Genomic DNA, 288,358 nt, shown 5'->3' with positions numbered 1-288,358 from the left:
TCAGGCGCGTGGTCCATATTTCCTTGTTTTTGAGAAGATGACTCCAATTGTTCATCCATTCTTTTTTTCCTTGCATGAACTCGTCCAACCCTTTCAAATTGTAGTATATCTGTCCCTGACTTTGACTTGCGACCACATCGCCTCTTTTTATTTACTGGACTCAAGAAACTATGTTTTCTCTTGGTAGTGATCTTGGATGGAGTTATAGTATTGAAAAACATTTTGTTGTATTCTTGACATGCTATGTCTACCAAGTTGTTCAATGCATATGCCTGTTCCAAATTTGTAGGTATTATGGATCTCAATTTCTCAAGAGTTGATGAGTTAACACGTTTCATCTCATCATGTTCAGAGAATGCACTATCTTGTCGTACATTGGTCGATTCAACATTGTATGAGAAATTCTCTAAATTATCAATGCTTGTTTCATTATGATAATTCAGATTGGGAGGAGAATCAAAGCATGGAAAAAGCTCTGTTTGGATTTCTGGGACCAATATAGGTGTTTCATTCAAATCAAATAAAATTCTAGGCCTTTCTGTCATGGGATCAGTGACACCAGGTGCTACATTTTCACCCAAAATAGTGTTACTCACTAACATCTCAACTTTCAATACATGTTTACAAATATTTCCATTTAGGGCCCAATTGCAATTGCAGAAGTGTAGATTAGAACCCTTATATATGACATTGTACCAAATGTCACGAGTATCCTTATTTTGGCTACGAACCCAGTAGTCATTACTCTTTTCATCAGGCACACAATCTTCATTTGGGATTTTCTTAGCTCTACACTTGGATGAATTCAGTTGTTCCTGTATTTTTCTGGGTTGTACAAAACCAGCTTCTTTTAAACAGTGCATATGATTGTAAAATAATACAACCTTTGTCAACAAAACATAGATTAACCAATCAACCCTTCTGTGGCATGCATTGTTCTTCTCACATAGGTACCTTTCCTTGATATACCGATGGTAAGATTCAATGGCGTTGTTCGTATCTTGATTTGAATGTGGAAAATTTCTGTATGCTTTTGCCCACATATCTGTAGAAAGAAATTTATTAGTTATATATTAATAAGTATACATATGACATGAAAAATAGAGTCATTATAACCACCAATAAGAAGCTTACATATTTTGTTGTTGGACAGCCAAGTATTTCTAAAATATTCCAAAAAAAAAATTTGTTCACTGAATTCTTCAAATAAGCTTTCAACTTTCTTTCGCACAGATTCATCATCTTTACACATGTGCATGATTTCACCTAATCCACGAAAAATGCGTATTTGGTTTTCCCTCCCTTTGACCTTGTTTCCAACATTTTTCAACCATGCACGACGAACATGCCACACACATAATAATACTTTGCACTTGATCGTAGACCTGCAATAACATAATTTTTAGTGAGATTATACATTAACAATATTTTTTATGCCTCTTGTAAAAATAATAAACACATCACCTCAATGCTTCAATTTCAGCAGTAGCATCATCCGTGATGAAGGCAAGAACATGCCAATCTGGTCGCTCTTTGTTTCCAATTGCAAGTAAGGCCAACATCCATTTAGAAAGATCAGCTATAGTGTTGCGTGATGATATCACCCAAGCTATTGGAACCCCATTGTGATGTTCGTCGAAAACCATTAAGGTGTAAAGTTGATACTGCATTACAAAAAATATGCATAATTACATTTATATAAGATACATGCATTAATATGAGGTTAAATAAATGAATCGGATTTAGGATAAATATGTACTCACCCCGTACTTATTTGTACTAAAGGTTGAATCCATTGAGATAATATTATTGTGAGAGTATTTCAGCATCATTGAACACATCCACTTTGTTTGTATGCCTATGATAAAAGGGATATTTTCAACAAGATCTTGTTTTTGGTAGAAGAAAAAACTCTCTGGGTTTTCCTTGTACCAGTACTCCACACTCTTTGGATCACTTTGATCTTTAACATACTCTAGCCTTATGATATCATTGTAAATGTTACTTATATCTTTTTTTGTCATGTAGGTATCTCGAAGTATCCCTGTGTATAACTCACCGGATCCATCCTTCACATCAGAGATGAACTTGTCCCATATCATTGTAGCATTAAAACCTCTTTTAACGAAATGTTGGACTGTAGATCGCATATGCCAACTTAAATGTGGTGCATAATTGAATCTCATGGACCTTCCGATTGCATCTGTCCCATGACAAATAACATTGGATTCATCAATATGTCTACATGCAGTATATATTATTACAGCATCATCTGGTCTCATCACAAGTCGTCACACAAAGAAGTGACATTGGCAACCAACTTTAATACTTTCATGTCGATTGCGGGTTGTCTTTGGATCTGATGATGCACTCCTAATTCTCCTTGTCGACTGTGGACCATATGAACACCAATAACTGTACGTAAAAAAATTACTGCAAATTAGATATAATATTTATGCATATTGAAAAAATTACACATATCTTGAAAAAGCATATAGAGACTCACACACTGTACTCCAAGAATGTTGAGTAATTGGTGACTTTGATATCCTCTATTTTTTTACTTCGGTGATTCTTAAGAAGAAATTGGGTGGGTGCACTTTCATTTGATTCCTCTCCAGTTATGAAATCATCAAGTCGACAATATGGAATAACTGCAACTTGGTCCCCCTCAATCTCTGTCCATGTTAAGTCTTCTGCTGAAAATTGTATCATATCTTCCGGGTCTTCAACTTCCAACTCGTTAATCCTCCCCCACTTATTCATTCTTAAAATACCTATACAAATTGCATTGAAAATAATTTAGCTTGAGTAAATAATATGGTCTTGATCAATGCATAGCGTACTAAGCATGGAAGTCTCATTTTTTAGTAAATATTTTATACTTTTCACGTAAACCACTTTGGGATTAAGTAATATTCAGGGGATCTTAGATGACATTGTACGATAACTAAGATCATAAGAAATTGGGTCATTAATAAGCTTAAATATCTCTGACAAATTTAGACTAACCCATGCATGACATATGAATTCTTTCTAGAGGTGGGGCCACCATGTTATTGTCGAGGGGCGACTTGTGATGAGTCGCTGCGCTGGAATTGGTCAAAGGGAACTGCCTAACACTAACACATAAGATGGTGCGTTAATGGGTCCCTTCAAATAGGGATGAAAGGGAGAGACATAAAACCTGTCCCCAACAAACCCCCAATATCAAGAGTAATAAGCTTGAAGATTACCAATGCTAGGGAATTCCAAGGTTAATAACAAATGAACAAAACAAGGCTCTGATACTGGGGTTGACCTTGGGGTACATATTGAGGCTGGGGTTGACCTTGAGGAATGTATTGTACCACAGGTATATACTGTCCTTGAGGTTGCCCCCCAGATGCAATTTGTGTCCTCACCCCGAATTCTACGGGATGTCCTCAACAATTCGGCCACGGAAACAATCTCAGGAGACTGGCCCCGAAGTCTACGGGACTGTCTCGGTAATTCCGCCACAGTTAAAGACTTTTAACTACTGCACACGCAAACAAAGTAAAATCTCAAAGCAAACTGCCTAAAGTCTCTAAAGAACCAAACAAATTTGAAGCACACGCCTAAAGAATCTAGGGCATCAAACCAAGCACAAACAATAGCCTTCCGGACCGAAAGCGCTAGTTGGAGATGAAACCCAACATCGCCGGATTCAGTACAGAAGTGGCGGGTGGAACAGTTACCCCGGAAACCTGCTTAATGAATAGACCGGCACAAGTTCCTCCACTTTAACCGTCTCGAGTGAAGTGAACCCCCCGGAAAATCCAAGTGAGTCTAGCCGACGTCTGCTCCAGGTACAGTGGGATCTTCCCTCCACCATCACCTCGGTAGAATCCTAAAGATTATGGTCACTAAGGTTACCAACAGCAACAAGTATACCTGGGGGAACAGTCTACACTCCGACAGCACGCAAGGGCAGAGTATCAAGCTCAATCCCCTTGCCGGCTCCTTGACAATAATCCAAGGTTTACCGACAAGTGACCCCTGGCTCCTCGACAATGGTTAATTCGAGGTTTACCGTTTGTAATACGTGCGTGTCTGGCGTCGTTCCCAACGAGGGAGGATTGATCCCCTCACTAGTTCGGACACGAGCTCGTGCTTCTCCTTTAAGAGGAGCTTTCCTAGAGTATAAATGAAACAACTGGATTTAATCTATCACAAGATAAGCTACTTGTTTGGTTTTGTTGTCTTGGAGAGTTTATTACTCTCCTACTCCAAGACACTAGCCTGATCTATATTGGTGTTTCAGAGCCCTAGTAAATAAAAAGTTACTAAGTTGATTTTACTTTAAGCGTTAATTTTATGGCTTTCTTAAGACAAAAGGTAGTGGAGATGAAACTGGTGGTGTGTAGACTCGACTCTCAACCACTACAAATATGCACCTAAGATGATTTACACTACTTTTCTTTTTCAATGAATCTCCTAGCTAAGAGAGTTGGAAGAATGCAAATTTTATAGAAAACAACTTTCTTAACAAAGACAATCAAAGAAACAATTTTCTTTATCTTTTCAAAACATGCAACTCATGACCACTAATTATTCACGAAATTTCCTTTTTCTTCAAAAGACTACAAATGCTACCAAAGCAAACTTTGTTTCCAAAAGAATTTTTGTATTTTTCCTATATTAATCAAGCATGTAAAACTATTTATCAAAAATCAAATTTAACAAATCTAAGGCAATCAAATCAAAATCACTCAAAATTAAAACTAAAGGCAAAATTTATACCTTTACCATAAATTCAGTTAAATTAAATGACATCTTAAGCAATAACACAAGGCCATGTGCAAGAAAATTAAAGTAGAGTATGAAGAAGTATCAGAGTACTTTGTAAAATAAATGTAGAGATAAAAAACTATACTAATTATATGTTATTAGTCAATCTGAACTGCATTATCTAATATTTTTTCTCAAAACTTTGGAAATGAGTGGATATTTATGGTAGGAATGTAGCTTGAATATGATATAGATTTAATACATTAAATTTTTTATGATACATTCCATTAAATAAATTCAATAATCTAAAATTATAATTATCTCAATTTCACACAGTGAATTAAAAAATCTTAAAAAATCTGATAAAAAAAAAAAAAAAAAAAAAAAAAAAAAATTGCATCAAAAAAATTATGATGCATTCCATTAAATAAACTTAACAAATTAAAATTAAAATTATCTCAGTTTCACACACTGAATAAAAAAATCTTAAAAATATATATAAAAATAACAGCATTAAACTACATTTCATGTTAAAATTTATAATGAATTATATAAATATCATTAAACTCATCATAAAATTTAGGTAAAGAATTAAAAAATTAAAAAAAGAAACAACTCGTAAAATTTAATAATTTTAATAATTACCTTTTTAATTTTGGACAATCTTTTACACTATTTAACGAAGGAGGAATTGCACACTATGAATCCTTAGTATCCTATCCACGTTGGAGAGGGAAAAAAAAAAATCACAAATTTCTACCACTGTTCTATTGATTGGTCCTACTGATGGGGATGAACAAAAATGAGTCTAATCCTATATCCAATATAATTCTATGTATAGTACTCAAAACTGTCAATGTAAAAAGTGTATGTATGTATTTGGGGTAATACATTGAAAAACTGAAGGCACTATTCTTTCTCTTGTACATTTCACTTGATTTGTCTGTAGATCTTCCAGTGTACCATCCACCATAGTTGTAACTTTTAGTGCCAATAGTAACCCAAAAATGTCTTTGCACCATCCACACTGGGGAAATAAGGTGGTTCAAAATATATATGACGTAGGGCATCACAAGCACCTAGATATGATGGACCCTTCATTTCAGTGCTACCCATGGTTGTTACTACCAGCTGCTGATATGAGAAGAAAAACCTTTTCACCGCGGCTTCTATTGCCTGGAAGGCCAACAGAACATGTATTGTTGCAACATGGTAAGCACCTGAAGTGTTATGTGAGCGCAGTCCATGTGAATGAAACAAATGCATAAGTGCCTCCTGGAGCCTTGGTCCACCCTTTGGATCAGCCTCAACACCGATGACTTTGGGCACCAGATGCCTTAGTTCCTTGCATGCATTTGTAAGGTCTCTAAGGGGGGCAGACCGAAGGCAATATGCACCTGCAAGCGTACTAGTGCTGCTAATTGCCAACTGGTGTTTAAGGCAAAGGAAATCATCTGGGTCCATCACTAGAAGCAAATTCACAATTTCTGTGAGCATGTTCCACATCCTTTCAACCATCCAACAGTCTGTGGATGCTCCTACGAAATCCCCAGAGTCTATTCTTTCATATACTCTCTGCAACAATTCTTGGCCTACAAATACCCACGCCTCAAAGATCTGGAGGACATTGCAAAGTTTGGCATCTTCTAGATTATGGAACTGTTTATGTTGTTTTAAAGAGTGCAAATATCTTGGCTTGCAGATTCTATCATATTCAAGAAGAGGCTTACCTGACATATTTGGTTCCCCCAGACCTAAAGTGAAGGGAGTCCTCTGCATATGGCCTTCAACGGCAAGCCATATTCTAGAAACCATAGCTTCAGCGCTTTTCCATGTACCCAAACGAGGAAGTAAGCTCTCTTCACTTGTTCTGCTAACCACAGGTAAAGCACCAGGTCTCTGCCATACCTCATGGAAAAATTTCCATGAGAGAACACCACTACTTACTGACAACTGAAGAGTGGGAACCTGCTTGTCATTTTCACAAATCATTGAAATCAACTCAATCTGGGAACTAATTAAGGATTCAAGCCTTCTCTTCCATTCCTCTTTGTCAATGTAAGTCCTTGTGTCACAGAGGACAGAGGAAACAAACTGAAAAGTAATCTCCAATGACTGTAAGGCAGCCTTTACCAACCCCTCTCTAGACCAACCAGGCCATTCCTTGAATTTCCACATGGCACTGAGCTCGGGGAGATGCACATACTGCTCGTAACCCGCACACTCCATGGGGGAGGGCTCTATGGATTCTTCAACAAAGGCAAAATAGGATGCCATTTTTTTACAGGACATATTTTTTCCCTGCAAACATAACGAGGAGAGTAAAGACACTAATGCTCTCCATATACCATAATCTAAAAAGAACAACATAATAATAGAATAAACACTAAAATACATTTTAAACACTAAAATTTTGAAAACTGGAATAGAATAAAATGTTCTTAAATCCTTGATATATTTAAAAAGCCATAATATATCAAAAAGCTATATATAATACGTTACTGGACAAAAAACATATCTATTTGTTGCAACTCAACTTTTTATGTAGATGATAAAAACTCAACACATAAATAATGAAAAGAGTTAAATAATGTCAACACATAAATATATATTTTTCCAGTTAACAAAGTGAATAGATATAAGCTAAATATACGGTGGTTGGTCTGTTGGCACTTAAATTCTGAGCACATTACTGTTTATGTAATACAAATAAATCAAACTATTTTTAACTTTCACCATTTTTATTTATCTAAAACTAAAATGCATCGAATTTTTTTTTTTTTTTTTCTTAATGAATTTGTACCTTTTCTTAGTTTACACTAACCCGTAAACTAACCTCAAAGAACTTGAAAATTTTAATGCTATCGGATCGCACTGATGTATTCTTTTAATGCAACGAGGTCCTTATTGTATAGTCTATTTGGGTCTAGACTTATTTATGAGTCTATCGAGTTATTAATTCTGAGTATAATGCTAAGCAGATAGAAATGCTTTTTTTTTGGGTGTGTTTTGTTCTTAGGTAAAGGTAAAATACTTTTGAGGGGTTAAATCTATTTTAAAATAAGGTTTGAAAGCATTTTAATAATATATTCAATATTAGTTTATCATGTCACTTATGAGAATTGAATCTAATTATGAAAGATAACAATCATTCCTCATGACCACCTAAAATATACCCAATTAATTTACTATGTATTTTTATTGAAAATTCATGAAAGATGCTAAACTTCCTCTGTTTTTGTGTATATTTGAATTCTTTCTGCACGCATCTGTTATCTCTTGATTTGTGATGTTCTTTTATAAACCAGCTAGGTCCATGAATTAGTTGTCATTAGGCACACTTAATCTCATTTTAGAGTAAGACTAGTAAACTAGGGCGTTCATAAAGGTTTGTTTTTGTATCCAGCTGTCAGCACTAGGGTATGGATCAACAAAATCCAGGAGAAAAGAAGAAGGCTTGCTAATTCATGAAGTATTTTTTTTGTTTTTGGGATTGGTGAAGGAAAAATTGGTAAATTACAGCATTCATAAATTTTTATCCATCCAATTGGCAGCACTAGTGTATGGATCAACAAAATCCAGGAGTTAAACTCGAAGGCTTGCTAATTTGTTCAGGAACGATTTTTCACTATTTTGAGACTGGTGATGATTGTGGGTTGTTGGAGCCTATAATTTAAAAGGGTAACATTCAGTTGCTGGTTCTACATTGCAAATGCTCATGTAAGAGACGACTGATGTTTATCGAAGGAATCCAATATCGGTCTACCTTTTCATGGAAATTTAATGGAATGTTTACCATCCTATGCTCTGTTTACTGTCTAGCTTTTGCATGCACGTAGGTAGCTTCAAGCAGTGCCTTCTGGTCAGCAGAAAGGTTTGAGCAATCAAGTTTCATGGCTTCCCAAGGGTTTGAATTCATGACTCAACGATATAGAAGACTAATACAGGTTCTAGTTTAGTGCTCAGCAAGGAAATCAACAACAGCATTTACGGGCATATAGAGTTCCAGATTTTATTGTCCTTAGGTTTATGTATAGACATTTGCAAATGTTAACAATAAGGAAGTCGGAATTTCTTCAATATATTTTCTGTTGTTCTAAACCTTACTCTTCGTATATGGATTCTGTTTTTATTACTTTTCAAGGAATTCAAAACCATCTACGGGCAAGTGGCGTTTTAAAGTTTACTCTATCCTTTGTCTTTAGGTAGGTTTATGCACAGACTTTTCAAAATCTCAACGGTAAAGAAGTTGGAATTTCTTCGATGTATTTTCTATTGTTCTAGGTAAACGGTGGCCTGGCTTGAAAGCATCTCTGGTTTACCGACATAAATGTTTTTAACACGCAAAAAAATGTTTGGAAGCATCTTGAAACACAATTTTTTTTAGAAGCATCATTGCAAAAGTTCTTGCATACTAGAGTAGATAAAACCATATATCGCTACAGCTTTAGGACTGTCACTTCTCAGTATATCATACAAGGTCCAAAATCATAGTAATCATTATAATAATTGATTATAAATGAAGTGTGAACAATTCCAAACGAATAATACCATGTATTTAGAAATAAGATTACCCCTTTCAGTATTCTAACTAAATTCCAAGCACTGTTACAATACAGAGTAACTATGGTGGGCACATTATGAAGCTAACGGTTCATTTTCCGTTCTATACAATCTCTAATCATGCTGATTTGGAAGCGTTCTAGAGCTATTCTGTTCATCATAGACTTCATAGATGGGAGACAATGTAAACTAAACAACACTGGTAGAAAGATAAGATCATACAAGAACCTCAACAATACAAGGGCAAGGTACATTCGTAAGTAGTTAACCTCGAAAATTTCTGACCGTGCAAAGCACAGTACAAGCACAACAACATATTTTGTAAGTGGAACTCCAGTGAAACCCCATGGTTGTAATTTCCTTTTTGAGCATTGTGCTTAGCCTCTTTTAATCACAGATAATTCATGCAGCGTGGGTGATGTGGAAACACAACTTGACTGCCAGATGAACGACATTAGAGTTTTGCATTTAACTGAATACATAGTAGCCCCCTGAACCCATGATAACCAGTACAATCATTGCTCAGTTGAAGTAAAACTATTATTGTTGAAACCCATAAACTGCAGGTAAGTTAATGACAAATGCAAACAAATAACAAAGCCCCGAGTGCAACTGTCCAATTGATGCTCAAAGAAAATTTATAACACAGAATATGAGAAATCTGAAACACTGAATCTAGAACTCCGCAGCCAACTCCATTTAGAAAAAGATCAAAATCTCTGTTTGTTCAAAGGTGTGTCATATGTATGCAGTTCAAAGGTGTGTCATATAGAAGACTAAGTTTCAATGGTGACAGGGGCACTAACCTTGCCAACCGCAAATCTCGATAACCAGTGGCCAGGTCCTCCAGGTATTGAACGTCTGCTCTGTTCTGTTCGCCGAATGGTTTTGCAGATAATGTTCTGCCGGGATTTTGAAGGCCGGAGGAGGTTGGTGAGCTCTCCCGTCCGGCATTAATCCTTATCTGAGTGGAGGCCACGCGCTATTGATTCGGCGGATCAATACGTCATCAATACGATGTGAGGGGAACTGCAAGGTTGGCTGCGGGCAGGGTCGCCGGGGGCTTTTTGCTGGGCAGCCGGAGAGGGATGCCGGAGAGGGATGATGTATAATCGGATGAGGTATGGTCCATGCTGTCGCCGTGCTCTGTGAGACTCTGACAGAGGTACCCTCCATAGCATTAACTTTGCTATGGAGGTGGAAATAGGAATTGCCGTGTTATACCTAGGCAACCGGCATATTAATAATAAGTACTTTCATTTAGGGTTTTCTGTCTCATAAAGGTTTCCCATTATATATATTGTATTGATTTATGAGATGTGTTGGTGAATTTTTTTATTTTTTATTTTTTAAATTAATTATTTGATTCTCAAATATATTGTGTATATTCAATTTTTATATGTTTATGATATGTGTTGGTGATATTTTTAGGTTTACTTTGCCTAATTTGTTAATTATTTGATTATCAAATATATTGTGCATATCCAAGTTCTATGTATATCAATATTATAGATAACTCTAAATTTGATATGCAAAATAAAATGTTATATATTTATATTGATCTTTGAAAAGATTTTTCATATAAAATCCAAAATGTACTTCTTTGGGATATAAAGCCCCATATATATATATATATATATATATATATGGATAATTGTGAATTATAATACGCATTATCAATACTTTAACTAAAATTATTAAATCCAATCAAATATACATGAAACCTGCCCTATTAGTACACAATTAGATATTGTGAAATTCATTAAGATAAAACCGAATAAATATTAACAAAATAATTAAATAGTGTTTCTCAATTGTATCTATTTTGATATTATTAATCTTAATTAGAGACATACAAACTCCTAACTTTAAAATTTTGATTTAAAAGACAAACTTATGAAGGTGGAAAACTAATAAGTAAGCCCATATACTAAACTTGGACATTTACCCACCAACTTTTAAGAATGATTTCAAAGTTCCAAACAAAATCATCACTTTGTCATCTAAATAGAAATCCACAAATTCATAAAAAATCTCCATGTCCACATATACACCATGTTGTTTATAAGATAAACCAAATTTATTGACAACAATCTAATCACATATTGGCAAATATTCTAATTACTCAAATGTGTGAAATGACCACATAAACATGTATTTATGGAGAATCTTTAAATTATAAATACTAAATCCTTGTTATCATTTTGTAGTTTTAAAATTTTTATTTAATTTCTCTGTAAAGACCTAGAATGTGTTCCCACTAAGGGAAGTTTAAATGACTATCACATGTATTTAGAATGAATTTTCAAAATATCAAGTATTGAACCTTGACTAGTTTTTTTTATCTTTACCAGCTTCATTTACTTTCCATACAAAAATCTAAAACATAATTGTTTTTCACTAAGAAGGATTCAAATAATAATTAGATACATTTATTTCTAATTTATACCAAACACATCAAACCGAAATTCCATAATTTTTTATAAGAACATGGCTCATAAGGACCAACCATTCACATATATGCCACACATTCCATAAATTAACACATAAGTGGTGAGCACCAATATTGCAGCAATAATGCTGCAACTCCTAGGCTGCCTACTTTACTCTTATCAACCCGATAGTTCATAACAAACTTGGAAGCGACGGTGCTGTATGCACAAGTACTAGTTCTTATTGCAGGTTGTTACTTGGTCAGTCGGCGCAAGATCACTAGGAGCTCAAGCCAACTTCTATGGATTCCAGAAGAAGCTCTATATGTGATGAAAGGAGATAAAGATCACTCTACAGATACTACTCTAACTGCAGAAAGGAGAAAGACTGAAATGTAAAGCAAACCAAGTAAATCCTAATTAACCAACTAATCCTACTTTTGCATAAAGCACTATGAAAACCATGAAAAGAATGCCATTATCTATTCAAGGAAGTAAAAAACATCTAACTAAGCTATTTTTGAAAGTAAATGAGCAGAAAACATCTTTTTGGATTTTTAGGTATTTTTATGTGATTTTGACATGTACGTAATTTATTGTTTGTGAATGTGGCAGCAAATAGGTGGTGTTGAAGGGCGGTTTTGGGACTTGAGAGGATGTAGGATGGTGTGGTTGGGTCCTAGGAGGTCTCAGGTGGCCTTCTGGAGGCTTTTCCCACACTCGGCCTTCAAAATAAAGCCTACAGGAAAATCTACAGGAGGACACGAGAAATCTACAAGAGGAAAAACAACGTTCTACAGGAGGCCTACAGGAGGAGGCCGAGAGAAGTTTTGGCTGTTTTGAGGCTGTGAGAGTGGGTGGAAAAGGTGGATGAGGGTTGGAATAAGTGTTAGGGCACCTAGGGTCTACCAAGAATCATTAGGAGAGAGAAAGATGATTGGATTCGCTCAAAGAGAGGAAGAAATTCTATGGAAAATGTAGGAAACTAAGGTAGAATTGAGGGGAGACTTGGGCGACCTGTAGGGCATGGATCAAATGGAGGATGGGATGGATGATAGGCTGGCCTGCTGCTAGAAGAGATCTGTTGCATAAACAACTGACAGTCAACCAATAAGATCAAGCAAGCAATGAGATAAGTGCATCTAGGAAAACATAGTTTTGCATCAACCTAGTCTAAGCTATGATCTATGAAAGTAAATGCTGAGGAATGCTGCAAGAAAAGAAAACATGAAAGAAGACTATTACAAATAAAGAAGTGAGCTTGATGAAGAAGTTCTGAAGCAAAGCAAAACTAGACTATTAACCAACTAAAAGCTGCAAACACTAGAAGTCCTGTGAATGAGGAAAATCTGTGTTTTTGGGGAAACAAGAGGGTCTTTGCCTCAAATCATGGTCCCAAAGGGAGGAAGAGAGGTCAAGGCACTATTGCTAGCCTTTTGAATCTTTTATTTACCACTGCTTAACCTGCTATAGAAAGCACAAATGGAAGCAAACTATTGAATCATCAAAAGCAACCTATTCTTGACCATAAAAGAAATTCATCTAACAACAACCTAATCTACAAACTGAAATAAAACATACAAATACAAGTAAAGAGGAGCTTGGCTGCTTGGATTGGGCCCTAAGCCAAGAGCTTCAGCCCTCTGAGGTAACTCAGTGCTAACTCAAAAAGGATTCCATCTTTATTTCCAAAACAATAACAAGATTACATGGAACTGTCAAAATAATAAGCTCGAAGTTGAGCAGAGTTTACATAAGCAAAAGTACAACAAAAATCCAACAAAAATCTGACCCTAGTGAGGCCCTAGGCCTCTCTACTTATACAAATGAAGCTACCAACAGCTTCCTTAAAATCAGGGAGGCTTGGCTCCCAAAACTCGAGATAATCATCAGTCATCCTCCACTTGCTCGGCTACCTTCTAGTGCATGACTTGGCTGCTTGTACTCCGAGTTGAATGAAGGGGAATTCGAAGTGAGGAGTAATAAATGAGGGGGATTCCCTCCTATAAGTCCTCTCCTTTGTCCACTTCGAGTTATTGCTGCCATTTGTCCACTGGATCCTTGACTTTGACCTCAAAAATCATCAATAATCTGCATTAAACACATGTTAGACCACATGGCATCATAACTAACTCAACTCACTCTATAAGCATAAATATAATCATAAAATCATGTAATAAGCTAAGAGAATTGTTGATTTGACTAGGTTAAGAGGTAAAATGAGCCTATATAATTACCCATTTATGAGGTTCATCATCACCCCCCTACTAAAAGTGTTACTCATCCTCTAAGCAACTTAGTCCATCTCCTCATCTTTTATGGCCCCGGTGGCTTCCCTAGTATTCCATGCTTCTGATGTGGTCTCCTCTTCCTTGTCATAGAATCCTGCCTTCCTGTCTATCTCTTCCCACTGCTCCTGCTCTTCTTCTTCTCTTCTGCCTTCCAGCATGCCTAGTAACAGTGGGGGACTCAATTTGAGGCCAATCCAATTGACCTTCAGCCTCTGCATGGAGCGCTTGTATGTTGGCACTCTCCTTAATGCCTCCTTCATCCTCATTGGGGAATGATATTCCCTGATCTGCAAACTGTGTGGTAAGTTGTTCCATCTCCTCATACATGCATGTACACAGTCATCCCCAAGTAGCCTTTCCATATCCTCAAAGTGTGCAATGGCTTGTGCTTGATCACTTATATATCTAGGGGCAATCTGAGGATTATTGGCAACCAGGTTATGTGTGCTGAAGAGTGCCATGGGGTCTGATGGCTCAGCTCTAATCATTAATGGCTCATTCTGCTCCTTTATCATCAACCTTCTTATTTTTGTTGCCCTTAACTCTTCATGGTTCATCCATCAGGCCATGGCCATTAGTTGCAGGTCCCCTAGCCTGGCATTGGGATCCCACACATTCATGTCTGTGAGGGCCATGTTATGTAGGTAGAATTCTACCATCTTTGCCTTATCTTCTGATGTGCTTTGGTCACACAGGTCCATAAACTGCCTATAATCTTAGAAAGGCATTGTGCCTCTTTGTGCCAAAGTTTTATCTGAAATTGCAACCATTAGACCTTGAGATACAAGCCATAAGATTTTTTTGGTGTTCTACATTGCAATGCCTCCATGGACCAGTTGGCCATGCATGACAGTTGGGTCTCTTTCTCTTGCAGCTGCCTTCTTAGAAATTCATTTTCAGTTTCAAGGTGGTTTCTTGTAATTGCTTCTCTGTGTCTGATAGCACTCAAATCTCTACCCATTTCTCTGAGTTTGTTCTCCATATGGCCAATATCCTCAACTCCTTTGGATTTGGCTATTTGCATCCACCTGTGTGTTCTTATTCTCTCTTTCTCTAATTCAAAGAATAGTGGAATTGCAATTTTTTGTGGAATTATTCTTCCCCCCTCAAGAAGATTGTAGTAGGAGACAAGATTGGGCTGAGGATTAGGTTCTTGTAGCTCTGTCTCTTCCTCCTTTCCCTGTGGCTATCCTTCTATCCTTTTCTCAAGCTTTTGGATCTCCTGTAGTTTTGACAGTGTCTCTTGTAGAACTGTCTGTGCCTCCTGTAGGATTGTTTTTGGGTCCTATAGTTCTACCATTTCTTTCCATGTGGGAGATTTAGGAGTCCCCCTTTCATATGTGATAGGTGCCTTAGAAGGGGATTCCTTTCCTTGGGCAGAGGGTGAATCTTCAATTATAATTGGCACTTTTGAAGAAGGTTAGGGTTTCCCTGTTTTGATTCTTGTGCTCTTCCTAGCCCTGAAATACATGGAGGCCTACCTTTTCCTCTTCTGTTTTGGCTTGATGGGTGTACTGAGGGTAGTGAGAGCAGCTGCTACCTCTCTTTCTAGAGTCTCAGGGGACACTTCTCCTTGTTCTATCTTTTCTGCCCCTTTTTCTCCTCCTTCTGTCTCCTTTTCTGCCCCTTTTTCTCCTCCTTCTGTCTCCTTTTCTGTCTCTGTTTACTCTGTTTCTTCAGCTTTCTCCTCCTCTATCTTAGTTTCTTCCTTCTTCCCTTCTTGTTCTGCTAAGTCACCAGTTGCTTCACCTTCTCCCCCTTGTTGCTCTTCCTCCTCACTACCAGTAGGATTGATATCATAGGTTAGGGTCTTTATGTCATCCTCAGCTGTCATGTTTCAGAAGATTTCCCATGCTATAGGGAGTGTAAATGTATGGAGGGCTTCTTCCACTAAAATTTTGATTAACCCATGGTGAGCTAGCTGCTCTGAATTTCCTGCTTGAACTTTAGTGCTGGAGTCAATGAGAGACTGCAGGAGGAAGTAGGGGATGCTGAGCTTCTGAGGGGCTGGAGTGTCCATGCCATACCTTAATTCATGAAGGATTCTAAAGTGGTAACCATAGACAATGTTGTACCTCCCCTCACAGGAAATATATTTGATTATTTGGTAACTAACCTCATCCCAAGGATATGGTATGCTAGCCCTTCTAATGCCATTTTTATCCTCTACAGGGGTTTCATTGTTTTGGAAAAAGTTTTTCTTAGCAGCCTGGCCAATTGGTTTTTCATCCTTACTCCAAGGCAACCCAAGAGGAAGGGTAGTGACCCTACTGATAAATTCAGGGGTTATCTCCATGGAAAGACCTCTAAAGGTGACAGTGGCATGTGTTCTGGTGTGAGGGACCAAAGAGTGGGAAAATTCTTGAGCAATTTCCTCATCAAACCCTCAGAATTTCTCAAAAAAGTTCATCCACTTTGCTCTTATGAATATGTCCACTACTTGGGGATGTGCATGGAAACCAAATATGGAGAAGGAGACAACAATTCTTGAAGAAAAATAGAGAAATAGAGAGACTGTGTTTTTTAAGAAATAAGTAGATTTTTTTTTTGTATTTCCTCCACCTAAAGGCTTGATTTCACCCTCGAATTTAAACCACTGCTTGCATATTTTGATATTAAATGGGGGTATGCATGGAACCTACCTCTTCATCCCGAGAATAGTGCTAAAACCCGTGTTTTCTCCCTTCAAAACAACTCACTGGCCATCCTGTAGAAGACTGTTGTCCCTCCTGTAGAATTCCTGTAGGTGCTCCTGTAGAACCTATAAGTGCTCCTGTAGAAAACGCCGAGAGCAGGAATATGGGAGAGATCAATGGATAATGATGGTTACGAGGCTATGGGGGCACGAAAATATTGCAGGAGCGGAGTCTCAAGGAGAGAATGAAGGAAAAGGTGGTGAGAGTGCTCAGGGAGGAGTACTTATTACTTTTTGTGGATATTTCTGGTGATGGAGGGTGAGCTGGCAAAGTGTACGTTGGCCATATTCAGACCGTTGGTCCCCACCTGCCCTGTCATCATGGCCCTTTCCTCGTAATCATCCCTTATGATTGCATCGAATTTCACACTTCCTCCACTACCTGTCCTTGACATCTTTCTTGAGTTGATTGTGTGCACATGTGGGTGACATCTTCGGATGAGTGGAGTCAACTAGATGAAGGTGGCCAAGTTAACTGGCCACCTTTCCCTCATTCAACCTCAACCATCTCATTGTTTTTGCATGCCTTCTAATTACACAAATGCAAACAGAGGAGCGGGTTAGTTACTTACCTGAGATCCGAATGCATTTGCTGTGAGGTGTTGTGGCTCTCTCTCTCTGCTGCATGCCTTTGTTTCTTTTGCTGCATGTTGTCTGCTTGTTGATGTGTGGTTGTGCCTTGTGCAGGTTCTTCTCTGGCTGGATCTGAGCTTCAGGTGTCTTCTTCAACCTTCATATTTGCACCCTCTTGCTACTGATGCTGGATTTTAATGGGATCAGCTGCTACAGAAGCTCCTATAGCTGCTTCTCCCCTTGAAACTTCAGCTTCTTTCTATGCTTGGAGCTGTGACGATGATGCCAGAGATGTAGATAGAGATGGAGAGGTAATAGGTAGGCTTTAGGTGAGCTTGATGATGCTGTTCTATTTCTTTTTTTTTTCTTTTTTTTTTTTTTTTTCCTGAAGAACTGTTTTTTCTGTGTTTTTCTTGGATAGGAAGAAGAAAGATGCTTGGGGTGTGATGTAGGCTTGGAAATGATGGCAAGGAGGTTTGGAGACTACAGGAGGATTTATAGATTTTTTATGAAGCTTCCCCGTTCCTCAAACTACCTTTTATATCCATTTTTGGCTCTCTGTAATTCCTACAGGAGCCTCTTGTGGAAAACACAGAGCCTCCTGTAGAAAACATAGTTTTTGAAAAAGAAGCACAGTGAGGTGAAAAAAATGCCAAGAATGATGGAGAAAGGTGTGGAAAGGTAGGATAGGTGTTGGTGTTAGTTTCAGGGCTCCCTTGGCACCTTCTGTTGCTTCCTGTAGTCCTCCTGCAAACTTGCAATGCAACTGAAAATTCATTTTTCTTTTTTTTCTTTTCTTTTTTATTCTTTTTTTTTAAAACAACTAGGGTGCCTTAAGGAGGTTTTCACCCTAATTGCCTACCCTGGGCGCCTCCAAGGGAGGTTTTCACCTAGGGATCTTATTTTTCTCTTTTTTTTTTTTTTACATCACTGGGCCACCTCAGAAGAGGTTTTCAACCCAATGATGGGAATCAAGCGCCTCATGGAGGTTTTCACTTGAGTCCTTATTTTTTTCTTTTACTTCAGTGAGTGGGTGAAGTGGAGGCTAAGACATGCTCCACTGCCATCACTGTCTTATTCAAATTTTCAATGAACTCTCGCTTGGAGAGGGGTTTCTTATAGACTTTGAACCGGTTTCCATTGACAAGCATGGGGATGGCTTCATCATCAATGGTTTTGATCAGAACTGAACCATTTTCATTGCATTTCTCCATAGTGTAGGGTCCCAGCCATCTTGTCCTTAGCTTTCCCTTGAAATCTTTGTAACTTGAATCATAGAGTAGTGCCCAATCTCCCTCTTGGATTTGCTTTTCCTTGATATTTTTGTCATGCCATATCTTTCTCTGAAGTTGAACTACCTATGTATGGAAAAGGTCCTGCATTCTGTGTTCATCCAATCCACTGAGATGAAGTAATCTTTCTTTTTGTGCATGGCTGAGGTCTAGGTCCAACTGACCTGCCATCCTCAAGGTATTGAATTCAAATTCTATTGACAGCAAAGCTTTCTTCCCATAGACCAGTTCATAGGGTGTGAACCTTGTAGTGGTCTTCCATGTTGTGTTGTAGGCCCAAGTGGCCTCAACTAATCTATTCGCCCAGTCTTTTCTGCCGCTGCTCACTACCTTTGTTAGGATCCCTTCCAATGCTCTGTTAGTGACCTCCACCTGCCCATTGGCTTGTGGATGGTAAGGGGTTGAAGTCCTGTGCTTGATTCTGTGATGTGTGAGCAGGTCTTCAATCAAATTGGAAGTAAACTGACTACCTTGATCTGTGACCAATTCTCTTGGATACTTGAACTTGTAGAATATTTTCTCTCTCAAAAATTCAGCTACTTTTTCCTCTGTCGCTACTTTGATTACTTTTGTCTCTGACCACTTTGTCAGGTAATCAGTGCACACAATGATGTATTGTTTCTGCTTTGAAGGAGGGCTGATAGGCCCCATAAAGTCCATGCCCCACTTCTCAAATGGCTCAAAGGTCACTTGAGGTTTCATGGGCATCTCATCCTTTGGAGTAGGTTTCCTCATCCTCTGACATCGATCACACTAGCTAGTATATCTCCTCACATCCTGATGAAGAGTGGGCTAGTAGTAGCCTGCTTGCAGTATCTTGAAGGCGGTTCTTTTTGCTGCAAAATGACCTCCACATGGCCCATCATGACAGGTCTGGAGGATTTCAAAGACTTCCTCCTCCCTGACACGTCTTCTCAAGACCTGATCTGGGCCAAGTTTGAAGAGATTGCCCCCAATCCAGGTGAAAGGGGTGCTTTTCCTTACTATCTTGCTCTTCTCCTTTAAGAACAGGTGTGGTGGGAACTGTGTGGAAACCAAGTAGTTCACTATATCAAAAAACCATGGAGAGAGTATTGAGATAGCAAACAGGTGTTCATCTGGAATTTGGTCATCCACCATTCCTTCTTCACCTGCAGGCAAATTTACTCTAAACAAAAATTCAGCAACAACATTTTCTTTACTAGGCTTATCAATAATGGTCAAATCAAACCGTTGTAGTAAAAGAAACCATCTAACAATGTGAGCATTCACATCCAGTTTTTTCATTAAATATCTAATTGTAGCATGATTAGTGTGCACAAAGGTTTGATAGCCTGTGATATAATGTCTAAATTTGTTTAATGAATGCACGACAACTAGGAGTTCCTTCTCGGTCACTGTATAGTTTAACTCGGCCTTTGAAAAGTTTTTTCTTATAAAGTATATGGCATAAGGCAACTTTTCATCAATTTGTTCTAAGGCTGCTCCTATTGCTTTGTTCAAGGCATCTGTGTGAATGTGGAAAGGTAGGGTCTAGTTTGGGCCTCTCAGAATTGGGGCAGTCACGAGCTTGCTCTTCAAGGTATCTAGGGCTTCTTGACAGTTTTCCGGCCATATAAACTCAACATCTTTACCTAAGAGGCCAAACAAAGGAGAGGCTAGCTTGTTGAAATCTTTAATGAATCTCCAGTAATACCCAGCTAAGCCTAGGAAACTTCTAACATCTCTCACTTTTTGAGGAGGTGGGACCCTTTGGATGATGGCAATTTTGTTGGGGTCCACCTACAGTCCTTGTTGAGATGTTGCATGACCTACCACAATCCCTTCAGTCATTAGAAATTCACATTTTCCGGACTAAGGGACAGTTCATCTCAATACACTTGTCTATAACTTTTCCTAGATTAGATAAGGCTTCCTGAAAGTCAGAGCCATGAGGAGTAAAGTCATCCATGTATATCTCTACTACATCATGAACTAATTTAGAGAATATACTCAATACCGCTCTTTGGAAAGTGGCAGGAGTGTTACACAAACCAAAAGGAATGACCCGATATGCAAAGATACCCCAAGGGCAAGTGAAAGTGGTCTTATCTTGGTCTTCCGGGCTGATTTGAATATGATTGTACCCGTTAAACCCATCTAGGAAAGAGAAAACTTTTTCCTTGCCAAACAGTCTAACACTTGATCTATGAAAGGTAAAGGAAAATGGTCCTTTTTAGTGGCTTTGTTCAATCCCGATAGTCGACACATATTCTCCACTTACCCTTTTTCTTTGGCACTAGCACCAAAGGAGAGACCCATTCACTATCAGAGATGGGATAGATGAATCCTGCATCAAGCAATTTCTGTAGTTCTTCCTTAACAATATCTTTAAGTGTTGGATTCATCCTCCTTTGAGGTTGCCTGACTAGCTTGCAACCCTCCTTGATGTATATATGATGAGTACATACTGAAGGGTGCACTCCCTTCATCTCCTTATAACTCTAGAAGAAGACATCTAGGTGTTTTCTCAGCAGGCTACACAATTCCTTCTCCTAGGAAGTGGATAGGGATGGATTGGTTTTCAAGGTTCTTTCTGGGCTGAACTCTATATTCTTGACACGGAGAGAGGTAAAGTCAGCCACACAGAGATTAGTTGAGGGGTTGTTTTGGGTTTCTCTTACTATTTCCTCTAAGGGAGATACACTGGGAGGTGGATTCTGAATCATATTTTCAATCATATCATCCTCATCTTCCTCCTCCAACCAGAGAGGTAGATCATGTTCTAACAAAGGTTGGGCATGAGGATATAGGATTAACTGCTTGGACATATACCCGTTTTTATGGTCATGTTCCCAGCTCGACCGCTGATGTAGGCATCGGTAGTAGCCAACCAAGGTCTTCCTAGAATGAGAGGATACCTAGTGAGATTTGCCTTTGGTTGGAGAACTAAGAAATCAACAGGGTACTCCCAAGAATCAATGGAGACCATCACATCTTCCACAATCCCCTCAGGGGTCACGGTGGAGCGGTCTGCAAGCTGTAGCACGGTCGTGGTCTTCCTCAAGGAGCCCTGGAGGTTTAGTTTGAGCATTATGTCCTTTGTCATCACATTAATGGCAGCTCCTAGATCAATCAAGGTGTGTGGGATCATGGTGCCATTGTTACATAGTAATTTGTCACTGTCTTCACCCCAGTCCTTCTACTGTGTCATGTGTCCAGTAAAACATGCTCATATTGAACAAATGCTCTCTTATGTTGCCAATTGACCCTCTTTTCCTAAGTTTTCTGCCTCGTCGCGAGAATACAGTTAATACACGTGACAAACCCCTGTCATAAACAATCCTGTCACAGGAGTACACTTGTTTCTAGCGATGGTCGGATTTCATGCCCCAACGCGAGTCTATTAGCTATCTTTAGCGACAATCGATCTGCATACATTGCTTCCTAGCTATGTCGGCGCTAAAGCTTAATTATCCACCAGCAACGATCCAGATTGGGCGAATTCGTTCCAACATTCGGCCTTTTGGATGTCTTTGGACCTGGTTGTTGGGTCAGTTTGGGTTGCCCTTACCCCTCTGGCATGGTAGTTCCATCTTTTGTGTTGCTTGCCCTGAGGGTAAGCTCCCTCTCCCTCATTTCATGGAGACTCCTTCTCCTATAAAATCACTCACCATTGCTATCATCTGCTAGTTCTTTTGGTTGTACAGTGCTGCTGCTGCTTTTGAGTTTGGTAGATAGTTTTCGTGTGAGTGTGACAAGTGTGGGATTGCTTTATAGTTTGCAAGAAGGTGTGGAGTGCCCTTAGCCTTGTGTTAAAGCTTGTGAATGAGAGAGAGATTTATTTCTATTTGGGAGACCCATCTTTGAGAGTGAATGCTTGAAGAAACACACTGGTTGGACCCTCTGAGAAGGCTTGCGACGTCAAGACTTGGTTGTAAGCTTTGCTCTTGATTTATTATTAATACAATCAATGATGATTTCCTATATCTTGTATGTAATTTACTTGATAGATCATGACTTCTTGACTTTATGAGTAAATAGATCATTGTTGTTTCTCGGTTACGTGCTCTGTTGTTTCTTCGTGGTGTTTTAGGTTGATCACTTATTAAGGAGAAGGAAACGAAAGTTGAAGCGGTGCAAATGGAACTTCATCAACCACCGGTTTGAGGTAGGCCTCCAACGATGACTATTTAAGGGAATTAATTGTTGTTTTGTCCTTGCTGTGACTAGACCCACTCTAGGGCTAGAGGGGTTGCCTTTGTCTGCAAAGGGAATACTTTCCTGCTTCACAAGTTGGCGACTCCACTGGGGAGTTCTTTGCATGTTTCTTCTCTTGTTTGCTCTTGTTTTGGTTTTGGTTTGGTGTCTCTTGAATTTTGGGGAAAACTATCAGTCTTTTCGATTACCTGGGTCAATCTGGGAAACCCCTCTATTGTCTGTAGGATTGACTGGTTTTTGTTTTGGAGTTTCTTGTTCATTTGTCATTGTTTTTAAGATCGTCGCTGAAAATAGTTTAACAGTCGCACCAACGTCGCTTTGTCCCTGTTGCAAAGTCCTGTGTGTCGCTGAATCCCATCATACAGTCGCGACGACTCCTAAAATCGTCCTGTTATGGAAGAGACGTGTACTCTCACAACAACGTCGCTCTGTTGCTACAACAAGTGGCTGATCATCCCTAGTTGCTGGTGTTATGCCCGCGACGATTCCTGTAGAGTTGTTTTTTCAATTCTACCTCTTGAATCCACCAGTCCTGTTGATCCCTTGCTTTCTTTCTCTTGCTCAGTAGCTTGTTTTTGATTGCTTATGGTTAAGGTACTCTTTCTTTGGTTTTATTGAATGAATTTTGCATTTTTGGCTTTGTGACCTAGTTTGTTCTTTCAAGTTCTTGAATTACTTGGCTTGGTTTCTTGTTTGCCCAAGGTTCATTTGCAACCTTCTTGTCGATTTGTTTGAGCCTTCTCCATTGCTTGTTTCTTTCTGGTTGATTTTTAGTGACAATTATTGAACCAATCTTTGGTATTGATTCGATTTCTTTTCACTACCGAACATAGATCACAATTGTTCAGATCGACCGGTTTTCACACTTGCTTGTTTGTTTCTTTTAAATTCAAAGCAATCAAAATCAAAATACTGCATTCATTTAGTATACGAAAGTGAAAGTGTATTTTCATTTCAAGTTTGCATATTGGAAAGAAAATGGTAAAATCTATCATCAGTAGTATCCATGCACTGTAGGGTTGATGTGTTTATGCATTGTGTCTCTTAGCTTATCTTGGTTGTCTTGGTTTGGGAATGATCTCTCTACCCTCCTGTAGGTAAGTGTTCATTGAAGTAAAAGATGTTTTACTCATTCTAGCTGCATCCTAGGTTTTTGTTGTATACATACGATAAGGCCTTAAAACTGAAACATAATTCAAGATCAACTCTAAAATGAACTGAATGAACTTAACAACGCATTGGAACATAACGCACACTATTTAGAGGTCTAGGCTAGAGACGTGCTCCGGTGTCGTTAAACCTAGTCACTATTGTTTTCACTCAAGGTTGGGTGATTCCTCCTTCTGTGACTCAATAGCGGTCTAGTACGGAATTGTGCTCCCAGTATCGTCGAGTATATGTTGGGAGACCCCACTAGGTTATCATCCTATATCCCTAGGAAGCCGTGTCTGCCGCCTTGCAAACCGTAACGCACCGAACACAGCATTCAGGAAGATTGACTGCCGTACGGAAAGTCCTTGGTTTTCATATGATCACCAAGGTGTATATGCAGTTTTGCAGGATGTTTGGTAAACCTTTTGCCTAGTTTCTCTAGAGCAGTCACTTTCATTCCTTTTCGGACTCCTTAAAAGAAAAGGTCTATCTGAGCACTTGTCACTTCAAGATCATTAAATATTCGAAGGTGACTAGAATCATCTTTTCGTCCTTTTCTCGACTCTTTAAAGATGAAAAGGTCAAGTTCTGTTCCGGTGTCTTAAAATTTATTCGGCCACATTCACACTTACCCTGTTAGATCTTGTTGTGTTTTAGTTTGCGTAGGGTTATTTCTCCTTACTTGATTAGTTATCCCTAGGGCTTTTGAGTTAAATCATCCTGGCGAAATCACCGATCCCGTCTCCTGTTCCAAGCGACCAAGGATCTCCATCTTTTGTCGCTCCTGAGGTATCGGTTGCTAGTGATACTCTTCTTGTTATTCCGAGTATCCAACCGCTTAACTCTCGTGCTCCGGAAGACGAGTCTTACGATATTCATTGGAACCCCATTTGGGAGCCTTCCGAAGAAGACTTTCCCCTTACTCCTCCTGGTGTTTCGGTCCCAATGTCTTCTTCTGACATGGATGAGACGAACCCCGTCATGAGTGAAGAGTCCTTTATGGCAAGTGGTGAAATTCCTATACCTACGGAAACTTCACCCTTCCATGTCACCTCTCTTGGTATCACGCTGCCTCTACGCTATAATGCTCTGGCTGATATCATAGGTTCTAGGTCTCCCCTTACAAGTTCCATGTGGTCTCGTACTGTCACTCCAACTTCGGGATCTTTCACTCCCCAGATTCACAATGTGACATCTGTCCCGACTATTCCAACCATTTGTGTGGCTTCCTTAGCCCCCATTGTTAGTGTCGTCACTACATCTTCAGTTGTGACCACTGTTGCCGGACCTTCGGCAGGTCCTTCACATAGTGGCCCTTCGGCATCCATATCCGGGGTTGTTGACCCTAGCCTTAGTGCCCCACCTTCTTCTGGTTCCATTCCAGCAGGGGGGGCATATGATCAATATCTTCAAGCTCTTCAGAATCTGGATCCACAAAATCCGTATAATTACTATGATTCTCGAGGAACCCATATTTACCATCCTAGACCCATAGCATCTCAACCTTTTGTTGAGGTCTCGGTTCTGTTGTCTATTGCTTGGGGTACCACGGCTTATCATGGTGGCCAAGCGCAGTCTTCAAATTTTCAAGGACCACCCTATCAAGGTCAATTGTCTTACGGACAACAGTCTTATGGACAGTCGTACTATGGGCAACCTTATTCAGGGCAAACTGTCAGCCCACAAGGACAACCCATTCAGGGACAACCTTCGGCCTTCAGTGGGTCTTCTTTCACATACTTCGGGAAACCTTCTGGTAACCCAGGACAACCTTACATTCAACAAGGCCAACCTAGTACCCAGCAAGGCCACCTTTCTGGACAAGTTGGTTAGCCTCAAATTTAACAAGGACAACCAATTATTCAGCCGACTCAACCATCTGGTCAGTCTATACAACGTTCGGTTGTGCAAGGTCAACCCAATACTCAGCAAGTTCAAACTTCTGGGCAGATGGACTAACCTCAACCTCAACCAGGCCAACCTTCTAGCCAGATGGCTCAACCTCCATTTTTCCAAGGACATTCGTCTGGGCCTGCTCAACCGGGCACTCAAACGCTCGTTGCTTCTCAAGCTCCACCCAGTTTTCAGCCCCAGTCTAGGCTCCAGACCCAATCCGGTCTCCAAATTCAGGTTGGATCCCAAACCCAATCTGCTTATCAAACGCAGTCTAGTCCCCAGGCTCAGTTTGGAGTCCAGCTGCCTTATGGTCTTCAGCAATCCCAAGGGAAAATCCAATTTGCCCCATACCAAAATTATTAACAGCCGCAGGTTAATCCTTATCAGAATTTCCAGCAACCATATGTTTCTCCTGCAGGCCAAGTTGGTAATTAGTGGAATGTTTGGGGTCAAATCCAGGGTCAACTGTCCAGTTATAGTTATAATCCCTATGGACAAAATCCCTACGGACAAAACCCTTATGGGTCAAATCCATTCGGACAAAATCAATGTGGGAAAAAAGCAATTGGATGGAACTCTGGTGCTACTTCTTACCTGCAGCCTCAGATGTCCTTTAACCCTCAATTACCCTTTTTAGCGACGTTGGAATTGTCAGATGTGTCCAAACTGACAAATGATCCCATTCTTCATAATTTGTACTGGCCACCAGTTCCAACTAAAATTCCAGCTGATTGTCCCAAGTTTGATGGTAAATCTGGAGAAGATCCCCAAGCTCATGTCATGACTTATCATCTATGGCGTTCGTCAAACTCATGGCTTGACGATTCAATTCGAATCCACCTTTTTCAATGGACTCTCACTGGCTCTGCTGCTAAATGGTATATTGAGCTAGCTCACGGATCTTTTCAGGACTTTAACTTGTTGGCTATGGCATTTTTAACTCATTTTCAGTTGCCGATTCGATATGAAACGGGCACACATCTCCTGACATCCTTAAAATAGACCATTGCCACGCATATCTCTGATCATATCCATGAATGGAGGAGATGTCACTGTTTGATTAAGTTCTGGATTCTCGATCAGCTTCTAACTGACTGGTTTACAACCTCATTTGTCAGTCCGATAGCCTGGGACATTGCTATGGGGGCATGTGTAACTGAAGAGCAAGCTATTGCGTGTGCTCAGTACCTTGACTTGGTTTACTCCCAGTCTGGCACACTATATGATTATTTTCCTGATGCTCCGAGACCTGGAACTTCCAAAGCCCCATCAACACCATCTGTTGACGGTGTCATCAGTTCTGTCAATACGTCCTCTAAGAAATATTCCGCGAACCCTGGGAAGAAAAAGTCGAACGCTTCGAATGAAAACACTTCTCAGGTCGTATCCAATTTTGGTAAAACTTCCAAGGTTAACGTCGTTCAATCCACCATGGCAAACAAAGCTTCGAAAGGAAAGAAGAAGGGAAAAGGAAAGAATAAGGCCAATCAATCGAAGCAAGATTCCCCTAAACCTCCACCCGAGGAAGGTGCCAAACGCAAGCCTAAGTATCCTTGCCTTATTTGTGATGAGGATCACTATACTAAAGACTGCCCAAGGTGGTTTGAAGTTAGTCGTTTGTTAAAAGGTGCCTTTGGGACTCCTGTCATGCTCAAAGAGCCTTTTCCCTCGCAGCAAACTCAAATGGTGGCTGATCCATCTCAATCCTCTTCTCCCTTTGGTTCTCAAGTATTTATGGCTGGGACGATTCCCGTCCACATTAGTACTCGATCAAAAGAGTATCCGTCACCTGCCGGGAAGGAAACTGAGGTCCCCTCTAGTGCTCCTCCATCCAGTTCTGGTCCCCTCCATATCGAGCGACCTAGCACTGAAGCGGTCATCCGACCTCCTCCTAAAGGGGTGCTCCGGAAGTCTTCTTACAACCCTAATGCTCGTGCTGCTCAGCACTATAGCATCATTGAGGACTTAGCCCAGGCTCCATCAGCTATGTCTGCATTAGAATTCCTCTAGAGTTGCCCCTCTCAAAGGAAGTCCTTGCTATCGGCCATTAGTGGCATTGATCCAGCCGACTCAGATTTGATCACCTTTGACCTAGACAGTCATATACTGAGACTGCCTCACCAAATTGCCTTCCTTATTCAGGTCATCATCAATTCTAAAACTATTCACCGCACAGTCATTGATGAAGGTGCTTCTACTTGCATTATGTCTATTGCTTGTTGGAAGGCTATCGGTTCTCCGACTCTGATCCAGTCTCCCACGACCTTGGAAGCTTTTGATGGGAGAGAGTCTCGTCCTTATGGTATCCTCCAGAGCTTGCCTGTTACTCTTGAAGGGAAGACGGTCGAAGTGGAGGTCGAAGTTGTCGATGCCAATTTAACTTACAACCTCCTATTAGGACGACGCTGGACATATGCCATGCGAGCTGTGGCTTCATCTCTATTTCGTGTTATTCGTTTTCCTCATCAAGGTAAAATTGCCACGGTAGACCAGTTGTCCTTCTTCACCTCTTCCTCCTCCAATGGCAACGTGCCTTTCGTGGAGCATACCTCAGTTCCATGTGAGAGTGTGGGAGTTGGACTCTTTAAATATCCTGCCCTTATGGGTGTTTTTTCACTCCCACCTCCCAACATCACTCCCGTTAATATGATTTTGTTCGCTCTGATCCTTGGGTTCTTCCTCCTATTGATCAGATAGAATCCTAGGGCAATGAGATGTCGTTGGGTCCTGCCAAGTTCAACTACGTCGAAATTGTTTCTGTAGCGGCTTCATCCCCTGAACCTGCTCCTTCGCACAGAGCTCTCGACTCATACATTCAAACCCCTTGGCTTGGAGATGGCACTTCTTCAGACCCTTTAAAGGAAATTTTTCCTTCTGACGAAGCGATTATTGAGACTATGTCTTTTGAGGAACCTCCTTGGTCTGATCATCACCACCGTTCCTCGTTTCTCCCTATCCATCGGGAAATTCTCCTTCTCTCCCCTCCCAACCCCTTCAGACACCCATCCAAGTTCATCAAGTGTCTTCTGAAGGGAATATGGGGAACATTACGCAAACTCAACCAATCAAAATCTCTATTAAACCAGGGATTGTCGAGCACATTCATGTTCGAGTAACTTGTACTCCGGAGGAGATTCAGCTTTATACTGATCTTTTTCGCGAATTTCGTGATATGTTCACTTGGTCTTACGAAGAGATGCTCGGCATCGATCCTAGCATCGTGGTGCATGAAATACCTACATATCCAGGTGCCAAACCTGTCCGACAGCGTCTATGCCCCGTGCACCCCTGAAAGGCTATAGCTATTAAAGCGGAAGTTGAGAAGCTTCTTAAGGCTGGCTTCATTTACCCTATCTCGCTCATAGATTGGGTTTCTAATATTGTCCCTGTGACTAAAAAACAGGGCACTATTAGGGTATGTGTGGATTATGGCAACATTAATCGTGCCTGTCCCAAAGACAACTACCCTACACCTTTCATTGACCAGCTCATTGATGAGTGTGCTGGGAGTGAGATATATTCATTCATGGACGGATTTTCTGGTTATAACTAGATTAATATTTTGCCTATAGATCAACACAAGACCGCCTTTATCTGTCCATGGGGCACTTTCGCCTATAAAAATCTCCCTTTCAATTTAAAAAATGTCGATGCCACCTTCCAGCATGCAATGTTTTATGCGTTTCATGATATTCGACACATTGTGCAGCCTTACCTGGATGACCTTCTGGCTCATTTAACGAAACGCCAAGACCATCCAACCCACCTTCGTGAAATTTTTCTTCACTGTCGACACTATCGTATCTGTCTTAATCCGCATAAGTGTGTCTTCTACGTGGAATCTAGCAAACTTCTTGGGTTCATCGTCTCCCGGGAGGGTATCCGTCTGGATCCCCTTAAAGTCGAAGACATTCTGAATCTCCCTCCCCCCTACTTCTTTGCAACAATTGTAGAGTTTGCAAGGTAAAGCAAATTTTTTACGACGTTTCATTCCAAATTATGCTGAAGTGGCCAAAGGCTATACACGGTTATTAAAGTGGGATATCCCTTTTCTTTGGGATATCGCTGCACAAGAGTCATTCGAGCACCTCAAGGCCCTCTTTGTTTCTACTCCGTTGTTATGTCCGCTTGACTACCACCGTGACTACACTCTTTATTTAGCCGTTGCCGATACGGCATGGTTCTAGTCCAAGACGATGATGATGGTACTGAGCATGTCGTTTACCATCTCAGCAGCAATCTACTTGATACGGAAACTCGATATGCCTATGTCGAGAAGTTGGCATTGGTCGTCGTCCAACGTTTCCGCCACTATATATTATTGCGCACCACGACGGTGATTTTTGATTGCAACCCAATGACGTACATCTTGTCACGTCAGTTACTGGGGGGCAAATACTCAAAGTGGATTGTCATCCTTCAAGAGTTCGACTTGGAGTTCACTACAACCAAGTCTAAGAAGTCCCTCGTCTTCGCTGAGTTGCTTTGCTCCCTACCATCTGTTACCGTGCCCTCTCAGTTAGAGGACCATATTCCGGATGAATCTCTGTTCTTGATTAGTACCCTCGATCCTTGGTACGGGGATATTATTTTCTACCTTCAGATGTCCTCTTTTCATCCAGATTTGTCCAAGGATGCTCGGTGACGCATTCACCATCATTCTCAACCTTATCGCATTATTGGGGACACCCTGTACCATCTCGTTGTCGACTTTATTCTCTGCCAATGTTTAACGTTCGAGGAAGCCAAATGAGTTCCAAATGACTTCCACTCCGGTGCCTATGGTGGTCATATGTCCGGGTATGTGACTGCTCAGAAGATCCTCCGTGTTGGTTATTTTTGGCCTTCTATGTTTAAGGATTGCATTCTTGCCGTCCGCTCTTGTCATGAATACCAAATCTACCAACGGAAGATGCGCGCACCTCTTGCTCCTTTGCACCCTGTCGTTACCGTTAGCCCATTTTCCAAATGGGGCATTGATTATATGACCTGTAACCCTCGCTCGGTCGGGGGGCATGGGTATATCATTGTTGCTATTGATTATTTCATGAAATGGGCCGAGGCGATGCCTACACTATCCAAGGACAGTCAGACAGTGGCACAATTTTTATTCAATCATGTTATTTCATGATTTAGAGTCTCTCAGGCTATCGTCACTGATCACGGAAAACATTTCCGTAATCATATGATGACTAAGTTAACAACCCAGTTGGGCTTGCGGCATGATAGCTCAACACTGTACTATCCTCAGGCTAATGGCCAAGTGGAAGCTGTCAACAAAGTTTTGGTCACAATGCTTCAACGCACCATTGACATGCACAAGTCCAACTAGCATTTGATGTTGTTCTCCGCCTTATGGGCCTACCAAACTTCAGTGAAGGATGCCATCAAGTTCACCCCGTTCCAATTAGTTTACAGTCTGGAGGCTACCCTTCTGATTGAGTGTGAGATTCCTTCTCTTAGATTAGCCGTCAAATTACTCCCCAACACTACTCCAGTAGAAGAATGTCTTCTTTGTTGGGTTGTGTTATATTCTTTCCACGTAGTTAACAGGGGATTTGAAGGGCACCCGTAACGCCACTTTATGGGGTCCGAGGCAGCACCCCGGAAAATTTTGGTTTTGGACCCTATGTTAGGTTGGGCGGACCCACCTATGGTTTTGTGCATGATTTTCGCACATGTTTTTTGGACGCGATGGTTTTTGGTCCATGGTATTGGACGTGATGGTTTTCATTCCATGGTATTGGATGCTTCGGCATGTATAAATATGTATTGTAACATTGAAAGGAAAATAATGAAAAATCAAGCTGGTAATCCCGGTTTTGGGATCCAAGGGAAAATCTCTATGTATATGTGTTTTATATGTTATGCTTTCGCATTGTTTATTTTCTGTGTTTTAGAATTCGTATGCAGGTAATTTCTGTATGGGGTTAAAACCTACATTTGGTATCAGAGCTGTTTTGGCTTCAAGGGGACGCCTTTGTTGCTGAGGGGTTTCGCTCGAGCCTGTGGTAGACCTTGTTCAGTGGGAGATCTGCAAGATCGATTCTGGTGGTGAAAGAAGATGGTGAGCAGTGGAAAGATAGATATCGAGAAATTTAATGGTCAGAGTTTTGAGTTGTGGAAACTCAAGATGGAGGATCTGTTGGTGGCTAAAGACCAGTGGATCGTGGTAGATCCGGGTACTAACCAACAGGAGTGTCTGATGAAGAATGGAAGAAGTTGGATCAGAAGGAAAAGAGCACAATATGATTGTGTGTCTCAGATTCAGTATTACTGAATGTATCAGGGGAAGCTACGACGAAGGCTTTGTGGGACAAGTCAGGGACTATACCAATCTAAGTCTCTGGTGAATAAACTGTTCCTATGGAAAAAGTTGTATAACCTGAGGATGAAAGATGGAGACTCGGTGACAGAGCATCTAAATGCATTTAATACCGTGGTAAGTCAGTTAGCATCTGTTGATATTAAAATTTCAGATGAATATAAGTGCATCAGTTTGTTGTGTTCTCTACCAGATTCGTGGGATAGTCTGGTTATTGCAATAGGTAGCAATGCAACTGCCTTGCATTTTGATGAAATAGTCTCATCCTTGCTGACGGAGGAGATGAGACAGAAAAATATGGAGAGCCAAAATGGTGATGCCTTGTCTATACGAGGGCGGACCCAAAACAGAAACAAAAATAAGTCATCGAGTGGGAGATCTAAATCTAAAGGGAGATCTAAATCTCCAGGAAAATCTGTAAAGGTGGTGTGTTGGAAATGTGGAAAGGAAGGGCACTACAAAAGGGACTGTAAATCTAAAGCTCCTTACAAAGGAAAGGGATTTGATGAGGCTCCTTCTGCAGAGGCGAAAACCACCTCAGATGAAGGTGGGGATGTGTACTTGGCTTCTTCAAGTACACATGTAGATCATGAGGCATGGTTGATTGACTCAAGTGCATCCTTTCACTTCAATCCCCATAGAGAGTGGTTTTGCGAGTATGAGAAATATGATGGTGGTGATGTCTTCTTGGGGGATGACAGGAAGGCTAGAATCGTTGGTCGCGAAAACGTAAAGTTGAAGTTGCAAGGCGGAAGGGTTAGAACGCTTACAGGTGTTCTACATATTCCTGCATTAGCTAGAAATCTGCTTTCTGTTAGCACGCTGGATGATGCAGGTGTAAAAATAGTGTTCGAGAAGGATACCTACAAGATGGTTCGGGGAGCACTGGTATTGATGCGGGGAGTTCAGATTGGAACTCTGTACAAGCTGCAAGGTAGCACTGTTATTGATGGGTGCAATAGTTCTGTGGTTCCTGAAAGTAGAGCATAAAATCTAGTGGTCTCTGGAGAGAAGACCATGCTGTGGCATCAAAGGCTTGGACATATTGGAGAAAAGGGTCTTCGGATACTTCATGGTAAAGGTATGGTAGAAGGTATGAGTAATAGCTCTATGGATTTTGATTTCTATGAAAATTGTGCATATGGGAAGCAGAATCGGGTGAGTTTCCCCTCTGGTAGTAAGAGGGCGAAACAAATATTAGAATTTGTGCACAGTGATATGTTTGGACCTGTGAAGGTTCCATCACTGGGTAAGTCTATGTACTATGTATCATTTATAGATGACTTCTCAAGGAATACATGGATATATTTCCTTAAGAAGAAATTTGAAGTCTTTGACATGTTTAAAGAATTTAAGGCTCTGGTGAAAAACTAGACAGAGAAGAAGATAAAGGTGTTGAGCACAGATAACGGTGGAGAGTTTTGCAGTAAGGAATTTGAAGAATTCTGTAAGAAGTGTGGTATAACATGGTAGAAGACTACTCCATATACACCTTAGCAAAATGGAGTTGTAGAAAGAATGAATAAGACGTTGATGGAAAGGGCAAGAAGCATGCTCAGTGGTGCCGGGTTAGGACATGAATTCTGGGCAGAGGCAGTGGATACTGCATGTTACCTGGTCAACAGGTTACCTTCATCAGCGTTGGAGGATAAGACTCCACAAGAGGTATGGACTGGTAAGAAACCCTCTCTTTCACATCTAAGGGTATTTGGATGCGATGCATATGTACATGTTCCAAAGGAGAAACAAACCAAGTTGGATAGTAAATCTGAAAAGTGCATCTTTATTGGGTATAAGGATGGTTTAAAGGGTTATAAGCTTTGGAACCCAGTCACACAGAAGGTTGTGTACAACCGAGATGTGGTGTTCAAAGAGGTGAAAGATGTTATTAAACATGAATTCCAACAAAAGGAACCTGAGAAGATAGAGTTTGAGCTAAGTGAGGAATAATTAGACTCTACAGCAGAGGAGGAATCAGAAGATGAAGAACCACAAACTCCGGTTGTGAGAAGATCAGTTCGAGAAAGAAGGCAGCCTGAAAGGTATAGTCCATATGCTTTCTGTTCAAATTTTGCTTTATTTATTACTGACGATGATCCCAGATCTGTGAAGGAAGCAGTAGATTCAGAGGATGGAAAACTCTGGAAAGAGGCCATGGTTGATGAAATGGCATCTTTGCATAAAAATGAGGCTTCGGATCTGGTGGAGTTGCCGGCTGGAAGGAAACCCATTGGTAGCAAATGGGTGTTCAAAAATAAGACAAATGCAGAAGGAAAAGTGGAGAAATACAAAGCTCAGTTGGTAGCAAAAGGTTATTCCCAAGTGTCAGGAATTGATTTTGGTGATATTTTTTCTCCTGTTGCCAAGGTAACTTCTATTCGATTACTTTTATCTATTGCTGCTGCTTTTGATTCTGAGGTAGAACAGATGGATGTGAAGACAACATTTCTTCACGGGGATCTGGAAGAGGAAATCTACATGAAGCAACCTGAAGGCTTTGCAGCAAAGGGTAAGAAAGAACTGGTATGCAAGTTAAAGAGGTCTCTGTATGGGTTAAAACAGTCACCAAGGATGTGGTATGAGAAATTTGATACATTTATACAGGGACTTGGCTTCACCAGAAGTAAAGTAGATCACTGTGTGTATTTTAAATTAATTGATGACCGTGTTATTTATCTGGGCTTGTTTGTGGATGATATGTTACTGGTTGGAAATGACAAAGAAACTATCCAGGATTTGAAGACCCAATTTTCCTCCAAATTTTACATTAGAGATCTTGGTGCTGCAAACTATATTTTGGGCATGGAAATTAAAAGAGATCGAGCAAAGAGGAAGCTTTGGTTAAACCAGAGGAAGTATGTCAAGACAATACTGCAGAGGTTTAATATGCAGGATAGTAAACCGGTGAAGGTTCCTATTCTTGTAGGTGTGAGGTTATCTGTTGAACAATGTCCCAAGACTCAAGAAGAGGAAGAGGACATGTCCCGTGTTCCATATGCAAGTGTAGTCAATAGCCTGATGTATGCAAGGTCTGTACTAGACCAGACATTGCACATGCAGTGGGAGTATTGAGCAGGTTTATGTCAAAACCAGGAAAGGAGCATTGGACAACAGTGAAGCGGGTTTTAAGGTATTTGCGTGGCACTAGTGATTATGGTTTGTGCTACCAAGGAAGACCAAGATTGGATAGAGTGTTGGATATTCGTGGCTTTGTTGATGCAGACTGGGCTGGAGATCTGGATCAGAGAAGATCTACAAGTGGGTATGTGTTTAACCTATTTGGAGGTGCAGTTAGTTGGATGAGTAAGAAACAATCTGCAGTGGCACTATCAACTACAGAGGCAGAATACATGGCAGCCACTCATGCAAGCAAGGAAGCAGTTTGGTTGCAGAGATTGTGTTCAAGTATGGGGTTAGTACAGGAAGCTATAAGGATAGACTGTGACAGCCAAAGTGTAATTTTCTTGGCAAATAACCCTGCATATCATTCAAAGACAAAGCACATTGATGTTCAGTATCACTTTGTGAGGGATATGATAGAAGACAAAAAGGTGTTGCTGGTAAAGGTGGACACTTTGAAGAATACTGCAGATGCATTGACAAAATCTGTGAGCTCTGAGAAGTTCTCTTGGTGTAGAGAGACAATGGGCATTTCAGGGATGGGAAAATGACTAAGGTCTCTTGTGGCCCCCTGTGGAAAGAAAACAACAAGTGGGAGAATGTTGAGTTGTGTTATATTCTTTCCACATAATTGACAGGGGGTTTGAAGGGCACCCGTAACCCCACTTTATGGGGTCTCGGGCAGCGCCCTTGAAAATTTTGGTTTTGGACCCTATGTTAGGTTGGGCGGACCCACCTATGGTTTTGTGCATGATTTTCGCACATGTTTTTTGGACGCGATGGTTTTCGGTCCATGGTATTGGACGCAATGGTTTTCGATCCATGGTATTGGATGCTTCAGCATGTATAAATATGTATTGTAACATTGAGAGGAAAATAATGAAAAATCAAGCTGGTAGTCCCGGTTTTGGGATCCAGGGGAAAATCTCTATGTATATGTGTTTTATGTGTTATGCTCTCGCATTGTTTATTTTCTGTGTTTTAGAATTCGTATGCAGGTAATTTCTGTATGGGGTTAAAACCTACATTCTTTACCTAGAGCAGTTAGACGAGACCTGTCGACTAGCCTCTATAGCCATTGAAGCGCAGAAGAAAAGAGTGAAAACTCACTTCGATCAGGCTGTCAACCCTCGTTCTTTCGTTGAAGGAGACTTAGTCCTGCTCTATGTGTTAGTGTCAGTCTTTCCAGCCTTCCTCCAGTGATCAAATATGCTCTTACAAAGTGGTCTCAGAGTGTCAAGGTCAAATTTTGTCATTTCAAAGAGTTTTCAAGCAAAATTTGGTCACTAGGCATTAGGTCTAGGGTTTGCTTTAACTCCTTCTAAAGTTGTCCAAATGTCGGTCCATGTCACCATTCAGCTGAGTTTATCATCATTCATAGGGTTGTCATTATCATGTCAGTGTCTAATGAGTCATGTTACACCTTGTCCATGCTTCAGTTGCACCTAGGCAAGGTCATTTCCTTCTCCTAGGGTTTTGAAGGCATTTTCTCTTGGACGGTCAAATCATCGGCAAAACTTGTATCCTAATGTTCATACACCTTCCCCTATCCTTAAAGTACCTTATCAAACACTTCCCATCCCTTAGATCCGCCAAATTCCTCATTTTTGCACAAACCCTAGTTTCTAGCTACAACCTGGCAATTTTCTAGGTTTGGCCTGTGTTTTGCCCTTTTGGACCCTTTCCCCTCACTTGATCTCCGCGATTCTACTTTCCCCTACTTCCTAACATCCCTTCCTACTTCCAAAAATTTCCCCAAGAATTTAGAAGCCTCTTATCCCCTTCATTTCGCTTCATTTCGACAAAATTCCTTGTTTCACACATCGGGATAAGTTTCACTCAAAGGCCGTTTCAGAGCAATCAAAGATGAATTTTGAAAAAATGAGAGAGGTTTTTGTCCAAAACACGCCAAAGAAGAAAAACCTCCTTCACTTTTTGCACAGGTGTCATGGTTTTAGAGAAATGTCAAAAATACAATCGCCAGATCCAAGGAGGTTGGCCAAGGCACTAAAACGACGGAAAAGGCCCGATCCACTCTAAATTTTGGCCAAAGCCTCTTTGACTGATCATGGTACTTGATTGGGGACTCCCAGCCCAAATTTCAAGAAATTTGGAGAAAATTTTGTCACTTATGAATTTTTGGGCAAAAAACAGGTTTTTCTCCTTGATAGGTCGCGCGCCGCGCGCGACCTATTTGATGGGCAACTTCATTTTGGGAAAACTCAGCATTTCTGGATTTTTCATGCAAATATACACCTGCTCAGCAATTACCAAGATATTTCATCAAGTTTTGAGCCTCCAGAAGGTAAAAAAACATGCAAAAATTGACTTTCTGCCACCTTTTTGACAAACAGGGAGCAGTCTTGGGAGATTGCAATTTTGGAGGGGAAAATGGCCACCAAATTCAGAAATTCCAATTGGGTTGGAAAGTAGACATCCAGACCTTTCCAACAAGCCCACTTTTGCCTCATTTGGACACCTGGAAGTGCCTCAAACGGAGCTCCAAAGAAGCATGACCTATCAGGATTAGGGCGCGACCTATCAGGCAATTTTCATAATTTTTCACCTACAGCTCAGGAATTCGCCCAGCTTTGGCCAGTTTTGACTTGGGATGGGATTTTTCACCCTCTTTGATGTAATTAATGTATTTTCATGTTGACATGACACTTATTTACCTATTCTAGAAGATTCATTCATGAAATAGCAAACATTTAATGAATGAATTGGTTTCCTAGCTTATAGAGGCAAGTTGTTTTGACTGCCTAGATTTTAGTGCTCAGTTTAGAATTGGTTGAAACAGCTCCTAGAAGGATGAGCTCGACCCCTAGAGGCAAGGAAAGGTGTTAGCTTGCCTAGATTATGTATTTTCTTAGTCATTTTCAGAGGTTGGAGAGGTTGGACTCTTGAGGGAGAAAGCTCTATTGTATTACTCATTGTATCTCTGCAATTTTGGCAAAGGAAGAAAGACCAGGGTTTTGCAGTCCTTTTTGGGATTCTTGTGGTTACATGTATTGATGGTGTGTTTCTCTTTGTATTTTTAAGTGTGTTATGTGATTCATCTTCTTACTTTTCCTTCTGCAAATTAGGCAAATGAAGTGTTAAGGTAGAATTCATGGTTGCTATGCTCTGCCTTTAAGTTTGCTTAATATCAATGTTTTCAGCTGTTTAAGGAGAATTCAAGGTGATTGCTTGCTCTCCTTAGCCCCTCACCAGTCATTCTCATCCATCCACCTCTATCAAAGGCATCAATACAGTCTCCTACCTTGCCCCAAAGAACCCCTTGCAAAAACTGTGTCCAATCCCCGTACCCAAAATTACCTTTCCCCGATTTTCCACCAAAATCCAAAAAATCCCAAAACAAACTCTTTTTATCAGTTTACTAGCCTAAAATCAGTGTTTCCTTATTGGTTATCTCGCCCGTTGAAGATCTTTACCGAGATAGATAGAAAAAGAGCCCTCTCTTGCCCCGTAGGGCTAGCTACGAGGCTAAGTGGTTTGATGTTGCCTTGGAGTTTACCTTTCTCAGCCTGAGGTGAAATTTCAAGCGCTAACAATATGATCAAGCAAATGATAAGCTGGGGGCAGGCAAGTTCAAGCCTATGTGGAATGGGCCTTACATTGTGAAACGAGTTTTGCAAAAAGGGGCCTATGAGCTGATCGATTATGAAGGGAATCCTCTAGGTAAGCCCCAAAATGGGCTTTATCTAAAAAAATATTATGCATGAATCTTGTGCCTTTTTGTACATGCGTGTGTTTTCAGCAGGTGTGTTGTTAGTGTGTGTTTTCATGTTTGGCTTGGTGTGTGGGCATAATTTCCGCTTATTGTGTCTTTTTGCTTCTTGTGCAGATGTCTGGTACACCTTATGTTGGTTTCACTGATGGTGCCTACTGCAGTACCTGGAACCTTTCTTCTGCAGCGTGGGTGATCTACGATCCTCACGGTGAGTTAGTAGACCTTCAAGGTGTTTGTCTGGGTTGCACCACAAACAATGTCGCTGAATATAGTGCTATCATTGAATTACTGACCGAGGCTATCAACCTCGATATTCGTGCATTGGTTGTGAATCTGGATTCTCAACTTGTTGTCCACCAGCTTAACAGGCGTTATTCCATCAGAGATCATCGCATTTTAAGGTTGTATTTATGTGTTAAACTATTGGAAAGAAATTTTGATTTTATTACATATCAACACATTCCAAGAAGATTAAACACATTAACTGATGCATTAGCAAATTATGTATTAGATAGACATTTACGCAACATGTAATCATAACAGTATATAGAAGCATTCAAAACACAATAATGAAATATATATATATCCGTGTGGCACACCAAGGAGCTCAAAAAATAAGTGTATATGTCCAAATAGAGTTGTGCTCTCCATACATCCGAGACACATGTCTCTCAAAAAATCAGCGGAAAATAAAACCTAGGCATCTACTGCGGTGGGTTAGGAACTCTGTAGGACACTACTGCTCATGCGACTCGTCTCAAGAGTCTATGAATTCTACGTATCACCCCTACTATATGTATCTGATACTCTATGGGGACCTCTTCGATCCCCCTGTAATCAGGGATCCCCTCCATCAGGCCCTCAAGATTATGGGCCACTGTCTCCATTAAACTGCCAGCTGGGGGAACCAAGGCCAGCTCTCTAATGCCTTGTGGATCCCTTCATGCCTCTATAGCTAGTCCCACAGGCCTCTCTGGTCCCACATCTGCAAGTAACATAAGATACATCATTAAGACATATGCATGAAAAAATCCAAAAAACATCATAAAAGACAAAATACAAAATAGTGTGATTAAGTGTTTTACCTACATCGTCCCACTGCTCACCAGCAGGTAGCTGCATGTCGAGGTCTCCACGAAAATCCATACCTGTGTATGGCAAGTCCTCGACGAAGATTGTCTGGCGATCCAACCACTCTTGGAATAGTTTCCCCCATGACATTGGTCGTCCGCCACCCCCTCGTGGCATGACATGCACCCAGCGAGTGATCCGGGTCTCCCGCGATCTAGGTTTGTCTATGTCCATGTCCTGTAACTGAAGTGATGACACACACTCCAGCATGATCGGGATCAAAATAAACCCGTAGCCAAACTGCTTCACCTTCCCGTGGCGGCATTTGGTGAGCTGCCTCTTCATGTTAATGGTCACGGCCTTAGCCCAGTTGTACATGGTCGGGTTAAGGCAATCAAGAGCCAACCGGAGATGGGTCTTTGTTGCCTCGTGTTGGGCTTGGGAGCCCGCTACCCTCGTCACCATAAATAGAACCGAGCGAAGAACTAGGTCTTCTACTGTAGGAATCACCAATTTCCCGCTAGAGTTTGATTTATGTTCCCCTGGGCACACCCGTGCTATTAGCATGTCTAGTGATTCGTCGTCGGTACGTTGGCCCTCTAGAATCAGCCTCTCACCGTGACGGGACAATCCAGTCAGGAAATATATATTCGTAGCATCGAACTCAATGTCTTTGCCCTGGATAATGAACTTTCCATCCATTGGGTTCTAAGCACAAATTAGAAACTCTAACAAGTCGGGTTGGGCCCGAAGATGCGGAGTGAGAAAAATTTTTAGTAATCCGCAAGCACGTAAAGAATTTCAGCACCTAGCATCATTGAACGCCTCTTCATCGTTGATATCGTGAGTTCGTTCTTGCCACACAAATGCCATGTTGCCCTGCGTTGAAAGGAAAATGAATTAGAACTCCTTTCATAAGTTTAAATCCATAAATTATAAAAAAAATTAACTTCACGGCACCGTTGTGGCTGTTTTCCAAACAACAGCGACGGCTCGAGCTCAATAGTTCATTTTTTCCACGATCGTCGTGAGAGTACATCTGTTTCTCGCAACGATCACGGAGGTGGTGCATGTTACCACGCTCGGTCGTTGCGAACTCGAGCGACTTTTCCGCGACAACCGAGAGGTGGACTCGGATTTGAAAATCCACCTAAAACCACCTATCTAACACTAAATTGTATAAAAAAACCACTCAAATGCAGCACAAGGAAGAATGTACTTACTTGGCGAAGGTTTCAGGAGGAACCGTGGACTGATGATGCCGAAATCGACTTGGGAAATTCGCTTAGGTTGGTGCTCCAAAATGCCAAAGGTAAAAATGTGCAATGTAAATGGTAAAAATGAATTACCACACCCCTTTTTATAGTAATTTTTTGGAAAATTTAGAAATTGCACTTTAGGGTGTGGGTTTTTTCATTTATATCGCATTTTTAATTAAGGTTTTTTGGGTTTTTGACCATATTTCCACATATATAATCTATTTATGTCGAATGGGTCTTATGTTTGATGTGTTTTGTGCAGAACTACAGGTGGCGAGATTATGTCGTACTTTGTATACACTTGGTCCGTATTTTCATAAAAAGTCTTCTTTAATGCTCTTTTCCGACTTAAAAGATGAAAAGATTTCCGAGTTTACCCTTTTGACTCGTTAAATGGAATAAGAGGCGGTTCGCTTTGAGCTCTTCTCCGACCGTATAAACACGAAAAGATTTCCAGACTTTTGTCATTTCCAGTTCGTTATTGGTTACGAAACGACATGTCTTCGATCGCTTTTCTACTCTTTTGGATCGAGGTCACTAATGACAAAAAAGTACTCCTTGATCATAATGGTCAAGTGGTTCTCTCGAGTATTGTTTTATACTTTTTCGGGCTCGAGGGACACAAATCTACGAAAAAGGACCCCCCTGGAGTTTTCTTTTCCGTGTCTTTTTCAAACTCTCTAAACATGAAAAAGACTTCGAGCTTTACCTATGTCGGACTCATTAAACTCTGACGACATCGGACTCGTCACCATGACGAGACTCGAGCTTCTCCTCCGTAGGGCTCGTTAAACTATTACTAGGTTGGATTCGACTGAAGGTCGAACTTATATTACAAGCATATGTTATCCCCTTCAAGCTTGTTTCCAAAAATAATTGGGGTACTCGCTAGCAATGGTGGGGGAAAATTTGGAAGTTGTCATTGGTTACCTGCGGCAGCTAGTCACTCTTGAACATCGACACTTTTACTTCTTGTCGGGTTGGGATATCCATACATTGTCATTTGGCCTTCTGGGGTTTTGGGTTGCCATTTAGCCTCATTCTATCTGATCCATGTTGTCTCCATCAAGCCTCTGATCCCTTGGTACCTGAATGTTGCCACCCTCCGGAGTTGTTTCGCCGACATGTTCAAGAGTATAATCCTCCTGCAGTTCACATCCTTACCTCCTCCTTTGATACTCTGCTTCACCATCTACCACTTGTTCCTCATCTCGTGTCGTTGATGGGGGAAGCGTTATGGCCCTCCTGCGATGGATCATCTCTCGTCGATGCCAGCTCATTATCCAGGAGACTGATCTAGAGATCCTCTATGGTACCTTGGAGCTTGCATGCCTCAATGGCAAGTTCTTCGCGCCTGACGATGGACTTTCATCATTGGTCATTGATTAGGTGATTCCACGAGTGTTCGACTTTAGCTCATTCTTCACACTTCGTGGATTGTACTAGATAGTACCTTGAGAACCATTGGCATTATTGGTGGTTTATCTCGCGCTTGTTAACAGTTTTCATCATTGACCGGTAATCAAGCGACTTTCTATCATGCTCAACCTCAGAACATCTGTTCGCATGTTAGAATTTGTACTATGATCGGTTGGGTTTCAAGACCCCGAACTAAGATTACATATGTTCGGGCTATGTGGATTGGTTTGTGATTACATACATGATTCTTTGATGGATGGCTGCGACCATACTTGAGTCTTCATGGATAGCTGCGACCATACCTCTATCATTATTATGGTCTTACTAGTTGGATGGTTGCATCCATACCACAGACCTAGTTCGTATGTCTTTTGGATGGCTGCGCCCATGCCTAGACTACATGTATTTCACTATCAGAGATATCAATTGTACTTGTGCCTGTAGGTTCTTCCGGGTGGTGTTCCAGTTCAGACAGTTTCATAAAGCATTTCACCCCTCCCACTCTCTCGGGCTTCATACTTTAGGGGGCATCTGTTACACAGTAATTTGTCACTGCCTTCACCCCAGTCCTTCTACTGTGTCATGTGTCCAGTAAAACATGCTCATATTGAAAAAATTCTCTCTTATGTTGCCAATTGACCCTATTTTCCTAAGTTTTCTGCCTCGTTGCGAGAATACACTTAATACATGTGACGGACCCCTGTCATAAATAGTCCTGTCGCGACCTCGTCACGGGAGTACACCTGTTTCTAGCGATGGTCGGATTTCATGCCCTGGCGCGAGGCTATTAGCTATCTTTAGCGACGATCGACCTGCATACATTCCTTCCTAGCGATGTCGGCACTAAAGCTTAGTTTTCCACCAGCGACGATACAGATTGGGCAAATTTGTTCCAACAGTCGGCCTTCTGGATGTCTCTAGAATTGGTTGTTGGGTCAGTTTGGGTCACCCTTCCCCCTCTGCCAAGGTAGTTTCTTCTTTTGTGCTGCTTGCCCCGAGGATAAGCTCCCTCTCCCTCATTTCATGGAGACTCCTTCCCCTATAAAATCACTCACCATTGCTATCATCTGCTAGTTCTTTTGGTTGTACAGTGCTGCTGCTGCTTTTGAGTTTGGTAGATAGTTTTCGTGTGAGTGTGACAAGTGTGGGATTACTTTATAGTTTGCAAGAAGGTGTGGAGTTCCCTTGGCCTTGTGTTAAAGCTTGTGAATGAGAGAGAGATTTATTGCTATTTGGGAGAGCCATCTTTGAGATTGAATGCTTGAAGAAACACACTGGTTGGACCCTCTGAGAAGGCTTGTGACGTCAATACTTGGTTGTAAGCTTTGCTTTTGATTTATTATTAATACAATCAATGATGATTTCTTATGTCTTGTATGTAATTTACTTGATAGCTCATGACTTCTTAACTTTATGAGTAAATAGATCATTGTTGTTTCTCGATTACGTGATCTGTTGTTTCTTTGTGGTGTTTAAGGTTGATCACTTATTAAGGAGAAGGAAATGGAAGCTGTAGCGGCGAACGGAACATCAACCACCGGTTTGAGGTAGGCCTCCAACGATGACTATTTAAGGGAATTAATTGTTGTTTTGTCCTTGTTGTGACTAGACCCACTCTAGGGCTAGAGGGGTTGCCTCTATCTGCAAAGGGAACACTTTCCTGCTTCACAACCATTGATGTGGACATCGACTACTGGGTTTCCAGGGTCCAGATACTTTGGGCAGATTACTTGTCCCAACATCAGGTAGGACAGTTGCCCTATGACATTGATGGTTGGGGCATCTCTCTTGCGCCTTCCTGGATGCCTAAAGCACTTCTCTTTAATCAACCTATTGTAGATAGGCACATCTTTTATGGCTTGGAGAAGTGGTATCTTCACACATAAATGTTTCAATTCCCCCAGGAGTTCAATTTCTTCTGGGGTAGGCTAGACTGTCATGGATAGTCTCTCAGGAAAGGGTGGAATTGCTTTAGGTTCACTTTCCTCTTTATCTTCCTCAACCTCCCTAGATGGAGGTTGGCTATCTGGGAGAACTTTCCCAGATCACAAGTTAATTTCCTAAATCTCCACAGCATAGGTTGGGCATGATGGTTCCCCAATATACACTTGTTGATCTTGTCTGTTGTTCGGGTTCGGATTCGGCTGGGCAGGCATTTGGGGTTGCTTTGGAGGAGCAGAAGGTAATGGTTGTGGCTGGGAAGGTGGTGGAGGCAAAAGAGTGGAAGAAAGTTGTATTTGGGCCTTCACCCCTGATGAGGTGCATTCCACTAAGGTGGTGACTGAGCATAGGATTGAAATGAATGGCTGACTGGTTGGGCATGGTATTGAGATGTGAAGGACTAAGGAGGAGGCATGGACCAGGAAGGATGAGCAGGGGGGGGGCAAGAAAGTTTGGAAGTGACTTGGTTGGGGTTGTAGTATGCCTGAGATGTCCCTTACATCCCCTGTTGATATGGTATAGGTCCATGCAGCCTCCTTTGGTTTATGTAATAGAGTTATTTAGTGACTCCCTCAGCCCCTTGATATACAGTTTTAAGTCCGGGTAAGGAAAGACACTTGTCTGTAGAATGATTTTCTTCACAGACTGAACAAACTTCTATAGAGTTCAATGGGCATTCATTCCTAGGATGCCTCTTGGTGCACCTAGGGCAAAAAATGGCCAAAGCCCTCTTTGCTTCCTCTTGTTTCCTTTTGATATGCAAGGTATCCATTTGCATGGCAAGAGTCTGCAGCATCTCACTCTTGAAGTATTCCAGCATGTTTCCAATTTCTCCTTTAATGGATGAGTTAGAGGAAGAGGTATTGCCTATGGGTTGATTCCCCCTACCTTTCTTTCTGGCTGCTTGAGAATGGTTTCTAAAAACAATCTATGTCCTCATAGGATAGTTGGTAGATGTCTCCCCCGGCCAATAGATGGAGGGTGTCTAAAAGATCTTCCCGAATTCCCCTGAGCAGGACCAGCTTCAGAGACTCAGGGTCAAGTGTACACTCGGCCCTTTTATAACTGAGCTGGAACCTCTCCTCATAGTCTTCCAGGGACTCATCACCTCCTATAGTCATTCAAAAAATTTCTTCTTTAGTATCTTTTGACCTACAATAGTCTCAATACTTGTTGTTAAAGGCTTGCTGCATCTGAGCCCAAGTTGTGATGTTATTTCCAGGTAATCCCATGAACCAGTGCAATGCTGCATCCTTGAGAGTAGAAGGGAACAGTTTCAACTTTTGCTCATCTTTTGCATAGTCATAGGTTCGACAGATAACAACAAACTCAAACAAAAAGGTGTCAGGATCCTCTGTAGTCAGACCATGGAAATGAGGCAGGGTAGAAGGGCTTATATTCTTCATTTTGGTGTCCCCATTGGTCTCTTGAATGGGAAAAGTACCCTCTATTCTTTCTCCATTCCCCCTAGCATTTCTGTGTTCAGCCATTAGCTCCGAAGGAATGTTTTCTTCTTCTTCTTCCCCTATAGGTTCTTCAAATATGTCTGGCTATTCACCTAAGGGTTTTTCTTGATCGCGGCCACCGAAGAAGAGAGAAGGTTGGCTGTGTGAAGTAGTGGGGTGTTGGGAAATTTTTTTTCTGAGTTATCTCTATTCCTACGAGGCATGAAAGGAAATCTTTTTGGTTGGTTTTTGTGTCTTTTTTCCCCACATTGATAGTACCTGCAAAACTGAAATTGATTGAACAAAACAAATTGCAACTAGCTGAAATGAACTTGCTGAAATGAAATTTGCAGAATTGAAAAGGAAAGCAAGGAAATGCAGAACTTGAAGGAAAAGAAATGACTAGTCTACGCTTGGTGAAATGAAATTTCCAGAATTGAAAAGGAAAGCAAGGAAATGCAGAACTTGAAAGAAGAGAAATGACTAGTCTACTTTTGCTGAAATAAACTATTAGCAGAATGTTGCAATAGAAAATAGAAGAAAACAGTAATCACAAAATACTCTGACGCTTCCCCGGCAATGGCGCCAAAAAGTGGTGAGCACCAGTATTGTAGCAATAATGCTGCAACTCTTGGGCTGTCTACTTTACTCTTATCAACCTGGTAGTTTGTAACAAACTTGGAAGCGACAGTGTTGTATGCACAAGTACTAGTTCTTACTGCAGGTTGTCACTTGGTCAGCTGGCGCAAGATCACTAGGAGCTCAAGCCAACTTCTATGGATTCCAGAAGAAGCTCTATATGTGATGAAAGGAGAAAAATATTACTACTGTAATTGCAGAAAGGAGAAAGACTGAAATGTAAAGCAAACCAAGTAAATCTTAATTAACCAACTAATCCTACTTTTGCAGAAAGCACTATCAAAACCATGAAAAGAATGCCATTATCTATTCAAAGAAGTAAACAACATCTAACTAAGCTATTTTTGAAAGTAAATGAGCAGAAAACATCTTTTTGGATTTTTAGGTATTTTTATGTGAGTTTGACATGTATGTAATTTATTGTTTGTGAATGTGGCAGCGAATAGGTGGTGTTGAAGGGCGGTTTTTGGACTTGAGAGGATGTAGGATGGTGTGGTTGGGTCCTAGGATGTCTCAGGTGGCCTTCTGGAGGCTTCTCCCACACTCGGCCTTCAAAAGAAAGCCTACAGGAAAATCTACAGGAGGACACAGGAAATCTACAGGATGAAAAACAACGTTCTACAGGAGGCCTACAGGAGGAGGCCGAGAGAAGTTTTGGCTGTTTTGAGGGTGTGAGAGTGGGTGGAAAAGGTAGATGAGGGTTGGAATGAAGTGCTAGGGCACCTAGGGTCTACCAAGAATCATTAGGAGAGAGAAAGATGATTGGATTTGCTCAAGGAGAGAGGAAGAAATTCTATGGAAAATGCAGGAAAGTAAGGCAGAATTGAGGGGAGGATTGGGCGACTTGTAAGGCATTGATTAGATGGAGGATGGGATGGTTGATAGGCTAGCCTGTTGCTAGAAGAGATCTGTGGCATAAACAACTGACAGTCAACCAATAAGATCAAGCAAGCAATGAGATAAGTGCATCTAGGAAAACAAAGTTTTGCATCAAACTAGTCTAAGCTATGATCTATGAAAGTAAATGCCGAGGAATGCTACAAGAAAGGAAAGCATGAAAGAATAATATTGAAAATAAAGAAATGAGCTTGATGAAGAAGTTCTGAAGCAAATCAAAACTAGACTATTAACCAACTAAAAGCTGCAAACACTAGAAGTCCTATGAATGAGGAAAATCTGTGTTTTTGGGGTAGCAAGAGGGTCTTTGCCTCAAATCATGGTCCCAAAGGGAGGAAGAGAGGCCAAGGCACTGTTGCTAGCCTTTTGAATCTTTTCTTTACCACTACTTAACCTTCTATAGAAAGCACAAATGGAAGCAAACTATTGAATCATCAAAAGCAACCTATTCTTGACCATAAAAGAAATTCATTTAACAGCAACCTAATCTACAAACTGAAATAAAACATACAAATACAAGTAAAGAGGAGTTGGGCTGCTTGGATTGGGCCCTAACCCAAGAGCTTCAGCCCTTTAATGTAACTCAGTGCTAACTCAAAAAGGATTCCATATTTATTTCCAAAACAAGAACAAGATTACTTGGAACTGTCAAAATAATAAGCTCGAAGTTGACCAAAGTTTACATAAGCAAAAGTACAACAAAAATCCGACCCTAGTGAGGCCCTAGGTCTCTATACTTATACAAATGAAACTAGCAACAACTTCCTTAAAATCAGGGAGCCTTGGCTTCCAAAACTCGAGATAATCATCAGTCATCCTCCACTTGCTCGACTGCGTTCTAGTGCATGACTTGGCTGCTTGTACTCCGAGCTGAATGAAGGGGAATTTGAAGTCAGGAGTAATAAATAAGGGGGGATTCCCTCCTATAAGTCCTCTCCTTTGTCCACTTCGAGTTATTACTGCCATTTGTCCACTGGATCCTTGACTTTGACCTCAAAAACAATCAATAATCTGCATTAAACACATGTTAGGCCACATGGCATCATAACTAACTCAACTCACTCTATAAGCATAAATATAATCAGAAAATCATGTAATAAGCTAAGAGAATGGTTGATTTGACTAGGTTATGAGGTAAAATGAGCCCATATAATTACCCGTTTATGAGGCTCATCAATAAAATTTAAAACATGCCAATTACCAAATTCATTAATATACATTAACATAACCATAAAGGGATCATTATAAAAACATGAGTGGTTCCTTGGCAAGTTATTAGGAGAGGTTTGCTAAAAATACTTCAAGAAGTCCCAATGACCTTGAGCATAGTGAAATAAGTGAATGTGGGACTTATTTAACATATATCCAATGGATTAAAGTGGCTCAAGAATGGAGACAACGGCTTAGGTTTGCAAATGAGATAGTTTTTCTATCTTCCTCTGAAACGCAACTTCTAAGAGGTCACAAGTTTAAAACAAATCTCTATGTATAGGTTTCTCAATCTCAATGAAAGGTATGGCCCAAATATTGATCACGGTTGCTCCATTATTCCTGAAAAGGCTTAATCCTAGGCCCCCAATGGCATGGAAATAACCCCCATCAATCGAGAAAAAATGGAGACCAATCACTCTCCTTGGTGTCTATTTATATAGTTCATAGGGATTAAAATGTTGCAATAATTGTGACCAATCACTCTCCTTAATATCTATTATATGTTTTTGCCTAAGATCTTAACAAATATAATCTAAGTCATTAAAACAAGGATCAACCAATCAAAGAAAACAAGATTCATAAGAAATATTCATCTTGGGTTATCTAATTTTAACACAATTGAGCTTATGCAATAAATTGGGAAAAAACCATTATGCCTTAACATTGATTATGATAAATCCTATGATATTATAGAGTTAAATTTCATCTTGCCTAAAGTGCCTTGGCTTGGGTTTGGAATATTTTTCATGAAAATATTATCTAAACTTATGTGTTGAAGCAATTTTTGTCAATGCCACATATTCAAAGGTTATTTTGTTGTGGTTTCCCCCTTGCTCCATTATGTATCTTATCACAATACATGTTGTAGAAGTGTCTTGAACTCAAGGAAAAATTAGCTTAATATTGATTATTAAGGTTAATTTACCTCTTAATTCCCATTTTATTGATTCACTATCACTCTACCAAGAACCAATAGAAAGAATATTACATTGAATTAACATGTTTTCTCAAGTAGCATGAGCTATAACCAATGAAGAATAAACATAGATCGTTAGGGTCCCATCCTAACTCTCGTAGTAAGTAGAATATATTGTTAATGTGTTTAAGGGCCATCTCTATTGAATAGGGACCCACAAATAAGTAGTGTAAAATCAATTTATGTAAGTGGCATTATTAAAGAAGTTCCACTAGTTAGTGGTTGAGACCTCATTAATGGAGATCCACTAGGTAATTAGGGTTTTGGGCAATTAAAACTATGTCTTATGGTAGAAGGTATGTATCCAAATATTAAGTGAATATTATTATATTTGAAGTTATGCATCTATTGGATGTTTCCCTCTCCAAGAGGTAACTAAATATTGAATCTATTTTTTCTTATTGTTGTTACTTCCCAATTTTGGATTTGTTTATTTTCTTTCCACAATATATATTTCCTCTTGTCTTTCTCTATTTATTTGCTTTCCACAATTATATTCTATGCTAGTAAAATATTCCAAGTATCCTTAAATAACAAAAGATATGTTTGTCAGTGGGTAAACCTACAACTAGAAAGAATACGTGTATAACATACAAGTTTTACCTAGTTGGACACTCTTGTAACCTCTATTTCTACCCTTTGAGTAGTAGGATATCACATAAAACTTATATATGGAATTTTCTTCCATGTACCTATGGGTATATTGGAAGCCCCCCAAGTGCACCTAAACTAGCATTACATAATCCTATCTATTGACCTATTTCTATAGTACTAAGAATAACACTCACAAAAATCACTCTTGTATGTTAGGGACTTAGTTAGTATGGCTAAGAGTATGGTCTATCCTCCTTATTTGTTTCCAGACCAAGTAATATTCGTTGAATCCATTTAGCATATCAAAGAGATATTAGCACTTAATACTCCTTTGTCCTTAAGACCCTGTAAATCCTAGCATCTACATACAAACCTAATCTTTTATAGAATAGGGAGAAAAATTCCTACACAATTTGCAATATCAATCATTTAGGAATTTCTAGTGCAATAATACTTGGAAGGAGTTAATACTCCCCCGGGATTTAAAGGAAAAAAGTAATATGGGGCTTGCCAACACCATTGTAGGAGAGCTAGCTCAAAATAATACTTGTGTGATGTTGATCACCATGGTGTCACTTTACAACAATCATTTTTTTGTGTGGACCCACTCAAATCATTACCGGTGACCCTTGTTTGTAGATTCCTCTCGAGACATTGATTTTGTTGGGCTAGCTCTTAGACAACATCTTTGGTGGACCCAATGGTACAATTACAAATAATCACATAATGTTAACCATCGAAGAAGTAAAAAAAATAGTTGAGTCTCTTTCCCCAATTAGTTAGCAAAATACAAACCAATATGTCTTCCATCCATGCATAAATTAGCATTTATTTTGATTAAATTGAGAGGTTGAAGGGAAATCTTGAGAAGAGTAATATTTTCATTGGTGGACACTTCCATAAGGGTAAGCACCTTAAGTATTAAGAAAATCCCACTAATATTTTTCTTCTAATCATTCCCACAACCTAATGCCTTGCCTCCCTAAAGTTACCTAAACGAGTTTGACGGATCAGACCCAACCAATTGGGTTGACCAAATGTAGCATTAATTTTCCCTTCATGCTATAGCATATGAACTAATGAAACTCAAAATTATGGTCCTCTATTTAAATAGGGAATGTTGGCAATGGAGGGGTTGGCATAAGAACAGAGCTCCAAGGGTCACTACATGGACATAATTTGTGAAAGCCATGTTTAACTACTTTATCATAGCTACAATACTTTGGACCAAATTACAAATTGCGAAAAACATGGGTGATGGAATACTATATTTATGCTTTTGAACATTTGGTTGTTAGCACAAAAAAATCAACTAATGAAATTCTTTAGCAATGTTTTATCAAATGTCTTAAGGAAAAACTCAGAGCCCGTGAAGAGATGAACCACCTTTCTACTTGGTTTGAGGTCACTCAACTTGCATGTTATTTCCAAGTTATATAATTTTCTTAGCGTAAACACCCCAAGTTTGCTCCACAACTCAACCCAAACATGGTATATCCTTAGCAACCTACCCCACACCTCAAGCTCCATAAGTTGAAATGGTGGGATGTAAACTCAAGGGTCTTTGTTAGGTCCCTCTAATACTATTGTATCCCCCTTATTGTTATTTTTGTGCCCATGTATCCCCCACATTGTTATTTTTGTGCCCCATAAAAGCCCACTATTGTTATTTTTGTGCCCTTACATTATTATTGTTATGTAGGATTTGATTATATTGTGAGCCCTTATACTCCTATATATACAAAGAAGGCCTTGTCATTTGTATCATCCAAGAATTGTCCATTTATGTAATGTAAAGGAAGCTCCCCCCCTCGAAGAGGATACTTTTTAAGTCATTGATCTATCTATTTGTGAGCTGGTTGCATAACATTTTATATCAAAGCTTTGGATTTTAGGGTTTCAATGCTTCAAACAATCATCATGGAATTTTCTCTATAACTTTTTTTTTTACGAAGCTTCAGAAGATGAAATTGCAACCACATGGAGCCGAAAACTTTGTAAACTTCATTCTGGAATTTCAAATCTTGTTTCACTATATTTTCAGAGATATGGTCCAAAGAAGTTAGGGTTTTTTTTCATGCTCCATAATTCAATCTCAAACAAGTGACCTATGGAAAATCGTCATAACTTTCGTTTCAGGCATCGGAATTTAATTATGTTAAAAAATTATGAAATAGCACAGACTGCAGTTTCATCTGAAGCAATTTTAGTTCTGAACATGGAAACAGTGACACATGGCATCCTGTACGACTTCGCTCTACTGAACTAGTCCATAATCAGGCCATCATGGGAGATCTAGCATAAATATATATTAAAGAATCCAATATTGGTCTGACTTTTGGCATTAGAAATAAGATTCATACGGCTAACACAGGATCGAATTTCAAAACTTGGAGATCTGAAATTACAGAGTTACAACCGTTTCATGATTGAGCTCCTAAAAGCAATAAAAAGGTGTGTATTTTTTTTAAAATTGTGTAACTTTTGTTTGAAAAATCAGTTTGAAGTGATTCCAAGGGCATATTGAAGCATATATATTAGTATTGTTTCTAAAATGCCTCCCAATAAAAATAATTATACTCCCGTTAAGCCCTCAAAAATCTCTAGTATGACACATGAAGAGGAAGAATTGCAGCATGATATATCGAAATTACGAGACCAAGTGCAACAAAATTAGCTCTCACAAAGAGCAGCCAAAGATGAACTAAAAGGGGACATGGAAGGTTTAAAAGAAAAAATAAAAAGTGACATGGATGGTTTAAAAGAAAAAATAAAAAGTGACATGGATGGTTTAAAAGGAGAAATAAAATGTGACATGAATGGTTTAAAATGTGACATGGATGGTTTAAAAGAAAAAATAAAAAGTGACATGGATGGTTTAAAAGGAGAAATAAAATGTGACATGAATGGTTTAAAATGTGACATGGATGGTTTAAAAAGCGGCATGAATGGTTTAAAAGTAGATATGAAAGGTTTGACAAAGTTTTTGCAAGAAAGGTTTCCCAGTGGTGACAAGCCTAATCCATGAAAATCATGATGAGGGGAAAAGGAATATGAATTACGATTTTAGAAACTCCAATGTGGGGTTTAAGAACCACCACATTCGAAATATAGATATGAGGAAGTTTGATAGCAAGGATCCGGTAACATGGATACAACAGACGGAGAAATATTTTGATATGCAAGATGTGCAACCCTAAAAAAAGGTATGTATTGCATATTTATATTTAGAGCCCAATTAGTTTGTATGCTATAGATGGCTTTGTTCTTGTAAACCACTTTTCACCTGGATTATTTTTACAGAGGAAATGATAGCACATTATGAAGATACAAATAGCAACACATTCTTTATCCAATTGATAAATCTCAAACGAAAGGGTTCAATGGAAGAGCACATTGAAAACTTCCAAAAATTGAATATTAGTGTAACTGATATTCCAGAGAAGCATAGAATTGATGTCTTCATAACGACTTTAAAATGTAACATCCAACATGAGGTTCGCCTTTGGGAACCTGATTCATTGGAGAAGGAATTCAAGGTGGCAAGAAAAGTTGAAAGAAAAATTATGTCAACAAGGAAGTCTACCATTCACAATTATAAAGATGGAAGTGTTGTTGCTCCTAGTATTCCACAACCTACAAGGTTGACACCACAAAAATTGGAGGAAAAAATATAAAAATGGATTGTTACAGTTGTGATAGAAAATACACTAAAGGACATAAGTGTGTTGAGAAGAAATCATTCTACACAGATTGTGAAAAGGAGAAAGAAAATGAACAAGAAACATAAAAAGAGGAGGATATACACCAGGAAACAACACTAGAGAAAGAAGAAATGAATCTGACCATATCTTGTAATGCATTGGCAGGAATTACCACTCCTCAAACTTTCAAGATAGAAGGAAATATCAAGAAGAAAAAGGTAATACTGTTGATTTATTCTGGTAGTACACATAATTTTATTCATTGTAAGATAGCCAAGGAATTGAATTACTTCTTATATCCAGCACCAGAGTGTCAAGTGATGGTTGCAAATGGAGGAACTACGAATTGCTCTAGAAAGTGACATAATATCAAGTTAACCATGCGAGAATATGTATTCAATATTCCAATGCTTTCCATTACTATGGGTGTTGTTGATGTTGTACTAGGAGTCCAATGGTTACAATCTTTGGGGATGATAGCTTTCAATTTTCAAGAACTTCTCTTGAAATTGTTTTGGGAAGGAAAGGAAGTTTAATTAAGGGGTATCGCGGGGAAACTAGAAAAGATAATCAGCTCTAATGGCATGACAAATCTCATGAAGAAAGAACAACGGGGCGTAACTTCACAATGGTTCTCACTAGATGTTCAAACATCGAAATCATCTATGATCTCCAAAAATTCTTGGACAATAATTCCAAGGTGTTTGAGACTTCCAAAGGTATCCCACCTATTTGTGATCATGATCATCCTATTCACTTGATTCCAAGAAGTATTCCTCCAAACATTAGGCATTAGAGATATCCTTATGCCCAAAAGAGTGAAATTGAACATATGGTTGCAGAAATGCTAGAGTCTGGTATAATTCAACCTACTCAAAGTTATTTCTCTACTCCAGTAGTATTGGTACACAAGAAGGATGGATCATGGCATATGTGTCAAGATTATAGGGATCACAACAAGCTCATTATTAAAGATAAATTTCCCATTCTTGTCATTAATGAATTGTTGGATGAATTACATGGAGCAATTTACTTCACCAAGTTGGATATTTGTTCAGGATATCATCAATTATAATGAAGATTGACGAGATTCTGAAAACAACATTCAAAACTCATGAGGGTCATTATGAATTTTGGTCATGCCTTTTGGCCTTACTAATGCACCTTCCACATTTCAAGGTTTAATGAATTCCATTTTCAAACCCTTAGAAAATTTGTGTTAGTATTTTTTTATGATATACTAATCTACAACCAGTCTTGGAAGGATCATGTTCAACATGTTGACAAGGTGCTCAAACTATTGGAGGAGAAATAATTATATGAAAAAACCTCCAAATATTTCTTTGGAGTACAGGAGGTGGAATATTTGGGTCATATTGTATCTCATGAGGGTGTTAAGATAGACCCTAACAAAACTAAAGCCATTAAGGAATGGAAGATCCCCACAACCATAAAGCATATTCGAGGATTGCTTCGGTTGAAAGGGTATTATCACAAGTTTGTTAAGAATTATGGGAGAATAGCGGCACTTCTAACATCATTACTAAAGAAAGATGCATTTTCTTGGACTCCAAAAGCAACGAAGGCCTTTGAACATCTTAAAGAGGAAATGTGCTAAGCACCGGTCTTAGCTACGCCAAACTTCACAAAACCTTTTATTGTGGATTGTGATGCTTTAGGAAATGGAATTGGTGTTGTTTTAATGCAAAAAGGAGGACTTATTGCTTTTGAAATTCATCCAATCAAAGAAAATTATTTACACAAACCTATTTATGAGAAGGAAATGTTGGCAATACTACATGCACTAAATCAATGGTGACCTTACATAATGGGAAGGAACTTCAAAGTTAAAACAGATCATGATAGTCATAAATACTTTTTGGAACAAAAATTATCTTTAGAAAATCAGCAAAAATGGGTGACAAAGATGTTGGGTTATGAATTTTAAATCATCTACAAAAAAGGAAAGCAAAATTTTGTTGCAGATGCACTATCCAGAAAGGATGAGGATGTGGAATCATTGCTTTGTGCCATTTCTATTATCCAACTTGAGTGGATAACCAAAGTAAGGGATGAATGGAAGAATGATGAAGAAGTGTGGTCACTCATTCAAAAGTTGCAACAATATCACAATACATCTGATACATTTAGCTAGAAAAATGATTCATTATGGTAAAAATATTGTTTATATATTTGCAAGAATTCACAACTCAAACAAAAGATTCTTTTGGAATTGCACACATCTCCCTTAGGAGGGCACTCAGAATTTTTAAAAACTTACCATAGCGTTAAAAAGGAATTTTTTGGGGATGGCCTTATATCTGATATTCAGAAGTTTGTGGAAAAATGTTTAGCTTTCCAACAAAATAAAGTTGAGACAATTAAGACCCTAGGTTTGTTACAACCTTTATTCATTCATAGTCAGCGTTGGGAGGAGGTATCAATGGCTTTTATCACAGGTTTGCCCAAGTCTAAAGGAAATAGTTTCATATGGTGGTAGTTTATAGACTTACCAATTATGCACATTTTTGTGCATTATCTCATCCATACAGTTGCTACTTCATTTATGGAAACAATTCAAAAGCTTCATGGAACTTCTCTTGAAATTGTTTTGGGAAGGAAAGGAAGTTTAATTAAGGGGTATCATAGGGAAACTAGAAAAGATAATCAACTCTAATGGCATGACAGGTCTTATGAAGAAAGAACAACTGGGCGTAACTTCACAATGGTTCTCACTAAATGTTCAAACATCGAAATCATCTATTTCTCCAGATCTCCAAAAATTCTTGAATAATAATTCCAAGGTGTTTGAGACTCCCAAAGGTATCCCACCTATTTGTGATCATGATCATCCTATTCACTTGATTCCAAGAAGTATTCCTCCAAACATTAGGCATTAGAGATATCCTTATGCCCAAAAGAGTGAAATTGAACATATGGTTGCAGAAATGCTAGAGTCTGGTATAATTCAACCTACTCAAAGTTATTTCTCTACTCCAGTAGTATTGGTACACAAGAAGGATGGATCATGGCATATGTGTCAAGATTATAGGGACCACAACAAGCTCATTATTAAAGATAAATTTCCCATTCTTGTCATTAATGAATTGTTGGATGAATTACATGGCGCAATTTACTTCACCAAGTTGGATATTTGTTCAGGATATCATCAATTATAATGAAGATTGACGAGATTCTGAAAACAACATTCAAAACTCATGAGGGTCATTATGAATTTTTGGTCATGCCTTTTGGCCTTACTAATGCACCTTCCACATTTCAAGGTTTAATGAATTCCATTTTCAAACCCTTAGAAAATTTGTGTTAGTATTTTTTTATGATATACTAATCTACAGCCAGTCTTGGAAGGATCATGTTCAACATGTTGACAAGGTGCTCAAACTATTGGAGGAGAAATAATTATATGAAAAAACCTCCAAATGTTTCTTTGGAGTACAGGAGGTGGAATATTTGGGTCATATTGTATCTCATGAGGGTGTTAAGATAGACCCTAACAAAACTAAAGCCATTAAGGAATGGAAGATCCCCACAACCATAAAGCATATTCGAGGATTGCTTGGGTTGAAAGGGTATTATCACAAGTTTGTTAAGAATTATGGGAGAATAGTGGCACTTCTAACATCATTACTGAAGAAAGATGCATTTTCTTGGACTCCAAAAGCAACGAAGGCCTTTGAACATCTTAAAGAGGAAATGTGCTAAGCACCGGTCTTAGCTACGCCAAACTTCACAAAACCTTTTATTGTGGATTGTGATGCTTTAGGAAATGGAATTGGTGTTTTTTTAATGCAAAAAGGAGGACTTATTGTTTTTGAAATTCATCCAATCAAAGAAAATTATTTACAAAAACCTATTTATGAGAAGGAAATGTTGGCAATAATACATTCACTAAATCAATGGTGACCTTACATAATGGGAAGGAACTTCAAAGTAAAAACAGATCATGATAGTCTTAAATATTTTTTGGAACAAAAATTATCTTCAGAAAATCAGCAAAAATGGGTGACAAAGATGTTGGGTTATGAATTTTAAATCATCTACAAAAAAGGAAAGCAAAATTTTGTTGCAGATGCACTATCCAGAAAGGATGAGGATGTGGAATCATTGCTTTGTGCCATTTCTATTATCCAACTTGAGTGGATAACCGAAGTAAGGGATGAATGGAAGAATGATGAAGAAGTGTGGTCACTCATTCAAAAGTTGCAACAAGATCCCAATACATCTGATACATTTAGCTAGAAAAATGATTCATTATGGTAAAAATATTGTTTATATATTTGCAAGAATTCACAACTCAAACAAAAGGTTCTTTTGGAATTGCACATGTCTCCCTTAGCAGGGCACTCAGAATTTTTAAAAACTTACCATAGGGTTAAAAAGGAATTTTTTGGGGATGGCCTTATATCTTATATTCAGAAGTTTGTGGAAAAATGTTTGGCTTTACAAAAAAATAAAGTTGAGACAATTAAGACCCTAGGTCTGTTACAACCTTTATTCATTCCTAGTCAGCATTGAGAGGAGGTATCAATGGCTTTTATCACAGGTTTGCCCAAGTCTAAAGGAAATAGTTTCATATGGTGGTAGTTTATAGACTTACCAATTATGCACACTTTTGTGCATTATCTCATCCATACAGTTGCTACTTCATTTATGGAAACAATTCAAAAGCTTCATGGAACTTCTCTTGAAATTGTTTTGGGAAGGAAAGGAAGTTAATTAAGGGGTATCGTAGGGAAACTAGAAAAGATAATCAGCTCTAATGGCATGACAAATCTTATGAAGAAAGAACAATGGGGCATAACTTCACAATGGTTCTCACTAGATGTTCAAACATCGAAATCATCTATTTCTCCAGATCTCCAAAAATTCTTGGACAATAATTCCAAGGTGTTTGAGACTCCCAAAGGTATCCCACCTATTTGTGATCATGATCATCCTATTCACTTGATTCCAAGAAGTAGTCCTCCAAACATTAGACACTAGAGATATCCTTATGCCCAAAAGAGTGAAATTGAACATATGGTTGCAGAAATGCTAGAGTCTGGTATAATTCAACCTACTCAAAGTTATTTCTCTACTCCAGTAGTATTGGTACACAAGAAGGATGGATCATGGCATATGTGTCAAGATTATAGGGACCACAACAAGCTCATTATTAAAGATAAATTTCCCATTCTTGTCATTAATGAATTGTTGGATGAATTACATGGAGCAATTTACTTCACCAAGTTGGATATTTGTTCAGGATATCATCAATTATAATGAAGATTGACGAGATTTTGAAAACAACATTCAAAACTCATGAGGGTCATTATGAATTTTTGGTCATGCCTTTTGGCCTTACTAATGCACATTCAACATTTCAAGGTTTAATGAATTCCATTTTCAAACCCTTAGAAAATTTTTGTTAGTGTTTTTTATGATATACTAATCTACAGCCAGTCTTGGAAGGATCATGTTCAACATGTTGACAAGGTGCTCAAACTATTGGAGGAGAAATAATTTTATGAAAAAACCTCCAAATGTTTCTTTGGAGTACAGGAGGTGGAATATTTGGGTCATGTTGTATCTCATGAGGGTGTTAAGATAGACCCTAACAAAACTAAAGCCATTAAGGAATGGAAGATCCCCACAACCATAAAGCATATTCGAGGATTGCTTGGGTTGAAAAGGTATTATCACAAGTTTGTTAAGAATTATGGGAGAATAGCGGCACTTCTAACATCATTACTGAAGAAAGATGCATTTTCTTGGACTCCAAAAGCAATGAAGGCCTTTGAACATCTTAAAGAGGAAATGTGCTAAGCACCGGTCTTAGCTACGCCAAACTTCACAAAACCTTTTATTGTGGATTGTGATGCTTTAGGAAATGGAATTTGTGTTGTTTTAATGCAAAAAGGAGGACTTATTGCTTTTGAAATTCATCCAATCAAAGAAATTTTTTTACACAAACCTATTTATGAGAAGGAAATGTTGGCAATACTACATGCACTAAATCAATGGTGACCTTACATAATGGGAAGGAACTTCAAAGTTAAAACAGATCATGATAGTCATAAATACTTTTTGGAACAAAAATTATCTTCAGAAAATCAGCAAAAATGGGTGACAAAGATGTTGGGTTATGAATTTTAAATCATCTACAAAAAAGGAAAGAAAAATTTTGTTGCAGATGCACTATCCAGAAAGGATGAGGATGTGGAATCATTGCTTTGTGCCATTTCTATTATCCAACTTGAGTGGATAACCGAAGTAAGGGATGAATGGAAGAATGATGAAGAAGTGTGGTCACTCATTCAAAAGTTGCAACAAGATCCCAATACATCTGATACATTTAGCTAGAAAAATGATTCATTATGGTAAAAATATTGTTTATATATTTACAAGAATTCACAACTCAAACAAAAGGTTCTTTTGGAATTGCACACGTCTCCCTTAGGAGGGCACTCAGAATTTTTAAAAACTTACCATAGGGTTAAAAAGGAATTTTTTGGGGATGGCCTTATATCTGATATTCAGAAGTTTGTGGAAAAATGTTTGGCTTTCCAACAAAATAAAGTTGAGACAATTAAGACCCTAGGTCTGTTACAACCTTTATTCATTCCTAGTCAGCGTTGGGAGGAGGTATCAATGGATTTTAACACAGGTTTGCCCAAGTCTAAAGGAAATAGTTTCGTATGGTGGTAGTTTATAGACTTACCAATTATGCACACTTTTGTGCATTATCTCATCCATACAGTTGCTACTTCATTTATGGAAACAATTCAAAAGCTTCATGGAAATCCAAATATTATAGTAAGTGATAGAGATCCCATTTTCACTAGAAATTTTTGGATAGAATTATTTTCTTGTCTTGGTATTCGATTAGCTCATAGCTCATTTTATCATCCTCAATCTGATGGGAAAACTAAGATAGTGAACAAATGTTTGGAAGGATATTTGTGTTTCTTTGTATCTGATAAACAAACACAATGGGTGAAGTGGTTACCTCTAGCTGAATGGTGGTATAACACTTCCTTTCATATTGTAGCAAAAATTACCCCTTTTATGGCACTTTATGGATATCATCCACCTTCCATCACATCATCTTTAAGATAAAATTCTAAGGTTCAAGAAGTGGAAGATCACATCGAGCATCAACAAAAATTTCTCCAACTCTTAAAGGATAACCTCACTCTGGCACAAAATCAAATGAAACAACAAGCAAATCAGCATCGTACTGAAAGAAGTTTTGATGTAGATGACTAGGTATTTTTACGACTACAACCATACAAACAAATGTCTCTCAAGCAAGCTAAGAAGAATAATAAATTATCACCCAAGTACTATGTTACTTACAAGGTGTTGCAAAAGATTGGTACTATGGCTTAGAAATTGGAGTTTCCTACATCTTCCCAAGTACACCTAGTTTTCAATGTTTCATGCTTAAATAAGGTTATCGATGACAAGCTTCCAGTTCAAACAATGTTGCTAGAACTTGACAAAGAAGGAAAAAATCATAATTGAGCTTGAAGTAGTCACGGAAATAAGAACCCGACAGCTACAAAATCGATCAATTTCAGAGTATCTCATCAAGTGGAAGAACTTACCCGCTGAAGATTCCACGTGGGAGGATGAGAATTTTATACAAAAGCATCTAGAACTACTCAAGCAATGAGGAAAACACTTTTTTGAAAGAGAGGAGCATGTTAGGTCCCTATAATACTAGTGTATCCCCCTTATTGTTATTGTTGTGCTTGTGTAGCCCCCATATTGTTATTGGTGTGTCCCATAGAATTCCATTATTGTTATTGTTGCGTCCTTACATTATTATTGTTAGGAGGGCTTTGATTATATTGTGACCCCTTAGACTCCTATATATAAAAAGGATGTCTTGTCATTTGTACCATCCAAGAATTGTTCATTTACGTAATGTAAAGGAGGCTTCCCCCTCGAAGAGGATAATTTTTAAGTCCTTGATCTATCTATTGGTGAGTTGGTTGCATAATAGTCTTTGCCACAACTATGATGAAAAATATTATTTAAGGCATAAACTAAGGAACATAAACTATTTATGGCCATTTATAAGGACATTTATGATGATGAAATTCATGGAGGGACTTGGGAGGAAGTATCTTTCATCATCAAGGCTATAAATTAGATCCCATGTGGAGATGAACAACCTTGGTACTTGCTTTGAGGCCACTAAACTTGCTTGTTGTGGCCAAGTTATATACTATGGTCAATATAAATGCCCCAAGTTTTCTCCACATCCCCACCCAAATATGGTAGCTCCTTAGAAATCTACCCCGCCCCTCAAGGTCCACAAATTGATATGGCTTGAAATGAGCTTAAGGAAAAAATCAAAGCCCACATAGAGATGAACCACCTTGTTTCTTGGTTCAAGGCCACTCAAATTACTTATTTTGGATAATTTATATCCTATGCTCAATCTAAACACCCCAAATATTCTCCATGTCCCCACCTAAAATTGGTATCTCGTTAGTAACCTACCCCACCCCTAAAGGTCCACAAGCTGACAGGGGTTGAAATGGTGGGATGTCAATTCAATTACCACGACTATGATGACAAATATTCTCCAAGGCATAAATGTAATGAGCATAAATTATTTATGGTCATTCATAAGGACATTTCTAAGGAGGATGTTTATGGAGAGACTCAGGAGGGTGTAACTCCATTAATTGAGTAGTTTTATATTCTTATCCAACCAAGTGAAGAACTCCAAATCACCCTTCATTCTTTGACCAATACTTATTCTCCTCATATTTTGAATTTAGTCGATTATATCAAGTAGTGGAAATCATTGCCATAATAAATAGTGACATTACCCATGATTTCTTTCATAATTTCTTTCCTCAATAAACACATTTATATATCCATATTGACAATTTTCACGTTATGATTGCTAATGGGGGATCTATGAAATGTGATTGGTTGTGTGAAAATGTGAAACTTAAAATGGGTGAGTATTATTTGAAAACTCAGATGTTTTCCATTAAAATGGGTAGATGTGATATTTTTTCAGTCTTGTATGGCTAATAGAATTAGGCTCCCACACATGGACTTCTTGGAATTATACATGAATTTTTAGAAGGATGGAAAATCCTACATGCTAAATGGTCTCAAATCCAAATCTATAGAAATCATCAACTCCCATCATATGGATATCTTCTAAAAAGGTTTCATTCGAGCATTATGACACAATTCCATGATATTCAAGGCTTTCACTATGTTTTTCATCTGGTTCATCTCAACTTGTAGTTATTATTGGAGAAACACCAACAAGTCTTTGAACATCCCCAGGGATTACCACCTCATGTGGAGAGAATAGTAATAGCATCCTATTGTTAATTGGTATCCTACCACCAATGTGTGGCCGTATCATCATCTTTTTTTTCTAAAAGAATGAAAATGAAAAGATTGTGCAATAACTCTTTGCTACCATTATCATACATCATACTACCAACCATTTCTCTTATTTGGCTTTCATGGTCCTTAAGAAACAAGGAACTTAGCGAACGCATGTGTCCTAATTTTCTTCCCATTAACAACCTGATAGTCAAAGGTAAATTCCCCATTCTAGTCATTAATGATCTCTAAGATGAGATACATGAGCATAGTTCACCAAACTTGATCTTTGGTTTCGTTATTGCCAAATTCACATTAAGGAAGTTGATATTCCAAAAACTTCTTTTCTCACTCATGATGGTCATTATAAGTTTTTGGTGATGCCTTTTAGTCTATACGATTCACCTCCCACCTTGCATAGACTCATGAGCCATGTCTTTAAGTCCCTTCTCCATATGTTTTTCCTAGTCTTCTTTGATGGCATCTTAATTTATAAAAAAACTTGGGTGCCACATGTGGCACATGTGGATTAGGGCTTACTACTTCTAGATCATCTCTAGTTGTTCCTCAAACATTAGAAATTTGATTTCGGTGCTTCAAAATTTGAATATCTATGACACATTATTAGTGGGGAAGGTGTGCATGTAGATATGAAAATAATTGAGGCGATGAAATACTGGCCTCATCCCATGACCCATAAATAATTTCTTTGTTTTGTTGGCCTCATAGGAAACTATAGGAAGTTTGTCCAAAACTATGGTAAATGCACTACTCTCACCACCCTACTCAAAAGAAATTCCTTTAGTTGGAATGAGGAGGATGAAAATACTTTTCAAAATTTAAGAGATGATATGAGTACCACACTAGTCCTTCACCACTAATATTCATCAAAAGTAATATTGTGATAGAAACTTGGGAAAATCCTCCTATGAGAAGGAAATTTTGGTTATTATTCTTGGAAATGATATCTAGTGTCTTTGATGGAGCATCATTTATAGATTAAAACAAACCATTACAACATGAAATATTTCGTGAAAGAGAGGCTTTTCTCCAGAGGGAAACAAAAATGGGCCACCAAAATGTTAGGCTATGGATCTAACATTATCTATGAGAAGGGAGAGGAATATGTTGTGATTAATGATGTCTCAAGGAAGTATGATGAGGAAGGGTACATATTTTCCCTATCTTTCCTAATTCTTAATTAGCTACAATCATTTCCTTAAGAATGGATAGAGGATGCAAAGGTCATGCACATGATCCACCAACTACAAGATAACCGACAATCACACCCAATTTACACTTGGTACGATGATGAGTTCCATTATAAAAGCCATGTTATTTTGGTTAGAGATTCCTTATTTAAACCCAAAGGGTTATTTGGATTACACTCCATTTCCATAATGGATTAGTTTGGGTTTCAAAAACCATATGACATAACTAAGAATTCATTATTTTGGGAAGGGATGAAGAAGGACACACACACATTTGTGGCTAAATGATATTTTCCAACACCACAAAGTGGAAACAGTAAATCCCCCAAGAGCCTTCCAACCCAAACCCATCCTACAACTACATGGATTGTCATTTCTATAGATTCCATTACAACACTACCAATATCAGGGAACAAATCAATGATAATGGTAGTTGTTGTTCAAATTTCAAATGTGCTCACTTATATGTTTTATAAAACCTATTCAAGACATCCATAATGCCACAAGTCTTCATTGATAATATTTCAAGATTGCATGGAATGCCTAAATCCGATGAATTTAGCATGATTCCACCTTCACTAGCAATTTCTAACAAGAGTTGTTTCATCTTCAGCATGCTCAATTAAATCCAAGCATCGCATATCGCCCCAAAACCAATGGCTAAATGGAATTAGTCAACAAATGTTTGGAAGATTATATACATTTTTTACTTCATATGGTCAATCACAATGGTTCCAATAGTTACCCCTAGCTCATTGTGGTATGATACTACCTATCATGGTACTATTAAAATGACTCCCTTTGAGACAATCTATGTAAAAACATCCTCATTAGTAATGACATAAATGACTCCCTTTGAGACCATCTATGTAAAAACATCCTCATTAGTAATCTCATACTTGTCAAGACTCTTTAAGGTTAGGGAAGTGGAAAACACCCTGCCAACTTGTGCTAAAATTCTTCATACCCTCGAGGATAGTTTGGTTTTAGCTCAAAATCACATGAAGAAACAAGTTGATCAACGTCACTCTGAACACCAGTTTTAAGAAAGGAGATAATGTGTTCTTATGTCTCCAACCCTATAAGCAAACCTCACCCAATGGGAAGAGCTACTAGAACTTATTTCCAAAGTTTTATAGACCCTATATTATATGCAAATGTATCATTATAGTGGCTTATAAATTGGCTCTACCTAGTCATTCCAAACTCCACCTAGTTTTCCATGTATCATGTTTGAAGAAAGTGTTTGGGTCTTATTGCAGAGCTCAAACTATCCTTCCCAAATTGAATGAGGAGGGTTCCATTTGGTTTCATCTTAGGGTCATTTTGGACAAACATAACTTTTATCTTTTCCAATGCACTAGCTATGGAGTTTCTATCAAATATAAGGATAAATGGTCGGGAAGTGCTACATGCAAACCCACAAGGTTTATCCTACAAGTTCTTCATCTACAGCCTTGAGGACAAGACTGCTTTGGAAGAGGGACATGTTAGTGTCCCACCTTAACTCTAGTTATTAGAATATATTGTTAATTTATAAGGGCCATCTATATTAACTAATACCTCATGAGGTAGTGGAGTGTGAAATCAATAAATATGAGTGGCCTCATTAAAGAAGGTCGACCAATAAGTGAGTGATGCCTAATTAATGGAGATCCACTAGGTGGTTACGAATTTGATCAATCAGAAACTACACTAGAAAAATTTTGAGGTAAAAAATGGTCCTTAAAACAAAAATATGTATTAGCATCAACTTTAAAAGAACTGGTAGAATGCAAGGTGATGGCTTGAACTATAAGAGTAAATAGTTTTTAAGGAATAGAATATATATATATATATATCGAGAGAGAGAGAGAGAGGTATTGATGAAACGGGAACTATTACCTCAAAACGGGTACTCGAGCCCAAAAATCCAAAAAAAAACATGAAAAAACAACCCAAAAATAAAAAAATGTTGATTCTGCATCACCATTTTTTTTCGAAGTAAATTTTCAATATTTTTTTAAAATAACAGTAAAAAACAATAAAAGTCATTTTGTTTGGTGCAAAAAACACCTTGAAATAAAAAAGTGTTGATGCCGGAATAACGTCTTTTTTTCAGGGTACATTTTCAACATTTTTTAATAATGACGTTAAAAATAAAATATCATGACTGAAAAACTTTAAATTTCCAATGATTTTCAAGCATGATATTAATGATAAAATATCACGTCTTTGAAAAGCCTTAAAATTCCAACAATTTTTAAGGATGACATTAAATTTAAAATATCACTTCTTTGAAAAGCATTAAAATTCAAAAAAAATTCAAGCATGGTGCTAAGAAAAAATATTTATCACTATTTTCAACCATGACATTAAAGATAAAATATCATGACTTAGAAAAATATTAAAATCTTGACAATTTTCAACCATGGAATTAAAACCAAAGATTATGACTACAAAACAATCTTAAATTTTCAAACTATTTCAAGCATGACATTATGGAAAAATTTTATGACTAAAAATACTTTAAAAATGAACACTTGAATGAAAGAGTTATTTACCAAGAGTAATTTTTTTTTAAATGTTAAATGTATAGTGATTTTAAAATCGTAGCCTAAGACAACTTGATACATTGCAACAAAAATTTAAAAATCAACTATCAAATTGACACGCAATGTAGGGGAGCTCAACCCATTGTAATGAAAACTTAAAAACCAACCATGAAATTAACACATTGTGGGGCAGACTCAATTCATTATAACGGAAAATTTAAAATCAACTATCAAATTGCACATAATGGGATAGGGTTGCTAGACAATCATCAGACCCTATATATATATATATATATAAGAAAACAAAAATTCAAATATTGAAAAAATAAATAAATAAATCATAAAAAGTAATAAAACATGACAAAAAAATCAAATATAAAAAATATATAGAAATGCAAAAATGCAAATATTGAAAAAAAAAAACATAAAAATACAAAAGAAAACAAAAATTCAAATATTGAAAAAAAAATTAAAAAAAAAAGGATAATAACAAGAAATAAAACATGACAAAAAAATCATATATAAAAAATATATAGTAATGACATTAAAAAAAAAAAAAAAAAACAAAACAAAACAAAACAAAGAAAAAAACAAAACAAAACAAAACAAAAACAAAAAAACAAAAAAAACTATAAAATGTAAAAACAATTAACATACCACGTAAAATAAAATAAAAAAACAAAAAACAAAAAACAAAAACAAAGAGTAAAATCAAATAAAACATTAAAAAAATAAATAAATTAATAATTACAAAAAAAAAAAAAAAACTAGAAAAGAAAAAAATCCCCGGCCACCCTAGGCCCAATCAGAGGGGTAGAAAGGGGACGATTCATAACAAAAAATAAATTCAATTTCATAAAAAATATAAAAAACCATAAAAATGTAACAAAAAAAACATAATTAACTTGTAAAAATGAAAAATTAAAATTAAAAATAATAATAATAATAATAATAATAAATAAATAAATTAATTTAAATATATATATATATATATATATATATATATATATATATATATATAATTGAAGAAAAAATAAACAAATAAACAAATTTTTAAGTTAAAAATAAAAAATAAAAACATCATTTGAAAAAAAGTTAAATAACTACCAAAACTTAAATTAAATAAAAGAAAAGTAAAATTAAATTAAAATTAAAAACAAAAATAAAATAAAAAATTCAAAACAATTTAAAAAAATAAATTTAAAATTAAAATTAAAAATATTAAAAAAATTAAATTAGAAAAATTCAAAAAAAAAATTCAAAACAAATTAAAAAAAATAATAATAATAATAATTAAAATTATATATATATATATATATATATATATATATATATATATACCCTACCGTGTAAAAAAAAGAAAGAGTAAAACAAAATAAATTCCAGATAAAAATTACTACAACAAAAAAATACAACATTAAAAAAAAAACACAAAACAAAAAAAATTCCTCGGCCACCCAGAGGCCTAACCAGCCAAGAGTGGCAAGGGGACAATTCATGACCAAAAAAAAAAACAAAAAACAAAAAATTGTAAAAAAAAAAAAAAACAAAAAATTCATAATTAACTTGTAAAAATGAAAAATTTTAATAAAAAAAAAAAAAAAAACAACAACAACAAACAAACAAAACAAAAAATCAAAAAATACATATAATTAAAAAAATGACATTTTTAAAGTAAAAAATAAAAACATCATTTAAAAAAACGTTAAATAATTACCAATAAATAAAACAAAATTAATGTTAAACACACATGGGCAACAAAGGAATTTGAAGAATAAAACATGAGAGTACATTTTCATTAACAAATGATTTACATTTATAGTACATGTTGTGACCGTTGAATTTCACATCCCAAGGTCTCTTGGACTCCTTTTGTCTATTCGGCTTCCACACTAACCCATTGAGGATTAGGTGTCCAACATTCCCCCCTTTAATCCGAAGAGTTATGTATGAGTCCAAGAAGAGCGCTGTAATACAAAATGTGCAAAAATGCATGGCAGCACCAGGCTAAATGTGCTCTCTAAAATGTTGGTATAAAGGGCGGTGGTTTAAGGATAACCACCAACACTGGAATGCTTAGTGCAATTCCCGAAACTCTTCCAAAACTGGCAAGGAACTGAAGTCTTCTGCTAGAGGAAGTGCTCCTATTGTTTTGAAGAGGGAAACCTTCAACCATGAAAGGGAGGTCTCACCCCGCATAAAAGGGAGAACTTCAACCTAAAAAGGGAAGTCTCAACCTGTGATGGTTTAAGGATGACCAACAACTTTGGAATGCTTAATGCAATTCCTGGAACTCTTCCAAAACTGGCGAGAAGATGAAGTCTTCTGCTAGAGGAAGTGTTCTCAATTTTGTTCCTGGAATTCTTCCGAAACTAGCAAGAAGCTGAAGTCTTCTGCTAGAGGAAGTGTCCCAGAAAACCAACTGAAGGCATGCTCAGGGGCATCTTTATTTGTGGCTACAACTCTAAATCTGGTATGGCAGGTTGTGGCTCAGGCTCGCTTGATGTGACTTTGAAACTTGTAGATGACCATCATTTCCCCCCTGTCAGATACAAGGTGAGATGATGGAGAAAACTCAACTGCAAAACTGTTCAATACTCTAGAACAAGTTCTGACATGTGACTGAAATATCTTCTTGGATGTTGATGCCCATTGCTAAGAAGTAATCCATCCAAGATGAATCTTTGTTCTTGCAAGACGTTTGTTTTTGAAGCATCTGTTTGAAGAATGGGTGGTTTTATGACAGTGCTTACATGGATGAAGATCAAAACAATGATCTTTCAAATGGCCAACTCGGTCACAGTGTTGGCATTTCACAATTTGTTGCTGTTATTGTTGTTGTGGAAGAGGAGCAGAATCTGGAACAGCTGGCGGTGAACTGTCATGAATGAATCCAGCACTCTGAAACTGAATGGGCTTTGAGTAATCTGGAATATGAAAGGACACGTCCTTGTCATATCCAAGACCAGTTTTGTGCTTGTTGTGGACAAGCTCTTCCCAAAGTCTGATGATCGATTTGGGAAGTGCAGGTTGAACTTCTACATTTGCATGTAACTTTTCTCTGGTTCTGGGAACTGAATCAACCTCAACTTCATATTCTTGTTGCTGATGGGAGTCTATCTCAATCTTGAAGAGAGGATTGTTTTGAGTAGAAAACAATTCAAAATGATGTCTTTTCTGTTGTAGCTCATCTTGCTAAAGCTGAGATTCCAGCTGCAAAAATTCAATGTTTTCTTGTACATTTTTCAAACAAGTTTGAATGTCTGTGACAGTGGCTTTGTCAATCATAATTGTATTTTCCATAGTAGAATGTATTAGAGTATTCAGTAATTCTAATACAACGTCGATTCTATCCATTTCACAATAATATCACTGCAAAAATTGATTGGCGTACAACTTTGTCTTCAAAAAATATTCAAGTATGTAGGCTCTCAATATACCTCCATATACCATGCAATTTCATACCATATGACATATTTTTTCCATGAACATATTGTGCGCAAAATTACACAGTAAAAAACATCTTAGCCAACAGACTATAATGAAGAAGTGGCTGGGAAGCAGAGAACTTGGTTACACGATGAGATGGATACAACATATCTCTTCAGAAATCCAAATAAGTATATGACAACCCAACCATTAACAGAAGTCTATGCAGCTAGAGTTGAATTTCAAACCCCTTCAAATAGTGTACAGGGATGGAATTGGCAGCCAAATGCTTCAAGCAAGATGGTCTACTAATAATTATCACCAAAAGGTACTTTCTGCCACTAACCCTTCACAGTAAGCACGCAACAATCTCTAGGCATACCCTCTCAATCCAACGTTTGTAAACTTCAGATGGTTTTGTATTTTTTTGTTTTTTTATGCTACTCGACCCTCTTACAATATTGCTGGATATTCCAATGATTTAACTCCATTTTTCTCTGCTCACCACTCCAATACATGGATAGTCATTAATATTGCACCACTGGTAAACTTCAATTCAGGAACAGAGATCCTCTTCAACATTCCCTCACTGCATCTACTCGTCAAGGCTAGATGACCCAAACTGGGCTCCAACAACACACTCAGTAAGAATTAAGGATGCTTATACCCCAGTCCAATTACCAACGATACAACTTCATCAAAGCAATCATTCTATATAAGAAAAATCATGTGCACAGTGTCAAATTCGCTATGATCCCTGCAAGTCGTCATCCTAATGTGCATATCAATGTTCAAGCGAATTTAGGCAAAGAAATACTTCATTGTTTACAGATCTGAGGAGATTCAATGTCGAAGGTATGTGTGTTGCAATATGAAGAGACTATGTGTTCTGGAATATGAAGAGACTCACACCAAATAGATCTCCAACATTAATAAGAGCTCACCGCAACACATACTCAATGAAGAGGAGAATATACCAATGCATACACAGTAATTTGATGTATTCAGGGGCAGCCAACATTCACCAAACATGGGAGTTACCAACACAATATAAAATGCAATGCTTCAACAAAGTCTATTGAAAAGTCTATTCCAAAGCTTAAAATTTGGTTTAAGCGCCTTCTCTCACACACAGAAAACAACTGAAAATGCCATTTCCTACACACAAGAATCAATTCTTGCCCAAAACACGAATACGCCTTCCACCACCAAAGATGTTATATGCAAGTCCAAGAATCGTTCCCAAATGGGAATCAATAGCTGTAACGTAAGATAACCGCAGGATTTATCAACAGCGCCTCCTTCTTCATCTACGTCAAATATTCTAGCGGTTGTGTCCTGTAAGAACTTTATACAGCATGCCTTACGCTTCTCCAGCCTCGGACTCGCTAGAATCCCGTCGCAACAGTGACCGAAAGATTGATGAGTTGAGGCAGCTTTATAGAGCCTATGTGACTGAAGCATTTTCTAGTGGTCGTCTTGAGGACGATAAGATTTCTGCATTGAACCAGCGAGAAAAGTCATCTTCCTTATCCTGCATTGAACCAGTGATAAAAGTCATCTTTCTTCAAAATCTTTGTGACGAGTTGCATTTTGATCCACAGAAAGCTAGTGAAGTGCATGAAGATATATATAGGCAAAAACTCCAACAATGTGTTGCTGATGGCAATTTAAGTAAAGAAGATGTAGATGCAGTACTGCGTTTGAGAGTGTTGCTCTTCTCATTTTTTGAAGGGACGGCCATCAGATGCGGTGGCGCCTTTATTTGGAATCCTAGATGAAAGAGAGTCTAACTAGATTCGAACCTGAGACACATTTCAAGAGTACCAACGTAGGAATGGCATCATAAGAAAAATTGCGGCAACAAAACCCTAAGGTGTTTGACGTCGTGGCAACTGTCGTTAGACATGATTTTCTAAAACAATGCGCTTATGAAGACCAAATATGAGCAACTAGTGAAATAAAAGGAGAAAAAGATGGTAAAACCTTGCAAATTTTTGTTTAATCAGGGCTCACGTTAAGAATTTGTTTCTGTGATACTATAATTTTATCGTACAATGAAGTGAAGTGCAGGATCTTAAAGGAAATTGATTCAACAGAGGTTGTGTTGGGTTTTGTAGGAATGGAAGTTGGCCGAATATAGAGCCTTTGGTGTAGCCTGACATCCCTTCTTTTTTTTTTGTTGACAGCCACCGTTACAACGCTCAACAGAGACTCTGACAGAGCCAAATGTGCATAGTGATGGAAAAAAGGTAAGTATTATAACGCATAAGAATTGATAGTCATCTAAAGCGTTGAGAGAATGCAGTGAAAAGTTAGGGGAAAAATGCCAAAAATAAAACTCCGCAATCTGACAAGCATTCAGGGAAAATAATTGATATGTCAGCTGTCTCAGGAGAAAATGTCAGTCTCAGGAGAAAATGTCAGGGCAGAAAAACTCACAAGTAGTGCTTGAGAAACCCATCTAGAAGGCCACACATCATGGCTCTGATACCATGTTAAACACACATGGGCAACAAAGGAATTTGAAGAATAAAACATAAGAGTACATTTTTATTAACAAATGATTTACATTTATAGTACATGTTGTGACCGTTGGGTTTCACATCCCAAGGTCTCTTGGACTCCTTTTGTCTATTCAGCGTCCACACTAACCCATTGAGGATTAGGTGTCCAACAATTAAAATTAAAAAAAGAAAATCAAAACAATTAAAATTAAAATTAAATTTTTTAGATATTTAAATTTTAAAAATAAAATAGTGTATATATATATATATATATATATATATCAAAAAAAAAAAAAAAAAAAAAAAGATAAAAAAACAAAAAAACAATTAAAAAAATAAAAGCAATTAAAAACAAAAAAAAAATTAAAAATAATAATAAAAAAACAATTAGAAAAAAAATTAATTAAAAAAAAACAATTAAAAAGGAAAAAATACAAAAAAACTTGGGCCAACTCCTCCCCCTCCCCCTGGCCCTCCCCTCTTGCCCCCAACCCCCGGCCCCTCCCTTACCCCTTGCCTGACCCTTCACCCCCTCCATGTCCGCCCTCTCTCCCTCTCCCTCACGCCACCTCCCTCACCACCCCTCTCCTTACCTCACCCCCGTCCCCTCCCCACCCGGGCCTCCAACCAGAAGCTAAGAGTATTGACTCTATGGTGGTTAAGGAATAAATAGAAGCCACGGACTAATAATACCAGACAACCATGAGCCTAACCTCTAAGGGACCTATAGCTCAGACAATAAGGCAGCATGCATGGAAACTAATCAAGAAGACCTACCGAACCTGCTAAGAGGCCATCGATAAAGAAATTTCAGGTGGGTAATGTCAGAAAGAAAGTATTATATCTAGTGGGTACTACATGAACAACATATTAATGCATGGAATGCATGGACTAAGAATGGACTAAGAAATATATTTCACCATGGTGGGATATCATTTTTTTTGCTATACCTGTGCCATGGAAAGTACGTCTCAATGCACATATCGTACAATAATAGGTTTTGTAGTAGTGATTTTCTATATATCTCATAGTGAGTGGGAGACTCTACAGACTTCATAGTTAAGGAAAGAAGGGTAAGAAGACTAACTACTTTCCTATCTATTGTAGCCTAGGTCAATGAGACTTGGAATATAGCTAGTGCATTATATCCATATTTATTCTTTTCTTTTTGGGAAGGAGACATAGGAAAATGGCATTTCTGGTGGACATGGATGGATGAAACAACCTAACTAGGGATCTTCTTCCTAACACTGACTGGCTGGGAATTACCACCACACCCTTTACTCTGTTAATGTACCTGGAAATAATGGACTCCCAGCAATGATTTCATTATATACGTAAATATCAAACCGTGCATCATCAACTTACTTATAGATAGCTTTATCCTGTCCATCCTTTTCAAATCCTATGTGCATGGGATCAGATAGTGTCTATGGGAATGGTGCTATCACCTAAAATGGAAAACTGAAATCATTCCCGAGGTATGAGGGAATGCACCTTTGGATCATAGATATGTGGGTATCCAGCTATATGGCAAGGACCCAAGGACCCTATGACAACATAGATATAACCTTTCTATTTATTATGCACTAAATAGAACAGCTATAGTGAGAAAGAGAATAAAGCAATTTACTATGACTGGTATAAGGCCTTTTATCTTATCATAGATACTATAACAACCTATCAGTCAAGCTTAGCTCAACTCAAAAGTAAGCTTCATAAAAAAAACAGATAAGTTCAGCAGTATTTTTGAAATGCATGTTATCAGCTACTTTAGAACCAGATTGTGATCTAAGGAGCTATAGCGCAACAAGAGAAAGTGCTACACTTCTTTCACTGCGGATGTGGAAAACCTCCCCACTTACCAACCCCACAGACTACTCATGCTGGATGTAGTAACACCCTAGCTAGTATTTATTGTGTCATGTACCATACTGTACCGGGTCCCGTACCTTTACTACTAACTCACTATTTGCCTAACTTACCTCAACAAATTCTTATCTATTTCTGTGCAGGTTAAAGGTATAAGCGATAGCAATCAGGGGCAAGTGTAAATCTATCCAAGCAACCTCAAGGTTCGATGCTGAAGTCCAACAGAAGTGTGGTAATTGCTAGGGGAACACTTAAAGGTATAACAGGTTAAAGGGATAAGCAATAGTGATTTCCCACCATCAGGAATGGAATTGGAATAGTAATTCCTTCTAGCTTATTTGCTTCCGCTCAAAAGTGACTCCTTCTTTCACAATTCCAAGTTGCATTATATTTCAAATCTAATTATGGCTAATAGTATATTTGGGTTGAGTAATCCATCCTATTGATTAGAAATAATGGATGCAACCCTTAATTAAGGCTAGTTACCTTAGGGAAAGTAGTACCTTACTGGAAGTCTTTCACTATAATAAAGGCGAGGGAGCTTTCACTCTCTATGGCTTAAGGCAGTCTCTAAGGCTAGTAATGACATTGCTAAGGCTAAATAAATTCTAAAAAGGAAGGCTAATCTCCATCTACATGAACTCTAAGGCTAGAACTTAGGCTGCTTACTAAAGAGGCTAAAACTATACAGCTACTAATAGTCTTCACTCTTAAGACTATAACTCCTAATATTATAAGGCATAATCTACATACTAATTCAAGTAAGTAAGCAAGACCTTAATGAAAAGGCAGTCTCTAGGACTTGATAACTAATGGAACAATCACATTCTTTATAGTGGGCATTCTGAATTTCCTCACTACAACTAGCTCTTTCACTATTTAGTAAGGCTTTAAAAAAGCAAGTTGAAAGAACGTGAATTTCTTTTTATTACAACAACGGGACTAAACAAAGTTGTCGAGCTACTACAGTTAGTTGAACTCAAAGTTGCACTAATTAGACCAATTAGAACTAGATAGATTGAACTACTAATTATAAATAGAATTTCCTTCTTATTTCGACTATTGGGATGGGAAAGTTGCACTAATTAGAAGCCTAATTTAAAAGGCACTGCGCTGCTTAGCTAAAGGCTAAGAATTCATAATCGTTAGAAGAATAACTACAACTGCTAGAAGTCATTATCATGAACTTAGACCTAATTGCAATACTACAACTAATTAGTTGTTATATAAATTTCATTATTTCAAAAACAGGTTAGGTGTCGCATCATCCATCGGGGAAGGTGAGGTGCTTTTCTACATCATTGGGTCAGGTGCCACATCATAGGGAAAGGTGTCGAATCATGGGGAAGGTGTCACATCATCCTTTACCACGCATCATCGAGTGGGAAAGCTATTCATATCATTGAAGTAACCTTTTCTCACTTCTGTAGCCTCTCACTTCAATAGCCGAAAAAGTGCACAACTAGGGAAGTATAGTAGAACCATATATTCATGACTGTTGATAATTCTACTCCTCATCATCAACGAGCTCCATCCTTACTGGTGGGCACTGACTTGGACCACTCCTCTATTTTATTAGGGCTACCACATTGATTGAATAAGATCTATTTCTCATTTTTCCACCTGGATTAGTCACTCAACTATTTACTGCATATGCCACCTATCACTACTGAATTTACCCCTTTTACAAGGCACTGACCCTTAGCAAAGAGGGTGCTTATCCACCCATCTAGCACATCATCCATCCCAACGATCCCATCTACCCCAGCCATCCTAGCCTACTCTAGTATAAGGAAGGCCAGGTTATCAGAGGGGAATTTTTCATCCTGCCTAACATAAGGAAAAATTGATATAAAGACATAAGGAGAGCGAGGAAGGATGGCTCAATGGAACCATATGGAATGATAAGGAAGGATGTATCAAGAAAGATTGCAAAGAGAAGCATAGAGAGTTTTAGTCTGTAGCTTATACAAGAAAGTAAAGTGTATGGTCTAACTCTTCTTAGAATGCAGAGAAAGGATGGGATGGGAAGCTAAGTAGAGCAAAGAAAATATAAGAAGTCGGATTCCATCAAGCAAGCTTCCATCTCTAGATCACAAGTCAGAAAAATAAGCAAAATCAGAAATCGGTGAACTAACAAAATACAAAGGGGCAATGCCCAATACTCAGCGAATCGAAATCAATTCCAAATACCTTTTATGGGGCATGTCCCAGAGTCGGGGATGGTCTGACCGGAGCCGGCGATGGTTCGACCGGAGCCGCTAGCGTGAGAGCTAGAAGTCCTTTCCAGAGTACTCAATCCTTCAAATCTGGTGAATTGAAAAACAAACCAATAAAGTCAATTTGAAAGCCAATAATGGAAATTCGAGATCGAGCAAGAAAAGTTACGCTTCAATGGGCCTTCCTTGTCCGTTCCCCTTTCGTTGTTAGCCCCCCCCTGTCGGGTGGTGTGATGCCTGTGGACTGCATCCCTAGATAGGAGATTGTTTGGAGGGCTTGTGTTATGAGGAGACAGAGATTAGTTGATGGTCGATGCCTATTGGGTTCTTATAGTTTGGAGGGTGGGCCTTAGCATTTAAACATCCACACCCACCTTTATTTACCACCTGTGCACCCATCCTACTTCATCGTTCCCTTCTCTTTCCGGTATTATTCTTTATTTAAGCTGAGAAACGACTAGGCTGGACTGGAGTGTTCTGCCTTGGCTTGAACAAACTAGAACTAAGAAGATCAATTGCGTGCATGAAAGCTATTGAGTCTCCCAAATAGGATGGTTTACAACAAGCTCTTACCAGTAGGAAAGCCATGCAAGTTATTCAGTCTAATAGCTATTTTAATAACCGACAATAGATGGTAAGTTGTTGAATCTTAAAGGTAGGGTAGCTTATATAGAAGCCTTGTGAAAAAATAGATAGTTAATTAGTTGTATTCACTAATGGTTAGATTCCAGCTAGGCTTAAATATATCTTTCTAACTGATGATAGAGAGGCGACTGTATAGATGTAATAGAGACTTTAGCCACTTATCAGAAAGATCAGTCAAGGGTAGGATAAGCCGCTGATTCTTGCAACTGAGGAGAGAAGATAATAAATCCTTAAGAAATTAGCGAGCAAAAAAGTAGATCAACGCCATGTAGGGTAGATCGAAGGTGTAGGCTATCATCGATAAAGCACATGACACTCTTGGCAGCATAGATAGAGTAGAGTTAGAGTGATCTGTTAGGACGCCACTCCCCTATTTATGAGGCACACACTTCGAGAATGGGTTGAGTATTGATTATTGCATGCTACTGAAGCAATAGGCGGCCCCTAACTGTTTACTCTCAGCACTAGAAATCGTAGTAAGTAAAGATAAATAATTGTAATATCACAAACATGCATTCATCGGGTAAGGCACCCATCGCAACCCGCACAATAATATAACCCCATACTATTAATGAAAGCGCTATCATTCTAATAAGGGGATCCAATAGCTCTAATTGACCCGACCTCAACTCACCTAACAACTCTTAAGACCTACCCTACTATTCTAATAAGGGGTGGGTGTTGCTACGTCCCTTGCTCATCCCCCCCTTTCCGACCACTTTCATGGACGAGCAGCTAGTCTATCACTGTCATATTTGCGAGGCATACCTCATACAAGTTAGTGGTTCTAATTCCTATTGATTGCACCTTAAATAATAAGAAATAGGGGCCTTTAATAATATACGGGGAATCGAATTGTATTCATGTGTATCACTGATAGGGTGTGTTTGGTGAATACTGAACGTATCCCGAACACGTTAAGCAAGATTTCATCGTAATAAAGAATATCCATCAAAAGGTTAGGCTTCCTTCGTGAGAAGATTCCCATATTAAGGTACCAGGTGGAAGGGCTATCACAAAATTAGTAAAGGTGGTTGGTGTAAAAAGACTATCCATAAACAATAAGGTGGAAATCCAAAGTAGTCCCGTCCATTGCATATTCCACAAAATGTTCAGTGGAGGAACTTGTCTGAAGAGAAACACAAAAGTTGAGGTGCTTCAACTTTCATTATAGATGTTATTATAAAACAATTGGCTCAGCGACTTCTCAAAACAGGTGGCATTGTAGGTAAGATCGTGCATCAGTTCCAAAACATTCAAGAAGACGTCCTCCATTAGTTCCCATACAATAAGACATCTCTGAAACATCCAAGAATACATCTGCCCCACCTTAAATTGTATGCATCAACACTTGGAGCAACACCTGCCATTGCCTCCTCCTAGGTCAAGTATTGAATGGAGTACCGACATCTCGTGAATCAACACCTGGCAATCATAGGAACAAATCTAAAAGGGCATTGTTCGGTAATAATCAAATTGACTTTAAGTGCCCTGATCATAGATTATTATGCCTCGGCCCCCCTAAGAAAGCAATTTCATTATCCAAGTATGGTGACTGAGGTTGTTGTCTATAACCAGTATCCGATCCAAGTAGGCCAGCTTGAGTATCCAAGGTAGAGTAACCAAGCCCATCTAAGTAACCAATAACGCACCCGGGCACCTGCACTTTAGCATGTATTGTCATAGAAATTGTAAGTATCTGGTATATCTACATATATATAACTCCGCAGTTATGTGATATTGTATATGGCATTATTGTGTAAGCCAACTCACTATTTCCTCACCATGTAATAACGGGATCATCACCACGGCATCACGACCACGTCTTAATGTTCCACGTAAATGCCCAGGCCTCCATCGTGTGTCCAGGCCTCCTATATCGTGTGTCCAAACTTCTTCAAGTGTCCAGGCCTCAAGTTCGACGGCATCCGGAAAGACTCACTCACTAATGGCCTAACTAACCTCATTGTTGCATATCGTTGTGCAACCTCAAATAGTGTATTGTGTCAAGACCTCTATTGTGTGTCAAGGCCTCTCGTTAAGGGACTCGGCTTGTTGGGTGAATGATCTAGTGTCTCGTCTATGCAGCAGGTTCTTGCTCCCAGGTCTCGAGCGGTAGCGCTCCAACCAACCTCATGGGGGCAAGCGATAGCAATCAGTCATCATCCAAGGGGCAAGCGGTAGCTATCATTTCCCAATCAAGGGGGCCAGTGGTAGGGATCGATCATCATGTAACCTGCGGTAGCGTTCCTCATTCCTAAAATCATGGGGGCAAGGCGGCGGTAGTGATTATTTATTTACCAATCCAGGAGGCAAGCGGTAGGGATGATTTCCAAATCCAGGGGCAAGTAATGGGGAATGCATATATAACGGAATGCGGGTATGCAATAATGGAGTATTCAAGAATGGTAAGTGGTAATGGCTACTCCTTTATGTACTTCAGATTTCGCCGGGTGCTCCTTGGCCAGAATGGACTAAAGTGAATTCTCAATCCACTGACTATGGCCCTCACCTCAATCAATATTATCCCAGTTTAGCAACCTAGTATATGGAATGGTTACCCTTGCACTGCAAGCTTGTGAACAGGGGAGCCTACCCCCCCACAATTCCTCTCCTTCAGACGGTAACAATACGGAAACGGTTCATGGTGATATTTCCCTCCCGGCATGGATAACAAGTAGCCAGGAAGGAAGCCAGCAAGGTACAGTACAGAGGCACGGACCCTTACTGTGCAGGCTGAGGGAACGTGACTGAAAGAAGGTAGGTAAGCCAACCTCAGTGAATGGCTGAGCCGACTTCAATCACTTTATGGCCAAGGCAACCTGAGGGAATGGGTAAGCCAGGGTTGCTGAATGTCTGAGACAATTGTGGATGGATCAATGAATGACTCGTGGAGGGATCATCATACCACTCTTAATTTAATTGAGAGCAAGTAGGTGAGTCACACTTTGATTAGAGAGTTGGATTTATTCATGCCTCTTGCCTTTAATGCGAACTAACGCTCTTACCTTTATTAGAGAGCTATCCAGTGAGTGGGATGGATGGAACATTGTTGGTATTACTTCCATTCTTTCCTAGGCATTGGGGGATTGACTCTTTCCTTGGAATTGTGGAATTGGATGGAACAATCCTGGTATGACTGAATTGCGATAAAAAAAAAATCACTTTGAGTAGTCCGACTGTGCTTTTTGCCCCCAAAAAAGGAGGTGTATCTAAATCAAAATATTGAATGAGAAGGAACGTAGGCGTTGTCCGCATCTTGAAGGTTTTATAAGATCTGGGCTAACAAAAATTTGTGCCTGGTCCGAGCCAGGTAGGCCATCGATCAAATCAATCAAGGCAGTGTGGCTATCCCGCTCCTTCCTATCTTTCATCATCTCCCGGTTGAATACTCTTCTTGGTGGGAAGAATCAAAATAATCCAGCTCCTCAAAATAGATTGGCCTATGCTCTTCGAATGGTGAATCGATGTAAGTAAGCATACCGTAGGTGCTACTTAGTGTGGTAGGCTAGGTGATGCTTCTATCTGGCTCCTGGTTAGCTCCCCCTATGATAGGTGAGGCCTGGTGGGAAATTGGCTTGGTGAGGGTTAGCGCTATAGGTGAGGTGATTATTATCTGACTCCTTCCTGTTTATCCCCGTCCCATTGTTAGGTGAGGTGAGGCTTGTTGAGGTGGGCTATACCGGTTGGCAAAGGCTCTCACTCAGTTGGCTCAATGAGGTGGACTATGTGGGGGTGGGCTATATGACGAGATTCCGCTATAATAAACAGGGGATTCGGCCATACTTGCAATGCCCAACCACTGGTTCTGACTAGCTATTTCGGGTGGCTATGATCGGCGCTTCAGTCGGCTATGTCAGCTATGTGGGGTGGCCCCTTCCCGTGCCTGCCGTAGGTTCTACCAACATTGTAGCTTCTTGCCATGTTGGGTAGATATGGCGCGTGGTGAAGGTGATTTGGGTCTCCTCGTGGGGGGCTATCTCCTTTCTCTGGGCCAGTGGATGAGTCTGTCATTCATCCGTCTAGGGGAATATGGGGAACTCCTCTCGGCAATGACCTTCAAGCAATGACTAATGGCAATCAGTTATCATCTATGATTGATTATCACTATGTGTGACTAGCGTCTGCTCCTCAACAGGTGCCTTATATGTAACACATCATCATCATAGCATCAAGTCGAGATAGGGACTCTTATTCCCTATTTGTAAGTGATGTAGAGGTCAAGGGTTGAGGTGGAGTTAGAGGTCAAGGGTATAGCGTTTTGTCTGCTATGGGAGATGCTCTATGTGCAACTACATCTAGTGCTTATTGTAAATGGCAGGTATGAGAATATATCTATGTCAGGGTGCTACGTCATGGGGGGAAACTATGTCTGGCAACTATAACTGGCTATGTGGGTTGTTCTACGTGTCAATCAGTTGTGTGAGGCGACTCCCTCCCTGTGGTATGCCTGTCGGCTATGTGAGGCTATGTTTGATCATATGAACCTATCTCTTGTGCATCATCGTATATAATGTTTTTCATTCCTTCAATCCAGCCCGGGTAGGCTGCATTTCATAGAGATAAGTTTTTTTCGGGGGTATGGGGGACCTCTATCTCGGGTAGTAATAATAGGGTACATTTCCTCTCTCGGGTAGGAACGATGGGTTACTTCTCTCTCGGCCGGTTAACATGTGATGGGATCCTACTCTCTCGCATATGTTGGCAACTGGGCTCAACCTCTTTCTGGTGAACCTGTCTCTCTCATATGGCGAGAACATGGGGGCCTTCTCCTTGCTCTATCGGATATGGTATCTCAATAGGGGTCCTCAAGTGCCAAAATGGGACGGGAGAAAGCAAGTGCCCACAACCTATCGGACTGATTCATGGGTGGGTCTCGACTGTGAAGTGGTTCCTCCCGATCACTAATAAGTAGATCGGTGAACAACAAAAGATATAGATGCAAGCAAGGAGAACAGATTAATAGGTTCAAAGTGTATAGTGTATGTTCAATCCACTTCTTTCTTTTAGTCCTTCCGACTAAAAGGTAGGATGTAGTTCCACTTGTTAATTACTCTTCTATTTGTTCCTACCTCGATTCATCACCAACATTCGATTATTCAATACCTTGGCCTACTCATAGCTACTTATAAATACGGGGTTAATTTTCCCATCAATACGCAACGAGAAGGTATGGAAATGGCCACCGATAGATACAATGGAAAAGCTGGTTCTTGGAGCCACCCCATCAATAGTAAGCACCTGATAAATATTTTTGATGCTCTAATGCTTGTTCCCAATTTACCACCTCCTACGATTCATATATATATCTATATATATATATATATATATATATATATATATATATATATATATATATATATATATCCTACCACTTATCCTATAGATGGCTATAAGGCTATAGAATTAGCCATGAATAGTTTAGAAGTGGCATAAAAATAATATATTCTAATAGTCCAGCTTTTCCAACTCATTCTTTTTCTTGAGGTTCTTACCTCCTCTCCCAATATCGAAAGCTAGTTTCTACAAATGAGTAATGCCTGCTATCGAGCCTCTTTGTTCTCAGTAAGGTTGAAACCCCTGGAACTTGGATCCGCCAGAAGGTGAGAGATTCAATTATCCTCCGTCATATAAGTCAAATTTTGACGGTATGCTCCAGTCTATGCCCTTTCCAGTCTAATGCTTGTTCCCAGAGGGCCCAGTGTGTGAAATAGCTATGTTTTGGTTACCACTCCGAGCCTAAGTCCATACAGTAAGAAAACCACTAGCTGAAGTCCATTGCTTGGCCCATGGCGGCAATAAGCCTTAATCGGACTACTATCTTAGTCCATGCACTTATTAGTTCCATTCACCTCTTGGGAACGATGTATCGATAACAGTTCACATCGAACTGGGCATGGTGGGTTACACAAATTGTAACACCTCTTGGGCAGGGTGGAAATAAAAGCAGTAACAACCACCACCTCCTCCTGTACATGGGTAGAGTGCTTTTTTGAAGGCCTGTTAAGCTTGTTTTCTTCGTTGTGTATGGGTAAGCCTCTATAGGAATTGTGTTTCCTTATTCAGTTTGATATGGGTCAATTCTATTCTCCTTCCTATCGGTTATGGAAGTGGTGGGCCTGGGTGGAAGGACATATCTATAATAAAGAAACTTCTAGAAATGGCCCATTTAAGTAATTAGTAAGAATGCCACTTCAAGAAATTCAAGACCATAGGGAAACTCTACAGACTTATTCAATTAAGTGAGCAAAAGATTATAGTCATCTATCCATGCAACTAAATCATACATAGAGACTAATGAAATGTCTAAAGGGTAATTGACATGGAAGGCTTAAGGCACTTCAGGGCTTGAACTCTATGGCTTAAGAAATACCTTACTCTACTGTCACCGATAGACAGTGTCTTATTCCCAGGAAGTTGTCAGTGCCAACCAGGAAGCCAATAATACCACACATCAAAGCTAATCATTGAATGAAGAAGGAAAGGAAGGGGACTAGCTTATTATCCACTCTATGGCTGGAGACTACCTTATGGAAGTCTATAAAGCTAATACTAAGGCTATTACTGGAGCTTACTCTAGGGAACTTACTGCTTATTAGTGCTTTAACTTTCACTATCAGGTCGATAGAGAGAGCGTAAGGCTTTAATAACTATGCTACCGTAGCTAAGGCAATAATAAGGACAAGACTAAGCTAGTTTCCAGTAGAGAGGTCGACTAAAGCTAAGACTAGAGGATAGTAGTTAGACCTTTTCTAAAACTATTATTGTTTTATGCTCATGTTCCTTAGGTCAGATTCACCTAAGCAAAAAGAAGATTTGTAGTAACGCTACAAGCTCCTCCTCAAAAGCAGGCTTGAGTAACCTCACCTCACTTTGAAAATGAGGGAATTGGTGTACCTCAATCTTTCAAGTAATGGGGATAAGCTCAAAACTACAGCAGAGCATGCTATATTATAGATTATATATGTAATTATGCATTCATGATGCGTAAGCAGGCTCGACTAACAGGAGAGGAATTCTTTATTTCATTACGTCGTGACTCGATATCAGTAATTACGTAGATAAAGAATGACCAATAGCAGGTGTTTACCCATAAGCATCAGCAGCTAAGGCATAGGCAACGGAATAAGCATAGGTATAGGTACAAGCAGGAGAAGCAGGAGAAGGATTGGGTTAAGAAGTGGTTCCAGATTGATAACCATCCCTAGTAGCAATAGAGGCAAGGATGGCAAGAGCAAAGCAAGCAGTAGACCTAGCAGTAGATACAGTTATAGATCAAGACCCAGCATAAGATCCATACCTAGTATCAACACCAATAGGAGCATAAGTAGCTAATACGTAAGAAACACCAGTAACATACCCAGTAGTAGGACCAGCACCATAAGCTAGGGTTGCGGAGCAAAGCCATAAGCATATGCCATACGTTGATCCAGTCAAACAGTAGTAGATCCATTAGTACCAATAGCATTACCAAAGCTATTTCTTTATCCAGTTGAAGAACAAAGAACCAGTGGACTAAGTGACAGTTCCTTAAGCATAACCAGTAGAGACCACGGATCCATATCCATATCCAGTAGATACGAGGGTTACAGTACGAGTATCAACAGTAGCATATCCAAGTATAGATCCTATAGTAGCAAAGGTATAAGCATAGCCAGGACCAGTAAAAAGACCAGTAAACCCACCAGCATAACTATCAATATCAGTAGTAACATAGGAAGCAAGGGTAGATCCAGTCAAAGAACCAGCAACACATAGTAGAGTAAGCAGAGACAGTCTCATAGCGACAGGTTGGAATTGAGAGCTATAACTCACATATGTAGTAGCCACATAAGCATGGATAGCCACCTATATTATCTTCATAACAGCAGTTGACTCAGCAGCGTGAGAGGCATTTCGAGAGGCAGTGGTTTAACCCGTTGACCTAGTAGTTTAACAAGTTTACCCATCAACAACAGCAAAGGTAGCTAAGGCAGAGGCAGCTAAACCATCGAAGCCAAGCCCAATGGCCACCGGTGGCTAGCAACTACTACCAGCCGGTCAGACAAAGCTAGACAGCTACCTTATACCTGAGCCCACATCTACCTTAATGATTATGAAATAACTCTTGTTTACTAATCAGTTGTGACATCTCTCCTCCTACGATTTTCCCATAACACAACAAAATGGTTACCTTGAAGGAATTGGAGTAGAAGCTAGATGATTCCCAGGATCACTGAGAAAGCCACATACATGACTTTGCCTATAAACGTTGAGAAGGATGACCCAGTATCCCCTTTCCTCACCCAAGGCAACTAGTCTGTACATCTGAGAGGCTTTCCCTCATGAAACTGTTGTAAATTCAGGTGAATAAGGTGGGCACTCTGATAGAATATGAACATGTAAACCAAGTAGTAAGGGTACCTAAACACTCTATCTGTTTCAAAGCTAGACAATTGCTGCCTAATGCCAATTGCAAAGCCTCAACGTATCTAAAGGAGGGAGTAGGGCATCTATTGTACACATCCATTATAGCCACCAGCCCTTCATCTATAACGGCATCATCCTCCTTACCCAGGATCGGGGTGAACATGGAGAGGGGTTCATATGCCAACTTGGACAAAATCTTTCTCCTCCATGGGGTTTGAGGGACTTTTGTTGCAAGTTTTATTTTAGCCTCTTGAATATGGCCCCTTTTTTAGCTTGATTGAGGCCTCTGAACCTATTGGTCTTGGTTTCATGGGATAGAGCCATAGTACCTATGGGGGGTCAGCATTGTGGAAATCGTCTGGGCTTGTGATGGTCAAAATTTAGGTTTTTCCATCAGCAGACATGATGGCTGAGGTGGCAGGGTTTATGTCGGTGGAACGAGGAAGTACCACATAGGACGAATGTTCGATGGGATTATTTTTTTCTACTTGGAAAAAGACGGAGATGGAAATTGGTGTTTCATCCTTTAGTCACAACTGAATTTGATACCCTTTATCGATACATGGAATTTATCCTGGGCCCGAAGCAGTGACTTTGGTCTCCATCATGGGGATAATGCGACCGACCACCAGAAATATGAATTGGTGTTATCTCTGCACCTCATGACCAATTGGCGACACTAATACCATCCTTCTCTTCCTCCTCAACAAGTACAACTTAGGGTTTTGAACCAAACCCTAACTCCAATGCCTCCTTAGGGATCAAACCCCAGCCATAGACTTAAAGAATGCTCTAATAAACCCTAGTGCCTTAAGACAAAGAAATATAGAGTACAAATAATATTTAACAAGAGAAAAAGAGAGAGTGACTAGCACTCCTCTTACATATCTAACCCAAGTGTAAAGAATAATAGGCACATGTGCATTATTTATGATGATAATGACTCTCTCCTTCCTCTATTTATATGAGAGGTAAGGAAGGCCAATAATACAAACTAGACCTAGTCCACAATAAGCAACATAACTCTACACAAGTAGGCTCACATGTGGAGCGCTCCCATTCCAAGTGACACATTCCAAGCTTTAAGGTGAAGACATCCAATAATCAAGGCTCCAAGGCATGAGCACCCCACAAGATGTGTCCAACGCTCCTTCAAAGGCCTCCTAATGCTCCAAGACTCCTCCTAATCCATGTGCTCCTCTAAGTCCACCCCACCTACATGATCACTCCTCAACCCAAACATCCTCCAGTCAAGTACAAACCTCCATGCAAGCAACCAAGTGCTCCCATGTCATCTAAGGCCCAATGCCCTCCTACAAGATGCCCAATGCTCCTCCTTGAAAGCAAGTCGCCCCTCAAGCAAGAAAAAATAACTTGATGTCGATGGTGAAAGCAAAGATCATGTTCAGTGGTGCCAGGTTGGGATAGGAATTCCGAGAAGAGGCAATGGATATTGTGTGTTACATGGTAAATAGGTCACCCTTATAAGATTTGGATCATAAGACTCCACATGAGGTATGGCTTGGTAAGAAACCATCTCTTAAACATATCAGGGTATTTGGTTGTGATGCTTATGTACACATTCCAAAGGAGAATAGGTCCAGTAACCTAGATAAGAAAGTTGAAATGTGTATCTTTAATAGATATAAATATGGTTTGAAATGTTATAAGTTTTGAAACCTAGAAACTAAGAAGGTTATGAATAGTATAGATGTGGTATTAAGAGAAATCAAAGATGTTGTCAAAGAGGAATTCCTACCAAGGGAAAATAACCAAATAAGATAGAGTTTGAATTACAAGATGATGAATCAAACTCTACAAAAGAACATGAATTAGAAGAACAAGAACCATATACTATGGTATTGAAGAGATCGATTTGGGAAAGAATGTAACTATAAATGGATACTCCGCCTAATTTCCATTCAAGTTTTTCTTTGTTTATTTCTTATGGTGATCAGAAAACTATTAGGGAGGTGGTGGATTCAGAGGATGGAAAACTATGGAAAAGGTCCATAGTTGAAGAAATGGCATCCTTGGACAAGAATGAGGCTTGGGATCTAGTGGAGTTGGCAGTTGGAAGAAAGTATATTGACAACAAATGCATTTTTAAGAAGTTGAATTCATAAGTAAAAGTGGGGAAATAGAAAGCTTAATTAGTAGAAAAAGGTTATTCCTAGGCAGAAGGAATTGACTTTGTGAGATTTTTTCTTCTATTGACGAGTTAAATTCTATTAGGTTTTTATCATATATTGTTGTTTCCTTTGATTTTGAAGTAGAACAAATAGACGTGAAGATTGCATTCCTACATGGTGATCTAGAAGGAGAAATCTACATGAAGAACCAAGAAGGTTTTGATGTTAAAGAAAATAAAGAGTCGATATACAAGCTGAAAATGTCCATATAAAGGTTAAAGTAATCGCCAAGGATGCGGTTTCAAAAAATTGATATTTGTATATTGGGACTTGGATTGACAAGGAGCAAAGGAAATCCACTGTGTGTATTTCCAATTGGTCGGTGATTGTCTTATTTATATGGTGTTATATGTGGATGACATGTTGTTGATTAGAAATGACAAGGAAAACATTTAGGGAGTGAAAACTCAGTTGTCCTATAAATTTGACATGAAGTATTGTGGTGCTACAAATTTCATTTTTGGAATGGAAATTAAGAGAGATCAGGAAAACATGAAACTATAGTTAAATTAGAGGAAATATGTCAAGACTATTTTTTAGATGTTTAATATGTAGGAATGTAAATCTATAAAAGTACCAATTATTCTAGGTGTAAATTTATCTACATAATAGTTTCCCAAAACACAGGAAGAGGACATGTCTTGTGTTCCATATGCTAATGTAGTTGGAATTTTTATGTATGCAATGGTATGTACTATAGCAAACATTGCACATGATGTGGGAGTATTAAGCAAGTATTTCTCAAAACTGGGGAAGGAGCATTGAGCAACAATAACGAGGGTTTACAGGTATTTGCATAGAACCATTGGTTATGGATTTTGCTACTAAGGAAGAACAATATTAGTCAGACTGTTGGGAATTCATAGCTTTTTTGATGCAGTTAGAGATTTGGATCGTAAAATATCCACAAGTGGGTATGTTTTTAACTTATTTGGAGGAGCAATTAGTTGGATGAGCAAGAGACAGTTTGTAGTGGCACTCTAAGCTACAAATTTTAAATACATGGTAGCCACTCATGCAAGCAGAGAAGTAGTATGGTGGAAAATATTGTGTTCAGGTGTTGGGTTGGTACAACAAGTTGTGAGGATAGATTGTAACAACCAAAGTGCAATATTCCTAGAGAATAACTCTATGTATCATTTTAAGACAAATCATATTGATGTACAATACCATTTTGTAAGAGATATGGTTGAGGAAAGGAAGGTGTTACTAGTGAAGGTGGATACTTTGGAGAATGTTGTAAATTCGTTAATAAAATTTGTGAGCACTAAGTTCTCTTGGTGTAGATAAAATCTAGGCATCATTGCCCTAGATTGTTGATCATGTACTCTTGCGGCCCCTTGTGTGCAATGAACAAAAGAAGTAGGAGAATGTTGGTTATGTGTTATATTCTTTGCATGACTACCCCCACGCATTGTATGTTCCACCAGGCATAGCGAAGAGGGTCATAGGGAGGGAAAAACCCACTTGCACAGGGGTTCAAGGGTGGCACCCAAAAGAAAAAGTTGGGAATTTATTTCCATCCATTATTGGTTTTTTTGGCACACGATTTCCACCTTTAATAATTTTATGGCACATGATGAATTATTCCATGGCTTTGTAGTTTCATTTAATGAACTCCACTCCATTAGACCATTGCAAATTATTAGATCTTGAGAACCACAAATCTTGATTAGTTCAGTATGAAATAAATGGTCAACCAAGTTTTTAGAGTATTTTTGTATCTGTTAGCTAAAACGACGTCCTCATCTAGCAATAAAGGATTAGGGTTAGAATCATTTCTTAAAATAATAACATGATTAGTTGTTATTCTAGCATTAAATAAGATATTGCCTTCATTTTTTACACTGCAAATATCATGTTGTAAGTCATTGTGAGGACAACTTTTTACTTGCCAAAGGCAAGTTATATTATACTTGTAGAAGGTAGGTTATATTGTTTTTTATTTTGGTCAAAAAGCTTTGACTTTAAATTAGTTTTGAAATTTTTAAACAAATTCTATGAAGTTCATTAAAGCTTTGAAAAAAAATATTTTGAATATATATGTGTGTGTGTGTGTGTGTATGTGTGTGTGTGAATTGTTTTATTCTAATTAGCCAATGATTATTTTCATGTGGTTCGAAATTGAATTGTCAAATATAAAATTTATATTAAAAAATAAAAAATGTAAAAAAAATAATATTCGCCAAGTGTCATAATAATGATTATTATTACAGTCTTTGCACAACACAATGCCATGTGGATAACTATCCACTATAATTTAAGCAAGTATTTGCATACAAATGGATAGGAACAATATGTAAATAAATACACTTACCAGGAGTTGTTATTGCCTACCTTATTTATGTTTTCTTCAATAATTTAATTAGGTGTAAAAATGTAAATGTGCATGATTAATTATATAATTTTATTTAATATCAATAAGAAATTAGTAAAAAGGTATTAATAACAAATTAAAATGGTTATCAATTCAAACAACAAATGAATATTTAAATAAAGAAACTTCATTTTAATATTACTATTTTTCATTGTTGAAGGCATTTGCATATATGCAATTTTAGTTCCTTATTAGTTTTTCTTTAATTTAGTTATCAATTATTTTTTGCGTAATAAGCATTATGATTCTCATAAAAGGTGGAGTTAATATCAATGAAATAACTTATTACTATACCAATCTTCTTAGAATTAATATATGAAATCTCCACCCATTCTATTGATTGAAAAGGTCTCTCTTGTAAAGCCTAATATGAGGAAAAATGTTCATCTTTATGTAACAATTTATGCCTCCAATTCTTTTGTACAAGGGTTTTTTGTTTAATACCAATCATAAGACAAATCATTTTATATTAGGGACTTTAGACTCTCCGTGCTCCCATGTTTCAATAAGCAATTTAATATCAATTTCACTTGGGATTCAACTTAGCATAGGTCTTTTTCCCCATGGAAAATTGTTACACTTCAAGGGAGGATCTAAAGTGTCCTAAGTGTTAGCCTCTTACTCACAAAAACAATCATTAATTCCTAATGTGCCACCTTTATTTATTTCGCATCTTGGGATATAGTCTTTTATCCTAAGTATGTTTCTAGAGTTTCTAGATCCTATTTTCTTTCATCCTACTTTATCTCTTGATGAGGTGTCAAGATGAGAGCAATTGAGGTGGTTTCACAATTGTATTATATATTTGTATCATTGGAAGATGAGTACAACATTGTGAGAATAGAGAATATGGCTTGAGACCTTTTCTGCCAAAATTGTTTGTCTCTAGTATTATCTCTCTTATTAGTTGTATTTTATCAGTTAGTATTTCTCACTCTTCTTTATAATGTATCCCTTCTCTATTTATTTATTCCAATATGAACAATTCATTACATTTACCAAAACCTCTCAAGGGGATTCCTAGAAAAAATAGCCTTAAATATTTTTTGTGAATATATAAAATCTTTACAGAAATGCAGGGAAAAGAGATAAGCCAAGCTACAGAAAGAGATAGAGGTAATGCTTCAAGATAACTTTAAATATTTTGAAGACAAGAATAAGAAACATATAGATAATAAAACATTGGGGTTGGAAAGTAAATCGTAGAAAATGGAGATTAGATTAGAAGAAATGGAAAAGCAAAGCCAAAGAAAAAAAATCATTCCAAGAAGGAAAGCTCAATAATGGATAAAATCATAACTTGAGGAATAAGAATAAATAAATAGAAGAAAAGTTAAATAACAATTTAGCTCTAAACAGTCCGGAAGTTAAATTGGATATCAAATCCATTAAAGAGGAAATGAATAAACCTATAAAATTAGACCATGACCATAACAAAAAATATTTGAATGCCACAATTGTTGGTTAGAAGAGGAAAAAGTCGTAGACACAATAGCACTAATTAAAGAAGAATTCCAAAATAAATTATAAATTAAACCAACTTGTTTTAGAAGCAAAGAATTTAGAGGAAATAATTGAGCATAAATATAGGTTAATTCATATTAACATAATCTCTAAATCATAAATATTACATACTCAATAAAACTCTTTAAAAAGGTGGGAAATATTTATAAATGAAGATATCCTAGAATATCAACCTCAATTAGAAAAATGAATAATATTTGGGAATAAAAAATTATTATTAAGGGTAGAGACCAAAAGGATAATAATAAACTAGGAACAAAATCCTTGAAGTTCGAAGTTTGTAGAATTTTATTGCATGCCGAACGTTTTGGATTACGTTCGTCGAACATGAACCCAAACTAACATCAAACACTAACACAAAGACGGACTCAAACGCGAACAAAATCACAAAAATTGCATTGAATTCGATGAAATTTGTCTTAGTGTGCCAATTATTCTGGTTATGGACGGTTAATAATAAACAATTTAAAAATTAAAACCCTAATATATCTATACTGTGTGCTCGCTCTACCTCTTCAACCTCGCAGCCACTACATCCTACAGCACACTCCCACGAGTCGACCTGTGAGTCATGACAATGACGACAAGCGCAATTATGATTCGTTCCACAAGACCCTGGACCACCAGTGCTACAACGTTGGCCCTCTGTAGCCTCGGCTCTCGACGTCGCTCTGTCACAGTGTTCATTAACGTGACTCGTGACTCGGACCAAGATCACATGAAATTCACCATCAATTTCAATTTCATGCAGACTGGAATTCTTGATAATTAAGTCACATCTACCTCTAGCTCATTCACAGGCTTCGTCCTGTCAGCAACCGACACCTCTCAAGCATCAACTTCCTCCAAAAAAAAACTATCATGGAATTACCCAGCCCTAAGAACTATCTTTCTCATCAACATCTCTAATAAACACGCGGAAACGATCATCACCCATTAAAGCCAATTGTTCTCCAAAATTTATTGTCTTGTTATTTGAGGTATTTTTGAAATGTTAATCATTCTATGTTTACCAATTTCAATCCAACAATCTAGTGCTAATTGTGGAGCAATAACATGTGCACCTAATTAGGTCAAACTTGTAGATTAGGGTTTTCGAGGTATGCCTCATGAAAATGCTTCAATAAAAATATCTTATGAAAATGCCATGCTCAAAACAAATGCCTTGGTAAAAATGTTTTAGTAAAAATGACCCGTCAAAAAGGAAAATGGCCCAACAAAAATGACCTGTAAAAATACCCCACTCAAAACAAAACAAAACAAAAATCAACATATCTTTTTATTTTTTTACAACAAGGCATAACTCCTCCTCTATACATACCAAGGGTCATAAAAGTATTGAATAGGATTGCATCAAGCCAAATGCTACTCACACATCAAATAGAGACTACTTCCAATATTGCAAGTATTAGAGACCCTTTGGGATCTTTAATGTGAAGTAATCTAATCCTTAAAATTAATGGACCTACTTCTAATGTTTCAAGCATTAGAGACCTTTGGGATATTTAATGTGAAGTAATATAATCCTTAAAAGTAATGGACCTAATGACATTCGAGAAAGTTTAATGTTGGAATTTCTAAGTCTAATTGTTAGAAATCCTTCATGTACTTTTTGATTTATTGCTTCCTACTTGTTCTGTTAATTAACAAGTTATTTACTATGTAAATACTGAAAATAAATACAAGTACATGCTCAACACATATAGATCATCAACTGAAGAAAAAACAAGAGCACAAGTGACACTGTTATTTTTGTACTAATGTCTCCGGAAAAACCCAATGCGAGAAAACCGGTGCAGTTATCTGAGGGTTTTATTATTAAAGCAGTTTCAGAATACAATATTAGGTGCCATAAATGGCGTCAATGCGAGAAAACCGGTGCAGTTATCTGAGGGTTTTATTATTAAGCAGTTTCAGAATACAATATGGGTGCCATAAATGGCTCACCCAACAAAGAATGCTCTCGGCAGTAGTACCTCTCAGTCAGAGACGGACATTCCGGTTAAAAACCCCGGATAAACAATCCCATAGCTCTCAGCTCAAATATGCCCCACGAAATCTCCCAGTGTCTGCCTCTAGGGACTGTGTCAGCGTCTCTAGCCTAGCGTCAACCCATCTAGCCCTGCATCAACCTCTAGAGGCTTTGTGTCTCCCACGCTGGCTCTCTTCAGGCACTACACAGCGCCTGGCTGCCTCTACATGGCTTCTGGTTGCCTCGACGTGGCCTCTATCTGGCTCTACGTCCCTCTCTCCGGGCTTCTGCGATGATGCTTCCGGTACCCTCTCTACCTCTCTACTTTTGTATTCACTGCCCCTTAGCTGCAACTCTGATCACTCATTCGATTTCCTCAGCAAGCCCTGCCCCACAAAATTGAATTCTTGATCAACTCTATGTGTTCTTCAAGTGGCCCTCAAGCCTCCTCTTATACTTTTCTCGTTGACAATTCAACGGTCAAGATTAAGTCCCTAATCAACGACTAAGATTAGATCTGGCTTGATCCATGACTTTTGGACCATTCTAACTCAGTTTTATATTAATTCACATCAATATTTTATTTTCCTTAAGTTTAGACTTAGGGACTCCATTAAAAATATTAATTATTTTAATATCTCCCAAATTGGTTAGATTCTGCCCAAACCATTTCTAGGTATTGGAGATCTCATGTGCTTTAGCCTTTCCACCAATTTTCGTGGCTAGAGAACATCTGATGCTACCCAAATCAACACTCCCTCTTAGCAAGGACTATGCTCTAGTAATACTCCTCACTAAGCATCACCCTGATCATCCGACATCGATCCTTGTTCTGTTGCGAGGCCTGCTGCCCAACATCCTTTGCACTGTTGCATCATGTACTGCTACCCATGGCCTTGCCACTGCCACTGCTGCATCTGTACAACAACTCCCTCTGCATCTGTGTTGCTGCCCATGGCCCTGCCACTGCCACTACTGCATCTGCACTATAATCCCTCTCATCATGTTGCACCGTGCTTCCCATAGCACTGCCACCGCTAACTGCTGCGCTGCAACTCAGTTACTAAGAAGTAAGTAACTAATCTCCCAACTCTAACCTCTCCATCAGTTCTGCTACTCCTCTTCAGGGCTCCCGTAGCAAGGTATAATCCAAGAGGTTGGGTACCTCAAGGATCTTGCCCCTCATCGCCTGTAGTCTGTCTGACTACAAATCGATGTCTCCCCACTTCCTCTCACGAGGTGCATGAGCACTCATGGTATAGTCATCATCTGTCTCCACTTCTTTCTCCGCCCTTACTTGTGCAACCTTGGTCTCAAAAGCCTCTCCCTTGCTCTTCTTCCTTGGATACTGGCTCGCATAATGACCCAGTTCCCCACAGTGGAAGCATTTGACCTTGGAGAGGTCCTTCTTCTTTCGTTTCTCCTTCTTTCCCTCATATTCTAGGGCATCATCCTCCTCTTCCTCCTTCTGACCCCCTTGTCGTTGCTTCATGCCTTGGTTAGCCTTTTGATCTCTTCCTGACGAACAGTCGCCCACAATTCCTCCCAATCTGGAAGGGTCGATCTGCCCAGTATGCTCTGGACAAATACCTCCAAGTCCTCTGAGACTGCGTTCAATGCAGTCTTCACCATTAATTCTTGATCCAGCGTGGCCCCTATGGAATTCAGTTGATCTCGGATTTCCTTCAATCGACTGAGGAAGATTTCGATATGTTCTCCTTTCTGCATCTAATATGACCGCAGCTGATTTTCTCGTAGCATCTTCCTCTGCATGGAAGTATGTTGATACAATTTTGTCAAGGCCTCCCACATCGCATTTGTCGTGTCCTTTTTGGCAATATGTGGTACTACATGGTCCTTGACCCCGTCAAGGATGATGCTCTTGGCCCTTGCCATTGCCTCCTCGTACTTATCATTCTCATCCGGGTCAACTGAGATCACTGTCGTTTTCAAGGCGAAGTCCTTGAGACGATTCCTGTCTAGTAAGGACAAGATCCTAGCCTTTCACATTGCAAAGTTTGAGGCTCTATCCAGTCTGTCCTGATCTCTTACCCCGTTCACTGCCATCTTGCTACTCCTATTTCGAGACTCTCTACTTCCCTCCTGGAAGTTCTAGGTGTGACTCCCTCTGAGCCTCGATTTCCCTCTTGGAAACCCCTCTGCCAATGTCGAGATGCCCCCACTCCGATCGTTAGTGCAACTACACCACTGATCCAGATTTCTTGGCTAGAAATCCTCGGTAGCAACTCCCTCCTCCTTGGTCTTGCCCTGTTAGGTATTGTTCTGACCACAGTACCCCACTAGCTTCACTCCGCAACTTCTCCACAACCTCCTATGCCCCAGCAAACTGAAGGTTAGAGCCTCTAGACTCTACACAATCCCGACACCAGCAAAATCCACACCTCCTGGCCACGGGCGTCAATCCTTCCTGACTGAGAAAGATGATCGGGCACTACGTAGGTCAGGTCTGCTCCTTTCTGCCACTGCGTTGATCCTTCTCCTGGCTCAAACTTGATGACGCAGGCACCATGTCACCCCTTCCTCGCTTCTTTTCCGCTAGGAACAACTTCTATCACTCAGGACAGCTATTTTTGTTGTTGTTGCTCTGCTCGACTGATGCCCTCAGTTCTCCTGTGATCTACAACCACGCTTTGATACCATGTTGGAATTTCTAAGTCTAACTGTTAGAAATCCTTCATGTACTTTCTGATTTATTTCTTCCTACTTGTTCTGTTAATTAACAAGTTATTTACCATGTAAACACTGAAAATAAATACAAATAGATGATCAATACATACAGATCATCCACTGAAGGAAAAACAAGAGCACAAGTGACATCGTTATTTTTGGACTAATGTCCCTGGAAAAACTCAATGTGGGAAAACCAGTGTAGCTATCTGAGGGTTTTATTATTAAGCAGTTTCATAATACAATCTCGGTGCTAGAAATGGCTCACCCAACTGAGAATTCTCTCAATAGTAGTACCTCTCAGTCGAAGACAGATATTCTGGCTAAAAACCCCGGATGAACAATCCCACAGCTCTCAGCTCCAATCTGCCCCACGAAATCTCCCAGTGTCTGCCTCTAGGGACTGTGTCAGCCTCTCTAGCCCAGCGTCAGCCCAACTAGCCCTATGATAGCCTCTGGAGGCTCTGTGTCAACCTCTGGAGCCTTTACGTCACCCATGATGGCTCTCCTCAAGCATTGCGCAACTCCTGGCTGCATTTGCGTGGCCTCTATCTGGATCTGCGTCCCTCTCTCCCAGCTTCTACGTTGATGCTCCCGGTACCCTCTCTACCTCTATGCTTTTGTATTCACTACCTCTCAGCTGCAACTCTGATCACTCCTTCGATTTCCTCAGCAAGCCCTGCCCCAGAAAATTGAATTCTTGATCAACTCGGTGTGTTCTCCAAGTGACCCTCAAGCCTCCTCTTATACTTTTCTCGTTGACAATTCAACGCCGAGATTAAGTCCCTAATCAACAGCTAAGATTAAATATGGCTTGATCTATGACTTTTGGACCATTCTAACTCAGTTTTATATTAATTCACATTAATATTTATTTTCTCTAAGTTTAGACTTAGGGACTCCATTAAAAACATTAATTATTTTAATATCTCCCAAATTGGTTAGATTCTGCCCAAACCATTTAGCCTTTCCACCAATTTTCGTAGCTAGATCACATTCGACACTACCCAAAATCAACATTTAACTTCCTTACTATATTATTTTAGGTTATATTTAGATTTTGAAGGGGCAAAACAGAGTTAAGAGTTTAGTTACAAAAAAATTTATCAATGCCTTACTTAAAGTTAAGAATTAAAAATTTGTTTTCCTATGTTGAAGAATGTAACTAGCGTTGGTCTTCATGATTGTATTTGAAAGGAAAGAAAGATTACTTATAAAAGAAAAAAAAATTGACTTATTAAAATATGGGTTTCATGCTTGGATCAATGATCCATAGGTCAAAGCACCCATTAAGTGTTATAGGATTTTTGTTCAGACAAAGTCAAAATAATTTTTGTAAGAGGCCCTTCTTGGGCTCCTTAAGGTCAAGAAATAAAATTATTTTATTGTCTTATTCCTCCTCCATCAAATCGGCCTCTTCAACAGTCTACTAGTCAACCTCCAAGAAGATGACAAGTACGCCTATACCTAGGTGAACTTGACCCCAGCTGAGGCAGAAAAAACTCAGATATATTACAGAGCAGTATAGTACAAGAAAGGGACAATGAAATTTTAAATAACCATAGGATTGAGACATCATTGCAAACCAAAGTGTTATATACAGGAGTTGAACTCTATTACAAGTCTGAAGTATCTATTATTGCAGGGAGTCAAAGATTGTAGAAGTTGAAGTCTCTATGATTACAAGAAGCCAAAATTTCTCGAATTGCAGAAGATGTTACGAATAACCAAAACTTGAAGATGTGTTCTGGAAGTGGAATACTGCAAAGGCTAACATGATGGATATAGGTTTAGGTCAAGGGTGTAGGATGGTCTCAAATTGATTTTGATACTACTAAGAATAGTTTGACTGGGTTTTCCCCTCCTTAGGGTTTTTTCCCTTGCTGAGTGCCTACTTATGGTTTTCATTGTATTTTATGGCATTTATTTGATGATAAGAACACTAATATAATCAACATAAGGCAAATACAATATCACAAGTAAATGTCAAATCAAAGAAATCACATATAAATGTTGCCATAATGGATTTCTCGACATGGTATCAGAGCTAAGGACAAGTGATTTGAGGTAGGTAGAAGATCGTTCTTGAGCAAAAGAAAAAGAGTTTCAAGCCTTGTCATGGAAGACACAGGAGGAATGATTTGAAGTAAGTCAATTATGGACATATCCCTATAACTAAGATGTAAGCATGAACTAAGGATCAAATGCATCTAAAAGAAATCTTCAGTGACACCATTCTAGATTCTGAGAAGCCAAGATTATAGTCTATTCAAGACCAAGTCCTTTGATAAGGGAAATAAAGTTCTATGCTCAAAATATAGGGTATGAAACTGTTTCAACAAGAATCTGAATTCTAAGATACAGAAAAGGATTGAAGGTATATTACTATCAAAAAGAGTACAATACGAAAGGACTAATAAGATCCATCTGAGTTCTAAGTCAAAGAGCCATCCAAAGCTAATCTGAAGTGATCTATGTCCATGACATTTTACCATCTGAATTTTTGGTGTCACCTAAGAAGGTACGAAGTACAATTTTTTGTGCAAATGATTATATGAAGATCAAATCCAGTACTTAAAATCCCAATTTCCAACAAAGAGCATTCTTAAGGAAGGGAACAAAAGTCAAATTGATTAAAGACATTCAAAATACATGCAGCTACAACCATCTTTATAATTGAAGGAGTCAAAATAAAATTTTGTGAAGGAAAAACGATAACATATTTACGGAGGTCAAGCCTTACAATTACATTGCAGCCAAGACTTTTAAGAAGTTCAAATCAGTGGAACGTAATCTTAGTTTAAGAAAGTGAAAGAATATTATGTTAGTTTTTGTAGCATCGGATGTGTTCTAGCCACGAAATTTGGGGGAGAAGCTAGAATACATGAGATCTCCAAAACCTAGAAATTGTTTATGGAAATTCCACCTAAAGATGGCTTAATTAGATTATTAATCGTTTTTTAAATATTTCCTAAGTCTAAACTTAGAGAATGTGGTTAATTAATCAGAATTATTTAAGTCAAGGTGAGAATCATCTAGAAACTCACACCAATCTACTCCAAGATGATCCTAGCCATTGATTAATTTTTAATCTTGGACACTGAGCTCCAATAGTGGATTATAAGAGGAATTTGATGGGCACATGGAGAAGATACTTCTGCAATTCGATTTTCTTGGCAGGTCAATTTCCAAAGATCGGCAACAGTTGTCGAAGTGCCAAAGATCGAAGCAGGGTCAATGAGGGGCAGAGAAATTGATCCAGAGAAATTTTCCCAGATCTGAAGAGGCAGCAACAAGGGTCCAAGTTATTCCCATTGAGGCAATGCAGAGGACTGCACATTTGCTTCAGAAGCAATTCGATTTCGCTGGAGAAAAAAATTTGTTTTCAGTTCCAGAGGTCGGCAGAGGGTCCAGAGTGTCGAAGAAGTTATTTCCTTAGCAAAGACAGGTAGAATGACTTCATCAGAGGCAGTTCAGAGGCTAGACATCATAGGGTTTACACAGAGCAGTGCAGAAGGTCTAGGAGGACGAGTTTCTGAAGAGAATTTGTGTCGGGGTTGCTTGTGGAAGAAGGGTAATTTCCCTCAAATAAGTTTAGCCAAATTTACTTGTTGTTTGGATTGTTAGTTGGGCATCCATAGATTGTACTCATATTTCACTATTGCATAAGAAAATAAAACCCTCATCTGCTGCATTGATTTTCCCGCATTGGCTTTTTTTCAGGACATTTGTCTAAAAATAACGGTGTTAATTTTTATGTGTGTGTGTTAGCATTTCTCAGTTCCGACGCTATTTTATTTCCGCAATTTTTATTTGTGAAGGTTGCAGTGTGTTTATTTCAATATTGTCGTAGCAATAAACTAAATAATTATTTTATAAGTTAAAAGAAATAATACCAGTGGCTGCAATAGGATTCCAGTTTTGGAATTTTCACAGATTCTACCGTTTAGCAAAGCCTATCTCAAAAGGGAGGTAATCTACATCAGTGAAAATATAGGAATTTCGTTCAATTATAGTCAATGAAGAGACATCTTAGGACCTATTCAAAATCTTCATCAAGTAAGTATTGGTACTGCTCTTTATGTTTTCCTTTAGTCATCTAACATGTGTATGCAAATTGCAAGAACAAGCAACAAGCTCAATAGAATATCAAGACAAAGGTATGTAAGGATATTTAGAACTATATACCTTGAACAAGAATAAATGATGTCTAGACTTTGTAACTCAAAAGATAATGAAAATTTTATATAATTATCATGCTATTGCATTTGCGTATTTTGTGCTTGTCAAGAAATAGTGCAGAAATATATTAAGAATGGTGACTTGGTAAATCAAATCCTTAAAGCACGAGTTAACAAATAAGGAGGTGAACTATGAAGATGCCATCATATTTCAGAGGGAGCCCTTCATTAAACTTACCAGGTTTGTAAAAGGAGTAAATCAAAGTATGTAAAAAGACTCATAGTAAATCTTCTTCATATTACAAGGTATGATCATTTTAAAAAGTTTGTTCTACATTACTAACTCTTTCATGCCTAGGATTTTGAATCTTAAAGATTCTTGTTAGGGTGATTAATCATTAGATTGAATCTACCCTCGTTATATTATCATCTCATCATTCTTATGAAACCCTAACCCTTAGGGTTCACTGTAAAACCCTAGCCTCTTGTTGCTAAGAGTGTGTCAATATTGATTATGAAACCCTAGTTTATGTAAAGTCTAAAATCTTATTCTCTTGAAGTTTAGGGTTTTGATAATGTTATGGTGAAAACCTTAGTTCTTTAGGGTTTGATGTTAATGTCTAAATGAAACCCTAGATTTTTAGGGTTTGGTAATATAGGGTTTATAAGCAAAAAACTTGTATTAATTATAGTTAGATCCTAGGAATGGAACCCTACGTGTATATTCCTTTGTTTGATTGAAACCCTAGCCTGGTAAAAATTATTGTATATCTAACTTTAATATATTAACATTTGTGTTTACCTAGTGCATATTGTTGTGATATGCTAGTTCATGATTATGAAATCCTAGTTATGTATATATGCTTGTTGATACTCATGTTTTAGTTAGTGAATTCTAGGGTTTGTAACAAAACCCTAGGAGAGATTGATATTTTAGGACTTGATATGTTCTAGTTTTGATGATGAAAAATCTAGGGTTTGGAACAAACCCTAGTAGAGTTTGTCATAAAGTATATTATTAAAACCTTAGGTGTATAGTAATATGATTGGATTGTTGTTTGATTGAATCTAAGGCCTTGTGTCTCAAAATGTAATCTAGGGTTTATGACAAAACCCTAGCAAGAAGTTAAAGTCTAGTATGAAAAGGATCTGTTATGAACCTAACTAGGTTTAGGTTTTAGATATCTAAAGTTTGAAAACTTTGATGCTTCCATTGTAATGATTTGACATAGTTAATCTCATGCTTCTATGTGTGTGTGTGTGTGTGTGTATTTGGTTGTACTTGCTATTAAAGTTTTGCATGTACATAATCTTCAAGATGTTGAAGATGTTTGTAATTGAAGATGTTCATAATGATAAGCATGATGAAGGAAAATGATCAAGATAACCTTGATAACATGAGAAATAATGAAACATTGAAAATTTGAAGTTTCTATGATATTATAAAAGGAAAGGAAGTTGTTGATCTCCCTAAGTTGAGAGGGAGCATGATTAGAAGAAAGAGTACATCTCCCTAGTTGAGAGGGAGGGCATATTATGACAATCATAATCAATACGTTGAAGAAAGAATGACATCGGAGAATGAGAGAATTTGAAATACACTGAGGATGTCTTGGTGTTGCTAAAAACATGAAAGAAGAAAGCTTCCGACAAGTTGGTTATGAATGACTTGATATAAGTGGCATCAGGATTATTGAAGGCCCCGAAGGTTTGTGTTTACTTATATATATATTTGAAAGTTTATTACTAATTGGGGTTGTGTTTGTACAGGTAAAATCTCTCCATAAGAAGGTTGAACACTTTGGAAGCATGCTTGGACAAATGGATATATCTGATTTAGTTTATTAGAGAGATATGAAGCATCTAATGGCTGTAGAAATTCTGACTGTATATTAGCCTAATAATGCAATATAACCAAAGCAAAATACTTTAACCTACTTCTACAGTCAATTTGCAGAAGCTTAAAAGATTTGAGCAAGATCAAGCTAAACACATATAACCAGAAGAAAATTCAATGCACATGAAACACAAAAGAATACTCAGGGGAAAGCCTCAGCTAAAAACCCCACTATCTGTATTATCATACAAGTTGGAAATATCTCAGAATTACACAAAGCCTTAGCTCTCACAACTAGCCAACTCTCAGTACAATCCTCATGAATGCTCACAAGAAAAATAGACTTCTCATAAGCCTTCTCCTCTACCCTCCAAGCTCCTATTTCCTTGCGCAGTTTCTCCTGGGTGATCCTCCTGTTACCAAGTGGAACACTGATCTCTCACACTGATCTCACACCCTGTAAAACTACGCAATCCTCAAGGAATGATCTTCCTTCTGCATGCATGAGTTTTATTTATAAGAAAACACATGCAACCGATAGTACATTGTCCATGTCTTTAATCTCAACTGGGTCTTTCTCATAATAGACATGCATGAGTTACTGATGAGAGAATTTTCAGTTATCTGGTGTACACTAATTGAGTGCATGCATGCATCAACTGACTGATAACTCACAATTAGTTCCTCAAATAGTTTGGAACTAATTTAACTGGACTTAACTCAATAAACTGAGCTAACTATTTACAACTCAATATAACTCAATCTTATCTCCTTAATTAAGGGATAATCGCCTTAATTTAAGGGATAACTGTTGCATGACTTCAGAAAGACTTCTAACTTGAATTTCTCCAACTAATTAACTCAAGATGAATTAATTATTTATTTTTCAAGCAGCTGGTGAGACTAAATTCGAATTTTAATTCACAATTTTAATTCAAGGACAAATTAAAATTGGAATATTCTTGTTGCCACATTTCAACAATGGCAAAATGTTTGGGAGGACATCTCGCCGACCTATGTGTTGATGTCTAGATCCCAAAGAGGGAGGGTGGCGTTGGTCATGGAGCTTCGACCTTGGATACACACCTAAATCCCTGGGTTGGTGATAGAGCTTAAAAACATGATGGTACCTAGATTGGCTAAATCTTGAGTCCCCTTAGTCCCACCCAGGTAGAACACCCTAGTCAAGTATCTAGTCCGCAGCACTAAGTGTGTTAGAACTCTTTGTATTTCAAATCACTTTGAGATCTTCCATGTACCTCTATGTGTATGATTATGAATACCTCCCTAGTTAAGAGGGAGCGTTGAAAAATGTTAGTGTTGATCTCCATAATTGTATTTGAAACAACAGAAAGATTATTTATAAAATAAAATTATATTGACTTATTAAAGCATGGGTTTCATGCTCGGGTCAATGATTCATAAGTCAAAGCACTCATTGAGTGCATTTTTTGTAAGAGACCCTTCTTGAACTCCTTAAGGTCAAGAAAGAAAATTATTTTATTGTCTTATTCCTCCTCCATCAAGTCAGTCTCTTCAACAGTCTACTAGTCGACCTCCAACAAGATGACAAGTCGGCCTTAACCAATTGACAAGTTGGCTTCTCCTATTATTCATGTCGGCTCAATTACAAGCAGAAAAAACTATATATACCTAAGTGAACTTGACCCCACCTAAAGCATAAAAAAATCGGATATATTATAGCGCAACATAGTACAGGAAAGGGAAAGAGACAGCGAAGTTTTAAATAACCACACACCAAAGTGTTGAGTACAGGAGATGAACTCTATTACAGGTCCAAAGTATCTAATATTGCAAGGAGTCAAAGATTGCAGAAGTTGGAGTCTCTATGATTACAGGAAGCCAAAATTTCTGGAATTGCAGATGTTACAGAGAATCAAAACCTAAAGATATGTTCTAGAAGAAGAATACTACAAACGCTGACTTGATGGATAGAGGTTTAGGTCAAGGGTCTAGGATGGTCTCAATTTGATTTTGATACTACTAAGGAAGAGTTTGACTGGGTTTTCACCTCCTTAAGGGCTTTTCCCTAGCTGAGTGCCTACATTTGGTGTTCATTGTATTTTATGGCATTTATTTTATGATAAGAACACTAATATAATCAACATAAGACAAATACAATATCACAAGTAAATGTCAACTTAGAGAAATCACATATAAAGGTTGCCCTAATGCATTTCTCAACATCCTACACATTCTAAATTATGGGGAAATTATAAGATAAAGAAAAAACAATTATCAAGCATACCCCTTGTCTCTCAAATGCGCACAAAATTTCTTACCTTGTATCCTTAATGTTATTTTTTGAATCTTATCTCTTTAATACAAGGTTTGAGTTTAATTTATTTTGGAGATGAAATTATATTTATTATCTTAATTGATTTTCTATATAGAATTATAATAAATCCTCAACATAGTGAATAATGGTTAATCAAATGCATTTTTTTTAAATACAAATAAAAAAATTTAGTAAGAAAATTTTAAAGATCCATATTTATTCTGAAGTGTAAAATTTTTTACAAAACTTACTAATTATTCAAATGTCAAAAAAAACGCTTAGCCATTTTTTTGTAAAAGTATTCAAACTCTAAGTATTTTATATAGCTTCTATAAAATTTGAGTTATTTTAAGAAATAAATACTTTCATTATAGAATTTTAGTTGAATTATTTGAAAAAAATAAAGAATTTATTTTAGGAAAAAAAAACATGAAAAAATAGTTTGCCAACAAAATTTAACACCTAAAACTTTTCTACCTATATTTATGGATCTAATCTTTAAATATAAATTAAAAAGAAAAAGATCATTCTTACAAAATACTATTTAAATTAATTTTGATTTTGAAAAAATGTAAAAAGTTCTATTTATAATTTTAAAAGTTATGATAAATGATTCCAATTTAGTTCATTGAAGTTTAAAGGATTAGAAATAAAATAAAATCATAGTCTAACAAAAACTTTATCAAACAAAGATAAAGTTTATGAAAAGATAAAGATAAGGATCTATTAAAGAAATACGAAAACCCAAAGCCACACAATTAGGCTTGGAATCACAATTTACGACTCACAAATCAGTTATATTCAGTATTAAGAGGAGGTGAAGATTAAAAAAAAAAAAAACTCTTACAATCATAGAGTTGTTCAAGTCAACGTTGTACGAAGTGGGGATGAAGCGAGAATGTTTTTGGGAAGCATCAGAAGTGTCATTTTCCAAAAACCCTCAGAAGCAAAGGATCCCAAAAGCGTTATATATATATATATGAAAGTGTCATTGCATTTATATTCGAAAAAACATCCAGATTGCCAAATTAGTTGGAAAATATATCAATGATCAATATTGTACATAAAACAAGAATCAAGATAGAAATGGCATGTATAGTACATTGATGATTAATTATTCAAGCATCAACCATCTAGAATCTAGACTCCTCTCCTCTTGTCTAACATTTCCCTCTAGTTCAATTCTCTAGGGATATTAGTCAATATTTCCCAATTCTGATCACACTGCCTAATCCAAGCCTTCTAATATGGTAGAAAAATCTTAACATGCCTAAACAATCATTTTAACTTGAGTGAAGGGTACATTCTTGCTAAGGCCATGACAAAATAATTCAGCAATCAACACCACCAACACTGGGGTACATATAGGGCTTGGTGTTTTTAATTAAATGTCAATCACATATCCTCATACATGATATAATCTAATGAATTTTCTCTATATGAAGTCCAATGAGGTTGGAACCACTCTTAAACATCCTAAGTCATTTCATTGTAATGTTAAAAAATTAAAATGATGAAAATGAAAAAAAAAGGAGAATGCCAATTTTACTTTCAGAATTTAACATTACCATTAGGAAGTATCTAGGAAGAGTCTAGGGAGCATCTAGAAAGCGTCTAAGGAGTGTCTAAAAAGCATGATTCCTCACAAAGCAATTCAAAAATTCCCCTCCAAAAAAAGGCCCACAAAACTGTGTGAGTGGTTTCCAAAATGGTGTTGGAACCATGGTTCAGGCCTGGGAAACCACGATTCAGAACCATCACGATACCACCAAGAACCGTGAATGTCAGTGGAACCACGATTCCAATTTTTGGAACCGCAATTCCACGAGAGGTTCGCCTCTGGATCCGTTCGAAATGTGAATCCACCTCTGAACTAGAAGGGAGGGGACGATTCTTGCAACTCTTGTTCAACCATCACGGATGGATCTTATTGGAATAGACGTAATGCCCGACTTTAATGATGATGTTATATATTTATGAATGTTTAAATGTGAAAAAAAAATGCACGATATACATAAATGTTATATAAATATCATGTCAGAGCCATTATAAATATTATGTAAAATCCATTCTTTGTTTTGTACTTTCAGGATTTTTGTTTAAAAAGTGTACTCCAAGGAAACAGTGAAAAGTCATTTGACAAGAAAACCACATAGTCAGCCTATTAAAAAATTACAACTAGAAATCATGAGATGGTTAAAAGCTTAAACTCTATACATGATAATCCATATTTTAATATAGAGTATGTACACATTTTAAGCTATCCAATTGAGGTTCTTATCCTCTAAACCAAGAATAAAAAATCTTATATGTTAATTTAATTATGTCATATGTGTTGGGTTAGTAGTTTAGCTGGTTGGGAGTATGGTTTATTTTCCTCTTCATTTAAGCTCAGTTTATGTAAAAAAAATGTTGACCCATTGTGACAAAGCTACAAGGATAAGTGCTCTAAAGTGAAACTCTTGTGAATGTGTTTCTAAAAGTCTCAATCCTTGCTATATCATAAATTATTGATATATTTAACTTACAAATTAATAGATATACTTTTAATATTATAATAATAACCAAAAAAATCTACACAAATTTACCAATTCACTAGGATTAAAAAAAAAAAAAAACAAAAACAAAACCAAAAAAAACAAAAAACAAACCACCACTAAATTTCATATATGCCAATTTAATTTGAATACCATCTTAAATCGGATATTATTATTACTTGAAACAACACCATATCCATATTTAAGACATTTTACAACCCATTTGAAACTATCAAATATATACCAATTTAACTTGACTGCCATCTTAAATCGGATATTATTATTATTTGAAACAACACCATATCCATATTTAAGACACTTTACGACCCATTTGAAACTATCAAATATAATTTGTAATCATAGCAATCTAAGGGTAGCAGGTATAGCTTGTCAGCATTCAAGAATCAACGGTCAAGAGACATTCACCGATGCATCTATCTTAAGGACCAAGGTTGAGGTCAATTTTTTTAAGAACAAACTAGGAAACTTTATATTGAGAGGGACTATGACAACCTACATCCAGCATTGATCTCTCTACGAAAAGAAACCAGTGAAATATGTGCCATAGCAATTGAGAGGGACTATGACAACCTACATCCAGCATTGATCTCTCCGAAAAGAAACCAGTGAAATATGTGCCATAGCAAATTAATATCATCGTGGGGCTAATGTAGTAACAAATCCAGTAGATAAGAATATTGACCTTAAAAGACATGATAATTATCCAAAATTTGCATAGGCTGTTCAAAGTCCAGCAGATAGGAATACTGACCACAACAAATTAGGGCAGATATTTAAATGTTACACAGACCTCTCAAATAAGTACAGTGCACCGTGTTACTGTCCTCACACTATAGCCAGTGCACTCATTTCAAATGATGGGTTTTCTTGGTTTGTGGTAGAGATCTATATCCCTTTCAGAACTCAACCCTCCTGTCTGAGTCCACAAGCGGTTATATCTATCTGTGATAATCGCAAATAACGCAGTACATATCTTCCTAAAATGTTCTCAACAGGAAGAGGTCCCCTGTCGCCACACCGGATAGAAACAAATCACAACAGTTCCAAACATACATAATATAAATGGATGATATTTACCACAAAGACCTTAACTCTTCCTATACTTACCAAACATGGGAGTCGAAGCTATTGTTGCGGTTGTCACCCATTACAAACACACAACCATCAGGAACATGCTGCGTTTGGACACAACATAACGAGTTGAACGTTTAACTTTCAGTTAGATTGAACTGTTTCCGGCACACAAATGAATAAAAAAAACTATGATATATATTATGCAGTATCTGCATGCTCCTATCTACACATGATTGGACGGAGAAAGCAGGGAAGAGTGGTAGACAAGTATAAGAGACAGACCAAACAGATGGTGCACAATCTGAGGCTCATGAATTTTGGACATGAGACACTCAAGATGTCAACAACATTGAGTCCACCAGGTATTTGATTGGCTGATCAACTGTCATATATATTGGTTGGCAGAATCAATCAACCCTTTACCTGAATCGGCCATATGCCCTGGTGGTGAGCACTCAGAAATGTTGTTCAAGCGCCACGCACTGCTGGTACATAATGTAAAACTAGCTATATTCAATTTGCATTAAGAAAACACTACATGTATAAAATTATAAAAGAAGAGGATGGCAGGAGCTGGTAAAAAGCACATTAAAACACATCAAGATGAAATGTAAGGGCATTAGACAAACACACAGTTACAGTCATGTAATATGAAGCTGGCTGTGCTGTGAAGTCTTCAGTTTGTACAATTCCATTTACAATAAGCTTCCCATTGCAAACCTGCCAAGTATTAACTCAAATTGGTATCAATAAGTAGAACAGTTTCGTAAGTAAAGCCAATGAAGAATATGAGTTATCTAAATGGGACTGTACAACTGCTCATATATGTTCCAAAAAGAGACACTATCAAATTATCATTACCAGTGTGTGCACTTGCAATAGACTCTCTTTTGAGCTTTTTGGTGATATATACAACGTGGAACGATATATCATGTCACTAACTGGGGTCCTATGATAACAATACCATAGTTGCCTAGCTCATGAGGACACATAATCATAGTGTGCTAAGCATCCATAAGCCAATCAAACTAACAAAAGAAAGACAAGATGGAGCAACGTTTCAAAAAGAGGGAATCATGATTTTGATACAAAAGAGACTGAGGATCAACCAAAATCCATCCCAGCATCAGTGGGACTCGTGTGCAATATGCACAGAATATAAAGGAGAATTTTATTGAACTATTGAAACCATTTAACTCCAGAAGACTCCAATAACCACCACACTGACATGGAAGTTGGAACCATGCCTACAATGTAGAAACCTTCAAACCTTAACTAATGATTATTCAATTGAAATGCGTGACCGTATCTGTTAAATTTATATTAAAATTTGACACATTTTGACTTGCTGCTCATTTATTTAATGTTATCCTATTGATGGATACAACTGAGCCAAGATTTAGGCCTTTTCACAATTAGCTGCCATACGAAAATTTGTTACAAATAGGAATGTTGTTTATTGAATATCCTTGCATAGGAAAAGATGCAACTTTTCAAGAAAAAACTGCTAAGATGATCTCACATAGGATTTGCCTAAATGAAAAAGAAAAGAAAAGAAAAAAATTATAAGCGATAATAGAAGGGAGATGATTTTCTATCGGTGTTATCAGAACCGGACCACAACCATTGGAATGGTCAGTCCGACCATTTTTACCCCCAAGCCAGTCCGACTGGTGGCTTCAAACCAGTAAAGGCCAGTTCGGTACTGAACAAATACTCTTTTATTACAGAGTTTTCTGTCTCAGATTCACAGTGCATTTGGCTACTCTAGCTGCGTACAGATGGTAGTCTCCTACAGCAACACTGAACTCCCTATCTATTTTTAATCCCTTCAAGGAAGAAGAATTCATTCCCTTTCTTTCCTCTCCGTGCCATTCCTTGGCCAAAAAAAACGTTTGCCAACTGCTCATTTGTTAGCTAGGATGTTAGGTTCCACAAAAATCCAATTAAGGCTGCAACAGCATACATGCTCCACCTCTCTCTTTGAATGAAAACTGATCCATGATCGTTTAGGCTATGGCAATAGGATTCACCCACACAGCTTCTTTATTACTAAATTAAGGAATTTGCACTTCCATGTTCAATGCTCCTGAGAGTTTTAATGGTGACCATATATTCAAAAACAAATAACTTAATACAAGTGAACAACATTTACTACAATAGGACACAGATTTATCCTGGAGAAACCTAATCAGAAAACTTCAACTTGAAATGTCTTACCTGGATCTTTTCAATTATTCTCATGCAAATAACTAATTACAAAGGGTTCGATGGGATTCTACTCGTACCAATGACTCAAGGGCGTTGAAGCAACAATTAGTTACTCAGACTTTGCTACGTTTGGTTTTCTTCTATCAGTCTTGGTTCTCTCAAGAACTTCTAGCTGGCATTGTTTTCCTGCCTTTTTTTCTCTATCAATGCTTCATTCGCATCTCCAATCAACCAAATGACCCCACAATAAACCCTAGAGAGGCAGAGATAGCATTTTATCTTGTAGCTCTTGACAGAGAATAAGACTAGGTTTTGTGGCATTTGGAAACCCTAGTGCTACTTGTTATACTTCTTGTGAAGGAGAAGAGAAGGAGATGTCTTGTACACTTGTGGGATGCAACTGTAGGTGCCAAAGAGGACTTTCCAGAGTCTATGCTAGCTTGTTGAAGATCTTTGGTGGAGTGACCAACTTTGGTTAGGGGTGATTATTAGCTAGGAGTTGGCATTTAAGCTTTGTTTATGGTTTTCCTAGCTAGGGTTTGAAGAGTTTTACTTGTAACAACTTTGTGATAATGTTCTGGTGTGTACTTGTACTTCATCTCTTTTATATATATATATATATGTAAAGAGTTTCCAGTGATCCAAATATTGTGTTCTTGTAGTGTTGATTTTCGGCTTATGTTAGTTTCTTGATCAAGTAGATTCTATCACTTCTTATTATGCTGATTTGACATAAAATATAGCTCAATTGGTGAAGTGATTTAACACATCTTGAAAGTAAAAGAGCAGATTTACTAATGTTATAATCTGCTGTAATAAGACATTTTAGATCTGTTATATGCCTTGAAAAGTGTTCCCTTAGGGTTGGAGCATTATGGCATTGAACTACACTTGTATGGCATTTATCCTCTTGAGTTGCAGTGTGAAATTGGATTGAAGAGATGTGAAATATTATGCTGTAATTTAACATTTCTGATCATCCCTTAAGCTGAAGGTTCATGAGGATTAGATCCAGGGACCCTCAGGATTGAGGCAAAATTTTGAAAATGAAATTTCTAAAAAATTTCTACATGGTATCAAAGTTGGTTGGACTAGGGTTTCTCTCTTAGTGAAGAGGAAGTTGGATATTTCAGTTGTATCATACCTAGAAGTCGTGCTTTCACCTAGTACAAATTGATTGGGTGTGATACACTAGGGCAATTGGGAGAAGCGCTTGAACTCTTGCAGGCTGTTCTACTTTCTTTTTCATTGATTTTGCTTTATAGTGTGCTTTAGATTTGTAGGATGACTACTCTCAGTCCTTGTGAAACCCTATTTTCCCCAGTCTGTAATTAGAAGTATGTTTTAATGTCATCGTGAGTCAAGACAAAGATATTTGTCAATTTTAACACTAAAGCGGACAAATAAAAATGATATAAATGTATTTTGTTTAATTAATTATTTAAAACAAAAATCGCCAAACAACTAACTGAAGGGTGTAGCACTTATACTGGCCATCATATCACAAGCGGGAACCAGTGATGGGGCTGGGGGGATTACCTTGCCTCCCAAGTAATAACCTTTGCCAAAAAGCCATTTTACCATGTTGCCAAATTTAAATTCAAAATCATTTTTCTTTTTTCCATTTTCTCAAAAAATCAGTTATTGATAAAGAGACAGGTAGTTGGGCAGCCATCCAACCACAATTATGGAGGTATGGAGGGCTGATTGGGACAGCTAAAAGCATGCATCATGAAATGGTACAGCAAGTACCCAACTTGATTTTCCCAGTTGACCCACGAATGCCTCTGCCACAAGCCAAAAAATCACAAGCCTTCTTGGGCAAGGGTAAGAGGATGCATGTGCTGGTTGAGGGAATTTATCTAGTGTATGGGTAGCGTGCAGGAGACACAGCAAGTGCAGAAAAAGAGTTTCCATGAGTTCTAGAAGTGCCCACAAGTAAAAAGAGTGGAAATTGCAAGAGGGTTTGTTGCTCTTAAGATTGCAAGCATATAGTGTTAGTTTTTGTAGCATCGGATGTGTTCTAGCCACAAAATTTGGTAGAGAGGTTAGAATGCATGAGATCTCCAAAACCTATAAATCGTTTCTGGAAATTCCACCTATAGATTAATTAATTAGATTATTAACCTATTTTTAAATGTTTCATAAGTTTAAACTTAGAAAAACTGATTAATTAATCAGAGTTAATTAAGTCAAGGTGAGAATTCTCCAGAAACTCACATGGATTGACTAGGAATTAATCTGAGTCCTTGATTAAAATCTAATCTTGGTCGTTGGTGCTCCAACAGAGGACTATAAGAAGAAGTCGATGGGCAATTGGAGAATACACTTGAGCAGTTCAATTTCCTTGGCAAATCGATTTCCAAAAAGCAGTAGCAGTCGCCGGACAACCGGAGATCAAAGCAGAGATAGTGAGGCTTGAGGAAGATTTCTAGATCCAGTGAGTGCATTTGCAGAGAGGCCGAGATTTTTCTAAGAGGTTGTGCAGAGGTAGCGCAAAGCCTCAAGAAAGCAGTTTGATTTGCTAAGAGGGGAAAACGTGTTGGAAATAACACTGAGAGTGGGGGGGGGTGAATCAGTATTATCAAATCAAACACTTTTTCATTTCTATACTCAGATTCATATACGCTACTTCAATTAATGATACCCGTGTATATATGCAACTGTGTTAATTTCAACTAGCATATATCCAGTAAACTTATGATTCAGTTAGTTGATCTTCAATGAGTGCATCAGAACATTATTAACCATATTAACAGTAAATAGGTGCAGTAAAACAGAACAGATCATCAAACATAAGGAGCACACATGAACACCATGACATAAGGTGGAAACCCAATGGTGAAAACCACCTGCTGCAATTCGTCTCTATCTTCCTTTAATAAGAAACTTCTTTTTACAATATTTATGTACTGGTGCAGTCTTATACCAGTACGCAGGCTTCTACCTGCAGAAGGCTACAACCTTCTTAGCTCTTGTACTAGCCGATCCATTTACTAGTACGTAGGCGCTGGCCTACTGAAGGCTCCAACCTTCACTCGTTTTCCAACTGCTCCTGGAAGGGAGCTACAACCCCCTGGCTCTTGTACTGGCTAATATGTTTACCAGTACGTAGGCGCCGGCCTATAGAACTCTACGATCTTCTCTCTTCCTCCAGGGACCACGTTTCATAAATTTTCATACTGGATACTCCTGAAGCACAACACCATAATCTGAAGGCCACGTTTCATCCAATTTTCATACTGGACCCATCAACAACATTGAAGCACAGCAATACACCCATCAACTACACCCACATCATCAATCTCTGAATCACCCAATATTGAAACACTGAAACCCTGTCAAAAACACAGTCACCAGAACATAGAACAGACAACAGAACTTTGCAACAATAACCAGATCCAACTGCAACTTCAAATATCATATCTCATAATGTATACGCTACTATGAAGAACCAAACCAGCGTACATACGCGCTTTCACCAAAGCCAACCCGCGTACAGATCTGCAAATATTTACTCATAACCTTGTAGCTGTTCCAGACATCAGTCATACCCAGATCATAACATTCATACAATAAAACATGCATCAATAATTCAGATCTAGTCTATCCATAATCAAACCATATAATGATAAACATTCCAAGCCTTAAGATCCCGATCCATAATTCGTCATCATCCACATGAGTGCATCCTTAGTTTAGATCAAGAAAAGCATCACAAACCCATAACCAGCATACTAAATCTCACCCTTCATCAGATATTCATCACTTGCACGCTTCCTCCTTGGCCTAATGATCTTCTCCTTATATAGGTTTAGGCTTCTCTCAATACCATGGTCCAAAACCATGTTGAACCAATACCTTGGACCCAATACCTGAGGTCAACACTTCGGACCAAATACCATGGACCAATACCAAAATACCATGGACCAAATACCACGGACCAAAACTTAGTTTTCCGACATGTACACGCCTTTCCTTCTGTGAACCTGTGTGTGTACGTATACGCGTCTTATGTTATGCTCATCCGCGTGTATACGCACTTTCATCAAGGTTAACCTGCGTATACCTCTCTCTTGACCTGCTGTATTATGATCTGTCATCTGATTGAGTTGCCACCTGTATCATACCTCTGAGTGAGTTGCCATCAAGGACAACACCTGTATCATAATGCCAACAATCTCCCCCTTTGGACTTGATGGCAACCACCACACAAAGTCACTCTCCCCCTTTGACATCAAGGGCAAAGGGCAGACCAAGATATTCTCTTCTTTGATATACATTCTGCTATCCATGCTCCCCCTGAGTACATGTTGAAGTTTCTGATTGAGCTCCCCCTTTGTACATGCCAAGATGTACCAATCTGTCCATGCTCCCCCTGAGCACATGCAAGGTCTGCAAAAGCATAACATGACTCTATACATACATCAATCTCCCAACCAAGTGGGGATACACCATTTTGACTCATCCACCCAACCAAGTGGGGATATACCAAATGTTTATACATGACTCAAAAATAAGAAACATTACATCATCCACTCTATGCATGAGTTGCCACCTATATCATACCTCTGAGTGAGTTGCCATCAAGGACAACACCTGTAATAATGCCAACAATCTCTTTGACTTGATGCTCCCCCCCCTTTGACATCAAGGGCATGCCAAGTACATGTACCAATCTGTCCATGCTCCCCCTGAGCACATGCAAGGTCTGCAAAAGCATAACATGACTCTATACATACATCAATCTCCCAACCAAGTGGGGATACACCATTTTGACTCATCCACCCAACCAAGTGGGGATATACCAAATGTTTATACATGACTCAAAAATAAGAAACATTACATCATCCATCCTATGCATAGTGGGGTTACAAATCAAAGACCAGCAATCTAATCAAGACCATGATAGTCATCAGCAACTATCATACACCATATATGATTTGTACCATAAGCATCAGCATCCAGTTCTGTAACCTGCAATACCATTCTTTTGATCAACCAGCAAGATGTATCATTTAGCCACATAAGCATCATCACCAAAAACAATGCATTATTTGAAGTATATTCTCCCCCTGAACCTATGCCATGTCATCATCAAACAGTGACTGAACCATATCAGACTTTTGTACTGCTGCTTTTCTTCAGAACATAATATACGCGACTATGCAGCGTCTAACTCGCGTATATACGTGACTTGTATTCATGAAACTTGCGTATGAGTTTTGGAACACTGATGTTCCACACTTTCAGCTTCCTCTGAGTCTGTCATGTTTGTGTACTCTGCTATGCCACATCTTTCTGGTTGTACTTCCTTTTTCTTCTATATCTTCAACTATGATAATGTTTTCTCCTTTTGGTAAGGTGTCCACAATCTTCTCCTGCATTCTTTTGCTATATGTCCAGGCTTGTTGCATGCATAACATCTTACATGTTTCATATTCCTCCTAAAACAGTCAATGGCTTTGTGACCAAACATATTGCAAGCAAAACAATATCCCTTAAAGTACCTGGAATGTGATGATCTTTCTGTGTGACAATCTTGAACCATTCTACTTCTACATCTAGCTGCGACATGTCCAAGATTATGACATACATAACATTCAACATTATTCATCGGAGGAAATAATCGTCTATCACTTCCACAGTTAGGAGCAAAAGATTTTCTTTGAGGAATTTCTTTCCTTGGCTATTGATGGGGTTGTCCTCTCATCTCCTTGTTGATCATTTTAGATTTCTCATTAGAGTTCCTTGCCTCACCTTGTGAGATAGCTTCACCTTCAGCAGATTCATAAAAACCAAGACCAGTTTTGATAGCAGAGGACCTTTGACTACTAAGAATATCATCCAAAATCTTAGTATTGTCTTGAACTCGTAATAGTTTATCCTTTTCTTCTAATTTACCTTTCAAGATATTTACCTCAACCTGATGTTGTTCTTCCTTTTCCAGACATTGCTTCTTCAAAATTTCCTTAGACTTTCTTCCTTCTTCCATTTGTTGCCTTAGTTTGAGAATCTCCTTTTCTTGTTCTTCATTCAACTCCTGCAGCATTTGACGAACTTTGAAGGCACATTCCAGCTGAGCTTTTAAGCTGATAATTTCTTCTTTGAGGGCACTCTCCCTTTTGCTAGGTAGATCTTGTTGATCTATGATTTTATCTGATGCTTCATTTGCTTTTCCATCTTCAATCTGAGGTGATTCAGGATCTGAATACTTGCTTCCACTCAACGGCAGGCTGTCATTGTTCCTTTGATTTGTCTTCTTCTTTTGACACGCTTTCTTTCCCATTGTTCTACGGATCTCCTTCAAGCGATCAAGCTTCTACCAAAGGACCGACTCTGATACCAATTGTTGGAAATAATACAGAGGGGGGGGGGGTGAATCAGTATTATCAAATCAAACACCTTTTCATTTCCATACTCAGATTCATATACGCTACTTCAATTAATGATGCCCACGTATATACGCAATTGTGTTAATTTCAACTAGCGTATATCTAGTAAACTTATGATTCAGTTAGTTGATCTTCTATGAGTGAATTAGAACATTATTAACCATATTAATAGTAAACAGGTGCAGTAAAACAGAACAGATCATCACACATAAGGAGCACACATGAACACCATGATATAAGGTGGAAACCCAATGTGGGTGGAAACCCAATGTGGGTGGAAACCCAATGTGGGTGAAAACCACCTGCTGCAATTCGTCTCTATCTTCCTTTAATAAGAAACTTCTTTTTACAATATTTATGTACTGGTGCAGTCTTATACCAATACGCAGGCTTCTACCTGCAGAAGGCTACAACCTTCTTAGCTCTTGTATTAGTCGATCCATTTACTAGTACATAGGCGCCGGCCTACTGAAGGCTCCAACCTTCACTCGTTTTCCAGCTGCTCCTGGAAGGGAGCTACAACCCCCTGGCTCTTGTATTGGCTGATATGTTTACCAGTACATAGGCGCTGGCCTACAGAACTCTACGATCTTCTCTCTTCCTCCAGGGACCACGTTTCATAAATTTTCATACTGGATACTCTTGAAGCACAACACCATAATCTGAAGGCCACGTTTCATCCAATTTTCATACTGGACCCATCAACAACATTGAAGCACAGCAATACACCCATCAACTACACCCACATCATCAATCTCTGAATCACCCAATACTGAAACACTGAAACCCTGTCAACAACACAGTCACCAGAACACAGAACAGACAACAGAACTCTGCAACAATAACCAGATCCAACTGCAACTTCAAATATCATATCTCATAATGTATACACTACTATGAAGAACCAAACCAGTGTACATACGCGCTTTCACCAAAGCCAATCCGCGTACAGATCTATAAATATTTACTCATAACCTTGCAGCTATTCCAGACATCAGTCATACCCAGATCATAACATTCATACAATAAAACATGCGTCAATAATTCAGATCTAGTCTATCCATAATCAAACCATATAATGATAAACATTCCAAGCCTTAAGATCCCGATCCATCGTTCATCATCATCCACATGAGTGCATCCTTAGTTCAGATCAAGCAAAGCATCACAAACCCATAACCAGCATACTAAATCTCACCCTTCATCAGATATTCATCACTTGCACACTTCCTCCTTGGCCTAATGATCTTCTCCTTATATAGGTTTAGGCTTCTCTCAATACCATGGTCCAAAACCATGTTGAACCAATACCTTGGACCCAATACCTGGGGTCAACACTTCGGACCAAATACCATGGACCAAATACCACAGACCAAAACTTAGTTTTCCAACATGTACGCGCCTTTCCTTCTGTGAACCTGCGTGTGTACGTATACGCGTCTTCTGTTATGCTCATCCGCATGTATACGCACTTTCATCAAGGTTAACCTGCGTATACCTCTCTCTTGACCTGTTGTACTATGATCTGTCATCTTATTGAGTTGCCACCTGTATCATACCTCTGAGTGAGTTGCCATCAAGGACAACACCTGTATCATAATGCCAACAAAACGTCTTCAGTTCCGGAGTCCGGGAAGGAGTCCCAAAGTGCCGGAGAAGATTTTTCCCAAGCCAACAACAGGCAAGATGGCTTGAATAGCAGTCAGTTCGGGCAACATGTAGAGCTTGCTTTTCAGAGGCAGTCCAATGTCAAAGTTGCTCAGAGTGAGGGTAATTTCCTCTAGTATTTTTGCCAATATTTTCTCTACAATATTTCGGCATCCATATTATTGTGCTCATAATTTCTCACTGTTGCATAATAATAAAACCCTCATCTGCTGCACCAGTTTTCCCAAATTGGGTTTTTCCAGGGAAATTTGTCCAAAAATAATTGTCATTTTTATTGTGCGCTAGAATTTTCTCAGTTTTCAGCACTATTTTCTTCCGCAATTTATTTGTGAAAATCACAGTGTGAATTATTTGGTGTTTGTCGTAGCAAATTGCAAATAAATTGTTAAACAAATTAACAATTAGAAAAATAATTTCCAGTTGTTGTGATAGATGAAATTTTCACATGGTATCAGAGCGTGAGTGATCAGCCGAGAAGCTCAAAAGCGAAGGAAAGAATTTTGCTGCTCAGAGGGAGCAGTAGGCCAAAATTCTTAGAGACGACCCAATGCTCAGACAGGGACGCTGAATTGTTGGGGCGGGAATTCGATTTTCAATTGCAGGGTTGCAAAAAAGTTGAGTTGCCCCAGTGAGTGATTCCAATAGTCAGAGAGAGCAGTAGCGGCTCCGATTTTCACTGAGCAGATTCCTTGGTTAGACGCAGAAGGTTTTGCAGCAACAAAATCAACGTCGAGTGGAAAAGAAAAGCACACGCAACAGAGGGAAAATTTCTCTCAGGGAACTTCGAGCCTCAGAAGTTCGATTTTTCAAGGCAGATTTGGCAGTAGCAACTAGCAGATTTGTGCATCCCAGAAGGGAGTGCGAGTAGCAAAGAAACATCCAAGCAGATGGAAAGAGGGAGTTTTCAATATATTAGAGATGACCACAGCAGAGCTTAGAGAGAAGGATAGGTTGGATGTAGCTTCCAACTACGTCATCTAGAAAGCTAGGGTGTCCTTCCTTCTAGATGAATATGGCTTGAAAGCCTACAGAGATAATATGGTGGCAGTTCCCCAAGATGCAGATCAGCTCAAAGGATACAAAAAGGAGATGGCAAGGGCAAAGTGGTTGATCTTAGATGGAGTCTGAGGGACCGAGACCATATAGTCTCACATCTGGCAGATAAAGGTACAGCCAGAGAGTTGTGGGTAGCTCTCTCCACGCTATATCAAAGTACTTCCGAGCAATGAAAGATGTTCCTGGAAGAAAAGTTGAGGTACATAAGGATGCAGAAGGGAGAAAGCATAGATCCCTTCCTAACCAAGATTCAGGAGGACCGAGATCAACTTGCAGTTTTTGGGGTAGCGCCTCAACCATCAAAGCTAGTACGATTGGCACTAAACAGGGTCTTGGAGGATTGGCAAGTGTTTGTCCAAAGTATATTGGGCAGAGACACTTTGCCAAGATGGGATAAGATGCAGACTGATTTGCAGTAGGAATAGTTGAGGCGAGCTCTATTAAAGAGCTCCATCAATGGCAGCTATAGCAGCGGATTAAAGAGTGTCAAGGAGGAGGAAAATGTGGCCCTTGCATCAAAGGGTCCCAGTCAAGGGCAGGGGGAGCAAAAGAAGGACCTATCTAAGGTCAGGTTTCTCAGGTGTGGCGACTTTGGCCATTACAGTACCCAGTGTCCTCGTAGGAAGAAGGACAAGTAGGAGAAGTAGGACCAGGCGACAACACATGCTGAGATAGATAGGTTGTCCTCCAAGTTGGAGGAATATTTTGCGATGTTCGCAGATATACCTCCATGAGTGAGGTGGGGTGATTTGGTGTTGTAGCCCCAGAGAACTACAAAGATTGGACAGGGTCCTTGAGGAATTCACCTCATGGATCATTACCTGGCTACAGGGGGCCCACAGTATTCAGTAGCAAGATGGATTAGCGACAATTGACGCAGTCAGTACCAGAGTGACAGTTGTAGACTAGTAGCAGTCAGATGCTGAGGAGCACAGTGCAGTGTTAACAGCAAAGCAGGTAGCTCAGTGCAGAGTTGGCAGCAGCACAGAGTCTTCAATGATAGTGCAGATGCTAGTAGCAGTTAGAAACTCGGGAGACAAATGCATCATACTGAACACAGATGATTCAGTATTTTGGATGCTTCTCAGTTGCAATAGTTGCAGTTGCAGCAGCAACAGATGAGAGGTAGTTGCAGTGCAGATGCAGAGTTGGCAACAATAAGACAATGTCAACAGCAGCACAGATGCAACATCAAAGTTGCGCAGTGGTTGGTGGGCAGTATGGCTAGACATCAGCAGCGTGACAGGAGGTGATACAGAAACAGGGTGTTGTGGCAGAATGTGCAGCACTAGAGAGAACACAGTCCTCACTAAGAGGGAGTGTTAGTTTCTGTAGCATCAGATGTGTTCTAGCCACGAAATTTGGTAGAAAGGCTAGAATGCATGAGATCTCCAAAACCCAAAAAAAAATTCTGAAAATTCCACCTAGAAATGACTTAATTAGATTATTAACCTATTTTAAATGTTTCCCAAGTCTAAACTTAGGAAAACTAGTTAATTAATCACAATTAATTAAGTCAAGGTGATAATTCTCTAGAAACTCACACGGATCGACTAGGAATTAATCTGGGCCCATGATTAAGATCTAATTTTGGTCGTTGGTGCTCGAACAGAGGATTATAAGAAGTCAATGGGCACTTGGAGAATATACTTGAGCAGTTTGAGTTCCTTGTCAGATCAATTTCCAGAGAGCAGCAGCAGTTGTCGAAGAGCCAGAGATGGAAGCAAAAATAGTGAGGCTGGAGGAAGATTTCCAGATCCAGCAAGTGCATTTGCAGAGAGGTCGAGATTTCTCCAAGAGGCTACGTAGAGGCAGTGCAAAGCCTCAAGAAGGTAGTTCGATTTGCTAAGAGGGGAGGACGTCTTCAGTTTATAGAGGCTGGGAAGGAGTCTCAGAGTGTCGAAGAATAATTTTCCCAGCAAACAGCAGGCAAGACGGCTTGAATAGCGGTCAATTCGGGCAGCACGCAGAGCAGGTACCTTCAGAGTGATACAAAGCCTGCGCAGGCCCAGTTGGACGACTTGCTTTTCAGAGGCAGTCTAGTGTCGAAATTGCCCGAAGTGAGGATAATTTCCCTCTAGTATTTTTGCCAGTATTTTCTCTGCAAGATTACTAGATTTCGGCATCCAGATTATTGTACTCAAAATTTCACATTGTTGCATAATAATAAAACCCTCATCTGCTACACCAATTTTCCCAAGTTGGGTTTTTTCGAGGACATTTGACCAAAGATAATTGTCATTTTTATTGCTTGTGCTAGAATTTTCTCAGTTTCCAGCACTATTTTCTTCCGCAATTTATTTGTGAAAATCACGGTGTGAATTATTTGGTGTTTGCCGAGTAAACTGCAAATAAATTGTTAAACAAATTAACAATTAGAAAAATAATTTCCAATTGTTGTGATGTTGATTTGGGGTGGCATCGGATGTGCTCTAAGCCTCAAATTTTGCAGGAAGGCTTGGGCATAGGTATTCCAAAGAACCTAGAAAGTGTTTTGGGAAATTCCTCCCAAAAGTGATTTTATTAAAATAATTAATATTTTTAATGGGGTTCCTAAGTCTAAACTTAAGAAAATTAAAATATTAATGGGTATTAATCTAATGAGGGGTGAAACTTCTTAAAAAAGCCATGGATCAAGTCAAAACGATCTGAGCCTTTGATTATGTTTTAATCTAGGCCATTGATTGCCCAACAGGAAGATATAAGAAGGGACTTGAGGGTCATTTGGAAAATGCACAAGGCAGATACTCAGTTTCCCAAGAGAAATTGATTTTCTCACTGGTCGAAGTTCAGCAAGAGAAAATCTATTCAGAGGGAGAGTTGTAGGTGGAGGAGAGACAGAGAGGGTTCAACATCAGTCAGAGAGACAAGGACGAAGACACAGAGGAGCAGAAGGAACAGACTAGGCAGCGCTGTCCTGAGTGACGCAGACATTGCGCAGGCCAGTCCAGAGGCCATAGAAATTGACGTTGGGCAAGCCAGAGAGACGCAGAGGCACAAGGATCCTCTCTCTCGGGTGAGACACTTGTTCAGGAACGTTTGTAAATATTTCTCAGTTCTATATTGTTGGGTGAAATTTTGTACATGTTAAGTTTCACTGAAGAATAATAAAACCCTCATCTCTTGCACCGGTTCACCCACATTGGATTTTTCCAGGGACAATTGTCCAAAAATAATTGTGTCATTGTGTTTGTATATGTGTCGGCATTTTACTTACATTTAATTTCTGCAATGTTTTAATTGTGAAGGTTGCAGTAGAATATGTTTTGATATTTGTTGTAAGAATACAGTAGATAACTTATCTCTAAAGTAATAAGTAGAAGAAGTCATATTAATCACTGCAGTAGGATTTCCATTTTAGAAATTTTCACATGGTATCAGAGCTACAGGGAAGTAGAAGAGAAAAGTCGGAAGATCCAACGTTGAGAAAAGAAGGGAATTCGAAATCCCTGCAAGGGCAGAAATTCGAATCTCCCAGAGGATTGAGCAGTTCAAACCAAAGAGATTGGATTTCGTGGGAAAACTCTCTCTGAGTGAGCCAACAGAGAGGTAATTCTTTTTCCAGTTGAAATTCATCAATGGTAGAAGTAATAGCACAACAGTGGACTCAGCAAGGAGGATTAATTCAGGTGGGATGCAGTTTTTCCTATAGCAATTGCTGGGATAGGTTAGCATCATAAAATGGATACTCAAAATATCCAAGATTTGTCTACCAGATTAGATGAAGAATTCGCATGCTTAGCTAATTCAGCATCAGCGGATGTTTGGTACATTGATAGCGGGGCTTCAGCTCATATGACTGGAGTACGAGAACATTTCTCGAGCTATCAAGAAGAACATATGGACTTCCAAATAACTATGGGAAACAGAACGAAGTGTACTCCCGTAGGGAGAGGCACCATAGATTTTCAAACAGAAGCAGAGACCGGCATCCGAGCCACCAATGTTCTGCATGTGCCAAGATTAGGGATGAATCTAATTTCAGTGTCTCAGTTACAGGGCAAGGGATATGATGCATACTTCATCGGAAAGAAAGTATATGTTAAGCATCCAGGTTGAAAGAGGAAGAAGCAAATTGGGGTTAGAAGCAACAATTTGTATAGGTTGCAGCTCAAATCGCCAATGGCACTGGTAGGCAGCAACTATAATGGTGAGAAGGAGCGAAATGAATTATGGCACAGGCAAATGGGGCACTTACACCATGGAGCACTGAGGATGCTTAGAGAGACTGTTACAGGGGTACCAGTCCTAAGCAATGAACATGATGACTTATGCAGAGGATGTGTACTAGGAAAGTACGCTAAAGCAGCTTTTCCCAGAAGTAACAATAGAGCAAAGGATGTATTAGGATTAATACACTCAAATATCTGCGGTCCTATGTCCACAAGGGCTCTTAGTGGTGGTGAATACTTCGTCACTTTTATCGATGATCACTCCAAAAAAACCTAGATCTATTTCTTAAAGACAAAGGATGAGGTCTTCGATCGTTTCCGAGAGTTCAAGGCTCTTGTTGAAAATATGAGAGGGAAAAATATAAAGGTATTGCGTTCTAATAATGGTGGAGAATATAAAGACAAGGATTTCACAGATTTTTGCGCAAAGGAAGCCATCAAAAGAGAGTGGACAACTCCATATAATCCGGAGCAAAATGGAAGAACCAAACTATTGTTGGGTCAGCCAAGGCCATGTTGTATGCTGAAGATCTACCTTAGTATCTATGGGCAGAAGCTTGCAACATGGCAGTGTATATTCAAAATAGAACTCCTCATAAAGCATTGGGGTCGAGAATGCCTGAAGGAGTATTCACAGGGAAGAAGTCAGAAGTCAGTCATCTCAGGATATTCGGAAGCGTGGCTTATTACTACATTCCAGACGAGAAGCACATCGAACTGGATCAAACTACAGAGAAGGGGTATCTCGTAGGGTACAATGAGACCTCAAAGGCATATAGAATCTACATTCCACGTAGCAGGAAGATTGTCGTAAGACGAGATGCAAAGTTCATGGAAGATAAAGCTTTCAGGAAATCTTGTGAAATACCTGCAAAAGATCAGTCAGGAGATGTTCCGTTAGTCTAAGAGCAGCAAGGGCGGAAAGAAGGACAAGCAGGAGAACATACACCTAGGACAAGTACAATGACCAGTAACAGTATTTCCTCAGAGGGAGGAAATGCAAATGCTTCTCAACAGACAGAACAACAAGGTCAGGAGGAATAATTAGTTGAGCCTCCCACCACTAATGGTAGAACAAGCAGAGAAGTGCGGCAGACACTAAGGGATGCAGAGGAGTTTGTTGGAGCTCCTAGAGCGGAGAAGAGGCAGCGCAAACAACCAGATAGATACCAAGCACTGGTAGCTCAAGATGGAGAACCCTCTAGATTTCAGGAAGTTTCTCAACACCAAGTATGGGTACATGCCATGGTGGAAGAGTACAACTCCATCATGACGAATGATGTCTAGGAAGTAGTACCTAGACCGGAAAATAGATCAGTTGTAGGTTCACGATGGATCTACAAGATCAAGTATGCTGCAGACGGCAGCATAGAGAAGTACAAGGCAAGGTTCGTGGCAAAGGGGTATGCTCAGAAAGAAGGGATAGACTATGAAGAGACCTTTGCCCCAGTTGCTCGTTACACCTCTATCAAATCTATTATATCCCTAGCAGCTCAAATGGGATGGGAGATTCACCAGATGGATGTCAAGACAACATTCTTGAACGAGGTGATAAAAGAAGAGGTGTATATAGAACAACTCGAAGGCTTCGAAACTCATGAGAAGAAGTCTCATGTTTGCAGGTTAAAGAAAGCCCTGTACGGGCTCAAGCAGGCACCTAGAGCATGGTATGGTTGAATTGATAGTTACTTGCAACAATTGGGATTTGTCAAGAGTGATGCTGATCCCAATCTCTACTATTTACTGGTAGAGAATGAGCCACTTATTTTGGTACTATATGTAGATGACCTGTTTCTAACTGGATCATCTAGGCTCATCCAGGACTGCAAGAAGAATCTTGAAGTCGAATTCGACATGAAGGACTTGGGATTGATGCATTATTTTTTGGGGTTGGAAGTTTGGTAGAAGAATGGGGAGATCTTCCTTGGTCAAGGAAGATATGCTACAGAGATTCTGAAGAGATTCAAAATGCAGGATTGTCGACCCATGGCTACTCCCATGATCACCAGCTGGAAGAAAATAGATGCATCAAAGGATAACGAAGTAGATCCCACCTTGTACAGACAACTCATTGGGTCGCTTATGTATCTGGTCAACACTAGGCCAGACATTTGTTTTGTGATCAACACTCTTAGTCAGTTCATGGTGGAACCAAAAAGGGTGCATTGGGCAGCAGCTAGACACAAATTTAGTTATGTACGAGGAACAGTCGGATATGGGTTGAAGTACTCTAGAGGAGAGGATATCAGCTTGAATGGGTTCAACAATGCAGATTGGGCAGGTAATTCAGTAGACCGAAAAAGTACCTCTGGGCACTGATTCAATGTTGGATCAGGGATGATATCCTAGTGCAACACGACGCAGAAATTGGTAGCACTGAGTTCAGCCGAAGTAGAATATATGGCAGCTAGCACAGCTACGTGCAAAGCCATATGGCTCAGAAAATTGCTTGTGAGCCTATTCAGGAAAAGGATGGAGGCGACCAAGGTTTACTGCGATAATCAGAGTTGCATCAAACTCTCTGAGAATCCAGTATTTCATGATCGGTCGAAACATATAGATATCCGTTGTCACTTTATTAGAGACTGTGTTCAGCGTGGGGCAGTACAGCTACAGTATGTTCCCACAGGAGAGTAGGTGGCCGATATACTCACAAAGGCTCTCAAAAGAGCTAAGTTTACTCAGTTCAGAGAGCAGTTGGGTATGATTGAAAATCCGTTTCAGTAGCAGGAGCAGGATGCAGTGCAGATGCAGTGTTGGGTGGCAGGACCAACAGCAGCACGGATGCAGAGGGAGTTGCAGTACAGATGTAGCATTGACAGTGGCAGTGTCAAAGGTAGCAGTAGCGCAGTAGTTGATGGACAGCATGTCAGGCATCAACAGCGCAGAGACGATGCTTCAGAGTCAGAGCAGTATGTAGAGAGGCAGTGTATTGCTAGAGCACATTCCTCGCTAAGAGGGAGTGTTGATTTGGGGTAGCATCGAATGTGCTCTAAGCCTCAAATTTTGTAGGGAGGCTTGGGCACAGGTATTCCAAAGAAACCAGAAAGCGTTTTGGGAAATTCCACCCATAAGTGATTTTATTAAAATAATTAATATTTTTAATGGGGTTCCTAAGTCTAAACTTAGGAAAATTAAAATATTAATGGGTATTAATCTAATCAAGGGTGAAACTTCTAGAAAAAGCCATGGATCGAGTCAAAATGATCTGAGCCTTTGATTGTGTTTTAATCTAGGTTGTTGATTGCCCAACAGGAAGATATAAGAAGGGACTTGAGGGTCATTTGGAAAATGCACCAGGCAGATACTCAGTTGCCCAAGAGAAATCGATTTTCTCACTGGTCAAAGTTCAGTAAAAGAAAATCGATTCAAAGGGAGAGTTGCAAGTGGAGACAGAGAGGATTCAGAATCAGTCAGGGAGACAGGGACGAAGACACAAAGCAGCAGAAGGAACAACGCTAGGTAGATTGACACTGGGAGAGGCAGCGCTGGCCAAAGTGATGCAAGTATTGCGCAAGCATTGCACAGGCCATTCCAGAGGCCAGAGAAATTGACGTTGGGCAAGCCAGAGAAACGCAAAGGCACAAGGAACCTCTCTCTCAGGTCAGATGCTTGTTCAGGAACGTCTGTAAATATTTCTCAGTTCTATATTGTTGGGTGAAATTTTGTACAAGTTGATTTTTGCTGAAGAATAATAAAACCCTCATCTACTGCACCAGTTTTCAACTTTTCCCGCATTGGGTTTTTCCGTGGACAATTGTCCAAAAATAACTGTGTCATTGTGTTTGTATGTATCAATATTTTACTTACATTTAATTTCTGCAATGTTTTAATTGTGAAGGCTGCAGTAGAATATGTTTCGATATTTGCTGTAAGAATACAGTAGATAACTTATCTCTAAAGTAATAAGTAGAAGAAGTCATATTAATCACAGCAGTAGGATTTCCATTTTAGAAATTTTCACATGTGATAGATGAAATTTTCACATATAGAACACGCTTGGGCTGCCAAATGTCATGCCCAAGGTTATTGAATTTGAGTTGAGTCCATTATTGGGCATTTGGGCCTGCTGAAACTCCAATTTGACTACTGGAATTTACCAGAAAAGCTTGAATCCAGCCTGGGAAAAGAGGGCTGCAAATTTTGATGTTGGCTGGGCAAGGAAGCAGACATTGAGAGGGGAGAGTGCTTAAGGACTGCATAGGCAGTGAAGGGACTCCCTCATGCCATTGTAACATGTTGGGAACGTATTTGTAGAATTCATGGAAGTCCTGGGCTCAATGGGTAGAAGGTTTTTCTGTGATTGGACTGCCTGTGAAGAATAGTGGCCTCCATGCCTGTCAATTTTTCTGAGAAACTAAGTTTTCCCTGTGGTATCATGGCTTGGCTAGGGGGTAGCCAGCTGTAGACAAAGACAGGCACAGTTGAGCCTATGTTTGGGTGGAAAAGAGCTCACCCTTCTTCAGTTGCAAGAAATTGGATCATTTAAGTCTCTGCATGTGTTTTAAATGACGTTTTTCAACTGTAATTTACTTGAGATGGCTGTCAGAATTTGATGTTATCTGCTGTGAATGAACATGTAATAATAATTTTTGTGCCATGGTTGGGTAAACTATGTTAGTGGGAATTGTTTCTAAAGATGTCATTGGAGGCTTGGACACCTTGTCTGTTGAGTTCTATCTTCCCTCCAAACTTCAGCAAAAGATATGAAGTTTAAGGGGTGCATTAAATTCAATTACAGAGTGTGACAAAAGAGGACCAAAATTTCTTCCGTGTGTTCAATTTTTCAAAATTGACTTTGAATATTCAAATTTCAAACTATGAATTTTGGGTTGTATCTAGAAGTTAAAGATATTTGATTATTTACCATGTCAATGTTTGGGTTATGCCAAAGAAATGACTTGGGAACCGAACACTCATCCCTCATAGAGTATTTAAGAGTTTGATGAAGTGAGGGCCTTTGCCTCTCCATTGTTTTGGTCTTTTGTAGTAGCTATCAGTGTTGTTTGATCTAGAGACCTATGCATAGGCTCTGTGAAATGTAAAAAATACCAAAGGATTGGCAATTGATTTCAATAAGATTGCTGAATTGACGTTTTAAGTTTCTGCTATTTGAATTTCATTACAGTTGCTAAGTGGATGTGTGTTTGCACTGTGTGACTTTGATTTGGATGCCTTCAGGGTACTGCATCAACTTTCCTTCTCTTCATATTCAAATGGTGCTGAACATTCTTCCTCCTCGATCATTGTCTTCATGAGATGGGTCATCATCTCTGTTAGCATAACAATATTATGTTTGAAATTTGAATCAAGCAAAACTCACTTCGAGGTCCCATCCTCTTCACATTGCTCTTCATCAGAAACACTTCTATCCTTTGTTGTTTAATCCTTTGCAACCCTGGCTAAATTGGCTCTCTGCTCTTTCCGCCTACCCCAGCACTTAACCATACAGCCTTTACTCCAAGTAATTTTGAACCTGGCACTAATACCTACTCAATCTGAAGTTACAAGACTGTATATTAGTGATGGAACATTTTGCAATGGCTGTAAGATCTTTCCCACTGCACCAATGTACAGACTTAATCTCTGCAACAGTTTGTGCCTTCATTGAACAGTGAATAACAGTAAACTGTAACAAAGATTGCATTCAAGACTCTTGATTACAAATAAAATGAAGATGAACAAGGATGTACATCATGCACACAAGAACATGAGGATTCATGTGAAGAGCACAATAGCGCGGTATAAAAACTCCACTGCCAAACAAATACTCTATTGTATTAAAAATGAACTATTAAAGAGCTCTCTCTCTCACAGATTCAAGGTGCATTTGGCTATAATGACTGCGTACAGATAGTAGTCTCCTACGGCAATTCTCTGAACTCACTCTCTATTTTATCTCTTGGCCAAGAAAAATGTTTGCCAACTACTCGTCATTGGTCAGGCAGTTAGGCCCGCATGAAGCCAACATTCCTTGTTGACTGGGCTTATGCTGCCATTGTATTTGGAAATGGTCATGCTGAATGCTGACTCCCATTTTGCTAGATCCATTACTGATCACAGAAAATTAAAATTAAACATAAGTTTCCTTTCCTAGGCTGTTGATTCTACACAACATGGTGGGTTAGTTTGAATGGTTGAGATTCGAGAACAGTGTTATCATAACTGGTGGAACCGGCCAATCCAACCATTTGGGGGTCAAACCCATCCGATTTGAGGTTTGGAACTGGAAATGGTCGGAACCAACCTTTTTTCATTGAACCAGCCAGCTTTGTACCAAACCGACCGATTCTGTACAATTTGACTAAAGACATTCAAAATGCAATTTGTTTTAAAAAAAAACAAGAATTGTTGAGTGGGGCAGCCTAATAGTCAAGCCGATGGCCCAAGTATTGCTATGCAATCCATGGTAATGTCAAATTCTTGAAGGAAAATGAAAGATAAAGGAGAATGTCACTTTTACTTAAATTTTTAACATTACCATGAAATGACTCAAAATGTTTGAGTGGTTCCGACCTCGTTGGATTTCATATGGAGAAAGTAGAATTTTAAATCTCACTCGAAATCCAACAGACTCGACAATTTTTCAGGATTTCAGCATTGAGGGGATTGCAACATTTCCATTGGATTTTGTTATGTATGAGGGTATGGAACTAGTTTTTAATCAAAAGCACCAAACCCTCTATGTACCTTGATGTTAGTGGCATTGGTTGTCAAACTCCTCTATCATGACCCTACTAAAAATGTACCCATCACTCAAGAAAAATCTTGACTTGACATAGTACATTTTTTCTATCTTATTTTAATGCTTAGAGGGTGATATTGATGATGAAGATCCCAATATAGGCAATAGTTTTGATGATATGTAGGTATTTGTTGTAGCGTGATTTTTTTGGATGCTAGCAGCCATCTAGAGCCTGTTTGTTGATTTATTTTCGGTTCAGAGATGGTTTGCACTCGATGCTATTTTTGTTATGTGCACACTTACATGCTATATAAATGAGAACTTCTGCTTATTTGTGTATAAATGGTTTGAATTCATATGGAAGCACATGAAAATATATATATGTGTTTCTTTAAAATTTGAATATTTTATGTGTTTTTCGCTAACTGGTTTTTTGGTCCAGTTTGTTTCCCAGTTCTGACCGATTCCCAATTCAAAGGGCCTTTTTATTCGATCACCGGTTCGGTTCCGATAACATTGGTTGAGAGTTGTGTAAATTGCACCATGGGTTCTCGCGATCAAGTCCCAGGGTTGGCTGTCATTACTTAAGTGGGCCCCATAGCAGGAATTTTTTCTCTTACATTTGACAACCAGTCAGTCAACCAGCAGCCCTTGCTAGCTACCATTAGACGATGATATGCCATATGCCTCCGCCACTAGCCATCAACCATGTTCCTCTCACCCATCCGACACTAGCACTTGGATGAAGGCGGGCTACCACTCAAAAGGTACTTTGATCTTTTTGCAATCAGGTGCTTATACTTGTTTGTTTTAGGCATTTGATACGGATAATGGGGCAAGCTAGAAGATTGATAGACCGCGATTGTATTATTGTTCTCTCACCTTAATAGGGGGGTTAATATTTGGCCCTAGTCTAGCGGGACCTCCCTTGAGGCCTTTTGGTTATAGGAGGGGCACTACCTAGAAAGCCACGATTGAGATAGCGTGTTCCATCTTCCCTACATCATACTTAACAATTTCCATGCCAAATTACAAGCCTCATGCCTCACCTCCATTCTTCAAGTACAACTTGTCATTGGTTCTTGGGGATTTTGCACTCATATGTTCACATACCTTGAGTAGGGTTTGGAAACTTTTCCCTGGGAGGTTGATGTAGCGAAAAGAAAAGAAAAGAGCATATCATGGCCACAATAAAACAAAAGAAAGAAAAATAATTCAAAATATGGTCGAGACATAAAGATTAGCACATGGACAAAAGCCTAGCATGAGCTCTTCCTACCTCATATGGCCATCACCTGGTTCCTGAGCATGATGCTCCATTACATCAAAGAAGGAACACTTGCATGTCCCAACCTTAATGAGAAATAAACTAACTCCTCTTAAAGGGGTAATAAAATTGTTACATCATACAAAGCAAAATCTAACCCTTGAGCTATAAGCGGTAATACAAGGAATAATCAAGAAGTAAAAGGCGCACAAGACGGGTGGAAAAATTAAGGCCAAGTTGGTATCCCATGCATCAACGAATGCTCCCTCCTCACATCTATACACTTAGAATGTGGACACGCCCATTAGTTGGTCCCTTTAACCATGGCACTTGACAATGAGGTCATCTCCCCTCTGTTACCATATTATCAATCACTAACACTTATCAAGTGAAGGGTGGACTACGGAACTGTTACTTCCCCTTAGGGGCTAGAAGCACCTAATAGGGTTGACCTTTAGCCACCCCTACCTATGGAGGAAACACTTTTGCAAGATATTGGTCTAGATTTTGGAATGGGATCCTTGTTTAAGTATTAAATTTGCCTTAGCATTCAATTTTGGCTCACTTGGAAGCATTATTGGTCTTAGTCCCTAATGACTAGTTGCTTTCACTAGAATCCATGTTGTTCTTGTCAGGTGGTTTAGCAACCCAAGCTTTGGGCACCGACTCCACAGGTACCCAAGCCCTTCAGAGAAGTACATTGGCTAAAACAGGTGCATCATTAAGAGACTGGAGCCTCCTAGCAGCACTAGCAGATGACACATGTCCCAGTGTACCTCCAAGACCCAGGACATTGGTCATATTTGACATGGTTTGAGGATTCTTTAGGATGACACCACTGGACCCAACATGCCCCCAAGCTGGCCTTGACACAACCTGATGGGAAGGAGTTGATTCAAAGGCCAGATGATGATGCTCTCCCATTGAGAGACTAGGGAGGGATTATTGCACCAAAGGAAGCCCTAACGTTGAAGAGAAGCAGGCCCTGTTTGTTGAAAAATGTAACTAGGTTCAGTGTTCATAAAATGTATTTGTCAAAAAGAAATTTTATTATGGTTACACTAACTTATTAAAGCATGGGTTTCATGCTTGGGTCATCATTTTATTAGTCAAAGTCCCCATTGAGGACTCCTAGGATTAATAAAGAGTCAATAGAGTCATTGAGTCAAGAATTATTTTTGAGTCAAAAATCAATTATGTAACCCCCACACCAAGTCGGCCTCAAGGAAGGCAATTCGACCTCATTAGAAGGCTATATATACAAGGCAGTTCAACTTCATTTGAGCATCTCACTCTCTCATGCATAGTTTGATCTTTGGAAGCTGGGAAGAAGTGCGAAGTTGAAGGAAGGGTCCAAAAGAAGTGTGAGTTTGGTCAAGGAGGAAGGTAAGAAGAAAATAGAAATTTTGGTACCTCTCTCTCTCTCGTGTGGGTGGTTTGGGAGATCAAAGTCTCCTAGTCAAGGTCAAAGTTGTTGCTGATGTCGGACGCTGCCAAGTCGAAGTTGTTAAGGTCAACGGGTTGCCGTTGCTAGGTCGAAGGTTGGATCAAAGAGGGAGAGGTTGGCTTGGTGTGGAGGAGGTCTTTGTCTAGGTAGAAGAGTCTCAAGGAAAACTATTGAAGGAAGAGATTTTGACTGGGTTTTCCCTTAGATAGGGGTTTTGCCCTGGCAAAGTGCCTACATCTTGTGTCTTGTGTTTTTGTGATCTTCATGCACACATAATTTGGTAATTGTTTGATGAAAGATAATATAATAAATAAGTAAAAGAAGCCAACATAATTCACAAGTAATTATCAAGAAAGAGAAATCTAACCCTAATCCTACTAGCATTGATTTCTCAACATGGTTTCAGAGCTAAGGTCGAAGAAGATTGAAGATCACTTCATTGGCTTAAAGGAAATGATTACTCCCTCTATGATAAGAATGGGATTCACTTCTACAGGAATATGGATCAAGAAGATTCTCTACTACTTATTCAACAAGGTCAAAAGTCAAGGTTTCTTAGCTGCACCTATAGGATCCCTCAATGATGATAATGCATGGATCATTGACAGTGGAGCGTCAAGGCATATGATAATGCATGGATCATCTACGAACTCTATCAAAGGAACCATCATCTCATGCAGTGGAATTGGGGGAGAACAAAAGCTATGTTGTTAGAGGCATGGGATTAACATCTTTGAAGCTGGATAATGGAGCAAAACTACATCTCAACAACATACTATATGTTCCAAGTTTGAAATAGGATTTGCTTTCAATTCCTTGCTTAGAAGATAAAAGGGATAGAGTTGCTTTTGTTGATGGAAAGGTCTTGGTCTGGGGAAAGGATTTTGGTAATGATAAAGCTACGGTCATTGGATTTCATGAAGGAAGTTTGTATAGCGTAATTACACCACCTCCTCAAGCCCTAGTTCATATGGAAATCTCTCCTATTGATCTATGGTGTTATCACTCAGGTTGTCCTTAAGCTCCGGAAAAGGATACGGCCGAGGTAACCACAGACCAACTTTGGACTGCAGGTTCTAGCCAACCTGCAATCAGAGAGGGCTCTCTCTTTTAGGTTTAGCTTTGTTTTTAAAATGATTTTAGGCTAGTTATTGAGTTCAGGGGTTTTTGTTTTGTTTTTGGTGGGAAGGATGGTGCTTTCAAGTAGAGAGGCAAAACATCATCTGGTCAATTTCAAACCATTGGGCATGGAGTCGAAGAACAGGACTGCTGATGTGTATTCTTAGTCACAAGACAAACATGGAGCAAGGTAGCTGCATATGAAACAATCTTTCAAGCTAAAAGAATGGAGTGAAAGCTAAGGCATGAGAGGCAATTAAGAATCTCTCAAACATATTTAGCAGAGGGAAGTTGAATGAGGTTTGCCCAGGAGCAATTAAGAATTCCTAGCTAACAGTCATTCATATGTGAAAAAGGTTAAACATGAGCCATAAAGGAATTCATATTCATCCCCAAATCAAGAGGAAAACATTAAGAAACCACAGAAACTGAGCATAGAGTGCAAGCATGCAAATTCTAAACCAATCTTTCTTTCTGTGATTTGAGCGTATATGAGATGAAAATAACAGAGATGAGAAACACTTATTGATTCATACAGCAGCGCAAGAATTCCACCTTCACTTCTTCAATCATTTAAACACAACGCAGACAGTCGTTCTCCAAACTTTTGAGCATTCTTTGATTATAGAAAAAGTATCAGACATATAGTGCGAGTCTCTCGTGAGTTACATTAGCCGACCAACCCTTCTAACAATGCAGAGGGTCGTATTTATACAAAATTTGAACACAAAAATATCTAGGTGAGAGGTTAATAGTTCATAACTTTTCTACCAACTCCTAAGGAGTGGTTGATTAGAAGTAAATGCTGAAATAAATACAAATGCCACAACTGTTCTCACTGTCAGTGAGTGTTTGACTTTTGAGTCGGCTGGGCTGCGTTCCTAGAAATCTGCGCCCTAAGGTTCGCCACCTCAGCGCTTTTGCTTGGTAACCGTTCCCACCTGTCCTGCACCTTCCTTCATTGCTCTGCTACTGTACTCTGTGCCTTAACCTGTGCTCGCTGATGACCTGCAGCTGTCTGCGATTTTGAAATAAACAAAAAGGAGGGAAAGATTGAAATCATCTGGGCAATACGGCCAGCATTGCTTGCCACCAATTTTCAGAAGGCCACTGATGTCTTTGTATTTTGACAAGTGTTTCATCGGCCTCTGTGTACTTGTAATAACTAGGCGGCATATCAAACAGGTGATTGACCTCGTGCTCCAGGTAAAATAAGCTTTCCAGTTTGTCGTAGAGCGTCTGTCCTGTAGGTGGCCCTGTCTCTGTTGCGGAACTTGATGCAGCAGTAAGTTGATTATTGACAAAATTATTGAGCCTGGTAGAATACTGGTCACATGTCAATAGTTTTCCAGCACTGGTCAGCAGGCTGGGCAATCCCCTGGTCTGTAATGCTGCAAGCCTTACATCAAAATTGTCTACATCTCTTTGTATATCCCGACATCTTGCCTCCAGAGTTTGCACCAGGCTCCTCAATGTGAGCACGCTTTTTGCTGTGAGTATGGCATCTGTTCTGCTCATGATATGGAGTGCTGCCAGCTCTTCCCTGGTCTGATGATTCAGAAAATTGATCATTCTGTTGGCCTGGTCAGGCATATTTCCTAACGCCGCCTTGGCTCTCTGGCTTTCAGTCTTAGCACAACCAAGCAGTTCCACTTGTTCATATATTGCCTGAATTGACCTCCATTGGCCAGTGATTGACTGATTTATTTTGGCCCACAGGATCCTCTTTATTTCAGCCAAAGTCTTATCCAGTGACAGCTCTTTCTCCAAGGTTTTGACTCTGTCCTTCAGGGTCTTGATTTCTCTTGATTGCTCACCCACTATCATTTTAGATTTGTCATATTTTGTTTCTAACTCAGCCAATTTTTCTCTGGCTTGTTTAATCTTTGTTGCCTGAAGCTCTACTTCTTTGATAGCCCTTTTTAATTCGTCCAGACTCATGCTAGAATTAGGAATTGCTGTTGTAGCTGTTGTAGTTGCTGGAATAATTGGAGGGGTGGTTGTTGCTTGTGCTGGAGGAACAACAACACCAGTTGGAAGTGTTTGAGGCGGCTGGGAGGTCGACTCTCCCTGTTTTGCTTGCAGTGCCTTCTCCAATTCCCCTTCCAAATCAATTACCTGTTGGTTTAATTTCATGATCAAATCCAGTTGATCCTCAGCTTCTTTTTCTTTTTGCAGTTCCCCTGTTTGAGGATGCTCAGTAGGAAGCAACCTCACTCTCTTCTTTAATGCAGCAATGTCATCGTCTTTCTTTTTCACATAAGGGCCCTCACACCCTTAGGATCTTTAGGATTGTGTCCTAAGTCCACAATAATCTCCTCCAGTGTTTTAATTCTATTATCTTTAGCCGTGGACGACAGTCTTTCAAAATCCAACTGAGTGTTGGTATTCTTCAATGTTTCATTCAACTCATGAGCCAATGTGGCCTTCTCTGCAAGGGTGGCATAAAGCATTTCGGCTGTCTGCTTGTGTAGCTCTATTTGGTCCATGGGGTGAATATCTTTGGACAGGACCTCTAGCCTTGTCTTAACAAAATCTGCAGCTGACTGTGGTTGTTGAACCTTGGGCTTGAAGTGGGTCAAAAACATCTTTTCTTGCTTTATATCAAACGCTGCCATCAGTCTTTCTTGTTTGGCAGGTGTTGCTTTCAAGAATTGTTTGTACAATTGCATTCTCAGTTGCTCGTTTTGAGCTTTGATTTCTTTGAAGCTGGCCTTGGTGCTGGCTGGTTTCTTGCCTCTCTGTGTGGAGGACGATACCTCCAATCCGCGTTGTACATCTTGCTCTTGCTGTCTTTGTTGCTCTTGCTGAACAGAGCTTGTTGGTGTATGTAGACTTGGTTCCCTTCTTGGGCTTTCTATAATTTCTTCACTGACCTCCTCCTCAATTGGGGAGTCCCCTCTTTGCCTTTTTGACTCAGGCTGCTGTGTAGACCCACTGGCAGGTGTGGAGTCTTCCCGGTCCCTTTTCCTACCTCTCTCTTCATGGGCAGGAGTCTGCAAAATTGGTATTTGGGCTGCCACTGTTTGTTGTGGAAGGGCTTGCCCTTGAGCTTGCTCCGTTGAGGTGACCGGCTTTTCCCTGACCGTTGGCTCTGTTTCCATCGGTTCCTTCCCTTTGGCTATACCTGCTGTTGATGTAGAACCTCCTTCGGCAATCTGTGAAGATGCAACTGTAGACGGGCCCTCTTCCACTTGGTATGGCAGCCTGAAATATACCTGGTCATCAGAATCCAAGTCAAGAGTCTTTTCAAGATCCTTAGAAGTTTGTTCCAAAATTTCCTCGAGTTAATTCTTCCACTAAAGTTCCATGTACCCAAGCATCTTGATTAGCATATGATTCGACTTGGGGGTTTTTGCAGTGGTCATATGGTGTCAATCTATACTTGACCCTTCTGGCATTAATAAAACCAAGTGGGTCATAAGGGACCCACCAGAAACTCCTCTTCAATTTAAATTGATCTTTGAGTATTAGGTCAGCCTCTTGCCAACCATCCTTCTTGTTCATGATGAAGGGGCCTAGGCGGTCTCTGAATTTCAGTTGTGCCCTTTTCTTAGTGTTGTGGAAGTGAGTCAAATCTGAATTTATAAGTTGCCTGTAGTATTCTAATGCAAACAGCCTCATCGGCACATATCTTGGGAGCCTGTAAGGGCACAGTTCGCAGCCATAAATTCTGATGACAGTATGGTTTTCATATAGGTACCAATCACCTAATTTGAAATTCTTAGACAGCTGTAAGATCTTTTGCATTTCATAGGTTATTCAGAGAGGAGGAACCTTCATTAAGAGGTAGGACACAGGATATACAAACTGGTCAATGAACTCAGAGTATGGTAGTTTGCCCACCTCATTGAAATGGTCATAAGGATATGGAGGTGATTCCTTTGGTTGGCAATCTGCCCTCATGAATGTCTCTGTGATCATTTCCATCTTGGTACCAAGTAACCAAGAGGTCTCTTGCAGCAAACTGTTTATGGAAAAGGGCAATAGCGTGTGGTTCGTTCTGAAGTTCAGCATCTGGTTGATGGAGTCAGGAGTAGTATAGAAAAGTATGCTTCCAGATGAAGACTTAACGGCCCTTTGACTCGGTTCATAATTTGCAGCACAGAGATGAATAATCTCAGGAAAGATATTCACAAACGGGAGGAAATAATAAGGCAGATTGGACTCCCATATGCAATACTTGTCAGTTTTATCCAAGAAGTTGTTTCTCAGCTGGCAGTAGGTGCGTAGATGATTCCTTTTGGCAACAAAGTCTTGGATGAGGTAATCTGTATCGGCCAAGGGCATGGACTCGAGCTCTTTACTTGGTGGGTTGACGGGAGTAATATTCAGAGCAGACGGAGTGGCCATGATGCAACTTTGAGTGCTTGCGCTGAAAGGAGGGCTAATGAAACAATTGACTATCAAATTGCTTGTAAGAATCGGCCGGAGCAGGCGAACTGAACTCAAATGTAACAGTAGCTAGACAGCTTGAGAGCTTATGCTGTAAGAGGTTAATTTTGCAGAGTTTTGGGTCAATTTTCCTTTTTCTTGGTGAATTCTCCAGAGCTAGAGACTTGTGAGGGACAATGCAGGGGAACAGAGGGCAATTGCAGTTTCAGTGGTAGGATTAAAACAACGGAACAGGGTAAAATAGGGCAGTGCTGAGCAGCTGAGAAATCTTTACTGGGGGCAGGGCGTTGAACTGAATCTTGCTAGTAAACTTGCAACTGGGCAGAAGGTTTGTGAGACCTTTCTGAAGTAAAAGGGTTTCCAATAGGTTTAATGGGGTTTCAAGTGCAGCAGAACTACAAATTGGGGAATTTTTGCAGGTTGACAACAGATAAAATGCAAGCAGAGGGGCGAAGAGAGGAAAATATGATGAATACCTGGTTCGAACAGCGCCGAAGGTGGACGAACTGGTGCGTAGGAAGGCTGCGAACTCGAAATGCAGGCCGCAGCAGCTTGCTTGATTGATTTCCAGCCTTGGGAGTGCGAAAGCGAATGAAACAAGGGACCAAAGCGTTCAAATGAACCAGTAAAAATGAAATACAACGGTCGTCCGCGCTCTTTTTAAGCAAAAATTGACAATTGGCGCTTTTGGCGCTTTTTCGGGATGACGTCAGCGTGACATCATCGGCGGGTCCCGGGTACGGACGGACGACGTGGCGGGATGACGTCAGCAGATGACGTCATCATGTACGGATGGGTGACATGGCAGCATGGTGGCAGGGACACGGTGGCAGGGCAAAGATACAGAAGGGACGACGTGGCGGCGAAGTGGCACAGCAGCGGAACGTGGAAGGTGACGTCATAGGGGAGGAGGTGGCGCTGACGTCAGGCAGGCAAGGTGGTAAGTGGTATTGGGCGCACCGCTTTAGCGCCTGAGCGGTTTTGGGGGGAGGGGCTCCGCCACACCCCAAAGCTTGACGCGTGGTGAGAGTACGACGGCAAAACCGCCGAACTCCCGGACGCTAAAGCTCGGGCTGTTGGCGCACGGAAAGGCCCGCCCACCGTAGATCCGGGGCGGGCCAGATCTAACGGCTGGCGGGGCAACCAAAGTGGCAGAGGGTTATAACGGGCCCCGCGCGGTATTATATTGGATTATTGATACGGCCCGGGGGGGAAAAGGAATGGTTATCAGCTCAACGGGGGGTTGACCGATTCCAAGGGGGAAATGAGGGAAGGGTTAAATATAAGTCCCGGATGGACTTAATATTTCCCCAGATTAGGAACATATGGCTATAGTGCCCAGGGAGGCTATTTAATATTTTTGGGGATTTTTATATAGCTTAGTAATGAATAGGGATAAGGGAGAAATTAGGGAGCTACATAGTAGAATTAGGAATTAATATGGATTGTGAGGTGAAAGAAGAGCAGAAGGCTAAGTTTCAACAAATAAACTTAGATATAGGGGCAAATGAAAGTGAGAAAGAGATTTTAGACAAGAAATGTGGCTTCTTTTCAATTAAGAAAACCAACTTTACCTTGATGTCTCACAAAAATGAAATGGGATGAGGACTTGTTGGGCAGATCCCACGGTCCTTTAGGGGGATGTTAGTAAGAGAGTTTGAGAGGGAGGAGAAGGGAAGTTAGACATGCTTCCAAAATTCTGCCAATTAGAGCCCGCTTTGCCACCTCTGCCACTGATATGCTAAGTTTCCTTTGTGAGGCCAGAACTGGAGATGACCTTATTTCTGCAACCCCAAGCTACCTACCCTTTTTACAACACCTAGCATTTTTTCTTTCTTCAGGGAGGGTGCACTTAGAATTGCAAACCCTGATTTCCTTTTCTTTTCAACTGCCTTCCTATCCAAAAACTACCCTTATTTCTGCCAGGGGCTCAGGTTAAACTGTTGAGCCCCCAAGATTCTCTACTTGTCTGCACATCTGCTAAGCTTAAACTGTTTGGCAGATACATTCTCTATATTCTAAAGCAAGCAAATTTAAACCTAAGGAAACCAAGCTTAAGCTGTTTGGCTCTCCCTTAACTGAGAAATCATTCAAAAATAGAACTTTTGCAACTTGAAAAAGATGAACATTTTTGGTACTTCCACTGTCAATCATGAAATATGAAACCTGTTGCAACAGGAGGCTAACATATGGCATAGAAGATATGGTCATCTTCACTAGAAATTCATTCCTACTCTTAAACATCTAGTTCATGGCATCCCCGATATCAAAGAAGATCGTGAAGGAGTTTGCAAGGGATGCTCTTTGGGAAAACATACAAGAAAACCATTTTCAAATAGTGAAACAAGGTCTAAAGAAATATTAGACCTCATACATTTTGATGTGTGTGGGCCCATGTCTGACAAATCACTTGGAGGTCATCTTTACTATGTAACATTTATTGATGATCACTCTAGAAAGACATGGCTCCATCTTCTCAAGAAAAAGGATGAATTATTTGAGAAATTCAAGGAGTTTAGATGCGAAGTGGAAACCCTAACCGAAAGAAAGATAAAAACTTTGAGATCTGACAATGGTGGGGAATACACTTCTAAAGAATTAATTGCATATTGTAAAGAAGCAAGAATTAAGAGGAAGCTTATTGTTCCCTACTATCCCGAACAAAATGGAGTGGCCGAAAGAAAGAATAGGACAATTGAAGAAGGTGTACAAACAATGCTACTTGATCAAGATTTGCCAAAGTTTCTATGGGGAGAAGCAGCAATGACAGCCGTATATATTCAAAATAGAATTCCTCATAGAATTCTCGATAATATGACACCCGAGGAAGCATTCACAAGAAAGAAGCCAAGTGTGGACCATCTCTGAATCTTTGGGAGTCCTGCATATATCCATGTTCCAAAGGACAAGCAAAAGAAGTTGGATTCTACAAGCATCAAAGGGATCTTCGTTGGCTATAGTCTCTCCTCAAAGGCATATAGAATCTACATCAAGGAAGGGAGACACATTGAAGTAAGCAGGGACGTCATATTTGATGAGAACCAAGCCTACAAAAGATTGAAGGAATTTCCTATTGATTCCGACGACGAAGATCTACCCATATTTGAAGAAGAAGAAGTACAACCCGACAACCCTTCTACAATTCACAAGGAAGAAGGACCAAATGAGCCTATTCAAGTTGTGGTCATACCAAGCACAAGGAAGAGGCCAAATTGGTTGAAAGCCACTCTTGAAGATGTTGAAGGGCATGGAGCTGCGAAAGAAACCTTCAGGGAAAGTAAAAGGCCGAAGAGAAATTTTGGATGTGCTGCATATATGACAAGACTAATTGAAGCAGAACCATCTACATTTGAAGAAGTTGCTCATCAAGAAGTATGGAAGAAAGCTATGTAGGAAGAATATCAATCCATCATGAAGAATGGGGCTTGGGAAATCGTTCCTAGACCTAGTGACAAATCGGTTGTCACCTCAAAATGGATCTACAAGATCAAACACGTTGTTAATGGAAGCATAGATAAATACAAGGGATTTCTCTCAAAAGGAAGGCATAGATTAGGAAGAAACCTTTGCACCCAATGCAAGGTATGCTACCATTAGATCTTCGGTTTCATTGGTTTCTACAATGGGATGGAACATCCATCAAATGGACATGAAGGCAACATTTCTAAATGGGACCATTGATGAGGAAGTATACATTGAGCAACCCGAAGGCTTTGAATAAAACAGTATGGACACTCACGTATGTAGACTAAAGAAGGCCCTGTATGGTTTGAAGCAAGCTCCTAGGGCATGGTATGCAAGAATGGATGCATACCTTCTAAGAATTGGATTCATAAAGAGTTTTGTTGATCCTTAATCTCTACATCAAGGTTGTCAATAATGAGCCAGACATTATTCTATTGTATGTGGATGATCTGTTCATCATAGATGTGGAGAGAAGGATACATGAATGTAAGAAGATGTTGGCCGCCGAATTTGAGATGAAGGATCCAGGACCGGTGCACTATTACCTTGGTCTGGAAGTATGGCAAAATCCTGGGGAGATATATTTGGGGCAAGGAAAGCACATCATCAAGTTATTGCAGAAATTTGGGATGATGGATTCCAAGCCCATGGCTACTCCTATGATCACCAATCTCAAGAAGTTGAGAAGCTCTGACTCAAGCCTCGTGGATCCTACCTCCTATCGTTAGTTGGTAGGTTCTTTGATGTATCTGGTAAATACTAGGTTGGATATATTCTTTGCTATGAACATCCTCAGTCAGTTTCAGTTGGAGCCTCGTCATGATCACTGGATAGCTGCCAAGCATATATTGATATATCTTCGTACATGACTGCCGAAAGTACAATAGAAAGGAAGTCAAGTTGATTGGCAGTGAGACGGATGGAAGAAGCACTACTGAAGGATGCTTTAGTTTGGGATCTGCCATGATCTCATGGATGAGTAGAAAGCAAGATCTTGTTGCTTTGAGTAATGTTGAAGCACAGTACGTGGCTACATGTGAAGTAGGAAAGGAGGTTGTAAGGTTGAGGAAGCTTCTGACAGATTTGTTTGATCCTACTGTGATTAATTGTGATAATGAAAGTTGTATCAAGATGTTTGGAGATCCTGCGTTTCATGCTAGGACAAATCATATCAACAATAAGTTCCACTATATTAGGAACTTGGTGCAGTATGGGATTGTGAAGCTACAATATAAACTGACAAACGATCAAGTAGTTGATATACTAACAAAGTCTCTTCCTAATAAGAAGTTTGAGTATCTTAGAAGCATGCTTAATTTAGTTGATATTGTTGATTTTGTTGATGATGATAAAAGTTTGGAAGAGATTTGTTGAGGCCTTGTGTGTGAGACACATTGCCTAGGAGGACATCTAGTCAGCACTATGAATTGATGTCTAGTTCCCAAAGTAGGGAGGGTGGCATTGGTCATGGAGCTTTGACCTCAGATACGCACCTAGATCCCTAGGTTGATGGTTAGCAAGTAAGCCTGATGGTACCTAGAAAGGCTGAAAGCCTTAGTCCATCATATTCCCACTTGGATAGATTGCCCTGGTCAGGAATCTAGTTTGTGGCATGCGGTGCCTAAACTGTTGAGAGGCCTTGGATAGATTACCCTAGTCAGGAATCTAGTCCATGGCATTACGGTGCCTAAACTCTTCATAGTTCATATAGTTGAGATCTTTCGTATGAATACCTCCCTAGTTAAGAGGGAGTGTTGAAAAATGTAACTAGGTTTGGTCTTCATAAAATGTATTTGTCAAAAATAATTTTTATTATTGTTACAATGACTTACTAAAGCATGGGCTTCATGTTTGGGCCATCATCTTATTAGTCAAAGTCCCCATTGAGGACTCGGATTAATAAAGAGTCAATAGAGTCATTGTATATTTTATGAGACCCTTCTTGGGCTTTCAAACGATGTAATAGAATTATTTTTGAGTCAAATAAATTATGTAACCTCCACAACAAGTCGGCCTCAAGGAAGGCAATTCGACCTCATTAGAAGGCTATATATACAAGGCAGTTCGACTTCATTTGAGCATCTCACTCTCTCATGCATAGTTCGATCTTTGGAAGCTAGGAAGAAGTGCGAAGTTGAAGGAAGGGTCCAAAAGAAGTTTGAGTTTGGTCAAGGAGGAAGGGAATTAGAAAATCGAAATTTTGGTACCTCTCTCTCTCTCGTGTGGGTTGGTTTGGGAGATCGAAGCCTCCTAGTCAAGGTTGAAGTTGTTGCTGATGCTGGAAGTTGCCAAGTCAAAGTTGTTAAGGTCGAAATGTTGTTGTTGTTAGGTCGAATGTTGGATCGAAGAAGGAGAGGTTGGCTTGGCGTGGAGGAGGACTTTGTCTAGGTAGAAGAGTCTCAAGAAAAACTATTGAAGGAAGAGATTTTGACTGGGTTTCCCATAGATAGCGGTTTTGCCCTTGCAGAGTGCCTACATCTTATCCCTTGTGTTTTTGTGATCTACATGCACACATAATTTGGTAATTTCTTTATGAAAGATAATATAACAAATAAGTAAAAGAAGCCAACGTAATTCACAAGTAATTATAAAGAAAGAGAAATCTAACCCTAATCCTACAAGCATTGATTTATCAACATTGTTTGACAAATGGAGACCCATGGAGACCACTTTATGGCACCGTAGCTGAATCTTGGGACCCCACAAGAGATATTGAGGTGAATTTGAGGGCCAACATTCAAATCTTGGACCTTACAGGCATCTACACCTTCTTGGACACCTCATCACTCTTGGCCATGGCATTTGGAGCACTTATGATGGGTGACATTAGCTTTTTGGAGGCTATGGCTCACACATGTGGGCATATTAGGCTTATTTTGATGTTAGCTAATGGGTTGGCTTGTAACCCAAGGTCATTTAGTGATCAAACTTGTTTTTAAGGGCTTTGTAAAGATAATTAGGTGATTGAATCATCACATAAATAGAGGATATACTCCTCTCATTTGTTCATCATCACTTGTGACATTTTTGGCCCTCTTAGAGAAACTCGGCCTAGTTGAATTGTGACTTGAATCTTGTGGAGATGTGATCTATGATGGATTTTTGCTAATGGAGCTTTAATTTGGCTTTGGAGATGTCATTTTGGGGTAATAAAGGACTTGTTCATGCATTCTATTTTGTAAGTGTACCTTGTATTTGATAAATCTTTGTTATTTGTAGCTATTGTATGGAATGGTTGATTATCTAGGGTTTCTATGTGCAAATTTATGGTTGGAAATTATTCTATGAACTCTTGATGACAGTAATGTATGCATTACTCACTTATAGAATGTGAATGACAATCCCATGGGTGAACCTTTAAACTAGCTCTCCCCATTGACTTTGCTCCCTCACAAAAGTGATAGTTAGGGTTTGAAACCTAGGGTTTCTTATTCCCTTACTCCTTTGCCAAGGTTTAGCAATCTTTAACATCCCCTAGACTCCATCACCCAAGGTCAAGGCATTGGCCTTTTGTTGCATGGTTGATCATCTTGAAACTTATCTTAAATTTCAATCTTCTCCTCCTTAACCTCATTTTCAGCCTCTTAAAGTAAGCCACTAGCTAGGTTGAGGGCTCTTCCCTCAACTAGAGTTTGAGACATTCTTAGGTAGAGGGATTCAACATGTGGAGGTGAGGTATTTGCCTCAAAATCAAGTCAATCCCATGGCTAATTTCTCTATTTTAGGGCAAATGTCCCTTGCCCTAGGTATATTTTTCCCTAGAAAACCCCTAGTTTGCCCTAGGCTTCAACTTGGGGCTTATTGAAGGTTTCCTGCTCCATAAATTGAGGGTATACCCTTTTTGGAAGCCTTTTCTTGGCCTTGTGATCCTAGGTTGATCTATTTACCTTTTTATTTCTCAAGCCCCAAATCACATTATGCCCTCGTTAGGCCTATTGGAGGATATGAATTGCCCTATTGTGCTAGTTGAGCCCTACTCTTAGGTGGACTTGTCCTCCTTAAGCCTATTGTGTCACCTTGTTCCCTTGTACTTGATAGATCCTTTAGGTGACCTAACATAGGGAAGCCTCTCTAGTGGTGAAACTTGAAAGTCCACAAAAGAGCAAAAGGTGTTGGTTGTGGTGACAATGAGCCACACCTCATATTGTTGTTCCAAAAAATCTAGCTCGTCTTGTGAGTTCTCCTCACAAGACCTATTAGATTTTGAGGCAGTAGGCCTCATTTGATGTTCCTGCCAGGTTAGGCACCAAAATGCATTGAGACAGTTTAGCCTGGGCCCTGGATACCATCCTCAAAATGAGGAGAAATACCTGTGGGCTTTCCCAGGGATCTACATTCCAAACCTAATTTTAAAAAAAGGCCACTGATTCTATATTTAGCAATTATTCCTCCAAAACAAAAAGAAACAAAACTGTCTAGAAAATCTACAAAGAAATGAATAAAAGGCAGAAAAGCACAAATTTCAAACCAAATTAGAAGAAACAAAGTATCCAGAAATGTTACAATAAAATAAATAGAAGGCGGAAAATTTGCATAGGGCATTCAATCAGACATTTTGGAGACAATCTATTATATGTTAATCCCTGCAATTGACGATTAAGCCTTCTTGTCCTAGAACAAGAAACAAAACATATGTTATGCTGCACAGATACTAAACAACTCAAATACAGAAGCAGACAGTACACCATTCAAATTTCAATAGGAGGGCAAGTAATGCTTGGCCTAAAACTATGAAAATTACCTCCACCAGGTCTCCAGCCTTGGCAACTATTCTTTTGATCAAAACTTCCTCTGCACTGAATCCTAAGTCCTACAAAAATACGATGAAAGCAAAATCAGGATGTACAAGTTAAACAAAGCAATAGAAAACTGAAATTCAATAGCAGTCAATCGAATGGAGTAGACCAACCTGCATTGGTTTTGGAGCTCTGAAGATCACAATATCACCAACCTCTGGTCTCCAAAAATAATAAGAAATCTATGAAGAGAAATCCAAGAAAAGAGCATCAGTATTTCTATTCATGTGCTTTTCATCATTGAGTACAAGTTCTGATCATTTTCAAAACAGAAAATGTATAACATCACATCTTTGATTTTAGGAGGTAAACCATTTGTAGTATGTGGAACGTATCATTATGCAATGATTCATTTTTACAGAGATAAGACTTAAGTTCACATTCTTAGTGTGTTCATTGCATGTCTAATGCTGCTTCTTTCACATCGTTGCCATTTATCTTTCCAAGAGTTACTCGCCTTTGAGATAAAATGATGACAATTCACAGTACTCTTTAAGTTTTGCCCAGCAATGAAACTAAACTTTCCACATGAACTTACTCAGTTCTCATGGAACAGGACATCCAACATAAGAGAATTGTCTCTACGGAGATTCCTTTGGGGGAAATAAGGCAGGAAAATGTCCTCCCACTGACGTAAAGAGAGGTGTGCACTCCTAGTGAGAAAGAAGGTAATGGACTCACCAGAATTCACTCTCACGGTATAGTCTTGGCAGAAAAATGAAATTTAAGGGCCAAATCTTTGAGTGACCCCAAGGCAGATTTCTTTCAGACACCAACAAGAGTAATTTCCCATATTGCAGGAATCAAAGGACCATTTGGACTTTGTTATGACTCGTGAGATTCAAGGGGCCTCTTCATTCAAAATTTCAAGTTCTGCTGCTCACATAAGGGTTTTGCATCCATGGCAGGAATATCCAAGAAGTTGAGGTAAGAGTACAAGGAACCTAGAACTGTGTGGGAGTTAAGGTAAGAGTATTAGGGACATAGAATTGGATGGGATTCCGCAGCCACGTAAATTTAAACCTTTCCAACACCAACAGGATGCTCAACTCCCAAGTTGTGCAAGGAAGAGACTTTCAAATAGAAGGTTTCACACGTGGGCAATCTGTGGTATTTCCTCATGCAATCATGGTTAGAATGCAAAGGAATCAACTAATCATGTCATGTTCCAGATCCTCATAAGAATGCCTTAAATCAAGATAAGAAAATCAGTCCCAGAACATCATCATTTCAAAAAGGAACTTTATATCCCAGACCCCATTTGGAAGGATTGCCATCGCAATTATGGCAAAACATTCATTTTCTATGATACCAAGAAGTTGTATTAAAAAAGTAGAAAAAAAAATTCAAAATCATTTTGAATTAAAATATTCATGTCCACTAGTGGCCAAAGATGGCCTATTGGACTACAAAAAGTACAGTGATCGGAGAAGACATTCTGACTGCCTAAGTATCTCCAATAAAAACAGTAGAAATGCACATATAACAAAAGATTAAATAACACAAGCTTTACAAGAAAGCCCAAATGAGTAAAAGAAGGCAAGGATTGAAGGACCTGAAGGGGCAGACCAAGATAGAAGCCCTAAAGCACTAATCGTTCATGAAAATGAACCAAGTACTGTAAGACGCTTTCCCTACCATCCAAGGCTGGAAAAATGTTTGTAGTGAGATTCATGCTAGAAACTGGTAGGGGGGTCTAAATTGTCTAACTGCTCTGATAGCCAGAACCTAATTATCAGGCTTCTTATGGCATGAACAATCTAGATGATGAAAGTAGGAAGTCATGAGTCTGGAACTAGCCATATGACAATATATGATTCGGAGAATAACAATATTCTGCTGAAGTTGGACAAATATTTGGTCCTGTGCTGTACAGAAGTCCTCAAGGAGCCATGCAAATCACTAAAGAACCAACGGTACTAACCACAGATTTATAATAATAAATAGCTCATCTACAAATCAAAAGTGTGCAAGTGTGGTGGGCCCCCTCAAAAGAAGGTGATCCATCTCTATAAGGAACAATCCCATAGTTATGCTAGAGGAACTCTTAAGCAACTTGGTAGCTGAACTCTCGTACACTCTGGAGTGTGGATGAGGCCTTCGTCAAAATTCGGGTGGGAGTTAGAAGTAGAGAAGCTTTGGAGTTAAGGGATCATATGGCTTGATCCTTGTTACCCACCGAAGTGGGTAACCTTTAGAAGAACTTTTTCTCTTATTCTGATCAGTCTGCCATCCAGCAGCCCTATGATGATCTACAGATAGCTAGCCTCAAAGGCCCTCCATGCATGCTATGGTCAGTGCTTTATTGAATCTAGCATCCGCATCAAATGAAAGTGGGTCATCTATTGTAACGTACATAAACCATTTTTTTAATCACATGCTTTTATTTAATGTTTAAGGGCATTCTAGTATGGATCACAAGTTGAATTGGACGATAGCCTGCTTTTGGTTGTACTCTTGTTCCCATGTTTCACCTTGGTGGTTATCCCTAGTCCCTAGTCCAATGTGACCTTCCCAGAGGCCTTCCTTTCCACTATCCAGTAGAGAAACAAATAGGCGCCATTGAATGATGTTGCTAGTCCATGGTAATCCATACGTGACCACTTTCTGTCTATCCCCTATACCCACATCCCATCTTCAAGTTGATTGCTATCTATCACCACTATTGGTTCCCTCTTTTCCTCAGCCTTCAGTAGGGGTCCAGAAAATTTTGCTCTAAGAGGTTGATGCAGCAAAAAGAAAAGAAAGAGCATGAGCCATGATGATAAAATGCAAAGAATTGGCTAGGATATAATAAAGTGTGTGGACAAAAGCCTAGCCTGAGCTCTAACCCCCTCATTAGCCCTCATCCAGTTTATGGCAAATGCTTGAGTTAACTTAGGTCCAACAATTGCCCCCCACCCCCCCGCCACCCCCCCACCACTTTATGGCAAATGCTTGAGTTAACTTAGGTCCAACAATTGCCCGCACCCCCCCCCCCCCACATTCACAAATGCTTGAGTTAACTTAGGTCCAACAATTGCCCCCACCCCCCCCCCCCCACATTCACATTATAACACTCTAGAATGATGGAATTTTGTGGTGTTAGTTTTTGGTAGCATCGAAAGTGTTCTAGCATTGAAAATTGGTGGAGAGGCTAAGGCACACGAGTTCTAAAGAACCCAGAAACCGTTTGTTGAAATTCCACCCGAATTGCATTTTATTAAAATAATTAATATTTTTAATGGGGTTCCTAAGTCTAAACTTAGGAAAATTAAAATATTAATGGGCATTAATCAAAATATGGGTGAGAATGATTTAGAAGGCGGACCAAGTCATGTTTTAATCGTAACCGTTGATTAGAGACTTAATCTCGGTCGTTGAAGACTCAACAGGAAAAGTATAAAATGGAGGCTTGGGTTTCATATGGAAACACACGTACAGAGATTGAGGAAATCAATTTTCTGAGATGAGAAGTTTTCAGGAGGAAAATTGATGGGGGAGATCTTGCAGCTGAGGGGCAGAGAGAATCTAGGAGGACTTTCCGGAAAATACAGAACAGAGAGGTGGAGAGAGCTTGCAGAGAGGCAACACAGTAACCGGGAGCGCTGACACATAAATGTTGCTTGTCACACAAAATCCAGAACTATCGGAACAGCCGGGAACTACTGGAACTGTCAGGAACTGCCAGAACAGCTAGGAGAGCTGATGCAGAGGCAGTGCAGTAACCGAGAGAGCTGACGCAAAAACGCTGCCTGACACGCAGAATCCAAAACTGTCGAAACTGTTGGGAACTGCCGGAACAACCGGGAGAGCTGATGCAGAGGGGAGAGAAGGTGATGCAGAGCCAGCGCAGAAATAGCCGGGGTTAGCCAGTCTTGTGCCGAATCAGCCGGAATTCTGCTGGGTGAAGTGAGGTAAAACTCACTCAGATTTTCCGCCAGTATTTTCTCTGTAAAGGATTGCTAGATGAGCATCCTAGATTTGTATTCAGATATTTCTCCTGCATAATAATAAACCCTCAGAGTTGTTGCACCGGTTTTCCCGCATTGGGTTTTTCCGGGGACTATTGTGTCCAAAAATAAGTGTGTCCTATGTATCTTGTTCTTTGCTTTGTTTTTTGTTTCATGAGATCAAATATTTAATTAGTGTAGGTTGCAGAAGTAATTTGCTTCAGTATTCAGAAGAATAACTTGATGAATGTAATTTAAAAATCAAGTAGGTGAAGTAGATTCAGATTTGCTGCAATAGGGGTTCCTTCAGAGTGTAGGAATTTTCACATGGTATCAAAGCGTTGATTTTGAAACAGAAAGAGTAGATCTAGTGCTGAGCAGTGAGGCTGAAAGTTGCACTTGGCAGCAATTCAAATCCCCTTGAAGGGATTGTGCAGTCCTTACCGAGAAGCAGATCCGAGGAAATCTCTCTCTAAGTGAGACGACGGAGAGGTACAATTTCCAATTCGTGAGTTTGCAGAGGCAGAGGGAGTGACGCAGAGCCTCAGCGCAGTGCTTAAAGGGCGTAGTTTTTGCCGGGGCAGAAATCCGCTGGAAAAGAACGAAGACACGTAGAAGGGGAATTTTCTCCTCAAAGAACTTTTCGCCAGAAAGTTTGAATTTCTCACTTGTTGAGTAGCTGAGCAGTGCTAAGCAGTGACTAGAGGAGTCAGTTCGACGGTTGGGTGAGGTGGCATCACATGGGTTCAGAGATCATGACAGGTTAGAAGGAGCTTCCGACTATGTCATATGGAAGACCAGAATCTTAGTTGTTTTGGAGGAATAGGATCTCGAGGCCTACGTCAATAGTGTTGTAGTTGTTCCTACTGGCAACGATCAAAAGAAGAAGTACAAGGCCGAGCAGAGGAAGGCAAAGAGGCTCATTCTCGATGGAGTTTTAGATCATGTGGTCTCACACTTACAGAGTGAATACAGCCCGAGAGATGTGGGAAGCCTTGTCTTCTCTGGATGAAGGCTCTTCCGAACAGAGGAAGATATATTTGGAGCAGAAGTTGCAGCGGACTTTGATGCAGAAAGGAGAAGGGGTGAACCTCTATCTTCAGCGCCTTCAGGACACTATAGACCAACTTGCTGCAGTGGGGTCCACTCCTTAGCGAACCGCGATGGTGAGGATAGCCCTTAATGGAGTCTCGGATGAATGGCAAATTTTCGTCCAAGCATATTGGGTAGAGAAAAACTACCTTCATGGGAGAAGATGTGGGCGGCTCTTCAACAAGAGGAGTTAAGGAGGGACCTAGTGAAGGTCAACCTCAGTGGCAGCAGTGGGAGTGGCACAAAGACGAAGGAGGAGGAGGAGAACGTAGCTCTAGCATCGAAGGGACAGCAAAAGCCGAAGCGAAAGGACATTTCGAAGGTGAAATGTTTCAGTTGTGACGAGTTGGGCCACTATGCATCCCAATGCCCTATGAAGAAAAAGGACAAGGATGAGAAACATGATCCTAAGGTTGCTTCAGCAAAGATTGACGAGGGTGAGTATGCCATGAGTGCCCACGCATCTTTAGGAGGGAGATGGGGCGACATTGAGCTATAGTCGGGAGGACTGCATGTGGGAAGGATCCTTGAGGAGTCCACCTCTTAGATCAATTCCTTGCTATGGGAGCCCAAAATTCAGCAGTAGCAAGATGTACTTAGTGTCAGATGATGCAGTGGATTGCTTGGAGGACAGATGCAGTAGTTGGGGACCAGAGACTGATCAGCACAGAGCAAGGTTGGTAGCAGTGCAATTGGCACAGTGCAGAAGTCAACAGCAACGCAGAAGATTCAGAGGGTCAGAATCAGCAGCAGTCAAATTCCAACATTCATTGTATTATGTTGAACACAGTTAAGTTCAACTAATTTTGGATGTTTTTCAGTTGCTTCTCTCAGCAACTAAGTTGCAGTACGGATGCAGTGTTAGCAGTGGTAGTGCTAGCAGCATAGTAGATGCAGCGTTTGAGAGGGAGTTGTAGTACAGATGCAGCAGTGGCAGTGGCAGTGTCATGGGCAGCAGTACAGTAGCAGCAGTAGCACAGTGTTGGTGGCAGCAACAGTGCAGAAAGGAGGTGCTTCAAAAACAGAGCAGCATGCAGGTGGACATTGTTGCTAGAGCACTTTCCTTGCTAAGAGGGAGTGTTATTTTTTGTTTGCATCGGAAGTGCTCTAGCCTTGAAAATTGGTGGAGAGGCTAAGGCACATGAGTTCTAAAGAACACATAAACCATTTGGTGAAATTCTACCCGGATTGTATTTTATTAAAATAATTAATATTCTTAATAAGGTTCCTAAGTCTAAATTTAGGAAAATTAAAATGTTAATGGGTTTTAATCAAAATATGTGTGAGAATGATATAGAAGGCAGATCAAGTAATGTTTTAATCTTAGCCGTTGACTTAATCTCAGTCGTTGAAGACTCAACAGAAAAAGTATAAAATGGAGGTTTGGGGTTCATTTGGAAACACACACACAGAGATTGAGGAAATCGATTTTCTAAGGTGAGAAGTTCTCAAGAGGAAAATCGATTGAAGAGATCTTGCAGCTGAGGGCAGAGAAAATCCGGGAGGACTTTCCGAAAAATACAGAACAGAGAGGCGGAGAGAGCTTGCAGAGAGGCAACACAGTAGCCAGGAGAGCTGACGCAGAAAAGCTGCTTGTCATGCAGAATCTAAAACTGTCGGAACAGTCGAAACTGCCAGAACAGCCGAGAGCGCTGACGCAGAGGCAGTGCAGTAGCCGAGAGAGTTGACGCAGAAAAGTTATCTGTCACACAGAATCCAGAACTGTCGAAACTTCCGGAACAGCCAAGAGAGCTGACGCAGAGGACAGAGAAGGTGACGCACGGCTGACGCAGAGCCAGCGCAGAAATAGTCGAGGTTAGCCAGTCTTGTGTTGGATCAGCCAGAATTCTGTCAGGTGAAGTGAGGTAAAACTCACTCAGACTTTCCGCCAGTATTTTCTTTGTAAAGGATTGCTAGATGAGCATCCTAGATTTGTATTCAGATATTTCTCCTGCATAATAATAAACCTTCAGAGTTGCTGCAACAGTTTTCCCGCATTGGGTTTTTTCCGCGGACTATTGTGTCCAAAAATAAGTGTCTTATGTATCTTGTTCTTTGCTCTGTTTTCTGTTTCATGAGATCAAATATTTAATTAGTGTAGGTTGTAGAAGTAATTTGCTTCAGTATTCAGAAGAATAACTTGATGAATGTAATTTAAAAATCAAGTAGGTGAAGTAGATTTAGAATTGCTGCAATAGGGGTTCCTTCAGAGTATAGGAATTTTCACACATAGTCGATATAAGGATGGTGGCATCCTCCATGAAGTAAACCACTACCATATCATTAATCACTTGCACCTATTGATTGAAACTGTTCCTCCCCCTTAGGGTTGGAAGCACCAAATAGGGCCTTTTGATAACCCTCCCATATCTAAGCATGGTAACTTGTTTACAAACTCTAAGCTAGGAAGACATTTGAAGGATGCTCGTTTGAAGTACTTTGGTGCCCTTTGCATTAGATATGGCCCACTATGATACTCTTATGGTTACTTTACCGATGATGATGATCTCACTTGATTTTGAGGGCATATTTTAGATGCTTGCTCCTATGTACAATTGCCATCTGTTGAGGGAATGATTGAGACTTTTCCAACACTTTAGAGAGGACATCCAACCGCATTTGATGACCCTTTTTGGCACTAGAGTTAGTGATCCAGAATAATTAACCAATGTTCCACCAAGTTTCCGGGACGGGGAAACACAGGAGCAGGGATACGCACAAGGGGGCCGTATATAAGCAACCCCGAAATTTAGGAAAATTTCGGGGAAATGGGGGGACATCAGAGTCATAAAAATTATAAAATTATTAAAAATTTAATATATAAAAATTAAAAAATAAAATCCCAACAATATGTCAATAACTAAATTAGTAGATAGTAAATCTTATTAATTATGAAATGTACATCTAAATATGATCATCATTTCGTATTAGTCTATTAGACTATTATGAATCAAAATTATCATTTGACATTTCTGCAATCATCAATGTAAATCTAAAAATAAATTACTTGAATCAGTGATTTGACATTATGCAATGTTCCAACTAAATTCATATTTTGGCAATGGGCATTAATATTATGCAAGGTACATCTAAATTAAATTCATCATTTGACAATTGAAATTACGCAATGCACATCAAAAAGTAAATTCATCATATGACAATGACATTATGTTGAAGTCTAAAACAGCCATAGAATACTAAACTAAAAATAAACATAGAAAGCAATGAAACAAAAAAAAATGTTTTTTTTAATTGTTATTAGCGAAAAAATTTGGGGGGACACATCCCTCTTGCATCCCCCCTGCGTCCCCTCGTCCCCCCCACAAGAGAGACGCATTTCGTCATCAAAAAAACACCCCCCTAGAGTTTCCCCAAGTTTTCCAAAAAAGGGGACGTGGGGAAAAGTTTCCCTAGGAGTTTCCCCATCTCGGGAGTGTGAGGGAGTGAGGAAGCGCGTCCCCCACCCTAGGGGACACGTCCCCATGGAACACTATAGTTAACTAACTAATTTGCAAAATTACTTAAGTGTGAATGAAGTAACTCAATTAATGCTTAAGGAAAGATAATAGAGCTGCAATTGAAGCAATAAGAGCAGAAGACAGAGAGAGGCATAGGAAAACAAAAACACCAAAATTGATAACGAAGTTCACCCAATGTTCAGGCTATGTCTTTGGGTCCACTTCCAATGAAGTGGCCTCTTGTATCATGATGCAAAAATGAGAAATTACATCAAAATTCTCAACCTCAGCAATTGGTCCTCCATTTTGTTGTAGCACAATGGCCTCTAAGAACCTCTGAAAATCTATCTCTCCCCTTTATTGTCTGCCAAGGGGGCTTAAAAGCTGAGTTTAATTAAATTAGTTAATCTTACATAAAGCTTTAATAGCTCAGAAGTTTGACTCTTTTACAAAAAATTGTGTTGTGGCACATTGGCAGAGCTCTTGGTTATAAAGTCTTTGGGGGCTCGCCAAAACCGAGGTCGAGCCTACGGGCATTGCGCTCCATCCCTTTTCTGCAGATTACAAAGCTTAAACAAATATCTTGTTGGTGTTATTACACGACGTTCGGGCATGGTGTATTGGTTGCCATTGTTAATTTGTTGTAGGAGGTCCCGAGGTCAAGCTCGCAGACCTTCCCCATTTGGAAAGTTGTTGTAACAAAGGTTTAACAATAGACCTTTAGACAATGGTTACAATGTGAAACAGTAGGCGTAGTGGCTAATGTCGATCAATGGTTGGTGGGACGTCAGGGTTCAACCTTCGCCGATCCCATTTTTGGGTCGATCATAGTATATCCAAACTTTAAATAAGATATTTGATGTTAGCATTATGAACGCCACCTTTGGGCCTACCCCTACCGAGGTCGAGGGTTCGACCACCACTCTGGCCAGTTCAAAACAATTTTAGAACCTTCTTGGCTAATAAGGGTTGCCACGTTGTAGCCTCTGATTGGTCTTGTTGTTGCTCAAATTGTACAGGCACTGCAACAACGACTCAGGTCGGGGGTTGTCACTCTGATCCCCGACCTCTCCATTCTAGTTGTCTCCCAATAGCAGGCTATGGGGGGTAGTCCCTATGGAAATGTGAAGATGAAGGACAAGTTGGAAACCAACGAGTCCGGGAGACACGATTGAGTGGCCTAGCTACTTGGTTAATTTAAGCAAGATTTAAGGATTAGATTAAATTCAAATTTGAGACCAGTGCCTTATGGAGTCAATTTCTTGCTTATTATCAATTAGAGACCAAGTAACCGGATGGACAATCGTTGCTTAGATGCTTCACTAACCTATATGATATGCAAATCCTAAGACCTAGGTGTGATGCAAGAATCTTGGTTACTTTTAGTTATATGCCTATTCTAAGTAAGACCTTCCTCTTAACTGTTTTGGAACCAGTCTTTAGAGTAGGTTGTGGGATGGAAGCCAACGGGAAGCAAGCAAAGGCTTGATTAACAATACCTCCCCCTATGTTCCAACCACCCGATGCCTCCGGCACTGCAAAGACTGTGGCTCTGATGACTGCAAGGTCACCGTGTTAACCACTAGAAAGGTGCTAAATCCCTCAAGCTAAATTGAGAAAGGGTGGCCCTAGAAATCTATCAACCAAGCTTAGAAAGCTTATGCAAGGTGAATGAGTGACTCTTGGGTTAAGATTGTTTAATGTTTAAGTACTTAAGTTATGATTAGCTTCTTATGACAAGATGAATTATGAATCAATCTTACAACCAAGAATGTGCCAATTTACTTAGTGTCAATGTTAAACGATATACCAATCCACAAGATGCTTAACCCATGACAGTAATTAATAGAATTTAGAGCAATTATTCACTTAACAATTAGCCAATGATTATCAACACAAGATGCCAATTATTCAAGATATTCCAATGATGATAATCAATAAGCTTATGCCAATGATAATTATCTAAGATTATGCTCTTTAAACAATGCCAAATAACTAAATAGATTCTCAAACACTTTTAGAGCACAATTAGAACAAAATATTCAAATGCAAATTTATCGCTTGCCAACTGAATACAATTAGATATCAAGAAACAATGTGACTTAGACCACAAGATATCAATATGCCCAAAGAGACTTGAGATATTCAACACAAAATGATTTGAGATTATAGTGCTTTAGTGAGTGTTATTATTAGATGTGAACTTGTGAATTTCCAATCAACTCGCAACAACAAATGTATTAGTGCACCGTGAAACAATTAGAAACCAACTTGACATAAAACCATGAAACAAGAATTACTTCTGATCTATAGAGCATGAGTAAGGCAAAATCTTATGTTACTTATATCCCAATCACATTTAAATGAGCAGTTATTAAACTTTTAGGACAGCAGCAAGTAAATCACTCTGGATCCAAGAAATGACAAGCACGTATGAACCAAATACAATAAATGTGACACTAAATGACTTTCCAAGTGAAAATACAAGCTAACCAACCTTCGTATGATGATTTCTTCAGTGTTATATCAAATCTGAAATCACTTATTACGGCAGTAAGAAAAGTATGCAAACAATGAGCTATTAGTGAAATAACTTGTGCCAAAGTTTGCCCAAAAGTTACCAAATGTCAAAACAAGTTTGCCAATGTGAGATTATGAGTTTTTAGCCCTCTTAAGATGTAGTATTCAGAATATATAGATCCGATTTCATTGATTATGCAGAGATATTCAGTCAATAAACAAGTTAGATCTATGCCCAATAATCAATGCCCAACTTACCAAAACACTATTAAAATTTTACCATGAATTTCTTAGTGTATTTAGGCCACTTAGATGTGATTTTAGGGCACTTAAAGTTGAATTTTATCACTGTTATGAATGATACCAAGCGCTGTAGAAAACAGTGAGAGAAATGAGGGTTTAGAGACCAAACCCTAGGCCCAAGGCCTTGAAGATTGCTCACCCAAGTTGTCAAAACTTTTCCAATGGACTTGATGCCTAAAAACACCAAACTTGAGCTAATTTCTTCCTGTAAAACCCACCAATATTCAGTCAAAAAATTTTCAAAGACGGATTGAAGGCAAAATGGAGCCAAAAGAGGGTAACGCTAGGCCTAATAGGGCTAGTGTTGCACTGGGAGAGGCCTAGAAGTCCTAGCGGCTAGGGCAAGATGCTAGAAAGGCTGACGCAGAGGCTAATGGAGGCCGAAAAGGAAGGTAGAAGGGCAGAGGAGGCAGCAGAGGACTGAAAGGAGGCCGAGAGGGAGAGAGGGCTGAAAAAGCCCACGACAAGCCCTTAGAGCTGCCATCTAAGGTCTAGGAGGGGCGCTGAAGCCTTCTTGGCTCACGTCCAAGCCAAAAATGGCCTTAAACGCTTGATGTTGGGGCTAAGGAGGAGGTCGAGGCCCTTTAGGGCTTACGGCCAGCCTCTAAGAGGCCAAAAATGATGATGCAGGGCCCTAAAAGGGTGACACAGGGGGTCCAAAGGCTGACATTGGGCTTGGAGAAGGATGTTGGGCTTGGAGGCCCTAAAAAATTACAAACCCTTGCTTGAAAAAATTATTTTGCTTCAGATCTTCAATTTCTGCAAAATTTCTTCAGTAGCTGGCCCTGCAAAAAAATTGGAGACTAGATCTTACCCTCAAGGGCCTAGATCTAGCTCTAATCCAACTATTTTCCTTTGATCTCACCTGCACAAATGAATTTACAATAGCCCAAAACCCCAATATACACACAATTTCAAAATAATTCAAAACCCCAACTACAAAACAAAGTTTAAGAGAATAAATTATTTACAAAAAAAAAATCTATTTTACAAATATATTTACAAAATATACGTGTACAATGCTTGAGAAAATTTTGAGAAATTATTTTTTTTGTAAATCCTTGATAATGGCTAAATGTATTTTCAAAAGATAGATGCAAAATCCACAGCCTTAGCGAAGTTAGAAAACCATAAAAATATTTAGAATCCAAACATAGTCAGCCTCCATCCAAAGTTTGTGAACTTGGAATCCAAGGGTTGGGGAACCTGCAAACACTATATATTTTCTGAAAAATAAATCGTTAGAACACATAGTGAATCGGATCACCTAAGATAAGCCCACAACTTACCAATAGAATGTTCCTATCACCTACAATGAAATAACGATTAATAACAATTATAAAGCACAATATAGGAATGCCCATACCCAACACATACCACAAATCAATAGATCAAAGACACCATGAACTGCACCCCAAAGTCTTTATTATGATTATTCGAACGTCCGCAGTGGGACGATAGTTCACATCAGCTTTTCAGAGTTATATTAGCCAAAATCAAATGGCTTGAGACACAAATGACCTCTTATTTATTAAATAATTCTTCCAAGTGGAAAATAACGACTAGTTGGCTTGATCCCTGTCAAAATAATGTAGAAATTTCTCATTTCCCACCCCGGTTTTCAGTTTCTCCTTATTTCTCCCATATAGTTAAATGCCCTTTCCCATAACCATACATTTAACAAGCTGGAAAAAATAAATTTGCTGAAAACACAAATTCTGGAAATTTTACAGAATGCTGGAAATTGCAGAAATAAAAATCAGCAGTAATAAACAGCCATTAAAACACATTTAAACACTGAGATTTTTGGTCAATGTGACCCTGGAAAAACCCCCTACAACTCTTGGGGAAAACCAGTTTGAGAGCTCTTCTTTATTTCTGGAAAATGCCTTTTTACAGTAAGAGAAATATTCAGCAAAAATCAGCAAACAAACTTTTACAACTTATCTCAGCCTTGCTGAAACTCCGCCCTGCTGAAACTCTGCTGTACAGACTTGCTGAAACTCCGCCCTGCTGAAACTCCGCTCTGCTGAAACTCCGCTGCTGAAACTCCGCAGCTCACTGTCCAGAAATCTCCCTTGCTCTCTTGCTCTCCTTCTCTCAATCTGCTCATGAAAGAATGAATGACATTTTCCTCCTTTTCCTCCTTTAATCTAACCCCAAGTGACTTTTGGGTGATCCAAGTGACTTTTGGGTGATCCCTAAATCCAATGGCTGAAATAGATTGAGATCTAAGGCTGAGATTAAATGCTCATTTAAATCTCACTTTTTATTTTTTAATTCACCCCACTTTAATAAAGACCCACTTAGTCATTTATTTCCAAAGTCACTTTTCCTTTCTAATTTTTCATTGACTTTATAAAGGTCATTTTAAAATTAGACTTAGTAACTTTATCACTTAAAGTCACTTTTAAATTAGATTTAACTTTATAAAATTATAAAGTCACTTTAGGAGAAAAATTAAATTCTTTTGGACACTTTTCCCTAGGCCAAAAATCAAAGCCTAAGGGAACCACCTGTCCTCCGGTACCAAATTTCAACACTCCCTCTTACCGAGGAAGGTGTTCCTCACCACACCCATCTTGTCTCTGAAATAGACATGCTTGCCCCGTGGTAAGGCTTTGGTAAGAATATCTGCAACCTGCTCATCAGTGGAAATATACTCAAGCTTCACAGCTCCCTTCTGAACATAGTCTCTGATGAAATGATATCTGATCCCGATATGCTTTGACCTGTCATGAAATACTGGATTCTCCGTGAGTTTAATGCAACTCTGATTATCACAGTAAATCACTGAAGGTCTCAACGGCTGACCAAATAAGCCAAACAACATCTTGCGAAGTCAGATAGCCTCACAACTAGCTAGACTGGCTGCCATATACTCTGCTTCCGCTGAACTCAGTGCTTCTGACTGCTGCTTCCGACTGAACCATGACACTACTGCTGAACCCAACCCAAAACAGCACCCTGAAGTGCTCTTCCTATCAGAAGCACAACCTGCCCAATCAAAATCAGTGTATCCTGCCAATCTCACTCCATCTCCCTGCCTGTAGTCCAGACCATAATCCACTGTCCCCTGCAAGTACCGCAAAATGTGTTTTGCAGCCACACAGTGAACCTTTCTAGGCTCACACATAAACTGACTCATCGTGTTGACTGCAAAACAAATATCTGGTCTAGTGTTGACCAAATACATCAAGGAACCTATCAGCTCCCTGTACAATGTGGGATCCACCAACTCGGTCCGAAGCATGAAGCTTCTTCCAGTTGGTGATCATCGGTGTCGACATGGGTCTACAATCCTCCATGTGGAATCTGCTAAGGATGTCCACAATATACTTCCCCTGCCCCAGGAAGAAATGCCCCTCCTCCTGCCACACCTCCAAGCCCAAAAAGTAATGCATCAAGCCAATGTCCTTCATCTCAAACTCCGTCGCAAGATCTCTCTTGCAGTGCTCTATGAGTCTCTCTGCACCTGTAATGACCAAGTCATCCACATACAGCACCAGAATGAGAGGCTCCTCACCAATCACAATAAAGTAAAGGTTCGGATCTGCCTCACTCTTTGTGAAACCCGTCCCCTGCAAATATGTATCTATCTTGGAGTACCAAGCTCTGGGAGCTTGCTTCAAGCCATAAAGGACCTTCTTCAGTCTGCACACATGGGACTCCTTCCCATGCACCTCAAAGCCCTGTGGCTGCTCAATGTACACCTCCTCCTGTATGAAGCAATTGAGAAATGCAGTCTTCACATCCATCTAGTGGATCTTCCAACCCATCTCTGCTGCTATCGATATAATGGAGCGGATCGAAGTATATCGAGCCACGTGAGCGAAGGTCTCCTCATAATCAACTCCCTCTACCTGGGAGAACCCTCTAGCCACAAACCTTGCTTTGAATTTCTCAATGCTGCCATCTGCAGCATGCTTTACCTTGTAAAGCCATCTGGAAGTAACCACGGATTTACCCTCAGGCCTCGGCACCACCTCTCAAACATCATTCTTCATGATAGAAGAATACTCCTCCTGCATGGCCTCTCTCCAGACCTGCTGGCTAGCTGCCTCCTCATAGCTAGAAGGCTCAGAGTCAAGGATGCTGGTAAACATCGCCATATAGCTACAAAACCTCTCAGGTGCTCTACCCTCTCTGACTGGCCTCTTCGGCTCAGCAACAGATGAGGCATCTCTCAAGGTGTCCTGAAGCCACTTGGGCTTCCTGTTCCCTGAGCGCACTTCTCCCACCGGAGAATGAAACTCCTCCTCATCATCATCATCAGGAGCCTGAACTCCTGACTGTCTGTCTGCTATCCTCCTGCCTGCACCTGAACCTGTAGAAGCTGAGGTACCGTGTGAATTGTCCATCAGTGGACTCCCTAGTGAACTGCTCTGCATGCTGCCCGAAGCACCACCCCTCTGGCTCGGTGAGCCACTGCTCACTGACGGACCTGACATCCTCATAGATGTGCCTCCTGATCCTCCTGATCCCTGCCCACTGGATCCCTGCGACTGACTCAACTGCTGCTGAGGGTCTGGTTGATCCAGATACTCTAACTCCCGTGACCTCCTAAAGACCCTGTCCTCCTCGAACTTCACATCCCGTCTGACAACAACTCTCCTCTGTGCAGGGACGTAAATCCGAAAGGCCTTTGAGGTCTCACTGTAGCCCACAAAGATACCCTTCTCTGCAGTGGGCTCTAGTTTGGTCCTCTTCTCCTTGGGTATATAGGAGTATGTAATGCATCCAAAGATATGAAGATGACCAATATCAGGCTTCTTCCCAGAGAAAGCCTCCTCCGGAGTCATGTGCCCCAAGACACGATGCGGACTCCTGTTCTGCAAGTAAACAGCTGTGTTGCAGGCCTCTGCCCACAAGAACAATGGCAACCCCTGATCATGTAACATGGCTTTGGCAGCCCCTATGATGGATCTGTTCTTCCTCTCTGCAACCCCGTTCTGCTGGGGGTTGTAAGGAACAGTGAACTCCCTCCTAATGCCTGCCTCCGCACAATAGTCAACAAACTCTCCAAGGGTGTACTCTCCTCCATTGTCCGACCTCAGGGACTTGATCTTTCGACCTGTCTGTGTCTCCACAAGAGCTCTGAACTCCTGAAACCGCTTAAAGACCTCACTCTTGGTCTTCAAAAAATAAATCCAGGTCCTCCTGGAGTGATCATCAATGAATAAAACATAGTACTCATATCCACTCAAGAAAACATGAGACATCCGACCACTCACATCGGAATGAATCAAATCAAGTATCCCAGTCGCTCTGCTGTCACCGCTGAGAAAAAGGGATTTGGCAAACTTGCCCATCGCACAACCTCTGCAAGTATCAAAGTGATCAGTACTGAAATCTGGCACACCTGTAGTGATCTCCCGCAATGTCCTCAAGGCTCCATGATACATATGTCCCATCCTGCAGTGCCAAATCTCACACAGCTCAGAACTGCTAGCTCTGCTGTCGGTACTACTGCTCAATGCCAAAAGGGGTTGGAATGCAAACTTGTACACCTTTGCATGGCGTACACCTATCACTCTAGCTGAATCAGCTGGAGTGCCCCTGGGATACATCAACACCTGTCCTCCCCTGAACAGTACCTCATATCCTCTGTCCTCCAAAGCTGAGACGAATATGAGGTTCTTCCTCATCCCTGGCACATAAAGAACATCTGACACTTTCAAGGGAGGTTTGGACTCCCTCTGAAATGTCAGTGTCCCCACCCCGACTGCTCTAACAACTCTGTCATCACCGAGTACAACTCTATATCAGTGCCACTCTCTGAAAGCTCCGAGAAGTACTCACGGACTCCTGTCATGTGACGTGAAGCCCCACTGTCCACATACCAGATACCTGAAGATGCTCCGCTAATCGAGGGAAAAGCATGATCCCTCTGAACCTGTGTGGCAGGTGATCCTGCACTAGAGGACTCACACGTAGTGAACGCAAACTCCCGGTCAAAACGACCTGCAAAGTCCTCAATCTCTGCTGAAGCTGCCACGTCCTGGTTCTTCCCCTTCTTCTTCTTCTTCTCCGGACACACAACTGCATAGTGTCCCATCTTTTGACAATTCCAACACTTCACCTTGGAATAGTCCTTCTGTGTGTTCCCCTGTTTGCCTTTACCTTTGCCTTTGCCCCCACCACTGCTTATGGAAGCCTGCTTCTTTCCTTTGCCTTTCTTGCCTCCTGCCACCAGTGCTACATCCTCATCCTGCTCAACTGGCTTGGCTGCCCCAAGCTGACCTTTCCTGATCTCTGTCTGAATGCAATCATCCCAAAACCTCTCCCCTGTGGGAAGGGTCTCACGTGCACAAACCCCATCAGCAAAGTTCAACCATGAACGGGGGAGGCCATTCACTGCAATCCGCACCAACTCAGTGGGTGGAATGGCATCTCCAATCGCTGCCAACTCATCTCTCACATTAGTAATCTTTGTGAGATATCCAGCTGCACTATCATTACCCATCTTAATGTTCTTCAGCTTCTCCTTCAGGACCATCTTCCGGTTCTCATTGGTACTCTGGTAGAGATTGGACAATGCTTGTCCACATCTCATGGGCATTGCTCTTTCCTCTCACATGAGGAATGCAATGGTCTTTGATTCCGTCTAGAATCAGCCTCTTACCCTTGTTGTTCTTTTTATTATAAGTTGTCAACTGAGTAGCATCAATAGGCACAACAACAGGGTTCTGTGTGGTATGCACCATGATATCCCAGACTTCTGCCTCCTCAAAGATACTCTGCATTCTCTCCTTCCAAACGTTGTAATTTGTATGCCCATCCAGCCTATCCTCCACCCTCAATCCCAATGACATCCTGCTGTCCTAAAACTGAAAAATAGCACTGTTGTAGTAAAGATAAAACTGTTGTTTATGAAAAAAATCAGCTTGCTGGAATTTTCTGAGTGAAAAATTAGTAGCTGTAATTTTTCCTTTTGCTGTCCCAAACTGTCCTTCAGCACTCAAGCTCTGATACCATGTAGAAATTTCTCATTTCCCACCCCGGTTTTCAGTTTCTCCTTATTTCTCCCATATAGTTAAATGTCCTTTCCCATAACCATACATTTAACAAGCTGGAAAAAATAAATTTGCTGAAAACACAAATTCTGGAAATTTTACAGAATGTTGGAAATTGCAGAAATAAAAATCAGCAGTAATAAACAGCCATTAAAACACATTTAAACACTGAGATTTTTGGTCAATGTGACCCTGGAAAAACCCCCTACAACTCTTGGGGAAAACCAGTTTGAGAGCTCTTCTTTATTTCTGGAAAATGCCTTTTTACAGTAAGAGAAATATTCAGCAAAAATCAGCAAGCAAACTTTTACAACTTATCTCAGCCTTGCTGAAACTCCGCCCTGCTGAAACTCCGCTGTACAGACTTGCTGAAACTCTGCCCTGCTGAAACTCCACTGCTGAAACTCCGCTCTGCTGAAACTCCGCTGCTGAAACTCCGCTCTGCTGAAACTCCGCTGCTGAAACTCCGCAGCTCACTGTCCAGAAATCTCCCTTGCTCTCCTACTTCCCTTCTCTCAATCTGCTCATGAAAGAATGAATGACCTTTTCCTCATTTTCCTCCTTTAATCTAACCCCAAGTGACTTTTGGGTGATCCAAATGACTTTTGGGTGATCCCTAAATGCAATGGTTGAAATAGATTGAGATCTAAGGCTGAGATTAAATGCTCATTTAAATCTCACTTTTTATTTTTTAATTCACCCCACTTTAATAAAGACCCACTTAGTCATTTATTTCCAAAGTCACTTTTCCTTTCTAATTTCTCATTGACTTTATAAAAGTCACTTTAAAATTAGACTTAGTAATTTTATCACTTAAAGTCACTTTTAAATTAGATTTAACTTTATAAAATTATAAAGTCACTTTAGGAGAAAAATTAAATTCTTTTGGACACTTTTCCCTAGGCCAAAGATCAAAAGCCTAAGGGAACCACCTGTGCTCCGGTACCAAATTTCAACAAATAATCTCAGTCGTTGATAAATCCTTGATGATCATTTAATCTCTGTTGTTGAAATAATTATTTTTGAGGAATTTTAGAATTTCTCATTAAACGCCTTTTTTATTAGCTCAAAAATAATTATTTCAAGCTAATTTCTTGAAAATTTTGACTTTGGCTTGACCACCAAGGCCCAAGGGTCCAATTGTTTCTTGAAATTTCCAATATTCCCTTAGTGGAGGACCTCAAAAAATTAATTTCTTTAAAACCCACGAATTTTTCCACTTTGAGAATTTAATTTTTCTAGCATTTTAATTTTTTACTCTAATTAATTAATTTTCTAGCTTAAGATTAATTTTATTTTTGCCAGAAAAATTAATTAATTGACACTCGAGGGGATTAATTATTTTTCCACCCTCTAATATTTTAGCCATGGTGTTTAAGTATAAAGGACCATGCACTAAAATATTTTTTACTTAAGATTTTACATAATTCAACCCTCAAAGGGGGAATACTCGTTCGTTATAGACCCTCAATTAATTACCTAACTTTGTGACACAATATGATCTAGTAGACCAAGTGGCTTGTAATAGAATAATTTAGCCAATTAGCTTAAATTATTTCCAAATCATTTTTACATAAGACTGAACTAAAACACTAGGACTCACCTAAGACTTTGACAATAAATTCCACCCTAGCTTTGAGGTGAGGCTGGAAGGAAAAACTTTGTCGATCGACCGTGCTTAGAAACACAGATGAATAAGTGAGACAAAAAACCTCCTAGGATGAAATTCGTCACCAAAATAATAGGCTTACCTAGGTTGCTACATACATACATGATCTTACTAGCATCATTTACATTACAAATTTGCAGAATGGGTTTACAATGACAAAATAGTTGATGGTTGATGATCTCGATCTTTGAAGAAAAATATGGTACCATTGCTTCCTTGGAACTTTGACAAAATGTGTGCAACAGGGCCACATCACTGCCACATCAACCCTTGCCACATCATATGCCAATTGTCTTCCACGTCATCTGCTAGTTGTCTACCATGTCATCTACTAGCTCAAATGCCACATCATTGCCTCTGCCTCATGTCCACTTCCCCTGTTGCCATATGTCCTATACAATTGCCATGTAATCTACTCATGCCACGTGTTAATTCCTAATATTTCGCTTGTCAATTGAGTCATCCTGCCATGTCAGCGTCACGTCACCTACCGTACAATCAAACTACCACATGTCACATGTCGATTGGTCCACTTATACTGCCACATCATCTTATCATACTACCACATGTCCTCTTGTGGTGTTTCCACATAGCATCCCTGTTGACTTTTTTTTGTTGGCCTCTTGAAAACTTCATAATGCAATAACTTCTTCATATAGAGTCCATTTGAGTCCATTCAAGCGACTTCAAAAAGACTCTCGACAAGCTATACATCATGGCGACCTTTGCATCAATTTTTGAGACCATCAATTTTTGAGAGTTTGGAGATTCTTTTGGATCAACCCCCCCTCCCCATTGGAAGCTCTTGGACCACCAAAAGTTTTTCATTTAGACACTAAGTGAGGGTACTGCTTCCCCACTTGTCCGGTATCTGTCCACCGTGTTTGGAACATCTAGCTCATCACAACAAACTAGATAACAATGATGAAAACTAAAATAATGTTCTTAACATAATCAATCAGTTTTGTTCTACAACTACTTGCATTCATTCTCCCAGCTATTAACCATGCACAACACATCAACAGTAACAATGAACATATAGATGCTATTGAAAATGAACTAACAATATCTCTGATCTTCGTAATAGGATCTTTGATATTTGCATGCAGTGAATCTTCATGTTGTAGTTCGAGTGAATCCTGAAACACCTCATAGTTAGAAACACACTTAACTCTTCCATTCTTATGTTCAAGATCACATGGCTCATTAGCTTTTGCAAACATGAAAGAAAACTTCTCGCTTGCATTCACAAGCTTCTTCAACTGTCCTATAGTTACCAAACAGATGTCAATGTTCATGCAATGAGCTCTTACAATATATTCAATCTCGTCCTTAAAGAGGTGGTGCTTGTTCTCCTTTCTGAAGAAAATTGCCTTCCTGCCATATAGATACAAGCTTCACAACACAATTCCTCAAATATCAAGAGGTACTACATCCAATTCTACCTCATTTATGAAATTGGCAATGATTGCAAATCTGAGCTTACATTGTTTAGTTACTTGCAGTTTTGCATTATCACACACCCATCCGAAAGGATAAGGTTTGACATGAGATTTGGTTTCTAGTCCTAGCTTCTTGACATTTGCTTCATAAATGAGGTTTACTTGGGAACCACTATCGAAAAGGGTGTCAATTTTAGTATGCATTGTTATGATTTTGATATGGAAGAGTTCACTTTTTTTCTTTTCAAAGTTAGGACACTGAAGAGTAGAACTATAACTAGCATGAGAAGATGGTAAACCTTGTATTCCCACAGTTGTGATTTGTGTTTCATCACCTAAGTCAGACCCCAAATCTTGTTGGACTACCACAACCATCTTTTGCTTACCCTTCCATTCTTAGAGCCACTTGGGCCTAAGCTTTGGATGCAATCCCCAACAATGATCCTCGTCACGACCTTCTTTCTTACAATAGGAACATGTAGGTTTAACATCTTCCTTCCTTACTTTAGTCGTTTTTTCCCTTTGTTCTTGCTCTCTGTTCGTTGAATGGGTTCCTTGGAGAAGCCATCTTTAACATTCTCCCCTCTAGATTCAAGATATGTAGCTTGAACACAAACTTCATCCAAGTTAGTAGGATTGAAGATAACTATACTCCCCTTTTCTTTTTTGGAGTTACACAATCCAACAGCAGACATACTCTGTATTTCTCATTTTTGGTCATTCCATGCGATTTTATACATCCACTAATTGTACCTTTAATTTCATTCTATTTTTATCTTCAGTCATATTTTAATCTTTTTAGCTTTGATTTACAATGAAGTTGCATTTGCACTCCCACATGTCTTGTATTCACAACGAATATATCTTTTAGTCCCATTGACCTACTTTTGTAGTCACCCGTGGACATTAATAAAATTATCTTATCTTAATTATCTTATGCAAACCTCCAATATACTTAAAAAGAGTTTCCTGTGTATATAATGGAATACCCAAAATAAAAGCTTTCTTCCTAAACTCGTAAGTGTAACTTTGAACACTTTGTCCTTTACCTTGTCTCAAATTTGACAGTACATTATGGCTTGTTGCATGTAGCTTAATGGGTAGAATTATATTCTTAACGCAACAATAAATTCATACCTAGAAGAGATTACCTTACCATGTCGAAGAAAGTCTTCTTGGGTTTTGCTCTCCCACCAAATCAAGGCTATACTAGTCAATTGAAGAGAAGCAAGTTGAATCTTTGCTTTGTCCTTCACAGTATTTTGGATCCTACAATAGATGTAATGTCCCCATTTCTAGTTTCCCTTATGATGTAGTTAGGATGGATTTCCAGGGTTTGTGACAGCCAAATTACGTCATCAAAGGTCCCAGAGGGGTTTTGAGGAGTTTTATGAGGTTCGATGGGGATCACTTGCGATATTTGATCATTAGGGTCAGTTTTGCACCGTTTATTCTTTGTTTTGATGCATTCTGACAATTCTCGTAAAACAGGGTTATTATTGAGCATATCTTAAATAAATACACTAAAGGCGTAATGTGGGAAGGATTAATTGGTGAAACACCTTAGCATAATAGCTCAATGGCACCGGAATGAAGAGATCTATAGAATGGGATGGTGAAAGGTGACTTCAAGTGGCTGGGGAAAGTATGGTGGTTGAATAATCATTTCCCAGGGTTAAAAAGTGATTTTAATTAGTCACTTTATTAGATAAAAAAGGGGAAAAGTGTTTAATAGGAGAAAAAGGCCAAAAAGGGGAAAAGTGGCTAAAATAAAACAAAAAGTCACTTAAAATAAAATAAGAGGGAGAAGCTTCTAGAGTGGCAATAAAATAATAAAAATAAATACTTCTAGAAGGTTGGAGAGCCATCCATCAAGTCTTTAAAAGGAAGGAAAGCAAATCATTTGGGACATCTTAGTTTGGTGATATTTTCTATTGATGAGGTTTGGAGAACATCATTCTCAACTTCAGTAAGCCCTAGGGCGAAAACCCTTGGGTAAAGTAGTGAGAGTGGATGAAAACCCATCCCATCCCTTGGTGAATTCATCCAAGGTTCATAGGCATGTTTATTGGGTCCAATTTCTATTTTGGGGGCTCCATCTAGTATCATAGACATCTTCTGGTGGCCATCACTGCAGTTATTTTTTATAAAAGGTTCATATGTGATTTGACCAATAAAAAAAATAAAGTTGCGCTATTTCCATTCCTCATGTTATTTGTAATTTTACTTGTGCTATTTCCAAAACACCAAAATTAATAATAGAGTTCACCTAATTTCTGGGCAATGTCCCCAAGTTCGCTTCCAATGGAGTGGCCTCTTGTATTATGATGCAAAAATGAGAAATTACATCAAAATCCTCAACCTCAGCAGTTAGTCCTCTGCTTTGTTGTAGCACAATGGCCTTTGAGAACCTTTGAAAATTTATCTCTCCCCTTTGTTGTCTGCCATGAGGGTTGAAAACTAAGTTAAATTAAATTACACATTCTTACATAAAGCTTTAATAGCTCAGAAGTTTTGCCCTTTTACAAAACATTGTGATGTGATGCGCTAGCAAAGCTCCTAGTTATGAAGTCTTTAGGGGCTCACTAAACGCGAGGTCGAGCATTGCGCCCCATCCCCTTTTTGGCAGACTGCAAAGCTTAAACAAATATCCTATTGGCGCTATATCATGGTGTTCGAGCATGGCACATTAGTTGGCATTGTTAATTTGTTGTGGGACGTCTCATGGTCAAGCCCATGGACCTTCTCCATTTGGAAAGTTGTTGTAACAGAGGTTTAACATTAGACCTTTCAGCGATGGTTACAATGTGAAACAATTGGCGTAGTGGTTAACATTGATCGTTGGTCGGTGGGAGGTCAAGGTTCAACCTCCGCTGATCCCATTTTTGGGCCAACCATAGTATATCGAAACTTAAAATAAGAGATTTGATGTTAGCATTATAAAAACCACCATTGGGCCTACCCCCGCCAAGGTTGGAGGTTCGATCCGCACTCCGACCAGTTCGGAACAGTTTTCGAACGTTCTTGGCCAATCAAGGCTACCACGTGGCAGCCTCTAATTAGTCCACATCACTGCCACATCAACCCTTACCATGTCATATGCCAATTCGAATGCCACGTCATTGCCTCTGCCACATGTCCACTACCCCTACTACCACGTGTCCTATACTTCCAAGTCATCTACACATGCCACATGTCGCTTCCTAATTGTGCCACTTGTTAGCTGAGTCATCCTACCACATCAGCGCCATGTAACCTATGGTCAACCTACCATGTGTCACATGTTGATTGGTCCACTTGTACTTCCACATCAACATCTATATTGTTTGTATTACCATGCCATCTAACTGTACTGCCACATGTCCTCCTGTGGTGCTACCATGTGGCACCCTTGTTGACTTTTTCACATGTTTCCCGAAAACTTCAAAACGTGATAACTTCTTCATACAAAGTTCGTTTAAGTTCGTTCAAGTGACGTCAAAAAGCTCTCGATGAGCTCTACATCATGGCGACCTTTGCATCAACTTTTGAGGGTTTTGAGATACTTCTAGATCAGCTAGGATGTAGACCACTTTATGAGCATTGACCTTGGGATGTATCTAGCATTGATGATGACCTTCTTCCACCCCCCCCAACCATCCAGAGCCTATGATGCTACACATTGTAGCCAAAACATTACCTAGAAGGAAGATGTACCCTAGAGACCACATGATGCCCCCAGGAAGGCATTATACCTTCTTGATGGACATTGCTCTATTTTTGGGCCAATTTGATGATGACGAGGAGGAGGACTTGAGATCACTCTAGAAGGGAAGCTACACCTTTCTAGATAATGACTTCATGCCCTATCCTTGTGACATCAACCCCATATGGCTTAGAATGATGACATGGGCTTGCTTGATGATGACATGTTGATGAGCACAATTTTGCTTGATGAGTGGACACCTTGTTGATGAGGAGATGGATTTTGAGTGAGAAGCACTCTTTTGACCCAGTCAGGGCACATTTTGATGGAGATTTTCACATTAGAGGATGACATCACCCTTGTAGTACTTTTTGTTCATATGTATGGGCTAAAGGCGACTCTTTGTTAAGTTTTATCATTGAGATCGCTAACTGTTAGGTCAGCTTGTGACCTACTTAACTTGTAATCACTTGATTATTATTTTTAGCAATTTTAGTCATTTTTAGACCTAAATGGACTTGGTTGCCCTCCTATTAAAAAAAAAGGAAGTCGATTTAGGAGGATTCATTGTCACACACACTCATTTTCTCATTGAAAGAGGGTGCACACTAGTTCTTTATCTCTTGGAAGTAATGGATGTTGATTTGGGGTAGCATCGGATGTGCTCTAGCCACGAAATTTGGTGGAGAGATTGGGACACATGAGATCTCCAATACCCAGAAAGGGTTTGGGCAGATTCTAAACAGTTCAGGAGATATTAAAATAATTAATATTTTTAATAGAGTCCCTAAGTCTAAACTTAGGGAAATTAAAATATTAATGTGAATTAATATGAAATTGTGTTAGAATGGTCCAAAAGATATGGATCAAGCCAAATCTAATCTTAGTCGTCGATTAGGGACTTAATCTCGGCTGTTGATATGTCAACGAGAAAAGTATGAGAGGAGGCTTGAGGGTCGCTTGGAGAATACACCAGAGTGATCACTCATTCTATTCTCTAGAGCGGGGTTTGCTAAGAGAGATAGAATCAGTGATCGGAGTTGCAGCTAAGGGGCATTGAGTACAGAGAGATAGAGAGGCAGAGATAGTGCCGGGAGAGTAGCGCAGTAGGCGAGGAGAGTGATGCAGTAGCAGCCAAGGCTCACACAGGGCCACGCAGAGGCAGCTGGGAGTTGCGCAGAGCCTCAAAGAGGCCAACATTGCTAACGCAGAGGGCCAGAAGGCTAACGCAGGGCCTCCTAAGGCTGACGCAGACACATTCAGGGTGACGCAGAGCCAGCGCTGGGCACAGAGGGGCTGATGCAGTCCAGAAAGGGCAGACGTTGGGGTTTCTGGGGTAGATTGGAGCTAAGGAGCTGCCGGAAGGATTATCTGGGGTTTCAACCAGGAAATTTGTCTCAAACTGAGAGGTATTACTGCCAAGGAAATTCTCTGTTGGGTAGGCCGGATTTGGCACCCAGATTGTACTATGAAATTGCTTAATAAGAAAACCCTCAGATAGCTGCATCGGTTTTCCCACATTGGGATTTTCCGGGGACATTGATCCAAAAATAACAGTGTCATTTGGTGTGATTGTTTCTGTTTCCTTCAGTTGTTGATCTGTAATATGTTGAGCATGCACTAGTGTTTATTTTCAGTATTTACATTGTAAATAACTTGTTAAGTAACAAAACAAGTAGGCAGGAATAAATCAGATAAAATGTTTGGAGGGTTTCTAACTAGTAGACTTAGAAACTTCAACAATGGAGCATTGGTGTAGCGAATTGATTTGGGGAGGATATTATGCTTGGAGGAATTTTCTCTTGGATTAATGAAGTGATTCTATGGTGATTTGTACAACTTTATTGTGAATAATTTTCTCCCATTTTGCAAATGTTGTAGAATTAGGGTTTCATTAAAATTTTCATCTTAATGTATTGAATTTTATGGCTCTAACATCTCCTTTGCAAAATTATCACCAAGTATCCATCAAGGAAACTTAGTATAGCATTCCTTGACCTTAAATCTCCAATTGATTTAAAGTTGCTAGGGTTTTGATGGAGAGATTGTCTCTCTCATAACTTGCTCCTACCAAGTCCTTTGTGATTGATCTTGCCCTTTGACTCAATATGCCCAGGATTGATAAAGGCACTAATCTATTTAGCGTGTCAGTCTTTTAAAAGAATTAAAACCCTAAATTCTTTGTTTTAAACTATTTTAAGGGTAAATTGGGGATAGATTACAGCAAAATCTGCATTAAATAGCATAAAATCTCTTAGATATAATATTCATAGGATTAGGATTTGCATCTATTAAGTTGAAAAAGCAAAATATCATTTTACATGTAATTTTCAGCCACCTAATTTAGGGCTAATGTCTAGGGTTTTGTAGCAGCTTAATGCATTTTCATCCATTGAAATATTGCTGCAACATTTTCCTTTGTTTACAAATTCAATAGCCTTGCTTATTTATTGTTTATCATTAATTTTAGATTGTTCTAACTTTTGTTATTGCTGCCATAAATTTTGCATGTTGTAAATTGTGGTTATTAAAAACCCTAATTTATAACAACAATCATTAATTTCAAGATAACATGTCTTTTGGGATCTATTTGTGTGATATTCCTACTTAGCAACATCGCTAAGGGGAAATATCAATTTTGGATAAATTCACACTTGCACTTAGGAGATGTGGGTTTAAAGGTCCCACATGAATTTTTTATTAAAGTGAAGCCCAAACATTATAGGATGGAGGAGGAAAATCGAGCCACTAGTGGTACGTGGGGGCCACCCATTAGAGAAACGCGAACCACAAGGGAAACACGCACTCATTGAAGCGAGTTTGGTGGGGGGAAGTCGAGTTGGGCCCACATGGGCATTTTGGAGGCTCTTTGACAAAAAGAGGAAGATGCACTCATTTTTTGTCATTCATGAATATTTGAGAATTGTCTTAGACTAGCACGCTTGAGCTAAAGCCAAGTCTGCAAGTGTTGTTTAGCACAAGAGTGTTTCCGAGCGGAAATCTCAACCCTTGCTTCGGTGGACTTCGAGTGCCAGCCCAAGGAGGGAGTCTCATCCATTCCAGTTCGATCCAAGAGCAGAGAGTGCAAGTTTGAGGGAGATTCCATCAGTAGCAGTGTAGCCACTGCACAGTCCTTGGAGGAGGCACATTGGGGGTTGAAGAGAGAAGGGAGTTTGGGGCTGAAACTTGAGGAGGAGTCTGGGGGAGTGTTTTGTTAGTGATTGTAGCCATTTTGAGGGTTTTTGGCAGCAGAATTGACAGGTGGGTCGAATTACCCAGCAGCAGGGCTGTTGAGGGAAATTGGGCCGAAATTTCAAGGTCAACCATCGGAAAATTCCTTCGTGGGTTATTTTGGGTATTAGGAGGAGAGCCCAAGGTTAATTTCCCAGATATTTTCTGAGCGTCAGAGGAGGCCCTAGCAGCTATTCTACTCAACCAGCAGCTCCTTTTTTGGGCATTTCAGTGCAGAGCCAAGGAAGACTAGCCAATACGCTTGGGGGGATTTCACATTCATCAGATGGGCTTAGCTAGCTTGCCTTGGGCAAGCCCAGGTGCACTTTCCAAGCACCCATTGTAACTTCATGCTTTATTAATAAAATGACTCATCAACACATCTTTTGGCTCTATTTGGTGCTCTGATGTTTGAGAAAATTTTCTGTGTGTTTATGTCTATGCATGCCTTGTTTATTATTGTAAATTTTCCTCAGGGATATTACAATTTGAGCCTCTCCAAGACTATCCATGTCCTTTAATTTAGCCATAGGTCTTGTTGTTGCACAAACTAGCAGGCCCTGTAAATAGGCAAAAGCTAGAGGGCACAACAACACTTGGGACATAGCCCCACTGTCACCACAACCTAGGTCCCCCACTCTTGGCAATGTCATTTCCTGCCTTTGAGTTGCTCGCCTTGAACCAATCTTTGGATTGAATTTTTCCAATGATCCTTCTCCTTGTTGAAGCTTTGATTAAGCTTAAGCATCCACACTCGCAAACGTATCACACCTGCTTTGATACCAAACTTGATCTGAAATTGTTAACTGAATTATTTGCAAAATTACTCAAGTGTGAATGAAATAACTCAATTAATGCTTAAGGAACAATAATAGAGCTGCAATTGAAGGAATAAAAGCAGAAGGCAAAGAGATACACAAGACAACCAAAACACCAAAATTGATAACAGGGTTCACCTGATGTCTGGGCTATGTCTCCAGGTTCGCTTCGAATGGAGTGGCCTCTTGTATTATGATGCAAAAATGAGAAATTACATCAAAATCCTCAACCTCAGCAGTTAGTCCTCTACTCTGTTGCAGCATAATGGCCTCTAAGAACCCCTGAAAATTTATCTCTCCCCTTTGTTGTCTGCCATGAGGGTTGGAAACTAAGTTTAATTAATTAAAACATCTTACATAAAGCTCTAATAGCTCAAAAGTTCGGCCTTTTTACAAAACATTGTGATGTGGTGCACTAGCAAAGCTACTAGTTATAAAGTCTTTAGGGGCTCACTAGACCCAAGGTCGAGCCCACAAGCATTGTGCCCCATCCCCTTTTTGGAAAATTACAAAGCTTAAACAAATATCCTTTCGGCATGGCGCATTAGTTGGCATTGTTAATTTGTTGTGGGAGGTCTCATGGACCTTCCTCATTCGGAAAGTTGTTGTAACAAAGGTTTAACATTAAACCTTTCAGCGATGGTTACAATGTGAAACAGTTGGCGTAGTGGTTAACGTTGATCATTGGTGGGCGTGAGGTCGAGGTTCGACCCCCGCCGACCCCATTTTTGGGCCAGCCATAGTATATCCAAACTTAAAATAAGAGATTTGATGTTAGCATTATAAACACCACCATTGGGCCTACCCTTGCCATGGTTGGAGGTTTGATCCACACTTCAGCCAGTTCGAAATAGTTTTAGAACGTTCTTGGCCAATCAGGGCTACCACGTGGCGGCCTCTAATTGGTCCACATCACTGCCACCTCAACCCTTGCCATGTCATTTGCCAACTCGAATGCCACGTCATTGCCTCTGCGACATGTCCACTACCACGTGACCTATACTTCCAAGTCCTCTACTCATGCCATGTGTTGCTTCCTGATCATGCCACTTATCAGCTGAGTCATCCTACCACATCAGCGCCATGTCACGTATGGTCAACCTACCACGTGTATGTTGATTGGTCCACTTGCACTGCCAAATCAACATTTATATTGTCTGTACTACCATGTCATCTAACCACACTGCCACGTGTCCTCTTGTGGTGCTACCATGAGGCACCCCTGTTGACTTTTTTACCTGTTTCCCGAAAACTTCAAAATGTGATAACTTCTTCATACAGAGTTCGTTTGAGTCTATTCAAGCGACTTCGAAAAGCTCTCGGCGAGCTCTACATCATGGCGACCTTTGCATCAACTTTTGAGACCATCAATTTTTTAGGGTTTGGAGATACTCCGAGATCAACCAGGATGTAGACCACTTTATGAGGAGAGTTGACCTTGGGATGTATCTAGCATTGATGATGACCTTCTTCCACCCCCCCAACCATCTAAAGCTTATGATGCTACACATTGAAGCCAAAACATTGCCTAGAAAGAAGATGTACCCTAGAGACCACAGGATGCCCCCAGGGTGGCATTATACCTTCTCTATGAACATTGCTCTATTTTTGGGCCAATTTGATGATGATGATGATGAGGACTTGAGATCACTCTAGAAGGGAAGCTACACCTTTCTAGATATTCATGCCCTAGCTTGTGACATTAGCCTCATATGGCTTAGAATGATGACATGGGCATGCTTGATGATGACATGTTGATGAGGAGGGTTTGGCTTGATGAGTAGACACCTTGTTGATGAGGAGATGGATTTTGAGTAAGGAGCATTCTTTTGACCCATTCAGGGCACATTTTGATGGAGATTTTCACATTAGAGAATGACATCACCCTTGTAGGACATTTTGTTCACATGTATGCGCTAAAGGAGGCTCTTTGTTAAGATTTATCATTGAGATAGCTATATGTTAGGTCAGCTTGTGACCTACTTAACTTGTAATCACTTAATTATTATTTTTAGTGATTTTAGTCATTTTTAGACTTAAATGGACTTGGTTTCCATCCTATTGAAAAAAAGGGAAGTCGATTTAGGAGGATTCATTGTCACACACACTCATTTACTCATTGAAAGAGGGTGCACACTAGTTCTTTATCTCTTGGACGTAACGGAGCATTGATGTAGCAAATTGATTTGGGGAGGATATTATGCTTGGAGGAATTTTCTCTTGGATTGATGAAGTGATTCTATGGTGATTTGTACAACTTTATTGTGAATAATTTTCTCCATTTTGCAAATGTTGTAGAATTAGGGTTTCATTAAAATTTTCATATTAATGTATTGAATCTTTTATGGCTCTAACATCTCCTTTGCAAAATTATCACCAAGTATCAATCAAGGAAACTTAGTATAGAATTCATTGACCTTAAATCTCCAATTGGTTTAAAGTTGCTAGGGTTTTGATGGAGAGATTGTCTCTCTTAGAATTTGCTCCAACCAAGTCCTTTGCCATTGATCTTTCCCTGTGACTCAATATGCCCGGGATTGATAAAGGCACTAATATATTTAGTGTGTCAATATTTAAAAAAAATAAAACCCTAAATTCTTTGTTTTAAACTATTTTAAGGGTAAATTAGGGATAGATTACGGTAAAATCTGCTTTAGATAGCATAAAATCTCTTGGATATCATATTCATAGGGTTAGGATTTGCATCTATTAAGTTGAAAAGGCAAAATATCATTTTATATGTAATTTTCAGCCACCTAATTTAGGGCTAACATCTAGGGTTTTGTAGCAGCTTTATGCATTTTCCGCCATTGAAAAATTGCTGCAACATTTTCCTTTGTTTACGAATTCAATAGCCTTGCTTATTTATTGTTTATCATTAATTTTAGATTATTCTATTATTGTTGTCTCGTTTCCCTGGCAACAGTGCCAAAAATGTTGCTGCACAAACTAGCAGGCCCTGTAACTAGGCAAAAGCTAGAGGGCGCAACAACACTTGTATAGAGGCCCACTATCACGACAGCGTAAGTCCCCTAATCTTCTCGGATTTTTCCTGATGGGAGGAATCCCAGTAATACTCACTTGTGATAAAATATTCTCTTGGTAGGTTTCAAGTGACAAAAGGTGGCTCATTCAATGGAAAGGTTCAACAAAGGTATGAGCGTTGGGAGAAGCTAGCAAGACTTTCCATGAAAAAACCCTTTGAAATACGGCAACGAGACTTAGGGTTGAGATATATGACGAGATATGAGTGCATCCAAGGTCAAGGTAGACAAGAGAAAAGGCAATGAATGATTTACTTCAACAAGTACTTAGGCAAATGCCTTCAAAGAGTCCCCAAGTTGAAGGATTAGCTTTTAGGGTTCCCTCTTGATGTGAGGGCTAGGGCATCAAATTTATGGAGATTCCACTGGAAATTTCTCCAAAAATTGAGGATCCCTAGAGGAGACACTAAGGAAGAATATTGTCCAAACATAATTCAAATTGCCTCTATCCAAAGGATTTCACACCAAGCCCTAGTGAGGCCTCCTTATCCTTAAATGGAAGAGGAATAAAGGTGAAAAGAGATGATTTTCAAGTTAAAGGTGACCACCAAGGAAGTTTGACCAGTGCCTAGACCCTTGGGAGATTTGGAGTTGTGAATGATCTCAATGTGGGCAATTCGCTATTCAAGGAGACCTAAAGAGAAAGGTTTTCGCTAACCCTTTAGATATTTATACTTCATGGACAATTGTTAATGGAGTTTCAAGGATGCAATGAAACAATCCCCTAGGAACATTTATTCATTCACTATCTAGATGAGTAACACATGCAAAATTCCCAATAGTTACCAACTTAAACAATTCTTCAATAATTAGGGCACTTTAATAACCATGAGACATTATTCCATGCATTAGACATTTGCAAATTTCATAAATTTATGATAAAGAGCACTTACAAGATAATGAAGAGTATATACATCTACAACAATGCCATTAAGAAGCTCCAAAAATAAGACAAGATTATCCACACATCAAAATTCATCCAAAAATCACCAAAATACTCCACAAATTACAAGTCTAAATTCTTTTCACTAGGCCGCAAATACAATGTGTGATGGTTTGAGGTGAGAATAGGTCTCACCTATTTATACAGGTCATAAGAGTTCAAATTTTAAATGACAAAGCCCCTCCATGTGGCTAATATGCTAAGTAACCCACCCATGGTTACAAGCCAACCACGATAGCTCATTAAAATTATTTTATCTCTCCTTCAAGCCCACGCTAGACACCATGCGTGCATGAAGGCCTAGAGGGGCAACATTGAGGCCTCTTGTGCTAGAAATGTGTGAGAGGGCCTCAGAGATCATGATGTAGAGGGTCATGCCTTTCCTATGCTGCAAAACATCCCCAAACCCCTATTTGGGCTTTGTGGGCTCCAAATGGGTCTCGTGGGTCTCCAAGTGACCCAAAATCAAGTGGATGTTCCATCAATGAGGGCTAGAAGATGACATGTGCCCTCCCATGTCTCTCTAAGGATGACATAACCTCATCTGGGCCTTGGAACAATTGCCAAGTGTCAAGTGCAATGTTTAGCTGGTTGGGGCAACATGGTCCAATTGCATCATCATCTCTAAATAACTGGGGCACGAGCTAGCAAATGGTGGCATTGAAGAAGCCCATATTGTGGTAATCATTCATCTGCATGAATGGAGGCCCATGGCTCTCAACTGTTGATTTTTGGTAGCACTGGATGTGCTCTAGCCATGAAAATTGGTGGAGAGGCTAAGGCACATGAGATCTCCATGACCCAGAAAGTGTTTGGGGAAATTCCACCCAAATGGAGAAATATTAAAATAATTAATATTTTTAATGGGGTTCCTAACTATAAACTTAGGAAAATTAAAATATTAATGTTTATTAATATGATATGGGTGAGAAAGTTCTAAATAACGAGAATCAAGCCAAATCTAATCTTAGTCGTTGATTAGGGACTTAATCTCGGTCATTGAATCGTCAACACGAAAAGTATAAGAGGAGGCTTGAAGGTTAGTTGGAGATACACCATGTTGATCAAGAATTTGATTTTTTGGGGCAAGGTTTGCTGAGAAATCGAGTTAGTGATCTGTTGCAGCGAGGGGCAATTCAGCAGAAGACCGAGAATACATAGCAAAGAGAAAAAGTGCCAAAGAGACAACGCAAAGCTTTGGAAGGTTGATGCAAAGGCAGCCAAGACTGACACAGAGGCTGAGGAGGCCAGCGCAGAAGACGCAGAGGGCCAAGAGGCTGACGCAAAGGGCCAAGAGGCTGACTCGGAGGCAACAGAGGCTGGCGCAGGCAACACAGAGGGCTACACAACTGACGTTGGGTAGAAGAGGCAGCGCTAAGGAATTTTCGTGGGGCAGACTGGGAGCTGAGAGGCGGACGCAGAGCCGTAGAGGGTGACACAGTCCCTGGAGGGTGACGCAGTTCCGAAAGGAAGCTTGGAGCAGCTTTCGTTGTCCAGCTAAGGAACAATTGAGGTCACTGTAGGGTTCATCATCCAATTTCTGATCAGCCGGAATATCTATCTCCAAGGAGAGGTACTTCTACCAAGGATAATCTCTAATGGGTGAGCAATTTCTGGCACCCTAGTTGTATTCAGAAACTGCATAATAATAAAATCCTCATATCTGCTACACCGGTTTTCCCGCATCGGGTTTTTCCGAGGACGATTGTCCAAAGATAACGGTGTCCCTTGTGTGATTTTCTCAATTATTTCAATTGTTGATTTGTACATGTGTGAAGGTTGCATTTGTGTTTATTTCGGTATTTATATTTATAAATAACTTGTTAATGAAAAGAACAAGTAGGAGATAAAAAGCCAGATAATGCAGTAGGGATTTCTGATGTGTCAGAATATTTCCACATGGTATCAGAGCGTTGCAGATCACAAGAGGACTGAAGGCACCAGCAGAAATCTGAAATTTGCAACAGTAGCAGCTATCCCGAAAGACAACATTGTTCAAGAGCAGAAGCAGCAAGAGAAGTGACGCAAAGCCTACATCATCATTTCGAGCGAGGAGGACTACCAGCGCAGAGGCAGAGGGGCAAATCAGACCTACGCAATGCCCGGTCATCTTTCTCAGCCAAGAAGGATTGACGCTGTGGCCAGAAGGAGCTGATTCAGCCTAAGCCAGGATTGTGCAGAGTCTGAAAGGCTCAGTTTCTTCAGTTGTCGGGGCTTGGGGAGCTGTGAGCAGATTGTGATTTGAGGAGCTAGTGGGATGTTGGTTCTGTCGAAGCAGAACAGTGTCTAAGGAGACGGAACCAAGGTAGAGGGAGTCACTACCTCGACGGATTTCTAGCCATGGAATCCAAATTCGAGTTGCAGTTGCAAGGAGGATTAGAGAGGAGCGATTCGACAGTTGGCCAGAGGATTTCCAGAAGGGAAATCAGGCCTTAGAGGGAGATTTCCAGGAGGGGAGTCGAGACTCAGAGCGAGTCCAAAAGAGGAGCTGAAATGGCAGTGAACGGACTAAGGGATCAGGATAGGTTGGATGGGGCTTTCAACTTTGTCATCTAGAAGGCCAGGATCCTGGCAGTCCTAGATCGACATCGCATCAAGGACTATGCCTTGAAAATCGTGGCTATCCCAATTGACCCAGCCTCTGTTTTAAAAATCGGTCGGCTCGGAACCGACTCGGCCGAGTTGGTCCGAGCCAGGCCTTGAAATTGTGACTCGGCCCTAGATTCAGTTCAGTCGACCGGGTTAATACCGAGACGGCCAAGTTGTCTAACAACTCGGCCGGCTCGTCTGAGCCCGCTATAACTCGGCCGAGTTAGTGACAGCGGCCCACAGAAACCGGAAAATAGCAATTTAAATTAAAAACAACCAAACAACGAAAAAAAAAAAAAAGACTCCAAACCGGTTTATAGTTTGCCTATTTGGTCTTTGGGGTCCATTAACCTCTCCTAAACCCTATTTAAACCACTCAACCCCCCATCTCATGGATTTGAGTGAGAATTTCAGTGAGAGTTTGTGAGGAGTTTTTGAGTTTGTTTTTGGAGCAGCAGTGAGGAGTCTTGGGCAAGCATTGTAGCTGGAGTGAGGAGCTTCTTGGGCAGCCATTTGGAACAACATTGAGGAGTTGGTTTCTTGGAGCAAGCTTGAGGAGGCAGTTTGTGCCTAGAGGTATTTTTTTTCACTTGTAAAAATCTGTTTTGCTTATTAAATTTTATGTGCAAATCTAGAAATCCTAAAGAGTGTTTTTTGTGAAAGAAATGAACATTGAATCAATGGTTTTTTTTTTTTTTTTTTTTTTTTTTTTTTTTCATTTTTAAATTGTTTGCTTTCATTTCCAAGTCAAAAAATGGCACCTAGAGTGAAAGATGTTGCTTGGGCATATGTTGAAATGGTTGATAGTCAAATGCATTGCAAATTTTGCCATAGGAAAATTAAGGAAGGTCCTAGGGGCATTAATAGGCTGAAACAACACTTGGCGGGGATTAGAGGCCAAATTACTCCATGTACCTCACCAGAAATTGGGGAGATTAGGAAGGATTTGTTAGCCAGCTTTGAGAAGTTTAAAGAAGATAAGGCTAGGCAAAAAGAGTTAGAGGCTAAAATTGGGAGGAAGAGGAATATACAAAAAATGCTGGCTACCAACCCCCATTTTGATTTTGAGGGTTCTTCCTCTATCCCTTGTACTGATGCATCCAACCCCTTCCGATATGTTCCTCCCTCTTTTGAGTCTATTCAAGAAAAGGGAAAGGGTAAAATGAAAAAGGGTGATATGAATATCAAAAGTTATTTCACTCCCTCCTCTCCATCAGATGCACATGGTCCTCAACCTAGTAGAAGTCATTTGCAGCCCACTTTAGATGACCATTGGAAGAAAGAATTGAGGGAGACTGCTTGTGACTACATAGCTAGATGGTGGTATGATGTTGATATCCCCTTCAATGCTTCCCGTTCACCATATTATGAGCTTATGTTTGATGCCATGCATGTTGCTGGAAAAGGCTTCAAAGGCCCTACTATGCATGAGCTAAGGGGGTATCGTTTGCAGAAAGAAATTGCCTCCATAAATGAGTTTTTAAAAGATTTCAAGGACTCGTGGACAAGAACAGGATGTACCATCATGTCAGATGGATAGACTGATCAAAGAAACCGTACCATCATAAACTTTCTTATCTTCTGCCCATAGGGAACCATGTTTCTAAAATCAGTTGATGCATCTGATAAGGTAAAAGATGGACAATTGTTGTTTCAGCTATTGGATGAAGTTGTTGAGAAGGTGGGGGTGGCTAATGTTGTTCAAGTCATCACAGATAATGCCTCTAACTATGTTCTTGCTGGTAAATTGTTGGAGGAAAAGCACAGAACCATCTTTTGGACCCCATGTGTTGCACATTGCATAGACCTCATGCTTGAGGATATTGGCAAATTAGATTGGGTCCAAAACATTGTAGATCATGCCAAAAGCATAACAAAATTTATCTACAATCACCCATGGATTTTGAGCTTGATGAGGAAACACACAGGGGGCAGGGATATTATTAGGCCTGCCATCACTAGATTTGCTACTCATTTTTTGACATTGCAATCTATGCTTTCACAACATTGAAACTTGCAAAAGACTTTTTCCAGTGAAGAATGGAATCAAAGCCAGTGGTCTCACACACTGGAAGGCAAAGAATTGAAAAAGAAAGTTAATGAAGAAATATTTTGGAGAAAGGCAACAGAGATGAAGCTTGTTGAGCCACTGGTTAAAGTGTTGCGGTTGGTGGATGGGGAAAGATTGGCTATGGGCTTCATTTATGAGGCTATGGATCAAGCAAAGGAGCAAATAAAGAGGGCATACAAGGATAAAGTGGCTAAGTATGGGCCCATTTGGGCAATCATTGATGAAAGATGGAACAATCAACTCCATCGCCCTATACATGCAGCTGGGTATTTTTTGAACCCACTGTATCATTATAAAGCTACGGCGACAGGAGCTTTGAAGGGGGAGGTTAGAGATGGATTGATTGACTGCATTGATCGCATGATCCCATTGGAGTGTGATCAGCTGGAGATACACCGACAGGCCACAACCTTCAGCAGTGCCTCAAGTACCTTTGGGAAGAACCTAGCAAAGATTGCAAGGGAAGTAGATGAGCCAGGTAAACAAAAATTTCAATTTTCAAATTCTTAATCCCATTGTGTTGGAAGACATTGATCCAACATCAGATTGGGTAGTGGAGAGTCATCCAGCAGAGTTTGATTCTGATGAGGATCTTGATTTGGATTTACAGGTGGAGACAACACTCGAACATAATGTTCAGTTGAATGTAGATCCTGATCCACTTGTACCAGCCTTAGGGCCAGCCCCAAGTCCTCCAGTTGCAGGCACTTCTTTTGTGGAGCCACGACAGAAGCGCATATCTCGTCTATCTCAGCTTGCAGTTGCTGCACAGCCTGCTAGTGCTACCACTTCTACAGTTGCAATTGGAGATGATGATGAGGAGGAGCCATGGGGCCCCCTGTCTGACTCTGATCCAGAGGTTGATCCAGATGATCTTGGCTCCTCTAGCAGTAGCCAGTGACGCCACTAGCCAGTAATACTGGTCACAGTTTATTTTTGTTGTAGAGGCCATTTCTAGCCTCCTTGGTTATGTGTTTTTGTTTTGATCTCTATATTATCATCATGTATGTATTGGACAGTGCACTGGGTGCCATTTTGATATAATGGATATATACATGAGCCTGCTTTGATCATATGTTTTCTTCTATCTATATTCTAATGCTGTGTGTTTGGAAACATGAATGAAAATCTTTAAAATTATGTTTTTTTTATAAAAGAAATAAATATTTAATGTATTTTTTACAACGACCGAGTCATTGAAATCGAGCCGGCCGAGTCGATACCGAGTCGATGTCGGAGTCGGAGTTTTAAAACATTGTACCTAGCTGAGAACGAGAAGTATGAGGATGCAATGGCAAGGGCGAAGTGCATGATCCTAGACAGGGTCAAAGATCATGGCATACCACATATTGCTGAGAAGAACACAGCAAAGGAGATGTGGGACACCTTGACCACCTTATACCAGGGCTTTTTCGTGCAACGGAAGATGCTATTAGAGAATCAGCTGCGGTCATATCAGATGTAGAATGGAGAACAGATAGATCCATTCCTTCTCAGGTTGCAGGAAATTCGCGACCAGCTTACTTCCGTGGGGTTTACACCGAATCCAGAATTTATGGTCAGGACTGCCCTGAATGCAGTCTCTGAGGAGTGCGAGACATTTGTCCAAAGTATTTTGGGCAAGGCTACTCTTCCCGGTTGGGAGGAGATGTGGGCAGCTCTTCACCAGGAAGATATCACAAGGATGACCAAGGCGGGGAGTAGTGGCAAGGGAAGTCAAATCAAGAAAGAAGAGGAGGATGTGGCTCTAACATCCGCGGGACAGCAAGGGAAGAGGAAGAAGAAAGACATCTCCAAGGTTAAGTGCTTCCATTGTGGGGAGCTGGGACATTACGCATCTTAGTGTCCGAGGAAGAAAAACAAGGGAGAGGCTTCCGATTCAAAGGTATCTCCAGCTAAGGCGGAGAAAGAGGTCAAGACTGATGACGATTATGCCATGAGTGCTCATGCACCTCTTGAGAAGAGGTGGGGAGACATCGAGTTAGAGTCAGCAGGACTACATACTACGGGCAAGATCCTTGAGGTGCCCAAACTCTTGGATCACATATAGCTACGAAAGCCCTTAACGACAGTAGCATGATGACAGGTGTCGGGTGGAGCAAAGTGTGGTGGAGCGACAAGGCAGTGCTAGAGTGCAAAAGTCTGTAGCAGCACAGTGGAGGTTGCAGCAGTGCGAGAGGCACAGAGGTGTTTGCAGCAGCGCAGTGGCAGCAGAGGGAGCATAGGATAGCAGCAGAGGCAGCTTCAACATCATGAGGCTTCCAGACTGACCGAGATGTCAGTATTTGGGAGAAGTCAGTTACCTACTTCTCGGTAACTGAGTTGCAGTGCAGCAGTTAGCAGTGGCAGTGCTAGGGGCAGCATGGGCAGCATGGGTAGCATGTTGAGAGGGAGCTACAATACAGATGTAGCAGTGGCAGTGGCAATGTCATAGGCAGCAGTATAGGGAGTAGCAGCGCAAGAGATGTGAGGCAGCAGGCCAAGCATTGGCACAGGTACCGATGCAGAGGATCAGTGTGATGTTTCTATGGTGAAGCATTACTAGAGCACATTCCTCGCTAAGAGGGAGTGTTGATTTTTGGTAGCATTGGATGTGCTCTAGCCATGAAAATTGGTGGAGAGGCTAAGGCACATGAGATCTCCAAGACCCAGAATCGTTTGGGGAAATTCCACCCGAATGGAGAAATATTAAAATAATTAATATTTTTAATAGGGTTCCTAAGTATAAACTTCGGAAAATTAAAATATTAATGTGTATTAATATAATATGGGTGAGAAAGTTCTAATTCTAAATAACAAGGATCAAGCCAAATCTAATCTTAGTTGTTGATTAGGGACTTAATCTCGGCTTGAGGGTCAGTTCGAGATACACCAAGTTGATCAAGAATTCGATTTTCTGGGGCAAGGTTGCTAAGAAATCAAGTTAGTGATCTGTTGCAGAGAGGGGCAATTCAACAGAAGGCCAAGAATACATAGCAAGGAGGCAGAGAAAGTGTCGAAGAGACAACACAGAGCCTTGGAAGGCTAATGCAGAGGCAACTAGGACTGACGCAGAGGCTGAGGAGGCCAACGCAGAAGACGCAGAGGACGAAGAGGCTGACGCAAAGGGCCAAGAGGCTGACTCAGAGGCAGTAGAGGCTGATGCAGGCAACAAAAAGGGTTGCAGAGCTGACGCTGGACAAAAGAGGCAGCGCTGAGGAATTTTCGTGGGGCAAACTGGGAGCTAAGAGGTAGACGCGGAGCCGTAGAGGGTGACGCAGTTCTGGAAGGAAGCTTGGAGCAGCTTTTGCTATCCAGTTGAGGAACAGTTGAGGTCACTATGGGGTTCATCATCCGGTTGCTGATCAGCTGAAATATCTGTCTCCAAGGAGACATACTTCTGCCAAGGATAATCTTTGAGGGATTAGCCATTTCTGGCACCCTAGTTATATTTAGAAACTACATAATAATAAAACCCTCATATATGCTGCACTGGTTTTCCCACATCGGGTTTTTCCGGGGATGATTGTCCAAAAATAACGGTGTCCCTTGTGTGATTGTCTCAGTTATTTCAGTTGTTGATTTGTATATGTGTGAAGGTTGCATTTGTGTTTATTTCGGTATCTATATTTATAAATAACTTGTTAATGGAAAGAACAAGTAGGAGATAATAAACCAGATAATGCAGTAGGGATTTATGATCTGTCAGACTTAGAAATTTCCACATCAACTCTCACCCTACAAATGCCATCGTGATCCTCAAGAGGGTTTGGATCCCATATAGGGAGGCCAAGTCCAAGATGAAAACCCACCTGTAATCCTATATAAGACCCAATGTGTCTCTTCACCTTCCAGTACAATGATTCATTAGTGTAATTGAGTAAATAAGCTTGTTAATCAAGGGCAGAAGTGGACACTTCATAATGGGTTTTTCTTCCAAATTTTGGGCTTTGAACATGTCCTAATGTTACCTTCCTGTGTAGGAGAGTTTAATGAAGGAACCGCTTAGGTGGTTTCACCCTCTAAGGGAATGACAAGTCCATGGTACACCCTTCAAATGGAAGGTGTCATGTGAAATAATGATGGAATGGAGTGGGGACAAAGGGAAGGCTCCACGCCGCATGCCATGGAACAAGGGCAGTTGTGATGAGGAGAGCCCACACTTTGGGTATACGAATGTAGGAGGGTGCAATCGTGATACATGAGTTACCCCAGCTTTTGTTTTTCCACCCTCCTTCATTTGTCTTTTTCCTTCTATTGATTTTTCTTCATTTTACTACTCGGAGCTCAAGGGGATGAGAGCATGATGTGTAAGATATAGCAGTGATTACCCCCCCCAAAGTGGGGCAGTTTATCGCCCACCAGGAGTTGGGACATTCATGGGTTCCTTAATGATGCAAAGGGCACTCATAGAGGCCATAGGAACTAGGGTGATAGCCATAACGATGGGGGGACGAGAGCTCATGCTTGGCTTTTGCCCACGTGCTAAAATTTTATTGTCCTGGCCATCTTTTGCATTTTGTTGTACATTTTGTGTTGTATTTGCCCATATTATGCTTTTATCTTCCTTTTTTAGCTGAATCAACCTTTGGGCAACGTTCTAAGCCCAACCCAAGGTATGGACAAGGGAAAGGGGAGGCTAACACCTTGTGGACCCAATGACCAATTGTGGACCCAGATAGGGAAAATGTGAAAAGGGCTTGTAATGAGCGGAGGCAAGTGAGATATATGGTATTAGGAAGCGGGACCATGCAACCAAAATCAGGGTTTCCCACGTAGTGCCACTTGTTATGAATAAAAATATATATAAAATAATATAAATGATGTAAAACTATAATAATAAATAATGATTAATTAGTAACTAGTAACTAGTTAATGAAAAGGTATGTCCCTAAGTACATAATTGTTGGTGAAAATTTACCTGCCTAGGGTATATAAGCAGGGCCTCACCCTCCTTGTAATCATCTCACTTGTATTCAAATATTCTTATCTAATATTATTGTCCTATCATGGATGTTTATATATTTCATATATTCTGAAGTAGTTTGTTGCATATACAAACTTTGTTCATTACATTGGTATCGGAGCCACGTTGGCAGATCCCGGCCTTTGGCCATCAACCTATCGTCGCAACTAAAGCGTTTCGCTACACGAGTTGGAGTTTCTCCATTTCGGTCGGGCCCTTGGCCACTTTAAAAAGCAAAGAGTTAAAAAAAAGAATTGGAAAAAAGATTATAAAGAAAAGACTTAAAAAAAAACTGCCTTTGGCCATTGACATTTCACTGATTATAGTAAAAAAAAATAGTCCGATGTAAATTTTGAAGAACATTCATATATATAAAAAGGTTCTACATTATTGATAAAAAGTGCATCATAAAGTCAAAAGAGAATCTTTCCAAATATCTTTAAAACTATACATAAAAAAAAGGAAGAGTAGATAAGATTATCTTGATTCTTCATTGAGTGGTTTACAAGCTCATGGTTTTAGCAACCCATGGTAATTGCCCATGGTATTTTCAAGGTAAAAGAAGAACAAAAGGAATACAAAATCTCTTTATGTGAATGGTACATTTTACTTTTTACGTGGAGAAAATTCGCCAAGTCAAAGGCACATAAGTGGACATATATTTTATATTATACCCCAAATAGGTGAATAGCCATGTTTCGCTAGGGTTGTAACTTTTCAAAAAGAAAAAGAAAAAATTGTAAATATATATATAAAAAAAAAATATAAAATAAAACAAAATAAAGTTAAAAAAACAAAAGAAAAAGAAAGTTCTAAAAGAATTATAAAAAGAAAAAGAGAAAGGATTGAAGTAAGAAGGATGGGGAAAATTCCAATTTCAATTATAAAAAAGTGTAATTAAAATAAATCAAAATTAAGGACGCATTTTTCAAGAGTAAAGGGAGGAAAAAAACCAAATTATTGACTAATACAAATAGAATCAATCTCTGAAAAAAAAAGAAAAAAAATGGAGCCTAAGTCGAAAATAAAGGAACGAAGTTTCTCCTATAAAGGTATCCCAATTGTAGATCTTAGATTATTTACATTAAAAGGGTGTATCCAAAGGAAAGAGATTAGTATTGCTATTAATCCAAACATCGAGGATAATTACATCAATGTTAATTTGGCAAATCAACTATTAGTTCTAGAGCTAAATATAGGCAAATGAAAAGGTCTTTTTGGCGAAAAAGAATATGAAATTAAAAATTTACAAGTGACAATTGATCATTATGCGCGTACATATCTCAATTCTGTGTCATAACTATGCTTAACAAAGAGGTTTTACATAATTCTTGGTCGACCTTGGTTCAAGGAATTAGGTACGTTCATTTAAAAAAAAAAAATCTTGATGTTCCCTTACAAGAAGAAGATGGTCACGTTCCAAGACATGACAACAAAATCAAAACTGACAATGTTTTCATCAAAAGATCTTAAGGATATTGCGAAACTAATGTTTCAAGAAAATCCAAAAACAATATCAAAGATGTAGAAAGAGCTTGAAGAAGTCATATCCAACAAAAATAAGGAAAGTTCATGTTTGAAGGAGCATAATCAGAAACTACTTACACAAGTGAGAAAATGTAAAGTGAAGAAACATTAGTTAGAACAAGAAACAGAAATTTCTGAAAAGAAACTCAACGAAACTCTATCAGGAAAATAAGAGGAAAGTTTATGCTTAAAGAACCTTAACCAAAGGTTATTAGAACAAATCAAGTGTTTAAAAGATTAGAAGCTTGAAGACCAAAATAAATTTGATTTAGAAAATGAGGAACTCTTACGTCTTAGAAATCATAATCAAAGTCTACTCACTCAAATTAAGAAACTTAAGGATAATAAGAAATCATTGAAAAACAAATTAGAATAACTTATCACGAAAGAAGTGTCGAAGGATTCAGTCCAAGTGGAAGAAAGAGTAACAAATACCTATCCAGTTAATATCACAACTCAAGAAGATGAGAGACCAATAGAAATTAAAACATATTCAGAAGTTGCAATTCAAACAGTGGAAATTCCAAGTGATGATTCAATAGCCAATTCAACTACAACAATACCTGAAGTAAATCAAGAAACTACCACACACAAGATAAGGGAAAGTCCAACCAGAAGAACTCCTTATCGACGTCGTAATCACAAAAGTAGACAATTAAGTCAGTCTACATATTTGAACCAATCAAAACGGTAGCAATAGATTTATGTTCCAAGGAATATTGAAGTTTGCATAATCCAGTCCTATGATAACAATTCATTACCAATTTCTAGTGATCAGAACATTCCACAAAAGATTAATCTAGGATGATCAGATCCATTCTCAACCTGACAATTTTATCTATCACTCGGAGGATCCTATTGTCTTGTGTCAATAAGGATGACAATTCCGCAACGAGTCCTTTCCTCAAGATCAGTAAGAAATACAAGTCCTTTCCTCCATTCTTCGGTCACATAAGGTGTTATGTGTATGAAAATCTTAGACATATGGCCAAAGATTGTAAGTTCCCTAGATTTCTTAGGCAATCCAATCAAAAGGGGAATTTCATGCAAAGTCAATCGTTAATAAACCAGAAAGATATGCACATGTATGAAATCAGTCCATCAAAGGTTGGAGGAACAAAGAGCAGCAAGAGGCTGCAAGGAGAAACTGAGGCCTACCTGGCCTCAAGGGGAGTGTATTGCAACTTTTTGAGCTTGCATGAAAAATCATTGAAAATGCAGCCATAACAAAAGTGGTCCATGTGGAAGATTTGCATGACAGGGAGAAGGTGCATGAGCTCAGGAGGAGTTGCATGACTTTTGAAGGTTTGCTTATTTATTTCTGGTTTATCACTATTGCGGCTTAATATTTGTTGGATCAGTCATATGTGATTGATGATAGCATTGAAGAAGTTTTCTTGTTGAAACCCTAATGATGTTTTGAAGACATGACAACCAATCTTATGACCCCATGTGCATGTTCAAGGTTCAAATTTGATGCGAGTTGGGATTACTCTTGTTCATTTGGTAGATGCAATTGTTGTTGCATAGGTCGCAAAATCATTCTAGAATTTTGTTGTTGAATTAAGATTTATGCTACTAATATTGCATCTGCTAAGGTCATTATGATCAAGGTTTTGATAGAAGATTTGTGATTTGAGCATGAACTCTTCATAGAAAGAGTTGTCAAGGATTGAAGAGATGTCACATGCTCAAGGGGAGCATTCTTGCTTCTAGTGGACCAACAGATTGTTGGCATTATGTTCATTGTGGAAGAGCTCGTTATATCTCTCATGTTATTTCTGACATTGGCTTATTGCAGGGGTCAGCAGTACTCCATGTTGGTGAATGTTTATGATGAAGCTTCAGAAGGCCATTTGCATTGGAATTGGCATAACTAGGGTTTGCATGGCAAATGTATTGTCTCTTAGTCGTGTATGAGCTCATATGTGGTTGCTTGATGATATGCTTGACTGTTTTCTAGAGCTTCCATTATGACATGTCTAGCTATCATTGTTGTATGGTAAAGAGAGTGAATTACATGTGTTAATAGCAAGGGTAAAGATTGCTATGCTTATATTGTTGATATGGAAAACAAAACAATGGTGATGCTTGAAGTACATGTGCATGGTCTCAGTTATTTGTATCTTTTCTTTATTCAAGAATTGTGACTAGTTGTTGAGGGATTAATAGTTGATTACGAGGGATCTATGTTATGTTGTTGTCGCTATTGTACAGAACAAGGATTTTTGGTTGCTGCTCAGTTGATACATTATTTGCTTGGCCACTCACTGATGTTATTGATGATTGAGATCTACATAGGATTTCTGTGGCGATGTTGATATTGGAGATTTTGCATTGAGAGTATGTTGATGTATTGAGTCTATTGACTCATTTGTTGCTAGAGATGTTCTTGCTACTTCCTGATTTGTTGTCAAGAGCTAGAGCTTGCGCTACCGGAGTATGGTGCCATGTTATTGAGCCCAATTGATGTATAATGCCTATATTGATGAGGAGTATTGCTGAAGTGATATGCAATGTTGCTACCACTATGGCATTCTATTCATGCTGTTGCTACTAGTTCAGATCATCTTGCAGAGGTTTATGTATCTTTTCATTATTCAAGAATTGTGACTAGTTGTTGAGGGATTAATAGTTGATTACGATGGATCTATGTTATGTTGTTGTCGCTTTTGTACAGAACAAGGTTTTTTGGTTGCTGCTCAGTTGATACATTATTTGCTTGGCCACTCACCGATGTTATTGATGATTGAGATCTACATAGGATTTCTGTGGCGATGTTGATATTGGAGATTTTGCATTGAGAGTATGTTGATGTATTGAGTCTATTGACGCATTTGTTGCTAGAGATGTTCTTGCTACTTCCTGATTTGTTGTCAAGAGCTAGAGCTTGCGCTACCGGAGTATGGTGCCATGTTATTGAGCCCAATTGATGTATAATGCCTATATTGATGAGGAGTATTGCTAAAGTGATATGCAATGTTGCTACCACTATGGCATTCTATTCATGTTGTTGCTACTAGTTCAGATTATCTTGCAGAGGTTTATGCTCCATATGGTGGTTGTTTTACTGCCATATTTTTGCTACAAAGGGTTGATATCTAGTGTTGATTGGTGTGTTATGTTGTTGATCATTATTGTTGTTGCTATGAGGGTTTTCATGTTGCAAAGAGCCTTCATTATATCACATTTATGTGTTGCTGCTAGGCCACCGAGCATTGCCATGTATTTGTTGATGAAATTTTGTAAATTGTTGCTACTGAGATCTTAGACTATGGCCAAGGCTTTGAGAGTCTGACAAGTGTTATCATGTGCTATGTATTGTGATTATATCGCTATTATGTAGAGCACATATTGCTGCTCATAGATGCCATGTACTTGCATTATATTATTGTATTAGGCATGCATTGAAGAGAGCACTCTTGTATGCATTTGAGTAGCACTTGTGACAGCCATGCATGGGCTTGTGGATGAGATTATATCAGTCTTGTATCGGTCATGCATAGAGGTGAGCCATGGTGTTTGGCATGTATTGTAGTGGATCATTTTGTATCAGCCATCTATGCACCCTAGAGTGTGAGATAAAGCCCTGTAACTTTGTTTTTTTTATCATTGGGTCATGTTCGTTGTGTAGTCATGAGTCAAGCATGCTTTGAGAGAGAGATATGAGAGTTGTTTCAGCCATGTATGGGTTGTTGGGCATCATTGTTACAGCCATTTATCTCATTGTATATCATATTGTCATGATGTCTAGTGGAGTCTTTGATTCGGTTGATGTAGCCTCTTGCATGAGTCAAGGAGGCATAGGCAACGGTGATTATTGATGAACAGCAGATTGAGAAGTCATTTGCAGATCTCGCTGCATGGTTAGGGGGTGCCATTTTTGCTCATTTTTCTTGGGGCCATTTTTGCTCATTTTATCCATCAACTATTTGGGCCCCCTCCTTGTTGAAGTTTCGGCAAAGTGCTTTCATGCAAGTCACTATCATCATGGTTAGCATGAGAGGATGTGTAGTGTTGGCTAGAAACATGTTTGGTAGTTGAGATCCTTGTTTTACATGTTTATCTTGCAGAAGAGATCAGATTTCATCAGAAGATCAATTAGTATCAGTTTTGTGGTCAGCATGTTGTTCAACATTTCAGGGGGAGAGCTTCTTTTAGCCCCCACATTGTGGGCATTGCTCTTAAGTGTTGATATTTCCCTTTGCCATTGATGTCAAAGGGGGAGAGAGAAAAGAAAGGGGGAAAGAATAAAGAGAATGAGGAGATGAGGAAGAAGACTTAGGTTCATATTGAAGACTTCAGATTTGAGTAAGCTATAGGCTGACATCAATGCCAAAGGGGGAGCATGTTGGCATTGATGTCAACAAGCCAGTGGTGGCCCTCATGATCTTGATGTTTTGTGGTTAGAATGAAAAGCTACAGAGGTATGCACAAGTTCTAGAAGTCATACAGTTGTGTGAGGAAGTCATGTTGCAGGTAGATGCAAGCTAAGCTGCAAATCAGGTGGAAGAAGGGATGCTTATACGAGGTAACGCAGGTGAATGAGCAGACCATGAGCGTTATAACACACCCCAGAGAGCTAGTTACCTGTGTTATAACGTAGTTCCCGAGAAGAGCAATTGCGTTATAGTCTGGACTCTGTAGGTAGTTTTTCCTGAATTGTATACGCACTCAGATGAATTCCAGGGGCATTTACTATGGTTTTGCACATGGTAAATGGTCAAATAGTTTGAGGAAGGTTCCTATTCATCTAGAAGATGATCAAAGTTGAAAAATCTCTCTCCTTCAATGAAGATGATGGTGGATCGAGTCAAGGAGAAAATTTACTTCTGGGAGAATGCTTTGAGGAGTTGTGGTTGGATGGATTAGGACTGTGAGTCATTGACAGGCCATTGAGAGAGGAGTAATGTGGCTGTAGCAGCTCACAGAACATAAGAAATAAATCAGAGTTTGTTGTGCAAGTCCCCATCAGTGTTTCATACAGAAAATGAAGAGATAGAGTGAATACCTATAGCAAATCATTGGTTTAATGTGACAAAGGAAAAGCAATAGCGATAGCAAAGATAGAGCACATGGATCAGAGTGTTGTATGCTGATATTGTTTGTTTTGTAGGAGTTGCTATCAGAAGATTGATAGAGTGTTTTAAGTTTGATTATATGCTGCTTGTGTGGATTGTTTGAGGAGAGATTGTGTTGCAGAGAAAACTGATTTATTTATGTATTGCAAAGTTCAGTTGTTTGCTTTGGGGCCAGTCTGAAATATTTTGAAATGTGGCCCTAGTGAGTTGGTGGAGGTTGGGGCCTCTGGAAAGTGACACCTTGCCAAGATAGGATTAGTGGCTCCTTGCTGGTAGTGACCAGCAAACAGTTGATAAGGAATTGGGGCTTCTTAGTTGGTGGTGACCAGCAAATGGCTCCCAGCTAGTAATGGCCAGCTAAATGATTTAAAAGAAAATTATTTGAAGGTTTAATAAAAGAAGAGAAGCAGAGCATCAACAACAGAGTGGTTTTTTTCCCTTCGGGGTTTCCACCAAAAATCATCGTGTCTCTTGTGCATGATTATCTTGGTGTGTCATGGCTTTTATATGTTGACTCTTTATGTTATTATATGCTCAGATCTATCAATGAATTGATGTGTATTGTTATTCACAAAACTGGCAAAAACAAGTTAAAAATTATATAAGTATCATCCCTACTGATTCACCCTCCCTCTCAGTAGTGATCTGATTTCCAACACATCCTTGCTACCCTGAAAAGGGAAAGAGAAAGAAAAGGGAAAAGAAAAATGTTGCCCACACTCTTGGATCCACTCTTGTGACCTAAATATGGAGTACTTAATAATCAATTTTAAGCATTCTTGTGCAATAGCTATCTCAAGCATATAACTCTCATTGATGTCAGTAGGAACATGCTACGAGCAGCATGAAGAGCGAGAAGGTTGTAGGACAAGGCCTCAACAAACAAGTTGTTCATCACAAAAATCAGAGTCAAAAGTGGAAACCAAAGTTGGCCCATCACATTCAAAATCAATGCAATCTTAATGTGACTTGAGGAATAATATCAGGAGGAAGTGAAGATGGCTCAAACAAATCAGTAATCATATCTTCTTGATCATCATATGGAATGCAAGGCTGGACAAAATCATCATTAGCATCAACATCAATGTCATAAATTGGATCCCCATCAAAATGATGGCCACGCACATCCCACTTTCCCTCTTCCACATGCAAAAAACCATCAATTTTATTCCCTAGGAATTCATGGGATAATCCTTTTCAAGGGTTTCACAAAATGTATCATTAAATTCAACATGCATGGAAAGGATGGAGCTTACCTCACCTTCAAATAGCAAGGCATCATTTTCAGTAGGACCCTCTTCATTGACACCAGAGTCCTTTCCTAGATCAAAATCCTCTTCAAGGTCTCCTTCAATATTTTCCTCTTGAGCATATAGAAGGGTATCCTCCTCTTGCTCATGCTAGTCTTCTTCATCAAGTTCTTCAATATCTTCAAAGAGATCTATGAGATATTCCCTTTCAAGGGCCTAGATTAAGTCTTGAAGGTTGTCTTCATAATTTTGAGATCTTGATCCCCGACACAGAAAAATTCTTCAATAAAATTTATTATGGAAGATATTCTCTTTGACTTTCTTCAAAGGATTCCACAAATAATCTCATCAATGCATCTTCGTAAATCACATTATTTATTGAAGCATATTTCATGAATCTTACCACGTGATCAATAGTTGAAGAAGCAATGCCATAAATTTTTGGACAATTTTTACAGCAATTTGGGTAAAGATGCTTTGGATATCCTAGGACATCTTAAATGTACAAGGCGGGGTATTCCTTATGCAACTTCTAATGAACAATTTCTTGTCCCGCGTAATTTGCAAATATGGAGTCACCAAGGTGAATTCAAAATGCCTTAAAAGAAGCTTGCTTCACCCTACAAGAATGGAAACTTTGAAGCTCACTGAAGAACTAGGGCTTCATTCTTATAATGGAGACGCCAGACAAGCAGATTTCTCCTTGTCTTCAGAATAAGCTCAATCAAGAGAAATGAAGCTTAGGCTTCAGATCACTAGGAGGAGGACTCAACTCCTCCTGGGGAATGACACCAAAATTTTACCACAAAATCTAGAAAGTCCAGTGCAAAGCCTCACTAGGCAAGGCCAAACCTTATGGCAACAAGAGAAGGGGTTTCCATTGTCACCTCAGCGACCTTTCTCCAACTCTTTAATGATATTAATCCACAAGGGAGGCTTCCCTAGATCACTTAAAGGATATTCTAGTCTTATGGCCCCAAGTGATAGATAAGACGTCTATAATATGGCCCAAATTACTAACAAACCCTAAATAGGCCTAGATGTTCTATACCAAGGTTCAAATACTCTATGCCTAGATCAAAGATAAGGCTACTATAAATTGTTGATTTGGGGTAGCATCCGATGTGCTCTAGCCATGAAAATTGGTGGAGAGGCTAAAGCACATGAGATCTCCAAGACCCAAAAATGGTTTGGGCAGATTCTATCTAGTTTAGGAGATATTAAAATAATTAACATTTTTAATGGAGTTCCTAAGTCTAAACTTGGGAAAAATAAAATATTAATGGGTATTAATATAAAACTGGGTTAGAAGGTTCTAAAAGGCATGGATCAAGCCAAATCTAATCTTAATTGTTGATTAGAGATGTAATCTCGGCCGTTGAAGGACCAACAGGAAAAGTATAAGAGGAGGCTTGAGGGTCAGTTGGAGAATACACCAGAGTGATCAGTCATTCAATTTTCTAGAGCAGGGTTTGCTAAGAAAAGTCGAAACAATGATCAGTTTGCAACGAGGGGCAGTGAGTACGAGACAGACAGGCAGACGTAGTGCCGAAAGACCAGCACAGAGGGAGAGAGGCAGACACAGAAGCCAGAGCAGGCCACGCAGAGGCTAGCTGAGATAGCGCAGAGGCCAGAAGGGCATGCGTCATCCACGCAGAGGCTGCAGGAGTGACGCAGACAGCCATAGAGGCTACACAGTGCCTCAGAGGGCTAAGGCAGAGGGTTTTGAGGCTGACACAGAGGCCAGGAGGGCTGACGCAATGCTTCAGTTGTGCTAGGGAGGGTTTCGTGGGGCAGATTTTCTGAATATTTGCTTTCGAACAGAGAGGTATTACTGCCTGATTATTTTCTCTGTCGGTGAGCCGGTTTTGCACCCAGTTGTACTCAAGGAAAGACTGCATAATAAAATAACCCTCTGAATTGTTGCACCGGTTTTCCCAAGTTGGCTTTTCCAGGGACGAGTTGTCCAAAAATAACGGTGTCACTTGTGTGTTTGCTAATTCTTTCAGCTGTTGATCTGTAGACGGTTGAGACTATATTGTGTTTATTTCGATGTTTATATGTTTAAATAACTTGTTCGTAATTAACAAGTAGGAGAAATAAACCAGAGAATACAGATAAAATTTCTAACAGGTAATACTTAGAAATTTCAACATGGTATCAGAGCGTGGTTGCAGATCACAGGAGAGCTGAAGGCACCAGCTGAAGCAGAGCATTTGCAGCAGAGACAGCTGTCCCGAGTGACAGAAGTTGTTCCTTGCAGAAAGCGGCAAAGAAGGGTTGACGCAGAGGGACTGCGTCATCAGTCTAGGCCAGAGAGAGGCTAGCACAGAGGCTAAGGAGGGCAGAAAAGGCTCACGCAAAGCCATGCAGAGACCAGGAGGGTTGACACAGTTGGCTAGGGGAGCATTTCAGCCAGTGTCAGGATTGCGCAGAGCCTAGAGGCTCAATCCTTCAGTTGTTGGGGCATAGGAAGCTGTGGGCAGATTGCGAGGAGTGAAGCTGGTGGGGTGTTGTTGCTACTGAGACAGAACAGTACCTAACGGGCAAAACCAAGGTAGAGGGAGTCGCTACCGAGGCAGATTTCTAGCCAAGGAATCCGGATCAGTGTTGCAGGTGCATAGGAGATCGGAGAGGTGCGACTCAACGGTTGGCAGGTGGATTTCTAAGAGGGAAATCGAGACTCAGAGGGAGTCTAGCAGAGAACTTCCAGACAGGAAGTAGAGACTTAGAGGGAGTCGAAGAGAGAACTTCCAGAGGGAAGTAGAGACTCGGAGGAGTCGAAAGGAAGAGCAGAGAGATGGCCATGAATGGACTGAGGGATCAGGACAGGCTGGACGGGGCATCCAACTTTGTGGTCTAGAAGGCTAGGGTGCTGTCCATTCTAGAAAGTAATTGAATCAAGGCCTTCGCCCTGAGAACAGTGGTTATCCCAGTTGACCCGGCTGATAATGAGAAGTACGAGGATGCAATGGCCAAGGCAAAATGCATCATCCTTGATGGGGTCAAGGATCATGTGGTCCAACATATTGCCGAGAAGGAGATGGCAAAGGAAATGTGGGACACCTTGAAGACGTTGTACCAGCATACTTCCGTGCAGAGGAAGATGTTACTTGAGAATCAGCTACGGTCATACCAAATGCAGAAGGGGGAGTAGATAGATCACTTCCTCGGGAGATTGAAGGAGATCTGGGACCAACTGACTTCCATAGGGGCCACGCCGGATCAGGAGTTGATGGTGAGGACCGCCCTAAACGCAGTCTTCGAGGAGTGGGAGACATTTGTCCAAAGCATTCTGGGCAAGGCGAATCTTCCAAATTGGGAAGAATTGTGGGCAGCTCTTCACCAAGAAGAGATCAGACGGCTAAGCAAGACGGGAAGTAGCAACAAAGGAGTCTGGATCAAGAAGGAAGAGGAAGAGGATGCAGCGCTAGCATCTGCGGGGAAGCAGGAGAAGAGGAAGAAAAAGGACCTCTCCAAGATAAAGTGCTTCAACTGTGGGGAACTGGGGCATTATGCGAACCAGTGTCCGAGAAAGAAGACTAAGGGAGAGGTGTCTGACTCCAAGGCAGCACCAGCGAAGGCGGAAAAGGAGGTAGAGGAGGATGACGATTGTGCCATGAATGCTCATGTACCTCTAAAGAAGAGGTGGGGAGACATCGAGTTGTAGCCACGAAGACTACATGCGATGAGGGGCAGGATCCTTGAGGTACCCAAACTCTTGGATCATAACTTGATACGAGAGCCCCGAAGAAAGAGTAGCAGGATTGGCGGATGCCGGTAGAAACGGATGCGGATGAAGCGGCAAAGAGTTCTATAGTGCAGTAGTCCTGGGAAGCGCAGAGCTAGCAAGCTGCAGCAGTTCGAGAGGCACAGAGGAGGTTGCAACAGTGCAGGATGGCGCAGAGAGGTTTGCAGCAGTGCGAGAGGCAGGAAGTTGTTGCATCAGTGCAGAGGCAGTAAAAGGAGCACTTGATAGCGACAGAGAGAGCTTCAGCATCGAGAGTGTTTCTAGCCTGACATGGATGTCAATAGTTGGGTGGATCAGTTACTTCTTAGTAACTGAGTTGCAGTGCAGTAGTAGTTAGCAGTAGCACGATGCAGCATGATGAGAGGGGGTTACAGTGCAGATGCAGTGTTGGGAGAAAGGACCAGCAGCAGCACGGATGTAGAGGGAGTTGTTGTACGGATGTAGCAGTGGCAGTGGCAGGGCCATGGGCAGCAGTACAGGATGCAACAGTGCAGAGGATGTTGGGCGGGGAGGCCTAGCATCAACATAGGTACCGGTGCCGTATAATCAGGGTGATGCTCAGTGTGGAGTATTACTAGAGCACAATCCTCGCTAAGAGGGAGTGTTGATTTGGGGTAGCATCGGATGTGCTCTAGCCATGAAAATTGGTGGAGAGGCTAAAGCACATGAGATCTCCAAGACCCAGAAATGGTTTGGGCAGATTCTACCCGGTTTAGGAGATATTAAAATAATTAATATTTTTAATGGAGTTCCTAAGTCTAAACTTAGGAAAAATAAAATATTAATGGGTATTAATATAAAACTGGGTTAGAAGGTTCTAAAAGACATGGATCAAGCCAAATTTCTTAACCGTTGATTAGAGATGTAATCTCAACCGTTGAAGGACCAACAGGAAAAGTATAAGAGGAGGCTTGAGGGTCAGTTGGAGAATACACCAGAGTGATCAGTGATTCAATTTTCTAGAGCAGGGTTTGCTAAGAAAAGTCGAATCAATGATCAGTTTGCAGCGAGAGGCAGTGAGTACGAGACAGAGAGGCAAAAATAGTGTCGGAAGACCAGCGCAGAGGCAGAGAGGCAGACGCAGAACCCAGAGCAGGCCACGCAGAGGCTAGCTGAGACAGCGCAGAGGCCAGAAGGGCCTGCGTCATCCAGGCAGAGGCTGCAGGAGTGACGCAGAGAGCCATAGAGGTTGCGCAGTGCCTCAGAGGGCTGACGCGGAGGGTTTTGAGGCTGACACAGAGGCCAGGAGAGCTGACGCAGTGCTTCAGTTGTGCTGAAGAGCGTTTCATGGGGCAGATTTTCTAAATATTTGCTTTCGAACATAGAGGTATTACTGCCTGATTATTTTCTCTGTCTGGTGAGTCGGTTTGGCACCCAGTTGTACTCAGGGAAATACTGCATAATAAAATAACCCTCAAAATTGTTGCATCAGTTTTCCCAAGTAGGGTTTTCCCGGGGACGATTTGTCCAAAAATAACGATGTCACTTGTGTGTTTGCTAATTCTTTCAGTTGTTGATCTGTAGATGGTTGAGACTGTATTGTGTTTATTTCGATGTTTATATGTTTAAATAACTTGTTCGTAATTAACAAGTTGGAGAAATAAACCAGAAAATACAGATAAAATTTCTAACAGGTAATACTTAGAAATTTCAACATAAATTAGGGTTTGATTGATATGCAATAATAAGGTGTGCAATGTCATATAGCAGCCCAAAAGAAAGGCCTTCCAATGATAGTTATTCAAGAGGAACAAAGGTCTTCCAATAAACACTAGGATTAGGGCAAGAAAGTTGATTTTTATGGTTGAAATGCATGCATAAATTGCAAACAAGCGTGACGTCGGCTCTAAATAGGAGGGATAGGCTATGCACTATGCTAGATTTTGTCTTTATATGTTTTATAGATGGAATTCCTAAATTATGAACCACAAACAAGCAACACAAATCCACTTTTATGCAGAAAAACGCCCGAAAAATTCTAGTGGCTAATCCTAGATGTCTAGGAACAAAGGAAAGAGGAAGAAATTAAATAACATCTTTGGATGACCAACACAACAAAGCTTAGTGCCTTATCCTACAAGGGTTTAAAGGAGTCTTCTAGGGCTAAATTTCATGGAAGAGACTTTGATGGATTAAGGGGGAATGACTAGGGCATCCACATCCAAAACCCTAGGTATTTTTCTTGTGAGGGGAGAAATTAAATACAGGGAATGCACAATAAAATTTCCTTATAGGATTCCATGAAAACAATTTTGCATTCAATAATGGAGCAAGATTTCAACACAAGTTAAGCATTTAGTTATGGCATAATTAGAAATCGTACTTCATACATACAATATCCAAAATATCATAGGTAAAGCAATAACCTTACAAAATTCTCCAAAGAACTTCTTCAATCCCAAAAAAAACATTTTCATGCAAAGTATCATCTCCACAAGAAATTCGCACCATAGAAAAATCACACCTGGCCCAATGTAGGGAAAAAGACTAATCTACATCTTAGACGAGAAGAGTGAACAATGTGTGATGATCAAATGTAATGAGGGAGGAACCACTATTTGTATGAGACTTAACACCCTCATTTTTACAAAGATACAAGTAAAAGCCCTAATTACAAATTTAGTTCAGTGTTCGACAAGTGAGAGTTTGCAAGTTGTAATATTCCTAAGTGGAAATTAACAGTAAATAACAAAACAATGAACTAGAAACAGCAAAATAAATTAAAAAACCACACATACAAATCAGAACACCAAGAAATACAGCAGAACAAACTGAGCCATTTTAATAATGATGAGAACTGGGTACATACATGAGTAGGAATGATGGAAAGTGGGCTTGCTATGCAAGCTATGCAAAACCCAAGCGAAATATCTCGGACCCAGATGAGGAAATGACCCAGAATAGGAAATGTGCACTGCCTAGAAAAATTGTTGTTGGCCACCAACTGGAGCTGAAGATTCTGCTCTGAATATTGCTTGGAATGCCCTGAAACTTTAGCCCCGAACTCCTCTACTAAAACCCACAAAAACCCGAAAATGGTTTGGGTTGATTCCAGGTGATGAGAAATCCCTCCAAGTGATGCAAGTGGCTCTCTAGCAGACTGTGTGTGATCCCTATGAGAAATTTCTCGCTAATGACAATCCTCCCACTCCAACTCTAATAGAATCTCTCCAAATCATAAATCAACCCCGAAAGGCCCAATTCTTTGGTACTTCAAACCCCCAAAAGCCCTGCTCCAAAGCCTACATAAGCGCTGCCCAAGAAACTCCACGCACTGCTGAAAAATAAGAAAATCAGCCCTTGGAAATGTCTCAACTCCAGCCCTGCAAATTGTCACCAAAGCTCCAACTCCAAGATAGAAAATCCACCTGCAATTTCCCGGCTCACCAAAATCGCTCTAGTTGACCTAATCTTTGCTACTCGAACTACCTTTGCGCCCTGGTATTATGCACCACTAGAAACTCTGCTGCAAATATGGCTCTATGGAAGCCTGGAGTGGACTCCCCAAAGACCCAGCTAAGGAGACACTCGTAGTTCTCCAAAACCAGGGTGGAATTTCGCTTGAAAATTCTTTGCTCAACAGCACTTCAATCCCTTGTGCTAAATAGCTCCAAGAGAGGTCAAATTTTGTGATGTCATAGTCAAAAGAGAAGGAGTAATGCCTTTGTGTTGCCTTAAGTAGTTATGGACCTTTTCTCTCCCCTTGGTGGCCCCCACAAGCCACAAATTCGTCCCCCCTTCCTTGAGGTTCGAATTGCCTCCTTTGGTGGCCCACACATTCCACTAGGAGTTCGATTTTTCCTTCTTAGTGCGCATGGCCTCCCCTTCTCTAGAGAATGGGACCCATATTCCCACTTTTCCCAAGTCCAAATGCCCAAAATTGTCTCCAACGCCAAAATTACAAAATTGTGCTACACTTTAGCAATTTATGAAATTGGGGATATCACACAAGCCAACCTCATAGCTCTAAAACATAACAAATAATGCCAAAAATGCCCACACATGTGGGAGAAATGCCACAAGTAAGTGTCAAGCGGGCTAATGAGTCCTCCATACTCAATAAAGTGCCTCCATACCAAAACATCATCACCATAGTGCTTTACATCACCCTCTAAAGGCCAAGAGGTGTGACATGGCACCAATCCACTTAAGCATTCAGGTCAAGGAATGAGTGAAATCCCTTCCCTATCATGTCCAGGATGACCATCTGTTAAAAATGGCAACTAGGGCCAAATTCTACTTTGGACAGCTCATTTGATGGAAATATTTATTTCATTGAATTCACTTTTCGAGAGGACCAAAATCGACCTAAAGATCACCCAAATCGAACAAGGAGAAATGTATTTTTGAATTCAATCCCACACACGTGTAAACTGTCAAGGTCGGCCACATCATCATGTAGGCTCATGAAGCACAATAAATATGTCTTTTGACCCTCAACGACTTGTATAAATAAGGCAGACCTCCAACTTCATTTGGCACCTCATCAGCGCACACATTCTTCTCTCTCCTCATCTGATTGGTTCATACACCTCATTGGGTAGTTGATTTTGTCACACATGTGGCAGAAAGGAGGACGAAAATTACAAGGATGAAAATCTGAAGTTTTTCTGCAGTTTGACCAGGGTTTGACCAGTGTTGACTTTGACTTTTTGTGCAGCATTTGACTTCGATTTTCTGGGAGAATTTGTCTCAACAGGCCGCATATATTGGAACAAAAACCGAGGAAAAAGGAGCACTTTGACCTGCATTGACCGCAGGCATGTTTGACAATAGAGTTGACCAAGTTTGACTGTTGATCCGTTGACTATTGTGAGTTGACTTTGACCAACAATAGAGGTTGAATTCCTCTTTCCTTTGACCGAGCTGTTTTGGGGAAGTTTGGCAAGACTTTAACTGTTGTTGACTTTCTGGTTAGGGTTGATTTGACTGTTGTTAACTGAGGGCAGAATGCAAATTTGACAAGGTTGTTTTGGACCATGATTTGGAAAGTCAATTTTGACTTTGACTTTGTATTATTGTACTCTCTCTCTCTCTATTGAACAATTGATATAATAATAAGAAGAATTGATCAAAGGGTTTTACCCATCTTAGGGTTTTTCCCTGGCATTCGCCAAATACTGGTGTTCTCTTGTCTTGGCTTGTCATCTACATTTATTGTTTATGTTTTATCTACAGTTATTGTCAATGTGATCAATGGTTATTGTGATTTCTATTGGTAATTAAGTGGAAAATTGAAGGACATTGAAGTAATTGTTGCAAGCATAGAACATACCATTGTTATCTAAAATTAACATGGTATCAAAGCCAGGTTAAGGCAAAGCCCAAGCAAGATAGAAAAGCAATCACTATGAGATCTGTCGGTCAAAGATTATTCGTCAAATCTCAATGGCTTCTACATCCTTCTTCAAGACTGAGGACAAGCTCAATGACAAATCTGACTATCATGCATGGAAGATGACTTTGGAGGAGCATGAAGTATTGGACTATGTGCAGGGAAAAGTGGTGGAGCCTCCTTCAAATGCATCGGTTGCTACTAAGACAAAGTATAGAAAAGGTGAGGTCAAAGCAAAGAAAATTTTGGTTGAGTCCATTCAAAAGCATTTGGTTGCCTATATTTTTGATTTGGGAACTTCTAAAGAAATATATGATAAGCTGGTTGGGATGTTCAAAGTGAACAATGCAATTCAAATCTTCTTTCTCAAAAACAAGTTGAAGGATATCAAGATGGATAAAGAGGAGTCTATCTAATCCTTCTTCAAGAGAATAACACAAATCAAAAATGGCATACTATCTAATGAAGAAGTTATTGCTAACAAGGAGCTCACTCCCATTGCACTTGGAAGTCTTTCAAGACCATGGGATGTATTTACTACCACCATTCTCAACAACGACAGGATACCTAGTTTCGATGAGTTATTGGCTAGATGCACTCAAGAGGAGACTACGATGATGGAGAGAGATAAGTCGTCAAATGGAAATGAATCTATTGCTTTCTCTACTCATGCAAAAAGGAAGAATAATGTTGGTCCAAGGAGACAAGGTCAAGTATCTAAGAAGGGATTCAAAGAAGGAAGAAAAGGAAGATGCTACTATTGTAATAGATGTAACCACTATGCTAGAGAGTTCCCTCACAAGAAGAATCCTCCAAGCGATGACGACAACAATTTCAAAGGCAATGGCAATTAAAGGAACAACAGGTTCAACAACAAAGGAAAGAGGAATGCTCCCACTATGCGAAAAGGAAATAGATGACCTCCCGAAAGGACAAGAAATGCCAGGTATGATGAAAGTAATGTTGTAGAAAAACAAGATGAGTTTTATCTTATTTCGGCTCTATCTACTGCCACTCTACGAATACTTTGGATCATTGGTTGATTGATAGTGGAGCCTCAAGGAACTTCACTAGATACCAGGAGGCCCTCTCAAATTTGGTTTATAAGTAGACTAATTTAAAAATTATACTTGGGGATAATGCCACCTACCCCGTGAAAGCGATAGGTACTATCACTCTTCACTTGAATCAAAATTAAACCATTCATGTACAAGATGTGTTGTATGTGTCTGATTTGAAGAAGAACATGCTATCTATTTCTGCAATGAAAGACAAAGGCTTTAAGGTAGCATTCATTGATGAAAAGGTACGTATTTGGCATAAAAACCCTAAAGATGCATTTACACTTGGATTTAGGGTTGATGGTCTCTATCAAGTTGGTGGAAGTCCTTTGGGAGCTTTGGCGAGTGATACTTCTCTTCAATGTGAATTATGGCACCAGAGATTTGCCCACTTACATTACAAAGCCTTACCTGGGGTAAGGAAGATGGTCACAGGGATGCCCGACTTTAATATGAACCATGAAGGAGTTTGTCAGGGTTGTGTAGTTGAAAACATACAAAGGGACCATTCCCTTCTAGTGAAAGCAAGACAACCGATATTCTTCAATTGGTCCATTCTGACTTGTCTGGTGCCTTGCCCGTAACCTCATTGGGAGGATACATATACTATGCAATCTTTGTGGATGACTTCTCACGCAAAACATGGATCTATTTCTTGAAGAGGAAGGATGAAGTGTTCAAATGGTTTCGTTCTTTCAAGGCATTGGTGGAAAATCAAACAGGGAAGAAGATCAAGACGTTGAGGACTAACAATGGAACCGAATATGAATCAAATGAATTCAATGACTTTTGCAGATAGGTTGCCATTAAAATGGAGGCAATTGTTCCATACACTGCTGAGCAGAATGGCATTGTTGAAAGGAAGAATCGAACAATTATGGAATCCACCCGTGCCATGATCTATGATCAAGGTTTACCGAAGTTCTTATGGGGAGAAGTTGCCAACACTGTCGTATATGTTCAAAATAGGAGCCCGCATCAAGCTTTGGATTTCAAGACACCCGAGGAAGTCTTCACTAGTAAGAAACCTGATGTTTCTCATTTTAGAATATTTGGTTGTTCGGTATATTTTCATGTGCCTAAAGAGAAAAGGAATAAATTGGAAGCCTCTGGGAAGAAGGTATATTCGTCGGCTACAATGAAATTCAAAGGCATATAGAATCTACGTACCTAGTCAAAGAGATGTGGAAGTAAGCCATGATGTCACCGTTGATGAAGACACTGCCCTTGGGAAAGCCAGAGATCTCCCCATCTCAAGGAAGGATAATGATGATGCCACCGAAAAACAGGATGAACCCCCGACGCATGAGCCTATGCCCAATGTTGAAGGCCCGATGAATCCTATTGATCCACCTCCTAGTGACCCCTCTACCTCAAGGAAACGACCACTATGACTCAAAGATACTCTGGAAGATGTTGAAAGACATATTGCTCCAAGAGGGACATTTCGCAAAAGTAAAAAGCCAAACAGGTATCAAGGGTAGTTGGCTACCATGAGTACTATTGTTCAAGTTGAACCTTGCATGTTCGAAGAAGTCATAAAGCACCAAGTATGGAAAGATGTGATGAATGAGGAATATGAATCAATCATGAAAAATGATGTTTGGGACGTGGTGCCTAGACCTAAGGACAAGTCCATGGTCACCTCTAAATGGCTTTACAAAATTAAACATGGAGCTTATGGGAGTGCTGAAAAATGTAAGGCCAGGTTCGTAGCTCGTGGCTTCTCTCAAAAAGGAGTGGACTATGACGAAATATTTGCATTGGTTGCCTGATATACCACTATCCGATCTATTATTGCTCTCGTTACCAATCAAGGATGGAGCCTACATCAAATGGACATCAAAATTGCTTTCTTGCATGGCTCACTTAAGGAGGAAGTCTACTTGGAACAACCTCAGGGGTTTGAAGTACAAGATAGAAGGACACATGTCTTTCGACTGAAGAAATCTCTCTATGGGTTCAAACAAGCCCCTAGGGTTCGGTACAAAAGAATTGACAGTTACATTATGAAGTTGCGGTTTACTAGGAGTTATGCTGATCCAAACCTATACTTCAAGATTGAAAAGGACATGCCTCTTATTTTGGTCCTTTATGTTGATGATCTCTTTCTAACAAGTGTAGACCCTCTCATTTATCAATGCAAGAGGGAGTTGATTTCCGAGTTCGAGATGAAGGACCTAGGACTGATGCATTACTTCCTAGGCCTGGAAGTCTGGCAAAAGCTAGGCGAGATTTTCCTTTCTCGAGGAAAATACATTGTGAAATTGCGAGAGAGATGTGGGATGGTGGACTGCAAGTCTGTGTCTACTCTGATGGAACTCAACTTCAAGAAGCTATGTGGAAGTGTTGTTGGGTCTGAATTGGCAAACCTTTCTGAGTATAGACAACTTGTGGGGGCCCTAATGTTCTTGGTAAACTCTCGTTCAGAGATATGCTTTGTTGTAAATACTTTGAGTCAATTTGTGGTTGAGCCTCATCACATACATTGGATTGTCGCTAAGAATCTCGAGATATCTCCATGGCACAATCAACTATGGGTTGAAATACATTGTCAAGAATTTGAGGCTACATGGATATTCTGATGCTGACTGAGTTGGCAGTGTGTTGGATAAAAAGAGCACGTCAGGATGTTGCTTCTCATTAGGATCTACTTCGATTTCTTACATGAGCAGGAAGCACAAATCGGTTGCTCTAAGCCCCGCTGAGGCCAAATATATTGCAGCTAGTATGGCCTGTTGTGAAGTTATTTGGTTGAGGAAGCTCTTCAGTGAGTTATTTGAGCACGTGTTAGATACCACTGTTATCTATTGCGATAACCAGAGTGGGATTCGCCTTTTAGAGAATCCTGTGTTCCACAGTCATTCCAAGCACATTGATATCAGGTACCACTTTATCTAAGATATGGTATAACGGGGAGCAATAAGGCTCCAATACATCCGGATTGATGAGCAGGTTGTTCACATCCTCACAAAGCCCTTAGGGAAGGTCAAGTTCTTAACCTTCCGAGAGAAACTTGGAGTCGTGGAAGGACCCTCCCATGAGGGTCCCGCTTGAGTTGGGCATTGAGCTCTGGGAGCTCCTAGGGGCTTGGGGTACTTCTTGGAGCTATGTGATACCACAGGGTGAGTGGTTCACCTTCCCCTATAGGTATGTTGTGTACAGGGTGAGTGGTTCACCTTCCCCTGTGATATCCCATGTTGATATATGAGAACATAGGTTGAGTGGTTCACCTTCCCCTATAGTTGCTGATATATGCATAGGATGAGTGGTTCACCTTCCCCTATAGCTGATGATATATGCATACAATAAGTGGTTCACCTTCTCCTATGGAATATGAGCAGGATGAGTGGTTCACCTTCTCCTATGGATGCCCCAGCATACATCCTACCCATGTAGTCCGAGACTCATGGGAAGTACCTCTCATTTGGCCAATGAGTTGGGAAAAGAGGATAGGGACCATAGCACTACAGATGGACGCATCGTGTACTATTGTACTCCCTATGTCTAGGATGCATGGTGTTCAACAACTTGATCTGGGATCAAGTCTGATTGGGGTTCTACCCCTAGTTATGTGGACTGACTTTTGTCAGTGGAGAGTGGCAAGGTCTTGTGACTCACTCTCGATCAATTCTTATTCATTGTCTATATCAGCAGAGTTGAGATGAGATGCAGAGATGGTACATGATGACAGGATGGCATGATGATCGATGATCAGATATTGGCAAGTGGAATTCTCCCATAGTTTTAAAAATCGAAACCGGTGACCGGACCGATCCACCTAATGTATCGAGTTTCAAACCGGAATCGGTCAAACTGGGACTGGTCAAATCTCAATGAACCGGTCTTTAAAAAAATACATGAAATCATTAGTTTTTAATAATAATAAAATATTTTTAAGATATAAAACCATGATTCCAAACCAATCGAGACAAAATATGCAAGGTTTGCTCATCTATATACCATGTAAAGGTGAATATATCAAAATGGCACCGAGTGCAATACATATCAACAACAAAATACATAATCAATGAGGCTCTAAATGGCCTCTAGAGTCCGAAAACAATGCTCTAAGCTATGGGTCCACTGACCTACTACAAGTCTACATATCAATGATCAACAACATGATCACTCCTCATCATGATCAAACTCATCACCACTACTAGACAAGGGATCATCAACATGAGCTACATAAATAATATGGCTCAGAGTTTGAGGACTCCTAAAACTCCTCTACAACTTTAGTAGTAGTAGTAGTAGTAGTAGTAGTAGCAAAAATAGACATCAAAACTACAAATCACTGATCAACATGGTCACTCATGAAACTCATCATTGATTTAGCGCTACTAGAAATGGGATCATCAACAAGAGATACATAAACATCATCTAGCTCAAAGTCTTCAGACTTGGATTGCTCAACCTTATAATATGATAGAAATTGAAAAAGTTTAACATGCCTAACCAATGATTTTGGTTTGAGTGAAGGGTTCATCTCCTCAACCTTATAATGTGGTAGAAAAATATTAGCATGCCTAACTAGTTGTTTTCCTTTGAGTGAAGGGTACATTCTTGTTAAGGCCATGGTAGAGGAGTTCAACAATCAATACCACTATCATCAACAAAGTTCAACAATCAATGCCACCAACATCACGGTTCTTAAAGGGCTTCATGCTCTTGATCAAATGCCAATCTCATACCCTCACGCATGATAGAATCAAATGGAAACATAGCAAGCCCCCAAACCATGAAATCCTGAAAACCATTAAGTCTGTTGAATTTTGACTAAAATCTAAAATTCTAGTTTCTCCATATGAAATCCAATGAGGGTGAAACCACTCTCAAACATCCTAAGTCATTTCATGGTAATGTTAAAAATTAAAGTAAAAAGATGAAAATGAAAAATATAGGAAATGTCACTTTTACTTTAAGAATTTAACATTACCATTAATAGCTAGCATTGCAAGGTTTGAGATGTGTCAGGCAAATGAGAGGGTAGGCATGCTTTTCTTGGAGGGGCTATTTTTGGAGGAAAACAACCCCAAATTTCCCTCAAAATAGCTTCAAAACTCACAAAACTGCATTTTGTGGGGTTTGTCGTTGGCCTAGCAATAAACCGGTCGGTTTATGATGGAACCAGCTGGTTTGACCATAAACCGGATGGATCCGTCATAAATCGGTCGGTTTATGATGGAACCAGCTAGTTTGACCATAAACCAGACGAATCCATCATAAACCAGCCGGTTTGGTCCAATTTTTGTGATTTTTGGGCTAAGTCAACCCTTAAACTGGGTTTTTTGCCCAGTTCGACCCGGTTGCCTAATGAACCGGCCGGTTTGACCGGTTTCCAGTTCACGCTGACTGGTTTTTAAAACTATGAATTCTCCCTAGTTGAGAGGGTGTGTTAAAAATGGCAACCAGGGCCAAATTCCACTTTGGACAGCTCATTTGATGGAGATATTGCATTGAATTCCTCTTTTCAAGTGAACCAAAATCGACCTAAAGATTACCCAAATCGGACAAGGAGAAATGTGTTTTTGAAGTGAAGCACACGTGTAAATTGTGAAGGTCAGCCACCTCATCATGTAGGCTCATGAAGCAAAATAGAGACGTCTTTTGACCCTCAACAACTTGTATAAATAAGGGAGACCTCCAACCTCATTTGGCACCTCATAAACTCACACATTCTTTTCTCTCCTCATCTAATTGGTTCATACACCTCATTGGGTAGCTGATTTTCTCACAGGTGTGGCAGAAAAGAGGACGAAAAGTACAAGTTCAAAAATCTGAAGTTTTTTCTACAGTTTGACTAGGGTTTGACCAGCGTTGACTTTGACTTTCTAGGCAACTTTTGACTTCGATTTTCTGGGAGAATCTCTATCTCAATAGGTTGCATTTATTGGCACAAAAACAGAGGCAAAAGGAGCACTTTGACCTGCATTGACTGCATGCATGTTTGACCGTAGAGTTGACCACAAGTTGACCAAGTTTGACTATTGATCTATTGACTATTTTGGGCTAACTTTGACCGCAAGAGAGGTCGAGTTCCTCTCTCCTTTGACTGAGCTGTTTTGGGGAATTTTGACCAAACTTTGACTATTGTTGACTTTCTAGTTAGTGTTGATTTGACTATTGTTGATTGAGGGCAAAATTGCAAATTTGAGAAGGTTGTTTTGGACAATGATTTGGCAAGTCAATTTTGACTTTGACTTTGTATTATTGTACTCTCTCTTGTTGATTTGTGTAGCTTGGGAGGTACTCCAAGCCCTAGGGTTTAGGGTTTGGAGGGCAAAGCGCCACAAGGGTCACTTGTGGGCTTGGAACCCAAGGATGGGGTTTTGCACCCAATCGTGTTTGGGCAATTCCAATAGCACATTTCTACATGTGATGGCATGAGACGATAGAGGGTAGAAAGGAGAATCCAATGCTTCAAGAATCGTCGAATTCTGAGTTGTAGAAGTGGAGAAATGAATTTTTGAAGTTGACAAATAATTATTGGTTTTCAAATCATGTAGGCTTGAAGTAAAATTTGTCCAATAGATGTGTCTCTTCACTAATTCGTGGAGCCCCTCATTTGGATATAAATAGAGGGTGATTTGATGTGTTTAAGGGCATCCATCTTGTGCAACACATACATCAAAGAGGAATTCATTGAGGAGGATACTTCTGAGCCCTAGCCACAGCATAGAAGGAGGAAGAACAACGAAGTGGGAGGACTATCTTTGGGTCCAGAAATTCTATGGTGGAGGCTGAGGGTGTTGGAGGCTAGGCCGAGTTGAAGACCCTCCTTGCAAGTCTGTTTTGGGGCACTGTTTACGAACAAAAAGCTACAAAAATGTTGGTCATTTGCTACAAGATTGTTGTGTGCTAGGCCGCAGGCCATAGCACCACAGCTAGGTGTACAAAGGGAGGTTTAAGGGGCATGTTTAAGCCTACAAAAGCAGCGTGGTAGAGGAGGCGTCTCCTAATGGTATGTCGCAAATTTTTGGAGGTTGTTAAGGGTTGTTCAAGAGTCAATTTAGGGCTGTAGCAGCCTGCTAAAGAATCCCTAACCAGTGACAGTCAAGGGCAGCGTGCGACAATAGACTTGGAGCGCAAGGTTGATCTGTGTTGGGCCAAGCAGTGACCAGTTTGGATCATTTGTTTATGCAGCCTGTGGGAGCCAATTTGGAGGCTTGATTGAGTGACCATAAGCCTTAATCGGAGCAGATTTCGCAATGATTGGATAGGGTGCCACTGATCTTATTGGAGGGCAGTGTGTTGGCTACCTAAAGTAGCCCTAGAGTAGCATACAAGAAGGACATTGTTTGGTGCGTGATTGGGTGAAGTTTGCAGCCTTATGAGTAGCTCTTTGATGGACAAAAGAGGCTACTACAAGGCAGATTGGAGCTCGGGAATTAGGCCTACCCAGAGAGCAGATTTATGAGCCTGTGTACATCCAGCATTGTTAGGTGGCAGCCCTCCTGGAGTCTTGATGTGTAGTGGCCTTGATGGACTAAGGCACTACTAGTGAGTAGTATGGAAGTGAAGGACCGACAAGACAAGATACAAAATAGACGTTGCAACAAAGTTTGTCCTTGTATCTTGTATACCATAGACTGTTGTATTATTCAGATTTGGTTTAATATAACGAAGATTTATGATTGTATAATTTTGTTAAAAAGTGTGTATATTTGTGCATATGTGATTTAGTGCTTTATATTTCCGCTGTGCAAAGTAGTTTATGGTTGAGATTCTTGGTTTGGTAGCATCAGTGATTTTAAGACTCTAACCTAGACCCAAGGTCGTGGAAATTCAACATCTCTCTCTGTTGAACATTTGATATAATAAGAAGAAGAATTGATCAAAGGGTTTTCCCCATCTTGGGGTTTTTCCCTGGCATTCACCAAATACTGGTGTTCTCTTGTCTTGGCTTGTCTTCTGCATTTATTGTTTATGTTCTATCTACAGTTATTGTCAATGTGATTAATGGTTAATGTGACTATTATTGGTAATTAACTAGAAAATTGTGATTGGGTTGATAAAAGGACATTGAAGTAATTATTGGAAGCATAGAACATACCATTATTATCTAAAATTAACACCATCATTATACGGGCTATGGAACAAGAAACGCCCATTAAACAATGTCAAGGTCAGCGTGAGGGTACTTTGGGTCTATGTGGGCACTGTTACCCACCACCTGTGGGTAGTGTATATGGGAGAAAAATTTTCTCCTAGAGGTCCTTAGCCGGCAGCCCCTTGCAGGCCTCAGATAGCTCGATGTGCCATTTTCTTCCCCACCTAAACTAGTTATGTGGTCCCTCGCCCATCTGTTATGAATGTATGTTTGAAGGTGTGCCTCCCAACCCCAAAGGTATGGCTTTTCATTGGTATAGTTGAGTAGTTTTCCTTACTTGTCATGGGCACTTTTGGTAATGAATTGGTGGGAGGATTCAGCGGAAAGAGTGGGCTAGGTTTGTATTATTGTCTCCATTGCCCAATTTCGTGGTTACCCTTGTATCATAGTCCTGTGGGATCTCCTTTACTAGTCATTAGCTTTAGGGTTGGCATTGTTGAAGAATCTAGGGCAACGTAAAGTAGTGTGATTCTTCATTTACTTGATAACAATTTGTGGAGTCTTTTTACTTTTCTTGTTATCTTATTCTTCTTCTTCTTATTATTAGTGCATATGTGTGTACTTCATCAAACTGCTACCAAAACATAAAAACAAGAACACAAGATGTTGGCTCTCTGCCAGGGCCAAAACCTCTCCACTCTTGAGAGGAAAACCCTTTAGTGAATTTCTCTTATTGAAGCTTCTATTGATCAATGCCAAACCCTAGACCCTTGACAAGAGTATCCTCCAAGCACAATTCAAGTCCTTCCTTCTTTCTGCACCCTATTCCCAAGCACTTCTTCCGGCACTTCCGGCACTTCATTCTCCTTCTTCCAACACTTCGTTCTCTTATGAATCTTGTCTAGAGATAGACCTTCTTGAGTGAGTCTTCTAGGTGAGGTGTTCCTCTTCTATCCCTTGCACAAGTAGACTTCAACATTGACCAACCGAGATCCTTATTGAGATATGAGAGTATGACAGTGTTGTTGTTCTGCTGCCCTAGTTTCTCGCACGTGTGGGAGGATTACTAGGTTCATATGCTCTTCTCTTCTTCGTTTGAGTGTCTCCGTTCGGAGATCTCACCCTTAGCCCCGGGGGCTTTGAGTGCCTGCTCGGGGCAAGGTATTTCCATCAGTAGTTTTGCAGTAGTTTCATCAGCATTTTGGCAGGAGGATTGAGCATCTTAGATGACTGCGCAGTCTTGAGAGGGATGACGCAGTTCTTTCTCGCAGGAGTTCTGGATTGAAGTTTTGCAAGGGGATTTGTGCTGGGAGGTTGAGCAGGGGATCAGCCCTTGGATATTGGAGGATTTTTGTTGAGTTTCAGGCAGAGTTGTGGTGGGTTTATTTCAGTAGCAGCACAGAGCCCTGAGGGATTGTGTGGGTCCTCAAAGGGGCGATTTTCAGGGGTCGACCATTTCAGAAAAGCTTTCTAGGTTTTTCTGGTTTTCTTGAGTAGACTCCGATTCCAGAGTTTCAGCCTTTTCTGAGGAGGGGAACAACCCCAAATCCTCATTTGATTTCTAGCAGCAACAGCAGCAGCACGACAGTTCTCCGGCAGCTTGGACGCAGTTCAAAGAGAGGCCATTCATTTGCTATTCTAAGTGTATTTCTTCACTTGCCTTATGTAAGTCGAGGTGCCATCTTTCTGATCACCTCCTGTACTCATTCTATTACTTAGTATAATAAAATGGCTTAGCATTTCTCTCTGCATTTCTTGAGTATCTACTTATGGTTATATTGTTATATGTTGCACCATTGTTATTTTTATCTCTTTGAGCTTCTCGGCTACTATACCACTTGTGTGTTTTCTCTTATACTCTTAGACAGAGTCTGGAAATGGCCAGGTAGCCTCCAGATCTCGTCCTCTTTTCAGAGGCGACATATCTGGTAAATGCCCTCCCAGTCCATCTCTGGTTGGAGTTTGCTTGTGTTTGAGGAATATCCCTGATAAGGGATATTACAGTGGTATCAGAGCATAGATCTGGCTCAGCGTGTGGGGCTAGCTATCTATGACACCGAGGGAAAAGCCCTACATCTGTTACAGAGGTAGGAGATACAGAGACGCTGGGCGTAGATTGGAGAACACCTATGGAGAGGGAGACTGTGTTCCGGTGGTGGACACAGAACAGGAGGAGCCTGTGGTGGACGCAGGACATGAGGAGCCTATGGTGGACGCAGAGCAGGAGAATCCGATGGCAGATGATGACGGGAAGAGATTTGCGAACATGCTCCTCAAATCAGTACAGGGTTTGTCGAGGCAGATTGAGGTGATGGGGCAGAGATTCACGGTAGTAGAGGCTAGACAGCATGAGAGCCCACGGGTTTTCCAGGTTAATGAGGGATCGGGTGCATCCCACCATTTACCAGAGCAGCGTGATACTACTCAGCAGGTGGCCTCACATGCCCCTACACGCTCTACCATGCCCACTTTCTTAGGAGCAGACACGGGGGCCAGAGCCTAGTAGGAGGCAGAGCCCGGTCATATGGGAGATTATTTTGCAGAATACTAGGCCTATGTGCAGGAGTTCAGGGAGGCTCTCTAATTCAAAGATTTTGTTCAGCTCCAACGGGATAGTAGACCCCGCGACCATCATAGAGGGTACCGGCATTACCATGATGGTGACACCCACCGTGCAGCTAGTAGATTCCACTTGCCTACATTTGATGGTTCATCAAATAGTTCGGCAAAGTCTTGGGTGGAGAAGCTGGACATTTACTTCCAGCTTAACCAGATGTCGGAGATGGAGGCCATCAAGGTTGCAACGTTACATTTGGATGGTGAGGCCCAGGATTGGTGGTCCCATGGGATGGTTACACTCGGACACTCCATAGTGACGACATATGCCGAGTTCACCAGGAGATTGATGGAGAGGTTTGACCGGAGGGATCCGAAACAGCACTTTGTGGAGCTAACGAGGCTCAAACAGACTGGGAGCCCAGAGACCTACATTTCAGATTTCTTGAGGGTTTCAGTGATGGTGTCAGATCTATCCACGGCACAGAGGATCTACATGTATGTTGAGGGGTTAGCAGAGCCACTCCGAGGTCTAGTCAGATCTGCTAGACCAACCACCCTTCAGGATGCTATTAGCAAGACCCGGGACTTACAGGATGTCTTACCCAGGACCCGGACGCCTTACCCCCAACGACAGTTTTTTCAGCCTAAGGGGAAGGATGTGAGGATTCTGCCTCCGAAGGGAAATCCAGGACAAGTACAGCTTGATGATGATGCCAGGAGGGAGTTGAAAAAGAAGCGGTTGTGCTTCACCTGTCAGGAGTCGTGGGCACCAGGACATAGATGTGCTGCTGGCAAAGCACATTTTATTGAGGTCTTCTCCGAGAGCAGCGGGGAAGAGGATGAGGAGGATGATGTGGAGGCAGGAGGTAGTCATGCCACGCAGGATCGTTTGCCACCTCCACCACCACCAGCGGGTGGTGCAGCTTTTGCACCTACCAGAGGGGCCCTTGCAGCATTACGAGGAGTTCCCAAGTATTTGACGCTGCGCGTACGGGGGACAATACGTGGCCAGCGGGTATCAGTTTTGGTTGACAGTGGGGCAACCCACAACTTCATCGATGCACAGATGGTTGAGCGGAGAGGTATACAGACAGAGAGCTTCGATGGGTTTTCAGTTTTGGTCCCAGGAGATCAGACCATGGTGTGTGCACGTTATGTACCAAAGTTATCCGTGACGATGGGCACTTACACATTGACTGACCACTTTTTCGTGGTCGATATTCCAGACACCAACATGATACTGGGTGTTCAATGGCTCATCACTCTAGGGAAGGTCACGACAGATTGGAAGACCCTAGAGATGGAGTGGGATGATGAGAAGACAGGGAGGCATGAGAAGATACGGGGACAACATACATATCCGCCTCAGACTGTCTCGGCTCATCGGATGGAGGCAGTCTTCCGGAAGGGAGACATAGAGTGAGCAGTAGAGCTGCGTGCATCAGAGACAGGGACTACAGGGCAGACAGTGCACCCAGAGATACAATCCATCCTTGACCGGTATGCCATAGTATTTGGGGAGATTCCGCCGAGACAGCGACCAGATCGGGGGTTTGAGCACACCATTGAGCTTGAGCAGGGCATACAAGCAGTGATTACTACCCCCTATAGGCATCCCAAGGTCTATCGGGATGAGACTGCGCGAGCCATCCAGGAGTTGCTGGCCCTTGGGCACATTCGGCCGAGCACGAGTCCTTTTGCTTCTTCCGTGGTGTTGGTGAAGAAGAAGGACGGCACATTGAGGATGTGCATTGACTACAGAGCCCTGAACAAGGAGACCCTAAAAAATAGGTACCCCATACCCAGGATCGATGAGTTGATGGATGAGTTGAGAGGAGCTCGGTTCTTCTCAAAGATTGATTTGAGATCTGGGTACCATCAGATTCGCGTGAGGGAACAGGACATTCCCAAGACCGCCTTCAGGTGTCACTATGGGCACTTTGAGTTTTTGGTGATGCCCTTCGGGCTAACCAACGCCCCAGCGACATTCCAGTCTTGCATGAATCACATCTTCCGCAGTCACTTGAGGAAGTTTGTGTTGGTATTCTTTGATGATATCCTCATTTACAGTAGGACTTGGGAGGAGCATCTCCAGTGCATTGAGACAGTATCGCGCATCTTGGAGGAGCAGCAGTTCTATGCCAAGCTCTCCAAATGTGAGTTCGGGTTGACGAAGACGTTATACTTGGGACACATCATAGGAGTGGACGGAGTGAGGGTCCATGAGGAGAAGATCATGGCCATCAGAGATTGGCCAGAGCCGAGAAACGTGACGGAACTTCGAGGATTCATTAGCATTTGTACTTACTACCGAAAGTTCTTCAAGGGTTTCTCACAGCTTGCTGCACCCCTGATAGATTTGACGAGGAAGGGGGCATTCAGTTGGTCGGATACAGCGCAGCGAGCCTTCGACAGGCTCAAGGAGGTTATGAGCAACTGCCCAGTGCTTGTGTTACTAGATTTCACGTAGCCATTTGTTCTGGAGTGTGATGCGTCAGGAGAGGAAATCGGCGCAATGTTGATGCAGGGAGGTCACCCTATAGCCTTTGAGAGCCAGAAGCTCCTTCCGCACGAGAGGTTGTATTCTATATACGACAAGGAGATGTTGGCCATCATGCATGCATTGGCTAAGTACTGGCAGTATTTGGTGGGTAACAGGTTCAGGGTGAGGACTGATCACAACAACCTCAAGTTCTTTTTGGAGCAGAAGCAGCTACAGGAGAGGCAGCAGAAGTGGATCAGCAAGATCCAAGCATATGACTTTGACATCGAGTATGTCAAGGGTAAGAACAACGTGGTAGCAGATGCCTTTTCAGCCAGCCACGTTGTCTCTTATGAGCTTGGACGCAGACTAGAGAGCTCGACTCTTAGTAGAGTACTCCAAGGACAGATTTGCATGTGAGGTTCTAGATGGGCAGGTGGCGGATGACAGGTACAAGGTGGTCGATAAGATCATCTACTACAAGGACCGAATCTTCTTGACTGAAGGATCTCAGCTCAAGAAGAAGATACTCTAGGCGTCACATGATTCACCATTGGCAGGCATCAGGGGTTTACCAAAACCTACAGGGCCATTAGAGAGAAGTTCTCATGGAAGGGCCTCAAGGAGGACGTACTCCAGCATGTTCGAGAGTGCGATGTTTGCCAAAGGAACAAGGGGGAGATGAGCCATCCCGCAGGATTATTGCAGCCTCTTCCCATTTCGGAGGGGAAATGGGAGAGTATTTCGATGGACTTCATCACAGGGTTGCCCATGGTGCAGGGCAAGGATTGTATCTTTGTCGTCGTTGATCGACTAACAAAGTACGCACATTTTTTCGCCATATCCGCACACTACACAGCAGCACAGGTGGCCGAGTTGTTCTTCAGAGAGGTCTTCAGATTACATGGTCTTCCCAAGACCATCATCAGTGACAGGGACAGCCGTTTCATGGGCGGGTTTTGGCAGGAACTTTTCCGATTGGTGGGGACGGAGTTGACACTGAGTACCAGTTATCACCCATAGACGGACGGGCAGACAGAGATAGTTAACAAGTGGCTGGAGGGCTACTTGCGTAACTATGTCAGTGGGCAGCAGAGAGCATGGTTGAAGTGGCTGCATCTGGGGGAGTACTGCTACAACACTACACATCACATGTCCATCGGTATGTCACCATTCTATGCTTTGTATGGATATCATCCTTTATCTTTTGCTAACATGATGTTTGGTGCTAGCAAGGCTCCGAGAGCCAAGATTTGGATCCAAGAGAGTCAAGATATTCTCCGAGCTCTCAAGGATAATATGACTATAGCGCAGAACCAGCAGAAGCTGTATGCTGACAGGGGTCGGGTGGAGAGACAGTTTGAGGTAGGGGACCTGGTCTACCTACGATTACAGCCATACCGACAGTCGTCACTGAAGCAGAAGGGGGTTGAGAAGCTCAAGCCCCGCTTTTATGGGCCATACAGGGTGATACACAGGATTGGACAGGTTGCATATGAGTTGGAGCTGCCCCAAGGCAGCAAGATTCATAACATTTTTCATGTATCATGCCTGAAGAAGGCATTGGGGCAGCATGTGACAGTGACAGATGAGCTACCACCCACAGATGATGAGGGGCATTTGGTGTTGCAGCCAGAGGCTATTATTGATACCAGGGAGAGGCGGCTGCGGAGCAGGACAGTCCGGGAATTCTTGGTGAGGTGGAAGAATTTACCAGATGAGGATGCCACTTGGGAGAGTGAGAAGATCTTGCAGCATCCATCACTTCAGTTGCTTGAGGACAAGCAACATTTTGCCGGGGGAGACTGTAATATTCCTAATTAGCCATAGCTAATTGGAAGATTCGATTTTGTTCAATTTTGCCTTCTATAGTTGTTTATAAATAAAAAGGTGAGGAGAGGGGGACATACTCACTTCATGAATAAAGACACTCCCTAGTAGCACAACGTTGTAACTTAAAGGGTGAGCCAAGAGAGGCCAAAGAACCACGTAGAGGAGGGGCCCATGTAGACACATGGAGTGACTGTGCAGATGGTAAGAAACACGTGGCAAAAGGAAAGCTACGTTGGAAGAAGTGAGCCTTGGGATTGAGAGAGGCCAACGCTATAAAGGAGAGAGGAGCCTCCTCATTTTGGCATTCGATTATGAGCATTTGAGCTAGTCACTTTGACTTAGAGCACGCTGGCTGTTTAGCTAGTCTGCAGCACTGTTTAGTGCATTGAGTGTCTCCGTTCGAACATCTCACCCTTAGCCCCGGGGGACTTCGAGTGCCTGCTCAAGCAAGGTATTTCCATCAGTAGTTTTGCAGTAGTTTCATCAGCATTTTGGCAGGAGGATTGAGCATCTCAAATGACTGCGCAGTCTTGAGAGGGATGACGCAATTCTTTCTGGCAGGAGTTCTGGATTGAGGTTTTGCAGGGGGATTTGTGCTGAGAGGTTGAGCAGGGGATCCATCCTTGCATATTGGAGGATTTTTGCTGAGTTTCAGGCAGAGTTGTGGTAGGTTTATTTCAGTAGCAGCGTAGAGCCCTGAGGGATTGTGTGGTTCCTCAAAGGGGCGATTTTCAGGAGTCGACCATTTCAGAAAAGCTTTCTAGGTTTTTCTGGGTTTCTTGAGTAGAGTCTGATTCCAGAGTTTCAGCCTTTTCTGAGGAGGGGAACAGCCCCAAATCCTCATTTGATTTCTAACAGCAAGCAGCAGCACGGCAGTTCTCCAGTAGCTTGGACGCAGTTCAGAGAGAGGCCATTCCTTTGCTATTCTTAGTGTATTTCTTCACTTGCCTTGTGCAAGTCGAGGTGCCATCTTTCTAATCACCTCCTGTACTCATTCTATTACTCAGTATAATAAAATGGCTTAGCATTTCTTTTAGCATTTCTTGAGTATCTACTTATGGTTATATTGTTATATGTTGCACCATTGTTATTGTTATCTCTTTGAGCTTCCCGGCTACTATACCACTTGTGTGTTTTCTCTTATACTCTTAGACAAAGTCCGAAAAGGGCCAGGTAGCCTCCAGATCTCATCCTCTTTTCAGAAGCGACATATCTGGTAAATGCCCTGCCAATCCATCTCTGGTTTGAGGAATATTCCTGATAAGGGATATTACAGTGATCCAGCTGGTCTCTTACAGCCTCATGACATTCCTATGACCAAATGGGAGATCATTTCTATGGATTTTATCACTGGACTACCTCTTACTCCTCAAAGACACAATGTTATTCTAGTGATAGTGGATAAATTAACGAAAAGCACCCATTTCATTCCCGTAAGAGATACTTACGAAGTTGCTGACATAGCTCGAGTATTCATAAATGAAATTATCAGATTTCATGGAGTACCTAAGAAGATCATATCAGATAGAGACTCACGATTCACTTCAAGATTCTGGACTTGCATGCAGTCAGCCTTAGGAACTCAACTAAATTTGAGTACAGCGTATCATCCTGAGACTGATGGGCAAACAGAAAGGGTAAATCAAGTACTAGAAGATATGTTGAGGATGTACGTTATAGATCAACAATCACACTGGGAGAAGTACTTATCCTTGGTCGAATTTGCATACAATAACAATTACCACAGTTCAATCGGAATGCCTCCATTTGAAGCATTATACAGCAGACCTTGCAGAACACCATTAAGTTGGGACAAGTTAGAAGATAGGGTGATAGTAGGGCCAGAATTAATCTAAGAGATGGAGGAACAGGTAAAACAAATTAGACAACAGTTAAAAGAAGCACATGATAGAAAAAAGAGTTATGTTGATGCCCACAGAACTGACAGAAAATATGAAGTAAGAGATTAGGGTTTTGTCTGCATCAAACCCAATAAAAGCACTATCCGATTCGGAAAAGGGACAAAGTTGTCACCCCGATTTATCGGACCATTTAAAGTCATGGAAAGAGTTGGACCTGTCGCCTATTGTCTTGCACTGCCACCTCATTTGCATAAAGTTCATAATGTATTTCATGTATTTGTATTAAGGCATTACATAACTAACAAATCTCATAACCTTCAATAGAAGGAACTGTAGGTATCGGACGAGGGAATCATTTCGGTCGAACCATTACATATACTGGAACGTAGGGTTCGACAACTCAAGAATCGTCTGGTAGACCAAGTTAAGGTCCAGTGGGACAAGTATAGCCCTGAATCAGCTACTTGGGAAGACATAGAAATCATATGTCAAAAATACCCCAACTTGTGTCAATTTTGAAGAACCTTAAGCTATATTTTGTATATATTTACTTTACTCTAAATCAAATACTCAAAACCATTTTGGAAATATCACATATAAAAGTAATTTTATTTTTTTTATGTTACTAAAATATGATATATGTTATCTGCTTAATTCTATTGGTACGTGGATACCAAGATGAAATATATTATTTAGATTAACCTTACTAAATTATGAATACCAAGATGAAGTTCAATATTTGATTAACCTTGCTATAAAATCTAAATCATGAATTATGATATGAATTAAGATATCTATAATTTTGTTTCATTTATGCATATCGATATGATTAATGAGATAGAAATAAAAGAATGATTACAATTTGATTATGAAAACCAATAACATGAGCAGGACATGACCAAGTATGTTATACTGTAGATAACAACATGTATGAGCTATACAAAAACTGTTTATTTTATATATATTGATGCATATGTTATAATATATGGACAAGTGTTTACATTGCAGATATCATCGTTACCAAATGACTATGTGATGACAAAAGCCCCAAGAATAATTGAGACTCAATGAGATTCCATAATAGGGTGTTAACCCTGGTCCCACTAGGAGGGGTGGAGGTATTGCCCACCGTTTATCCTCCAAAACCTGGAGTCATGGGAGAACTGTGCAAATCACACTCCCCTAAACGTGTGATGATGACTGCCAGATGCCTACTGGGAAATCAAGTCGATATAATTGACGCTGACACCTTGAGAGCCTATGAATAGTTAGTCAGTATAGCTGACGCCATAGCACACTCCAGTAGAGCGGAAGAGATTAGGAAGGATAGGGTGATCTTAGAATAGCTTGGGAATCCAGTTAGAGTAAAGAATGACTATTTAGTTTATAAAAAACTTTAAATGTTCAAACAAAAATTTCAATCTTAAAATGCAACCTTTATTTGATCGCACTAATCACTAAAGCAATTACTGATATATTATATATAGCCCTAACTTCGGGACGAAATTTTCTGAACTTGGCCACATGTGTGAAGGAGCTTTGACCAAACTTTAATCAAGTTGACCAAAGTTGATCAAGTTGCAATTGACTGCAGGAGGGTCGCACATGCGGACTATTGACCGTATGGATCTAACTGTAGACCACAAGGTTGATTGCAATTGACTGTAGGGCCAAATTTTCACTGCAAGCCAAGTTGACTAGCATTGAATTTTTAATTTTTGGTTGGTTTGACCAAGTTTGAATGGTATTTGACTTGGATTATTGGCACAGATTTCTAGACAAATCGTTGATGTGTAAACCTTGTTGAAGAATAATTTCTCCTAAGAAAGTTTGTTCGGTTTTCTCCCAAGGTTTGGTTTCCCAGGGTAAAAATATTGTCTCTTTTGTGCATGGTTGTCTTTCTATGACCTTTGTTATTTCCGTTGCATGCACTGTTGAGATTTTCCTAAGTGTAATTATTCAATGATAGCAGTGGCATAAAATATTGGTCGAAAAGCATTAGGAAGTAATTACCTGGCAGAAAAATGTATTCTACTACGCTAGCTTTAGAATTTCAACATGGTATCAAAGCTTTGTTGAAAGATCAACCATTGAAGTTATCTGAAGAGACAGTATTCAGCAGCTTGATTGGAGTTTTGATCTCTTGTCAAAATGGTGCCAAGTCTTAAAGTAAAAGACAGGTTGGATGAGCTTCAGGATCATGTGAAGGAAGTCATTCCAAAGCCAGAGGGAGCTGAGGAGAAAGCCAAGCATAAGAAGAATTCTAAGGAATATCTCTGTGTCCACTCTTACAAGCACTATTACAGATGGCATTGATGTTTGGTTGGTGGATAGTGGTGTTTCTAGGCACATGTCATGTTTTCGAGATTCTCTCACCACTTTGACAGAGAGGGATTCTACATTACAACTAGAACTTGGGGATAAAACCAAGTATGCAATGAAAAGAGTTGGGAGTCAGGGACAACAATGTTTCAGCTTGAATTCAGAGATTCTATACACATGAGAGATGTTTTGTTTGTCCCAGGATTGAAGAAGAACTTGTTCTCTATCTTTGCATTGGAGAATAGACGTTACAAAGTTGCACTTGTAGATGGTCAAGTTCTTGTGTTCCCTAAGGGCTCAAGTATAGACTCAGCAGAAGTGACTGGTGTTCCAGAGGGAGGAATATACAAACTAATGGGATGACCATCCCAGGCATTACATAACAGTATCGGTTTATGTGAGTTATCACATCGAAGATTTTCTCACCTGCATTACAGGGCTTTACCGGCATTGAGGAAGATGTTTACAGGTCTTCCAAAGCTCCAGGTAAAGCATGATGGTGTTTGCAAGGGTTGTGCACTTAGTAAGAATACCAAAGGTTCTTTTCCGAGTAGTGATATTAGATCCAAGGGAATCTTGGATCTAGTGCATTCAGACGTATGTGGACCGATAACAGTTCCATATTAGGGAAATTACTTGTATTATGTGTCATTCATTAAAAATTTCTCCCAGAAGACTTGGTTGTACTTCATGAAGACAAAGGATGAGATCTTTAGCAAGTTCCAAGAGTTCAGTGCTAAGGTAGAGAACTTAACAGGGAAGAAGATCAGAGTTTTAAGGTCAAATAATGGAGGAGAGTATACTTCCAGGAACTATAGTGATTTTTAGGAGGCAGGGATCAAGAGGGAGTGGCTAGTTCCTTACAACCCTCAACAGAATGGGGTTGAAAAAAGGAAGGTCCATTGTGGAAGCAATAAATGCGATGATTCATGATCAAGATCTACCCATGTTATTATGGGCAAAGGCATCGAGCACAGTTGTCTATGTTTAAAACATGAGTCCTCACCGGATATTAGAGGACAAGACTCCTGAGGAGGCATTCACAGGAGTGAAGCCAAAGGTCAGTCACTTAAGGATCTTTGGTTGTCCAGTATACATTCACGTGCCCAAGGAGAAGAGAAAGAAGTTAGAACCTTCTAGAAAGAAGGGTACTTTTGTGGGATACAGTGAGACTTCAAAGACCTACAAGATCTGCATTCTAGGACAACGTCAAGTTGAGGCTAGTCAGGATGTTACTTTTGATGAGGAGGTAGCCTTCAAAAGGTCCAGAGAGTCCCACATGGAGATTGATAATGAAGAGCAGGAGGCTCTGAAGGATGTAAGTACAGGTCCCTCTATTCAAGTTGATCAAGAAGAGTCAGTTGAGCCAGCAGAACTAGTGCATCTACCTAGAGATGCTTCTATGACCAAGAAGAGGCCAGCATGACTTCATGACACTTTGCGGGATGTAGAGGGGCATTCGACTCCCTACGGTACTTTCAAGGAAAGCAAACGACCATAGAGGTACTCGAGCTATACGGCATTGATCAATCACATCATTGATTCTGAGCCTTCCAGTTATGTGGAGGCGGCAGTGTTGAAATTTAGATGTTATATGTTGTAACAATCACTTATTACAAAACTACTTTATGCTGCAATTTAAGATAAGCAATTGTAGATAGAACATAAATCAAATGCACAATAGAAGGCAGCCAAGAATACAATGAGACACAAAGAATTTAGGTCCAATGACCAGGGAAAAGCCCACACGGGGGAAACCCAAACAGATTCTTCTTCTATTAGAAATCAATTGTTCAACAAAGATACAAAGTAATATGAGAGATCAAGAGAATGAGTAAGTTCACCCAAATCTGAACAAGCTATAGCATGAAGATCGCTAGTAGCAACAACAGATGCACACACTGAATCAACGTTCCCTTCAACTGAATCAACACTGAAACACCGAAGCATTGAATCAACCTTAGCTCACCAAGTTCTGCTCTTACTCTCCAAGTCTCTCTTTCACAATCTTCGTCAACTCTCTCCAGGTCTCTCTTTCACAATCTTCGTCAACTCTCTCCAACTCTTTCTCAAGTTCGAATTCTTCTTTCATAATGCACAAGTAGTGAAGAGAGAAAGAATGAGGCAAATATATATAGGAGTAGCAAAAAATCCATGCCATAAAGGCGGAGTAACTCACATGCCAAGAGAGAGAGAGAGTAACATATGCCAATTTAGGAAGAGTAACTTTAGCCATTATGGAGAGAGGCAATGCATGCCTTCAATGGAGGAATCTCGCATGCCTTGAGGAGTGTAATTCTACACTCATGTCCATTTAGGAAATGTAACTCATGCCATTAAGGAGGTAAGCATGTCTTTGTAACTTATACTTTTAAGAGAGAGTGTAACATATGCATTAAAGAGTGTGTAAGAGGAATCTTTTATGACATGCTTTTATTGAGTGTAATGTTGAAAAGTGTAACTAGGTTCGATCTTCATAATGACATGTGTAATTGTGACTTTATGTAATTGATGTAAAGAAGAAAATAAAATTATTTTTGTAATACTTGAATCATGGGTTTCATGATCAAGGAATTTTATTCTATAGTTAGGTTCTCATTGTAAGCCTTTAGGGTTGATCATCATGTCATAAAGTCTATTGAGTCAATGTCAAAGTATGAAGACCCATTTGGGCATATTATACATTGTAAAAAGCAAAGTTAATTGTGTCACATGTTGATTTGTGTTACTTGGGAGGTACTCCAAGCCCTAGAGTTCAGGGTTTGGAGAGTAAAGCACCACAAGTACAGCTTGTGGACTTGGAACCCAAGTGTCAGGTTTTGGCACCCATTAAGATTTGGGACGATGGATTTACGACGTGTGATGGATGAGGATGATAGTGCTTGGAAAGATGATTACAATGCAACAAAAATCGTCTGAATCCGAGTTGTCATTAGAGAGATATGAATTTTTGAAGTTGACAAATTAATTTGGTTGTCAAGTAGGCCGACTTGATGTAAACACAATCCAAAAGAAGTGTCACTTCAAATGTGACTTTTTGGAGCCCTTGTATTTGGTCTAAATATAAGGTGATGTGAGTGTTATTTCATTCTTCCAAAAAGAGCAATACAAGGCAGCGTAGAAGGAGATAACTCTCTGATTTGGCCGCAGCAAGGAAAGGGACAGACCAGCAAAGGAAAGGACTATTTTAGGGTCATCGTGTGGAGGCCAAGTTGTTGTTTGGAGGGCTGAGGAGCCTCCCTAGAGGGCCGAGGAAGAGGAGGTCTGTTCTGGGTTGTTTGTGAAGGTTTTGGTGGCTGGAATTAACTCTGTTTGGGCAACGTAAGCTACAGGTCCATGTGCAGGAAGGCCTAGCCCTAAACAGAGGGCTGTTGGGTGAGTAGTGGGCTGGTTTTAGCCATATAATCCAACGTTTGACAGCAGCAAGGAAGGGAGACTATGCCGCAGTTGTAGGAGGCTTGTTGAGGGTGACTGAGTGGGCTGACAAGTGGCTGTTGGAATCCCTAACCAGGCAGCCTCATCACAGCAGTTCACTAGTGTTTGGAACAGTAGTCAAAAGGTGTGTTTGACTGAGTTTTGCCTTGTATTGGATCCTAGTATTGGATCAGTTTGGATGGGATACTTGTTGCAGCCTGTTGGAGCCAATTGGAGGACATTCTGAGGTGGTGTAATGTCTTCCTAGGAGCAGATTCAGCAGTGAAGTATTGGGTGTCATAGAGCTGGTGTAGGTAGCAAGTTGGCTATCCAAAGTAGCTCTAAACGAGCTATCTTGAAGGACGAAGAGCTGCCGAAGGTTGGGTGAAGGACGGTGCCGAAGTGCAACACTTCGATGGACTAAAGTTGTTGCTAGCGTGGTAGTTTGGAGCTCGGGAATTAGGCCTACCCAGAGAGCAATTGATGAGCCCGTGTTCATTGTAGCAAACGTGACTTGAGCAGTGATAGGAGGTAGCCCTCTCGAAGTCTCGATGTGTAGATGCCTTGATGGACTAAGGCACTACTAGTGAGCAGAATGGGAGCGAAGGACCGACAGGCCAAGATACAACATAGGAGCTGCAACGACGTTTGTCATTGTATCCTGTATACCATAGACTGTTGTATCATTCAGAATTTGGTTTAATATAACGAAGATTGGGATTGTACATATTGTACAATTTTGTTTAAAACTATGTATATTGTGCATATGTGATTTACTGCTTTATATTTCCATTGTGCAAAGTAGTTTATGGTTGAGATTCTTGGTTTGGTAGCATCAGTGATTTTAAGACTCTAACCTAGACCCAAGGTCGTGGAAATTCAACATGGTATCAGAGCGTGTCTGAGCTACTTTGGAAGTGAGTAAATCAGAGTTGTGCGCAACGAAGTACAACGTGAAAGGGAATTTGGTCACATTGTGAGTGAAGGGTTCACTACAATGTCGAAGTTGCAGGCAGGTATCCGATATGAGGACAGATTGGACAGGTTGTCCAACTATAGTCCATGGAAGGAAAGGATCAAGTTGATCTTGCAAGTCAACAGGATTTGGGATTTTGCCGAGAAAGAGATCAAGAAGCCAACCGACCCTAAGGAGCTGGAAATATGGGAAGATTTGGATGCGAGGGCGAGACTGATCATCCTAGATGGTGTGAGGGATGCCCTAATACCTCATTTTTCCAGGAAGAACGCCGCACATGAGATGCGGGTATCTCTACAGAGTTTGTTCCAGAATAAGAACAAGAATCGGGTATTGGTATTGGAGGATAAGTTTAATTCCACCAAGACATTAAAGGGTGAAAGCGTGACCTCGTATCTGACGAGATTGTCTTAGGTCAAAGATGAGCTTGCTGCCATCGGTGTGACTGTCTCAGATGGAGATATGGTAAGGATTGCCTTGAAAGGGTTCATCGAGGAATGGAAGCCCTTCATCAAAGGAATCGTTGCTAGGGAGAAGCTGCCAGATTGGGATAGGTTATGGGATGACTTCATTCAGGAAGAGTTGTGAGACGAGGATCTTCAGCCGAAGCAGAAAGCTTCAGATGATGACATGGCACTTGCATCACGAATGAAGGGTAAGCACAAAAAGGACTTGAGTAAATTCAAGTGTTTCAACTGTGGCGAGATGGGTCATTTTTCGTGAAGATGTTTGATGAAGAAGGGAAATGATGAGAAGAGGAAAGGAACGCAGGCCTTCGATGTTGTCGCTTCAACAGAAATGCACGATCTCTCCAAGAGATTGGAAGAGGAGGACTTTACTATGTTTTCTCATTTCTCGCAGAGTACTATCACTGAGGATGGATGGTATGTGGACAGTGGTGCGACGAAGCATATGACAGGGTCACAAGATGTTTTTGAGACTCTAGTTGGATGGGACTCAAAGTTGTACATGGTGTTGGGCAACAAGAGCCAGTTGGAGATCCGAGGATCGAGTGTTGTGCCATTCAGGATGGAGACAGGACATATGATGTGGATCCAGGATGTACTGTTTGTACCAAGATTCAGATATAGCGTGATTTCCATCTTAATGATCGAGAGGAAAGGGTCTAAGTCCGATGGGATTGTACTCGGAGTAAGATAGCATGGTCTCTATAGGTTCACTGCCAAGCCTGTGGATCATGGAAGGAAGCAGGTGGAGTAGGTGCAGGTTCCAAAGAAGCAGGTGCAGGCTTCAGAGGAGAAGGCACAGGTTCCCGAGAAGAAGATACACTTTCCCGAGAAGGTCCAGGTTCCAAAGACTCAGAGGGAGTCTAGTTCAAGAGGGAGCTTGTAGATTCAGAGGGAGAGTTTGCAACCCAAGAAGAGTGTGTGGTTAGTGTTGAGCAAGAGTGCTCCTACAACTGCCAAGAAGGAATCATGGAAAGAGTGGAAGACGTTACAGGATAAGAAGAAGAAGCAGGTTGCTTCCAGTAGTGACAGCGACACTTCCGAGAAGGGCGTAGTTCACCGTACAGGGATTGTTGCGATTGTGAGCACCAAGAGTTGGGCAAGTGTTGCAAGCAGTGATGATGATGACGAGATACTTCCTAGTCTTGGAAGTACCTCCCTCGCTAAGAGGGAGTGTTGATTTGTGTAGCTTGGGAGGTACTCCAAGCCCTAGGGTTCAGGGTTTGGAGAGAAAAGCGCCACAAGGGCAGCTTGTGGACTTGGAACCCACGTGTGGGGTTTTGGCAACCATCAAGATTTGGGACAAAACATTGATGGATTTACGACATGTGATGGATGAGGATGATAGTGCTTGGAAAGACGATTCCAACGCAACGAAAATTGTCCGAATCTGAGTTGTCGTTAGAGAGATATGAATTTTTGAAGTTGACAATTTAATTTGGTTGTCAAGTAGGTCGACTTGATGCAAACACAATCCAAAAGAAGTGTCACTTCAAATGTGACGTTTTGGAGCCCTTGTATTTGGTATAAATATAAGGTGATGTGAGTGTTATTTCACTCATCCAAAAGAGCAATACAAGGCAGCGTAGAAGGAGATAACTCTCTGATTTGGCCGCAGCAAGGAAAGGGATAGACCAGCGAAGGAAAGGATTATTTTAGGGTCATCATGTGGAGGCCAAGTTATTGTTTGGAGGGTCAAGGAGCCTCCCTAGAGGGTCAAGGAAGAGGAGGTTTGTTCTAGGTTGTTTGTGAAGGTTTTGGTGGCTGGAATTACCTCTGTTTGGGCAGCGTAAGCTACAAGTCTGTGTGCAGGAAGGCCTAGCCCTAAACAAAGGGTTGTTGGGTGAGTATTGGGTTGGTTTTAGCCCTATAATCCAGCGTTTGATAGCAGCACGGAAGGAAGATTATGCAGCAGATGTAGGAGGCTTGTTGAGGGTGATTGAGTGGGCTGACAAGTGGTTGTTGGAAGCCCTAACCAGGCAGCCTCATCACAGCAGTTCACTTGTTATGCTCTTACCCTGCAAGACGATACCAGAATACCAAATATGCGAAGAAATATACCCAAAACATAGAACAATGAGCAACAACAGCAAGTATTTTATTATTCAGAAAGCAGAGTTCACTTGCCTCTTCGAGGGAGCAACCTCCAATAGCGCTGAGCTTGATTACAAAATAAGACACGATGCTCCTCGAAGGGAGTCTCTGTCCTTTATATAGGATTCATACATGCAATACCATGGGGCAATACCATGGTTCTTATTAGTATCATCTATCTAATACCATGGCCCATTTGCAACTAACTGTGGTCCCGTCATTAAATGCGGGTTAACCACTTACAATTAATAATATGGGCTTTATTGACTCTTTACTTAACTATAACTATGACTCAATCCTATTACATAAATAAAGGGGGTTAGGGTGGGACCCTAACATGCCCTACCCCATAAGAATAGCCTTGTCCTCAAGGCTGAAGCTGCGGAAACTGCTGAAGAATAGTGGTTGGTTCCCAGGTTGCATCTTCCGGAGAGGTGTCTTTCCACTTGACGAGGACTTCCTTGATCATGCGGCCACGCAAGTGCCGTTCTCGTGTATCTAGGACCTGTTCAGGTTGGAGCCAAATTGACCCTTCTTCATCCAGTTCAGGTAGACTAGTTTGAATTCTGCAATTGTTCCCAATCACTTTCTTGAGGCATGAGACATGGAAAACTGGATGGATTGTTGCAGTGGGTGGCAAAGCTAGCTTGTAGGCAACTTCTCCACTGCGCTGAAGTACTTGATACGGTCCGTAGAATTTTGGAGATAGTTTCTGACAATCCTGGTCTTTGAGTGATGTTTGCTTATATGGTTGCAGCCTCAAAAATACCTGATCCCCTTCTTGAAATTGGCGTTCTGAGCGATGTTCATCTACCTATTGCTTCATGCGGTTTTGAGCTTGATGAAGATTCTCTCTAAGATGGGCCAGCATGGTTGTGTGATTCTGTAGGAGTTGATCCACTGCTTGTACCTTCGAGCACCCCTTGATATAAGAAGTAGGGGAAGGAGGGAGTTGACCATAAACTGCTTCATATGGAGTCATTTTGGTGGTGGCATGATATACCACCATTTAGCTAGAGGTAACCATTGTACCCAGAGATGTTGCTTTTCTGAAGTGAAACATCTAAGGTAGGTTTCCAGACATTTGTTGATTGCTTCAGTTTGACCATCAGTTTGTGGATGATAGGAAGTACTGAGTTGTAGTTGGGTACCTTGTAGCCGAAAGAGTTCCTACCAAAAGTTACTGGTGAAGACCGGGTCACGAAAAGACACAATGGAAGTGGGCATGCCATGCAATTTGAAGATCTGATCCATGAAAGATTGAGCGACCAAAGTCAGTGTAAAAGGGTGGGGTAGGGCACAAAAATGAGCATACTTAGAAAGTCTGTCCACAACCACCATGATGACTGACTTGTTTCCTGACTTTGGAAGACCTATAATGAAATCCATAGAAACCTCCGTCCATATTGATGCCGGGATGGGCAATGGCTGTAATGTGCCTGGTGCTTTGACTGTTTCTCCTTTGTGGCACTGACAAACGTCGCATTCAGCTACAAAAGTAAGAATGTCCTTTTTCATGCCTGTCCAAAAAAATGATCTTCGAGTGCGAGCATACGTCTTCTGAAAGCCTGAATGTCCTGCAGTGGGAGATGAGTGCAACTCCGCCAAAATGCGGCTTTTGAGGGTGGATGTTGGTGATATTACGACTCTGTCCTTGTAGCGAAGAATCTCATCCTGCCACGAGTAGCCCTCTGTGGAATTTGGATCCGCCTGCAATTGAGTAATGAGTTGGGAGAGCCAGGGATGTGAAAACCATTCCTTGCGAGCCTCTTCAATCCATTTTGGAATGGGAAGGGAAATTGCGAGCAGGGTACTTTCCTCCTCAAATTGGCGGGATAATGCATCTGCTACAATATTTTTGCGCCCTTTCTTGTAAATTATCTCATAATCATATCCCAGCATTTTGGCGAGCCATTTATTTTGTTGTGGTGAGGATAGGCGTTGCTCCAAAAAATATTTAAGGCTTTGATGGTCTGTGCGGATTTGGAAACGTCGCCCCAGTAAGTATGGTCGCTAGGTATCTGCTGCATGTAAGATGGCCATCATCTCCTTCTCACAGGTAGATTGTCCCAGATTCTTCCCACTTAGTTGTTGGCTTGTGAAGGCCAAGGGTCGACCTTCCTGCATTAAGACCGCCCCAATACCCGTACCCGAAGCATCACATTCAATGACAAAAGATTTGGTGAAGTTGGGTAGTGCTAAGACTGGAGTGGAACATATGGCATTTTTGAGAGTTGTAAAGGCTTGTTGTGCTTCATCATTCCAGAGGAATGAATTTTTCTTGAGGAGTTGAGTGAGGGGCCTCGCAATGCGACCATAATTGCGGACAAATTTGCGATAGTAGCCCGTGAGACCCAAAAATCCTCTCAGGCTCTTCAAGGTCTTAGGTTGAGGCCAATTCTGCATTGCCTGGATCTTTTTGGGGTCCACCCTGACACCTTCACGCCCCACAATGTGGCCCAAATACTCAACTTCTTCCATGCCAAAAGAACACTTGGACATCTTAACAAATAATTTATGCTCGCGGAGCAGTTGCAAGAGCAGATCTACATGCTGAAGATGTGCGGCCCAAGTGCGACTGTAGATGAGGATGTCATCAAAGAAAACAAGGACAAATTTTCTGAGATATGGTTTGAGCAGGTGGTTCATAAGGCTCTGAAAAGTGGATGGGGCATTACAAAGACCGAATGGCATGACCAAGAACTCATAATGGCCTTCATGAGTTCGGAAAGCAGTCTTTGGAATGTCGACTTCTTTCATGCAAATTTGGTGGTAGCTTGAGCAAAGATCAAGCTTAGTGAAGAATTGAGCCCCATTTAGTTCATCCAGCAAATCATGAACAACCGGTATGGGAAATTTATCTTTGACTGTCAACTTATTAAGGGCCCTGAAGTCTAGACACACGCCATTCCCCATCTTTCTTGAGCACCATGACGACCAGTGATGAATAAGGACTAACGCTGGGACGAATGACGCCTGCTTCCAAAAGTTCCTTGATTATTTTTTCTATTTCATTCTTTTGGGCGAACGGATATCTATATGGGCACACATTTGGTGGTTGGGCCCCTGGGACCAAAGTGATGCTATGATCATGTTCCCCTCTCGAGGGTGGAAGCTCATGAGGCTTGTCAAAGACTGGCAGATGGTTATTTAAGATCTGTTGCATCTCAGGATGAATCTGAAGAGAATTGGGTTTGAAGGCCTGGATGGCATTAAATTGAGCTATAACTCCATGGTGGCCCTTTTTTAACAATTTTTCCATTCGATGTGAGCTGATGATAGAGGGAGCTCCCACCTGGAGTCCGCAGAGGGTATGTGTGTGGTTGTTCTGCTTAAAGCTCATATATAACTCCTGGAAATCCATTGTGATTGGGCCAAGTGTGCGAAGCCATTCAACACCTAGGACAATGTCGCACCCTCCCATGTGTATGGCAAACATGTGGGTCTTTAACTGATAATCCCCCATTTGAAGTTTGACATTTTCACAGCGGCCTTCACATTTCATTGTTCCCCCATCAACAATTTGGACCTGGAAGTTAGAAACTGCTCGTACAAAACAATGCACTGCTTCTGCGACTCTTTGATGGATAAAATTATGTGTACTTCCACTATCAATCAAGACTACTACTGGGCGATGCTTAATAAAACCTCTGATTTTGAGAGTTTGAGGCGAAGAAATCCCTGCCAAAGCATGCAGCGAAATAACTGGTTCTTCAGGTACATTGTCCTGCTGGTTGTCCTCTTCTTCCTCCTTTGGTTCCTCAAGTGGTGGGGCTTCCTCCGATGAACTGTGATCAGTAGCATCAATTTGAAAGAATTTGGGCTCCTTGCATTTATGCCCAGGGAAGTATTTTTCATTTCAGTAGTAACATAATCCTTGCTTTCTTCTTTCCGCCATTTCTACAGGTGACATCTTTTGAACCTTGAGTGTTTGGGTAGTGCTGTGAGCCTGTGGGGGGCGACCCTTGGCAGTGAAATTTGGGCGATTGGACTGGGCCGCTAACGCACATTCTACTTCACGAGCTATCCTGCAAGCTTGCAGCCATGAGGGAGGGTGGTGCAGTCGGACGTGGGCTTGTATGGCTTCTTTAAGACCACTGACAAAACATTCCGTGTAGAACTCATCTTGTAGACCTCCAGTGCGGAAAGCTAAGGCTTCAAAGGCTGTAATATATTCATCCACTGTTCCTGTCTGTCGGAGCTTAGTGAGACGACCCAAAAAGGCAGATTCATGGTCAAAGTGATCCATAAGAGCTTTTTTGAATGTCTCCCAAGTCAAGGGCCTTCCATAGCAACGTTGATGCCATTGCCACCATTGCCATCTTTCATTGTCCAAGTACATGATACCCACACTAAGCTGAGTGGCATTATCCAAGATGTAATTCAGATTGAAATATTGCTCCATTTGTGCTATCCATGTTGCCGGGTGAGAGCCATCAAATTTATACATGTCTAGCTTGGGTGGTCGTGGATGGGATTGTTGGTGGGTGCCAAAGAGGTGAAGAGACTGGCTAGACTCACCCTCACTGTGTTCAGTGCCAATATATGCCTCCTCGCGTGCCTCCGCCTTGCCCTTAGAGAGTGTTGCATTTAATTCCTTCAGTTGCGCCACTATGGCTGTCAAGGCTGTTTCAAGGCTTTCCATCCTCTCATTCGCCATTTTTTGAGCTCTAGTTTGTACCATGCACCGAGGCGATGTGCTTGAAATTTGGGACCGCCCGAATTTTTTTGGCACTAACAATTGAATGGTACCACCTTGCTCAGCTCGTCGTCCTGATTCTTATGGGCTAAGTCACCAATAAGCACCCCGGGGGGTCTCAGACTCTTTTTTACTCCAAACGGAGTTTTACTCCTTCCTTAGGAATACTGCAGTAGCCAAATCCCAGAAATGTCAATGCTGCCAAAAGTCCTGCGAAAATCACGCCCAGGTATAGGAACCCACACAACTACTCAGATCTGGATGGTGGATCTGATGGATCTAAACGGCGGAACTGATTGCTGCTGCGGATCTGATGGATCTGAGAGATCTAAATGGCTGATCTGATAGATCTGAACTACGAAACTGATTGCTGCTGCGGCGACAAAAACCCCACTTGCGAGATCTGATCTGGCAAAGATTATGTGTGATCCAGAGATAGATCAGGGAACTATGGTCTCCAAGAGTGTCAGGTGCTATAGATCGCAATATACATAAGGGTCTGACAGTAGTACTCAGCCCAATTTTTCAGGGCACTAACCAAGGAGGATAAACCGTACCCTTAGCCGTACAACCCAACTACCCTATCGTACGTGCGAGTAATCTCTCAGAGTGTTATTCTCGATGTACTGTAGCAGCAAGACAGTTGACGGTTTATCTATGGCAAGGTTATCAAGGGAGCTAAGGAGCTTTCGATATACCCAGAGGGTACTTGGAAGACAGTCCGTGCGCGGTTTTGTCTAATGCGCTACTACTCGAAGGGGTACCCACAAGGGTTACAAGGGAGTCCAACAAGCGTGACCACCTCTTGTATTTCCTGCGTGCATGCCTCCCCAAATCTGCAGGTTTATGCGCTCAACGACAGATCCCGTGGTTTAAAGACGCCAGAACACGTCTCTAGCCAAAAAAAAAATTGCTAAAAATTGGAGATCCCACCAGCCCTGGAAAGCGCTCTGATACCACTTGTTATGCTCTTAACCTGCAAGACGATACCAGAATACCAAATATGCGAAGAAATATACCCATAACATAGAACAATGAGCAATAACAGCAAGTATTTTATTATTCAGAAAGCAGAGTTCACTTGCCTCTTCGAGAGAGCAACCTCCAATAGAGCTGAGCTCAATTACACAATAAGACACGATGCTCCTCGAAGGGAGTCTCTATCCTTTATATAGGATTCATACATGCAATACCATGGGGCAATACCATGGTTTTTATTAATACCATCTATCTAATACCATGGCCCATTTGTAACTAACTGTGGTCCTATCATTAAATGCGGGTTAACCACTTACAATTATTAATATGGGCTTTATTGACTCTTTACTTAACTATAACTATGACTCGATCCTATTACATAAATAAAGGGGGTTAGGGTGGGACCCTAACATCACTAGTGTTTGAAACAACAGTCAAAAGGTGTGTTGGACTGAGTTTTGCCTTGTATTGGATCCTAGTATTGGATTAGTGTGGATGAGATACTTGTTGCAGCGTGTTGGAGCCAATTGGAGGACATTCTAAGGTGGCGTAATGTCTTCCTAGGAGCAGATTCAGTAGTGAAGTATTGGGTGTCATAGAGCTGGTTGGAAGGCAGCAAGTTGGCTACCCAAAGTAGCCCTAAACGGGCTATCTTGAAGGACGAAGAGCCGCTGAAGGTTGGGTGAAGGACGGTGCCAAAGTGCAACACTTTGATGGACTAAAGTTGTTGCTAGCGTGGCAAATTGGAGCTCGGGAATTAGGCCTACCTAGAGAGCAATGGATGAGCCCGCATCCATTGAAGCAGATGTGACTTGCAACAGTGATAGGACGCAGCCCTCTTGGAGTCTCGATGAGTAGATGCCTTGATGGACTAAGGCACTACTATTGAACAAAATGGGAGCAAAGGACCGGAAGGACAAGATACAACATAGAAGCTACAACGACGTTTGTCATTGTATCTTGTATACCATAGACTATTGTATTATTCAAAATTTGGTTTAATATAACGAAGATTGGGATCGTACATATTGTACAATTTTGTTTAAAATTGTGTATATTGTGCATATGTGATTTACTGCTTTATATTTCCGTCATTGTATCTTGTATACCATAGACTATTGTATTATTCAAAATTTGGTTTAATATAACGAAGATTGGGATCGTACATATTGTACAATTTTGTTTAAAATTGTGTATATTGTGCATATGTGATTTACTGCTTTATATTTCCGCTATGCAAAGAAATTTATCGTTGAGATTCTTGGTTTGGTAGCGTCAGTGATTTTAAGACTCTAACCTAGACCCAAGGTCGTGGAAATTCAACATCACAAACCCTCCAAGACCTTGTCACAAGCTCTCCCTCATGTTGTCCTTCAGAAGAGATGAAGATGTTTACATAATGACAAGTCGGCCTAGCCCATGGCACAAGTCGGCCTATTTCAAGGATCAAGATCTCTACATGTAGGACAGCTTGGCCTTTATTTGAGAAAACAATTCGGACAAGCAAGAAAGTGAGGAATAGAAATGTGAAGATCTCAAGAAAGGTCCTATTACCAAGCGAAGAAAGAAGGAGCATCACCGAGTTCATTCTCTGATTTGTTTTTGGGCTAACACCTTCACACGTGCGAGAATATAGTATTGTCTACTGTAGAAAGGACCGAGACATCAGAGTGATCTTGAGAGGGCCGATTTAGGAAGATTTCAAGTGGATTCTCAAGTTGAGTTGAGGAAGAAGAGTCTCCATCTCAAGCGAAGAAAATTGAGGAACAAATTCTCTCTCAAGTACTGAAACTAGGGTTTCTAAAAGAAGGGTCGAAAGTTGCAAATCTGATCTAAGGGATCGAAATCTGAAGGATAGTCGAGCTAGTGGGAGAAGGAAGAAGTTTGACTATCGTTGACTCAAGGAAAAAGAAGTTCAATCAAGAAGGCTTGTAACTTGGTCTTGGAGAGGTTATTTTGTCAAAGGTCTTGGTCATGGTCTTGGTATTCGTCAATTGAAGTCTCTATAAGAAGAAGAATTCATTTGGGTTTTCCTCTCAAGTTGGAGAGGTTTTGGCCCTGGCTGATCACCTACATTATGTGTCTCTTATCTCTTTATTGTTTATGCTTTGGTAGTTGTTTGATGAAGAAGAACACTATAATAATCTAAGTAAAGAGAAGATCCTAATCTAAAGAAGTAAAAATAATTCACAAGCAGTTATCATTACAAGAGAAATCTTCTAATCCTAATGCCCTAGATTTCTCAACATGGTATCAGAGCTAAGGTGACAAATCAAGGAAAGGGCATCGCATCAAGGGACACACGTGACACAAGCACTCGAGGGTCAAATCTCGAAGGACATCAAAGCAAGGTCAAGATCTACAAAAAAGTGTCAAAACCCTAGATCAAAGAAGAAGTCTACACCATAAGAAGTCTTAGGATCCTCAAAAGACCACAAAGACCCTACTCAAGTGGAAGAGACCTACAAATCAAAGTATCATGAAGACTATTCATCCAAGAGAAGCAAGATCAAGGATGTTGTCATCATCTTCAAAATTTCTAAGGCAATTTCCCTTTCGTTGAAGCAAGGTCCTTACCATTGAAGAAGATCATCCAAGAAACATCAAAGACTCCTTACCATTGAAGAAGATCATCCAAGAAACATCAAAGACTCCTTACCATTGAAGAAGATCATGCAAGAAACATCAAAGACCTCATCAACAAAGGACATCACCATCTAAGGATCTAAAGTGATCTCCCTCTTTGCGAAGTCAAGGATCATTCTTGAAGAGAATTATCTTCATCAAGGAGAAATTCTCTATTATCTACATTATCATCAAATTCAAGGAGGCAACAAGTGGAAGAAGCATCTTCACAAGTAAGTATATTTATGTCTACATTTGAATCTGTCAAAATGTCTTTTTTCAAGGAAAGCAACAAATTGGTTGGGGCTTCAAACTTTCTTGCATGGAAGAAGAGGACAAATCTAAATCTCATTGAAAATGAGGTCATGGAACATGTCAAAGGCTCAATCACCAAACCATCGAAAGAAGATGTTGAAGCACTTACAAAGTTTATGAAAGGGGAAGTAGGGCTCAAAGGATTCTCATAGAATCCATCAAGGATCCCGATAGAATCCATCAAGGATCCCCTCAGCCCATATGTATCTAAACTCGAAACTTCAAAAGAAATATATGACAAACCAATAAGATTTTTTTTCTATAAGCACTGCAAGAGAAGTTATCTCATTAAGGCAAGAACTCTACAAGCTAAGGATATCAAAAAAAAGAAGGAATAGCCTCATACTTTATGAGGATATCTGAAATAAGGGATCAATTTCAAGATTTGGGAGAAATAATGTCTGACAAGGAGATGACCACCATACTAAATGCACTACCAGAGGAGTGGGATAACTTTACTTCAAGCATTTATGGGAAGAAAGAAGCTACTCCATTCCAGGATCTATGGTCACTATGCAAGATTGAAGAAACAAAATTAAAGGCAAAAACTAATGTAGGATCAAATGAGCAAAATCAAGCATATGCTATTGTGGTAAAGAGAAAAGGAAAGTTTGGAAAATTTGGTCCTCAGAAAAAGAAGAAGAACATGGCTAAGATTCAATGCTATGGATGTCAAGAATATGGGCATTATAAGAGAGATTGTCCTAAGCTCAAGAAGGACAATAACAAAAGAGGAAGAGAAGAATCCCATATCACCGAAGAAGTGGAGGAAGTTGAAAAGAAGAAGTCCAAGAAAGAGGAAGTAAAAGATATCTACTATGATTGAGATAGTCTTCCTCACCTAGTTCTTTTCAAGTTTTCTGTTGTAAGATATAACCATCATGAGTCACTAAGGAGCATGACAGATGCATCATGGCATCATAGAAGCATTGAAAGCAAGAGCTCGTAAAATCATCATAGAAAAGCATGAAAGATAGAAGTCTATGGCAATCACCTATGGAAGGATATAGCTCTTGGTAACCTCATTAGAAGCATAAATGGTACTTATGAGAAAAGGAAAAAGTCATCTAGTACAAAGCACATCATACATCAATCAAAAGGAAAACATTTGCTAAATGAGGATACTCAAGATCCTCTATTGGAATCTTCATTGGAAGGTTCACCGACTAAAAGGAAGCAAGTGTTTCATCAAGAATTCCAACTTGTGGGAATTCATGGGATGGTGGAATGATGTCAAAAGAAGTGAAGCAGATCAAGGAATTGAAGGTCTTTCAATCAAGGAAGTTGTTGAAGGGAATCTAGATGACCTAAAGGAAAAATGAGGTATGTATGCTTGTATTTGATAAAATAGAGTCATGTCATATGGTTGCAGGTAACATGAATGAATGCTCTACCTCGAGAGCATGATCAAAAGAAAGGATCTCTTCCTTTGAAAGGATGCAGGAAGGCATGGGTCACACATCGACTAGATGAAATCAACATAATATGTCCTCATATGAAATATGAGGTGGTTGACGAAAATTGGAGGAACTCTGACTGGAAGTTCCCGGAAAAGAAATGTGTGAAGAAAAAATTGAAGAGATCATGAAATATGCAACTATGGAAGAAGCGATAAACATCGAAGGACTGAAAGATTTGACTACGATATCTCCATGAAAGATATGAAGACCCTGATGAAGTCTGAAAAAGAAAGAGACTCTTGACAGTATATATCTTTGGAGATGTGTCAATATGTATGTCAGACGCTGATGCAAACTGAAAGATGTCATGATGAAATACCATCACAAAGGTAATTTTGATTTAATTCTTATTTTTGAATGATAATTGGATGGCCTTATGTAGGGCTGCTAAGGGAAGAATTGTGGAAGTCTTCTACAACTAACAATCATGTGGCAGGATGAAAGGTCCTTAAGAAAACATGATATGAAGAAGGCAACATTGCATAAAGGAAGGCCATATATAGAATAATGGATCACTTTCCCTGGTCAAGAGGGAGCTTGGTCAAGTCCCTAGTTAAGAGGGAGTTTGGGTACATTCCTGTTTATAGGAATGGGTACATTCCTTCAATGGAATGGGTATGTCCTCCCTAAAGTTAAGAGGGAAAGATAGACACATCAGTCTTGTCTTCACTTGGGAAGAAAGAATGGAGATTGGGTAAACATCTAGCATTCGATACTCTTTGATGATGAGTTAGGGCATCCAAGACAAAATTAGTCGTAGAGGACCGATATTCTTTGAGGACTGGGAATCCAAGATAAGAATAGTCCTGGTGGAACACACTCTGAAATCCCGGGAAGGGTATGTTCCAAGAGAGACAAAGATGAGGGTGTTTATACATCATTGGTCTCGCTAGCATTGAGCTCTAATCTTGTGGAGAGAGAGAGTTGTTAGTCAAGGCCTTGTTATGTGACAATGCTGGTTGATATGATGTTATACAGATGGGTTACCAATCTGACTCTTCTTATGAGAATTCTTCAGATTGAGAATGTCCAAGTACCTTGTATGGATTATGAATACCTCCCTAGTTAAGAGGGAGTGTTGAAAAGTGTAACTAGGTTCGGTCTTCATAATGACGTGTAATTGTGATTTTATGTAATTGATGTAAAGGAGAAAATATTATTATTTTTGTAATACTTGAATCATGGGTTTCATGATCAAGGAATTTTATTTTATAGTTAAGGTTCCCATTGTGAGCCTTTAGGGTTGGTCATCATGTCATAAAGTCTATTGAGTCAATGTCAAAGTATGAAGACCCATTTGGGCATATTATACATTGTAAAAAGAAAAGTTAATTGTGTCACAAACCCTCCAAGACCTTGTCACAAGCTCTCCCTCATGTCGACCTTCAAAAGAGATGAAGATGTTTCCAAAATGACAAGTCGGCCTACCCCATGGCACAAGTCGACCTATTTCAAGGATCAAGATCTCTATATATAGGGCAGCTTGGCCTTCATTTGAGAAAACAATTCAGACAAGCAAGAAAGTGAGGAATAGAAGTGCGAAGATCTCAAGAAAGGTCCTATCACCAAGCGAAGAAAGAAGGAGCATCACCGAGTTCATTTTCTGATTTGTTTTTGGGCTAACACCTTCACACGTGCAAGAATATAGTATTGTATACTGCAGAAAGGACCGAGACATCACAATCATCATGAGAGGGCAGATTTAGGAAGAAATCAAGTGGATTCTCAAGCTGAGTTGAGGAAAAAGAGTCTCCATCTCAAGCGAAGAAAATTGAGGAACAAATTCTCTCTCAAGTACTAAAACTAGGGTTTCTAAAGAAGGGCATGTTACCGCTCAAACTAGCAGGGGGGTCCTTGAAGGTCACTTGCTAGGTCAAGAGCAACAATGAATCTAAAGCCCATTGTCACCACAGCTAAAGCTTCCTACACTTTACGGACTTTCCCGATGGGAGGAGACCCGATATATAGAGAATCACTTATAAAGGAAATATCAACTAAGATGGGTGTGAAGTGATCTCGGGGACCCTTTCCTAGGAGAGGCTCAAGAATGTGACTTGCTTGCTTCTTAAGCAAGGTACAAAGCTTTATAGGAGAAGGGGATGAGGATTTATGGCCTAGGTTTAAAGAGTGTGAATTGTAAAGGAGCTTCCAAAATGCTAAAATCCTTGTTGAACTTGGTTTCCCAAATGGGTTTTGAGGAGTTAACTTTTCAAAGGTATGGGACCACACGGGACCAAGTGGACCTAGGTTAGGTCAAGAGGAAGGAGTTTAGAAACCAATGATAGACTTGACCTAAACAAGGAAGAGAAAGGGACCAAAGAATTGATTTTCAGTTGAAGGTGCAAAATGATCCCTATGAGGAACTAGCCTAGGGAAACTTAGGGCAAAAACCAATCTCAAGGCTAGGGCTTGGGATATCTCACAACCCCACCATCAAAATTTCCTCAAATTTGGAGGAGGCCTAGGAGAGACACCAGCGCAGTTGAGGCCAAGAGATTGAAGTTTTTCTATGGGTGGTTTGTCAGGAAAATGATGCCCTAGGAGCCCTAATGTGGCTAGACCTAGAATAAAGAAGGAGAGGTGAAGAAAAATGTTTCTTTAAGTGATCACCTTATGGTAGACCAGTGCCTAATCCTTTGGGGAGATTGGAGTCAAGAAGAATATGAAGATAGACTTCATTTCTAGGTCAAGGAGGCCTTAAGATCAACTTCACTTGTCACTAGGGCAAAGGAGAGTGACCTTAAAAGCTTTTATACTTCTTTTTGCAAGGTGAAGTGGTTGATCAAGATAAATTCAACCATAGAATTATCCCTTGGAGAATTCGTTTAACATACATGGCCCACACATAGAGATATGCTATATAGAAACATAACTCAGCAATTTCGCAGTAAATGCAGCAACAACTATCCCTAGTATAGCGAAAATCTCATTATCAATGCATGTGACAAAGTAAAAAAATAATAGCATTAAATTTGAATTTACATGTAAGAGAATATATCCAACCACCAATAGACTTGCCAATCATGAAGCTCCAAGATAAGCAAAGACAATCCATACATCAAAATTCATCCATGCTCCAAAATTCTGTCCACTAAGAAGGCATAGTGAAAATCTCAAGAGAGATACAAGTCCAAACCAAGTGATGATGAGAAATTAACTCTCATCATTTGTATTTATACTCTCCTAATGAGTTTGGTTTACCTAGTTGAGCCTACATTTGCCCCTAAAATAAAAATAATGTGCAAATAACTAACTTTTGATGACAAGCCCACCAAACTAGCTCATAAACAAAATAACAAGCCTCTCAAGAGGTTGAGTGATCAATAATACATGTCATTGGGCTCTCTAAGAAACCTGATGAAGTCCATAAGTGCCATAATGATGAATCAGACTTCTAAAAATGATGGACAAGGGGTTGGCCCCTTGTTCTCCACATAATAAACCTGTGATGCTCCCAATGGGTGTGAGGGCACACAAGTGACCTCATGGGTCTGCAAGTCAGTCAAAGATGTCTGTAGACCATCTGTAAGGGCTCAGATGATGGTATAAGTGATGCCACATCAGCATACAAGTCATGGGTCATCTGCCAAGTGCATGGTACAACAATGGGGTCGGTCGGGCAAAGGTGAACCAGGTGCATCTTCCTCGTCCAATAAGTGAAACTCGAGAAATCTCTGAACATTTCTGGGGATCCATGGAGTGTTTTCTACTGCTGTGGAGGCCCGTGGCTCTCAACCACGCACCCTACATGTGCCAATGTAGCCCTCTAGAGGGTTAGGGCCCCGTATAGGGAGACCAAACCCAAGATGGAGACTACCTGCAATCCTGCATAAGGTCCAATGCGTCCCCTAGCCTTCCAGTACAACAAGTCATCAAGGAAATCGAGTAAAAGAGCTTACAAACCATGGACAACAGATAGGGACTTCATAATGGCATGCCCTTCCATAATGGGCTTTGGCATGTGTTAATGTCTCCAAACTGCAAATGGGGTCAACCAAGTATCCTATTAGGTGGTTTCTACTTCTAAAGGGGATAGTATGTCTAAGGTACATCCTTTAAAAGGTGGTGGCATGTGATAAAGAGATAAATGAAGTAGGGAATGAAAAGGGGCATCCCTGGGCCACATGCTGGGGTACAAAGGTAGCTAGTAAAAGGGAAACCCACACTTGGGTATATAATGTATAGGAGGGAGCAATTGTGGTACATGAGGTGCCTCGGCCTTGATTTTTCCACCCTTCTTTATATGCCTTTTGTCTTTTATGATTTTTCTTTAATTAACTGCTCAGGGCTCAAGGGGTAAAAGCATGATGTGTGAGATATAGCAGTGGATAACCCCTTTAAGGTAGGGCGGTTCATTGCCCACCAGGGGTTGGGACAATCATGGGTTCCTAAATGATAAAGGAGGCTCATCTAGGGCCTGTAGGAACCAGGGTGATGGCCATGATGATGGGGTAGAGCTCATGTATTGGCTTTTGCCCACGTGCTAAATGTGTTTGTCCCGGCCATCTTTTGCATTTTGTGGTACATTTTCCTGTTGAATGTGGCCAATTATTCTTTTACTTTTCTTTTCAGTGGCATCAGCATCCAAGCATCATTCCAGGCTCGACCCAAGGTGTGGACAAGGGGAAGGGGAAAGTTAACCCTATGTGGACCCAGTGGAGGAATGTGGACCTAGGTGGGAGAAATGATGAATGGGGTTATAATGAGTGGAAGGGGAGTAATATATATGGATGAGGGAGCGAGACAACGCAACCAAAATTGGGGTTTCCCATGTAGTACCATCCCTAAAGCCCAAAGGTCAATAAAAGAGATCCCACGGGACTAGGGTCCAAGGCAAACATCCAAAAGAGGTCAAGGGGACAAAAGCACAAACCTAGCCCGTTCTTTCCACTGAATCCCCCCATTAATCCATGCCGAGAAGTATCCATGATAAGCAACTACAATATTCAATTACCAAATGACAAGGCATACATTTAGGTTCGGGAGGCCCACCTTCAAACATACAATCATGACAAATGGGTGAGGGAGCACATCGCTAGCTCAGGTGGCGGAGAAATAGCACAACGAGCTAGTTCTTCGCTGCAAGATGCTGCTGGCTGCCAACTGAGGACCGTCTTGGAGAAAAAATTTCTCCTAGGGATATCACCCACAAAATGGTGGGTAACAAGGCTAAAAGTTGCAGATCTGATCCAACTTCCAAGGGACCGAAATCTGAAGGATAGTTGAGCTAGTGGTAGAAGGATGAAGTTTGACTATCGTTGACTCAAGGAAGAAGAAGTTGAATCTAGAAGGCTTCTGACTTGGTCTTGGAGAGGTTGTTGTGTCAAGGGTCTTGGTCATGGTCTTGGTATTCATCAATTGAAGTCTCTATAAGAAGAAGAATTCGTTTGGGTTTTCCTCTCAAGTTGGAGAGGTTTTAGCCCTAGTTGATTGCTTACATTTTGTGTCTCTTGTCTCTTTAATGTTTATGCTTTGGTCGTTGTTTGATGAAGAAAAAAACTATAATAATCTAAGTAAAGAGAAGATCCTAATCTAAAGAAGTAAAAAGCATTCACAAGCAGTTATCATTACAAGAGAAATCTTCTAATCCTAATGCCCTAGATTTCTCAACATAAGAGAGTGTAAGAGAATCATTTATGTCGTGCTTTAATGAGCGAAAGAGAGTGTAAGCGCATTAATGAGAGGGTAAGAGAAATATGCCATGCCAATAATGAGAGTGTAAGAGAACATTATTGAGAGCCATGATTGATTGTCTTGAAATTCCCTTTTTAAAGGAATAATAATATCATAAAGAGGATAATAATAATATTGATGATAAAATATTAAGACGAGATTGAACTATTAGGATTGATTAGTGATAAGAAGTGATTTTCGTCAACAACACTTGATTACCAATTGATGCAAGTTGATTTACTATCTTGAGACTCTCTAATTTTAGACTTTCTATTTTTGGAAATCCATCCTTGAGCTGCCAATTTTCAACAAGCAAGCCAACAGGTTTGGAAGGATGCCATGATGGAGGAGTATCAATCCATCATGAAGAATGATGTGTGGTAGATAGTTTCAAGACCTGAGGGGAAGCCAGTGGTGACTTCCAAGTGGATATATAAGATCAAGCATGCAGCAGATGGCAACATCAAGAAGTACAAAGCGAGGCTCGTGACGAGAGTGTTCTCCTAGAAAGAGGGAGTGGACTATGATGAGCTGTTTGCTCCAATCACCAAGTACACTTCTATTAGGACTATTGTTTCTCTTGTTTCTACTATGGGTTGGAATATTCATCAGATGGATGTAAAGATTGCATTCCTCAATGGTGTAATTGAGGAGGAAGTGTACATAGAGCAACCTCGGGGCTTTGAGGTAGATGGGAAGGAGTCCCATGTTTGTAAATTGAAGAATGATTTGTACAGACTCAAGCGGGCACCCAAGGCATGGTATTCTAGGATTAATGGGTACTTTATGAGTTAATGGCCTAGGATACTCACATTGTTTGCTCTGGGATGGAGTGACCTATATCTATAGACATGCATCTAAGGAGACACAACATTAACATAGCAAGCTCATGAACTTCTCTAGAGGAGAAATTTCAACTAAGGAGAAATATGTTTTCAACCAAGGAGAATACCTCCCTCGCTAAGAGGTAGTGTTGAATTTTTGTAGCAGTGGGAGGTATTCAAGTCGGCCCTAGATAGACAAGTCGGCCTAGCAAGAAGACAAGTCGACCAGTGTTAATTTTAGATAACAATGGTATGTTCTATGCTTTAGCACAATTTATGTCAATGTTCCTTATCAACCGAATGACAATTTCCAATTATATCCAGTAGCAATCACATTAATTTAAACCTAAGTTGCAGGAAACGCTGGGCAGGGGGCCGTTTCCGTACGGAAACGAAACGGAAACGGGTTTCCCCGTACCGTACGGCGGGGAAACGAGTTTCCGTCCGTACGGGCGCGTTTCCCGAGATGGAAACGCGCCCGTACGGACGGAAACTCGTTTCCCCGCCGTACGGGCCCCGTTTCCTTTAAAAAAGCACTTGTTTTTAAAAAAAAAAAATTCCTAATTAGTTTAGGGTTTAGGTTAGGGTTTCTAATCACTTCTAGAAAGCGTTTCTAAAGTTATAAAAGAGCTGGGCCTCTCATTCTCTCATCACACTATTCAGCAAGGAGTTTCTCTTGGAGATTGGCAGTTGTTTTAGTAGCTGGTGTTTTGAGCATTGAGCAAAGTAGATTTCAGCAGCGGGAGAAAGAGATTTCAGCAGCAAGAGAAGGAGATTTCAGCAAGAGATTTCTGTAGCAGCAGATTTGGCTCAGCTACAGCCATATTTATCTTCTCTTTTCTGGCATTTCCGGGTAGTTTCAACCACAGAAAATTAATTTGGGTAAGCCACATTCATTTTGTTAGTTTTTTCTTACTAGTTCTTCAAATTTTCTAGGGTTTATGCAGCTAAATTGCTGAAAAACGTTTTTTATTTATAGATTTGTTTTTTAAATTTATTTTTGCAGCAGATTTGGCTCAGCTACAGCCATATCTCTCCTCTTTTCTGGCATTTTAGGGTAGATTCAGCCACAGATAATTCATTTGGGTAAGCCACATTTATTTCTTAGTTTTTTCCTTACTATTTCTTTAATTTTTCTAGGGTTTATACAGCCAAAAATATGAAAAACGTTTTTATAAATTTATTATTTACAGATTTGTTTTTTTAATTTATTTTTGCAGCAATGGCTTCCAGCCAAAGTGCAGCTGCAACTTCAAACCCTAGGGCCAACCCAAGGGCTGAATATTATCCTCTTTGGAGGCATGTGGTGAAGCTTCAAAAATGTGGAGGTGGTGGCTCATGGGAATGGCGATGCACTCTTTGCAATATTACGTACAAGGGCTCCTACCCAAGAGTGAAGGCGCATCTGTTGCATGGAGGAGGACAGGGGATTGTGGGTTGCACAAAAACAGTAGACCCGTTGGTTAGGAGGGCATATCAAAGAGAGCAAGATGAGGCGGATGGTACTAAGAGGAGGCATGATGAGCATACTCAGGCTACATCTAACGTTGAGCCAAGGATTGTAGTTGAAGCAAGAAAGAGGAGAGGTGGTCTGGGTCACAGTCAAGAACATGAACAAGCAGCACCCAAACATACCAGAGGCTCAGGGGCATCCCAATCAGTTCAGGATAGCAGAATTGCTAGATTGGTGAATGTGCAAGCAAGAGAAGAAGCTGATTCCAGAGTTGCCAGGTGCATTTATGCATGTGGTATCCCATTCAATGTTGTTCGCTCTCCTTACTGGCAAGATATGTTGAGGGCAATTAACAAAGCTCCTCAAGGGTACAAGGGGCCCAACTATGAGAAAGTCAGAACCCAGCTTCTCAAAAATGAGAAGGAACTTGTGGAGGACGTTTTAGCTCCAATTCGTTCTTCCTGGAGTAGCTCTGGGGTTACCATAGTCTCAGATGGTTGGACAGATATGAGGCGCAGACCATTGATAAATATAATTGCCACTTCCCCCAAAGGAGCAATGTTTATCAAGGCAGAAGACTGCTCAGGAGAGGTGAAAGATGCACAGTTCATTGCTGATATTATTATAAAAGCTATTGAACAAATAGGGGCTAACAGGGTGGTGCAAGTTATCACGGATAATGCACCAGTTTGCAAAGCTGCAGGTTTGATTATTGAGGGGAGGTATGACAACATATTTTGGACACCATGCATTGTCCATAATCTGAATCTGATCTTAGAGGAGATCAACAACAAAGTTTCCTGGATAAAGGAAGTCACAGGGGATGCAAGGGAGATTATCAAATTCATCACCAACCACCACCAGTCTCAGGCCATATTTCGAGAGTACTCCAAATTGGAGTTGTTAAAAGTTGCTGAGACAAGATATGCCTCAAACTTCGTGATGTTGCGCCGCCTTGTTGAGGTTAAGCATGCATTAGTTTCTATGGTGGTGAGTCAACTGTGGATTGAGTGGAGACAAGCAGATTCAGAGCGGGGATCTATGGTGCGTAGATTGTGCCTTGATGAGGATTGGTGGAGCAAGGTAGATTTCTTGCTAAAGTTCACAACCCCTGCATTTGAGCTTCTCCGGAGTGCTGACACTGACCAACCTTTCTTGGGAGAGGTATATGATGGCATGGATTCCATGGTTGAGAAAACTATGGAAATCATTTCGCAGGAGTCTCCACAACTTCTGTTTGTTGATGATCATTTTGCTGGTTTGATCAAGAAAATCATTGTTGACCGGTGGAACAATTTCAATACACCATTGCACACTTTAGCACATGCTTTGAACCCCAAATTTTATGATGAGGAGCTTATTGCTAAAAGCAATGGGAAGAGGAAGGCACCCCATAAGGATAGAGAGGTGGCTAATGGGGTGAAAAAAGCACTAATGAGAATGTTTCCTTCTCACCTACATAGGGAGGTAAAGGAGGAATTTGCCAGTTTTGCTGCAGGAATAGATGATTATGCAGATATATCAGCTTTGGCGAAGAGAAGCACCATGAATCCAGTTAGGTGGTGGATTTGTCATGGAGCAAATGGTGTACATTTGCAAAGCCTTGCCATTCGTATTCTTTCACAAGTGGCAAGCTCTTCATCAGCAGAAAGGAATTGGAGCACTTATGGTTTTATTCATTCTGTGAAGCGCAATAGGTTGGGCTCACAGAAAGCAGAGGATCTTGTTTATGTGCACTCCAACCTTCGCCTTGCATCTCGTAGGGGTCCAGAATACAACAGTGGTCCTTCTAAAGAATGGGATGTGGATGCAGAAAATCCTGATTTGGATCTCTCTCTTGCTGCCCTGAATATTGAGGAGGATTCTGGAAGTGGAATTGGTGCATCATCTTCTTCAGCACCACCATCCACTGTTGAGCATTCTGCTGCTTCTATTTTTGATGAGGATTGTTATGATGAGGATTAGTCTTTTGTGACTTGTCTCTATAGTTCTTGCAGCCTTATAGTCTTTATTGTACTTGCAGCCTCATATACTAATATAAATAAAGGCTGATTTTGGATTTTCCAGTTCCTATATTTTTATTTTCATTATGTGATGAGTCATGAGTAAATGTGATCATTGTGATGTAAATTTAATCTTAATGTTAAAATGTTTAAGTAAATGTATCATTAATGCTTTATGATTGCAGTCTTGCACATATATATATTAATAATTTTTAAATGTTTTTAATATATATATATATATATATATTATTATATATATTCGCGTTTCCCCGTTTCCAAAATTCGGGGAGGTCGCGTTTCGTTTCGCTTCCGCGTTTCGTGTCGCTTCCCCGTTTCCCCGTTTCGTTCAACTTAGATTTAAACACATTGACAGTAAATGCAGATAGAACATAAAAACATGTGCAGAAGACAAGCCAAGACAAGAGGACACAAGATATGGCGAATGCCACGGAAAAACCCCAATCTAGGGAAACCCTTTGATCAAATCTTCTTATTATTCTTCAATAGTTCAGTAGAGAGAGTACAAATATCAAATTAACTTGCCCAAAATAGTCCTGTCAAATCAGCAGTCAACTACAGCCCTAACCGGAAAGTCACCAGTGGTCAAAGCAGCTCCAAAATGTCCTCCAAGCAACTCGGTCAACAGCAGATAAATTCCAATAGGGTCAAAGTCAACCCAAAAATAGTTCGGTCAACCCAGTCAAACACTGGTGTAATTTTTGCAGTCAAACGCTGAAGTCAATGCTAAAGTCAAACCAGTCAAACTGTCCCAATCACCTCAAAAATTGTACCAATCAATGCAGCCTTCAAAAATCGAAATTCTACCCTCTAGAACGAAGTCAACGTTGGTCAAAATCACCCAAGTCAATGTTGGTCAACGCTGTCTTGTTTCCTGAAATTTTCGGCCTCCAAAACAGTCCTGAAATTTGTCCTCCTTTCACACGTGCAAAGTAGAGAAGGTTGCCTCCAAGCTATATGAACCAATCAAGAGAGGAGAGAGAGAGATGAGTGATGTCCAAATGAGGAGAGAGGTCACTCCTATTTATACACTTCGTTGAGGATAAAGAGACAAATCTATTGGGCTTATGACCCTACGTTTGACTGAGGCTGACCTTGACAATTTGTGCATGAGAGAGAATAAATTCAAAATTCCATTTCTGCTTGTTAGAATGAGATGATCTTTATATCAAAATTAAACCTCTCGAAAAGAGGAATCCAATGCAATAATCATCTCCATCATATGAGTTGTCTTAAGGTGGAATTTGGCCCTAGTTGCCAATTTTAACACTCCCTCTCAACTAGGGAGAATTCCACCTGCCAATCCATCTGTCATCATCATGCCATCTTATCATCCTGTACCATCCCTGTCATCACTGCCCTACTCTGTTCTACTCTATTGAAGCATGAAGTAATAATGAAGAAGAAGTGATCGAGAGTGAGTCATAAGATCATACCACTCTCCACTGACAAAAGTCAGTCCTTGATCCCATATCAAGTTGTTGAACACCATGCATCCTAGTCATAGGGAGTACGATAGTACATGATGCGTCCATCGGTAGTGCTATGGTCCCTAACCATCTTTTCCCAACTCATTGGCCAGATGAGAGGTACTTCCCATGAGTCTCGGACTCCATGGGTAGGATGTGTGCTGCGGAATTGGCAAAAGAAGGTGAACCACTCATCCTGCTTATATGCCATAGGAGAAGGTGAACCACTCATCTTATGCATATGTCAATCATAGGGGAAGTTGAACCACTCATCTTATGCATATGTCAATCATAGGGGAAGGTGAACCACTCACCCTACATGCATGTGTCTGGGTAGGGGAAGGTGAACCACTCACCCTACACACATGTCAACCATAATGGGGTATCACAGGGGAAGGTGAACCACTCACCCTGTATCTAGCGCACCACTAGGGGAAGGTGAACCACTCACCCTATGGTCACTCATAGCTCCAAGAAGTACCCCAAGCCCCCAGGAGCTCCCAGAGCTTTGTGTTCAACTCATATGGGACCCTCATAGGAGGGTCGTTCCACGACTCCAAGTCTCTCTCGAAAGGTTAAGAATTTGACCTTCCCCAAAGGCTTCGTGAGAATATCTGCGACCTGCTCATCTATTCTAATGTGTTGGAGCCTTACTGCTCCAGGATGTACCATATCCTGGATCTCCAAGAAGTACCCCAAGCCCCCACGAGCTCCCAGAGCTCTGTGTCCAGCTCATATGGGACCCTCATAGGAGGGTCGTTCCACGACTCCAAGTCTCTCTCGAAAAGTTAAGAATTTGACCTTCCCCAAAGGCTTCGTGAGAATGTCTGCGACCTGCTCATTTGTTCTAATGTGTTGGAGCCTTATTGCTCCCCGTTGTACCATATCCTAGATAAAGTGGTACCTAATATCAATGTTTTTGGAGCGGTCGTGGAACACGAGATTCTCTGATAAGCGAATCCCACTTTGGTTGTCGCAGAAGATCACGGTGGTATCCAGCACGTGCTCAAATAGCTCACTAAAGAGCTTCCTCAACCAAATAGCTTCACAAAAGGCCATACTCGCAGCAATGTATTCGGCCTCAACAGTGCTTAGTGCAACCGATTTTTGCTTCCTGCTCATCCAAAATATTGAAGCAAACTCCAAAGAGAAGCAACACCCAAACGTGCTCTTACGATCCACCACATTGCCAGCCCAGTCAGCTTCTAAATATCCATGTAGCCTCAAGCATTCGACAGTGTATCTTAGTCCATAGTGGATTGTGCTCCGAAAAATATCTCAAGAGATTCTTAGCAACAATCTAGTGAATGTGATGGGGCTTGACCATAAATTGACTCAGCGTGTTCACAGCAAAGCATATGTCAGGAGGAGAGTTGACCAAAAACATTTGGGCCCCCACAAGTTGGCGTTACTCGGAAGGGTTCGCTAATCCAGGCCCAGCAGCACTTCCACAGCGTCTTAAAGTTGAATTCCATCGAAGTAGTCACAGACTTGCAATCCACCATTCCACATCTCTCAAGTAGCTTCACAATGTATTTTCCTTGAGAAAGGAAAATCTCACTTGGCTTTTGCCAGACCTCCAGCCCTAGGAAGTAATGCATCAGTCCTAGGTCCTTCATCTTGAATTCGGAAGCCAACTCCCTTTTGCATTGATGAATGAGAGGGTCATCACCTGTCAAAAAGAGATCATCCACATAAAGGACCAGAATGAGAGGCTTGTCCTTTTCAACCTTGAAGTATAGGTTCGGGTCAGCATCACTCCTTGTAAATCCCAGCTTCATAAGATAGTTATCAATCCTCTCATACCAAGCCCTAAGGGCTTGCTTCAACCCATAAATGGATTTCTTCAACCTATATACATGTGTTTCACGATCTTGAACATTGAACCCCTCGGGTTGTTCCACATAGACTTCCTCTTTAAGCGAACCATGCAAGAAGGCAGTTTTGACATCCATCTGGTGTAGGCTCCATCCTTGCGAAGCGGCAAGGGCTATGATCAAACGAATGGTGGTATATCAGGCAATCGGTGCAAATATCTCATCATAGTCTACTCCTTCCTTTTGAGAGAAGCCTTGAGCAACAAATTTGGCCTTGAACTTCTCAGCACTCCCATCAGCTCCATGTTTGATCTTGTAGAGCCATTTTGAAGTGACCACTGACTTATCCTTGGGTCTAGGAACCACATCCCAGACATCATTCTTCATGATCGACTCATACTCCTCGTTCATCGCATCCTTCCAAACTTGGTGTTTCACGGCTTCTTCGAATGTGCAAGGCTCAGATTGTACAATGGTACTCATGGCAACTAAGTACCCTTGGTACCTATTCGACTTCTTGCTTTCACGAAATGTCCCCCTTGGTGCAATATGTTTCTCAGCATCTTCAAGAGTATCTTTGAGCCACAAAGGTCTTTTTCTTGAAGTAGTGGGCTCACTAGGAGGTGGATCAATGGGATCCATCGGACCTTCAACATCAGGCATCGGTTCATCAAATGGAGGTTCATCCTGCTTTTCTGCATCAGCATCATCATTGTCCTTCCTAGGGATAGGAAGATCTTGGATCTTTCTAAGAGCAGAATCTTCATCGAAAGTGACATCATGACTTAATTCCACTTCCCTTTGACCAAGCACATAGATTCTATATGCCTTCGAAGTTTCATTGTAGCCCACAAACATTCCTTTCTTCCCAGATGCATCTAGTTTGTTCCTTTTCTCTTTCGGCACATGAAAATATACGGGACAACCAAAAATTCTAAAATGAGAAACATCAAGTTTCTTACTGGTGAAAATTTCTTCGGGTGTCTTGAAGTCCAATGCGTGATGTGGGCATCTATTTTGAACATATACAGCGGTGTTGACAACTTCCCCCCATAAAAACTTCGGTAGACCTTGGTCATGAAGCATAACACGGGTGGCTCTATGATAGTACGATTCTTCCTTTCGGCAACACCATTTTGTTCAGGAGTATATTCAGTAGTGGTTTCCCTCTTTAATGCCAGCTTCTCTACAATAGTCTTTGAATTCATTTGACTCATATTCGATCCCATTATCAGTCTTCAATTCTTCTTCCCTGTTTGATTGTTGACCAAGGATTTGAAAGAGCGGAACCATTTGAATACTTTATCCTCCTTCTTTAAGAAATAGATCTATGTTTTGTGGGAGAAGTCATCCACAAAAATAGCATAGTACAAATCCACCAAAAGATGTCATGGGAAACATACCTGATAGATCAGAATGGACCAATTGAAGAATATCGATGGTTCGAATTTCACTTGAGGGGAATGGTCCCCTTGTATGTTTTCCAGCTTCACATCCCTGACAAACACCTTCATGGTTAGTTCAATTTGGGCATACCTGTGACCATCTTCCTTACATCAAGTAAGGCTTTGAAATGAAGGTGAGAAAATCTCTGGTGCCATAATTCGGATTGAAGAGAAGTATCACAAGTCATTGCTCCCAACGGACTTCCTCCAACCTGATAGAGACCTTCAACCCTGAATCCAAGAGTGAATGCATCTCTTGGGTTCCTTTTCCAAACACGAACCTTCCCATCAATAAATGACACCTTGAAACCTTTATCTTCCATCGCAAAAATAGAGACCAAGTTTTTTTTTCAAATCATGTACATATAGTAATTCTTGTAAGTGGAGGGTTTGACCTTGATTTAAGTGAAGAGTAACAATCCCAATTCCTTTCACGAGATAAGTGGCATTATCCCCAAGTATAATCTCCATATTCGTCTTCTTTTCAATCAAGTTAGAGAGAGCCTCTTTGTACCCAGTGAAGTGCCTTGAGGCACCACTATCAATCAACCAATGATCCAATGTATCCGGAGGAGAGGCAGTGGTGAGGGCAGAAATAAGATAAAATTATTTTTGCTTTACAACATTAACTTCTTCATACCTGGAGTTTCTCGACTTCTTGGGAGGACAACCATTTCCATTTCGAGCAGCGGGAGCATTCCTCTTTCCTTTGTTGTTGAACCTGTTGTTCCTTTGATTGCCATTGCCCTTGAAGTTGTTGTTATTATTATCATCATCTCTTGGAGTGTCTTTCTTGTGAGGACACTCTCTAGCGAAGTGGCCAAACTTGTTACAATTGAAGCATCTTCCTTTTCTTCCTTCTTTGAATCCCGACTTGAACCCTTGACCTTGATTTCTTGGACCAACATTGTTCCTCCTCTTAGAATGAGCGGAGAAGGCAGTAGGATTGTTTCCATTTGAGGGCTTGCCTCTTTCCATCATTATTTCTTCTTGAGTGCCTATAGCCAATAATTCATCAAATCCCGGAATCCTGTCATTGTTGAGGATGGTAGTGTTGAACACATCCCATTCTCTTATAAGGCCTCCAAGTGCGATAAGAGTAAGCTCCCTGTCACCAATGACTTCTCCAATAGATAGGAGATCATTCTTGATCTCAGTAATCCTCATGAAGTAGGATTGGATGGATTCTCCTCTATCCATCTTGATGTCTTTCAACTTGTTGAACTTGAATTGCATTATTTACTTTGAACATCCCAACCATCTTGTCATACATCTCCTTAGATGTTTCCAAATCAGAAATATAGGCAACCAAAGGCTTGTGAATAGAATCAACAATAATTTTCTTAGCTTTAACCTCACCTTTCTTGTACTTTGTTTGTGCAGCAACAGATGCATTTGAAGGAGGCTCCACTATTCTTCCTTTGATATAGTCCATGGCATCATTTTCTTCCAATGTCAAATCTAGACTCATCTTCCAAGCATGATAGTCGGATTTGTCCTTAAGCTTGTCCTCAGATTTGAAAAAATATGTAGTCGTCATTGGGACTAGTTCCAAGTCCTTGTCCAACAGCTTCCCTTAGTGATTGTTTTTCCTCACCCTTGCTTGGGCTTTGTCTTCACCTGAGCTCTGATACCATGTTAATTTTAGATAACAATGGTATGCTTTATGCTTTAGCACAATTTACTTCAATGTTCCTTATCAACCCAATAACAATTTCCAATTATATCCAGTAGCAATCACATTAATTTAAACACCTTGACAGTAAATGCAAATAGAAAATAAAAACATGTGCAGAAAACAAGCCAAGACAAAAGGACGCAAAATGTGGTGGATGCTAGGGAAAACCCCCAATGTGGAGAAACCCTTTGATCAAATCTTTCTATTATTCTTCAATAGTCCAACAGAGAGAGAGAGTACAAATGTCAAATTAACTTGCCCAAAACAGTCCAGTCAAATCAGTAGTCAACTGTAGCCCTAACCAGAAAGTCAGCGGTTGTCAAAGCAGCTCCAAAATGTCCTCCAAGCAGCTCGATCAACAACAAATAAATTCGGCCTTCCAAGAGGGTCAAAGTTAACCCAAAAACAGTTCGGTAAACCCAGTCAAACACTGTTGTAATTTTTGCGGTCAAAGGCTAAAGTTAATGTTGAAGTCAAACCAGTCAAACTATCCCAATCACCTCGAAAATTGTGCCAATCAATGCAGCCTTCAAAAATCGAAATTCTATCCTCTTGAATGAAGTCAACGTTGGTCAAAATACCCAAGTCAATGTTGGTCAACGCTGTCCTATTTTGAAATTCGTCCTCCTTTCACACGTGCGAAGTAGAGAAGGTTGCTTCCACGCTGTACGAACCAATCAGAGAGGAGCGAGAGAGATGAGTGATGAGATGAGTAATGTCCAAATGAGGAGAGAGATCACTCCTATTTATACACTTCGTTGAGGGCACGGAGACACATCCCTATATTTGACTAAGGCCGACCTTGACAATTTGTGCATGAGAGAGAATAAATTCAAAATTCCATTTATGCTTGTCAGAATGAGATGATCTCTATATCAAAATTGGACCTCTCGAAAAGAGAAATCCAATGCAATAATCATCTCCATCATATGAATTGTCCTAAGGTGGAATTTGGCCCTAGTTGCCAATTTTAACAGCCAACAAGTGAAGGGACGTGTCCCTTGGGTTGTCACACCCCTTCGACATGTACAAATTTAGATGATGTGATATCTCATTCCATCACCAACAACAAGCAAGTCTGAGCAAAAGGAGAAATTAGTTTGGAGATCATCTTTTCCTCATTTTCTATTTCTCTCTTGGTCGCATATGTGAAGGAGCTTTTACTGAGTTGACCAAAGTTGATCGAGCTGCAGTTGACCACAGGAGGGTTGCATGTGCAAATTGTTGACCACGGGGATTTGACTACAGACTGCAGGGTTGACCACAGAGTCGAAGTTTGACTACAAGCCTTTTTTACCAAGCCGAGTTGACCAACATTGAATTTCTTATTTTTGGTTGGTTTGACCAATGTTGACTAGGAGATGTTTTGACCAAGTTTTGCTACTATTTCACTTAGATTATTGGCACAAATTTCTAGACAAATTATTGATTTGTAAACCTTGCTAAAGAATAATTTCTCCTAAGAAAAGTTACTGGGTTATTTCGCAAGGTTGGGTTTCCCAGGGTAAAAATATTCTCTCTTTTGTGCATGGCTATCTTTATGTGATCTTTACTATTCCTGCTGCATTGATTGTTGAAATTTTCTGAAGTGTAATTATTCAATGATAGCAATGGCATAAAACATTGGTTGAAAATCATTAGTAAGTAATTACCTAGCAGAAAATTGTATTCTACTACACTAGCCTTAGAATTTCAACACAACACTCTACTCTAGGTGGGCAATGTTGCATCAACAAGCTCATATCTACTCTCTTGAATGTGCGAAATGACCTCTGGAATGTCATTGAGGATGATAATCGTGTGTCCAAAGGCCTCTGTTGTTGTGACAATACCACCAAACCTTACTCAAAATCTAGTGGCATCACCAATTATTAGAGACATTTACCATAAATTCATCATAGTGGACAATACCTAATGTTGGGGGCACAATAATACTTCACACAAAGCTCACCTTCAAATTTCTAACTAGATCAAGTCCCATAAACATGTTACCTCCTTATGTTAGGGATGGTTAGATGGATAACTCTATTAGGTGTTTCTAGCCCTATTAGGTGTTTCTAGCCCCCAAGGGGAAGTGATAGATCCCAAGCTAACCCATCAATTCATAGATGTGTGTGAAAATGGTGGCTGCAAAGTGGGAAAAACTTCAGGGCAATGTGCCATAGCCAAGTGACCAACTAATGGAGGTCCAACATCTTGAGTCTATAGATGTAAGGAAGGAGCAACCATGAAAGCATGAGTTAGCCTTCACGATTGGAGATCACAAGATAATGACAGGATAGAATGGAATCAAACCTCAGACTCAAAAACTGCAAAAGTAAATGAGAAAACAGCACTAAACAAGGCATCCTAGAGCTGTTCAAAAAAGTAAATGAGAAAACAGCACTAAACAAGCATCCTAGAGTTGTTCAAAAGATGTGCTAGAGAGAGAAACACAACCATGAAACAAGAGAGCACCAAAGATACAATGCCCATATGTAATCACTTTTAGAAAGGAATGATGCCCATAGGCTGTAGAATGATCACACAAAATGATTTTACAAACAAGGTTTGACTTGTGTATTTATACACAACTAAGTAGGGAAAGAGGTTATGGGCCCACATAAGTAGGAGCCACTGCTCAAAAGAGTTATTGAGTATACATAATAAAGTCGACTATGACATCCTTAACTAGAACGGTGAACCTGCTATTATAATAAATGATAGTCTTAACATAATTAATGGCTATTAAAATGCATTAACGACACAATAACAAAATGCATTAGAGATTGCCATGGCAACAAGTGAACATTACACCATCCTCAACAGCCCAGAGCTATTGTGAAGATATTGTATATATAACAGGTGCTTTAAAAGGTGGACCTTCTAAATACCATTAGGAAGCAAAATTTAAATTTATTAGAACAAGAGAGAAATAGCATAGCAGTTTGAGGTGCTTACCTTCTCCGCAATGATATGATCTCCCACCTCCAAAGTGGGATACATAGACGAGGACGATATGAACCTAGGCTCCACTGTCATCCACCGAAAAGCTGTCCAAACCAAAAATGCTACAACGGTTGTCATGCAGGCATCCCAACTCAGCCATTCCAAAATCGTAGTCGTCCTCATCTTCTTCTTCTGTTGCTCTGCCGGTGCAGCCCCCTGCTCAACCATCCTTCCACCATAACCCATGAAATTCATGGGTGGAGACCTCATTAACTCATGACAAGGAAGCCATCTAGTCCACTGGAAAGGGAAAATTTTGTATGTAGCCATTATACTCAAATAACAGTTTCAAGCAGCCGCAGGTAGATTAAACAAAGCAAATGCATGAATGCAAAGCTCGGCTGTCGTGTATTCATTAAATCCATAAAGAGGATGACTCCCCCCACACCTGCAATGCAAGATTATCTAGGAAATTGGAGAACAGTCGTTTTTCAAGATATTGAGCGAGGAGAACCAGAGGAATATGAGAGGGCGTTAGCCATGTTCAGCGCGCGTTGGCATTTTTGAATCAGAGCTTCAGTGGATGGTCTCTCGGCGGAAGAATGATAAGTGGAAGGCATTGTGAACAAAAACACCATGAGCAATTGGGACTTTACAGAGCAAACGAAAACCAAGAGAGCCAATCCTGTCATCATTCAGCTATAAAAGCAAACGAGTGTGTGTTTCTGTTGTGTTCGTACGGAACATACTGTGGGGAGTTGTCTTGGCCGTCAAGTTTCTCTCGACGATCTCGCCTGCGGATCCCACAGACACCGTACCTCGGTCTAGGAGGTAATTTAAAGGATTAGTTTTGCAATATAGGTTCAGGTAAAAAGAGATAATGAAAACATATAAAGTTTTATGATCGAAGTTTTTTTTAAAAAGTGGATGTTATAATTTTTTGAATGGTTCAGTTTAACCATTATTAACTTATTCCATACGCTAAATTTGTAATAATCTATTTAATTTTTATGTAAAAGTTTAGGTTAAGTAAAATGGTTAGAATTTCCCTCTGATGTAGGGCCCATGTGTGTTGGAAGTATAGGTGAAGCTATTGGAAATTTGACTTTTTAGAATTGTATTTTAGGTGTTTTACAATTTAGTACGCGGAATTGTTACATAGGTTATTTAATGAAGGTAAATATTTGTGTTGATTTAATTTGGGAAAGGAGAAAAATTTAATATCCTAAAATAATATATTAAATTAATATATAATGATATAAAATATAATATTAAAAAAATAAATAAAATATATATAATGATATATAATATGGTATTTAATTTTAAAGTCACAGCTAAGTTAGATATTAAATTGGTGTATGGGACCTTTTTGTTTATGGGACAAGGTACCCACTTTCGCGTAGCGATTTGATCGCTAAAGTCTACAAAGGCATGCATACTCTACCCCCTCTAATTTTGAACATGTGACCTATAAATAATATTATTGAGAACTAGCATACATCTATCTTATCTTTGAACCTATCAAGTTTTAAGAAAAATAAAATCTCTGTGTTGAAAAATGTAACTAGTGTCGGTCTTCATAATTGTATTTGAGTCATGATGAAATGTATTTGTCAAAAGAAAGAAAAAGACATTTTATTGTAAAAGAAATTGACTTATTAAAGCATTGGTTTCATGCTTGGGTCAATGATTTTTAGGTCAAAGACTCCATTGTAGGCTTCTAGGGTTTATGTCAAGAATCTTTGTCCTTGTCATTATGTAAAACAGCCTTCTTGGACTTTATTAGTCAAGAAAGAAATTTATTTTGATGTAAATTAGGTCTTCTAGGCCTCCTCCACTAAGTCGACCTCAAACTGGAGCCAAAATCAACTATAAATTGGCAGCTACTCAACCTCATTTGGAGGCATTCTCAACAAGTTTGATCTGCAGTTGTTGGAGAAGGAAAAGGGTGAAAATTTCAAGGAAGGAGGAAAACCTAGTGAAGGAGAAGGAGGTCTTTGTGAAGCAAAAGAAGTCAAATTTCCTCTCTCTTTGTCTCACACATTGGAAGGAGTTGAAGCTGCATGAGGGTCGAAGTTGCAGACTTGAAGCTAGGTCGAAGTTCCAAAGTTGGAGGCGAAATTTTGTCTTTGATGCAATATTGATGTAGTGTTGTTGCAGTTGATCTTTGAAGTTTGGAAGGACAGTTTGAGCGCTGACTTGGTGGAGGAGGAAGGTCTTTTGGTCTAAGGTTTTGGTCTATCTCAATTTTATTTACTAGTGGAAGAGTTTGACTGGGTTTTCCCCTATAGAGGGGTTTTAGCCCTCCCTGAGTACCTATATATGGTTCACTGGTCTTCATCTTTTGATTTGATGATTGTTTGATGAAAAGAAAATAAAAGAACATAAAGATAGTTAATAAGACTATAAGAATATCACAAGTAATTATCAACATAAGAAAACCTTTCTGCCTTTTTTATTATCTAACACTCTCGAGGTGCAAACTTTTTTTCAAGTTTTTCACTCAAAAAAGAGGTTTGCATCTTAAGTGATTTGATCCCTCAAAGCCCAATATGGGGAGATGTTGTAGTGGTTGTAAATGAGTGTAGACATTTAAATGTTGGCCTAATATGGAAGAACAAAAATAATATAAATATGAGTTATAAATTAAGATCCATTTGACCATTTAAATTAAAATATTGATTAATATTTGTAACCATTATACATAAGAACTTCATATATAAATTTAATTAAATCAAGCCAGATTACCCATGAGGTGTAGACCAACTGGTGTGTGTGGGGTTTAGTCCCCACTATGTCATAGGTTCCAATTTCATGGGGAGGGTTTCAAGATGGAAGCCACCTTTTGGGGAATTAAACTATCTTAGGGGGCATCCAAACTCAACTAAATTGGTGTATGAGACCCTTTATTTGTGAGAAAGGGTGTTAAAGCATGTAAATCCCACCTGTCTCAATGTGTGTTATGAGTCTGTTCATATTATCTAGGAGGTTGCTTCACCTAGTTGGTTGGTTGAGAGATTCTCTCCAATTAGTATCCCTATATTGGTGTGTGGTTGAGATATTCTCTCAACCAAGTGATTATGTGTCCAAGTTAGTTTGTCTATCTTTAGACAACACTTCATGTATTTATATGTAACATCATTTGATTAATGAGAAGTGAAGTGTGTATATGTGCTCACTAAATCTATGTTGGTATCAGAACTTGGCCTGGGCTGGACTCCCTCATGGGAGGGCCCGAGATGAAGGGAGAATAGTGTAGTGAGTGTGATTTTCCCATCATCTTATAAAGATGAGTAACTGATGAAAAGTTGAGCCTAGGGAAAGCCAAGTGTGTGCAGACTACGGAGAGTTGCGATCGTGTTTCCTGACGTGAAGCTAAGTGCACGAGTTTGGAATTTATTTGAAGAGAGAGAGAGAGAGAGGTCTTTGTGTTTTGAGGATTTGATGAGAGGTCACGATGGAAATCTTTTTGTCTAGTGCATCTAGTGAGAGGCTCCCATTCTCCAATAGGACTGTTCGGCTACAATGCGGGTCCCCAGTCGCTGGCAGAATATGTAGTTGCAAAGGACGAGTGGCTTGCAACTTGGACATCACGAGGTAATCAAGGGATATGTGAATGCCCATGTGGAGAAGTCTGTGTGAGGACCCTGCCAAGTGGAAGAGGAAGGTTGTACATGGTCTCCATACTACATAATGAGTGTGCCATGTGTCTTGGTGATAGAGTGCGATATTTACATTGTGAGCTCGTAAAAAAAACTTAGGGAAGTTCGATTTCCATATCAAGAAAAGTACCTCGCCATTTCTACAACCCTCTTGAGTGTGGCGGTGAACACCAATTGCAACTTTGATGATGGTGGGGCACTACTAGATATTGTTATGTATGGAAGCTCGAGTTCGTGTTGATGTTAATTCTAGTCGTTAAACCATGGAGAAGGTGAGGTTATACGAATGTATGGAGCCCAAGTAGGACGAGTAATAATCTTATTGTACATATTTATGTGCAAAGGGAAAGATCAAGGATTTGAGCAAGAAACGTGGGTTCCATGTGAAGATGATTGTTGGCATCGAGAATTCATGAAAAGGGATACAAAGGCCCAAATTATCACTATGGATGAATCAAGGAAGTTGAAGAAGGATTTGGACGTTGAGAATAATGGAGCTAGATTTTTCTTTGCAAGCTTAAAGAAATGGTATATTTTGGTGATAAACCATGATTAGTGTGTTGTATTATTGCTTGTGTATGTTGTTGAAGACCCTTAATTGCGATAAAAAAGTCTTTGAAATTTTTTCAATGTTTAGAGTTTCTCTTATATCATGTCTTGGAATTTAATAGAGGTAATTGTCGTATTGAGTCTAGCCAACTTAGTACAAAATATAGTGGTTTTGTTAGAATTGGCTACTCTAACAAATCATACGTAAGTATGGAAATTCAAGACAGTAAGTAAACATAATTGTTGAAGATATAAAAGACGAAGGCACCAATTTTGTGCATATTATTAGAGGAGGTAAAGGAGCAATAGAAAGTGATCCATTGTGATGAAGTGTAAATGGGCTTATATGTTTGGGTAGATGACTGTCACAGGAATGTTGTTAATCTTTTATGTTGTTGTAAAGCTTTCTCAATGTGTGTTGTACCTGAAATGAGATCGTTGCAATGATGTATATGTGTTGTAGGGGTGCATTATCGATTGTACCCAACAACCCATGTTGGGTAGCGGAGGCCCCGCGTAACGGTTTTGGGGCTCAAAGCCCACAATTTTGGTAATAATATGGTAAAGGCTCCGTGAGATGCGTAGAGCATGAAGTGTAATGAGTCAAGCCAAAGGATTGTCCGCCCGAAAAATAATGTAAGAAAATAGAAAGTGAGTCGGCTTACCCATGATCTGCGGACCATGGGAATGTATAAATAGAGCAAGGCTCTAAGGTTAGAAGTCAGTTTTTGTTTTGATCTTGAATGTTATGGGTTTGTGAAGGCAATATTCTCTCTGCATCTGTAAGTCCAAGTCAAGGGTGTTGGTAGATAGATAGAGGCTCTGTAGTTGTGTGCGCAGAGGCCTGGTAGAGTCTGCAGCTGTGTGCATGGACCCCTGTAGCTGAGTGCGCAGGGCGGATCTGGTTGTATTGGGAAAGAGATCAATAAAGATAAGAATTTTTGAATCATTGTGTGTTTTATCACGAATCTATCTGTTGTTTATGTTCTGAGTTTATGCATATTTTTGCGCGCACTGGGTATTATTGTTAAATGTTTGCTTAAAGACCCTAAGAAGTAGAATAGATCTATAATAAACTCATAATAACAAGAGCGTGTTGGTGCGGATCTACACGGAAGCCTGATAACAGTATAGAGTAGCGCGAGGGTACAGAATGGTGCGCGATCCCATCCAGACCACATCAAGACATCCCAAGGGTGTGGAAACCTGGTTCCAGCACCCTCCCCTGCTACCTCGGGTGAGACTTCAGTCCGCGCTCCGCGGACTGTTGCCGAAAGGGCTGGTAGTTGCGGGATTTGTTTGGCTAATAACTCTTCCGAACCTGGGTCAAGGCCCAATAAGCCAACAAATGGTTCTGTTGCCGGGACCAGGATCTGCCTAAGGGATGTCTGATGTCGGAACACTGGAACCCTACAAAGAAAGAGATTGAAGATTGGTTGGATCAGAAACTGCACGAGTTCATAGTACAGGAGAACAAAAATCCGCGGATATCTGAGGAAAGGTGGTTGGATCGCTACATATACACAGAAATCCACGAGATCTTCTTCGCGACCTTCTCGCTGGAGTTGTACGAGTGGATCGCGAGGCTAGCTGACAGCATGGGAAGGTGCAGACTAGATCAGCCCATTGTGTGGACTCCAGAATTGGTGCGTAGGCTAGAAGCATCTGAAGATAAAATCGCACGCGCAGTAGATCACTGGTTGGATCGGATAATAGGAGGGTTTATCACTGAGTTCGCGATAGACACAACTGTGAGTTACAGCGAAGCAGAAAGGCGATTTCTCCAAGGACCGCAGGGTAAGTACATCAAATCGTTGAATACTTGGATTAAAATGTTGTTATGTGAAAAACGGGTTATGTGCATCCATTAATGTCTGGGGTAACAAGGAGCGGAAGAGGTTATCGAGGGATCGAAGGATTAGAAAACAGTCCTCTGATTTCACTTTCGCGAGAAAGCAAGGAGGAGCTCGCAGGGTTCTCTCTGAGGAGCGCAGTCCGACTGATAAAGCAGCGCATTCCACTGATACCACCACCGTCCACGCCATCACCTACTTCACCTACATCAAATCCATCTTCACCTACCCCACCTCTGCCACCACCGAGGGTTGGAATGGCGAGTGCGATCAAGTTGCCGATATTTAGAGGCGTAGGAAACGAGGAACCAGGTCAGTTTTGGTTCGTGGTAAAGGCTGTATGGGAAGCCCAAGGCGTAACGGATGATAACATCAAAAAGGCTACTCTAGTTAGCACGCTACAGGACTGCGCATTGACGTGGTATATAAAGTACTTAAGCGATCACCCGAATGCGGGAATAGCGGCAATCCAGGATGCATTGAACAAAGAATTTAGCCAACCAAAATCAAAGACGCAGTCGATCATCGGGTTCAAGGAGATCGTAATGTTACCTGGTGAAACCCCGTGGGATCTGGATCAGAGATTGAAGAGTACAATCCACGAGGCTAACATGACGCTGACGGATGCGCAGCACTACGCGTGGTTTATGGCGTCCTTGACACCACATCTGAGGACAGCGCTGTCACAGCAAAAGATCTCAACCCAAGCTGAAGCATTAGAGACAACGATGAGGTTGCATGAAACTCCAATACAGGATCTGGGGTTGGGAGTTCAGCAAATCCATGCACAACTACAAAACCTATGCCTAGATATGCAAAGTTTGAAACAAGATAAGGCGCCCCGGTCAGAGGTGCGTGCAGAGTGTGGTGCATAAAGTGTAAAGGCCAGGGCCATGATAAGGATCATTGTCTGATATTCGCGAACTATTTGGCAAGGGGGGACCAATGCCATTGCGACCAGAGGCACAAGTGGGGCCAAGCGCAGCACCCGCACTCTGGTGCGCAATCTGCCAGGTGGGAGGAAAGCACACCACAGACAATTGTCATCTATTGTAGAAACTTATACAACCCCCTCAGCAGCTATTTTGCAATTTTTGTAGATCGATGGGCCATGACGAACAAAATTGCTGAAGTTATGAATTATTGATGGATCGGGCACCTGCTTACAGGATGCAGACTGAGGCACGAGGTTAGGATCCCACTGCAGCAATAGCACGGGGTGGATTCCATGGATGCGGACAGGGACGAGGAGGAATACGACCCGGACGAGGTCGGGGACAATTAATCTACTACAATTGTGGAGGACCTGGGCACTACGCGTGTGATTGCATGAATCCAACCAGAACATGTTGCCCGTACTGTTACCAATTTGATCATGAAGCAGTAGAGTGCCCCACACTAATTGCACAGATGTGGGAAAAGGGGGTGCTCCCAGCTACTCCCACTCAGAACGTCCAAATGATGAAGGCTGAACCGCGCGAGGAGGATCCTAACGTGAACATGATGCTCAGAAGTGGTGCAACTACAAGAGAAGATAAGGGGAAGCAACCTGAGGAGGATGCATGGGTTCGCAAGGCCCCTACAAAGCAACCTGAATTTGATTTGGAGCGCGCGAAGGAAACATTTATGGAAGCTAAGAAGAGCTTCGCGGAGGCTTCTACTTCGGGTAGCAAGGATCAAACTAAGTTGGAGATGGATACTTCTATGCTAACTACCTTTTTAGAGACATGCATGAAGCTACTACAGGACACTAAAGCGGTGAAGGGATTGCAAGAGTTGATAACTAGGTGCGCAGGGTTGGACGAACCGCGCATGGTCCGGAAACTAGGCAAGCATGCTTTGCGCACCGGGCGGGAAATGCGGTTGACTGCCCAGATTGGGGACTATGAGATGGATTAGGTCGTTCTGGATTTGGGGTTAGATGTGAATGTCCTACCTAAACAGACCTGGGAGCGCATGGGTAGGCCCGCACTACAATGGTCTCCTATCCAATTACGGATGGCGAACCAACAAAAGATCCTGCCTATGGGGAGACTGCAAGGAGTCACAGTGGACATCGAAGGTGCAAGCACACAGACCGATTTTGAGGTAATAGAAATTGTGGATGATAGTAATCCTTACCCCACATTATTAGGGATAGACTGGGCCACGGACATGAATGGGGTCATCAACCTGAAGAGACGAAAAATGATATTCGAGAAAAAGTCTCTCCGCGTAGTGGTCCCGCTGGATCCAGCTGAAGGGGCGCGCTACACTAAGCCTATGTGCAATGAGGACAGTGAAGATGAATTGGACTGCATCTACCAGATCACAGCATAGGATTAGGATCGGGTGAACCCGACAGCAGACGGGAGAATCTCATGGGAACGTGACAGTTCCTGCACATCAGACTCAGATGAAGAGATCGAGCGATGGCAGAACCGGTTACATGAGGTCACAACACTAAATTGTAATATGATGGTTAGATCACTACGCCGCATAACAATAGAAGAAAGGGAGTTACCAATAGACACAACGCACATGGAGGAACTGGTAGACTGCTGCGAAAAGGCAATTCTGGAGAAAAAGCAGCAAGGTGCGCATCCGGGGGCGTTGTGCGAAACAACTGCACAAGGGTGGAGGACACGCCAACAGACTAGGAGAACGTGGCGTGGACGTAGAAGGCAGGTGCGCGTACGCGTTGGAGGACAAAGCAGGGGGAGCATCCGTCAGCGGTGTAGGATACAGGTGTATATGGTGCACGCGCCGAACCAGCTAAGAATCAAGAATCCGAATTCGCCACAGCGATGCATTCTGCCAGCTGATCGCGACAAAGCCAGTACAAAAACCAGGGGAGCAAGAACAACGTCCGTTTGATAAGACGACCCAATAAGAATCTGCGGATACCAGGGGTTCGATGGGCCTCTAAACTCAGCAGCAAAAGGAGGGGGACAAAGGTAATGGAGGTAACTACTCAAACCGCAAAATCTGCAGTTCACGAGGTCCTGGGCAAAGAAATTCGGCGGTTGCAGGAAGCTATTCAACGCAGCAGTAGCAGGCTTCGCGAAATCAAGGAAGAACAGGCACGACTAAGGAGGAAAAGCGTGATGTTGGATGAAGATATCAGCAAAATAAAAGTCGGCGTCGCACAAGCGGGCAACATGAATTTGCAAATAAGGGAACCAAGCTTGGCCGGGTCTAGCTTGGTACTAGAACGAGTTGTGACCCTGCTATCATGGCTGCGACCGCACCAACGAAGAAGTGTACCATATATAGCAATGCCCGATAGGATAACGGATACGAAAGCACTCAAAAGGTGTCCGCAGCCTGGGCTAGCAGGAAAGCGAAAACTCGCACATGGGGTGCGACCATCTGACTAGCGGTGGAAAGCACAGTCTTAATGCCCTAAGTAGTTGAAAGGAGGCACGGGACTATAAAAAAGTATGCAAGAGGCCTGTGCGGAAGGAGGGTTCCATGCAGGGCTAGTCGGTCAGCAAGATCGCGGTCGCGCTGAGGGGGCTACGCTGCCGCGTGGACAGGCTTGGACGTGATTGTTGTTGTCACTATTCATGACAAGAAGTTCAAATTACGGCAGAAAGGAGCGGGCGGCGGGTCATTAAGACTAGGCCATGAGCTAGATATGGAAAGATCTGCCGCCTAGAAGATATTAATGAAGTGAAAAAGGAGGGAAGGGTTCCATTCAAATTTACGCACTCATCTAAAAACCCTTGGACAACACTGGGATATTTGAGATTTGAGCCGATACAAAACAGCGAACATCCAGCTACTAGGCCCCCCATGAGTACCATGGCTAGAACCCGAACATGGTTCGCGGAAGAGCTGTATCCGACCCAGGAGGAACCAGAAGAAGCGGCCGCCACCCCTGAAGTTCCAAAGTCCCCACGCACACCGCGACCCCAGAAAAACAAGCAGACTATGGGACCCATCCAGACATCACCGCGATTCAGTAAATTATCAGTGGCCGCAAAGGGCAAAGCAATCACCACTGAAATGGATGAGGACGAGGAAGACTTGCAGGCCCTGATCGCTCAGATTGAAGCACAGGATGAGGAAGAAGAGGATGCTTTCCAAATACCTTCACTACCACCGTATATCTCTCCATGGAACGGGATGGCCAAGATACCGAAGGACCTGGACGCTGCGAAGAGTACCCTTCAGACCCCGCTCCTTCCGGATGAAATAAGGTTTGACGGTCTACCGCTGGGCCAAGTATCAAGTATAAAGTTCGAAGATTGGGATCTTGCGAACAACGAGAAGTTCCCCCAGTTGGCTGAAGACAAATTATTGCCGCGGAAGTGGTTACTAGGTGTGGAGAAGGCAGGATTACTCAATCTAAGGTGGATACCCCACTATCACCGCGCGGCCATCACCATTTTTGTTATCTGACAGTTGCTATGTCTAGTACATGATGGGTATCTCTGGTTGGAGGAGCCGATTCCCATCACGGTTGATTTAGTACACCGCATTACCCACCTGCCTATTAAAGGGAATGACCCCACAGACATAGCCGGAACAAGTAGCGATGTAGGTCTCGCAGAAGTAATGAAGGCTAAATATAAGCTGGAAAAGCGAAAGCGCAGGTATGTAATAGCAAGCATCAAAGATCGAGGGGTGCGAGTCACCACCCAACTACTGGCTAGTAAACTCATGAGGAAATGCCGCACTGATGAGGTGCTAGCCCCTATCATTGCGCTTGTGGAGCAGTGTGCAGAAGGGGTTCAGTTCAACTGGGTGCAATTTCTATGCGACAAATTTTTGACGAATTGTAAGGAAGCCCAGGAGAAAGGTAAGACTTTCCATTATGCATGGTTGCTACTATCAATCCTTCTGGTTGCAGGAGAACTACCGCAGGGTAGCTAGTTTCCCAGCATTGAGAAGAACCTACCTGAAGCAGTGCAGTATAACTCACTCTGGGCTACAAAGGACGCCACGAGGGTTCGTGAGATCAAAGTATTCTGGATTTTCATGGAGGCGAGTATCCAGACATGGATCACTCGCAGACCGTGGTTGTCCCCTACAATATATAACAATTTGCAAAGCACAGTCGAGTTCAAAGCAGACATGCATAACCTATATATTCGGGCGCAGAAGGATCCACAACAAACATGGGTAAAGCTTCCATTCATCACAACGGATGATGCAATTTACGAAGTACTGGCAGCATGGCCTTCGAAGTGGCGCGCCTCGGACATGGCCGCATTAGAAAGGATGGCTGCACAGCAGCGAAAGAAGGAAATCCAGTTGCGACTCACTAAACTGGCGGAAAAGACGCGTTAGGGACAAAAGGCAGCTTCGCAGCAGGAGGCGACCAAGGAAGTAACCACCGAGGAGATCAGGGAAGATCAGGAAGTGTCTTCGGAACAGGACATGCAGAGGGAAACAGAGACATAGGCATGCACGGACCTTCCCACAAAATCGCCCCAAGTTAAGAGGCCGCGCATCAAGGAATCACCACATGCACGCAAGAAGTCAAAGACAACTAAGACCTTGGAGAAAGACTTTCTGGACAGTAGCGAATCGGCGCGTGATGTCACTACAGGTGCTCTGAAGGAATTGATGACAGCGCAGACAACTGTGTTGGGGGAGCTTAGGGCACAGTTGCAGGCGTTACAGGTGCGAACCCTAGGAGGGATGGTTCTGACCCTCGTAGAAGGTATAACTGCAACGGAGCAGATGGTGTGCACCTCCACTATGCACACTTTAGTATTACCAGCAGGCGTCGTCGTAGCAGAAGTTGAAGGTGACATGAGGGGTTGGGGGCTGAATTTGGCCGCTCTTCCTAGAGAAACCCTATACCAACTATAGGATGGGGTAACCACGGAGCTCCGTGCCAGGGAAGGTCGCACCCTCCAAATCTTAACGGAGCACAGGACAAATCTGGAGCAGGTCAGTCTATAGTGTGATGACTTGGTCGTGCATAACAAGGAATTGGAACAAGCCGTGGCAGAGGTTTGTAGCACGGTACCAGAGTTGGTTGTGCCAGCGGAACTTCCAATAGCCGACAAGATCCATCACATGGCCGCAAGCTTTTGTACGGCCCAAGAGGAAGCAACAAAAGCTCAGTGGGAATTAAACTTACAAATTGCGGAACTAAGGATGAAGGCGCAGCCACCTACACCTCCAGAAGTTCGGGAACAGCGCCGCGGAGAAATTCAAGCCGGATTGGAAGTAATAGGGCGCGCTGTCCAAGATTGCTCGGGATTGTTGGATCAGTCCCTCCTTACGCTCACATCCCTTCAGGAAGACCCAATGCTACAACAGGTAGAGGCAAAAGCGCGGGAGTTGTAGCAGGCTTATGACCAAGTCTGGGGGACTGCGCAAACGGTCGCCATCACGCAGCGGTTGGCCAAAATGAGGGAGGCCCAGGTTCTCAAGGCACAAGTTGACGCCGCGCGACAGAAGGAAGCTGTGCTTAAACAACACATACAACCTTGGCTTGATGAGGCATTCACGGTCTCCACCAACATTGAAGGGAAATTAGCACACATGCAGGCAGTATATGAACCCGGACAAACACCTGAAACGGATACATCGGTGGCTCGCGTATAAAGGGTGCAGCAGATGGCAGAATAATTTGTTGCGAGTGTAAGCAAAGCGTAGAAGTTGTTGATGGACCTTCGCGCAAGGATTGTCGTACCAGCCGAGTGACTCGGGATGAGTCACGATGATTGTGTTGGGGGCCTGTTGGGTAGCAGAGGCCCCGCGTAACGGTTTTGGGGCTCAAAGCCCACAATTTTGGTAATAATATGGTAAAAGCTCCGTGAGATGCGCGGAGTGCGAAGTGTAATGAGTCAAGTCAAAGGGTTGTTCGCCCGAAAAATAACATAAGAAAATAGAAAGTGAGTCGACCTGCCCATGATCTGCGGACCATGGGAATGTATAAATAGAGCAAGGCTCTAAGGTTAGAAGTCAATTTTTGTTTTGATCTTGAATGTTATGGGTTTATGAAGGCAATATTATCTCTGCATTTGTAAGTCCAAGTCAAGGGTGTTGGTAGATAGATAGAGGCTCTGCAGCTATGTGCGCAGAGGCCTGGTAGAGTCCGCAGCTGTGTGCGTGGACCCCTGCAGCTGAGTGCGCAGGGCGGATCTGGTTGTACTGGGAAAGAGATCAATAAAGATAAGAATTTTTGAATCATTGTGTGTTTTATCGTGAATCTATCTGTTGTTTATGTTCTGAGTTTATGCATATTTTTGCACGCACTGGGTATTATTGTTAAATGTTTGCTTAAAGACCCTAAGAAGTAGAATAGATCTATAATAAACTCATAATAACAAGAGTGCGTTGGTGCGAATCTATGCGGAAGCCTGATAACAATACAAAGTAGCGCAAGGGTACAAAATGGTGCGCGATCCCATCCAGACCACATCAAGACATCCCAAGGGTGCGAAAACCTGGTTCCAACACCCTCCCCTGCTACCTCGGGTGAGACTTCAGTTCGCGCTCCGCAGACTGTTGCCTAGAGGGCCGGTATTTGCGGGATTTGTTTGGCTAACAACTCTTCCGAACCTGGGTCAGGGCCCAATAAGCCAACACCCCAAAGTATTGGTCCAAGTTGATTTCCCATAGTGTGTTGTAAGCCCTGTTGAGTCAGGCATGTAGCATTTATCCCTCTTATGTAGAGAGAATGTGACATCAAGTTATGGAATTAACCACTAGGTAGGTGCAAAGATGGTAGGTGTACTCATATCTAAGTTTGATGTGTAATTGAAAAAGGTAATCTTCGAATAAAGGTGGGAAATGTGAAATGGAGTGAGAATGTAAGAGACCAAGTTAGAGAGAGTTTATATGATTGATGAACCATGTAGATGAAAAATATTCCTAGAGAACTATCGAGTACAATGGATGGTACCCATGTACTTTGTTAGATGGATTTCTTTTTATATGGACATCAATAATCAATTGTACATGGGTACAAGAGAGAGGTTGATGTGTAATCGAAAAAACTAGCCTTTGATTAAAGGTGGGGAAATGTGAAATGGAGTCGGAATGTAAGAGACCGAGTCAAAGAGAGTTGATGTGATTGATGAACCATGTAGATGAAAAATATTCCTAGAGAACTAGCGAGTAAAACAGATGGTACCCATGTACTTTGTTAGATGGATTTGTTTTTATATGGACATCAATAATAAATTGTATTCAGGCACAAGAGAGAGAAGAAGAATGACCATTATGAAGAAATCCGAAGGGATGATAAGAACAACTCAAGACAATGCTTTTGGAGGCACTATAACAACAAAGGTTGGAGTAGTAGCTAAGATTGGATAGTGGACAAATGTAGGTAAAGGTGTGTTGAATAATAGCATACTCATGATCATATTGTAGTATGTGTCACACATGTTTGTGAGCAAGTCTATAGAGTTATGTTTGAATTGATGGAGTACATGGTATCTCCATGAATGGAGTTTGTAATTGTACCTAAGTCATACCCCATAAACCACTTTGTAGTGTAGTTGAGGGAGGGTCAGCTGAGAAGACCTTGAGCATGCTTATGAGTAATCCAAGAAAACTTGAGATGATGATGATGATGATGATAGAGGGGGAGGTACCACTGTAAAGATATGTTTGTTGAATGAACCATGTACGTGAAGGAACATCCTAGTAGACTGACGATTGCAGTAGTTGGGTACCCATGCATTTCGGTGGATGGTTGTTTCTTTATATGGATGTCAACATTATGATCTTATTTGTAAACACTAGATTGTACTAGATGTAGACTTTGTTCTAATTGAGATTGAGACAAGTAGTCATTAAAGGGGGGTGTTAGAGCATTTAACTCTCACTTGTCTCAATTTGTAATATGAGTTTGTTCCTATTAGTTATTTAGGCCTAGTTGGTTGGTTGAGATATTCTCTCCCACTAGTAACCCTATATTGGTGTGTGTGAGATATTCTCTCAACCAAGTGATTATGTGTCCAAGTTAGTTTGTTTATCTTTAGACGACACTTCATGTATTTATATGTAACAACATTTGATTAATAAGAAGTGAAGTGTGTATGTGTGCTCGATAAATTTGTGTAAGGGACCCACCTCCACTCAATGATTTGATTGCAACATACAATAATTTTTGGAATGTTGCAACATAGCATGCATTAATAAATATATAAAAAGTAAATATTTATATATATATATATATATATATATATAGTCCTGGGGGGCAGCTCAATTGATTAATCCAAAAGATATGAAATTGTTGAAACTCAAAAAACCCAGGTTCAAATCCCCCCTATTGTGACCCGGGCTACGAGGAGGAGGACATATTGTAGCCCTCTAGAGGTTTACTAGTAGTTATGTGCCAGGCGGACTCTTGGGTTCCTCTGGGTTACAAATATATATATATATATATATATATATATATATATAATCAATGTTATTCATATCATATTAAAAAAAATTACAATACATATCAAAGAAAAATACAACATACATATGTAATTAGATGTATTATTGAGGTTTTAATAGAATTAAAAATAAGAGTATTTTAATATATAGAGATTTGAAATGTATATAAATATGAATAATATTAGGGGCTTCGAGTATGCCCTAAAATTGTTTTTGTTTGGCTATGAACTCATCTTCTTAGGCTGTAAAGAAATAGGTTAACAACCCAAGATCCAATGGAATTGGCAAGAGCAAAAGTCTACCCCCTTATGGACCACCAATAGGCAATTCCACGTGGTGTGGTTTTCCTTGAATAACAGTGATGAGTGAGCTTGCATTCACGGATAGAAACCAACAATGGTTGTCTCCACTTTTTGGTTTGACAACTAAGTTATGATAGGTTTTCTTTATATATATATATATATATATATATATATATATATATATATATATATGAGTTGTCTTTAGTGCGACTTTTTGGAAGCTTTTCCGGTGGGTTTTTCCAGTCTAATTTCTCTAAAATCCGACAGGAATTTATTGAAATCACAAGTTTGATGCATAACCCCTGCACAATCCAAGTGCCCCTAAGTGATTTTCAGGATGCTGAATCCATATATATAGTCAAAAAACCAGTTTAAATAACACAAATCAAGATTTCACCTCAAATTTTTCCACTGGATTCCAACACCTAAAAGTCTAAGAAGTCGCACTAAAGACAACTCACACACACACACACACACACAGAGATATATATATGAGTTGTCTTTAGTGCGACTTCTTATATATATATGAACCAAACATATATTCATTTTAACAATGATCAACCAAGTTTTGATAGGAATGAAATCTTTAGAAATGCAAATCTTTCCTCAAATTTTACACTTTAAAAAATTACATTTTAAGATATTTGATCCCCTCTTAAAACTTGATAAATTTAAAATTAAAATAAATCTATACCAGTAAAAATTTTAATATTAACAAAAAATATTACCATATAATTAGATTACTCATAATCTATATACCAACCTTGTACACACTAAAAGGGAGCTACATTGGAGATATTAATACAAATATGATCTAAGGTCGTATCTTGAGAATATGTAATTAGTATCCTAAAACAATAGTTTAATATATCACTTACGAGTTAAATGTTAGAGTAATAAAGCTTGATATATTAGTTAAGAGTTAAATGTTAAAGTATTAAAGGTTATGTTTTTGAATGATAATTTTATTTCAAATCCTAGAAATAGATTAAAAGACAAATCCTTATAAATTCAGTGATTTACTTTTATGTTTTGTTTAATAAGTAATTATTCAAAAATCATATAGATTTTACTAGCGCTACAAAACCCTAACTCTTTGTTAACCTTAGATTTCTACTTCCCGCTCCCCATGCGCACCCATGGCCTACTCGAAGGGGGCTTTTCCTCCTTCATCAGATGTTGCAACAACCTTTTAGGCCTTGATTGCATCACTCCAAAAGAAGAAAAAGACCAGGGATTCATCCTCTAAATTTGTCAAAAAGTCTGAAAATATCTTGTCAATTCCACTTCCCTCCACCTTTTGTCATTCTACCATTGCATTTTCAGACAGAGGATTGATTGGAAAATTCACTAGCATGTGGTCGTCCCCTAAATCCGTGGAACAATGGGCTAAGAAAAATTGGAAAGTCAAAATGAAAGGAGCTATGGGCATTTACGCTTGTGACAATGGGTATTTGCTTTCCTTTTCGCATCGAATGAGGATAAGGAGGTCATATTTAGAAGCAATCCTTATTTCTTCGGGGCCAAAGGGATGTGCTTGAATAGATGGCCATTAGATTTCAACCCTGTGAAAGGTGTTCCAAATGCAGTCCCAGTCTCGGTGAAGCTGCCACAACGTCCTTTGTCTTGTTGGAGTGATGATTGTCTTAAGGCAATTGGAAACGGTGTGGGAAGGTACATAGACAAAGAAGAACCCAAAGGAGGGTAATTTGCATGCGCTAGGATTTGTGTGGAGGTCGATTTGGAGAAAGGGCTCCTTGCAGATATTTTCCTCACAATCGGAGAATGGAAGCATTGCCAAGTCTTAGATTATGAGCAACTTACCTTCAAGTGCCAAGTTTGTCATGAATACATGCACTTTGTATGGGATTGCAAGAAAGCTCGAACCAATAAAGGGGAAGCAACTTCACCCACTCAAGAAGAACAATAACAATCTCAAAGGAAAGGAGGAAACAAAGGAAATCAAGCAAGAAATAAATCAAATGTCCCACAAAGAAATGCTCCAGCCTCCTCCTCCAACCCTTTTGGGGTTTTGCAACCCAACGAGGACAAACAATTGGATGATTTAGCGGATTCGGGTACTTTGGATGATGAAGAGGAAAATGAAGTTGAAGTTAACGAAGAAGGAAAGATATTGGAATCGACCAAAGTGGGTGTAGGGAATGTAATAGCTCATGAGGAGGAAGGTAACTCTGCAAACCTTATTTCTACAGTGCAATGTCTCCTGGTGTCCAATGTGGTAGATGATGGACTTGTGTTATGTCAGATTCCTCTGATGGACTCCACTCCAATTGGCTCGTTTCAACTTCTAGGCAGCCCAAGGAAGATAATCACCAGAAACAAGTCTCAAATCCCCAAAGGGCAAGATGAAGCAAGTAGCTAAGAGACTGGAACCATCACCAAGAAGAAGGGTAGACACTCCAAAAAGGAGCTAAGAGAAAATGAGGTGGAGAAGAATAAGAAGTTGGGTAGCCAGCCCCAAATCTTCGATATTCCAAAAGTAACAAGAAATAAAGCGTCATTAGGACAAGCAGATAAAGGCCATAAATCCCAATCTCCTCTAAAAAAATAATGAAATTATTATCATTTCAACTCAAAAATAGCCACTAAGAAAAAAATTAAGAAATTAATAAAATAATGCTATGAGACAATTTTTTAATATATTTTTATTATTTTACTTTTATCAAATTTACCCAAATAAATGTCAAGTTTATGAAAATAACCATATATATATATATACAAAAAAAATCTAAATTTTAAAATATTTAGACAAATTGTTATATTTTTTTAAAATTTGATATAACTTATCCAAAAAAATATGAAAAAAATATTGGAGATTTACTACAACAAATTATAATTTTGATATATAATGAAATTTGAAAATTAAAGTAACAAGTAAATTTATAATTATAATATGTTTTATTATTTTAATAACTAAATTTATTTAATCTCGAAAACAATAATAAAAACAAAGTTTAAATAATTTTTTTTACTTTTATTTGAAAATATAAATTATGTTGTGATTTTTTCTTTTCTTTTTAATCTTATAGAAATTTTAGTTGATTTGTTTAAATAGTTTGTTAAAAAAAAAAAGTTATTTAATATATATAATTTTAATGTTTTAAGATTTTCTAAAATATTATAATTAAAAAAAACTACATGGTCGTATTCTAACCTAAAAACCCAAAAATCATTTCAAACATAAAATTTAATTCATAATTTTTTTTTAGAAATATTATAGTTTTGAGGGGATGAAATTAATAAGGATTTCAATCAAAATGGCGAGAAAGATAAAAAATAAAATGAAAATCCTTTATAATGTTGATCGCATCTCACTGAAGTTAATGTGGCTTGATGCCCACGTCAGTCAGCATCGTTGGACAACACGCAGAAATGAAATAAATAAATGAATGAAGTGACCCACAACACCATTTACATTATCGCGTGCATGTCATCGTAACTCGTCGATTTTAAATCTTGAAATGCCATGGAATGTTGTGCACAAAAAAGCTTTTTCAATTTCACTTCACATTAAATGTTAACTAGTCTATATGTTCATAAATAATAAAAATAATTTGGAGGGTATTGTAGTAATTAATACTAAGTAAATTGAAGTGAGTTCGTGTCATCATTAAACAATAAGAGGTGAAACATTTCAACTAATAATATTTGAGATAAATGAATTTAAACTTTATTTAAAAATAATAAATTTCATTTCATAATGTTAAACCTTGGATAAACTTTAAAAAATATAGTCAAAGGGAAACTAATAGGAGGTCAAGAATACGTTATATTCTACAAGCATGGGTATAATAAAATTTAAATTAGAAAAGTAAATTTAAAATTTAAATTTAAATTACCCAAATAAATATCACATTTATCAAAATAACCATATATATATATATATATATATATATATATATATATATATATATATATTTATATTTAAATTAATTTATTAGCACAAGATTTAATAAAATTTAAATTAAAAAGGTAAATCTAAAATTTAAACTTGCCCAAATAAATACACTTTTATCAAAATGATGGTATATATCTTTTATACTTAAATCAATTTATTAACACAAGATTTAAAAAAATAAAATAAAATAATAGTAATAATAATAATTTAAATTAGTTAAGTGTTATTAAAAACACACTCAACTCATATTTCACCCTTCATTAAAAATATTATCGATATTATAACATTTATAGAATAAGATATTAATTTTACTTTTAATACAATGTAGTTTTGGGTCACTTGGGTACCATTAACACTTAAGGTAGGTAAATTATATTATTAAAAAAATTGTCACTCCCTAGTCACACTTGTATCTCTTTTGAATTTTAAAAGATTTTGATTGGCTTACACATTATGACATGGAAATTCAATGTTAACTTTTAAAAATCAAATTTTCTCTAATGTGAGGGTAATGGACAGCCTTAAAAAAATTCATTCTATCAAGAATATGATAAAAGTAGAAAAAAACCCTCGATCATGTTTTTACATGTGAAACTATGTAAACTTTGAAATGGGAACTATAAACTCAAAACGGGAACTCTGGCAAAAAAACCCCGAAAAAACATCAAAAACAGTGCTAAAAATGAAAAGTGCGTATACTGGAATGATGATTTTATTTTTTAGAGGTCAATTTTGAACATGTTTAAAAAATGGCAATGACTACGAAATTTATTACGAATTTTTCGTGCAAAATATAGCTTCAAAACAAAAGTGATGATACTGGAACAATGAATTTTTTTTAGGGTCAATTTTCAAACTTTTTAAAAAATGCTAGTAAAACCAAATTTTTATGTGCCAAACAAAGTTGTTTATGAGGAAAAAAATACATTAATGTTTTTGGTAGAATATTATTTTTCTTTCCTAAGTATAAATTCAACATGTTTTCAACCATAACATGCTAGATACAAAAGAAATTGAAATTTTTTCAACTATAAAATTAAAAAACCATGACATCATGAACAAATTACATCACTAAATGAATTCAAAAGTCATTATTTGTATATTGAATAAAACATACATTATATCTCTAATTTAATATTGCATTGTAGATATTTTAAACAATAAAAATTACCATAATTAAGACATCTAATCCAACAACATAAAAATGCCTCACAACTTTTCATTTAACACCATATGGAAATCATCAATTTTATTTCAAGATACGATACATACATCAGTTATATAAACTGTCTTAGACAATTATTCAAAATCACTTATATTTTCTTGCACACCATTAGAATTCACATCTTCAGATGAGTGACTGGATGCTGACGAAGATGTTCCATATTCTTCTCTTTCATCAACTAGTGTCCCATCTGAGTCCACATGCATGCCCAACATTTCAGGTTTCAAAATTCTTCTAGATCTAAGACTGGTTTCAACAGACTCCCATCTCAACATTGTTCCTTCTGGTAACAACCTTTTCAGAATCTCTATCGTCTTGAAGCGAAGAGTTACTCTCTTTGTTAAATTGAAGTTATAAACAAGTATGTCAACATCTTCCAATTTTAATATGTTTGTGCGATGGCGATTTATATTTGTACCCTTTCTTTCTCTCTTTCCGCCATTTATTTTGTCAACTACCATCTCTGCCTTATACACACCATTGAATGGGTGTGTATTTGTGGCATACCAATGTACTTCAACACTTGTAACACCCTCATTTTCTGTAAGGACCTTTATAACTTTAGCAACCCAGAATGGATAGCCATTGGGATCTCCATCTGTTAGCACTGCAATCATGCAACCCTCCTTAATATCCTATATTGAACCCCTGTAAAGGTCTTCCATGGTTTCACGTTGTGCACGAGATCTTCTGGAACCAATATACATCTCTCTTTCCTCTACCTGTGAAGAATTAATACTACCTTGAGATTGTTGCTGTTCAATAATGTTTATTTCCTCATGTTCATTCGACACATTTTGTGACCAAATAAATGGATTTTTCAAAGGTATATCTTCATTTGTTGTTGTTGAAATGATATCACTTTGATAATTGAAAAATGACTCCTACAAAACTGAATCAGGAATGTCAAAGTACTCATGTATATCTAATACATTTTTTAATTTTTTCCAGGCAATCAGAATAATTTATATCTCTATTTTGTCTGCGTGCATTCTGAACTTCACCAACTGATTGTAAAAACAATATTTTTGATGCAAATATTGGATGATCTGGAATGAACTTCAAAAATTGCAAACCTGATGATGGTGCCCATTCTGCAGTAGTTGAATACTTCATGCCCCATATTAGTGTTTTCCCATCAATTTTTTTGATACGAAATTGATGTTGGAAGCTAATGTCATTAAGTTGTTCAATGCATTTCCCTCACCATATGATCCCATAATAAACCTTCACATGTCAATAGTTTCTTCCAACACATCAAAAGTAGGCTCTGGCATGTATGATTTTTTAAGACATTCAATTAGTGATGGCAAGCTCCCAACTTGCTTCCTCCTCAATATGGCTGAAAAACGACTGAACATCTGATCAATATGGTCATGAGTGTGCCTAACAAGAAGGAAACCAACCTTTACCTTTTGAAAAATTCTCAATTCAACAAGCACGTTTAGATATCCAAAAACAACCTGATTTTTGTTTTCACGGCAAATGTTGTCCAATTGTAGATACAAAACTTCAGGAAGATTACCAGACCAATGAGAAATCACATCATGAATTATGGTTATGGTAAGATTTGCATCATTATGAATATTTGGAGCTGTGAAGTACACCCTTGGCAACATTTTCCCATTGAAGGCCATACAACCGACCAAGTGAAACTGAATAAAATTTTCCTCCTGTAAATTTTTGGGTGTGCGAACAAAATGTGGTAAAAGTGTTTTCCTCTGGTCCATACCATCAATTATCAAACCCAAATATTTATTTGGATTATCATAACACTTCTTTCGATGTTTGTACAACTTCTTCCTTTCGTTTGTTTATTGTTCGTGATGCTCTTGAAGTTCGTTAACAATTAAATGTACACAACATAAAAGAGATTCATTAAGAAATATGTTTTTATAGTTGATGACTATACAATTTTAAAAGTTAAAGTTATGAATGCTTACCTCTTTCTGACCCTTCACATTTGTCCCTCTTTTATTTAAGAGAAGCACATTTACTGCAAATCCCCATCCTTGTCTTCTTAGGAATACGGACATTGTTGAATTCTTTCTTCCATACTCTCACAAAATATTGATATGTAATAAACCTGCCATGTCCCTTAGCAGCTTCTGCATATTCTTTGTATAAGTTGTAGATTTCTCATCTTGAAAACTTATCTGGAATATGTATTGTCTCTCTATTTGGCATACACTCTCCATGCTTTGAAAAGAAATCTTTCATCCATGACATTGCAGTATTTGATAATGGCCCAAACTGTCTTTTATGACGTACTTCTGAATAAAATGTGGGATTCTTTTCCAAATTTTCTTGAATTCTCGAGAGACGAAAATTCCCAATCGAATGAAACATTTTGAAATCTTTTGTACAGATAAATAAAGTCCTAATATGATAATCATAACCTGACAATGTAGATTGCATGCACCCAACTAAATATGAATTTTGCATGCTTTTATTCATTGACAAATATCTCTTTCTGCTTTCTAATGCAAATTTGAAATCCATATGTTTCAAGCAATCTTTTTGGCAACATTCACTTGAAATGAGAGCGCTGATAGAACTTCTTCTCATCAGATATTCTGCTCTACCCTTTGTATAACTAGAACAACTTGCATTGATACGAAAAGGTTTTCTCCTACTCCTCGATACAATATTTCTTGGCAACATCTCCATCATTGGATCATCATTTGTATAAGGATTTTCATCATCATTAAGGGGAATGTTATCCGCACTATGATCAGCTCTGCTTTTCAAATATTGACTTGGAGGATATTCTTCATCTTCCCCTTCTTCAATGCTACTGTCATAGTCCTTAGAATTCGGACTGAATGGAAAATTTGACTCGAAGTATAATGGATATTCTTCCTCATGTGCATTGTCAGTGCTACTCTCATAGTCTATATAATTAGGACTACGTCGAAAATGTGAGTGTTTACTTATTGAAGATGCTACATTCTGTCCTTTGTCACTACTACCTTTATACTCACTAGGATTAGGACTAAGTGCATCATCCTGTCCTTCATCACTGCTGCTTTCATAGTCCTTAGAATTATGACTAAGAGGACACTGTGACACTCCATTCTTTTGAAATTCATCATCACGCTCTTCATGACTGTTGCTCTCATAGTCCTTAGAATGAGGACTAAGTGGATACCGTGACACTCCAATCTTTTGAAATTCATCCCTCTCTTCATCACTGCTGCTCTCATAGTCCTTAGAATTAGGACTAACTGGACTCCATGACACTCCATACTTTTGAAATTCATCATCATGTTCTTCATCACTACTGCTCTCATAGTCCTTAGAATTAGGACTAAGTGGACACTTTGACACTCCATTCTTTTGAAATTCATTATCACGCTCTTCATCATTGCTGCTCTCATGGTCCTTAGAATTAGGACTAAGTGGACACCGTGACACTCCATTCTTTTGAAATTCGCCATCATGCTCTTCAAAACCATCATGCTCTTCAAAACTGCTGCTCTCATAGTCCTTAGAATTAGGACTAAGTGGACACTGTGACACTCCATTCTTTTGAACTTCACCATCATGCTCTTCAAAAC

At 40.1% G+C, this 288,358-nt stretch overlaps 1 protein-coding gene and 1 pseudogene across 3 annotated transcripts; both read right to left on the bottom strand.

Annotated features, from left to right (window-relative positions):
• Window positions 1–5,736: 5,736 nt before the first annotated feature.
• LOC149192211 (nematode resistance protein-like HSPRO2 pseudogene) lies at window positions 5,737–7,029 on the bottom strand (annotated as a pseudogene).
• Window positions 7,030–108,215: 101,186 nt separating this feature from the next.
• Window positions 108,216–264,785, bottom strand: LOC149192210 (chloroplast processing peptidase-like). 3 transcript variants are annotated; one of them, XR_016254343.1, is made up of 7 exons: window positions 263,959–264,784; window positions 147,847–147,915; window positions 147,679–147,747; window positions 109,691–109,777; window positions 109,481–109,542; window positions 109,091–109,158; window positions 108,925–108,989 (listed from the first exon to the last, which is right to left on the bottom strand). XR_016254343.1 is itself a non-coding variant. In XM_089404503.1 (6 exons), the coding sequence occupies exons 1-6, from the start codon at window positions 264,274–264,276 to the stop codon at window positions 108,887–108,889; spliced, it is 714 nt and encodes a 237-aa protein (XP_089260629.1). In that variant the 5' UTR covers window positions 264,277–264,782; the 3' UTR covers window positions 108,216–108,886. The 3 variants fall into 3 exon arrangements, 2 of the variants coding, with proteins under 2 accessions (XP_089260629.1, XP_089260630.1); XM_089404503.1 differs by lacking the exon at window positions 109,481–109,542 and having other exon boundaries at window positions 108,216–108,989; window positions 263,959–264,782; XM_089404504.1 differs by lacking the exons at window positions 109,481–109,542; window positions 109,691–109,777 and having other exon boundaries at window positions 108,216–108,989; window positions 263,959–264,785.
• Between the last annotated feature and the right edge of the window lie 23,573 nt (window positions 264,786–288,358).

This window comes from Pinus tabuliformis, chromosome 2_2, assembly GCF_031772625.1.
Source record: "Pinus tabuliformis cultivar Carrire ecotype Pingquan chromosome 2_2, CPIR1, whole genome shotgun sequence".
Taxonomy (NCBI): Eukaryota; Viridiplantae; Streptophyta; class Pinopsida; order Pinales; family Pinaceae; genus Pinus; species Pinus tabuliformis.
This window is presented reverse-complemented; position numbering and strand designations above follow the sequence as displayed.

What these genes read in the sequence shown, in the direction of transcription:
- LOC149192210 (XM_089404503.1), bottom strand. Translation starts at nt 264,276, where the DNA reads ATGGCTACATACAAAATTTTCCCTTTCCAGTGGACTAGATGGCTTCCT. An exon ending in GAGCTCCAAAACCAATGCAG is followed by an intron (nt 147,748 to 147,846) that starts GTTGGTCTACTC and finishes GTATTTTTGTAG; the next exon opens with GACTTAGGATTCAGTGCAGA. An exon ending in AGCTTCGACTCCCATGTTTG is followed by an intron (nt 108,990 to 109,090) that starts GTAAGTATAGGA and finishes GTGTGGCGACAG; the next exon opens with GGGACCTCTTCCTGTTGAGA.